Source organism: Phaenicophaeus curvirostris, chromosome 4 (assembly GCF_032191515.1).
Source record: "Phaenicophaeus curvirostris isolate KB17595 chromosome 4, BPBGC_Pcur_1.0, whole genome shotgun sequence".
NCBI classification, from domain to species: domain Eukaryota; kingdom Metazoa; phylum Chordata; class Aves; order Cuculiformes; family Cuculidae; genus Phaenicophaeus; species Phaenicophaeus curvirostris.
This window is the reverse complement of record NC_091395.1, coordinates 63,055,308-63,343,665: the sequence shown is the minus strand read 5'-3', so window position 1 is coordinate 63,343,665 and position 288,358 is coordinate 63,055,308. Positions and strand designations below refer to the sequence as shown.

General features: G+C 40.0%; 3 protein-coding genes and 1 pseudogene across 5 annotated transcripts; 1 reads left to right on the top strand and 3 right to left on the bottom strand.

Annotated features, from left to right (window-relative positions):
- The first annotated feature begins 9,377 nt into the window (after positions 1-9,377).
- On the top strand, positions 9,378-9,483 carry LOC138720487 (U2 spliceosomal RNA; annotated as a pseudogene).
- Positions 9,484-47,707: 38,224 nt separating this feature from the next.
- RAB28 (RAB28, member RAS oncogene family) lies at positions 47,708-116,482 on the bottom strand. Of its 2 annotated transcripts, XM_069856309.1 has the most exons (8): positions 116,193-116,482; positions 109,136-109,232; positions 104,002-104,090; positions 94,684-94,813; positions 59,703-59,806; positions 55,415-55,492; positions 49,181-49,281; positions 47,708-48,384 (listed from the first exon to the last, which is right to left on the bottom strand). In XM_069856309.1, the coding sequence occupies exons 1-7, from the start codon at positions 116,268-116,270 to the stop codon at positions 49,186-49,188; spliced, it is 672 nt and encodes a 223-aa protein (XP_069712410.1). In that variant the 5' UTR covers positions 116,271-116,482; the 3' UTR covers positions 47,708-48,384; positions 49,181-49,185. The 2 variants fall into 2 exon arrangements, with proteins under 2 accessions (XP_069712410.1, XP_069712411.1); XM_069856310.1 differs by lacking the exon at positions 49,181-49,281 and having other exon boundaries at positions 116,193-116,465.
- A 23,343-nt stretch (positions 116,483-139,825) lies between these two features.
- On the bottom strand, positions 139,826-142,044 carry NKX3-2 (NK3 homeobox 2). Its single transcript, XM_069854914.1, has 2 exons — positions 141,693-142,044; positions 139,826-141,433 (listed from the first exon to the last, which is right to left on the bottom strand). The coding sequence occupies exons 1-2, from the start codon at positions 142,042-142,044 to the stop codon at positions 140,958-140,960; spliced, it is 828 nt and encodes a 275-aa protein (XP_069711015.1). The 3' UTR covers positions 139,826-140,957.
- Positions 142,045-159,621: 17,577 nt separating this feature from the next.
- On the bottom strand, positions 159,622-196,954 carry BOD1L1 (biorientation of chromosomes in cell division 1 like 1). Of its 2 annotated transcripts, XM_069856308.1 has the most exons (25): positions 196,784-196,954; positions 196,514-196,638; positions 195,166-195,356; positions 193,314-193,934; positions 192,685-192,834; positions 191,161-191,330; positions 189,972-190,095; positions 189,473-189,617; positions 188,774-188,849; positions 181,721-187,862; positions 179,615-179,682; positions 177,980-178,049; positions 175,444-175,487; positions 174,443-174,524; positions 173,321-173,400; positions 172,559-172,643; positions 171,510-171,583; positions 170,176-170,251; positions 170,061-170,095; positions 168,161-168,206; positions 165,670-165,704; positions 165,471-165,555; positions 164,872-165,025; positions 162,155-162,298; positions 159,622-161,010 (listed from the first exon to the last, which is right to left on the bottom strand). In XM_069856308.1, exons 1-25 carry the CDS (start codon positions 196,952-196,954, stop codon positions 160,902-160,904), a joined length of 9,102 nt encoding a protein of 3,033 aa, XP_069712409.1. In that variant the 3' UTR covers positions 159,622-160,901. The 2 variants fall into 2 exon arrangements, 1 of the variants encoding a protein (XP_069712409.1); XR_011337382.1 differs by lacking the exon at positions 159,622-161,010 and having other exon boundaries at positions 162,166-162,298; positions 164,872-165,071.
- Positions 196,955-288,358: the final 91,404 nt, after the last annotated feature.

The window sequence follows — 288,358 nt, the reverse complement described above, 5'->3', positions numbered from 1 at the left end:
TAATATCCAAGTATTAGCAAACTTCCTAGGAACTTGCTAAAAGAGAGACCGTATGTCAGAGGTAAAAGCACTTGAGTGAAAGACTCAGTGACTGTCTTCTTGCTACACCTTTTAAAGTGCAGGACTTCTGGAAAGGACTCCTGGACTCCTGCCTTTAGGCTGGAAAAAAATGTAAAGTCTCTGACAGAAAGAAAGAGGCAGCAAGAGATATACATGGGTAGGATATTTCAAGTTATTTTAAATCTTTTGCTGTTCTTCTTTTTCCTCAAGAAAGAGCCTTAAATGTCACTATGTTCATGGATTACTGTTTAAAAATAGCTGGGTAACTTCCTGGATGAGCAAAACAGAAAGAAATAATTCAAGTTTGTTGGCTGCCTAGTAGATATTACACTGTTTTCCTCCATGCATTCCCACAAGTAATTGCCTCTACATACACAGTCCTAGATGTGTAAATTACCTTTAAGATCATGACATGCTTGTTTGATTATTTGGATGCCCAGTGGTTTCAGGAAGTCACTGCAAATTCCATCAAATCACATCCAGCTCTTCAGATAAAATGCTACTATAAGTATTCAGATATTTTACCACTTGAGAAGAGACCGAATTTACTGGTCCATTTCATTAGCATCCATTTATTGCTATATTACATACAACATTTGTAAAGAAAAGAGTAGCTTCTTTTGGTTTTGTTTTATTTCATAATTCCATTACTAGGGGTCTTGGGAAACTGCTGAGCTCAATCTCATGCGATGTCATGCAAAAAAATTAATGTATCTTCCCAGAACATTAGAACAGCATAATTGTAGAAAACCCAGAAAAGTAGTCAAATTGAAACAGGCAAGAAAATACAAACCTACATGACTTCAAGTTGCATATAATGCTAACCTTGTCCATGAGATTGGTTCTCCTACTGTAGCACATGGCCATGCTGCTGATACTTGAGGTGTATAACACATGCAAAACACCACCGGGAGGGAGGATGAGACAGTTGTCTTCTCTTTTCTGTGCTGCTTAGGTATATTTACTCGGTTTGAAATAATCAAGCAAATTAAACATATTCATCATCTCTGCCTTAACTCTTACTTCCAAAGCTATGCCCAAAGCCTATTAAATAGAGCCATATAATGTAAATATCCCTGTTTGTGCAAAAACAAACTTACTGCGTGTTGTTTATTTCTATGAACTTCTAAGACTCACAAGAACATTCATCTTTCCCAAACACACTTAAGTACAATAAATGGCCATATGAAGGCATCAGTGAAAAGCTGATAGAGAAGAGTAAAATCTAGAGCAGTCACAGCAGTCACAAGCAAACAGATTTGACCAAAACATGGCCCAGTATATGCTTACAATACTTTCATTCTCAAAGTAGTACAGTAATTAGTAGGAAATTATTCTAATAGGGAATATGCATTAAAAAAAACTTCTGGAAACTAGGGTTCTTTTGGTCACTCATAGCTATTTGAGTTTCCAATTCCTCAATTTTAACTCAAATGAAAGCAAGGATGGCCTTCACTCACTGAATCAAATTTGCCAGAAATTATTCAAGAAATGTTTTCCACAAAGGACATCAAGATTTTTCACAGTTCCTATTTCTCTTTTAACCTCTGGAGGGAGGCAGCTCAAGTAATATCCCAAAGGCAGTGAATACCAGGAGCTGTGTTGAAGAGAATTCACTTTGCTCTAGTAAAGCTGTGATGCTACATGCGTTTCTGCAGCAGAACTCACAGGGGAAGCCTGTGTGAGGTCCCCCACAGTGAAGAAAGAAAATAGAAAATCTCCAGTTGGAAGGCTCTGTATGGACTCTAGGATCTCACATCCCAGTGAACGTGTCCAAGTGACCAAACAAACTCACAGCTAGAAACAGTAACTTAATCCCCTCTTCCAAACACATTTTAACAACATGTGGAAGCCAATAAGTGGCTTGCAACAGGTAAGTGACCACACATAACAAAATGAGACTCATTAAAATAGTTGTAACTGACTGAAAACAAAAAAAAAAAAAAGGAAAAAAAAGTTGGAAATAAAAAAGGAAACTAGCACACTGAAAGGAAACCATACTACAGCACACATGGTAGGTCTGAATAGAACACAGTTCACCATATTTATATAAAATGATTTGAAAACTGATGTGTAATTTCAGCAGAGCCATCAGCTTTCACGTGAGCATGATAAGGGTTTATAGTAAACAAGTGGCAGTACTGGAATTAGAGAGCATAGTATTACAGTAGAAAGTTTCAGCTGGCAGGGAGGGGAGTAAGTCCTTGGAGTAAATCCTTGAATGAGTAATCTCTCCATTTTCTATTAAGATGAGTTAGTACAAGAAAGCAGAGAATCAGATCCATACCTTTCTGAAACCAAATGACTTTCAATAGAAAAACACTACACAAAAATTTATAGAAGCAAAAGGGTGACTCACTGCTTGCATTTGAGTTTATTTAAGAAATGCTTGTCTTACTTGCAGGGTAACATTTTAAGTAGGTGGTCTCCCATTTTTGAATGAATATTTGCTTCCTTTTTTCAGGCAGCTACGCAGCTTATAAAATGTTAAGATTTTTTCCAAAGTCTTGCCATTCTGCACTGTTTAAATAGCACAGCTCTAAAACTCAACACATTTTGAACACATTACCCACCCACATTACTAATCATTAAATGAGCAGCTGTGTCCCAAGCCCTCATGCAGACTGAAGGACCTTGGAGGATCCAGTGTGGAATCTACTGACCCACATTGCTCCTCATCTGGTGCACTTACACAGAAGATGAAGCCACTATTTCAAACACACCTCATCACCTCCTTTTACTTTATTCTTTGTGCTTTTCACAGGGTGACCTTTTCAGTCACTTGCAAATTTTTGTTTAGAGGTCTTGATTTGTTTTCTGAGTAGCTCATATTTGTGGCTCTCAAGCACGTGCCCTTTGACTCCATCTTCCCAAAGGACAGTCATTTTGGTCACACCTACTTGCTTTTCCTAAACCACAAAACAACACTCTGACTCTCATGATAGGGTGGTTACTTCTGCTGCTAAGCTCCAAACACGCAGCTCTTTGCATGTGTTGCTATTGTGTTAATACTTTTTTGGAGATGTTTCACTTCCCAATGCTCATTTCTCATTAAGCACAGATTAGATATATTCCTTCCAGATCTGGGCAAATCAAAAGAACTTTTTGCTTTTTCCTCTCTTAAGGGATGATTTCCATGAGGCAAGTTTTAACTGTAGGAAGCTAAATAGTTAATAAATATTGGTTTGCCTGATTTAAGGTAAGAGAGCAACAGTGCTGAGTGCCACCAGAGATATCTTTGGGTATCCCCTGGTCTCCAGTAGGGGATGACAAAACCTTCCAGGGCCACACAAGCCATTCATGGCTTCTGTGTGATGCCTGTCAGTCCCACAGATCTGTCTTAAGAACCCTAAGGAATTCTAAGAAGATGGGTGACTGTAGCTGAGCAGAAGAACTGAGTTCTATGATTTATATTCAGCTTTCCATATGTCGTGCAGACAAAATAGCTTGAGGATCCTTCATTCCAAATAGTACAGAGCACAAGAATGTACAGGCACAAGACAAAGGTGTAACATAATGTCTAACCATATTTATACCTTGAAGAGCACTTAAGAGGTAGACTGGCCAGGAAATACCAGTCAATACAAACATCCAGTGATTGGATACAATAGACACTAGACCAGAACGCAAGGCAGTTCGTGACAATGAGTGTGATTCTAGAGGGAAAGCTAGATGAAACTTGCAGTGGGGCTGGATGGAGAGATTTTTAATAATTTAAAGGAAAGACAATAATCTGTGGTTAAAGAATAGGTTGCAAGAACAGCTTACAAGGTTAGAAATCTCTCTCCAATTTAACGTAAGGTTTGAAAGAGTTAATTCACAAAGGTGGGGGACCTCCACGGTCTTACATTCTGTGTGTTACGTATAAACATGCATATACAGAATGTCTTTTCTTCCTTGTCCTTCAGGCTCTTACAAATCTAAACAGAATAATGAAAGGGATACAGAAAACAGATAATAGTTACAGGTTAGGGAGATGGTTACTAAATTTTTCACTGACAAATCCATAGCAGAACATGAAATTGAACCCTATAGCCTAAATCCCAGATCAGTGGAATCCCTAACCCTAAACAAGAATAGCCCATCTCCCTAACACTATTTCATGCATACACACACTTTAATAGCACACGTCTGAGACAGGGGATTGAAAGATCTGGACTCTGTTTTTAGTTATGCCATAGCTTTTTCACTTGAAGTTAAATATTATTTCCAGGTAGTTTAAATCATCACAACTACATCAGAATCCATAATCCTTGTCAGCAATTATGTGCATGATCTTCAGACATCAAAGTTAGGTTAAGGAGTACTAAACTGAATTACACAAAAATCTCATGTTCTGTGTCTTTTTTTAATAAATCAGAGGTAGTAATACTTTTACATTTAATAATATTCTTGGGAATTTTTAAATTATTAAGTGTAAGACTAACACCCTTGATTTTTTCAAACAGGCTGACTGTCTTTGGCTTACACTGATTTCAACCAGAGCTGCATTCCCTTGGTTTGCATGAAAACTTTATACCCACGTAAACATAGGAGTAACAGAGAAAATAAGTATAAAATCAGAGACCTAAAGGAACAGAACTGACACATTTCTATATTCCAATAGGCAAAATTTTATCTCCTTTGTATTCAAATTGATGCTAACAAGGAAATTTTGCCATGGTTTTGAAAATATCTCTGTTGGTAGCTAAAGAAAAGCTGTCTGAGGTACCTGGCCTTCTGCTGCTGGGTCACTCTCTTGTGGAAGATTTTTAGCCCACTCAGCCTCCCACTAATAACAAACAGATGTACTTAATGCTACTGAATGTAAATATTATTCTAACACACTTTTGCCTAGTTTTCCATGAGGCCCTATTTTGAACTGTACATGCTTGTGAATCCCCCTGCCCAAGGGTTCTGCAGGTGGCCTATCTCACAGTGCCATTAGAAAGTTAATTACCTACAAGGGAAGTTTAAACAAGTTGTTCCAAAAGCAGTGGAACTAATAAAGCCTGGTTTCCTACAGATTTGTGGCTTGCATCATTCGACCCTCCATACTGCAACAGCCCAAGCCCCTTTCACATATTCCTTTGATAAATTCCCCTCCCTGCAATTCGCGCTGCCCTCATCCCTCCCATATCCATCAGCTGCAGGTCAAGCAAAAGGCAGCACGCACCGTGCTTGTTTCCAAACATTTTGTGCATCAGTTGCTTGGCCAGGATATTTGTACTGAAACATTTTCCTTCTATAGGTGTACTAATGCCTTTCCTAGCTCTAGTTTTCTCACAGTAGACAGGAACTTCATAATTTTGAGAAAACAATGGCACTTACATCTAGTTAAAAATGGCCAACAAATTCAGAAGTTTCTTTGGAAAAATATTCTCTAGTCATACTCAGTGAATGATTTTATTCAATACATTCCCTGATATATTCAGTTTAAAATATTCCTTCCTCTCAGATCATCAGTTTATATTTTCCCATTAGTTAAAAGGATGTTTTCTCTCTTATTGTTCAAACTAGTACCAAATCTTTGAGACCACTCACTGTCTTCTCAAAGGTAATTAGGTCTACAGAAAGACAAATGCACACCTTCCAAAATCTATTATCGTATAGCACTAAATTTAAAATGAGAACTTTAATTTTTCATTGACACAGAGAATGAGACCACAATCTCAGACACTTGAACTCTTCAAGGAATGAGGTGTCTTATTTCCTTTTGATAATCTTGTCCCACAGCTCCCATAGCATTTTTCCCTCACTAAGCAATGGCCTGAAAGTATAATTTTCTAGGACTTTCCACTCAGCCCTTCTTAGAACTGTGTGAATGTCATAGGTCTGTAAGCTATACAAGGCAGGTTTTCTAGCCTCTCGCTCACAGAGAGATTAGACTTTTACAAGAGGGGTTTTTTTTAACAACAAAAATAAAAAATGTACCTCCTAAAACAGCATCTGTGAACCTGGCCCAACTCATCCAGATATTTTTCTATCACCCAGTAACTATAATATGCATGCATATTTCTATCCCTGAGCTCTCTGGGCCAGTTTTGATTAATCTTTCCCCAGGACACATAGTTTTCCAAGCCATGAATCATTATGCTTGATTTTGCCTGCACTTCTCCATGTCAGCAGTTTTTCTGCCCCACTACATGATGACAAGAGCAGCATGCAGTGTTTGTTGGCTGCCAAGTGTTATGCTGTCACACAGTAGAAAAGCCAGTGAAAAGAGACCTCCTTTGTTAAGGATGCACAGTCATTTCATAGGCATCTCCCTGCTCTCTAGCTCCATCTATGGAAACACCAAACCTCCCTTCGCAAAACAATCTCCAAGATTCCCCAGAGCACAGGAACATATGAGGCAAAATTGCTTTACCACAGGGTAGTATGATACAGCCTGAAAAACCTTAAGTGATTACTGCACAGTTACAACACCCTACTGTAATACCCATCTCTGCAGGCTGATTCCATCTGAAGAGCCTGACCCTGTAACATCAGAAATTCCCCACGACATGCTTGACCTCCCAAGTGCACTTACATCGCCCTCTTAATGAACACACAGCTGCTAATGTTCTTTGCAATACCCATCGTCTCTGTATCAGCCTTGCACTTTTAATCTCTCCCTCAGCTGCCCATATTTTGATGTGTTGCTGACTCCACAGCAAAGCTACACCCTTTTTTTGGAGAATATGTTAACTACTTTTTCATTACAATAGTCATTAAAGATCTATCATGAGTCAAGCCTTCAGTCAGGACTTTGTTTATTCTGCATGAGAGCTTCAATGGAACTTGTTCCAACTGTATACATTCATCTTACAGTTGATGAGAGACACAGGGAGAATTTTGTTTTGACCTCCCCAAAACAAACACTTTCAAGAAAAGAGATACAAAGTAAATAGTAAAAAGAGTGTAAAATATTAAGAGGAATCTTGGAATGTAGAGGAAAGTTGGAATGTGGAGAAAACTTGGAATGTCTTAGATGATTACATAGTATCTTCCTATTTAATGAGATTAATTTCTTTTCAAACTCCTCTTTAGATTATCAAATAAACATCTATTTGAGTAATTACTTAGAAATTTAAAAATAGAGGGAGGAAATGCCTAGAAAAAAATATAAAATAAAAAGAAGTTAATGTTCTAAATCATTTTAAAACTGGTCCTAGCTGAAGTCTCTGGTTAGGGTACTTCAAGGAAATGTATAGGCAGCAGCAGAGGAATCTAATCCAGCAGCAAAGGGGCTGTCACTGCTCAGGGTCTGAAGAAGGAGAGGTCCTGGGGCAGGCTACAAGCCCCAGCCAGCAAGATGTTTATTCTGCATCTGTCACAGTGTCCTTCTTTTCCCTGTGCTCAAGAAGTTCATCTGGTTTTGCCTCCACTGCCTTTTAAGTGAGCAAGGAAAAGGAGCGAAAGTGTTTTCCCTTGCAGTTTTTCCCTTCCCCTGTCCTTTCCCACTTCTTCAAGGAACAAAGAGAGACCTAGGAGAGAAGGAGGTGGGAAGAGAAATGAACGCCTAGTTGTTCTCTGCAAGGGCAGGGATGAAGAAATAAACAACTTGCATTACTCACAGGAAGGGGTGAAAGGAAAGCAGAGCCAGTCTGGACGAGCTGGATTTTCCTGGCTCCAACAAACCTCTTATGGACTAATACTTTGAGCCACCTCACACCCTTCACTCCTTTATCTGAAACACACTGTTCACTCACAAGCAGTGCTTTGCCTTCTCTTGCAGATCTGCCCCTAGTCGCTTCTTGTAGGTAAAGGAACAGAGGAACCAAGGAGTCCAAAGCACAGGCAGAGACTCAGCAGAGAAGGATAAAAGCCAAAGGAGTTGCAAGGACTTTGGAAATCCAGTGTCATCCAGGAAAGAGGTGGGAATAGCCTATGTTGTTTGCAGAGAGGTGCCCTAGCTGTAAAGTTGCCAACTTTCCTCTTGACCTGTCACAGAGTTACTTGCGTGGCTAACACACAGCAAGCTGGTAAGCTCCACAGAGACTAAGGAAAATCAAAATAACATTTCTATTTACTGCATTAGACTTGAGACTTTAACGGCAGAGTGACAAACCAGCAACACATAGTAGAGGCTGGTATAGTTAATGCAGACACATAAATTGTTTGAATATGTTTAACCCAAAACACATTACCAAATTTGAGAGGAAGTTAGCAGAGGCGAATTATGTGTCTTCTTGAAGGCTTAAATTTTAAGCATACAATATCATACACTCAGAATATTTAGAACTCTAAATCTTTATTTTGTAGTGACTGAAAACCATAGGCTGCTAGTGTCCACAATAAAGATCTGCTCTTTCAAAAGAAAAAAGAAAACATAACTTCCAATGTATTTTACTTATTTCTGCACTCAGTACAATTTAAAATCACCTTTTCAATTCTCCTGCACTGTCAGAAAGACTGCATATCGCCACCTATTTCTTTATGTTCCCCAGGAACAAAATGAGATCACAATCAATTTCAATATTTTACATAACCTCCCAAAATTATGGAACATACTGTGACTAGTGGAAAGTTTTTGGAACATTACTCTAATATGTAACCACCAGATGGCCATGCAACAGATTTATAACTGTGTTAGGAGGGTAACTTGAAATCTGGATACAACCATTGTGATGAATTATGATATTTGAGTTGTCTCAAAGACAACTTCCTCTTCTACTGAAGATGCATTACAAGTGAAGGATTTATGGAATTAATTTTTCATTCAGCCCTAGTTCTCCTGAAAGTAATTCAGAGAAAGTAATCCACAAACTCCAGGTCAGAGCTGAAAAAAAACAGCAGCCCAGCGATAAGTAGATGGAACACAAACTGAACAGGGGCAGCACACTGGCATGAGTGTTGTCAGCAGTCTGCGTGAGTAGAACACTGCCCAACCCACCTGATCTCAAGTCACCTTCGCCTCCTAAGTATCTCCAGCATCAGCCTCCTGTGTATGACCCTATTAACACCTCCAAACTAGGAATCCCAGGCAGAGACCAAACAACAGCCTAGTAAGCAAATCAAAGAGCCTATCTCTCAGTTTCTTTCACAAACCCATTCTTAGGCATCCTTATTCATTGTCTGGAGTGGCTTCTGGCACCTACCTGGAATTCAAAAATTTCTCTTCCAAAAAGCAGACAATGCACAGGAGCACTGAATTGCTTCTTTACCTTTGCTTAGCAGTAGGCAGAGGTCTTTGGTGCCCAGATCCATTTTTTTCAGACACAGATTAGGCATCAAGGACCTCAAGATCCACTGGTCTGCAATAAGGTTATATATAAACACTACCGAGACTTTGAAATACATGTGTTCAGTTCCAACATCTCAAACTTGACTTCTGTAAATCATTTCATTCAAACATTTCTTCTTGGACTTTTTGCTAAGATCATGTGTAGTATCTGTTCTTATCGGTTTAATATCTGATACGTCCTTAATGAGAGGACTTAATTTATGGTTGGACTCGATGATCCTGTGGGTCTTTTCCAACCTGGTGATTCTGTGATTCCGTGATTCTGTGATTCTGTGATTCTTTGATTTTGGAGACAAACACCATCAGAACAAGCGGAGTGAATTTGCATGCTGTATATGTCTGTCTGTCTGTCTCTGCAGATGTAATACAAAGCAACCCCTCATTCTTTTAGAGACCCACAGTTTTCAGACCTCCTCCCCTACAGAATCCATTATTACTGCTAGTTTTGTTGCAGCATTGTCAGAGATCCCAATATGGACCAAGGCGCTCTCTTTAACATCAGGATCCCACGCAGAAGATTCCCACTGGTTGGCCAAGGTTTAGTAGACAGCACTTTGATCCGACTCAGCCTAATAAAAATCCCCCACCTAGCAAATGTTCAGGCTTTATTACTGGGCTCCCAGTCTTTCATAGAAATTTTGGTGTGTGTCAGCTAACAAGAGTCCATGCTAAGATCATCAAAGATGTACTTTCCAGAAAGAAAATTTCTTGGGAGTCATTTTGCAGTCTAGGGCCAGGATGAGGCAACTTGCAGTAGTAAAAAAAGAAAAGCTTAAATGTAGTTCCACTGGAGCTGGCCAGTGACTGAAAGCTTGAACATTCACAAAGTCCTGGCCCCATTAAAGGCAGTGAGCAAAGTCTCACTGGTTTCGGTGAGGTCTGAACTTCTCCCAGATATACTCAGAAAAATGATCAAAAAAACCACCCTAGAGGCAGGGCTATGCATTCACACTCCTGCTTCTGTAAAGAACCAAAATACACTCAACCTGCCAGTGCCAGAAAACCACACCCCTATCTAATGTAATTGCTTCTTTCTTCAAAAGCATGGCAACCAGTCCAGAAAAAGGATAAAGTTGCTTGTTAAATGTTAAACAAGTTACACTCTTCTGTCTCTCCTCCATGTTTCCTCCTGTTTATTTTAAAAGGGAGCTTCTTAATCCAAGAACATATTTCGCATCCTGTAATGTTTGTAGTGAGGGAGTTATGGACATTACTAGGCTGATAAAATACTTACAGGATCTCTGAATTGGCTTTACTTTTTCTAAAATCATCAAGTCTTAAAATAAAGTAAGAGAAATATCCGGTGGAAATGTGTTTTATCAAAAGGGAAAAAGACTGCACCTATATTTAGTCCAATTCAATACAGTTTCTAAGCAAGACTGCAAGTAAAACTCTTAGATGACACTATATAAACACATTATTTAAGCTACATTCTGAATCTGATTAATTATAACAGGAGATCAAATGTTAACAACTTAAGAATCTTCTCTCCCATCTACACATATGGAGTACTTTAAAAAGTACTATAAATTCGGAGTAATAAATAAGAACTCTCAACTAAATTATACAAGCATTATCTTTAGGTTGTTTTAAAGGTGAATGCACAATACAAAGTTTTTATTGCAGGTTCATTTGCAGAAGTTGCCCATATATGGCTTAGGAGAGAACAAAAGAGGAAAATTATGCCCTTTGTAAGAACATTTAATTCACATTCCTGTTCTGTTTCTTGTACAGCAGTTATGCTTATGACAGTTACGCATTCCTGCACTACTTACAACGTGTTTTTATGTGAAAAACACATTTATATTCATTCTTTGCTGAGAACATGTCTCACATTGCCGTGAGTTTTACAGTAATCTTCAGTTTTTAACAGAATAAAGCAGGCCAACTTTCTCAGTATTCAAACCCAAATTCAATTTGCAGCATTACCATTTTGCTTCCAGTTATTTTCTCAAAGACTGGAAAACTTCCACTAAGCCCTTCATCTTACAAAAATATATTGAATGTTTATTGCCTGATAACAATTACAGCAATTTTCAGTACAATCAGAACTGCCACATCCTGTAGTCACCAATTTAAGAGAAAGGGAAAAACTAACTCCAGGCCAAACCATAGCACAGATAGTCCAAGCTCATTCCAGATGAGAGAGAGCAGAAACACAAGCATGTGGTGATCCCAGGCTACCAATACAGACTTTTATATGTCACATATCACCTTATAAAATTCAATAATGGAAGTGAATCCTCTATTTGAGGTTTCAGTTATTTTCCTTTTTCCTTCCCTTTTCCAGAAGCAGACACAGTGAGCCAGAGTTGCATTTTGAATTGATAGTTAAAGTGGTCAACCTTAAGATGGGAGACTTACAGGGAAAGAAAGCCCAGTATTTAGCAGAAATTACAGCTCTAAACCAGGGCTGAAATCTACTTCTGTGATTTTTCATGGCACATGATCAGACTCTTCAGAGAAACACCTTTCGCTTAACACTTATAAATCTGGCATCAGCCAGTAACCCACTCATTTTGCAAGGGCTGACCAGAACCCAGGCCCTGAATTTGGGTAACTTCAGACTGTGAAACAGTAAGGGAGGAGAGAAAGAAACAAACGACATTGTTTTAACTCTTGCTTGAGTGCCATTTTTGAACCAGAAGTAGATAGGATTTGTATCAAGTGTCACCATGGCATTCTGTTAACTCCAAAGGAACATTACCTTAATATGCCACTGTATCCATCCTTCAGTATCAAATGGATACCAGAAATGAAACTATGGTCTTACGTATTCTGATGACTGTAACAAAGAAAACAAAGAATATTCTGGAAATCAAAATGCCCATTCACCTACGAGACTTGTCACTCTACCCCATTCACATTAGGCTACTCAAAGGAAAAGTTTAACTTTTTCATTTACTTTGCTTCAGAAAGCAGCAAATATGTACAAAGTCTGGAGCTCTAAGCACAAATAGAACAGAACCTCTCTAAACAGTCATTGGTCTTCTCAAAGTGTTCCACACAGACAACAAAATGGCTATCCAATCCAAAATAGGATGAAAAATCATGACATTGAAGACATTAATAAACAAATAATAGGTTGGTTGAATGCTTCATGCAGTTTGCTGTTTCCCTGTTGAAAATACAGGGGTTTTTTCCCCCTCACAGCTCGATAAAAGTTTCAAAACAAACCAATTTTGCATTGTCAGCAAAAGAATAAAACCCTTTCATTTAGGAAATGGTTGAACAGGAAAAAAAATGTTCTTTTCTTTAAATTGCACTACTAAAAGTAACCTTGTTATTTAGATAAATTTTCCATTCTATTTTATTGTTTTCCAACAAGAAATGTGTAATCAGAATATATCTAATGATGAGGTATAAATGTCATTTCCAGAACTGATAAGAGAAGAATCTAGATATTTGTTTGGTGTCAGAGGTCTACAAAGCAGTGACTTGCCTTAACCAAGTGCCAGGTCCTGAAATAAGCTTCAAGGCTTCACGCATACTTTATGCTCTCTCCCTCTTCCCTAGCCACTCCCAAAACCATCCCATTGTACACTGACATCACAAGGCAATTACCTCACCTGAAACATGACCTTTTGTTTCAGCACCTCTATCATCTTCTTGGCTTGCTGAAACTGGCATTTCTCATCAGTTCCTCTTGTGTCCATGGGTGTGCTACATGTTTTCTTTAGACATCAGCCTCACATTCACACAGGAAAATGCAGTCCAGTGAAATCTTCAGAAAGAATGAGAGAAGATGTGGTAAAACTCAGGAATTTGGGGACTTGCATGCTTTGCCTTTCTGCTAGGGAAAACAAGTTGCTCAAGGTATGATAGGACACTGATAAGGTCATTGTTTGGCCTTGGCCAGCTAAGAGCATATATATATTTCTGCATAATATAATTTCTTTCTTGATTAAGTCTGATATTTAAAATGTAGATCACATGGTTAAGATAGTTTGTGTGGTAAACGGGTATGAAATGCTTCAGTGATGATGGCAGTATCAACTACTAGAAAAACAATCAGTGTTTTTTTCTACATTAAGTTTAATATTTTTCAATACTGTGTCATAATGGCATGGCTCTGAATTACCACATGGCTCTGAATTACCACCTCAGAATAGCAAGCGGATACTCCTGTGGATAACCGTTTTTCAGATTCTAATGGCATGATTTCCATAAGGAAATGAGCAGGCAATAAACCCTCCCAAATGTTAAGTAATGTATCTAAAAAAACCTTTGTTTCTAAGGAGCTTAAATATCTAAATTTTGAACTTGCACTTAAGCAATTATGAAAAGTGTCAATGCATATATAAAGAAAGGTATTGGAGTCTAACACTTTCAAGAAGAAAAAAGTAGGAAGGAGAGTCAAAATGCCTCTTAAATGTCTCTTTTTTCTTTGTCATTAAGTGAACAGACAAAGTTACCAGCTGCTGAAGAACTTGAACTAGCTGATATAAGTCTTGTGTAATATGTTCACTCTTTTAAATTTAGCCCAGGATTAACAAGTAACTCTAGTCAGAGCAAAGGTGAAATACGGAGACTGTCTTATTGGGAGATTAATGGGTAGTGTGAGCTACAGAAATGGATCTGGACTTTTTGTTTATATAAAGGGTCAACCAGACAAAACTGTAGCTCTAGGTTAAATTCACACACTTATGAAACAGGTGTCACCTTCCTCCTTTTCATCTAGTACTAGAGCATTTCTAATACAGTAGGCTTAATCTGCTGTTGTTTTTCACTGTTGTGACACTGAAGTGAATTGAGTTAAGATGAAGCCTTAATTCCTTAACCTGATGCAGAAATCTCTGGAAGCCCTTCAGTTGACAGTGCATGGCTAACAACAGTCCCCTGGTTTGTTCTCTTTTCTCAGTATTACTAAGAGAGAATAAACCTTTTGCAGCTAAGGCCAGAAAGAGTTATAATCTCTTTGGCTTCCTTGAAACTACGACAAGGCAAGGAGCCCTTTGGCTTTGGAAGTTCCTAAGTCCTGTCAAAAATACAAAGAATCAGCTTAAAAACCACTAGCAGAGGCGCTTCATCTGCTGTAGTGTATGTCCAGGCCTAATGTGCCCAGCACCAAGACCCCTAAGCACATGGCCACTGAATGATCCAGGACAGTTTTGGAGTGCTGGAGTTACAGGCTGGAAGCTCTCAATCTGCCAACTGCTGCAGAGACTCGTCCTGGAAGGAAAGAGGAAAAGCAAAATTCCATCTGCTGACAGCAGAAATTGGCTCAGCCCTGTTCATGTCAGCTACAGCAAATCATGAGCAAATCCAATGCAGTACATACAGGTGACCAAGTGCCTCCGAACGCGGAGCCTGACACAACCAGAAGGCAGTGCTCTGTAATTGGAAATGATGCTCCATGTGTTAGGACTCAGCAACACAGAACACGAGGAATGATTGGATTAGGCATGATGGCAAGTCTCTTCATCATGGAGCACTTTCTATTGTTTGGTGACTTCTTACAGGCCATATGAACCCAGCAGCTGACAGGACCAAGCTCCTGGGTGTAAGCAGGCTCAGAGGGAAGGGTGAATTCAATCACTACGTACAAATAGATGTAGCAAATCACTATGAACACCTAGGAACACATGGGAACCCTAGATGTCATTCAATTGTATGGCACCAAATGCAATTTTAATAACACTTTTTCACTTCCTGATGCACACATAAGGGGCTCTATGAGTCTCACTTGACCTAATCAGGCCTCCCGACAATTGCTGGGCCTATGCAAACCGAGGAAAATCAAAATCACTTCATCTTCCTTAAGACATAGTTCTTCACTGAGAGCGCGGTGAAGCACTGGAACAAGCTCCCCAGGGAAGTGGTCAGGCCTCAAGCCCATCAGCGTTCATGAAGCATTTTGACAACACTCTTCGATCTATGGCTTAATTTTTAAGTCACTCTGTGTGGAGACAGGAATTGGACTCAATGATCCTTGGAATTCTCTTCCAATATTCTTTAACCCCAGCTGCTGGAACTGGATGTCTTTGTAGTAATAGAAGAGATGTCATTCATTTCTCTAGTCCAGTAAATGAGCTTCACATCCTGTAAATGATCCTTTCATGACAGAGGCGATTGACAGAAACTCTGCAAGGTCTGTAATTTTTAAAGGCTACCTTTGAAGGGAACAGCCTGCTGAGAAGAAGTAGAATCAGCTGGGATGGTTGTTTCTCAGTGCAAATATTTTGCTGTTATACATGGAATGTCATTAACTTCTATATGAATGAAAGTTTCACAAATGGAGGTTCCCCCTCCATCAAAAAATAAAAATAAACAACCATGAGTGAACCAGCATAAAATTCACATTATAAGCAACAGAGTTCAATGCATTAAAATCCATTAATCATGCTGAGGTCAACCAGTGCTTTACGTATTTCCTCCTCAAACTGTCTGTGGGTGATCTGTATCCTAACAGGTTTTGTATTGCTGAGTTGTAAAGCTTTCCTGATGAATTGTTTTTGGCACTCAGTCCAAAGACTTGGAATCCCGAGTCCTTTAAAATAAAAAGCAGAGTCTTCCTTTAACAGAACTGTTGGACAAAACACTGTAACACATCCTGCATTGTATGCATTACAGGAGAAGAGGCTATGGCTTGTGCACAGGTTTGTCTGTGATACCAGGGAGAGTCAACAGGCTAATCAGCAATATTATAAAGCAAAGCCATTAGAGAGATGAGAGCATATTTGAAGGGAAGGCTATTAATTTTAAACTTACTCCTCAGCTTTGCCACAGCGACTGTGGGACTTGTTACTGCCCCCCAAATTCCCACCATGAGTGAGCCACACCGTCCTCCCTGCTGTCCTTTCCCTGTCATTAGTTTTTTCATGCTTTTGACAGAAATGTGTATTTCTTTCCTACACTGTGTGAAAAAGTAAGGCACAAAAACCCCTCTGGCTTCCATCCTTTTATCTTGATTTTTCAACAGCTACCGTGAACAGTCATAGTGAAATCTTTCCCACTGACCTCATTCATCACTCAGCCCAGTCTGGATTCTCCTTTGAAATTATGTCCTTCCAGATACAGTGAAGCACACCTCCTACCTGAATCTAGATGTTCTTGCTCCACTTTCACTGTGCCTCAACTTTCATCTGCATTTATGAGATTTTTGTCAATTCTCCTTCTGTTTCTTTCCTACTTTCTACAAAGGATCGCAAGACTCCATCCTCTGTGTATGCCTTTTCTCCTTCAGCTTCCGTATCTGTTTTTATTGTCATTTTTATCGTCATTTTTATCTCCACATCCTCTCCAGCCTACAGCCCCATAAAAGTTGCCTTTGGCTGTCCAAAACCACTTATTGGATGGCCTTCTGTGAGAAGAGAAACACAAGTTTAGCATAATCTATTCTCTCTATCAAGTTTCCATGTCCTCCATTTGTTCAAAGCAGTAACTTTCATCGTGGCCAGGTTATACATCTAATGCATGTGTCTAAAGTATTCTTCTTTCTTTCTTATTAAATCATTAAAATATTGTTTGCATTTTGATTCATCAAGTGCATTCTTTATGTCTATCGTTTCATGGCTTTGCTTTTCATGTCTTTGTGGTTTCCACTAATTTTCTGCCATTTTTAACACTTACTTCAACTTCTCTCTTAGAGCTGGTGCAGAATTCAGCATGAAAACAGGTCAGTTACATAAAAATTTGCTTTCTTTCAAACTGAATTTCAAGAGTTTTAGTTAGTAAGTAGATATACACAGGAAAATACTTTGTCTCCCAGCTAGAAATAAAAGTGTTTCAGAGACAGTGGTCAGGAAACAAAACAAGTTAGTACTAAATTACTTCTCTTTCCAGATATAGAATAATGCAACTAAAGTTACATTTGCAATCCAGACAAAGTTCCTGAGCCGAATGGTTTTATCAGCTGTGTATGAAAAAGGCAAACTCATCAGCATTCAAAAGAAGTAGCATTGCATTCTGTAAATAAGCAACCCTCCTAGACAGCACAGAAGGTCAGAGAACCATTCCTTTCTATTAACTTTCTGTTCTTGTTCTCTTATCATATAAAGTTATTGTCTGAGAACTGTTACAGTATTTTTAGGCAACAAGTGAAAAAAGCAATATGTAGTTCACTATCAAGTTGTTCTGTTACACAGTATGCTATACAGTCATACCTTATCTAGATATACCTATAGTCTGTCATAGTTTATTTTGTCCTTCATAAGACCACTGAAGTCTTTCTAAATTACTCGTATACAATAACATAAAAGGACAGCTCTTCTATTCTCAGACAAATAAACCGCTTTCCAACTAATAACCTCTATCCGGTCTAAAAATGATAGTAATACTGTGCCTCACAGCTGAGGGTTTATGTGGGCTTAACTATGCAGACTAATTTTTCATAAAACTTGTGACTTGAACCAAATGATCTTTTCTCCATTTGTTTTCATCATGGCCAACAGCAACCTATTCCTGGATTTCAGCAGAAGCTGGATTAGACACCTATTTTATGTGATACCCAACTTCATTCATCATTGTTATCTACTATTTATTCTTCACCACTTGACTAAGGTTGTCATTAAAACACAACTAAACTAAACAACTCAAAGCAAGTTATTTATTATTACAAAAGACATTAAAAATCTTGGTTGTTTTAAAGTAATCAGATAATAGACAGCAAATAATTATATAAAAATAATACAAATAATGTCTGCATAAGAATTAACAAACAGTATTGAAGGAAATTTAATAAAATTCTGCTTAGGCTTCATTCCAACAGTATTTTCTTTAAATATAAAGTACAGTCATGTTTAAAAAGATGGGGTTTCATAATAATAACAATTTCACCTATGATCATGAAAAAGAATATTAACATAGGGCTGTGAGTATCATCTCCTTCATTCATACAATTACTTTCACTTAGTTGTTTCACCTTCTCTTTGGTTATTTGTCCACATCATGTCTTGTCCTTTTTTGCCATTAAATGCTCAGAAAGAATATTCTATTCTGTGTTTATAAACAACCTAGCACAACAGGACCCCAATCCTGGCTATAAGATTCAGAAATAATCAACTTCTAATTATAGTGACTTCATCATTATTTATGGCCACCCACAAGAATGGTTTTATTCAACCCTGAGTTAAACAAAACTGTAAACACCATTGCTGTCAGCCCCTTGTTTTTGTGATAGAAACTGTGGATTAAATAAATGCTTTAAGCATCATAATTTTCTCTCTTGTGTATGGGAGAACACATTTTGCTATAGCCTCTCACGTCAATAAACAGAATGTACCATTTAATTCTTCATGCGAACCAGTGATCGATGTTCCATCTCAAAATTGCTAAGCAGCAGTATGTTAGCCTCTAACCTCAGCTGCCCCAGTATCTGCTGGGGGTAAGTGGATGTAGCAAAAAAATTCTTAGTCTTTCAAGCTTTCCAGTGGTCTGATTTAGAGCAGCCCACATCACATCTGGCTAGTTGTGACCTCAGAGGGCTGCCTGCCAGCTGGGATTTGCCAGAACATCGTGTCCTTTGGACATTCCCCTGTTCCCACAGTAACATTCTTGTCAGGGGCTGCAGGGAATGTGCTAAGCAATGAGAATACCCAGCTGAGGAGGTGTAGCAATTTTCCAGACATGTACAGTGCAGAATAAAAGAGTTCAGACTGACACACGCTGAAGCTGTTTGTAAGAGCAAACCCTCTTATTCCAAGACTGAAAGATCACACTGTACTACACCAGTCCTGGCTCTGAAGGAGAAAAGTGGAATTGGTTCCTATGAAGGCATGTGTATCTTCCTTAATAGGATAGCTAAGGTAAGCAGTGCAAAGCTGTGACTGTATTTGGAAGGAGAGCAATAACATATCTCCAGATAACAAAGCTTTGTAGCAGTGTTCTGTCTTGAAGCAGTACTATCCATCTTGTGTACATTTTACATGTGTATTTATTATTTTTGTTCATCAGTGGAATGTCACCTTGATAAAATCTTTGTATATAAATAAAGGAGATATTTTGTGATAATGAACTATTTTTGCATGTCACCTCTCTTTACAAGGTAAAATACCTACACAGGACAGGCCAGAAGTATTACCCAGCAGCATATTAAATTATGCTTTTCTCAAAAATAACATTATTTGAATGAGACTTAAAAGCAAGGCTCTAACTGCCAAGAGCACTTAAAAAATCCCAATCCACTTTTAAAAGAAAACCCAATCAACTACCTTAGCTCATTATCTTCTGCTCTTTCAGTTCCTGTCCCAAACCACTACCCAGGATTGTTCATGAACATTGTGTGGTTATTGAATTCCTCTCCCATCGATCATGGTGCTCCAGTGCTGTGCCTCCAAAGCTGTGAATAGTTTTGCAAATCCCTGATGAAATGCATCAATGCAACCTTTGGGGGAAGGTTGATAAATGAAAGTTCGTAGAAATTTTTTGTTTAGCATAAGAGCTTAATGGAGCATGATCATGGTGGGTGGTATGCACCTTCGATGAGGGGTAAAGGGAGGACCTGAAAACAATCTCCTTGAGAAAAAGGAGGAGGCAGAGGCAGTATATGCAAAGCTATGGACTTTTTTAGATGATTTCTTAAACAAGCGTCTTCCAAAATGAAGAACACATATTTTCTTTCACTTTGAAATTGCATCTGCTTTTTATAAGAGTAGGGTGATTGTTATATAAGAAAAGCTTATTTGCCTGAGTATGCGGTTACACATTTTCTACTGACTTCACAAATTGTTCAGATTTCAGTATTTGTTGGCTTCATAATAAACCAGCGTTATTACTGGCAGCTACTATAAGGTATTAAAATGACTTTTTTTATCATTACTGTAGTGTGGCATTAAGGATCAGAAAATCATCTGAAATAAGTGAAAGCTGAAAGGGCAGGAGACAATTTACACTGTATTTTAATTTAAAGTCTTGCTAAAATAAATTATATTTACTCACTAGGTCAAGGAACCAACAGATATCCCAGATGTGTGACGTCTTCCAAGTTCTCATCAATCATACCTCTCAGGTTAAAACCAAATCCTGCCTGATGACTCTGCTCAGAGGCTCACTCTGGCCTTTGTGCTTTGGTTTACTTCCTACTCAGGACATTCTGAATTCATTTAGGGTTGGTTGTTCCCCCATACTTTAATATTTTCTACTAATTTGTGGCTCGTACTAACCAAAAACAAATTTTCCACCACAATTACCCATGAACATACAGCAGTAAGCAGGAACCCACACCACAATAAGCCACGAATACATAAGTTGAAGAGTGGCCATAGGTCAAACCAACAATAAAAAGCCCTGTTTTTGAGGAATTGCCAGCTGTTTCTGCCAGTATGACACACTGGCAGGGAGAGGAACCAACAGATTTCAACCAATTGCTCATCTAATCAGGCATGGTACCCAGTACCAGGCAATCCTGTGGCACGAAAGCAGGCTCTTTTGTAGCATCAGAGAGAGAATGTGTGGTTTCAGATACTGTTTTCAAGAGGAACAGGCTTAGAAGGACCTTTCAGCTCATCAAATCCAGCCCTGGCTCTCACAAAGACCAGGTCAGGTAGCTGGTTTTATAAAATTCGCCTCAAATAACCTGTAGCTTGCTTTGTTTTCATGGGTTTTGTTTTTTCTAGTTATTTTGTTAGAAGACTGTTTCAGAAATTCACTGCTCTGAGAAGTGGGAAACTTCTCATTACCAGCCTGACTGCATTTTTATGACCCATCTATATATGTCAGTTGTTCATGCCACTGCAGTTCTTAGCTTTTAATTTCCCTTTCAGTGAAAACCCCAAATAAGAGCAGATTATTTTTCTCAGCCAAGCCTCTTCTAAGTCATTAGTTCTTTTACTTATTGTAGTTAATTCAGTGTATCACCATCACAAACATAGGCAGGGGGGGAATATCAGGAGAGCAGTCTTTCAGCCAGACCTGTGCCTGTAATCCCCGTTGAAGCCAAAGGATTCCCTGATTTGCCTCATGTAGGTGACCAGACTTGAAATAAACTGAGTTTTATAGCAACAACGCCCTTCACAAAGATCAGGTCACCCATATATAGACTCACATACAGCATTTTGAGGAAAACAGAAAAATCAAACTCCATTTCCAAAGTAGACAGGTTAAATCTCTGTTAATTTCTTATGGTTTTACTCTGTTTCATCAGCAAATTGAAATGAGAGAAAAAAAAAGTTTATAAAATCTACAGTTTTTACCCAGGTAAACTTTTTCCTTCACAATACTAAACTAGAATTGTACAAGCATGTAAAAAACCCATGCCTACTTTCATCCTGGTAAATTGAGAGTGCAGAATGTACCCATAGGCATTAACAAGTAGAAACATTTCAGGCTGAAAACAAGGAACACATGCATGAATTTCATGTGAGCTGGTGATTTTGAAGACAATACAAAAAATGGATCATTTTTCTTTCTTCTGAACTGAAGTACTCAAAGAACATGAGAATTATTCATAATCCAAACACCTCCAGAGTGTACAGGGGTTCCCTAACTTTTCAGTGAGACACCATATGCAGTGGCTAAACTATTTCACTTCATAGGGTCACACTGAGTGCTAAAATCAACAGAAGCCACCTTGCACCCCTGAGGGCAAAATGCATCTTGTCAGGTCTGCTCTCAGGTATAAGACGCTCAGAAAAGTAAGGTAAAGGTTAAATGTGATGGGATAAAAGGACTGAAAACAAAGTCAACAAGACAAGCAAAATGAAGGGTTCACCTCAATTTATGGCAGTGCTACCTGCAGACTATTAAAAAGATGATATATGTCCAGTTTGCTAAGTACTACTGGGGAATAGGAAAGACAATCAGAGTAGTGTACGGCTTTCCACGGCACTACTAACCAGGGTAAACTTTCAGTATGTAGTGGTTTCACCAGAATTGAGAGAGTATCTGTAGCACTATTATTTATAGCAGCAGCAAACTCTTGATAAGTTGCTGCAACTTCAGCTCTACTCTTCAGTATGGACACAAAACTCTCCAAGCAGAGAGCTTTATAAACTCTAGGCAAGAAAAGATTATCAATTTCTCATCAGTAACATACTGCAGTTGTTCAAATGACAGGTTATTTTGACACCTACTGGCCAACTCAGAGCATAGCATTGTTAAATTTCCAGGTTGAGACAGTGCCAAGAGTAGGCAGATGTTTAAGCCAGCCTCAGTAAAGCAAAAACTCTTTTTCTTTCCTTTTTTTATTCTACTAGAAGTCAATGTGTGGTTGTAAACTGGAAAGGCAGGACAGAATGCCAAAGATCTTAGCCTAGTCTGAATCACATTGTTTTAAAATAATTTGAGAGGATAAGGACAGGGAGTGGAAGGAAAGAAAGAGGAATATGGGGACTGGGAATCAGGATGCTGCTTCAAGAGTGCATCATTTACATTTGTAAGCACTAGAGTAGTTAAGGGCTCCAAAACAGTTCTTGGGCACTGATGCGTGAAATCCATTGCCAGGTCCAGGTGTTGAAAAAGGACTTGACTGATAAGAAAAGGCTGGTCAGAATTGAGAGTGCTACCAATTATATAAACAACTGCCATTTGAGGGGAAAAATGGATTAATCACCACTGGAAGATAATCAGAGCACTATTGCCCCTAAATACCATTACTGGATTATAGTATCAGGGTCCATACAAAAAGATGGGTGTTGTTATATTGCAAGTCAGTTAAAATATACCATGAAGTAAGATTCAAGGATATGGGATGAAGAGATTGATGAACCTTATGATATTTTGACACTGGAAGTCAGAAAGCATGGTTATTGTCAGCTCTCCTGCCAAGCTGACATGGATTCAGAGTCAATAGATTTGGACACAACATGATGATCCTGCCCAGAGTTTGGTCTACAAAATGCAGATATTACTAGTGGCCAGAAAATAGGGGGGTTTTTTTGAAAGAAGAACAGACAAATTATCACAATTGCCATTTTTGCAGCTTGGCCTAATCTAGCAAAATGCATCTTTTCATGTTGTACATCCCACTAAGACAGGGAGTATCTTTTTGCTCTCCTCGGAAAAGAATATAGTCTCCAGTATCTGATAATCTGAAGCGTGATATGACATAAATATGTATGCAAGAGGAATTGCACTGTGAGGATTTAGCCTGCACACGTAAGCAGCAGCAATCCTAGGCAGCTGCAGAGTGAGAGGTGCTAAATGCAGTTCCTGAAGTGTTGTCAAACTCATTTTTGTTTGTGTTTGAGTTTGCTGCAGGGAAAACAAATGCTGGGCATGGACATCATTGTGTTTGTTGTCACCTGACCCTGAGCAGAAGAACAACTGCTGAGACAGAAACATTGTCGTTCCAGTACCAGACAAAAACATACAGACAAATGCAGATGGGAAACTATGACAAAAACTGCACTGGTCACCCCAAAGTGTAGCCGTCTCAGGATGCCAGGTGCCTGCTACTCTTTTCACAGGCTTTCTTGAAACGCAGAATTTTAAGAAGAGATACTTCAAATTTATTTTTATATCAAATTAGTATGACTGCCTCCTACACAATAAAAGGAGGAGAAAAATTCTTGAGTTCATGCCCTTCAGCAAAGCTGAAGAACTAGAGGCAGCATCCACTGCATCTGAAATGTTAGCAGAGCAGAATCAACATCTTGAAACTTTATATCATCAAATGATGAAGCTAAAAGTCTGTGGTAGATATTGAGCCTTAGGTCAGCTATTCTACAGCTGCACTCCAAGCACAAAAACAACTTTTATCTTAAGCCTCCCACAAAACTTCAGATGCCTTAAGCAAAATTCCCCAGTTACACATGCACACTGGGTTTCGTCTCTGCTACTGTTTGTTCTCCTCCTGTGGGGAGAGCTGGTGAGATTTTCACTGTAGCAGAGCAGGCAGAACAGCAGAGCTAAGATCTTCTCTGTGATTCCTGAGGAAAAGAAGTTGGATTTTAACAAGGCTGTCCAGGAAGACCAGAAGAATCACTGAAATATTCACCTCTCTTCAGCAGCAAAAATGCAAGTACTCCTGTTCCAGTCATATACATGGAAGAACAGGAAAACCTGTGGACAAATTTCGTTGTATGGTTGTGCTGCCTCACCAAGATATTATATGCTCTTTTTATCATTTCCAAAAAAGCAACCAACCAAACAAGCAAACATTTTTGATGGATAAGAAAAGACACTGTCCTGTGTCTTTCAACATAATATTTCAAGTACACGTTAAGAATAGCACCCAAATGCACTTAGAAATAGATAAAGCTATAGAAAACAGCCTTTATTTTGAGGCTGCTTGCAGGTACTGAGGAAAATGAGCATGGGAATGACAAGGTTAGTGTAATACTAGCTTTAGTGTTGCATGATACTTTCTGTACAGCTGTAGTTTGTATGAGTAGAAAGAAGCCATGTGTTTAGAGAGGGAAGAGAAGAGGAAGGCAGCAGCTGACTAGACTAAGGCAATTTTGCAGCTGTATGGGTTGCAGATATTATGGGTGAAACAAAGGAAACCCCAGAGATCATTTTTTCCTCCCACTAACTAACTGGCCTTTGATCTCTGATCATCTGCTCTCCCTACAGCTATAGTTCTCCAGGGCTATTTGAGGATTTAATTTCACATTATACATGTGCAAATACAGACCAAAATCCCATTTTACCACCAGTTTGGTCACTACTGTCTGAAATATAATTCTAAAATACATTGACTGTAATGTAGTTATGTCTCTTGTCTGCTATTTGTAGTATAATAAGATACAGAAGCCAGGAACCCTCTGTATCAAGCACTGTGCAAACATGCCCCATACAGTTCTTCCTCCATGAGTTTACAATTTAAGTACACAAGAGTTGGACTATGTTAACACTACTGCTACTTCCTTCTTTTTCCCCTAGGCTCTGAAAGACCTAAACATCAAGTTGGCTGCATGTGTTACAAATATTTTCTAAATATTATTTACCCAAGAGGCAGGACAATTTAGAAACACTTAAAACACATGCAACTTTCCCATGCCTCTCTCTTGTAGTCCATTTAACACAAACACTCACTACTGTTTTCTTCTAACACCCTTATGTTAAGCATTTCCAACAAAAACAGAGCTTGTCTTTACTTTCAAGACACTATCAAACAATCACCTTATTCCTTTGCCCTGACAGCAGTATCTTCTCACAGCTCCAACTTGTATGTATTTCTGTCTGTGGCTTTTTTCCACACTAGCATAAAGTTAATAGAACTTCCGATTAGAAAAGGCAGAATCCCCTTAAAAACACTTCTGCCTCAAGCTTATTTCTCTATGTCACATATAAATGCTAGTAGGTTTCTGTACTATGCTAAATTATTTTTTGTTTGTCTTTGAATGTACCCAAAGATGGCAGGTCCTTTATGGCCAATAACTCTGAAATGGCTGGTCCAACAGACAGCTTGACACATTCCACAAAAGGGAAACAAAACTGGAGTTTGTGATAAATATGATGCCACCTTCACTTCTGAATTAATTCCATCTTCTTCTATCTAAAAATATAAGTTGAAAATTAATCCTTCCAGTGGGCTTCACAGTGCATATTCTCTTTCCACTTTTAAGCACTAAACTCAATGCGTAAGAGACTGTTTTCCATTTTGTGCACAGAACTAAGCAGTTCTGTAATTTGTGATGAATGTGTGAAAGTGAACAACAGAACATACCATCTGAAATTTCCATTGCAGACCACTGTGTAAATTCATACATTAGATGTGAATTTCTGCAGAACAGACAGGAACATTTTCTCCTTCATGACCTACTTGCAGACCTTTTGTGACGTAACCTGTTTCTTTCAGGAATCACCTCTAGACTGGAAGTTTAACTCATCAATAAAGTTGCATAAATTTGTGCTCTTAATGGAGATCCTTACTTGCTTTAAAAATTTGTGGGGTTTTTCCCTGTTAGAGAAGTTATTACAGTCACAAATCATTTAGAAGATTCATAATAAAAGAACACTTCAGAAATATCTTTATGTCACATGCCATTGCTCAAGAAAGCTTCTAAATTTTGCCCTTACTGCAATCAGTGGATTCATCTTAATGTATCCAAGAATTCATTCTGGTGATTAAAAAGATCCAGAAATTCATTTAATGGACATTTCATTTTTGAAGAGGCTGCAATTTTAAAGCTATTCATCATGATTTAAGTAGTTTATTACATGTAGCTAGCCCATTTAAAATTCAAGGAGCTTTGATTTCACTAATATTAATATTTGTCCTAAGTTACTGCTAATGATGGATACCAGTGTGAAATGATCCCTTTTCCTTTATGAATCTCACCTGCAACCACCCAAGCTGTGAGCCCACTGCAGATGCACCAGAGTATCCATCTTATCATTGCAGTCACGTCTAGTTTTTCCTCTTTGCTTTATAACTAATCAAAACATTTGTAGGAGTTTGGAGGGAAGTGAGTAGGCTAATATTATTGTTTGTTCTAAACAGTTGATTATTCAGCCATACTTTGGCCTTCTAGTAGCTTTAAGGCAGTATTGCCACATGTAAAACAAACCATACAACAACACATACCACAGGGAGTGCCAGATGTTCATGGGAGAAAGCACACAGCTGTTGGGCTTAGATCACCTGAACTCACTTAAAAGCCAAATACACCAGTCACCTTTGTTGAGCTGTCAGATTAGCAGAGGGACAGCAGAGACTGAATGCAAGGAAGGGTCGTCTCAGTTACACTGAAGAATGCCAATTTATGCCTCATCAGCCAGCTGTCATGTAAAATTCCTTATGACAGACAGGACTAAAAATAATTAATTTGTCTTAAATGTACCGCTAGGCACCCTGAAATAATCTAGTTATAGTCACTTGTCTATTAGAAGCTGAGTGTTTCTCAAGTTTACTTTAAAAAAAAAAAAGACGTGACAGTAATTCTTCTGTTCTTCTATCAAGAAATAGCACTAAGCAATTTAGCGAGAGATTATTCAGCAAGACTAAATTTCACCATGTCGTGAAATACAAGCAAGTGGACTGCAAGGTCCTGAATTCTACACAGTAATCATAGAATCATAGAATCATAGAATCATAGAATAACCAGGTTGGAAGAGACCCACCGGATAATCGAGTCCAACCATTCCTATCAAACACTAAACCATGCCCCTCAGCACCTCATCCACCCGTGCCTTAAACACCTCCAGGGAAGGTGAATCAACCACCTCCCTGGGCAGCCTGTTCCAGTGCCCAATGACCCTTTCTGTGAAAAATTTTTTCCTAGTGTCCAGCCTAAATCTCCCCTGGCGGAGCTTGAGGCCATTCCCTCTTGTCCTGTCCCGTGGCACTTGGGAGAAGAGGCCAGCACCCTCCTCTCTACAATCTCCTTTCAGGTAGTTGTAGAGGTCTCCCGCAGCCTCCTCTTCTCCAGGCTAAACAACCCCAGCTCCCTCAGCTGCTCCTCATAAGACTTGTTCTCCAGCCCCTTCACCAGCTTTGTTGCTCTTCTCTGGACTCACTCCAGAGCCTCAACATCCTTCTTGTGGTGAGGGGCCCAGAACTGAACACGGATTCAAGGAGCGGTCTCACCAGTGCTGAGTACAGAGGGAGAATAACCTCCCTGGACCTGCTGGTAATAAAATATTACCTAGGCATTTGATCATCCCACATACACAAACATAACATAAATATTGACTGATACGTATCCCTGACATGGAGTTTCAACAGAGATTAATTTTGATCAAAAGATGAAAATAGATTACAACAAATCATTAAAGTGTTAAAGATGGAGTTACCCCAGTGCTGAAATAAACTTTCACAAAACTAGCTTCTAAAAGAGCACTTTCCTTAAAAAAGATATAGATACAGGATTTTAAGTCATTTTCATGAAAACCAGTCATAAAACTAAATGCAATATTCCGTTCACAATGCTGAATTACAGTAAGGGCAATAAATATTTTCCTCAGTTTTCTGAGCATCCAAACAGCAGGATACTGTACTCTTCTAAAAGGATGCAGGAGTTACAGTGCTTGGATTAGTTATCTAAAAACTGTGAGTGTACACAGTGAGAAACACAAGCACAATATTTTTAAATCACAATAAACAACCAAATAATCTATTTTCAAGCCTATTTTTGTTGAGCATTTATCCTGTGCGTGTATCCAGCTGAAGATACCTAACAATCTGTTGTGTTTGCACATGCTTTTCCAGTTAAGTCTTTGAAATTCAGGTGGGGCCAGTTCCACAAGAGTGCTTATCTGCTCATGTCTAAATTTCTGTTCTAATTCCCACTAAAATTTGAAGATTAACTATTTCTAGATCTGTAGAAGTCACTAAGTTCTTCTAAGCTCCTCTTTATGTCTGTTCACGACAATAGCTTTGTCCTCACTTTCTAGAGATATCAAACAGAAACACATAGATTTTGAATTAACTGAACTGTGTTCATGATGAATTTAGAATTTTATAGCTAAATACCTTAAAAACATTTTCCCAATAAAAGTTTATTGGGGGAGAACAATCAAATTTAGAATCTTGAGAATACAGAATGGATAGCGTTACATTTCCCATGTCTTGTATATATTTCCCATGTCTCAGATAGCTGTAAAAGCATGGCAACAGAATAAATGAACATAGACACAACGTGCAGGCAAACACTTCACTACCATAAGCAGTCTCGATGCACTTACTGAAACTACTCACATCCATGTATGAAGAAGTGAGAACAATTATTGCATGTTTCATTCTCTCACCTTCCCATTAATCAACAGAATCACATTTTCTTCTTTTTCTACCACATTCAAATATGAAATAAAGTTCCTTTTGAAGAGATGTTCTTGTGTGTAGTAAGTAAATGTGCAGATATACGATGTTCAACAATGTGCAGATATATTACAAAGTTCAAACAAAAGAAACTCCAGCTTCTATCTGTTGTTCAATTACCTGTCTCTGTGTGTAACTGACACTACTTACAATATTACAACAGATCTAGAAAACTTTCTCTAGTTGAAGGACAAAACTCACATGGTGCTAGGTCATGAAAAATTTGTCTCCAAAAGCCTATGAATTAAGTTCCTTGTTCTCAGTCTCCATTCACCGACTACATTCCTGTGCTTTAACACGCCTGTGCTGCATTTCCCCAGTGCAACTCTGTGAATAGCAAATTTATATACTTAAGTTTTTAGTCTTTGTGAATCCCAGACATACCTTGTCCTCACTTGGAACCAATATGCTCTAATTGCCTAAATCATGGCCTGGCAGAAAACTCAGGATATATCAAACATTTGCTGAAAAGTTTAGATTGGTCTTTATGGAGTTAGACTTTAGGCAAAGAGTTTATGAGGTCCATCTGCTTTCTGTAGGGTATGAGAGTCTATGAAATTCTCGTTGTTTCATATTCTGCTATTAAACACTTAATTTCTTCCTAAATAAATATAGCAATTCAATCCATAAACTCACGACTGTATAACACATTTAGTAACACAGGTTTGACACTACCCATCTGAACATGTGATTACCAAAAAATGGTGAGCACTTTTTTGCTCAAAGTATTTCTTTACGCACTGAGAGAAATGTAGAGGAAAAAAATGAAACTATTGTAATGAAATATAACAAATACCTTAAATATTTTCATTGCTGTAAAACCTCATGGGTGGTTTCATGGAAACACTCCCTTTTTATTAAGTCTAATAAATTCAGTGCTTCCTTAAGTTGTTGCCTCAACTGAAGATTGTAATTGCTATAACAGCACAAAACATTTATTCATACATCTGGTTAGAATGCCTTCTCTTTGACAAATTTAATCAGTGTAATTATCTATTTGACACACTCATAGTCAGACAAGGAGAAACCTCAGCAAGATGTAATTTACATGCTTCAATTAATCTTTCTAAAAATTTGTCCAATCTAACAGATGGATCAAACTCTATGTGAGTATTTGCCCAAAGGCTGTAAATCATGGTGACGTGTTTTCTTTCAGGAAGCAGCTTGAGAAACTAAGATTTTTTTTAATAAATTAGACAAAATAATGGTAAACCTTACAATAGCTTCCTTCCACATAAAACTATCTACTACAATAGAGAATATTGATGATGCTACATTCTCAACCATGAAAAAGAAAGGATAGCTTTAAAATATGTATTAGTCTTGTCAAACCACTTTCCTTCATTCATATAAAGAACTTCATAGCCCTGCATTACTGCAAATTAATTCACATTAACAATGACAAGCAAATAGTGAAATATCCCAAAAGGCAGACACCACTGTTACCATTGCACGTCAGAGCATGCTATCAAACCAGAGACACTTCCCTGATCTCATATTTTTCATTAACATAAAAAAAATAGTGATATGAAATCAAAACCTGTCCCAGGGATGTGGTATTAGTCTAAGAAAGGCTCCAATAGAGGCTTTGTGCCGTGCAGGAGAGAGGACTATGTCACCACTGATCCTCCCTGTTACAGATGACACTGCACTATCCACTGCCCATGGAGGCATCGCCTGGCAGTCCCAGCCAGGGAATCCGTATTGCTCCGTGGTCTCTTGAGTGTTGATTCCATGACAGTAGGGCTTGGCACACCTACAGTTGGCTATCTGAGAACACCTCTGGGTGTACAGGCTGAAAGCTTCACAGTTGAGACCAGCCTGGACCTCCCAAGCTGTTCTCAGATGGAAAAGTAAACTCACTGATTCACTCCTCTGGTAATCAAAATACACAGTAGCTGAAGTGTAATAGAGTGCAGCAGGTCACCACGTTGCCACTGCCTTACCCTCAGCAGTGCTGTATGCACCCTTGGGCAAGCAAACAGAGCCATTCAGAGCTGCAGCACCAACAGGAATCCCTGCCATTCCCCCCTGGAGGCACGAGACACCTGACACCTGGCTGGCCTCACCAAGGAAGGGGCACCTGCTCTAGCTGAGTTCCTGAAAACCTTGCAGAGATGGCCAGCAACTGCTACCTTGCACAAAGGGATGTTGCTGACCATCTGAGTAATGGCATCCTCCCACTGACCAGCTTAAATGGCTTCAGCAAGAAGAAGGAAGAAAACTTGCATCTCTACCCCGCTGCAAGAATGATCACCATGTCTAACTGGAATGCCTAACCCCTTCACTATACAGGCAATCTTTAAAATAAAACCTCATTCACTTTCAGAGCATGCTACCACGCTGCTGTCATAGCATGCCTTAAGATCAAGTAGTAATTCTTACTCCTTAAAGCACGACCTGTGAGAGAAACCATAGGAACAAAGTTTGTCTGTCTCAAAAACAGTCTCTTGGTTATGACCTTCATCATTCTCCTCTCTGAAAAGTAACAGGAGCTTTGACAACAATTAAGGAGCCAGCAACATGCACAGCAATCTAGACTGTGAAGTGTAGGATTAGGTGGGAGCAAGAATTTTATTTAAATCTTCCACTTGTTAAGTACATCTTTCCATCTGTCTCTGAGTCAGCAGCATTCCCTCAAGGTTGATACAAAGCTCAGGAGGAAACGAAACTGCTCCAAAACATTTTCAAACTTAATATATGAAGCTAATATTTAAACACATCTACTCTGAAAGAGAGGGCGGGGGTGTTCCTTTCTGAACCATCAGCACACTTCAAAGGTGCGCTATTTTCACTTCAATGTGAAAAGCAGACTAAGTGCTCTAAAGCTACAAAGCCTTAACGCCCTTGATGTCTTAAAGATTATTTAAAATCAAATCAAATCAAAATTAATACCAGATGGGGAGGGGCAAGGAGGCCAGAGAAAGAAAAAAAATATAAACATTCCATTTTATCTACAGTTATTTTTGGCATTTCATATTGGTACTTTAATTTTTTTACCCTTCAGTCCACTATGACTAATTCCAAGCTTAACTGGCAGTGACTATTGGTGATTTTGCTTACTTGTCAGATAATCACAGCAGTTAATTTTTCAAGATATTTTATTCAACAGTGCCAAGCAAAGACATAAAAAATTATTTGCAAAAACCATTCCTTTGTCAATTATTTCTTCTGCTGATTCATTTGCATCCTGCTTGTTTATTTAGGTGTTGGAACCAGCTTGCGCTTATAGTCACAACTTATTGCTCACACAGAGCCAGCCATTGGGACTATGCATGGACCAAAAGCTCTCATACAAACCATGGATACATGCAGTCAAGCTTTGTGTTTACAAGGGGGAAAAAAGCTCTTATTTTACAGCACAGAAAGAACTACTACAAGTCCATAAGCTACTTGGAAACAGAGAACAAAATAGCACATTTTTCAGTGTTAAGCTTGCCATAAGAAGCGAAAAGAATAATGTGCAAAACCAACAAATGATCCTATGGCATGAAGAACTTGAAGTAACCAGTTTAAGGAAAAAAAAACCACAGTTGAAAATGAATTTACACAGGTTACCAATTGAATATTAAGAACATGAACACATTCCCGACACAATCCATTTGTGGGAACTGGGAATAATCTTAAGGGATGTACTTTAAGAAGCTGAAAAGATCCCTTTTTACAATGTCGCTAGCTCAATCTAACTGAAAATCCAATTAAGATGTAAAGTAATTTGCTTCAAAGTCTACTAAATGTCACATGGTAGCTTTGGCTCCACCACAGCATATTTATTTATACACGTATATTATATTCAATATACATTACACTATATTATATTACATTGTACTCAAAAAAAACATATGGAAGAACATTAAATCTTCAGAAGCCAAACACTGAAAAGTTAGCAAAACACCAGACTTCAAGTTGTCCATTCTGCTGCTGTCTCCTCCTGTGTACGCATTTTGACATTGTCTTTCATTACACGACTGTTCACGCTTTTCCCTACAGAAATCCTTCCCCAGATATTATATATTTTCTCCTTCCCTCTGCCAGAAAGGTGCGGCACTTTCTGTCATTTACTGCAGCAGCATGAAAGCCTTGCTGCGAGGGCAGGATTAATTTCCTCAGTGGTGCATGTGGTGTTGCACATCCCCATAGTAACTGAGTGCTTCGACTACGCGTGTGTTTTCACAACACCCCTGTCGCCATCCTCCATCACTCTACTTGGTCCTGGTCCCTCTGGCAGGCTGTTGCCTTCCACAGCTTCTCACGCCCCAGCCACCTAATTCCTCAAGTAATCTTGGTCTCAGCCCCACCTAGAGAATAAGGTTTCCGTACAAGTCGTAACTCCAGCAAAAAAAAAAAATTTAAAAGGTGGGGTTTAATCCTGACTTCCTTGAACCCCTTCTGCTGAAGCTCCTCTCTGACTCATTCAGACCCGCTTGAGAGGAGAGAAACCAGCTCAAACAGCCAAAGCTCAGTAAAGTTTTTTAAAAACTGAATGCAAGGAATAGGAACAGGTAATGTAACCTGGTAAATGTTTGCAGTTGCGGTAGCTCTGCCATTGGTTTTTGAAAAAGAAGACACCAGCTTCTAGTGAAAGGAATTTGAACTGAGAAAAAAAAAAGCACATGGGGTTAAAATCACCCCTGAAAGAGAAATAAGCCCTCACTTGCAAAGGCACCTTTCAAGTTGCTTCGATTTGCACCACTTTAAGAGCTAGTTCTCAGCAAAATGTGCCTACAAATGAAAAGCAACCTTATGGAACACAGGCAATTACAGTTGTGGTGAAGTGTTGTTTATGTGTGTTTTCTAATCCTTCCAAAAAGCAAAATATACTACATACTCTGAATTAACTCTTGCAATCTGTGCAGATCTGAGTTTTTTAGAAATAACAGTAATATGAAATTGCACTGCAAGACTGGGTTTTTTGTTGTTTTTAAAATGAAGCACAATGTTAAAATTTCTTGTCTCTTCAGTAACTGGAAAAAATATTCTTGGAAGTTTTTTCCCATTAACACACATCTTGGCAGTGAAAGCCACACACTCCTGCATGTCGAGGAACAGCCTGTGTTGATGAGCTGATCACTTATAAACACAAAATGAGATTCCTTTTATAAAGCCAATATTTCTTCCCATTTCCTTCTGCAAGTTCTCCTCAACCCAAAAAACAAAGCTGAATTACAGGACACAGTCTGGATAGCCCAGATAAATCAGCTGTGGGTGAATGTCTTGAGTCAAGTACAAGTCTTCTGCAGTACTTCTGCACAAAAATTACACCAGCCCTAAAAGGAAACCATAAAGTAGCGTGGGGAATACTATGCTAATTTAAATCTCTACCGTCTAAAACCCAGGAGTATGCTCTCTGTTGGCACTGAAGGATGCCTCTCAAACACTGATTCCCCAGCTGCTACTTTAAACCTCGGAGTCTGAAGAAAATCCTGGCATTGTCTCCACTTCTCTGAGTCCAGAGTCCAAGTGTGGATGCTCAGGACCTGAATGGTGGTCTGTGAGCCAAATGCTTGAGCTCCTTCGGTCACTGTTGGACCTTCGAAGCTCCTCTTTGCAGGACAGCAGGGCAGCTGAGCACCTCATAAACACTCACATGAACAACAGCAAAGCAGTTTCAGTTTTGTAGATCAGGCAATACTATGGCAGCACAGAGGAACTGGCCTTCCACTATGCAATATCATAGAATCACAGAATCATAGAATCACCAGGTTGAAAAAGACACACCAGATCATCAAGTCCAACCATTCTTATCAATCACTAAACCATGTCCCTCAGCACCTCATCCACTCGTCCCTTAAACACCTCCAGGGAAGGTGACTCAACCACCTCTCTGGGCAGCTCTGGTAGCAAACCCTTGTTAGGTGTGTGCAGCAAAAGACTTCTTCTTTTATCAAACAATTCATACGAGAACCATCCCTGCAGTGTCAGCTTCTAAAGGTTTCATAGCAACCTGGAGCACTTGGTCTTCACCACCTCCTAACATCAGAGACCAAGGCAGATAATTTTTTCCTCGTTGCAACTTTAAGACCAAGAATAATGATCTCAAGTTAAAAAAATAAAAGAATTAGCACTGACAAAAACACACTGACAAAAAAAATGTGCTTTTGTTTATTTCAGCTTTATCGAATCATCCCAGTGATATTTTAGAACATTTATTCAGCTGGTCTGGATAAAAAGTAGGTTCTAAAATATTTTGAAGTATCATCAGATGTAAGACTCTCTCATAAAACACAAATTGAAAGGTCAATGACTCTGTGACTGTAAATGGTAACCAATTAGTAATCTAGGGCAGGAGTCCAACTGTTGTGAAATCTATCTCCTGTCTCTATTAATTAGCAGATTAAGTACCCTATAACTACATGGTTAAACCCTCAATCCTTTATACATCTATTATTTATTAAAATTCAGCAAATGCTCTAAAGGCCACAACAGTTTATTACAGAAACAACCTTCAATCAAGGAGCCTCTCTCTGCTTTTTTGCCAAAACTTGTTATACTGTTCATGGTTTTTATGCTTTCTAAAATGCACAGTCGTCAGGTGAAGGATGTAAACCCTCCCTGTTATGCTTCCAGCCATCTCCTCAGGTTGTGAAGTACTAATCTGGGATTGAAGTAAAAGAAACCTTGCAATCTCACCCCACAGCAGGTCTGGATTTCCCAAGGTATTACTGCATGTCCATAACAGACCAGACAGAGAATCCTACGTCTCCTGGCTCCAATCTGAGGGTTCCATCAGTGAAAGCTGCCTCTCTTTTTAAATGCCTCGTTGACAGCATTTATCCAGAATTATATTTCTGACTGGTTAACTGCCTAGGCATCACCATCAAGCACCAAAGTGCACATTTTTCAGTTAATAACACAGAAGTTCCCTTACAGTTAAGGCATTCAGTGATGGCTCAGGAGATGCCATCAAACATCCCTATTTCCTGCTTCCTCCTTGGAAGATTTCACACCACCACCATGCAACTTCTTCACATGGAATGTATACTGTGGGTATCGCCATTTTACACTACCTATGAGATTTTATAAAGAAATAAGCTAGAGATTGATTTTCAAAACTTGGGGGTAGCCCTAGCCATGTAATCAGTTGCTCAGGTATGCAGTGTCTCATTTAAGGTACCTCTGAAATATCCCCTATGTGGAACATAGTCAACTCTGTCTTTTGGAGCCAGATGGTCTTTGATGAGGCAGCGAGCTTGGGAAAAAAGAGAGAAAAAAAAAAAGGAAAATTCTTGAAAATCATTATTAGCTTCTGTGTTTCTGCCACTAATAATGACATGCAAGGAAAACAATGTGAATTGAGTATCTGGGAGCCCAAGAAAGGATGTGTTTGCAGCCCGATTTTCTGCAGGTGGAACTGATATCAAGAGGAGGTCAGACAGTGGTGAGAAGGGTAAGAAAAGGGTCACTTCTCTTTACACCTTTTGCATGGTCTGAGGAATACAGGTCATAAAGAGCTATACATTTTCCCTGGTCTGTGATTCCATGAGAAGTTGTCTTTACAGAAACATTGACCACTGATGCTTCTGTCCCACAGCTCACTGTCTCCTCAGCCGTGCTTGAAGAACACGTACCAGGCCACATCGATCCTGTTTTCTAATAATGTTGATTTTCTTATGCTACTTTTCTGCATTTTTTAAGATGGATCATTTTCCTAGTACAGATTATGATGTTGCCATATAAATAATTCTGCCTTAGTGACAGTGGAGGAAGGATTGACGATACTGTAGGCTGATACTATTGGGAACATCCAACTGCTGTGGAGAAATGACAAGAGCAGATTTGCATATCTGCTCTACACCCATCTTCCCATTTCCCTGCTTCCCCTTGCAGCTTTTATTGCACCATGTAATTAAAAGTCAAAAGTGAGCAGGCATGCTGCTGCTGCTCTAGAGCAGTGTAAGCAGCACTGTTCCCGTGCTCTGCAGTGCTCCTTGGACCTGCTTAGTTTACTGTAGTATCAATGTATTCCATATAGCCTAGAGACAGCTATATTTAATATATAATATTAATAATGGTATGTACTTCCAAGTTACAGCCATGTGACATAATATTCTAGCTATACTAAAACATCTGGTAGAGAGAGACAGGTTAGGAGAGAACTAAACATCTACCTAAAACTTTGCTAGCAGTGACTATCAAGGCGTATATATGTCTGTACAAATGTTTGCAGATTTACATACACGCAGACATACGTGAGTGCCTATAAGCAATACAATGTCCTACTAAAGTACATAGCTATAGAAGAATCAGTCATGCTCAGAAGGGAGATGCATGGTCGTTGTTGAGGATGACTGCAGTTGCCAAGTATATAACAGGAACCACTGCTGTCATGAGTTGAATATTTGAAGGAAAAAAAAAGAAAGAAAAAGATGTAGCTTTCTTAACATTCTGAGTTTTACTAGAATAATTAAGGGAAGGGACAGGGAAGTAAAAAGACTATTCTTTCTCTTTTTAATTCAAAAGAATCTCAAGGCTGACTTATGTGGCAAGTCAGGTAAAGCATTCAACCATCCCTAGGCTTTGATAAAATGCTTGAGTGATCACTTGCATCATCTACCATTTGTGCGTCTTCTAATCAGAAATGGGCAACATTTTTTAATGTTTATAGCTTGCATGATGTAAATAGTCAGCTGAGATAAATTTTATAAGCTTACACCTATTTGTTACCCAAAATACACCTGGTCCAGCTCCTCACCAAGTATTTGGCTATAAGACTGTCAGACTGCACAGCAGAAGCATTAACAAGAATCCGAGATAATCATAGAATCATAGAACAACCAGGTTGGAAGAGACCCACCGGATCATCGAGTCCAACCATTCCTATCAAACACTAAACCATGACCCTTAGCACCTCGTCCACCCGTGCCTTAAACACCTCCAGGGAAGGTGACTCAACCACCTCCCTGGGCAGCCTGTGCCAGTGCCCAATGACCCTTTCTGTGAAGAATTTTTTCCTAATGTCCAGCCTAAATCTCTCCTGGTGGTGCTTGAGGACATAAATAATATTGCTTGGTGCTCCGCATGTCTGGACAACATATCAGTCAAAACTACAAAACCATCACCATAAGCACAAGGACACTCCCACAACTGCTCACAGCACTCCTCCAACTCAGAATCAGAAATGCTGTTCTGCAAATTGCTGTTGAAAAAATGTTCATCTGCAAAGCCCAGTTCTAAATAATCTCAAAGACATTATCATTTGAATTTCTTTGTGAAAAATGTCAGTTACACTAGTAAGGTCCTAAAAGCAGCCAAAAAGTCCAACCCAAAACCAAAAAGAATCCCCCCAGGTCAGCAATTCACCAATTTTCACTGTCCAGCATTTCTACTGTGCTGGAGGGGGAAGAACTGAGAAACAATCACAAAGATCAGAACTATAATGCCACCAGCTACTTAATATCATTCTCTTGTAACGGATGTTGCAGCATCAACATTACTTAGGCAGCTGGGTAATGAGGTCAGTGCCTTCACAGGGATCCGGATTCAAACTTTCTCAAACCTGAGTCAGATTCAGTGGTCATGATCAGAATGCCCTTGATACTGGATAATAATTAGTTTCTTTATTGCAGGAAATCTTTTATACCTGACAAATCTGTCGTGTTAACATACCTCTGACTGTGTAAAATTCCAGAAGAGAAATATAGGTAAGCTGTAAACTGCTGTTTCCACATGTAAGCTGATCTCTGACAAGCACCTTAACCCTCCTTCTTTCCATCCAGTTAAGTTCCTTGCTGATGATTCAAATCAGATACAGCACACAGCTTTGATTAACTTCATACCCAGAAACTAATAATGATGCTTTTAAGAACTCGGCTTGCATGTAGCCCTCTGCAACCCAACAGGAAAGTTATTTTTCACATGCTGGATGACAAAGAGGATTTTTACCAGTAGCAGAACATTCTTTAATGATTTGGGGATCTTCATGGACTATTCAGTTGCAATAATCTACCATTTTTCTGTTATCAGCATGGGGTTTTTTTGCCAGAATAGGCAAATCCATGGTTGCAAGTGGTTGAAACCTGTGCCATGAGTTAGCAGATTAGTGCCTCTTATGCTGGTTTCCAGTCAGTTATCAGTAAATGCTGAAAGTTGTTGTGTTTAGTTGTTCATACAAATACCTCAAAGCACACTTTAGGGTGTGGTACTACTATTTCCTCCTCAGATGAACGACATTGGAATTAACAATCTTTTACTCTTCTGGGAGGAGGTTTGGCCTCATCCTTGCTACTCCAGCTACTTCCATTTTCTAGGAAACTAGAAAATGATAAGAATCTGATTCAGGAAACCTGAACTTTTGCTCACAAAAGCCACAAAATGTGCCCCAAGAGAGAAACATGTACTGAATAATGGAGATTCATGTGCACAGGGGTTAGTAATAATATAGGAGCAGTCACTTTGAAGTATCTGGGTACAAAAAGAGTTATAAGACTTTATCCTCTAACTAAACGTAGAGGTAATGCCCCAAGTCTTGTGCTGATCCTGTTTAACACTTCTCTACCTTTCCACATGACCACTCCACAGATCACTGCAGGAATTTCATGATACAGAAGACCCTGCTTGGACCCTGACCACAGCCTTCTTTCAAGGGCATGATTTATATTACTACAGAGACGAGTGTATCTGTACAAACCCACCTTTATTTTGAAATGTTGCACTTTCCTTGAGTCTGTTTTGTCTCTGGAGGGCATGGAGTTCCCACTGCTCAGTATCAATCACTCTGAGGTTTTCCCCTACGTTTATTTTAATGAAACTCTATTAACAGGGCTAAATTATATCAACTCAAATGTGTCTTTTGGCAGTACATGCAACAATGATTGCAGACAGCAAGAATAGCAGACAGCATTATGAGCATGTTGTCTAAGCTGGCAATCTGCACTTGTAGCCCACAAAGCCAACTGTATCCTGGGCCACATCAGAAGAGGTGTGACCAGCAGTTTGGGGGAGGTGATTGTGCCCCCAACCCCAAAATTTACACCATTGTCCAAATGCTTCTTGAATATCGTTATGCTTGGCGCCAGGAGTACTGTCTTGGGGAGCCTGTTCCAGTGCTCCACCACCCTCTGGGTGAAGAACCTCCTCCTAATATCCAACCTAAACCTCCCCTGACGCATCTTTCTGCCATTGCCTTGGGTCCTATCATTGGTCACCAGAGAGAAGAGATCAACACCTGCTCCTCCTCCTTTCTTTTGAGGAAGCAGTAACCTGCTGTGAGGTCCCCCCTCAGTCTCCTCGTCTCCTCAAGGTGGGGCTACACCAGTGCAGGGCTTCTCTTCAGCCTTCCTCCCCACAGTCTGTAGGTGGACCCAGGGCCAAAGGGTCTTAGGTGGAAAACTCAGCACTTCCCCTCGTTAAACTTCACGTGGTTGGCAATTGTCCGGCTCTCCAGTTTGTTTGAAGGACATGGATCTGTTAGAGTGAGTTCAGAGGAGGGCCATGAAGATGATCAGGCAGGGGGCCAGTGTTCCTCCCACACAAGGACAGGCTGAGAGAGTTGGGGTCGTTCAGCCTGCAGAAGAGAAGGCTCCAAGGAGACCATACAGCAGCCTTCCAGTACTTTAAGGGGGCCAACAGGAAAGGGGGGGGGGTCTCTTTAGTGGGGATTATAGTGATAGGACAACGGGTAATGCATTTAAGCTGAAAGAGAGCAGATTTAGATTAGATGTTAGGAAGAAATTTATAAGTGTGAGGGTGGTGAGTCCCTGGAACAGGTTGTCCAGAGAAGTCATGGATGCCCCATCCCTGGAGGTGTTCAAGGCCAGGCTGGATGAGGCTTTGAGCAACTTGGTCTAGTGGAAGGTGTCCCTGCCCATCACAAGGGTGTTGGGACTAGCTGATTTTTAAGGTCCCTTCCAACCGAAACTATTCTATTATTCTATAACACAATAGTACAGGTATCATATAAGTACCCACTTAACAGCCGCAAGGAACTGGATTTGCTCCACACACGGAATGAGAACTGTTCACCTGATATCTCCAGACTTCTACAATCTAGGTAGCGTAGGTAGTGTTCAACCTGAATCAGCACGGTTAGTGAGCCTGCACCATGACAAGCTTTTTACCCAAAGAGGAAAAGACTCTGCCCACACCCGGGAGAAACAAAAAGAACAGAAACCACACAAAAAAAAAAAAACCAAAAAACCAAAAACACAATCAACCCTCCATAAAACAAACAAACAAACAAAAATACCAAACACAAACCAAACAAAACAAAACCCTGCTAGCGAACTGTGCAGGAATCTAACTAACAGCATTGCTGTCCCTGAATCCACGCTGAGCTTCCTCCAGACATGCTCAACTACACTCCTGCATCACTGCTGGCTGTCGTCTGTATCTGCTGCTGGGGAGCTGACTGGCCAGCAGGTCGTCTAGATGGAGTAGATCAGGCAACAATCCAAACAAACCTCTTGGCTATATAGAGACAGTATGACTGACAGTCAGGTAAACTCTTGACTTCCAAACGTTGGCCATTCAGTCAGAAATATTAGTGGAACCACGGTGAAAAAAAAGATAGGTAGCAGTCTCTTCAGACTCCTGATTATATTAAAGCTTAATTGGCACAAACACAAATTGTGCCTTCAATTGGAGAATGAGTAATCTCTTTAGTATAAACTTATATCCTTTCTTACATCAGTGTGCAATTCCTGGGGGTTATGATTAGTTTTCTTGTTGTTTATGCTCAGCTGTGAGCTCACTCACTGTTATAAATTGGTTGTCTGTATGATTGTTACCAATTGCATGCGTCTTGCTGCTAAATGGCACAGACAGCCCATTTGTGCCAAACATCGGTTTACACTTTGCTCTCTTTCCAAGACAGTGGGGAGATAAAAAAGCAATTGGATTGATGAGTGGGATGCCAAAATTTCTCTATGGTTTCCATTATGCAGCTAAAACTTGCCTCACCATTCTTTGGCAAATACTGGAACACATCCAGAAATCACACTTTTTTCCAAGATGGTGATCAAATACCTCCCCAGATCTAAGTGAGAAGAACCAGCCCTTGTTTATCTTCCCTTTCAGATCTCCAGTTCAGTCACTACAAATGGGAGCTTGATGTGTTTTCCTGCACTATCAGTCTGGTGTTCAGTTTGCAACGAAGCTTGCCAAGTGTCTCCAGATTCTGTTCTCTGTTTCTGATTCACTATGGATCTGCGGAGCATCCATTCCAAAAACAGCAGCTCCCCCAATGTCAAGTAAATACTCTGCTCACACAACTGAACCACATTTCAAATTTCTTTTTTTACTTTTTCAACATCTTTATCATCTATGCTGGGAGAAAGTGTCAGAAAATCAACTGAAACTTTAAGAAATACCTTTTTTCATTTTTTTCCTAACTTGGGAGTGGCTTTAGTTTATACCTTTCACAATGGGTACAAAATTTAAGAAACAACACTGAAATTCCTGAAAGAACTTTAGCCTCCAAGGCATTTATTTCAATGGAGCCAGAAAATCTGTGTCAGCAAAGTATGTCAGAATGTATTCAACTTCAAGTTTGTACTTAAATATCATAGACTTCAAGGGAACTTAAATATGTGCTTAATTTTGAGCACATGCTTAAGTGCTTTTGGTGAATAGTATTGAACCACAGCATTCACCTATTTATAAGGGAGAGAATGCTTTACAAAGCAACATTTACTTCTTGGGGCACAGTGTGTGTCTTTTAAATCCTCCTTTGATGTTTCTTGGTCTACTTTGTTTCTAAAAGCTCACCAGAAATCAAAAAGGATTAGTAGGTCATGATCTTGCAAGCTACCTGGTATAGATCAGCCCGGGAAAGGACAGAAATGGAGTTTAGCTGGCAAAGAAAAAATGTTTGCCCGGAGCAGTTTGCAGGATCCAGTTTTCTGAGGCACAAATTAGTTAAAATCAGTATGCTACATTATTTGTTATTTATAATCATTATCATACTGAGAGATAATTTAAATAAGAAAAGTAGAAAGCATAATAGGATATTTAGCAGATTATGACAGGGCAAGATGACTAGTAATGTGTATCAAATCCCTTCACCTATGCCAGGGATACCCTCATACAACACAAGCAGTTTTGTCTACCCCTCCTTAAAACTCCTGTACCAATGTATAATTACTGCATTTTGTTTTTAAATGGAGATCTGAATTAGTATTTTTATTAAAATATTGATTGTCAATATGATATTAGAGAGTAGAGGTGGAGAAAGTCTTGGAAGTGAAATTAAAAAAGCATCTGGATTCCCATCTCCTGCAGAATTCAGTGCTCTAAATATGGTATCTGAGCAACCATAAGCTATTGAACTCAAATCTATATTCTTCTCAGAGGTTCATCCACTAGGATAAGGAACACTGTGCAGCAGTTAAATAAAAAACAAACCTGACATTGGTACTTTCTGAGTTTTGGTTCCGACTAGCCTTTGAAACAGGATTGCTTTCAGTCAATTGGTTGTTTCAGCACTTGACATCACCCCCACATAAAACAAGGCAAATGGCCAATTATCTAACTGGAAGTTTTCCAGTTCAAAAGCCCTGGTGGTGCCAAAATGAATGAAGATGAAGTGGAGGAGAAAAAAAAAAGTTTAAATTGGCTGAACAGTCAGCTCTCTATGGGGAGCTGAAAATAGAAATCAGTTCACGGAACTCAGGAGCTTCACTATCTTCTATTTGGGGAAGATCAAACTTCAGCATTTGCAAGTTAAACAGGGATCCCCAAGGCTTCTAGAGAGCACTTTATAAAAAGAGGTTTTATATAGGACCAGTGTATTTTGCAAATAAAACTGCAGTGCATTAAATTCTAATCACATTCTATACATAGCATCTGAAATCAGAGTATAAATTTGCTTCCTATGGATAATTAACTGGACTGGAGTTTTAATCTCATATGTACACCATTACCCCTATGCAAACATGGATAAACTTTGGCTTTTTCTTCTCAGTAGCATTCAGCTATTTTGACATTTTAAGTGGTTATGAGTTGGTTTTAAATAGAGACAGCCTGAAGAAATCAGATGATATGTTAAGCAGTAGTACTTGAACACAATATTGTTGAATAAACTCTTTACTTAGGAAATAACACTCAAATTCCAGTAAGAAAAGTAGTTTACCACATCAGCTTTGTAAATATATTTTCTATAAAAGTCAATACCACTTTAAACACAACTGTCAGGCCCCTTATACACTCTTAAGCCCCATCAGAAATGAAGGAAAGTATCCTAAATAGGAAAAATCCTCCTGCAGAAAATTTCCCATTATTATAAATTTGTTATGCTAAGATACAGCAATTTAGTCTTGTGTCAATGACAAAACATAAACAGGAAAGTAAAGTTCTAGCTAGATATACCAAAATTTACTTTGAAAGAGTCAAAGACAACAAGTTATGGGGGATTCTGTTTTGTTGCAGCTGTTAGGCCAGCTCAGAGTCGTGATCCAAGCGCGGCACAGCTTACACAGCAACAAGGCTTGGTCTTGCTCTTCCCAGCAACACCTAAATCTTTGGTCTCAGATCACCACACAAAATAGGAACACTTTCTAAACAGTACTGTGTACTACAGCTTCTATAAAAAGGTCACAGTCATCATGAAACAAAGTTTACAAACCTTCTTTTGTGAATAAGCAACCATATTCCTAACATAAAGTAAATGTAAAAAGGAAAAATACTACTTTGACTTATTTAAATTGCCATCACAATCAAAAAGAAGAGTCATCTTACTCCCATATTTTTCATTATAAAATTATTACAAAATTTTGGCTGAACTTGCCACTTCAACAAGCAAATTAGTTCTGCATTTAAAAGAAGCCACCTGATCCAGAAAGCCCTTTCATTCCAGTGAAACCCAAGCAGTGCTTTATGGAACAGGGTTTTTGGTAAACATGACTAATGATGCAGATAGAACCAATTTTCAAATTCCTCAGAAGAGCACACTTCATGTAATTTTTCTAGTGACCTTGTAAATGCCCTTATGAACTTTTCTTTTAAAATAAAAAGTTATTCTGGTTCAAAAGCAGCCTTATAAGTTTTCATAACTTTTATGAACTCTCAAAAGAACGATGTATTCGGAGAGGAGACCATGAGCTCATTGTGGGTTCTGGTGCTCACAGCAGTGGTCATAAGGGAAAATCCCTTCACATTGCTGTTACCGAAAAAGACAGCTTGACCCCACCAAGTTTTCAACTACAAAAGAAAAGAAGTTGCATGAGCCTAATAACACTTCAAATATGTTTTAAAAACACCGATAACCTAAAATACAGCCAGGCACAAGGTACTTGTTGCTATCCACCCCATCATGGAACTGACCCTAGCAAGTGGGCTGAACTTGGAAACAATTCCTAGCTGCAGAGCTGTTACTGAAATGATTAGTTACAACAGCTCTAAGCAGGCAGCTCACTTCACCACTGTGGATCTGTGTAAGATCATAGCCTGAACACATTTCTTCTTTTCATCTGGCCTCAGCTTCAGGAAAAAGTACGCTTCACCCCACCCCAACCCACTCCTCACGTCAACGGATATTAAGCATATCTTGCCCCACTTTTGGAAAGCATTGCATTATTTAACTTCATTACTGGTTACTGAATTGCTTTCAAATAGCTTTCACCTTGCAAAAAAACTTTTAAGTGCATTAATATTCCACATACTTAAACTCCACCATATGTGAGTTGTGTGCATCAGCAGTGGGACATTACCTAGGAAAGGAGATCGTCTGCACACCTCTCTGACTAACTTTGTTTTTATCCCTCCAGTCCCCAGGGCCCGTGTTTTCTGTACAGAAGTGTCTACCCTCTCTCTCTATGTTGCTTAATCCTCCAGAATTATCTCTGACTTTTCTGCTCAGCCTGGTGGAACATGGGCCATACTGATGGCAAAGGCACCCCTCAATCTTCAACCACAGCTGCTGCAGCACTTCAAAGGCAGCTACCATTGCCAAGGATTTAGACTGCAGCTGGAATCCGAAGGCTCAAGGTGGGGTCCCCAGGCTGAGCAAAAAGAGCAAAGCTAATTTGTAAGGATTAAAATCTGGACAGGTAATGGATCTAAACGAGGCAGGAAGGGTATGGAAAGGCAGGGAGAGTGGAAGTCAGTATACAATACAAAAAATCTGAGGAGGTTAAGAGGGGCAGCAAAAGGAGGGGCTGAGGGCACAAAAGACAGGATTCCTGGTTAGCATAAATAATATACGTGTATGTTAGGGAGGAAGAATGAGAGCAGCTTGGAAATGTAAACAAAAATATCTTAAGAGGGGGCACAGCTTTAACACAGCAAATGGTGAAAAGATCAATGGGAACAAAGCACAAAAGGAGGTACAAGCCAAAGATGACTAAAAAAATCAGACATTGAGAATAAAAGATAGTGATGAGATAGAGACATAGAATCCATCCATAAAATAGCTTGGAGCAGGACATGTTTCACAGCCATCATAGTGCAGGATGACCCCGCATGTAAAAGCAAAATTTCTTTATTATTCAGGGTAATAATGGGCTTTGCCTATCAAGATACAAAAAAGTATTTTCTTCTGAAAAGACTACAGAAGGTTTTAAGAGAAAAGCAGCATTTGTTTTTTTATGACCATGCCACATCTTACTGGGAAGTAGGACTAGAAGTTGACTCATGCACACTAGAGAGATGGCACCAAGCTGTCTGGCTGAGTCAGGCTCATCTCCTCAGGGAGGGGGCACCTCTCGTGAATATGTGAATGCATGGGTAGAGGTCAGCACACAAACTCACCAAAAAAATGAGGTTCAAAAAATTTACCACATATTTGGAGGGCAAAAACTTGTAAACTTACCAGCTACTTCAGAAAAACTGTTTGAACAGAAGTTCTTCTCTTCTGATGGCAGTGGAAGATAGTTCACCTCTCAGCTGCATTTAACTATAAGGTAGAGATACGCGGTGAGGCATGAGCTCCATGAGACAGGAGCAAGAATACGGACTGTAAATATAGAATAAATTATTTACTGCAAATTCACACCAGCCTTAATGTAGAATAATTTCTCAGTATCTCTGCTTGTTTCTTAGAACTTCCCATATTTGAATGATAAAATATTACAACGCTGTCATTATCAGGCTGTTATAAAACTATGTGTCAAACTGCACACTGAATGGTTTAAAAGTGAATTTAGCTTTTCAATGAATTTGGAATACACCAAAATAAAAACAGATAATGCATTTTCACCATCTGTAATCTTTTTTTTTTAACCTAGTTAAAATAGTTTAACTCTTTATTAAACTATTAATGCTTTATTAGTTCCAACTTTTAAGCACTTGCTGGAACTGCTTAATAGGAACACTCACTTGAAGGACCTTACCACTTTCACTTATGATATATAAGCTTCCTTCGCTCAGCTTCATTAATTTGCTAGATCTCCAAGTGTTTCTTTATAAGAAAACACATTCTAAAGTTAAAACAAGAAAAGTTTTCTTGTGTGGTATCAAGTTGGCTTAACACTTTTCTCTCCTTAGCCCTGTATTCAGATGTGCCAGGAGAGAACTGCATACCTAAAGAGACTGCCACAAAAGGAACAGGGGAGAAGTGTGATGATCACAGAGCAGACAGCTTTTTATTTGTCTTTTACTCTGAATTAGAAAGGGAAGAGTACCAGGCCAAAAGTCATCCAGTTAGTTATTAAAAATGACTGATCCTAATTGATCTATCAACAGTTTCTAATGCATGCTGAATATTTCACTCAACATTTACAGTCCATGTTCATCCATATTCGTGAAGACATATGAACGTATCTACTACTGCAAGAAGTAACGCTGATGTGGTAATAAAAATACACAGCACAGAAACCCTTGCATTTTTCAGAGCATCCATGGAGATAACTTGAGACTGCATAAAATATTTTAATATTACAGCTTTATTTCAAGCACTGTTTCTTAGTGGATACAATTTATACATTTTGCACTATGTATATATATTAATAGAATACTTCCTAAATTATCCCTAGATAAAATATATTACGTTGTTAAAATTATTCCAGCAACCGCTTTTCCAAGTTACATTTCACTGAGTGTTAGTTCAGATCACAGGTGAAAAAGGAAAAAAAAAATTTAAAACACTTTGGCAAAATACCCTTCCATGACGATTTCTTGAAAAGTATTTTGAATGCAAGACTTCTTCATCCATTTTCATCAGTCAAGACAGAAGGAAATATATAAACACATACTCCTTTATTTAAATATAATCTAAAATAACCAAGATCTTAATTTTTCAAAGTGTGTGGTCCCCTGTTTGAATGTCATCCAGTCAAAAAACTGCCTGCTGCTTCTCAACATACAATGGTGCAAGACGTTTTTGAAACCTCTAATTGCATTGTTGCGATTGGTCACTGTTAAAACAAAGTTCCTGGTAACCCCAGAGCCTGTGCCAGGAGCACCAGTAGGAGGAGCGCCAAAGGTATCAAAATGGAGAAGAACAGCATGGTCACTGAACTGCACACATCGAGCTTCTAGGAGGGTTAACGGTTCTTGTCATGGGCTCCTGACTGTAGTTGACAATATCTGCCTTCACCACCCTCTGTCATAAAAGAAAACACAGTAACAATCAGAAACTATAATCTTCATGCTGGCAAAGCATTCAACAGATATCTTACTGAGAAATACAAGGCAAAATAGACACCTTTTAGAGTTTTTTTAATTACCTTAAAGAAAGTCTGATTGGGTTCTAATTCTCATTCTAAATACCAGTTTATCCATAATAAGCAGAAGGAAGTACCTTGGTAGGTTTTCACAACACCACAAATAGAATGTGATTTTTTTGCAAAAGCAATTAATACAGTTTTACTTCCATGAATTTTTTTTGTCTGGAAGTAATAAAACAATATTTGTTTACAAAGACTAGGTTATGAATTCTTTAAGAATAACTGCTTAAATAGTAATTGAAAATTGTACAGAAGTTTGTCTTTTGGTCTTTACTCCAAGCACTGCACAGGAGAGTATGGACAGAATTCAAAAGCAGAATGTAAAACACAACCATATTTCAAAAAAGCTTTGATAAGCAGGCTGACTAAAGACTAAGTTAACATAAGAATCTCCTCATACCATAAATATTTCCTAATACAGATGTAATATTTTGAATATACAGCACTGAAGGACCTTCCTAATATATTAACATGAAGTATTTCAAAATTTCTATGAACTATTTGGTTACTAGAAGCACTAAGTAATTGTACAGAGTTCTAGATTAATATTTTAAGTATTACAAGTACTTACAGATATAAAATATATTTTTTCCAATAGAACTTACTGTAACAGTTGTTACTTCACATAAAAGCAATGCAGTTTGAAAAAAACCCCAAGTTTTCTATCAATACCTGAACTACTGCATTGAGCACACTTTGCTCTGGCAGTTGGAAGTGTTGTGGCGCTCGTTATCTTCTTCAGGATATTTCACTAGTTCTGCCCTGACAACATGCTGTTAATCATGTATCAACATAATGGATAGAGGGCAAGCAGAGGAAAGTAAAAAGGAAAGAGAAGGAAAAAAAATGGAGAGATTGATCAGTAGTTGAAAAGAGCAAATGAATGACAACAAGACTATGCAGAAGCAAAACAAAAGTGCATTTCTTTTCTGTAGAGCATCATGTCTAGCTGAAAGCATCATTATCAGCATCAGGGCTGAGAAGGAACAGAATGAAAGGAAGGCAATTCAGCAAAGAAAATATGACAATGGCCTATTCCTTAAGCCTAGGATACTTACATATCACATTAGTCAGCTTCCTATCAAAAACTGTAACAAGTGCATTAGATGCACACATGCATATTTTCCATTATCTATCACATTATAACTGAATACAGAATCAAAACCAGTGACAAACTAACAACCTCAAATCTAAGTACTGCAAAGTTTTGACTTCTCTTCACCCCATATAAAAACAAAAGGTTCTCATCTTTCCCCTTGAAGATGAACAAAACTGTTGAAAGTTTTCTCACTATTCATAGTGTTCAGGCAAAGGGAAAAAAATCACAGAACAATTTCAACAAAGAAGTAACAGAAAAGGTCAGCTTGCTATGAAAGATATCCTAAACCAGTTTAATAATTTTCTTAAACACTTCAACTTTTACACAACGTATTTTCAAGATGACAATGAATGGATGAATGAATAATACTGTTTTTTAAAGGAAACTATCTATACCTGGATTATATGAATATATAAACAGTATATGCCAAAGATTACCTCTGTAAATAAAACCCACATGTCAAACAAGCAACAATTGTTGAATTGGCTGGGAAGGGATCTGGATTTATTAGCTGCTGAGCTGATTTACTGTTCTTGAATTTAATTGATCACATTCATATTATCTTATCTAGTGGACAAGAGTGTTGATTTACTGGACTCCTGGCCTGATGTTATCAAGGAAAAGGTTGCCAAATCCCATGTTAGGCAGTAGCAGGAGTTTTAGCATTAAACAGTGTTATCTGAGTTCACAGGACCTAGTTTCTTCATTCCAATCTTTCGACTGGAGCTGAGGCCTGGGGGGGCGAATCTTGCAATCAGTAGGCAATTAGTCGTTCCTCAAAACTTTGCTCTAAATCCCATCCTGTAAACACAGGCAGGTTAGTGACCCATGCTTAGGCAGGTTGTAGCAAGAAGCTGACTATCATAAATGACTTGGATTTTCTAAAGGAATTTCATCTAAATGAGGGTAAAAAAAAAAACCACTGCAACAGTTCTTTTATTAACTTAATTGAATTAAATACTTGGGCTTCGTTGTATCAGTTTCTTTGTCAGACACACCACCACCATGGTTTAAACCACTCTTAATAAGGGAAACAACCTTTCTTGGTGCAGGTGCTCTAAATTCCAGATCTGACTTATCTGCCAAACTTTTTATTGTACCAATCTGGCACACACTCTAGTGTGCTGAACTGGCATGCAGTAAAAGAGAAAACTACACACCATTTACAAAAATGCTAGCTCTTGCCAATGCTAATGAACAAAGCTGTACCCCATGCATTTTTACACTACAGTTGAAAGTACAAAATATAGAAAGAAAAACATTTGATTAGTAAAGGAGCTATTTCCTCAAATTTCATCAGACCCTTGCAATTTAAAAGGGAGAGTATTTTGAGGACTGAAAATAAGTCAGAATCTGCAATTTTCTTACTTTGGAAATGTGCCACATCAAAAACATGCTCTACTTTCCAGTCATGCATAAAAAGTAATCTAGTTCTTTGTTTCGCCACGGTTTTGAGCAAATAAAGGTTTGATTAACAGTCATCTCAGCATGTTAAAAGACAAGGATTAGTAGCTCTAGCTGAGATAGTTTAAAAACTTACCACCCCCAAATGCCTGTCCTATTCCTCTGCTGGAGGTCACTGCTGCCAAAGGACAGCTGGGGGAATGTAATGCGTACTTGCATCTCATTCACTTCAGCACAAAGTCTGGCAGCTTCACTTAGAAAGAACTTTCGGCAGCAGTTTAAGTTAAGCTGCTCAACTTCACCCTGATGTGGCCAACGCACACCATCACCTTCCATTTTCTGACTCTGCTGTGAGAGTGATAAATTCCAGCAAGAGGGCAGTAACATATAGCTTACATTGCATTGATATCAAGCTGCTGTGCTGTTTCCTAAAAAAATGCATGCAAAATAATCAAACTTCTAAGGCTTGTTCTCACAGTTAATTAACAGAAGCTGTGCTGTTAATTTGAAGGGCACCAGGAACCCCAACCACTTTTCACAAGAGCATCTGCAGTTCTGTCAGTCAAAGCTCAAGAGCCATGAGTCAAGCCCCACGAATGCATACAAGTTACAATGATGTGTTTGGGATTCCTGATACTTATTTCTAACCACCAATGAGTCACTTCTAAGATACTCCTGGTGACTGCGACAATTATAATTGATTTTAAAAACAAGTAATAATATCTTCAGGCATAAAATCAATGTGCTATAATTTTTAAAGCTTACTCTCAATACAAGACACTTGGTAATAATGAAGAAATACATCATAAAACATAGTTCACATACAGCATTTCACTGTTGGCATTTAACACAAACTCAGTATTATATCTTATACCTTATTACCACCTAGACTGAATGAAGACATCTAATGTTCTCTAACAAACACATTCGAGCAACAACCTTGTCTTTTTTTTTCAAATCAAGGAAACCTCACATTACAGAAAATACAGAAAATTCAAATATATAATCCAGTGTGTAAAGAGTGCACATCTGTAAAAAATAAAACGTATTTTACTCTTTGTTTAAAAGTTAAACCTAAGTCAACACCTGCATATTTACTGACTTAAGGGTGAGTCACACTTACTATTGTATTTTTTTGTTTGTTTATAGCATCTGTCTATCTATCCATCTATCCATCTATCTAACCCCTTTTATAGTCCAATAGCTAGAGTATTAAATGCCTAAAAATTTTAAGGAAGACATGCACATAACTGTTCTACAGTTTTAGGAAGCTCAGTGCCCATTTTACAGATGGAAAAAAAAACCAACAAAAAAACCACCACCACTCTAAGGAACCTGTACCTGTCACAAGTCACACAAAAAGTCTGTGGTAAACCATAAACTACTAAGGGCAGCACCATCTAACCTCCTTCCAGCCAAGAGACCAGCTCTATGCGTTTGGGAAACGGCATCAACACGTTACTTCAGTCTTTTCTGCTACAGACAAGGACATTTCTTGAGAGAAATGTATTAATGTTCATCACCCTGAGGACATGAAGGTTAAAGTTTTCCTTCTCCAATTTTATGTAAAAGCTTTACCCTTCCTATCTTAACAACTGACCAAGGTATTTGGTTCCATACAACAATGAACCTTAAGATACAGCTAACAGACAGAGGCTCTGATACAACTTCTCACTGACTTATATTTGAGCAATTCCTACAGCCCACTCAAAACAGCACTCTCAAAAGGAATCAAACATTTTACTGGCAACAAAGAACTATCACTTGATCAGAATAAATTGAAACTACGCTTGATTAGCGGGACCTTGCAAAATCTGGAAGTTGCTTTCCATCTCTCTCTTTAGCTACACAGACAGCTTAGCACAACACTGCAACTCTGCTGTACCTGAACAGCAATGATGATGTTTCTTTTCTGTCCAACTTAATTTACTGGTTTTGTTTCTACTTTTGTTGTTTTTCTTGGTTTTTTGTATTTTTTTCCCTGACAACTTCTTTTTTAATCACTATAGCTGAATTCCCATTAACACCGATGTGTGAGCCACAGTGAGTTTAATTTATGTACATTAACTCTTTATAGGTTATTGTACTGCAATTTGCATAATATAGACTTTGCCTAATCCATATATTGCATATTCCATTGACCTGCTCAACAAAATTAAAACTTGTAATTACAATACTGAGTTAGGAAGAAGCCTACTTAAATTTGATACCAATTTGACATAGAAAGTTATGTACTCTTGATTCAGGGCTATGTAGAGGTTCTTACTTTAAAAGCATCCTAAAAATAGACACTTTCTTTAGAAAGCAACAATTTTCTCTATCACTCCATATCTCATGTTCACTTTTAATTTTATGTATTTGCACACCCAAGTTACCACAACACCAAACAGCATAGAGAGGTCTAAGACTGATGTTCTGATGCTAACTGCACACCCAAACTAAAATTAAAGAACTCTATGTGCTGAATTATATATATGCAAACAATCCTAGAACTCAGAACATTAGATGAACGGTGCCTTAGTAATAAAGGATCCTTGAAAATATGCAATATTTCTCTACCTTTAAATTACAGCTTTTTGAAGGTCCTTAGCTTTGCTTGTTAGGTATGCACTAGAAGTACATTTTACCATTTTACTCTTTGCAATACAGTTTTCTAGTTAACCACGTCAATACAGATTGTAAACACTGCTGTGGCAAAACACTTTCAGAAATTACATATTTATTGTATATTTCAAAAGCTGGAGACCATGCTGTACATAAGAAACATTCTTTTAAATAAACCTGTTGACTTATTTTATGGTACTTGTTTAATGTTGGTAGCAACTAGCAGTCCCAGGATATTACACCACTAGAACAGCTACCTTATGGTCCAAAACATAAATTTAAAATAAGCATACTGTAATCTCAGACATCGTTACATAGTGAGGGTTGCCTTAGTAGTATAATCTTTGTTTTCAAGGTTTCTGAAACTGGGTTTGTATAAAAGCTTTTTGGTTTAAACCTATATACACAGTCTTCCCGGCAGGAAAATTATTTTTAGAAGCAGAAACTAGAAAGAAGGAGGTGGAAAGGGAAAAGGGGCTATTTTAGAAAACCTCTTGCCTGATTGCTTATTTGAACAATTAAAACAAAATTGACTTCCATCTCTGATAGAGACAAGTACTCACATTTTAGTTCATGTAGTTACAGTTCAGATTTTTAAAAATAGTGAAAACATCTTTTCCCCCCTAACTTGTAACATCATAAAACAATGTTCTCATTAGAGCTGTTTTGCATAGATTGATTACTGAACAGCATGAACTGCAACAATACTCTGCTACAGTTCAGAGCAGGACATGCAGTTTTGCTATGCATGCACAGTGAAATCATTATACTCACATCCTTAACTCAGTGCTAACCAACATAAAGAACATGGGGGACAACCTTCTTGGTGCCCTTCCCACCTATGTTTGGAAATCTCTCTCGGCCATTTCTTACTGCAGAAGAAATGGCAGAAAATCCCCAAGGTAACACTCATAACACAAAGAACTAAACATAAAATGCACGGACAGAAACCATGCAGCTCCTTTAGGGGAAGATTATTTGGGACTGGTATAGTGAGAAAAATAATTGTGGATGCCAGTGAGCCGGAACAGCTACCCAAATCCATGATTCCACAGGTCTGACTGCAGTTGAGAATGGGTATGCTAAATCAGAATAAAATCCATTTCTCATCTGCACATCAGAATAAAATGAGAAATAAGAGAATACAAACTCAATATTTTTTCCCCAAGGCAGACAAACACTACAAAGGAAAGTATTCTTGTCCTGTATTATATGTGCACACAATAAAAACTGAAACATGATATTAACCAAACACAGGATTTGACTTAGTTAATTCCTGACTCTGTGACTGACAAATAATAATTTTTCTTGTATGTCTAATAAGAATATTGATTTAGAACATTTCCACTCACAGAACTTTGTACCTTCTATCACCTAAATTTGTAGTGTTCTAAAATTATAGTTTTATAAATATACAAAGACTTAAAAAGAAAACATCATAAAAACCTGTATCTGACATCCATATACAGTCATTAACGTATGAGTGTCTTCCACACCTTTATACGCAAGTAGAGAGGTTTTAATTTGTATAACAATTTTAAGTATAGTTTTAAACAAACAGCTCTCAAATTAGTTTTTTCCTGATTTTTGACATATGTTTTCTTGTTTTAGCAACTATATCATGACAGAAAAACAAAGAATTGCTATGTTAAGAAAAGCTGTTATGAAAGTAAACAATGCTCTTCAGAACAACAGATGCAGCTTGCTTTAAAGACAACTATTAATTTGCAGTGGTATTATTGTTTTAATACTAAATAAAATGCTAAGAAAAAAAAAACCAGGTATTTGTGGAAAATCACCTGTGATTGTTCCAATTCTGCTTTGTTTAATTTGATGCCGAGTATATCAGCAGCAATTCTCTGAAAGCACAGAAAGACCTATGGAAAAAAAATAAATTGCCTTTAAATGACTAAAAACAGACACCCTTGAGGTTCCTTCAAATACATCAAACCATTCTTGAATTGTAAACAACAAGATATACAAAATTATGATCTGCATAAAACATCTGAGAATAACCTCCCCTTGTACATGCAATTTTGTTTAAAAATTTGAGAAAATAATTCAACAATGGTACAAGGAATGAACAGTATGCTGGATTGTTAAGCAACACTTCTACTCTGCCTCCAGAGACCTAAGTTTAAACAAGATTTTACACAATCCACCTCTCAAATACTACTCGCAGTGCTATAAAATATGAATAAGGGTATTCACTAATGTTTAGCATGAGAATACATTACCAGTGTACTGTGCAACAGAGATGTAGGTTTCTGAAACCAAGAACAACAGAACTGTGCATCAACATCACCAAAACTGCTACTGCACATGTTTAAAAGACATCAGCAGTATGAAAGCCAAGCAATGATATATTTGTTCTGAAGAGTCTTGCAAAACATTATGTGTGTTACACTGACCAGAAGTGATCTAGGAAATCAGCAAAGTGGTGTACAGCATGCGACAACGTGGCAGAGTTTGACTTTGGACACGGTTTGACAGCTAAGGTGGGGTGGCAATAATATCTTAAAATAACTTTTACTTCATCCCAATCCAGTCCACCAACCTTACTGTTTAGGCAGCTGCATTTTAAATGAGACTGAAGAACACAACAGATGTTAATGAGGAGCAGCTCAAGCTTGCGCTGTTGCTGAATGTTGTATTGTCAGGCTATACGTTTATTACATACATGTGGTTGTTTGGCTGAGCTTACCATCTAAACTACTAACAAACATTGCTTTTCATCATGCAGTTGTCACCGCAAAAAGTAAAGCCTGTGTAAGTGCATTTAGTCATTTTCAATGAAAATTCATAAAAATACCATTTACACTATTTCTTCTTCAGGTCAGGAAGGCCAAGGCGCAGCTGGAGTTGTACTTGGCAAGGGAAGCGAAGAACAACAAGAAGGGCTTCTACAGGTACGTCAGTCAGAAGAGGAAGGCTAAAGAGAACGCACTCCCACTCAAGGGTGATCTTGTATCAACAGACGAGGAGAAGGCTGAGATACTTAACATTTTTGTCCCAGTCTTCACTGACAACTGCTCTCCTCACCCCTTCTGGGCCATGGGACAATAAGATGGTGACCAGGGGGTTAACCCCTCCCACTCTAGAGGAGGATCAGGTTTGTGACCACCTGAGGAATCTGAACATATATAACTCTACGGGACCTGATGAGATGCATCCGAGTCCTGAGGGAACTGGCTGATGTGATTACCAAGCCACTCTCCATGATATTTGAAAAGTCATAGCAGTCAGAATTTCCTGGTGACTGGAAGAAGGGTAACATTGTGCCCATTTTTAAAAAGGGTAGAAAAGACGACCCTGGGAACTACTGACCTGTCAGCCTCACCCCTGTGCCTGGGAAGATCATGGAACAGATCCTCCTAGAAGTTAAGCTTAAGCACATGGAGGAAATGGAGGTGATTAACGGCAGCCAGCACGGCTTCACCAGGGGCAAATCCTGTATGACCAGCTTAGTGGCTTTCTATGATGGGGTAACCACAGCAGTGGACATGGGTAAACTGACAGATGTGATCTATCTGGACTTCTGTAAAGCCTCTGACACAGTCCCCCACAACATCCTTCTGTCTAAATTGGAGAGATGTGGATTTGATGGGTGGACAGTTCAGTGGATAAGAAATTGGTTGGATGGTCAAGTGCAAGGTCCTACACCTGGGTCAATACAGGACTTGGGGGTGCTGATTGAAGAGAATGTGATCCTGCCCCTCTACTCCATTCCTGTGAGACCCCACCTCGAGTGTTGTGTCCAGTTCTGGAATCCTCAACATAAGAAGGATATGGAACTGTTGGAAAGAGTCCAGAGGAGGGCTACAAAGATGATAAGAGGGTTGGAGCACCTCCAATATGAAGACAGGCTGAGAGAGTTGGGGTTGTTCAGCTTGGAGAAGAGAAGGCTTCGAGGAGATCTTATAGCGGCCTTCCAGTACCTCAAGGGGCCCTACAAGAAAGCTGGGAAGGGACTGTTTACAAAGGCATAGAGTGGTAGGACTAGGGGGGAATGGCTCTAAATTGGAGAGGGGAAGACTTAGACTAGACATTGGGAGGAAATTCTTCACAATGAGGGTGGGTGAGGCACAGGTTGCCCAGGGAAGTTGTAGCTGCCTCATCCTTGGAAGTTTTCAAGGCCAGGTTGGATGAGGCCTTGGGCGGCCTGATCTAGTGGGAGCCATCCCTGCCCATGGCAGGGGGTTGGAATTACATGATTTTTAAGGTCACTTCCAAGCCAAACTATTCTATGATTCTTGCACCTGACAAGGAAACTAGTAATGAATTAGCGGCATAATCAACAAGCCACAGTAGCTTCCAAAACAATTTCTCTTTCTATAACTAGTTATCTAGTCTTGTTCTAGTCTACTAGTACCCATAGCAAGAAAGGGAAATCCTGAATAGGCTTATCTTTCCCAAAGACCTACTTTAACTCACACCAGTTTCTCAGGTGTACTGAGCTTTATCACCTGCCATGAGGATGCTTTGCGCACAAAACATTAGGCATGAGTTCAGTGCTTTAGTTATGCAGTTTGATAGACAGTAAGACAGTCAATTATACTAAATCATTCATTCAAGTTTTTCTCCCCTGAGGAGGCTTTTGGACTTTTCTATGTACATAAAATTATCTTTTGCAAATGAGTCTGTTGGAAAGATCTGAGGTAAACAAAACAAATCATTTCTCTTAACTGAGTATTTTAAGACCCTTCTAGTCTACATCCACAGTAGTAATGGATGGCCTCTTAAATCACTGACCAGGGCAAACACCCCATCTTTTCCTGCACAACTACCCAAATACACGATGATTTTGAAAGGTCAGCATGCAGTAATAGTGAAAGTATTAGTTCAAATCTATTTTGAAACTAAAAATGGAAGTACTGTAAACTATATCTCATACCTTCTTTTGCTAGAAGATACTTAAACAAAGACTTCTGCTTAATGCTTTCCTGGTATGTTGAGATTTGCTTTTGGTTTTGAACAGTAAGTTTACAAAATTTCAACCAGTATAGATAGTGGGGAAATGTTGTAATTCATTAACCAATTAAAAAGATGTAAAAAATATTTCGTCATAGTTTGTAATGTTAACTACATCAACCTTATAAAAAGAACTGCCTTTTCTTCCTGTTACCAAATCCCACAAAAAGGTTGTCTCCTTGAGAAAGGAAACATTTCATCAGATATACACTTCATTGACTTAAGTATTATAATTTTTTTCTTCTGTTTCTAGCATAAAAATGCTTGAATTTCCACACTAGAAATAAAAATTTATGCCAATGATTTAACACAAATATAACGAAAACCAGGATTCACCACACTTTTATCAGCAGTATTGTTAGACTTCACAGAATAACTATTATCTCACAAAATGTGGCAGTCCAACATGGAAGTCTCAAAGACTTAAATTATGTTGTCATAAATAAAAGACAGATACAGGACCAGTTTATGGGAATGACAAAGTCATTAGGCATGTGACAGATACCAAGGAAAACAATTGTGTGGTTTAATTTGACTGATACAGTCAACTGAAAAAGAACCTTTTCTTCCACAGGCTTCCAACTAAAACAAATAAGCCGGCTAGCTCAGAGTCAAAAGATTGTTAAAAAATGTGCTCTGCAAAGCATTACAAATACCAAAATATTCAGATTTCAATGGACTTGCAGAGGGAGTGTCTCTCATGGCTCAGGATACATATTAAAAACTTGATCACAATAGGGCCCACTGACATTACCAACTGCTGAAAGTTTCTATATTGGTGTTCCTCCACCTGAATTGAAGGAACAGATTAAACTGCAAGCTGACAGCAAACAAATCCAGTTGGTCTTAGTTCTCATGGTAATGTATAAGCTAAACCACTTCCATATTAAGATCTCAAACTGCAAATCAGAGGATAAGCCACTGTAATTAATAAAGAACATACACACACAGAGATCAAATTTTTCATGCAAGTAGGAAGGCAAAAAGGACATGTAGCAGCCAAAGTTCTCAATGGTTTGATACGTGAAGTACAATAATACTACTATATCATTTCCCAGAATAATGGCTTTCTTAAAAAAAAGAAAAAGACATCTACCAGGACTTTTTCTTACTTACAGAATCTCCTGTCTTGGCTGACACGAAATGGCTACTGAAATTGTTTTCCTGACAAAACCGTTGGTGCTTGTCAGCTTTCACTGTGCGCATATGCTCCAAGTCAACTAAAAATAAGTTGAAAAAAGGAAACATTACTATAATGGAGCCCACTTGGCTACCTGCCTTAGAAATTATTCATCAGAAGCACATAAGATGTAATATTTTCCTTTAAAGATGTAGGCAAATCAAAACTTCTTTCTTCTTATAGTCATTTGCAAAAATAAAAATAAGTACCTCACATATATTTTGCTTACAAAACTAAAATGAAACCACAACTAAAATTCTACAGCCAAATGCAACAAATTCATACCTGAAATAAAAGGCTAATTAATTTCTGGATACACACAATAAATTTGTAACAATTTTACTGATAACTACGTAGAAATACCTGAGATAGAACTAAATTTCGTGCATTCCTTTTGCAAGCGCAATACATACTGGAGATCCCAGTGTAATTTAAAGACTTTCACAAAATAGAGTTCACCAAGTAAATCTGAATCTACATATTTTTTTCTAAGTAAAAAATGTGAATGAGTTAGGGAATTTTATTACAGAATATAGCACAGCAGCAGCATTCACTATAATTAAAAATTTGAGCTGAGTAAAAACATTGATGCTTAGCTATTTGCATATGAAGTTTTCAATTCCAGAAATGCATGGTTCAGAAAATTAAAGACAGCCAAATGCACATTTCAAGAATTTTCATTTTTATCATTTTATGACCATTGGAAGCAGAGCAAAGCTTTCAAATAGTGTTTTATGTTGAAAAGCACTGGTTGCTTCCAAAACAACATGGAACTCAAGTCCTGCACAGGTTTTATTGTGTACATTCCAGTTTCTCCAAATCTGATCCTAAGGTAACTGGAAACTATATTGAACAGTTTCTCTTTTTATTGCATTACAGTTCCTATAAGGGTGTTGACTCAATGCCGTCAAATTATAAGGCAAATATATTCAGAAGGATTTAAGGACAACCAGGCTCTTTGAGTCAATACAGGAAAAAAAACTTAAACTGATTTCCTGAGGAAGGGACCCAACTGACTTGTAAAAACTTGTAAATTTGCAAATCTAGTAAGCCTGCATAATAGTGTCATTTGATTATCAGCTGAAAAAAATGCTCCCCTACTACATAAAAGGCTTTATTTTAAAATTATATTGGAGGTCTTTAATTTGTAGGCTCTGGAGATTTTCTTTTGGAGATTTTTAGTCTAACAGGGGATTCCTACACCCCATTTATACTGCTTACCTTGGTTAATGTGGAGGTTTTGCCACATACTAGTGTTCCTTGCACATCAGTAAGGCTTTGTTTATAAGAACAGGCCTAAAATCATCCGGTTACCACAGGCATTAATTTGTGAAGGACTAAAATACTAAGCTATTAACACTAACATTTGTAGTACAGATTTTCATAATACTAAAGGTAGAATACATAGTTTCATAAGAAAATGAGGAGAACAAACGCATTTACTAAGATAAAACCCAAAGTCAATAACAATTTTGTTTAAAACTCCTGCAGTCTACGTAACAGTTACTTTTTTATCTGAAAAATAACTACCAGAAAAGAGCCTCTGTTGAAATGCTTTCAAGAATAAAATACACCATCCTGCCTAACCCAGAATATTAATTATTATTTTTACTCTTCACACATTATCTTTAGGTGCTGCTTGGAAAACACAACAGTGAGATTATTGTTTTGAGAAAAAAAATATACTTTTTTTCTTCATTTTTATTTGACAAGCTCGAACTTTAACCCCACCTACAAATTTCACTCACCGTATTTATTTGACTATACCTGAACTCCAAAAACCTACACATAGTTAAAATAAAAATACACAAACAGATAGATAGATAGCATTCACACTGTAGCCCTCTAAAATACCATGGCATGCTTACGTAAGACTGTAACATGCGAGCTTGTCTTTAAACTCTCTTTCCCAGGAAGGAAAGAGTAAGGAGTGGAAGAACACAACATGCTAAAAGGCTGATGAATTTTCAGGAAGAAAATGTCACTGCCGTATTGGAAATCATATCCTCAAATGCCTCCTATGTTCTATTTGAAGAAACACGGAGAATAATAGTGGAGCATATACTTCACTACAGTAGAGATATCAAAGGCACACAAGATGTTAGATTCTAACAGACTGGAAGTGAAAAATCAAGCTGAAGTTATGTTTCTGATTTTTTGTAATTCTCACTCCCTCTTCCAACATACAAGTATTTCACCTTGTGCCTTCCAAATTATGGGCAGTCTGCTGCGAACTGTACAGTTACTGTTACGCCAGATAACTGCCAGGCAAGGCAACTGTCCATGTGCACACTCTCAGCCCATAGCAAATGCAAGGCCATTCATGTTACATTAGCTCTCAATGAAAGAGGGCACAGTTTTAGTACAAGAAAAGGGTTTCAAGCATTAATAAATATTTAACTACAAAAAGTTGCAGTTCATAGTCAATGAAAGATGACTATGCTAACTCAATTTACTTTGCATTGCCACAGGCTACGGGCGTAATCATAGACAGTTACCGAAGATCAGCTAAAATGCAGTGAATGGTTACCCTTACCCTCCAGTCTTTTTTTTTTTTTTTGGACATCTGACATTGGTCAGCTCAACAGGCAGAATTCTTAGCACACCAGGAGATAAGTCTTGTCCAGCTTTTATTTAGACACCACAGCAAAAAAGACTTTAAGGAGGGATTTGGAGGAGAAAAATGATTTTCTAAAAAGATGTTTATAAGGAATGCAGGGACTTTAACAGCTGGCCCATGTGGGCTGGTTTGATGAGCCAATTAACAGCAGGAATAGATATCTTCGGATGAAGGATGATACTAGAATGCACTTAAGCCATGAGAAGTTTAAAGGAAAAGATAAATAAGTTTTGGATAGAAAGAATGAGAAACAGATACATAAATACAGTTTGATTTTACAAAGCATGAAAATGATCTCACAGAGTACTCTAAATGACTAAATAACATTGAATTGGCTAAGAAAATGGAATTACTGAAATTAAGATGCAAAATAAGAACCTTTTAACTGTGGTGATGGTTGTAATAAGCTATATCTAAGAAAGGTCTCAAAGAAAGAATATGCATGATTTGGACACACATCAAACACAAACACATAGTGAAAGATCCAAAGCAAAGTTTACATGCCAGATGGCACGGTCATCTTCATCTGAAGTGAATGACAAAGACAACAGCAGGTGAAAGTTAATAGGTCCATTTTTACCAACTAGAATTTAAATTGATGGCTAGAAATTCACAACAGGATATCTAAAGGAGACACAAATATTCTAGCTTCAAAAGTAAAAACAGATTTATCTATTTGCAAACAGTATATCCCTAAAGCACACAAATGTTACAAATCAGTTCTTTGGATTAAACCCTTCGGCAAACTCTGCTATCTACATTAATAAATTATGTTTTCTGATCACAAAAAGCTAAAGCAACTCCAAGACGTGTAAATTTTACAGAATACAGTGAGGACACTAATCTATCATTTCTAAAATTATAAAGGTCCTAAAAACGGGAGCAACGAGAACAGCAGTTAAAGTAGAAGTCAGCAAAGCAATAGATAAAATGTCAAAGAAGTATAAGAACTTTGCTAATTACTTGACTATACAGGAATCATTTAGTATATTTGCATTAAATGGAATACTTAAATAAACCACATGAGAACTGGAATCAGGAGAAGCAGTGGGACATCACGGGCAATGGGAAAGGGAGAGAAATAATTCATTGTATTGTTTCCCTGATTGGCCTGATGAGGAAAGAAAAAGAGGCTTGTCGGACCCCAAAGTCATTATGAAGTCCCTTTCTAAGAAAAAAACATCCACAACATTGGCTGCTGCCATTTGCTCATTTTTATGCCTGAAATACACACCGAAAGGTTCATGTGACAACTACATAAAAAAACCCAAACCATAGTTGCCAGATGTTGTCAAAAAATTACCTCCATTGTCTTAATTCCCCTCTTTCGTGGCTGTTTCTAACTAGTCAAGAGCTCAGCCTTTTGCTTCTCTGGAATCAAACCAAACATTCACTTTCAAGCTTCTCTGGTGTGAAGAGTTATTTCAATTAAAGCTAGGGAGATAAACTGCTGCTCCATAACAAACAGGCCTATACGTGTTCAAAAATATGGGTATCCCATAAAGATACAAGCACAGGAAAAATACATTAGGAACTTCAGGAATTCAGATATGACTTGCACCAAGCCAGACAGACCCTAGTGAAAAATCTCACTTTGCAGATGAAACCAGCATAGATCAGTGTCTGCTGTAGCAAAAGCAGGTAAGGCTTACACTTGTTTATCATGAACTCTGCAGAGTTCAATTTTGATTTGTAGGTGAGACTAAACAGAGACCTAGCGAGGTGGAAAAATAAAACAGAATCTAGGAGACAAGTATGAAACTCCCATAGAAATCCCAAAGATACTCCCTCTAAGGCATTCCTGGAAATGTGAGATAAAAATATCTGGTGAGAGGAAAACTGCAGAGAGATGTGGTTAGATCACATCTTCAGGTTATTTACAGAAACAACATTTTCATTATTCTTTTAATTTCTACTATACATCACTTATTTGCAGTGAAAAGCTGATACAGTGCTAACTCAAAATGGAAAAGGAAATTGTATTTTAAATGACTGCAAGCAAGACTAGATACCAAATGATAGAAAAATTCTGAGCAAACACTTGAGACAGTTCAAACAGTTATTCAAAGTCAAATTCCTATATAACTTTACTTGAGAAACTAAGAGTCAGTTACTGAAATTTTAATTTATTTGGTAGTAACAAGGCAGTAAAAAACACTAAAAAGTGCTAGACAAAACAAAAATGGTTGATCTACAACCTACCCACACACAGCCACTCAATAGCAATTCAGTCTTGATTGAGTAATTATGCTTTTTTTAACTTGAGACTCTGAAACAACTAATGGTAAATTAATTAATGCCATATATGTTTCTCTTACAGTATTTAGATTATATGTACTATTCCTTTAAGATAAAAAAAGACTTACAACAAGGCACATGACATCACTGAGCAGGGACAAACAAGCATGTCCATTCATTCCATTCCACAATACATACGCAGAAAACCAATAGTCATGCAGCTTAAATACTACTTTAGATCACCTGCTTCAACAAAATTAACTAGAACAAATATAATCAGCTCACTAGAGTTTGCTTCAAGAAATAGTGTGATATCAAATCCCACAGCTGTATTGTCTTAAAATTAATTACAAAAAAAGGTGTAACAATTTACCAGAATAATACAACTGATACAAACATGAAGCCTGTAAGTACTTTAAAAAATGTATCATCAGCTAGAAGAATTATGAATGTTCCGGTTTTAAAAAATGTTGAAAATGTAATAATAGTGTATTTTTATTTGAATATTGTCACTCAAGCCTATAACTGCACATACTCTAACAAGACATCAGAACACCATTCATGCAGAATGTAGAGGCTGCTACTCATGCTGTTTAGTTCCCTTTCCCACAGGGCTGACAGTCTCTTCTTTCATAACATCACTGGAGAACTCCTCCAGGTAAAACTATCATTTTTTAAAGCTGGAAAACATCCATTTTGCATTAATCTTCCTTTCAGGTAATTCTGGAAGAAACACAAATATATAACTTGTACAGGTACTTCCAGGCAGCTGAAAAAATAGTGACAGTACTTGTTCAGAATGGCATAAACAGCTGAGTTGCATGCACAGTGTATGTTAAGTGAGTCTGAATGTTTCGTAGTTCATTGGCATTCCTTCTGGATCATGAGACTACACTTGTAAACTATAGGCCACTACAGAGTCATTTTGGACAATTATACCAGCAATAACTAACCTAACCGTTTTCTAAGCCATACGGATGAAAAGAAACATGAAAGAGACAGTTCAGAGAATTTCAATCAGAGGCATCTCTCCATTCAAATCTAACCATCTTTCACTTTCAAAGATTGCAATTGTAGTAACTGTGAGGGAATCTGTTACAATGGGGCAGTTACCTTATTTAAGCTAAACTTTTTGTTTTATTGATAATTACAGTATTCGCTATTAAAATTTGTATTAACACATAAAAGAATTTACAACTATCTGGTTTTGCAGATACTGTGCATATTAAAACTACTTCGTATTTTAATTTATCAAAGATAGGTTTAAAGTTATAAGTAAGCATCTATATTAATCTGGGCCACTGCACAAAAATATATTCTTTTATAGTGTGCTGTGAAAAAAGAAATATAAATCTTTCTGCAAAGTATTTGCAGCTGTTCACACAAGGTATACAATTACATAATGTTTAAATAATGAGCTATCACAACTAGCCCACACAGACATGACAAGTAAAACGCTTTAATAATTTATTAATTTGATTTACATGTGCTTAAAATTATGTACATATTTTCTCTTCTGAAAATACTCCAGGGTCATGAAAAAGGGGGCTATATATGATGATCTCTTTTTTCATCCTTTTTTTTTTATTATTATTCCAGATTGATTTTTTAAAAACAAACCTAGCTTGAGCACCTGAAAATCTAACAGAGTGATGAAGACAATACTCTTCTACAGTAATACCTTCATGCAGCATACACTCTTTAACAAGCTCAGTCAGTTGAATTTCCGAGTGTGGAATTTCTGCTTCTCCCACACATAAGCAAAAGCACATGAAAAAGAGAATAAAACCTGGATTTCTCTAAGATATGCCCAAATATCCACTATTCTAAAGAATAAAACAGAAATCACGATGAATACTGAGAGTAGCATTCTGAATAACAGGATCACTCTATCAGAACTCTGCTCCTCAGCACCTCAGCAGAGCATAGCTTGGTAGGTCCCACAGCTCTGGCCTCAAGAAACACCTCTCAAGCTTCTTCTGCCATAAGTAGTATTACCCAGCTTGAATTCCAATTCTGCCAACAGCCCAAATAAAATAATTTTTTTAAAGCAATAAAAAAATCTTCCTAGCTTTTTATTCCTCGGCTTATCAGTGCCCCACTGTTTTACCGCTAAAAAATGGAGGTATTTCAAAATGTCTTAGTTTTTGAAGAATACTTGAATGGGCTGCTTAGAACTTCAAGCAACCCATTTCAAGCAGTACATTTTCTAATTAGGCACAAAGGTTCTTTCTGTGCAAATTAAAAATGTATCTCATAAATATCTGAAGTTATTAATTATTATTATCTGAAAAAAAATAATACTACCAGAATTATGCAGAAATAATAATGAATTAATTTGACAAGAAATAGTACCAAGTATGATCAGACTTTGTATATTACCAAACTTTTTAAAAATTAGTTTTGATTACTACAGCACATACTTCTTGAATATTCAAACCTAAACACTGGAGTGCAAACTGCAGCTTTTCTTAGTTAAATTTTTATTAGTACTTTCAATCTTTTTCTCACACTAAAAATGTATAGCTGCCAAGAAAAGAAAACTCTTTCACAGAAGTCCTGAAAACTATGCCACTACTCTGATTTAAGGAAGCTCAAAATAGGATATAAATATAGTTCCAGTACAGATTTTCTCAGTAATTTTTTTAGGTTATCAAGAAAACATCTAGAGTGTTGATCTGGTTATACTCATGTCAGACAAACTACATGTCACATTAACTACCTCCAGGAAGTTATTCCAAACACAAAATAAACTGTTTATGCCCCTTCTCAGATAGATAGCATGACAGATTGTTATTAGTTGAAGACAGATGAAATACATTAATTTGATTGCAAGCATGTGTTTACTTTCTCACTGTCATGTACACTCTGCTGCTGATGCTTCCCTATGAGGGCATAGTAACAAATCAAACACTGTATTAGAAGACTTGCTAAGACAGAATAATAAAAGCTGGTGCTGCACTTTAATACTTGAAAAACTATACTTAACATTTCCAGCCACAACAGGAAATTACTGGTTTCAGAACGAAAAAAAACGACAGCTCAAAGACCCTTGTAATTTACACAAAACATTGTAACATTTCCTCCTCTAAAAAAATCGGAATTATCAGCAAACATGCCTGCCAATTATTAAAGAAAAATATAACTTTCTAAATACCAAATCTATTATTTCAGCTCCTTCTAAAGCAAAAGACAAATATAAAACAAGAAAATGTATGCTTAATATGGGAAACGAAAAGTGAGCAATGCCTAAGTCTCTGGTTAAAAACAGAAAGGCATCTTGCCCATGAAGTTAGTTTTGCCTGATTTTATGCATACCTCTCTTACGGGCCTCCACTTATTTGTACAAAGTCTATGAGGAATTCTCTTTCCTCTCAAAGAAAGACATAGAAAGTCATATATAAAATCTGTGACAAGCTTCTTACAATAAGGGTACTTCACACAATAGAATCAGATTGATGATGCTAACACTTTGTTCTAACACAGGAAATAAGAATGAATGCATTTACCATGACAAGTTCCTTTTGATTTGTATTTATGGAAATAGCTATAGTCTTTATATTAAGTTTTCTACTTAAAAACACTCCATATTAAATGAAACTTTCAAATACTGTTAAATAAAAAAGTATTACAGCATTTTTTCTAAACATATAAAACACAGTAGTTCTCGTCACCCTTGGAAGACAAAAGCTGAATAAGTCTAATGTTTTCAAGTTTTAAAATGTGTTTCAATGAAAAGCAAGAGCAGCAGCCAGAGGAAGATGTCTTCATCTCAGCACATCAAGTGCAGCTAACTACAGGGGACACAACATGACAGGATTCCCACCTAATACAAGCATGTATAATGTTCGGTAGATGACAAGTTGTTTTTAAGAAGATATGCTAACCTTTGCAAATCCAAACAACAGGTATCTTTTAATACCAAAGTAAAATTGCGTTTGAAGAAAAAAAGAATATACTCAAGTTTCTTTTCAAAACTAAGATGACAGATGACTGGCTTACACAGCTTGAATAGACAGTTAAAGAGAAAACAATTTTTTTTTTCTCCGTTTGACATTTCCCATTTTCTGTTTTCAATAAATTCTTGGCAGAAATTCTTGCAAGCATTTATCATTTGACTGAGCAGACTAAGATTACACTGCTAGTTATAATCTGATCCCTTATGTTAGGTACTTATACCCCTAACGCAGAAAACCTTGGAAACAAGTATTCAGAAAATATGATACTATTAAACAAATACACAGTTGAGTCACCTTGAAGTAGTATCTTAAGATTAAAACATAGGTAGAACAATTTTGCTTTTTTTGACTTTTTAAAAGGGTGTCATAAGGACACAAAAAGCAAGACAGGAGACTGAAATGTTGGCTGCCATCTCCTCACCCAGCAATTCAAGTGACTAAGTACATGAAGATGTATCTATATAGATATATCCACATAGACGGTGGCATAGCAAAGACATGACCAAGTTAACTTGACATTCATTAATCTGGGCACAAGGAGTTTAGAAGTGGCAGTGCAGACCTCTGTGCAGATGACTTTACCACGTATCTCTGTTTACTGTCTGCAGAGTACAGACCTAAATAAATACGCCCTTAGGGTAAGAGTAACAAATCAAGCCAGGGTGTGAATGAAAGAACATGAAACACTTGTGCATACTGGTATGGAAAGTGAAGAGCCCAGCTTCAGCAAGTACATTAACATACTCTCTCTCTAAAACATCATCTCACAGAACTTTCACGTTCTCTGGTTTGACACCTTTGGTTAATTACTTTTTACTTTCTACAAAGAAAGATTACAAGCTGCTCCTGGAATGACAACAGGTTGTTCACTGTTCCCTTTTACCCAGTCAGACTCTTACATGGCCCTGATCCCCAGTTTATAAGCACACTGCAATTTGTGTAAGCTATTTGCAATAAGCACAGATCATTTGCTGACTAATTCTCTTCCCATTAAATTAGGCAAATACTATTCTTATTTCTACAAATCTTATTTGTAGAAATCTTATTTCTACAAAAAATCTCTACAAAAAAATGAAACATGTATGAAAACATAAATTTAAAGCCTTTCTTAACTCAGGATTCAGTGAAACTTCATGTCAATTTCTTACTTTGTGGACTAAATGATCTTTCATATTATTTAACTCTTGTATTCAGGCTTCCTAATCTTTGTGCCAAAGAGAAAGTTAATAAGGAAGTAGAAGTAAATGCTATCAAGTTAAAGCTGTTAATTTGGACTCAAAACATCTTTATAAATAGCTGTTACCTAGAGATGAGAAGAAATGAGAAAATAGCTGGGACAAGAGAACACCCTCAAACTGAATTATCCTTGCTATATTAATCCAATTATAAAAACCACTGGGCAGTCACAGTTGCCAGCACAGCACGGGAAGGCAGTTGGGAAAGGTTTATTTGTTGAACAACACTGAGAAAGCAAAACAAAACAAACTAACCTAAAATAACACAAGCCATAATCCAGGACGCCCAGCAGCTGGAATTCCAGTCCTCAGAGGCACAATCTAACATACTGGCAATAGACAACGAAACATCTAATGAAATTAAAAATTATACAGTAGAAGCATTAGGGTGATCATCTCAGAAAATGGCAATTCTGTTAACTGAGTACCATAATGCAAATAGACTACAACACAAAAATACATGATAACTATTTTTTATCTCTAACTCTAGCTGCAGCATTTATTCTCACGTTCATAACACCTTCTACAAGTAATAAATATAATATTTCATTTTTTCGATCTCTCACAAACACAGTAGTTAAATATATGCATGGAATGAAAAGGTTTGAGTGATACGTCATTTTCTAATTACTAATGTTTTAACAATACAACAAGAAAAAAGTTATACCATTTAGAATATACATTTTCTCTCACAAATACAATACTACCCTTTCCACAGCAATGTATGTGAAACACAAAATTACTTCATTCATAATCCTGATAGAATACTTTTTAACATTGTGATAACCACAACATATGTATTTTAAAATGTTCATATCAGCTCCTCCGGACAAATAAAATTCTATGAGCCTAGCTTCAAAAAATAAGTTTCTCGTTAGATTATACATTACTATTTTTGATAAGAGTTTCTAAACTTCCTCATATCAAACTTTAACAACTGCTTGAGCACTCTGAAATTTGCTAACAGAAAAATAATAAAAGACTCTTCTTTGATTTAACATGGAATTCTTTTTATCCAGATTACTGAAACATTATTTAAAAAAACTGCTTTAATCCACTTAGTTAGCAGAGTTACTTGAGACAATTGCTGGTCTTCAACAGCTCTTTTTCAAAAAAATACTAAATTTACTTTTTAGAACAGAGGTTAAAAAAATATAAAACCAAAATCTTAATTTCTTACTCATTAAACCAGAGATATTCCTTGCTTTGATTTAACTTTTCCATAAACTCAACAGAGTGTAAAAAAATATATTAAGGTACTGTGATTACTGAAATTCAAAGTTGAGTGATTTTCTTTTTTTTAATGTTCTTTAATATCTTAGTGAAGACACAAAGCTGTAATGTACTAAACATTCAGAAGATGGTGCTAGTCCAATATATCTGCAAGCCACAGATAAGTCAGCTTTCCTTTCTCTGACTTTGATGTATCCGCTACATCCATCACTGAATTTATCAGTTCCAGGACAAGGCACGGTTACTACCTTCAGTTAAATACTAAGAACACTATTAAACAATTTATCATTCTAAAATTCAGAAGATTTCGTGGACTGACAGCCATAAAATATAAAGCTCATTATAATGTCATCAACTCAAGGTCTTAGTATCTTAAAACTCATACATTTCTTAGATCCTACCTTCAGTTACTCACATCTGTCTCCTTTTGCAGTTAACAGCAAGAGTTTCCAGCCACCATTTCAAGACCTATCAATGCCACAACCAAAGCTCAGAAAATCTCACCAACCTGTCCAACTCCTGGTTGTTCATTCATAGAATCATGAATCGCCAGGTTGGGAGCAACCCACTGGATCATCGAGTCCAACCATTCCCACCAATCTCTAAACCATGCCCCTCAGTACCTCATCCACCCGCACCTTAAACACCCCCGGGGAAGGCAAGTCAACCACCTCCCTGGGCAGCCTGTTCCAGTGCCCAATGACCCTTTCTGTGAAATATTTTTTCCTTATGTCCAGCCTGAACCTTCCCTGGCGGAGCTTGAGGCCATTCCCTCTTGTCCTGTCCCCTGTCACTTGGGAGAAGAGGCCAGCACCCTCCTCTCCACAACCTCCTTTCAGGTAGTTGTAGAGAGCAATGAGGTCTCCCCTCAGCCTCCTCTTCTCCAGGCTAAACAACCCCAGCTCTCTCAGCTGCTCCTCATAAGGCCTGTTCTCCAGCCCTTTCACCAGCTTTGTTGCTCTTCTCTGGACTCGCTCCAGAGCCTCAACATCCTTCTTGTGGTGAGGGGCCCAGAACTGAACACAGGATTCGAGGAGCGGTCTCACCAGTGCCGAGTACAGAGGGAGAATAACCTCCCTGGACCTGCTGGTCACACCATTTCTGATACAAGCCAAGATGCCATTGGCATTCTTGGCCACCTGGGCACACTGGTGGCTCATGTTCAGTCGGCTGTCAACCAACACACCCAGGCCCCTCTCCTCCAGGCAGCTTTCCAGCCATTCTTCTCCTAGTCTGTAGCACTGCATAGGGTTGTTGTGCCCCAAGTGCAGGACCCGGCATTTGGCCTTGTTAAACCTCATGCCATTGGACTCTGCCCAGCGGTCCAGCCTGTTTACATCCCTTTGCAGAGCCTCCCTACCCTCCAGCAGATCCACACTTCCACCCAGCTTAGTGTCATCTGCAAACTTGCTAAGGGTGCACTCGATGCCTTCATCCAGGTCATTGATAAAGACATTGAACAGGGCTGGACCCAGCACTGAGCCCTGGGGAACCCCACTTGTCACTGGCCTCCAGCTGGAGTAAACTCCATTTACCACCACTCTCTGGGCCTGGTCATTCAACCAGTTTTCCACCTAGAGGAGTGTGTGCCTGTCCAGGCCAGAGATGCAGTGAGAAACTGTGTCAAAGGCTTTACTAAAGTCCAAGAAAACCACATCCACAGCCTTTCCCTCATCCAAGTGTCTAGTCACTTGGTCATAGAAGGCGATCAGGTTAGTTTGGCAAGACCTGCCTTTCATGAACCAACGTTGACTGGGCCGGATCACCCGGTTCTCTTGCATGTGCTTCATGATAGCACTCAAGATCACCTGCTCCATGACTTTCCCTGGCACTGAGGTCAGACTGACAGGCCTGCAGTTCCCCGGATCCGCCTTGTGCCCCTTCTTATAGATGGGCACGACATCAGCCAGCCTCCAGTCCAGTGGTACCTCTCCAGTAATCCAGGACCACTGGAAGATGATGGAAAGGGGTTTGGCAAGCACATCCGCCAGTTTCCTCAAAACTCTTGGGTGAACTCCATCCAGCCCCATATACTTGTAGACGTCTAGCCAGGCAATCAAGTCTCTAACCACCTCCTCTTGGATCGTGGGAAACTTGTTCTGCTCCTCCAACCCCTGGGGTTGTGCACAGAGGAAACAACTTTCCTTACTATTAAAGACTGAAGCAAAGTAGGCATTGAGTACTTCAGCCTTGTCTTCATGCCCTGTTACTGTTGTTCCCTCTGCATCTAGTAAGGACTGGAGATTCTCCCTAGTCCTCCTTTTACGGTTGATATATTTGTAGAAAGATTTTTTATTGTCTTTCACAGACTTGGCCAATCTGATTTCTAGTTGGGCCTTAGCCCTCCTAATTTTTTCCCTGCCCGTTCTTGCTTCCTCCCTATAATCCACCCAGGATGCCTGCCCCTTCCTCCAAAGCTCATAGACCTTCCTCTTCTTATTGATGTCTCTCAGGACCTCCCTACTCAACCACGCCGGTTTCTTACCCTGCCGGTTACTTTTCCAGAACATGGAGACAGCTTTCTCCTGAGCTGCTAGGAGTTCCTTTTTGAAGAGTGCCCAGCTCTCATGGACTCCCTTGCCCTTAAGGAGCGCCTCCCATGGGACTTTTCCGACCAGCCTTCTGAACAGTCCAAAGTCTGCTCTCTGAAAGTTGAGCGCGACTGTTCTGCTAACCTCCTTCTTCTTCTCACCCTGCACTGAGAACTCTATTATCTCATGATCACTTTGCCCCAGGCGCCCTCCAACCCTCACATCCCCCACAAGGCCTTCTCTGTTCATGAACAGTAGGTCCAAGAGGGCGCCGTCCCTTGTCGGTTCGCTCACCAGCTGTGTGAGGAAGTTGTTCCTACGCTCATGTCACAGTGCTCTATTCTCTCCTAACCTATTTAGGAGACCATTCAACGTGTAGGAGAGCTTACTAAGCTCAACTAGTTGATCCATGTTAAAAACAAATACTACTTTTTGCAATGTGGAGTTTAACCCAGATCAAGTCACAGATTCTGCTTCCCATGAGGTAGCGGTGCTACCTTCAAGCTATAAACCAGCTTCACCACACAACCAACCAATAGTGTGTCTGCAGCCTCCTGTGAGCTCAGGAGGGCCAAATTTCTTGTCAACATCCAAAAGGGCAGGCAAGTTAACAAAGTTAGTCTCATGACCACATATGATAAAACAATTTTTTCATGTTATTAGAGACAGATATCTCCTTAAGAGATTAGATGCAGTCTGTAATTACAGACTAAATACAAAAAAAATTGCCCTGGCCAACCCCCCCCCAAGATGTTAGACACATCTGCAGTTCTCCCCATAATTCAAACATGTTCCAGTGCCTTGTAAGCCAGGTACAATTGTAGAAGTAATGTCATCAAAAAGTAGTATATTTGGACATAATATAACAGCAAGCAAAAAGCTTTATCCTTACACAGCAATAATGCATATGAACATATTGCAGAGTAATATATTTCATGAAGCCACAGAGCTATTAATGAACTATTAATACAAAACTGCTTCCTAGTAAAAGTTTTTGCCTAATAAATAGCACTTCCTCACAGGACCCACTCGAGCATTCTTCATAGCTGCTACTGCATCCATTTATACAGACCATTTCCACAGGTATACTGTTAATTTCATGACAAATAGCCATGTTAAAAAAAAAAATGTCTGGATGCTTTTATCCAATTCTCTGAATTACTTGTTCTTAGCAGAGACAACCCAGGTCAGCTCCAGTGTCCTTCCATGCCTGATTCCATTGTTGCTTCCAGCAGATGTAATAACAAGTTGGAGACACTTACTGCTTCTCCTACATACCCCTCTGGGAGCTCTCCCACAACAAAAAATACAAATGAACATGAAATCATTCACTAGGATATAAAAACAAGCCTTAAATGTTCAAAGATCAGGCCAAGTCAGTATTATTGTTATTACAATAAACATCCAGCATTAAGCAATTTCAGCCATCAGTTCTTCTTCCAAACTTTTTTCAGAGTAGAAGCAAGACTAGCACATATCTGAGTGAAATTGCTCAGTTACTAGGCAATTTATTACTGCTTAACTGTTCCATGTGGATCAAATCTTGTTTGACAGCAGTCCCGTTTTTCTTCCATTTGGAAGCTTTCGTAACTAATTATTCCCAAGCCAAAATGTTTTCAACTAGTAGTTAAAAAAATAATAGTACACCTCACCTTTATGTTAAATTACTTTTTCTATGAAAAATTAAGACTGCTTAGTAAAGAAATGGAACAGACTTTGATTAACTATAAAAGGAGAAATGAAAACCAATCATATTCAGATCACTGATAGTAAATTTATCAGTTGTTTATTAGATTGAGCAGCAGCATCTCAAAGACCACAAAGAACTGAATTCAAATTATTTCTATTTCAACAATATAACATTTTCAAACCAGACAGTAGAAATAGGACTGCACAAACCTCTTTCACATTTGCAAACTCCCATATCATCATCACTAACTAGTCACCAAGCAAAAAAAAAAAAATCCTTCAATTTCAAAGAATATATCAGTCAGTCATTCATCATGGTATTGAAGAACTGTTCCTGTCTCCAAGTAGAATGAGCACATAGTTAGTCTCTTCTTGACATAAATTTCTATCATGATGTGAACACTTCAATTCAGAACTTCATTAACTTAATAGAAGGCCATATTTTACTCAGATACTGAGGAAATGCTACAAAAGCTCTTCTACAATATACCTACTATTTTTATAAATAAATTAAAAGCATCAAGTAGTGAGGACAGTAAGATAATACACTAATATTGCAACTTTAGTCTCAGATGAGCAAGAGAAACTAAACTCCAGTTGGAGGCCAGTCTAACCAAATCCAGCTGGAAGCTGGTCACAAATGGTTTTCCCCAGGGCTCGGTGCTGGGTCCAGCTCTGTTCAGTATCTTTATCAATGATCTGAATGAGGGGATTGAGTGCACCCTTAGAAAGTTCACAGATGACACTAAGCTGGGAGGAAGTATTGATCTGCTTGAGGGTAGAAAGGCTCTACAGAGAGATCTGGACAGGCTGGATCAATGAGCAGAGATCAACACGATGAGGTTCAACAAGGCCAATTGCCAAGTCCTGCACTTGGGACAACAACCCCATGCAGCACTACAAACTAGGGGCAAAGTGGCTGGAAAGCTGCCTGGCAGAGAAGGACCTGGGGGTGCTGATTGACAGACGACTGAACATGAGCCAGTAGAGTGCCCAGGTGGCCAAGAAGGCATATAGCATCTTGGCTTGTATCAGAAACAGTTTAGCCAGCAGGACCAGAGAAGTGATTGTCACCCTGTACTTAGCATTGGTGAGGCCACACCTCACAAGCAAAACTGGGTTAAGTCAATTGCAAAACCACTTCCTCGGACTGGGGTGAATGTTGTGGGGGATACAACACTGAGAAAAGCTGAATCTGAACAGATGCATGCAGTCCTAAAAATTTTTTTCAAGATTCCCATTAATTTGAAAATATTAAGCAAGTTAACATTGAGCTGGGACTTCTTTTTGTAAACTTTTTAACATTTTTTTTCCTAAAAGTTCGCTAAAACAAAGACAATTTCAACAGTTTCTGCTTTTTTCAACTTTCATTGCAGTTAGAGAAATCAGCTACATCCGTCTTACACTGGAATTCAGATGTTCAGCATGTATTTTACCAGATCATTAAGTCTGTCATAACCTCAAATGGTTAAACAACTCTGTTCGACTTTTTATAGTTAGGAGTCCTCAAGGATAAGCATAAGCAGTACTTCCTTTGCTAGGTTTGAAAGGGAAAGGAAGAATAGGAGTCAAGAAGTTAACAAGTCCCTTGTAAGTAACTCCAAGACGTGATCTACCAAAATTTTCTTTGTGACTTCGTACACTCCTCTTCTAAAACACAGTATTCTGCAGACACAATTTCCATGTGTGAACTTTTCAGAACTAGGATAGTAAAGAGCCTTTAGTTAAATGGTTAAACATTCATTTATGCCATCATGGAGCATTCCGAAAAACTGTGTCATCGTCATACTTCCTTTTAAAATATATTCATAAAAATGTATTAGACACGTTAGGTTTTCAGAACTTTGCAGCAAAACAAACTTCTTTAACATTGTCTCAGCAAGAAGTGGAGTTTTGAAAAGTCTTTGTGACTAACAAGGCTGAATTTGTTAAGAGCAGATAACTGTAAAGTTCCCCAAGGGCCTAAAATTATTCACTAGGGATTACTCAGATACTCAGTGCCGCTCTCTATCCCACAGTCTTCTTAATTACTTTATCCAAAGACTTGTATTGAAAAATAAATGAGACTGGGGGACCAACCACAAGAAATCAGGTCACATTCTTTCACCTGCACTGTCCCAAGCATGCAGCTACAAAGCAATACACATAAATACAGTTACACAATATAAGGCACTGATGGCAAAATGGCAAGTGGGGGTGTTTCGTTTGCTGTGCTGGATCTTGTTTATTTTTAGGGTAGGGTTGAGGAGCAGGAGTTGTAACAGCTCATGGTAAGGAATCTGGTTTTTTTAAATGTGATATTTGAAGATCTGGTATAACCAATGCCAGTAACCTGCCTCAAGGAGCAGTCAACAGCAGGTATTAAGGCACAAAAATCAGAAACAATACAATTATCATTCCTTGATATACATCTCACTTCTAGACAATCCGTGTTCCTCAGTCCGACACTACATCTCCAGGCTGCTAGGAAGACAGCTGAAATGTTTTATAGTGACTGGCGGACCAGCCCTTCAGAAATCTCTCTGGTTCCTTTCTGAACTCGTGTGCACTTGTAACTTCTACAATAGTCAATTAATAGTACTTCCACAATTTAGTAATTCACAGCGTGGAAAAGTAATTTCATCTGTTTATTTTAAGTTTGCTGTTTAATATAATGACATGAGATTTCCTTGGATTTTTATTGAAAAAGATGCTATATAATTGTTCTCTGGTCTCTTCTCATGCTTTTATACACCTCCTTGTCTCATTCCTACAGCAAAGGAACTCAATCTATTTCAATCTTCTTCATATAAAAGCTTTTTCATTCCTGCGGTCATTATTGCCCTCCTACGCGCACTGTGTAGACTAGGACCACCTAAACTTTTCCCAATTCTTGAGGACAGTTCTGTGATTTATACCTAAAATTCTAATCCTAGCATAGACAAGAGTCCTGTGAGAGCTTTACAGTTTGGCATGAGGGATACTCACTGTGACAGAAGGAAATTACTTGCTTGACATTTTGTTTGTTCTATTTGTTTCTTTTTCCTTTCAGAAATGATAGTGGAAAATGTTTAGGGAATTCTGATTAAACAATGCAAAAATGAGATGTACAATGAACAGAAAGTGATTAACAAACTTCTTGGTTCTTGCTGGCTAATAATGTAAATCATAACATACTTACATATACAAGCAGAAAACAATGACAAATAACTTTAAAAGAATTTACATTACTAACCAAGTAATCTGAAAGCCATATCAAACCTTAAAACCCAAAACATTTGGCTGCAGGCTACACAACTGGGGGCCAAAGTGATATTGAAGTCATAACACAAGTATGGAAATCTAACCAGCAGTTAAGTGACAGCACCAATTAATCCAGGTTGCAATCTGCTGAGATTAAAAGACAAGATACCTCAACATCCTCAATTTTATTATTTTTTTTTTTAAAAAGCAGCTTTGAAAAAAATTTCAAAAAAATTATTATCATGCTAATGCCCCACAAAAAGGTCAAAAGACTTCATTATAAAGAGCGCCTCAAGGGACATCTCATCTCAGTGGACCAGCACGAGTTACCACGCAAAGCTTGCTCTGTCGCACTCGCACATACAAGGTTATATCTATACGCTACATGCAGCCCCGGCTTGTGCTACAGCCACATATCTGCCGTATCTTCCATACTGTATGAAAACAATTCCACATCCAAATGCGTTCTCTGAGTTTTAGCACACACTGACATGGTTAGCTTGAGCTACGTGAACCGATTATCCTCCCGTCACAGGGTAATCTGGTGGGACCAGCCACACCTGTTCAGACCACCACACACCTGATAAGGTCTGCAGCGATGACACCTCACTCAAGGAGTGCACCAGATAAAACAGGTGCAAAGAAAATTGCCCAAACAAATTCCAGAGATACATATATGTGGTCATTAGGTCACAGAGCATTTTATACTCTAGCCTCCTCTCCTCATCAATAAAGATAAAATGCTTTTGAAGGAACTACTTTTTTTCCCTCTCTGAATGCTCCTTGAAGTACAGAAGCTGGATTGAACAAGGAACAGTCCTCTTTCTTTTCTTTTTTTTTTCTTTCCTCTTTCTTTTACATATTCAACATCTGATGAATTCCCTGCATGCTTCTGTCTAACTGACTAGTCAGATTTGGTAACTCAGACTCAAAAAAGAAATCTTATGATTACCTCAAAATGCTTAAGTCATGAGTAGGACTACAATGCCTGCAAAATATAGTGTAAGGAAAGTATTATCATTCTATCTTAGACTTGAAACTCGGGTATTTCACTGAACAAGATCCCTCATTAGAATCAGATGGGGACAGATGTACCTACATGGTGGGTGGGCATCAGCCCCTCCAGCCTCTAATGGGCAATTTCCCTACATTCAAAGAAAAATTTCATAAAAAGTTAAAGAGAAATGGCAAGTTGCCTCCTATTACAACTGGCCTAACTGCTTGGGCTGCTGCTACTATAAAACACAAGGTTTTTTTCAAAGAAAATTGTTGTTAAAACCATTTGGCTGAAAGTGAAGAGCTATTGAAAAGTACAGTCAAACTGGCAGCTTGCTTTTAAAATTTCCCCCACTACTTTTATAAGTATCGTTTTGCTTGTGGCTTTTAACAGCTGTTCACACACGCCTAAACTAGATGTGAACTTTCATTTTCCCAAAACTAAATGGGAAGCTTTAAACAGCATCTGATTTAATTTTTTTTTAATTAAGAGTTGAGATTAAAAGGACCACGGAAATGCATGAGGCAGCTGTGCTGATGGTAGGGAAAAGAATTCCAGAACAAGTGAGGTAGAGTAAACACACAAAATAAGTTTCACAAAACTAAATGCACACCACACTTAAGTGATTATACTAGCTAGCTAATGGGAAGTTAACCATGTTTCTTCAGAAATATTATCCAAAATTAAATTAAATTATATTTTCCTAGTATAATAGAATTTGGCTATCTACTGTGCTCTCCCTCAGAACACTCCTAAAATTAATTTCAGAATGAAGTAGTTTCACAGGTTCCAGTATTATTCCCAAATACATTTAGGAACTCAGAAAACTCACACATAATTCAGATCTAGCTTACTAATATTGCCATATATTTACTGGTCTGGTTCTCAAAATAATTTAACCTTCCCTGCATTTATGTGTCTTCTTGAAATAGTTAAACATTTAAAATCAAATTTGCAACAATACTGAGACACTAAAAGACGCAAGCAGGCATGCCTATTGGGACTTTAAATAAAGTACCAATAAAGTACTGGGCAACTAGCTTTAACTGCAAACGAAAATCCCACCAGACAGCAATCTATATTTTTAAGCACCACTATACTCACAAAAATCTTGCCTTCCTGGGCCGTTTATTTAATACATAGCACTAGATATGAAATTCAAACAAACAAACAAAAACTCACAGAAAGAATAAAAATGCCATGTTTATTTTCTACTTGTACACCTTAAGTATAAAAGCACATAATAGCAATACAATAACTCCAGATATCGTCACATATTTAAACTTTTTTCTACTAAAATTCTTAGATAAACTACAGAAGTATTTTTGAGACAGAAAATCCATAGGATTATGAAGGAAATGCCACATTAATCTATGCAGATTACATATCCTGTAGACTGCAAAAGCTCCAAAAGAAATGTTCTCCAGTGCACTAGTACAGTTACTACTTGAACCAAAGACCTTAGTAGTTCAACCAGCGAGCTTACTTAGCCAGAGAAGCCACTAGATTTTTTGTAAGATGTCTAATACACTAAAAAAGTATGTAAAGTAACCCACACTTCTCAAGACATAACTATTTAAGAAAAAAAAAATGGTGTCCACATCAGGCTGTCCACATCAGCACTCCCAGAATATTTATGAAAATCAACAAAATTAAGAGCATTCCCTTTGCACCAGGCACAAGGGATGAGGTGTAAAGAGAATGGAGAGGATAAAACAAATCTAAGAGATACTTGTAATGCAGCCTGAACTGCAGAGCCTAAACAAGAGAGGCAGTTAGAAATGCAGAGATTCAAGGATAAGAAATAGAACACTCATCAGAAATAAGAAAATCTGAACTAATAAAAAACAGGAATCCAGAACATCCAAGTGAGGTCCAATAAAATAACACTACAACCTAGGTCCTTGCCTAGGTTTCCTCTGGGACATAACTTGATACTGTCTTTGATAATATGAAGCCTTTATTTCTGCTGAATTAGTTCCTTGCTGAATATAAGGCACAGTATGAGAAATGAAAGCCAGATCACAAGTGAAATACTTAATGCAAGTGCATATCGATGACATTTGCACACCTTTAACGCATCAAATGTAACAAATAAAAGCTCACCACAGGTAAACACGTTTCTGAATCGTCTACAAATAAAACCATGCTTTAAGAATTGAGATTAATATATTGTACATCACTGACAGATAAAATGATCATAGTGCACCAATTAACAAAACATGTTTCATGTTAGACAGAGCAGAAAGAAAACTTAACTTCTCTAACTATGAGGTGGTTATAAGTTACTTTTTGTTTAGTTGCCTACCAGTACTACTCTGAGCACTACAAATACACATAAATTAATTAGAAAAGTATCACTCAATGAAAAGACAAAAGGAACTATCAATGACCAATATACATTTAGCAGAAATACAGCTCCTTAATATTCCACAAGTTAGATGGAAAAAAAATTGGCCCAGTGATCCCAAAAAATTGATATGCACTACAAATAAGACCACAGAGATGTACCCACACCATAAAATGCACAAAAATAGATGGCGTGGAAACAGAAAATGCACGTTCCCTTTGTCCAAAAGATACCAGAAATCCTCTTTCTTTCCTTCCTGTGAATCAGCATGACCCTAAATGTATCAGGAGCTAGCTCCCAAAAGGAGCACAGAGATTTTCCTGTCTTGAGGATTCTTAGCTGGAAGTGTTCTACCCAGGTAAAAGTATGCTCTACAACCTAATATAAAAAGGCATGCCATGGTGAACCTATTCAAAGTCAAACAGAAAGAACGGGTAACCATTTTCATCAGTAAAATAATTTAACCTGCTCAGGACAGGTAAAGTGGTTTTACTGCATGTTTGCTCAGTATTTCCTTTGTACCTCACCTCAGTTTCCTCATCTCTGACTTTGTTGAGAGACTGACTTTTTCTCCTAATGGCAGCACAGCTTGGGATGTCAGTAGAGATTGCACTGCCCAAGAGAAAATCTGATGGCCTTTCACCATGATCTATTCTAGTTCAGTCTGAATTACCAGACATGAAGAGCTACAGAGCAAAATATTATGACCTGTGCCATGCAGATCAAGCCTGACTGTAAAACTGAGTTTGTGGATAAAATCTCCAAAACAAATCTTGATAATTCTGACATCAAAGCTAAAGGAATACTGCTGACAGTGGAACTAGAAAATCACTTTTGAATTCATGATTTTTCAGTTCTCTCCCAAAGCAGATCAGGAATATCTCAAAGCTTACTCCTAGATACCCATCAACGTGACAAAAAGATAGGATACTAGTCAATGTGAACATCGTAATTAAAGATAATCATTCTATGATAATTTATTTCAAAATTGAGAGATGAGAGGAGTCAAGTTGGTTTGGTGACTGTTAAAGAGCGAAACACCAGATTTGTAAGTATACTTCAATTTCAGAGAAACCAAGTCAAGTACAAGACATTTTTCTGTCCATTTTGCTCTCTAGTGACCTGCTTCTATTTATTAGTTCATTGCCATGCTGTAAGTTTAAACATATGAAGGAAATGTCAATGTTCTTTCACTGCTTTTGAAGCCAATGAGACCACCTGGAACAAGTCAGGATAAGCACATACCATGGGATTGTGACACTGCTGTAGTACTTACCCTTTCATGAATAATAATTACTCTAGCAAGTGCGTAAAGCAGACAGGCTCAGTTGCATCAGGATCAATGCAAGTTTTATGAACTGTAGAAATGCATGATTAGTATAGGGGAGAGAATGTGTTTCACACTTTTATTGAAAGGAACATGAGGATCTCACAGAAACTGCCAGAACAGATGTTCATAAATTGGGCCCTTAATCTGCAGCACTTTCCAGATTTTAAGCTATATCCACTGGTCTGTAGAACATATCCCTCTCTTTTTAATATAATTCTTCTGTTTAGTTTCTTTAATAAATAAGTTTATGACTTTAGTACTGTTGCCAGCTGTTCAATTTTGATTTACTGTCACAGTCTGCTTTAATATATAGTGGCTTTTGTGGCTTACCCATATAGATTACATTTTAAGCTTCAAAATATCACTATAAAGCAGCTGGAAAAAGTACTGGCTGTGCTCAGAAACCAGCATTATTGCCCTAGTGATCAACCACTTAAACATGCAACTACACCAGTAACTATTCTCTAAAAACCTTTTGGATACATCATATCCAAAATAAAACTGCAAAACTTAAGGTGTAAAAGGAGGTCATCTTAACATATGTACTGTAAAAAAAAGCCCAAGAAAATTGTTAATTATTATTTAGGTGGTATACTAGCTCTACAATGACTGTTCTTTATTGTTGTTTCATTACATCGTTTCCTTTATTTCTACTGTGTAGCTTGAGACAACTTAAAATATTAAAAAAAAATCACATTAAAAAAAACAAACCGTGTAAATTCAAACATTGTTAAGCCCAGATATTTTCAGTCATTGTTCCTGATAGACATCAGTACTGCTGTAGAAAGTTACAGCTACTGGATCATAAAGTCACTGTAGGATGACAAGAACTAACAGAGTGAAGAACACAATAAGTAACTTCTGTGAAAATTCAGAACCTTCCTACAGCCTTAACATGTATTCCATATTTTACAACTGCTTAAAATAAGCTTTTTTTCTTCTATTATCTGCACTTACAGAGTAATGTTATTAAAATAAACTACCACAACAGTATTCATAGAATTGAAATTTGCACCAAAATAAAAAACTCTGGAAACTCTTTACAGTTGAACTAGTCCAGAATCATCAGTCACAACAACCAGGGAGGGTTATTACACTGAAAACTGGTTTTTTCTGCTCAAAAGGGTTCCTTTTTCACATAAAACACATTGCCTAAAAAATAACCAACCAAGAGAACAAAACAGCTTGATTCAGAAAAATCAGTATGGTGCCTAATAAGAGGGAGAATTTTGTTTGTCTTACACTGTTGCTTTCTTCCAAGTTTGGATCTGCCAGATGGACAGTATCCATGATGCATTACTCTCAGAAAGTCCTATCATATTTAAGAGTGTGTGATACATCATGGAAGACATACAAGAAAAATAAAAACAAAAACAGCCTTTCTGTCCATAATATTAGGAGCACAGCCTGCAGAATAGGAAGAGAAGCATCAGCACTACACTCTCCATGAGACACTGGCAGTGGCATCTCCAAATCACAATACTTCAAGATTTTCCAATGACAGTTTTGAAGGAAGACTGAGAAGTAGACTCCAAAATGCCATCATTTTCTATGTGGGTAGCAGAACAAAAATATTTTTGAAACAGTTCAGTTCAAAAGCCTGCCTGACCAATAACTCTTATACATTGCTGTCTCCCTTCTGCAAGCCTACAGCAAATGACTTTTCAAGTTCTGTAAATGTATAAAGTAAGTTTTTAGCAAATAATGGTGTCTCTTTCAACAGTATCAAAGGTGTGCTAGTTGTACAATGAAAACACCAGGGTAAACTTGGAGCACCTCATCTGAAGCCATTACGTGTGCTCTAGATTTACATCTATGTAAACAACCAAAATTTTTATCTTAAGGTCAGTGATTCCTCACACGGAACAAAAGAATGCAGGAAATATGACAATGCTCATTTTACATTTGTAAAAGTGAATTTAAGTGTTAAAAATACTCATCTGAATGAGATGGGATGGTTACTCATTGTGTTCAGGATTTTTTAAATAGAAACACATACAACTTACATAAATCCCCTTTCTTTTCAGACCTTATTTTAAATAAACAAACTAGACTTCTAATTTACCATTCATTAGCACTGTATTCTACCCCCTCAATCAACACATTTCGGCAAATCTTAATTGATTTTTTACAGATAGTTTTGGCACTACACAATCTTAGATCTCTCCTTTGATAACAAGCAGAGTGCAAATAACAACACAACAACAATGCTATCTGCATTTAAACTACCTGGTTTATCTCAGTAGACCTTTAAGATCAAACAACTTTTGGTACTGACTTACTCCCATGATAACACCTTCATAGCCTCATCTTATACAGATAAATAACGTAATGCCTTTTTTCAAGTACATTTCTTCCCCTCAAAAGAAACCTGACCTATAAAATAAACCAAAGTAGAGAGTAGAAAAAAATAGCAGGTCCTATATCTTCAAATATTGGAATAATGAAGTATTCATAATCAGAGATGGTAGCGGCATGAAAGCATTAATATGTCTAAAGATCTATCAAAAAAGCCACAAACTTAAGAGTAAACATCCTCTTGTACTGAAATGAACATCATAAACACAGAATGTCTCCTTATGTCAAGCGTATGGGGCTAAAACTATGAACTAAGCTTGAAATAGTACCATTTATTTTCTGCTTCTTCTCTTGCAAATGCCAAATACATGTGGATAATGTCTCCACAATTATACTGTTTTAAAACATATATTTAACGCATTCCCCATAATTCTTTTTCTTCAAAATATATGCACATAGTTCACACTAAACCACTCAGGATGACTGAACACTCTACTCATTTATTGGTGTTCTATTGTATTTTGCTCCTCAAGGATCTGGCTGCAAAGTATTTTGAAAATCAGCAACGCAGCAAGATAACCCTACAGTATTATCTTAACTTTAATCTCTAAGAACTTCGAATCTTCTAAGATATTTTCAGGATGTTTCAGAACTGCATTTCTCTTACTACAAACTCCTATTAATTATATTAATGAGGGTTACCCATGATGATTATTTCCCATACAAACAAAGGCTATCCTTCATGCTCCAAACAGAAATAATTGCATGCTACCTGCAATATAAACCTTAAAATTTTATGCTTCATTAAAATAAATAGAAAAAGTTGAAGTTTTCCTTGCTGATTAGGAAGAAACTTCTCTTCTATATTTTCTTTCTGTACAGAGTAGTAAACATATTCAATTACTATATGCATTTCAGTTGAAGCCACAGTGTACATATAAATAGTGTACAACTGTTACCATAGCTTATTAGTCTGACTCTAAACTTGAATCATTACAAAGATTAGTTTATTGACTTATCTAGCTTTTAAATAGAAAATAATGCAACAATAGCACTTGTGTTTTCCCACTTTGTCCAAAATCCTAATACTAGTGCCCTATTCACACTTGAAATTTGGTTATCCTCTCTTCAACTTCCTTCAATAATAATATATGAGAATATATTTCCACAGTAGCTAATGGAGACATTCCTACCAATCAATGTGCTGCAGTGATACAGAAATAAAAGCTTATTTCACTGTAATGATGCTTCCAGACTTCCCTCAAGTCAGGTGGTTACTTGCAGTTAATGATCTGTGACATACCACACAAGTAGTCCTAAAAAGACTTATTATCCACTGCATGTGCAACAATATTTGCTTTATGGATGGCTAAATGAATGAAGACATTCAATGTAACTGTAAAAGTAAAATCAAAAGAAAACTTACAAGTAACATGTTTTCTTTGAGTAAAAGAGCTGTGAACATTTTCCATTAATACTTAACCTTTTGCTGGAGCAGTGCAACCACATATAATGCTTGAATCCATAAAGCTCAAGAGCTGCTCACGGTTAACACTGATTAACTGCCCCAATCAAATGTCTTAACTTTCAAAAATATCAGAGAGCTTCACTTCACTAATGAAATCATACTGCATTTATGTCAGATGGCAAAGGTGGGAGCATGACAACTTGCAAAGAAAACAAACTCTGTCCTGTCTTAAAAATGGGTATTTTTTCAATCCAATAAAATAGACATTAAATTGATTGGTTTTTTAAACTACATATTTTATGCTGTACTGAATTCCATTAATATACTAGCAGAATAGCAAATTAGCTTAAAATAAGCTACAATCCAACATGACTTTCAGACTGTGCAGACATTCACACATTTTCTGTTTATAATTTTTTTCATTTACTAGACTCAGCTTTTGTCCACCATATGTCCACCATAGATTAACTATTCCCTTAGGTACAATTAAGGGCTTTCCATTTGTTGTAAGAAGACCTAAGTATGAAGGACGCAGCCAGAAAAAACATTTCTACCAAAAACAGAAGCACATTCAGCCTGGACTATGGTTTATGCAACATCTTTTTTATTAGACATACGTCTACATTGCTAAATAAACTACAGACAAAATCCATGGAAACAGTAAGAGATCTCTCAGCATTTCATTTGTGTATTACTACAAAAATAGGATACATAAAAAGTTCTAATCTTTGTATTTGAATGGTTTACCTCTACTTCCATTTTTGGATGACATCTTTAAAGATTTTTCTGAATTTAAGTATATCAGTTAGTGAATGAGAATATATTATTTACTGGTATTGACACTCCTGCCACACTAGCACTTCAGTTCCAACTACACTAAGAATATTCTACTAGGTCCTTGAACTCAGCAGGCAAACCTTATGTGTGCAAATAAAATACCGAATTGCAGCCCCAAGATTTTAAGTGCAGGAAGAAGAAACAAAGTTATTTACATTCACTAAAATAAGTATAACGTAAGAACAGTCTGTCAGTTGGACTAGTTCACAATTAGCCTCACTTTCTTGCTAAAGCATCGTATAATCGAAATGAGGAAATATTAATTACAGCAGACAGTTTGCACAATATCTAGTCTGTCCTGGTTCAAATGAATGCAAATTCATTGATTTTCATAGAACTACAACTTTTCCTATCAGGGCTCTGTCTAACTGTACAAATCTCAAATTCAGACAAGGGGTATAAAAGTTAATATATCTTCTGTAGGCAAGAGGTATATATTATTCGCTTCATCTCTGTACTGAATCCCATACTGCTGCAGAACACAAATCAAAAAGCACGTTCACTACTAGCTAATCCTATCTGTGTTGAACATCAAAAACTGGTTTTAAAACAGGCAGGGCAGAAAATGATGATAATGATCATTAATTATCCTCTGAGCAGTATGACAGAAAAAATTTTCCCTTTTTATTTTATTTTCTTGTTAGTAGTCTAGCACAGCATACTTGGCTTTTTAGTGCCTCCACCAAAATCTATCCTGTATACATGCTCCACTAAAGGCAGTAGCACTGGAAGAAAGACCAGAAGTTGAAAAATTCGGCTTTAACCAGGTGACTTAGCAGCTGCTGTGTCCACTGTGACTTCCAATCCAGGAGATCATTTTATCAAGGACACTGAAAGAAGAATCCAAGTAAAACACAGGCTGATTTGCAACCAGATGCAACAGATACATTTATCATAGCAGATTACATGAAGATTGGGTTCAGATCAAAGTACCTATGCCCATATCTATCCTGTGATCTATCCTGTCGGGTGTTTTCCCTTCTTCACCAATGTGATATTAATACTACAAAACAGCGATAAACCTTCCTCCTGTAGTTCTGTGTAGTCTTCTGTGATCTCAGCTACCTTCTAAAGATGACACTTGAGGTTCAGGCTCCATTCATGTATCTGTGTGGCATATATTACAGTTTAGTTCATTGGCCCACATGGCAACTTAACAGACATAATTAAAGTAGATTACTTTGGCAGTAGGGGTAGCCAGCACCATTAATAATATGCCAAGCATGATGTAGGATCAAAATCATGCAAGGCAGATGCTTTCTCAGACAAGCAAGGCAATTTTATCACTCAAAAATGTGTATGTTTCAAGGTTGCCCCCATCCCTAAAGTAATAAAGACATACATTCAGACATGGGATTGAAAATACATTATTATGGTGAATAAAAGATCGTTTTCACCTGTGTTTTCCCCTTTCATTAATTTAATTTTCTTGTTAAAAATAATGTTTAAAAAAAGTTACCTGCCAAATCCATAAGTCTGCAATTTTCTATTAATCTTACAAGTTTGTTGAGACAAACATTCTATACATATTTTAGAACAGGGTAGCATTCTACATTTATTCAAATGAGTTGGTAAATTGACCGTAGCACAGGACAAGGTTTTCTTTTTAAGGGAGTCTCTACATGTAAGTAGTCTACTCTCCAGTCCCAGGAGCATGTGTGAGGCTCAGGTGACCGGACCTACAGTTAGGCATACAGGAACTTTAGTTTAATCAGGCATAAGACTCAAAAGAACAGGGGTCTTTGCATTTGATGCTCAACACTTGTCCTAATTGCAGGTGAAGGACCTAACAAGTGCAAGCCCACAGGAAACAAGAATAGAAAACAGCTGAGGGATGTAGGGAGGGACAAGAGAATAAATGTATAGTTCTGAATTTTAATAAGCCAGAATTTCAAAATGATTATTAATGAAGAAATTTTCTGAGTATAACTGGAGAGACTAAGTACATAAAGCAGTAACAGATTCCAAAAGGAGACTGGGTATGCCCTGTTACCAGCCAGATCCACATTAGAACACAGTACACCAAACATTCTTTCATTTCTGGGCTGGAAAATCTTTCTTTCTGCACTCAGATAAGATAGGTAAAAACATTTTACATTGTATGTAAATGTAAGTTAAAGGGTACACTAAAAGGTAACCTTTAAACTTCTCAATGTAACAGCATACCACTTCCTGTTCAAAGATAGTACTCCAAGATCAATTAATCATGGCTAGGATGAACTAACGGTCAACATTCTTAATTAGTGTTGATGCATTCTCCTCTGTGCCCTCATCTGTCACGAAGACTGTTTAAAAACCTGAGTTATTAGTCGTTATTGAGAAGTGGATCTGGTTAATATCTCTCAGAACAGAAATCATTCATCCATCTACTATACAGTGGTATCTGATAATTCCAACTCCCTATATAAGCTACAGATAACCACTGCCCTAAGACCATCTTGGCAGCTGTAAATCAAAATAAGTGTAGCTCCCAGGCAACCTGGGTTAATTTCTGTTTACATGATATCCACTGAAAATTTTGGTACGATACTCGAGGATTCTACTTACAGATTAGTGCAGAGGAAAAATATATAATAGTCAAGGTAGAAAGGAAAGAAACACATCAGTCATACAAAAGAGTAAAACCTTTCTAATTCACACTAACGTCTAGAAGATCATAGCAATTACTGAACTCTGTCAATAACAAATTTAAGCAAAGATCCTAAGTGCACAAAACATAATTCATTCACTCGATTACTACAGTTTCATTTATACTATACAATATAAGGCAAAGCATTTGACAGCAACATATCTATAAAAATTTTAAGTTACTGCAATGAAGCTCAAAACTATTTGTTAACCTTAACAATAAGGTTTATGCCCTTATTTCTGGTGCAAATGAAGTGATATTAGCAACATTAAACTATGCACATTTCAAATATACTTCATATTAAATAAAATACCACAAAGTAAGTTACAAGAAAAGTTAAATTTAGGATTCCACACCAACTGTAAATTTTAACATTATTAATATGTTATTATTTACAATTAATATGAAAAAGAAAAATTCTCTATTATTGTTTACCAAATACACAGACAAAAATCATAAAGAGACAGAGAATTAACTGATGTTTGGACATAAGTGCAGGAAGCAGGTCTGGCAAAGACCTTGACTCAAATCAGTTTTCTACTCTCTCTGACCAAACGTGTAGGTCGTGCTATAGAAAAAAAAATGTATGGGAAGGAACAAAGAATGAAAAGTAAAACTATGCACCCAAGAGGAAGACAGCCCCCTTAAATAAAGTATTACTTTCATAAAGGAGGACGGCATCTCTGAAGCTCTAGTTCTCACAATTATTTTTAATAAACTAGTGGGCAATGAAAGTCCTTCATTTTAGCTAGTCTTGAAAGGAGGAAAAAAAAAAGCAGGCAGAAAAAAAAGGAGGCAAAAAAAAAAGGAGGCAAAAAAAAAGGAGGCAAAAAAAAAAGGAGGCAAAAAAAAAAAAGGAGGCAAAAAAAAAAAAGGAGGCAAAAAAAAAAAAGGAGGCAAAAAAAAGTAAGAAGAGGGTTGGGAAGGTCCAGAATTTAGAACCCAATGCATACTCTGCTCCTTTCAAATAAATTTGAGAGATGAGAGACTGGAGACTGATTAGAGCTTTCTATGTACAAATTACCTTTTCCCATGTTTCATGAGTAAATCTTAGTCTCTTGCAATCACAAGAGGACATTTTAAATAGACTGCCACCAGCCAGAAGTTAATTATCATGCTTTAAACAGACACAGTAACTTACTGTGTTCGTGCTTCTAATCAATTGTAAAGTACAATAAAACAGAAGAGTCAAAACTAGCACTGATCCATTTAAATAAGCACTGAACAATATTTTCAAGTTTTGTAGAAAACTGTATAACTTCCTGCAAACGTAACACATTTAACAGAATTACTAAAAATTGATGAAAAAGAAACCTCAATAAAAAATCATGCCGGTTTATAGATAATTTAACAGCCAGTACATAATTACGCACAAAATACTGCTATAAGTGAAGCAATTTGCTTTAAATGCCAAAACTAATCAAGGCAATTATTTTCACCTAATAGAATTCACATGTACAGTCTTCTATATTACACTGTGAAGAAAAAACCTGTCATTTTCTTCCAAGCTTTTTTTTTAAAACTATAGCTCTATGCTGATTTCTGAAACACTACAGCAGAGATCACACGTGTATTTACTCCAAAATGGAAATACAACCATTCCTTTCAGACAGTATTAGTAAATAAAAAAGGTCAAATGAGAGCCTAAGTGTGAGCTAAATATACTTATGAGAGCAGCACTAAAGTTAGGCCAAGGTTTCAAAACTGATAGTTTCAGCTGGACCTCTAAATTCTTATCAAGGTATCTAAATACTGGCCGAATGCTTACCAGTTGCTATGAATAAACATAACTGCATTCTTGTCATTTTTTAACACTTATCAGAAAGTTATCTGTTAAAATAACTTGCCTGTGGACATAGATGCTTCTAGTCTTCAAGTGAGCATACCTGGATATTTTCCTAAAACACACTTAGAGCTGAAAAACTGAGTACAATCCTGAGACAGAAACTACGGACTGAAATTATTTCCACCATATGATGCATAAGGTCAAATAAGTTTATCAATTCATCAAATGGCTTTTCTTAGCTTTAAGCCTATTATTGCTCTTGAATTGTGTATTAGTGTCTTATCCCTTACTAAGCAAAGAAGTCAAGCTATTCTGAACACAGTGAATCTACCTGAAGAACTTGTTGGTACTGATGGCTTTACCCTCTCATAATACGCCAGAGTCGACATCTTGCTTCTATATAAACACTTACCTTATTTTCTGTTCATTTAATAATCGGAGCCTGACTACAGTTGCCTCTCACAGACCATTAAAGCGTTTCTATTATAAAATTCAGAAAAGCAACACACTTCTACACGCTTAATTTTTATCATGCTGAAATAAAGAAAAAAATGACCTCTGTAAACAGCATTCTCTGCATGCTCTATGTGCAAAACCAAACATCCTTAGGATCACATGAAATCAATAGTTTGCCTTTTTTTCTTTACATGCAACTTCTGAAGAAAAACAAGGTAGCAAGCATGATGTTCCTTCAGCTGCTATTTTCATAAAATAAAACCTCTTTCACTAGTCAGCCTTTACCTGGAAACTGACCTATGAAACCATATTGTATCTGCAGATGCTCCCAAGGAAACACTTGCATTTTAAAGAATTGCAAGCATGTATACAAGAAAAAAAAATCTACACTTCAGGTATATAACAGAAATAAAACCCGTGCAAATGGAAAAGTGTCTGATTTTCTACCTCCATGTGTCATTCCAGCAAAGGAACATTATCTATCCTATGTTACAACATATCTTACCATAAATACTAAATAAGATGTGCAGAACTCCAGCTAGGAAGTCCTATTTAGAGCAAAATATAAATCAGTGAAAAATATTTTTCATTTTAATTTCAACAGAATCCATATTGCCGCCTCTGGTCTACTAGAGTACAATACTGTCTATGTTATACTTTCAGAAGTGCCATTTATATATTGTAACTCTAAGAGCCTCTCTGCTTTCTTCACAGAATATAAGTAGTCATTCATAATTAATACCATAAAACATTACAGCATCACAGTAGCAACACCACGGTTAATGGCTCTGAATCAAAGTGTTGTCTCTACATTGTTTTCAAAAGCTTTTAAACAATACTAACTGGCTGGATGAGGTCTTTCTCAGGTTTGTAATAATATGGACATTATGACATGGACACAAATTACTTGAAAAGCCAAAAAGAGTCAAATCTGCTTTGTGTTGTTCAAATATATTTACATTGTTAAAAATTCCATATCTGCTTCCACCACTTCATTTCTAATATTGCTTCACATTGCTTTTATCCTCTTCAACAGAAAAGAAGAGAGCCAGGATCAAGACCTCAGATATGTTAATAAGGATGCTTCTGTAAGATTTCTGAGCTGGAAATGGAGGAATTTGGAATCCATCTAATTAAATAACCATCACCTGCTTCTAAAGTGGCATAATTTGCTGATCAAAAGAAAATCACTATAATATACTTAAGTAATTACAAAGAGAATAGGTTAAAAAAACCCTATAACAACAGGAAATGTGCATACCTACAGGTAGCATGTAAAAAAACCCTAATAAGAACCTCAAATATTATGCCCAGTTAGGGGACAGCACAAGGGGGAATGGCCTCAAACTCCGCCAGGGGAGGTTCAGGCTGGACATCAGAAAAAAAATTTTCACAGAAACGGTCATTAGGCACTGGAACAGGCTGCCCAGGGAGGTGGCTGAGTCAACATCCCTGGAGATATTTAAAGGACGGGTGGATGAGGTGCTCAGGGACACGGTTTAGTGGTTGATGGGAATGGCTGGACTCGATGAGCCTGGAGGTCTTTTCCAACTTAGTGATTCTATGATTCTGTGTGTAGTGTAGTTATTTTACATAATATTTACATCGGTACTTAATTTAGCATTCTCTTGACATACAGAACCATGAAATATACCTGTTATTAGATCCAGGAATGCTTCCCAGTTCTCCGTTCTAGATGCAGGCCATGGCTATATCCTGAAGCCCTATCAAATTCAAACATGAGTGAGAGAGATCTCTCTACTTCTGCGTGCTGCTCTCCAAATAAATAAAACACAGGTAGAGAGGCTGCAGGCTAGGCAAAGCATGACGCAGCAAGTCCCTCAAACCTAACTGCCCATAACCATAATACTGAGGTACAACCAAATGTGTCATCTCTACACAGCAACAACACACAAAACAGTATTTAGTTTCATTTTACTAAATATGTAAATTTCTTCTTTAGAAGAATTTCTTTCATTTCTTCCATAGAGAGCAACATCCAGAGTATTTCAATTAATATTTACGCATTATAAACTTACTTTTATTTCCAACCAAGGCCACGAGTGGCTGTATTTCTGATTCTTCATTTGCTTTTTTTACCACATTATACCAGTCTTCTAAATTCTCAAAGCTCTGGCCATTGGTAATATCATAAACCAAGAGAATACCCTAAATAAAAAGACATATTTAAAATGTTACAGGTTGTAAAAATATTTTAACATGGTAAAATTATGAGCCTAAATTATAATTATCATCATAAAATAGAGCATTAACAAATAACAGCATAGTATCTTTTAAGGAATAATTAAAGAAATTATAAGCTTTGTAATAAACACATTTTATTACAGTTTCTATCCTGCATTCTATATATTCCAAATTCAGATGCTAACTGAACTATAAGGGCAGAAAAAAAATGGCAATTCAGTAAAGAACACAATGAGTTATATTAGAAATTTCTCAAACCAGGTATGCTTTATGAAAAGCAAAACGTCACTTCACACTAATAGTAAGCTAAAAATCACACCAGGAAAGGACATTTATTTTAGCTAATATTATTTGTACTTTCAGTGTTCCCTTATCATAGAATTGCTTGGTTGAAAAAGACCTGGTAGCCTGTTTCAGTGCTTGATAACCCTTTTGCTGAAGAAATTTTTCCTAATGTCCAATCTGAACCTCCCCTGGCACAACTTGAGGCCATTTCCTCTCATCCTATCATCTGTCACTTGGGAAAAGAGACCAACAACCAGCTCACTAACACTTCTTTTCAGTTAGTTGTAGACAGTGGTAAGGTCCCCACTCAGCCTCCTTTCCTCTAGGCTAAACAGCCCCAGTTCAGCCACTCCTCCTCAGACTTGTTCTCCACCCCGTTCACCAGCTTTGTTGCCCTTCTCTGGACTTGCTCCAGCACCTCAATGCTCTTCTTGTAGTGAGGGGCCCAAAATTGAAGACAGTATTCAAGGTGCAGCCTCACCAATTTTTTTTTGAAAAATACAAGAAATAAAAGCAGATCAATAATGCATTTCTGCACATTGCCATATCTCTTCCTTCACTGTTGCAGAAGACAAGCAAGAAATACTGGCAAGCTTTAAACTTTCAATGAATGAACTAGAGATGTGGTCAGAAGTCAAAAAGAAGAGAGACTCAAATGTTTCAAGATGCTTTATGCCAGGCTACAAGTAATCAATACTCAGAACAGATATTACTGAGGATTCCTCAGAGCTAATACCCAGTATTATAAAACATAGCCTGCTAACAGCCTGAATGTCCACAACCTCCCCTCCATAATTCTAAGACCAGCTCTCACAAATCACATTCCTCAATTATTGTGTCTTCTCCCCCTGTTTTCCACTACACTTTAATAAATTAAGTATCTCTTAAATGAGGAATAAAGTCATAAATGGCTTGTGTTGTGCTTGTTCTCATGGTGTTCACATCTGGAAGAAGAAAGAAACCCTGAAACTGCACACTGTTCCTCAAGTGAAATTTTTACAAATATTCTATAAAAACAATACAATGCATACAAAATTAGCTGGTTCAATGAACCACTGTTCATAGAAAAGATTTTTCAAGTCAAGTTTTTGAGGTATTTGTCTGGGCCCAGCTTTACTTGATAGTTTCGTGATGAGCATCTTAGATCACAAAATAAAGTACACACTTATTACAACAAACTGGTGGAGACTGCAAGGTTATTCAAGAAGAATTCAAATTCTATGATGAGAAACAATCTAAAAATAATAGATTGCAATTCAATAAGTACCACGGCAGTTCAAAGGAAGCAATAATCAACTGCACAATAGGAAACATCTGGCTTTGTAGCAGGTTCTATACAATAAGATCACAGTTGAATAAGTCAAGCTTATTTTGTAGGAAAAAGGCAAATATCACACTGGCAGGAAACATTTCAGGTAAAACAATGCATCCAGCTTTGGACACTGTCAAGAAAAGGATAGACTAGAAAGACCAGAAACAATATCATAGATTAAAAAAAACATGACCTACATTAGAAAAGTTTTTAATATAGAATGTTTTAATAAATACAAGACTGATAGCAGCCATGATGATGCTGGTAAAAGTTTCAAGAGAAGATAACAGGAGTTGTCTTTTTATACACAGTTTGCAGATGACACTTAATTGGGAGGAGCCCCTCAAGGGAGGAGCTACCATTCAGAAGTATGTAAACAGGCTCAAGCAATGGGCAAACAGGAGCTTTTCAACATCAACAAGGACAAATGCAAAGCTATACAGATAGGAAGGAATAGACAATAGAGGACTATTGATTGGCTGACTGACTGACTGAAGAGTGACTGAAAATGACCTGTAGTAATGTTCCTTAGCAGCAAGGGCAGTCAATGTGACCCTGGACGGTATTAGCAGAAGCACAGCCACTAGACCAAAAGATCTTTTCTATTCTCTTCAGCACTTGTTAGGTCATATCAAAGGTAACACATCCCCTTTGGGCATCAATGAACTGGAGTAAGCTCAGAAAAGGGACACCACATGATCTGAGGCTGCAACACTTGTCCTATGAGAATTAGCTCTAGAAACTAGAATTCTTCAGTGTGGAGAAGAGGTGGTCCTCCGAGGACCTAAAAGCAGCCTTTCGGTATCCATGAAGAAGCTACAGAGGAGATGGAGCCAGGCTCTTCACAGCAGTGCAGGAGTATGAAACACAATGGGCATAAGTTGAAACAAGAGAAAGTCAAACTAGGTATAAGAAAAAGCTTTTTCACCATGAGGAGAATCAAGCAGTGGAACAGGCTGCCCAAAGAGGTTATTCAGACTCCGTCCTTAGAGGTTTACAAGGAACTGGATAAAGCCTTGAGCAACCTAGTCTCATCTCACAGCTGACCTCACTTTAAGACTAGAGACCTCCCAGGATCCCTTCCACCCTGAACTTTCTTACGATTCTGCGATCAATATGACATGTAGCAATAGGTTTAACTTGGAGCAAAATGACAGCAAGGGTGCATACTAGAAAAAAATATGTAGGCAAGAAGAATAGCGAAGTTCTGAAATATACCACCTTCAGGGACAGCAGAGTCATCACTGGAGGATTTTTCAAGGTTAATAAAAATTAAATAGGCATTTCACAGGTATAGCTTCAGAGGTGAGCAACAGATCTTATTGAGATCCCTTCAATTCCTATTTCCTTAAGACAGCAATAAAGATCTATCCCTTCTTTTGACGCCATTACCTCCTTAGCAAATAAGTTATTGTTTTTTATATTTATATGGCTGCTATTAATTTCTAAGGAATAGCTTTCACATGTTCCTTCATGGAAATTAAGAATTATGAAGCTCACCTTTTCCCTTGCTAACTTTCCTTCTTTACTTTACTAAACAAATCTAAATATTTAATTCCCTCTTCCAGCTTTTTTTACACTTTATTCCTTAATATCTTGTGTTTCACTTAACCAATACACTATTTTTGTAACTACCCAAATGCCTGTGCATGTATGTATTTGTCTTTCATAACATAAGTCATTGCTCTCTATAACTACCTGAAAGGAGGTTGTAGAGAGGAGGGTGCTGGCCTCTTCTCCCAAGTGACAGGGGACAGGACGAGAGTAAATGGCCTCAAGCTCCGCCAGGGGAGATTTAGGCTGGACATTAGGAAAAAATTTTTCACAGAAAGGGTCATTGAGCACTGGAACAGGCTACCCAGGGAGGTGGTTGAATCACCTTCCCTGGAGTTGTTTAAGGCACGGGTGGACGAGGTGCTAAGGGGCATGGTTTAGTGTTTGACAGGAATAGTTGGACTCAATGATCCGGTGGGTCTCTTCCAACCTGGTTATTCTATGATTCTAAGTCTTGCTCTAGGAATGACCTGCTGATGTTATTAAATGCTAAGTGGAACAGAAGAAACTCAAGTTGAAGGACAGGTACTGTAAAGGTTAAACAGAGAACCCACACACAGATATTCACCTGAAAGTTGCAAATAAGAAAGTGCACATGGCACAGTTCTGTCACCAGTGGTCAAGTTCTCTTACCAGCTCACAGAAAAGCAGAGCAGACTATCTAAACCATCTTCACCACTGAGGAGTTTAATTAAAATTAGCAGCCTAAGCATTTAAGGTTGGTCAACTCTAATTCTTCATACACTGCTCTGCTTCACATCCTCTAACCCACTGCAGCCTACCTGAGCCTTTGGAAGAAAGAGTATTTATGGTGTCTTTACTGTGAAAGAAAAGACTGAACAAAGTTTGCAACTACAGCTCATCTAATTTCCTCTTGGTCCCTTCTCCATGATCTAAAACACTGCCTCTAAAGCATATTCTTTTCTTAGCCATTCTTTTTTGAATCATGTCAACCTTTGCTTTACTTGAGAAACAAAGATGGCAAAATATGACATTTTAGAGATACAAAAATAAGCAGCATGGCATCCAGGTCATAAATACTTCTTGCTTAGATTTTTGCCAGAACAGCACTCTATAAGCAACTTAGTATGATATAGATCATTAATGAAGGAGTAGTCATAACTCCATTGTTAACATTTATTTCACCTTTTCTTATTTAACATAGAAACCACATCATTGCTTTCACAAAAATATATCATGTTTTCCACAAACTTACAGTATATGGAGTACAGAATGAGTAGACAGTATAAAAGATGCATGAGGAATTAAAGTGGAAAAATAACACTGGCATTTTTACACAAACATAGTGCAATTCCACCATGAAAAAGTTTGAAACATAGAGGACAACATGTCGAGAATAGCACGTTAATTCTCTCTAGTCTCTTGCAATGTGGCAAATACTCCCTGCTTGTATGATTGCACTCTAGTAAGATTACCAGAGAGACATTTTGCCTACACTAGTGCATATGAGAGTGCTTTTTGTTTTGGAATTATAGAGACTTTTCAAAAATAAGTCACTGGAAACTGAGAATATTGCAGAACTTATTTGCTAGTCTCTGGAGAAAGCAGAGTCTGCAGTACTCTTATTCCATTAAGAAGCCGATTCATAGGGTAGTATATGCCAGCTCTTAAAGATACTTCAGATATGTGTGTAGGGGTAGCAACTACAGGTAAGAGGTGGGAGCAGTTCTGAAATATTTACCACGAAAACAGCAGCAGTGCTGTTATACAGTACAACTGCTATTACGGAGGTGTTTGAACTAGGCAATATATTCACATTACACAATCAATATTTAAAAGGTGTCAAGTTTATGTCAAGATTTGTCACAATAAAAGAAAGCTATGGAAAACGCTAATTAAAACCATATGTTTTCTTCTCCATGTTTATTCTCAGCTGCTTTTATACTATGACTGACTTTAGTATGAAGGAACTAAATCAACTTTCAAATTTTTACTAACGTCTATGAAATATGTCATGCCAAAATTCTAAAATATGTTTTTCTAGTCACAGACTACCCATTTTAGCAGAGTAACTTCATTATAATATTTAGCACATCTGCAGAAATGCTTTTATTACAGATTGAAACAGCTTACAGTCTATGCATCCTTAACCACTGTTGCCTTTGCTGATGCTGAGGATACAGCCACTCAAATACACATGACTGAGTTGCCATAATTGAATGAGCTACTGTCCATCAGCTCAGCTGTGGTAAATGACTATACAATTACTCTTAGCCTCTCTCGAATCTGAGATAAATGTGTCAGTTTTAATCAACACTGACAGAAAGCTCTTTATTAGCACCTTTCATTTATAAGGATCAAAGAGCTCTTTTTCCCCACAGCTTGCAGACTTCTGACACATCAATGAAATTCAGATACCACAATGGGATTGTTCTGGATGAGTAACACCAGAGAAAAAACAGGGGAGGGAAAAGCAACTGCTTCAAGATAGCAAGTGGACTGCAGTTTCTCCAGCTGCAATGATACAAGAAAAATTGAGTAGGTCCTCATACTCAAATCTGCTACTCTTTACTTTAAAACATAGCACAAGTAATCAGGGACCTCAGTGAAAAGATGGCACCTTAACAGAAACTAAACCAAAAGATCAATCCTAGAAAATTGATTCAGCCCTCGTTCAAAGAGAAGGAAACCTCCAGTGGCAAGGTTTGCAGCAAAGTATAGACAGGCGCTTCACTTGCTCCCCTGATATCCTGATCAAATTTCAAGAGAGATCAAGTGAACTGTACACTAGCTATGAAGATAACCTTTTCAGTTGCTATAGGTTCTCAAAACTTCCATCTCTAACTGGTGTTACTATTTTATAAGTAGGTCTACCAAACATTTGGATTTCTGAGGAGAAAACCAAAAATTCAGCCACCTGTGATTTCTGAATGATTATCCAGATGAAATCTATTCAAGGCTATGGGCATCTGTAAATACTGGATAAAAGCACCATGCATACTGTAGGGGAACACAATTTCTGCAATAGATCCAAATCATCTACTTGATGTCTAGATGTTCGTGTACTTTACAAACAAGATGTTTAAAATCCCAGTTGCATTACACTGACTAAAGTGCAACACACCACACGTGTATATACTTTTGTAGCAACCTTTCCTAGTTACATCAATATTTTAAAGGCTTTCTTGTACTGGGAAACCCAAAACCAAACACATTATTCCAAATGTAGCCTCAAATATGTCAGAGACGATGATAATCACTTTCCTTGATTTGTCTACATAACTTTTATTAATGCAGCCCAGTATTCAGTTAGCTTTAACTGTTGCAAAGATGCATTGCTGAATTTCATCCAACTTGTTTTTTCCCAGTGGGACCTCAATCTTGTTTTCTCCAAAGACATTTCACAGAATGACTGACATTGGAGAAGATCTCTAGAAATCATTTGGTCCAATGTCCCTTTTCGAGCAGTGTTACCTAACAACAGCCGCCCAGGACCATGTCTGGATGGTTTTTCAATATCCCCGAGTATAGACTCTACAACCTCTCTGGGCAATCTATGCCAGTGCTTGGTCACCCTCAAAGTGTGCCTATTGCCTCTGGCACTATAACTGACCCCACTGAAAAAAGCCTGACTCCATCTGACTTGTACCCTCCCCACAAGGTATTTATTTACATTGATAAGATCCCCTTGAGCCTTCTCCATGTTGAAAAATCCCAGCTCTATCAGCCTTTCCTCATACAGGAGGGATGCTCCAGCCCATTAATCAGCTCTGTGGCTCTTGGCGGGGTGCTCTCCAGTTGATTGCTTGATAGTATATTCACAGCCTGCACAAGGGTATTCTGCCCCAGGTGCAGGATTCTGCATTTGTCTTCAGTGAACTTCAAACAGGTTCTGTGGTCCCCTCCTTCAGCTGGTTGTGGTCCCTCTCAATAGCAGCCCCATCCTCCAGCATATTGACCACTCCTCCTTAATTCAGCGTTGTTCGCAAACTTCCAAAGAATGCTATGTTCCATTGTTCAAAGAATTAATAAAAGACACGACCCAAGTACCAACCCCTAAGGAATATAGCTTATAACCAGGCACAAGTAAGACACTGAGCTACAGGCCATCTCCCTTTAATTAAAGTCCAGCTGTCTGTTCAGTTTTTCAGTTACTTTACGGTCCACCCACGCAGTCTGTATCTCTACATTTTGTCTGTAATAACATTACAGGAAATTATGTCAAAGGCCTTGCTGAAGCCAAGGTAAATTACATCAACTGTTCTCCTCTTCACAGAGCCAATCATTTCACCACAGAGGGCAATCAAGTCGGTTGGGCACAATTCACTGTGGCTAATTCCATGCTCACTCTTCCCAGTTACTTTCTTACTGCTTTGCTGTCCATTTGCACGAATTTTTATATGTACTTAAAAGGATTTTTCTTTCTAAATATTCCTACTTGTTCTAGTTTATCTTTCCTCTTTCTCTTCTACAAAGCTATAAATGTTCATCATGGAATACGCGTTTGCCTAGAAACATGATGGAAGCAGCACCTTTCCAAATTACTCATGGTGTTTCAGGAAGAGATGAAAATAAATATAGTTTTACATGTCTTTAAGAGGTGCTGTTATAAAGGCAATAGAAAAGTGTTACAAGTCAGCTTTGATGATAAGAAGTCTATTACAGACACTGGCAATAGATGCCAACAATGGGAGAGAGAACAGCCATTAGTTAACTAAAAAAAATTTAGGGTTACAATTAGGGTTGGGGGAGGATTAAAGAAGAGATTGGATGTAAATTTTTTTCTGTTAGTGTGCTCAGAATTAAACTTCTGTAACTTTAGGCTCACGGATATCAACTTTTTGACTACTTTGGGGCATTGATATTAACTTTTCAGCCTGCTATGGCTGATAACAAAGTCCTAAGTTTATCACCAAATTCAATACAGAAAAAGTTAATAGCCTTTTATTTCCTTTCTTGAGCTTACTTTGGGCATATGGCAACAATTTGTGATTAATCAAATTCCCTGTCATGGAAGCCACTTTCCCCTGTTGCTTGATAGATCTTTAACAGGGCAGTGAAATTGAATGTTTTTAATAAAAAATAAGAAAACACATTCAAATAGATGCAACAGCTAAAATAATCAGCCATTTTCTGAAAGTGGTAAAATGTAAAATTGACAAGTTTGTCTTTATCCTATTAAATAATAAATCCTAATCTCCTTCATTAGCCATCCCTATGCTGTACTTATGAGTACAAAGTTTCTGTCCAATAAAAGTTTTAGATTCCATATTCCTACTCCTAAAGTACTGGGGAAAAAGTAGGTGCTTTGTTTTCTTTTCAGACAAATGTAACATATACTAAAACATGTCACGTATTGTTCTTACTACAAACTCCAACCTAGAGTATATTTTAGGATCATTTATGTTAAGAAGTTTGGCATATAGTACATCCTTCTAAATCATCTCATAACTCAAGACACTGTTATAATATTTAGCTCTTACTTAATCCTACCATTCACTTTAAGTTGCCTAGTTAACCTCAGGATAAAATTAATTTTCATTGGATAGGAGTTAGGCAAAATATTTAGCTACCTGGTTACCTCCTTTTGTTTGCCCTCTTATAACCCCACTTGCATGTATGAGTTTAATGGTGTAGGATTGCTGTTAATTTCCTCCTTCTACTTCTCCCCCCAGGAGGCATCTGTTCTAAAGGCAGCCACTATATCTACCATGTGGATATCCAAATAGCCTTTAATATTTGCTATGATTGCTTTTCTTAACTCAAGACACAAAGCATGGAAACAAACATCTGCTCTTGAGAGTTATTCAGATCTACAAATATGCAACTTTGTTTTGCTTTTTAAGCAGCTCTAAAAATTAACTCCATACCAAAATTAGACTTGTGTATTAAAATCAATTAAGTTGAGGTTAAGCAGAGATTCAACATTTTTTGAGACCTACAAAACAACAACCTGTGAGATATATATAATTTTAAGAACCAAGTTTCAATTAACTTTATGTAATTATTTTAGATAAAATTATCATCATTTATACTGTACCTGAGCTCCATAAATATATTTATCCAGCATTTTGCCTCCTATAGTTTGCCCCCCTACATCCCACACTTGAAGAGTAACATTCAAATTTCCTGAAAAAGAAAATATGGATATTGTGTTACCTGGAAAATTTAGATACAAACAACATTAAAGATACATTATCAGGTCAGCTATTACAGCTCTAGCATATCAACAGCAACAGCCTTTTACAAGCATACAATAAATAGTAATTAAATTTCAACACAAAGATGACTGTATCACTTGGAAAAACAGTTGCTTGTGTCCAGCCAAGTCATTAAGATGCAGTAAAACTATATTGAAACATTAATACATTTAATATCAATAGAAAATAATTAGAATTGCATATAGCATAACATCACTGACTAGAAATTATATAATATACTTCACAGAAGGAACATGTAAAACTCGGAGAAAGTTCTACAGAGTGGTACTTGGAATTGAAAGGCAATAAAATTATTCCACATTATTTCTTATTCTGTGTCCCTTCACCCACTCTCAAATTTTCTTTACAAATCTAGAAGTGAAGAAAATCCACACAGTAACTGTATTTTGGTAGTGATGCTCTTAGTGCAATACAGTTAAAGAATTTAAAGTTGACAGATTAAAAAACAGAAATACTGACACACACTTGAGGATGGAAACTATGGTTATTCCCACCACCCCAAAGTAAGCAACCAAACTGGACACGAATTATATAATTTTGTCTTCAAAGAATCTACACCAAGAATATTTCCTGCTTTAAGCAGTCTCTAAGCTATGCTGAAACTGCTAACAGCTCTTCTAAAGCACAGTAACAAAACAAAAAAAAATCAGTGTAAATACAGAATATTTAAAATCCTACAAGTCATACATATTCTGCAAGCTAACAACTCGGAAACCCACAGACTAAACACATACGCACACAGCACTGTATGTCACCATATGCATGCAAACATATTCAAGTATAATTTGGCTCCTCGTTTTACATGGTGAGAACTGTTCAAAACTGTACTGACTACCTGGAAGCACCAAACTCTTAATAGAGTAAGGTCTCATAAAAAAAATTTCTAATTTACATACAAATCATGTAACTTATAAGTTAAGAACAATTCTACACACTCACAAGTAATCATAACTTCTTATCAATTTTATTCCCAGATTAAAAAAAGTTGCAACAAATTCCACACCACAACAATTGAGAGTTGAGTGAAAACTAATACAATATTTTGGGCTGCTGAAAACGATATAAATCTTAATTCAACTATTTAATGTAATTAGTAACCTTATTTTACACAATGTGATCCATTCAGCCATCAATTTATAATGCTTACATTAGTTATGCAAGTTAGCATGCTCCATGGACATATAACCCAGCATAACACATTACATTATTATGATGCATCTTGCTTTAATCTGCTTAAAAGCAAGATTTCCTAACCTGCTGCTTTGGTGCCAAATATATAGAGATGAATGTGAGAAAATTTATCCACAGTACTTTTAAACTATACTGAGTTTAATAGTAAGATAAAGCATTTCTACACAAAACTTAGTAAATACATCACAAACATTCCAGTTCAATAAAGACAGCCTTTCATAGAGTAAAAAGTTTGTTTGTTTTGATTGTGTAGATACTATGAATTAATTAATTAAAGCTTAGCACGACTGTAAACAATGCAGAAAAGTCTTCCATACTACAACTGGCATGAATAAACTGGTGAATCCAGTCTGAAACAACTATGCATCCTCAGCAGATAAACAAACTAAACACACACAAAGGCTCACCATGCTGCAGTAGTCCACCCCTAACCTGGTTGTATGTATTCTACTGGAAATTTACCATGCCATCCATGCCAGCTATCTGGGGAAAAAAAAACTTATAAATATTAACACTTTCAAACTCAGTAATTTTCAGATGCCCAATTTTGTGTTCAAATGCTTTAAAAAATGTCTAACTTCATATTTCCCCCATAAGACTGTTAATCACACACAGAACACTGGGCTTAGTGTCTGGATAACTGTATGAAATTATCTGAGAAACTTTAATGCAAGAAGTTAAGTTAAATGGTCTGATAGTGACTGTTCAACTCAGAAATCTACTATTATGAATTATTTACTTTCCTTCAATAACAACAGAAAAAGAGACCAGGGAAAAAGTTGGAATGTGCACTTAAGGTGAGGTCTCAATTAAGAACCAGTTCACTAACTACTGAAATTCATGCTGATCATCTTCAGAGCAGAACACTTTCAGTAAGGTCCTGTGCTCAGTAAGGCTTTATGCTCAGATTGTAGGGGTGGAAAAAGATTATTAGGATTATTCTGATTGACAGAATTTCAGGCAATTTGCCTAGCACAGTAGCATATGACATTTTCTGCAGTGTGTTTGAAATCTATTTTTTCATAGATTTAAGAAGAATATACAAATTGGAAAATGACTACAGAACTAAAAGAAAACAAGCATAATAAGACAGTTTGTAGAAAGAATATTAACAAACCAATAAAAATAATGCTGTAAAAATAATATGGAATACACTGATAAATAACAAAGAAACACTAGCACTGCTTTACTCTGCAGAAAATACACACAAGTGCAAAATTTGAGGGAACACAGTGCAGGTACCTGGGCTACAGGTACAACCTCAAGCTACTGGTCTGAGTCAGCAGTGATCCTGAAGAACTGTCCTTGGTGCACTGGTTAATCTTACTTAAAAGATAAAATTAAAAACACGAGTCTGCCCACTTTTTGCTCTGGCAACATAAAAAAATCCTTTTAACAGAAGAATACTGTTTACAGGACTGCACCCACAACCTTCCTGAAGGTATTTGACTATTGCTCTTAAGAATCTCTATCAGCAGACTCTCTAACAGATACACTATTTAAGCAGTAAAATCTACACCATGGTTGCATCCAGACTATACAAGAGCCTGCATCAATAAATATACTGAAATTTATTTGAATTTGAAAAAAATATATTGAGCAAACTGCATGAAAAGAATTTGTCAACAGTTGAACACTAAAAGTCATATTGCTCAAAATTATTTAAAGCATGTATTATTTGTATTAATCCATACTGTTTTACCATGTAAAATATTGATTTTTCATTGAAAAACTGCATCAGTTACTAAAACAACTGGAGACAAATACAGATTTTAAAAAAGAAAAAGAAATTCAGAAAAATACTACTTTATTTGAAAAGCTAAAATGCATTTCTAATGTGGCCTAATGTAAACTTAAGTGCAATTCTAGAAATCAGTAATTTTAACTTCTGAAATCTTTGCTTACATTTAAAGAAGAAAAAAAATATCAAATACCAACTAAGAGAAACAGAAGCTTTTTTTTCCTACTGATATACACGTTACGATTTCTGTGCAGCAGTATGAATTAACCTTTCAAGTAAACGCAGCACCTCTGCAAATCCAGAACTAATCAAGAAATTGGAAAAATCCGCTTACTTAAGTAATGTTTCCCATTCCAGTATTTAGAAATTTTACCTCCCTCTTCTCTTCCCTCCCACTCACACCCCACCACCAGTTCAGCTTACCTATAAAACACAAAAATCCATATATACCTAAAAACATATATAGGTGAAACCAGAATGACAATCCACATAAAAATGGTTCTTCCTGAATACAAATGCATTCCACAAATGTTACTACTTTGTTAATGATAAAGGAGGAAAATAGATTTACAGATTTTATTGCTATTTTGTGCTATTTTCGTCTACATTGTGATTTTATTACAAAATAAAGCAGAAGAAAGGAAAACATGAATGAATCAATAGCTGATAATTCTCCAAATTTTCTACTCAACAAGAATATTCAGAACCCTAGTAATGTACTAATAGCTTCTGCATGCTTAAAAAGTTAAAAAAATTTTTTTTTTAAAAAAAAATTGCAAAATACAAGTTCTCAGCATGCACACTACATGATCTGTGTACACATTCCACTTGCAAGTACTGCTGGCTCACTAGTATTTTTAGAGGCATGAGCAGGACAATAAAAAAATTATTCTGTTTATTTTATAGAGAAATAAGCACTGAAATTTGGTACTTTATCACTCACCAGATACTAAAACAGTCAAACCAAACCAGTGAATATAGCAATAGTCTGAAAAGATTATTCTGTTTCACTTAAGAAAATATATAAACATAATCAAGAAATTATTGGCAATATAGTATTAACAAAATAAGTTCAAGAATTTTATATATATTCTTATGACTTCAGGTTATAGCTAAAATGATTTATTTCTGGGTTTGCTTCCCTCCCCACCCTCCACAAGGAAAAAAGACAAAAATACAGAGCTTGCATCAACTTTATCAAATCTCATTACAACTTCTAATAATTACACATACTGTTTCTTCTGATTATTATTCTGATTTCTGAAGCCAGATGAAAATGCATTTTATGAAATACTTTCATACTTGAAATTGAACAACCACAGATCAATGGAAAGATTTATTTCAAACCCCCAATTGTTCAGAGGCAGATGTCTACCACCAACTATTCTTTTTATAATGATTTCTTTGCATTTTCCATGCAGCGTGCTGCAACCGGCATCTAAATAGTTTCTTTGCCGTCGTGAAGTGAAACATCTTGAATGCTCAAACTGTATTTTTATGAGCGCCAAGGGACCCTAAATTTTAGTGGTCTATTAAATGCCAGCAATTTCATGCTGCCTTACATAAAACAGCATTCACATATTAGAGCACTGCGATTCCATAGCTGCATTATGCTTCCCTACAAAACTCTAATAGTAGTTGTGTATTTCATTTTAAAAAAAAAAATCCATTTCTTTCAAAACACACATACTTTTTCAATTAATACATTTGAAGCTCCATTCCATTGTTGTGGAATTAACTACATGGACAGCAAGTACACTCAAGTACAGATAATAAATCATGAATATAGATATCATTCCTTTTATTTGAATTTGGTGTTTAACTTAAAGATATAAGATGCAAATGCATAACCCTTTGTCACTTGGCAGGAACATACTAACAAAATTTTCTCTGAATAACCTAATTTACTTTGCCATAAAAAACACCGCACGAAGCTTTTTTAGTATACACTACTTTGAAGAATAAGTTTCTGCAAATCTTACTGCTGCCTAGCCTTTCAGTGCTAGTTCTTATTCTCTTACCTGGCAATATTATCCTTTTCAAGAAGAAGTCCAGTCCTATGGTTTGTTTGTACTGTTTTCCAAATGTCTCTTGGGCAAAACGTGTGGCTATGGATGTCTAAAACAGAACAATAACAACTTGTCATTTTAAATAGCAAAAAAACTTGATGTTAAACCAGAAGTATGAAATACAGTTAAGCACTTTTTAAATCAATGCGTGCTGACAGTGTTCCTTGGATTTGGATTGACAAGCATTCCAGTCAACTTAAACATAATAAGAGGAGGCGGCAAAGGCTACTAATTTCTGCCAAGAGAAGCAAGGTGTATATGTCCTTTGTATTTCAAATACACTGTGACAGTCAGGTTACAAAACATTTCATAGATGTGAATGAAGTATCATCAGTACGCTCACACTGACACAACTTTAAGTGACACTAACCATACCTGAAGAGTTTCCCGTTTTCAAAAATCATTAATTTCCAAAACAAGGGTCCTTCGCTGGTACAGAACACCATGATTCCAGACCAATTTTCTAGGAGGGAACAGAGAGCTGCACAGTGCAGAGTCCCACAGGGAACTGCCAGTGTACATCAAAGTTTCAGTATCAGCCATTACATGAAGTCCAAGATAGGAAGAATACTTTTTTTGTGCAAAGAAAACACTAAACTCATACTAGGAATGCACATTTGCAACATCATTCCTTTAATCAGAATTTTGGAATTTTTTTTCAGTTTATATTTTGTGGATTTATGAAAGCAGACCAATACACTGTTGGCCTAAAAGAATCAGCTTTTACCATATACTGCTAAAATGATACACAACTAAATTACATAAAGCAATGAAGCAAGGCATTTATATTCTTTCACAATTTACATTCTTCATGGAAGGAAAAAAGAAAAGAGGGAAAGAAAGAAAGCAAACCCCACAATCTAAGGTTTGAAAAATAAAAAAACAGAGGAAACAGATGTGCAATAATAAAGAACAAAAATTTGCATTGTGGAAAAAAAAAACACCACTATATTAAAAATTAATGTGATATAGACAAAATGCATCCTACAACAAATTAATGGCGTCCACTTACAAATCTCTCGTTGACACGAACTCTGGAAATATAAAACCAAAGTAACTGCAGAAAAAAACCCCAAAATATGTATTTACATACTTAGAGGGGAAAAAAAGGCCTAACAGCCTCACCAGACCCTTACACTGTCTGAGAAATCTCAAAATGGGCAAGGAGGAAATTTTTTTTGCCAGCTTTCCATTTATCAAGATCTTAAGAGATGAGTCACTTCAGTTGTTATTAGAAATTGCTGTTGGAGAACATGTAGTAAAAAATGCAACAGCAAAACAATGCCATTAGTTCTAAAAAATGAGATTAGGAAAATTCTATTAATAGAATGAACATAGCAAAGACCTTATAAATTATACTAATAATGTCAAATGTAAACAGGAAGAAAAGGTAACTTACTCATTTTCTACATGAAAACATGATCACCAGAGCTTCAGCATTAAAGCTCTAGTATGAATAGGCAAACATTTATTCAACCCTTAGATTATCTGTGAAGTAAACAACACAATATTTACCGTTCTCTTGTTTCTATATCCCATTTATATTCCTATGACTGTCATATATATATATTTATATCAGAAGATATGTTTAGGCATTAATCCAAAAAATCAATTAAAGACTATGGCAATATTTTCATTTACTTCACCGAAGTCAAGCCCCAAGAGGATTATAGATAAATAAATCAATGCGGGGGGGCAGAAAGCAAGTAAACTAAAATTAGCATAAGTATGCTTATATATTTATATCAGCGCGTAACAAGTTAAGACCAGAGAGGATGAAGCATGAGAAGATTCTTCTGCCTACAACATACATAAAATAAAATTCAATACAGATTTAGACTGCAGTACTAAAAAAACAGTAGAACTGATTTTTTTAATCACAGTAGTTAGCCTGTCAAGATTACGAAGGCATTCCTTTTAACTTTTCATGACCTTAAAGATGTAGATAAGCATAAGAACACTACAAAAATATGCTACACAGTCATCTCATTGAAATTTTCCTTTTCGGGAAAATAACCAGTACCCAGAGTACAGATTAAAATATCATCTGACTATATCATAGTATTCTATGTTCTCCAACGCACTAATTTAGATCCCCATTAAATAAGCAACCACTCCCTTCTTGTTTTAAGGGCTCAGTAAATATTAGCTTTATCACTCTGTGACACTTAATATTCCCTGAGGGCTTCTAGGGGTGTTAGTAAAAATAAACAACATACATTCAATTAACAGCCAACCAGTAAGAGCAGCAAGAAATCAACAGCATGCAAAGTTCTCTTAAACCATTTTCCTCTTCTGTGCTCTTGAATGACAAGGAATTTATAGCAGAAAATCATTGACTAACTCCTTTTTTAATTTTTTCTAATAAATGTTAGAGCTCAAGGAAGCTGTTGGATTACCAGACTAGAGTACTCTATTTGTCACAGAACAAGTGCTTATCCATAAAATACTAAGAGCAACAGTTCAAACTTCGCCACAACAGTAAACACAGAAGTTATGTCAATGCACATTCAAATACCTCTACAATGCAAATACTCCCTTCAAAACTAAAATTATTCCCTGCCATACTTGCCATAAAAGATTCCATGGGATAATTTTGCCTGTAAGGATATATTGAGTAAAATCTACATTAAAAATAACCAAAGTTAAGTAACAGTACAGTAGAACTGTAGCTATAAAAAGTGATCAGTGACATTTTAAAAAAGATCATGCTCCATTCATGACATTTCAGACATTAATCTATAGATCAGAGGACAGAATGATATCAAAGTAGCCTTCTTCCTTCACATCCCCAGTAAGTCAACCAGGCCAAAAACTTTCATAGCAGATTTCCCATTAGACACAGTTTGGCAGGTTCCTACGTTTGCCTTAAATACGTCAAAGCAAATGTTTATAACGCTATTCTGAAGAGCAATATCCTATTGAAGGCTGGAGTCACAAATTCCCTTCTTTCAGAAAAAAAAAAAAAAAAAAGTCTTTGGGTTCTAACATACAGCAATGAAGACAGCAGAAAAAAATAATATATAAAAATAACAGTATTCTAAGTGCAAAATACAATCGGATATTTGGGAGGGTTTTTTGGACGCAAATGAAGAAGTAATTATATTTCACAAGTGAGGTAAGACAACTTTTTGCTTTTATTTTTCAATGTCAACAACTCACAGCACAAACTGCTGACAAGCTGGTCCTAAATGCCTACATAATGAGTGAAGAGAAAAAAAGGCCAACAATACTTATGAAGTACTAGCAGACAAGTCAAATAGAACAAGCAATGGTAGCCAGCTCTAACTGACATTGCCTGCTCACCAGGACAGAACAGAAACTTGTGGAGAAAACCCTGCCAATGACAACACTTAGCGTAAAAGCTGATAGAAGCTTTCAGAAAGCAATGCAAAAGTGTAGCATCATAGTTGTAAGGAGTTAAAACTAAAACCAAATATCAATGAGATGCAAGCATACTGTTCTAATTTCCATACAAACTTTACCAGCCAACTGAGAACCCACTTTCCAAAAAGCATACACGTATCTACTCCCTCCCCTACTCCCTTCTAGAACATCAACACCGTTCTCCAATCACAGCCACATTCATTCCTCAGTCATGCCCTATCCCTACTGGCAGGGATTTTATGACAGTCAAAATGAAAAGAAACACTAAGCTATATAATGAAATGCTTTTACTAGCATAAAACCACCTAACTGTACAAGACAGAATTTGTCACGGAGAACAGAGTAGCTTAAGGGAAGAAAAGGAGTATTTTGTAGACAAAGGAAGTAGTCCTGTCATCTGAAGGTGATGTCTTTCCACTCCTACCTACTGATGAAATTTTGTTCACTGAAAAGGAGAAAATTATCAAGATTTTTTGTCATTAGATATGAAGCTCGGCCAATCTGCACAGTACACCTGACGAAATTTTCCACTTGCAAGACTGAATAGCGACAACCATGTTTTTGTCAACACTGATGAAGTTTTTTAGCCCATGTGTAACAAGAATATCCAGAATCACCACAATGCTTAAAAATTTGGCATCCTAAAAAATCCCAGAGAAAGCAGCACACCACTCTGCATTCCAGTCTATGTTTTAGCTTCTGCAAATTCCCACACCAGTCAAGCATTCACTTTTTCATTTTCATCATCCACAGCTAAGAGAAGAAGGAAAAGGATGAATGTTTCTGCTACCACGCTCCAGTCTCAGTTGCAACAGAAGGCAGAAAGATTGAACCTCAGCTGCTTTGTTCCTCCCATACACCTTTTTTTCAGGACCTCTCTTCCCAGGAATGGCTCCAAGATTTGCTTCCAGAGGCTCAAAACATTTTTCAACAGTAGCAAATCAGAGATGGTCCTAGTTCAAATCAGCATCATTGTATACTTCAATATTCAGCCAATCTGTACACAGTAAGAGTGGAAATATCAGGATCATAACGCCATCTTTTTCAATCCATAATAGCACTGATGGTTTATTTTAATGGAAAATAATTTTAGCTCGGGGAGACCAGGTTGATTTAAAACCTAGATGCATAAGGCTGCTATGCGTATGCATGTTCCCACCTGTAATACAAATCAACGAGCCATCCTCTTTTAATAACTGCTGTTTATTTTCATCTCACATTGTCCTTACTTCTGATTTCTTTTCAGATCGCTTTTCTAGGTTGTCTAGTTCATTAAAAATAATTCTTTGTTATCCTCTTACTAAACAATTTTGCCTTCCTCAATTTTTCTTTTCAACAATTTACCATTTCCTTACCACCTCCATTTTACTCTAACACTTCTTCAGATTCTACTTTGTCTCTCATTCCTCTCATTCTTTCTTCCCCTTTTACTTTACTCTCCTTAGAGCTTTCTACAGCAGTGCTTATTCCTAGTCTCAAAATTTTAAGTATCTAATTATCCATTGAAACACCACAAAATTAATGAACAGAAGCACAATATTCCTCCCTTGCCTCATGAATAGAGCAATTCCTAACTGGAAACACAAACTTTACCCTTAACTTGAACTGACACTGATTAGTTTTCAAACTATCAACTCTTGCACAGAACATGAATCACACTGCTCCTATGCAATGGGCGAGGGAAAAGAAAGGTTTACACCTTCAGCCAGCTGACTCACAAAGACATATATTTTTTTCCCCTGGAGAACTGAAGACCAGACAGCCCCAGATGGCCAAGAGAAAGGAAATAAAATCTTTTTTCTTTTTTCTTGGCAGGAGGGGGACAATGGAAAGAAGTCAAATGCGAACATCTCACACTAAACACAAGACACAAGATTTCAAAGATGTATTCCATTATTTCCCTACACTCCTGTATGATGATCCCAGCCACGGAGAAAAAAAACAATGTCTGGCACAGTAAATGAGAAGCTGAGTACGCATGTGTGTAAAGACCAGCTGTGAACCAGATGTGAGAGGCAGGGTATTTAGAGTTGAAAACATAGACATACATGTTTCAACAAGCAAGCAGAACAAGTAGCCAACAAAGAAGAGGAACCCAAACAATTTCATCTTCTAAGATGCTGGAAATAGCACCAGGTACATTTTATCCCTCCATTCCATGACCCAATCACTGCTTTATTTTTACAAGATCTTACAATAAATCCATTGTTGCAAGTGTTTGCTGCTAGGCCAGCAGGATGGCTAGAAGAAGCCTCTATTACAGCATCATCTAGGGGGAACAGGAGGAAAAGCAGCCCACCACAGCATAGCTGCTGTTCATGCAAAATAAACTGCACTTGAAGCACAGAATTCCTAGAGCCAGCAGGAGATTCAGCGAGTGGCAGCTCCCATGTGAGAGGTAGGAACCAGCAGGAATACACATCAAAACTTAGAGAACACTGCAAAATCCATGTTAGGCAAGAGGTCTTGCCACAATGCGCTGAACAGCAGCAGTGAGAGCATCCCCCAGTTTGAGTGGAAAGCTCCTGGGGAAAGCTACCAATGAAACAGCACTTCAGCTGTCAGTCCTGTGCATTTATTATGCTCTCATCACATAGTCACTTGGAATTGCTCATCTACTGACTCAGATGAATACAATACCCCTTCAGACTGGGTTTATAACCACAGACATAAAAAAAAAAAAAAAATATATGTTTTGTTTCTTCACAGAGCTCTGAATAAGTAGGTGAGCAAAACCATGCATGTGTTTTCACCAAAAGCTTATTTCTATTAATGGCAGGCAGTTCATGTAAATCACCTCCAAGAATACTTCCACTTCTCACTTGATCTGTGAGGCAGGCAGAGTTTCTACCTCCCCATGTTTTCAAGTTAGAAGAAAAACTGTATTCTTCAAATATACAATTAAATTACTATTTCAGCACGATCTCACAGATTCAGGCTACATATTGCAATATGCTATATGTGATACGCTCACACCTGTAAGTAAAGGTAAATGGCTACTCCCATGGTTAAGAAAGCTGCCTCTTTAGTGCCTTCTTCAGTCTCTATTTGTGAAAATTCCTCTTAAAAACACACATATAAATCGTTTATAAGCAAGCTGTTTATAAACAGCACTTAATTACGTTGATTACAGATAGGAAAAAAGAGATGTAAATTAAAGTCACAAACAAAAAACTAAATTGATCCAGTGTCTTCCTAAACTCTCAAACTGTAGCTCAAAAAGATGCAAACTGTTCCAACGACCTCATAAGGTTATCGGCTCCGAAGGCGAAACGAAGAGAGGCTGGACACCCCGCTAAGGAACCTTCCCTGCTCGTCGTTTCGTCGGGAACCGCGAATTAGCGTTGCGGGGCGAAGCCCGCAGCCGGAGCCACCTCGGGCCATCGCAGCCGCTGCAGCCACCGCACGGGAGGCGGCGAGAACGTTTTCAGCCGCTCCTTTCATTAAGAAAACCGGATTAAAGCCGCGCGCGGCTGTTTTGTTGCCCAAGCCTCCCCGGGTGCCGGCGGGTCCCGGCTGCCCGCCCCACGGCCGCGGGGCCGGGGCGGAGGGGAGCGAGGAGCCGGGGGAGGCCAGGCGGGGCCCGAGGCGGCGCGGCGGAGGAGCGGAGGCCGGCACTGACCTTGCCGGTGGTGCCGTCCCCCAGCACCACCAGCTTGAGCTGGCGGTCCGGACTCTCCTCCTCCTCCGAGTCCGACATCGTCCCTCCGGCCCCGGCGAGGAAGCGGAGGGCAGCCGGAGGGACCGGGCGCGGGAGCGAGGAGGGGAAGGGGGAAAAGGAGCGAGCGCCGCGATCACAGAGCCACCACCGGCGCCGAGGCCGGAGCCGCCATCTTCCCTCTGGGCGCCCGCCGTCGCTATGGCCCGCGAGGGACGAAACCAACGAGAGGCCGGAGCAAGGGGGAGACGGGAGCTCGCGGGAAGGCACTGCGGCAACAAGTCCAACGGTCGCGGGGGGCATCCGCACGCCCTCACTTCCGCTCCCCCCCCCCCAGCGGCCGGGCGGATGGTTCAGCCCAGCTCCCGGCTAAGCGCGGCCGGTGCGTTAGCGGTGCGGGTGAGCGGGAGCCGCGGGCCTTGGCGGGGCTGGGGCTGAGCGGCCCGGCAGGTGAAACTCCCCGTGACTCCTTTTGGAGGTTTAGAAAGCGAGCAGCCTTTACGAGGCCTCGGCAGCACGAGGGAGCTATCTCCGTCGGTCGAGTGCACCGAGACCAGAGCTGGGGACAGGATTGTTTCCCACTTACAGGCATATGGATGCATTTTCCCAGAAATCTTACGCCTATTCTGTTGTTTTCCGAAGACTGTCTATAGTGTTGGTGTGAACTTCGCAATAGTCAAACCTCTTGCAAACCTCTCTGCCTGGCCTCGCCTTTGAGACAGGGAGAAAGTCCTAACAGGTGGTTTCAGAAGGTTCATCTGTTCAGCACGGATCACACCTCACACGAGACGTTATCATCTCCAAAGGATGAACAGTGTCTGGAAAAACACTCTCTGAATCATAGAATCACAGAATCACCAGGTTGGAAAAGTCCTCTGAGATCATGAGTCCAACCATTCCTATATGCCACTAAACCATATCCTTAAGCACTTCAGCTGCTCATCATTTATATACCTCTAGGGATGGTGATTCAACCACCTCCCTGGGTAGCCTGTTCCAGTGCCTAATAACCCTTTCTGTGAAAAATTATTTTGTAGTGTCCAATCTGAACCTCGCCTGGCACAGCTTGAGACCATTCCCCCTTGTCCTATCACGCTTGGGAGAGAAGAACACCCACCTCTCAACAACCTCCTTTCAGGCAGTTGCAGGCAGTGATAAGGTCTCCCCTCAGCATCCTCCGGTTTTCTTTTCTGTGAAAGAAAACATGCTGTCAGAGGGACATTCTGTCTAACTTTCAAAAAAATATAATTAACTCTACTTTTGCTTAAATAAAAAAAAATCCACTTCTTGTAATAGTAGCTACTTCTTGTATCAATTCTCTAAGAGGTGTCTGTTGGGAGCGGCAAAGCAGCGGACTGCGGTGCTCCTAGCAGAGGTGATCCACGTGGAGCAAGGGTCTGCATTGTGAGTCCATCAGCCTGCATGGCCAAGTTCCTGTCTGAGCGGGGCTTCCTCACGGCAACAGGATCATAGAATCATAGAATCACCAGGTTGGAAAAGACCTCTTGGATAATTGAGTCCAACCATTCCCATCTGCCACAAAACCATGTCCCTGAGCACCTTGTTTGCTCATCTTTTAAATACCTCCAGGGATGGTGGCTCAACCACCTCCCTGGGCAGCCTGTTCTAGTGACCAATGACCCTTTCTGTGAAAAAATTTTTCCTGCTATCCAGTCTGAACCTTCCCTTCTGCTGCTTGAGGCCAGTATTTTTAAAGAAAGGGGAATTGTAACTAGATGATATTTGAGGTCCCTTCCAACCCCAAACCATTCTATGATTCTATGATTCTGTATGCTAGCATGGAAAGCAAGGAAAATAGCAAGCGCCTCACCGAGTCGTGCCTTGCTTCACTGTGTTGCAGCTCAGCCGTGCTGGACAGCCCTTTGCATCACCTAAGCACAAGGCAGAGGGGCAACACCATTTTCTTACACAGTCTACTTAGCATTTTTCAGTCTATGTAGGCAACTTGCCCATACAGCCCTAACTGAATTTTAGACCATTATTTCATTGTGTGCAATGACCGTGGAGAACAGTTTATAACCTCTTTTGCAGCAGCCTTTCACATATTTGAAAGCTGTTGACATGTCTTCAATCCGTCTTCTTTTCTGTAGACTAAACAACTCCTCTTCATGCAGTCTTTCCCTTGGTTGTTTCTTCTAGACTTCTGATTATTCTTGTTGCTTTCCTTTGGCCCCTCTCCACTTTTCAAAGTGGTGTGCCAAATACTGGATACAGTACTTTGGTTGAGGCCTTAGGAGTACTGAGCAGAGTGGACATATTACTTCACGTGTCTTATATATGAGACTCCTGTTTATATATCCCAGTATGATGTTTGCTTTCTTCACAGTATGACATTTCTGACTCATACTGTTCCTGATTTACTAAAAAAAATCTTCTGAATCCCCTCCTGTTATCAAAATGTATACACTTTGAGGTTTTCTTCCTGTTTAACTGTAGTGTGCTCTGCACGTCCCCGCTGAATTTCATCCTATATTTCAGACTACTCACACAATTTTCAATATAATTTTATTTATAACCTTGTCCGCCAACATGCATGCTATCCATTCCAACTTGATTATATCTGCAACTGTAAGAATCATATTATCTATTCCAAAGTCACTAATAAAAGATATTCAGTACTAGACCTCTGCAAGTCCCTATTTGATGTATTCTTCCAATATGAGAAGTGATAACCATTCTTTGGTCATAGTTCATACAACAACTTGAAAAAAAGGAGCCAGGTGAAGCTGTTTAAAGCACTGATGTGCTTTACTGGATTCAATATCGAGATAATAATTTTTAGAACATCTTTGTGTAGTGCCTGAATAGAAATCGTTCTGGTTTCAGTCTCTTTCAGGTTTTCTTCTTGAAATGTACTTCAAATCATCTTTTAGCCTAATTATGCTGCAAGTTCTCTTAACTAGAAACTTCAGCAAGCTCAGCACCAGGGCTCAGCTAAATAGCATTTCTTGTAAGAGCAAAAGGGACAAACATGGAATTTTCCTTCATGATTTCTGACATACTGAACGGTTGTACAGTTGGCATTAGACATTTAAAAGCTCCGTATCTCTCATCAAGGCAGACACGTGGCTGATAAGCCACTGTTGATGGAACTGTTCATATTTCTGCCAATTCTGCCTCAGTCACATTAAGAAAGAACATAAAGTTGAATTCAAAGCTTCCTGGCATTTTTGGGGAGAATCAGGGTTCTATTCAACCCCCAAGATGAGAATAAGGGAGTGGTCACACTGCACATGCAAAAGCAAGGTGATCAGAGAGGAAGGTACTTCAGGTCTCCCAGCTATAAGTATTCTCATTTTAAATGCAACAAAGAAGTGTGTGTGTCACAATACACACCCCCAATTTTGATTTTCTTCTTAGATTATATTCACTTTTCCTCCACAAATCATCTAAGCATATTAAAAGTTAGCATTCTCATGTAAATGAGTAAACAATATAAAAAGAACTCTTCTATCTTGAATATGGTGTTCATGGGCTTAATGTTGTCTTCTGTCTGTCTATCTGATCTATTTAAATAAGCATTTGTATATAATTTTGGAAATTCAATGATACTTGATATGAATAAACATGCACATTTGCCATTGACTACCAAGAAGTTTGAATGGAATCTACCCCAGGAGAGAGCACAGTAGTGAAACTGAGCCTCTGTGCTGTTGTTAAGTGTATGGATGATGGGGATTTACTAAAATCCTTTTCTTACTATGTAAAAAGTCAGTGTACAAGATTAAAGCTGCCTGGTGGGGTTAATATTTAAATTAACAATATAACTACAAAAGTGTGTTGGTGTGGTGTGGTTATTTTTTTGTGAAGTGGTATGGATTGTTGGTACAAGCACATCCCCTCTAGGGCGATTTTCACATTGAAATGTTTTTGTCGTTGCAATCTCAACTAGTTTGTTATTTGCTAAATATGAACAACATTTTATAGATGAGAGGAAGCTAGGCTTGAACTGCATGATACTTCACAGATAAAGGAAATACATTAAGCGTGTTGAAAAGGACTAGAATTAATAAGCAGAACACGCCGCAGCCACTTTTTTTTTCATTGATGGCAGTATGCAAATAATTTGAAACTTCTACATTTTAAGAATAGTAAGAAAAAAATCTTTAAGCAGTGCCTTTAAATAGAGTTTTCACTGAAAAATGCCTGGGTCACCAAAAGGCACAGAAAATAAGTATATATTGTTTAGTGGACATGCAGTGAGTATTTTGATATTTGCTCTTTTTGTTTTTCATCATCATTTCTATATACTTTACATTATTTCTTTATGACAAAATTTCACTGGTAATCCACTGGCAATTGAGCATGTTGTCAACGATAAGTGAGATGGCAACTATTTAAAAATTCCCATATTTCTTTTAGGCTCCAAATAAGCAAGTAATTTATATTGTCTCTCAAGTTTTGGCCTATGTCTTGGCTTAAGCATTTTCTACAGAATTAAATTGACTTTAATATGTGAAACCAAATTTCTAGTTTCCTATCTATATACTTCAGAAAAAGGAAGCCTTAGGTGTTTGAGTACGTCTCACAGGATTCTGTGGAAGGTTGCTGAGAAAAGTAATCACAGAAGGCTTAGATTTAGCCTACATAGATTTTCACTTTCACTTGAGGACTTTTGAGAGTCTGTAAGACTGACTATTTCTTCTTCTCTGTTCCACTACTAAATCTTCCACTTTTATTGGCTGGGCAGTGAGTTTAATAAATGTTTACACTTGGTTTGGTTCTTAATCTTCACATTTTCACTGAAGTGGTTCCAGTTCACTTTTAGCTGAAAAGGCTCGAATTTTTGTAGGCTTGGCTGCTCTCCCTAAGTGGGATTGCCACAACTGCTCAATGAGTTTTTGGGGGACAGAGAGTACAGGAGAGGCCAGAAAGGTTTAGGAGAGGAGACAGGCAGCAGTGAAGGAGTCAGAGGTTTTATGTAGGTAGGGAAGAAGGACCTGAAGAGTTGAGCATGTGTTGTAGGAAGCTGGTGCTGGGAAAGGTCTATGGGAATTTCTGAGGGTCAAGACAAGTATAGGAGTCTCTTATTATTCGTGCTCCACAATCCACCCCTGCTGTGCAACATCGTCCTTCCCCATGTACCCTGCTTACTCCTCATTTGGGTCAAAAGGAACTTCCCTTCCTGGCACCTGTTTATCTCTGTTCCTCTCTTGGATGCCACTGGTTCTCTCCCTCGCACCTTCCCCTACACTCTCCTGGCCATATATTCAGTACAAGACATTGCTTTTCATTTCTGCTCCTGTTTTGAGCTGGTAATCAGAAACACTCTTTTTTTTTTTTTCTCTCACCATTTTGTTCCAGTTTCATTAGAAAACAATTGTTGGTTATCAGTTTCAGTTTGAAGAAGAAATAGCACAGTTCCTGTTTTAGTTCCTTTGCCCCCTTGTTCTTAAGTTACCCTGACTAAATAGTTACAGTCTGCACAGTCTACTATGTCTGCAAATGCAGCTTGTACAAATGCAAACTAGACCTTTGTGAATGTATGATTTTATTAAGATGCAGTATAAGGTTGCATTTCCTACGTGCAAGTCCTTAAAAAAGAGCCAGAAATCACTACCTACATAGGAAATAGCTATAATAAGAATCATTTGTGTCATCTTTCCCGACGTCAGAGCCATATGCTTCTCCCAGACTCTGGGAAAAGTTGTAAATCAAGCTGAATGAGATGGCATTCTGAGCTGAGAGAAAAAGGAACAGCATGTGTGAGAGCCTGCAATCTTTTTGCAATCGCTGTCAGGAATGTAGGGTCGTTAGTTATCAAGTGATCTGTGCTGTTGTCTTCAGCACTTGATGGAAACAACACATTTCTCAGAGTGATTGACAGGAGCTGTGTCCTCTGTTACCAACACCAGCCATTCTTTTAACTTTTGCTCTGCTGTTTCCTCCAGTGCTTACACAAATGCATGCATTTACTTCTGTATTTCATTCATGTAAGTTTTTCTATTTCAAGACTCTGTGGCTAGGATTCATAGACGTTACTCCTCTTCAAGGTGGGAATTTCTATTACATCTGTTTGAATGAGGAGAGTGTCCTTCTTGAGAAGAAAAGCAAAATTGCTGCAGAAGTGTAGTGTACATCAATTTAAAAAAATAATGTATTTGCATATTGATTTTACTGCTCAAGTCTAGAGCAGAATAGAAAGCAGCTGTTACTTTTAATTGCACTAGAATTTTGCAAATAAACCCCAAACTGTTCCTTCTCCATCAGTATCATCTTTAATGTCTTTACCAGATTGTCTTTTCTGTGTTGCTTGATTACTGTGCCTTGAGTCAGACTCAGTGATTAATGTGGCTGACTAGACTGACAACTGAGTGGAAATGGTAAATAATCACTTGTTTTTATACATGTAAAAAACAGCTCCTACTCAAGTTGGAAGTCCTTGCTTTTGGAAGGGCATTCTTCCATCTTGCTTCCTGCTAACCTAAGGTCATTTAAGGAGTAACTGCTTTAAGTACTTGTTGATTATGGTGATGTAAACGTCTCTGGCTCAGACGCTGCAGTGAACAAGACTTTCCACATAGGAATATGGTTAAACTGAAGGCCGCAGCTTTTATGAACTACATTGCCTAATAAAACAGGGAAGAACCGCTAGCCAGCTGTTCCCCACAAACTACCTGGTAAAATGGGACCTGTGAGGTTCACCAAAGCACGAGACTCCAGAGGCCAAGCTAAATGTTGAAGAGAAGGCTAACCGCATCCTCCCTCCCACAAAAGTGACGAAGGCATGTAGTCCCAAACAGAGTTATATCCTTCTGCTCTGTCTGTGCTGGGGAGAGGAGAGTAAAGTAAGTGGTAGCTTTTTCTTTGTGTAAGGTGCTAAATTTTCCCTGCATTGTGGAAAGGGAAATAGCTAACTAACACCTGGCTAGTATTGAAGATAAAAACGGTAATTCTGGCCACAGCTAACATGAAAAACCCACACTGGAAACTTGCTCTCCGGTTGTATGAATGCACAAACAAGTTCTCTGATCTTTCCACTAGCCAAATTTACAAATCTCACCGCATTTTCAGTGTAGTAAACACTTCCTCTCACCACTGAAGGAAAGAATGCTGGCCAAGTCAGAGTAGAAAATCTAGCAAGAGCCGGGCTAAGTAACAACCACAGCTAGATAAAGGGAAGGGGTCAAAAAGACCTTTAGAGCAAGAACTAATTTATAGGAGAGGCAACTGGAATTCACACAAAGTATATTTAAATTCTGCACAAATTTGAAATTTCCCACCTGAATAGAGAGGATCACTGGGAAATCTTGTTCCTTGTCTCCAAGTTTCAGTGCTTGTTAGAATGGAGGAGAAAGCTGTCTTTCTTATAGTGTTGACCAGTTACCAGTCCAATGAAAAGCCATTAATTTTTTCTTCCTCTTATAACAACATTGAAAATAACTCTAGGACTATTTTCTAGATAGATTTTTCATGTTTGTAAGGGTCCACCTGAATCACTGATGTCCTGTTGTTGAATTCCTGAAGGAAACCATTAAATTCTATCACAAAAACAGGAAGGCCATTTGCCCCCACAGCTCCTGCTGGAAGTTTGTTCTAGAGCTTAGTGGTGTGACTCTTTGGGGGGTGGGACCCCCCTGGCAGCTAAGTTGCCACACAGCTACCTTCTCACTCTCCCTCAGCAGGATGAGGGAAAGAATCAGAGGGGCAAAAGCAAGCAAGAAAGGGTGAGATAGTAACAGTTTAATAAGTGAAACAAAATAAAACATGCAAGCAAAGCCAAAATGAGAATTCATTCTCTATTACCCATCTGCTGCTGGATCTTTAGATGCTTCCTGAGAGGCAGAGCCTCAGCATGCATGATGGTTACTTGGGAAGACAAATGCCATAACCTCAAATGTCCTTCTTCCTCCTCCTTTCCCTCAGCTCTTATTGCTGAGCTCTATAATTGCATTTGCTTTTTTTTCACAAATAAATCACATTTCCAGTAGATCTAGCAGCCATCTCATTCTCCTCTTAAATTGTTAGCTATAATGTCTTGTTTTCTTTAGTTACTAGTTTCCAAGTGCATGACTTTGCAATTTATACAGCTGAATCTTATCTTGTGGGATACTGCATCAAGTGTTTCTGACCACAGAGATATCCAGTCCTTTAGGCCCAGTATCTTGAGTGTCTTCTATAGCTTCCCAACAACTTCTTACTGGTTCATCAGCCCAATCCTTTTTGTGGGCAGCTTGTTAAGAAATGCATTACACAAGATTGTACCTGAAGATTAGAGTTTAGATAGCCCATCCCCTGCAACTAGATACTTCTTTCAGTAACATCCATCATCATTTTCTCTTTAGCTGGCTCTCCCATCTTCGCTTTATCTACTCATTTCCACCTTTCTGACTTAATGAACAGCTTCTCTCTATCAAAGTCCACATAGATGATGTCTACCGTATTGCCCTTGTCTAAAAAAAATCTTTCAGCGAAGAAAACTGTCACATCAATCTGACATATGAGGTAAACCTGTGGTGCAATGTATCCTAGTTCCCACTTGCCCGGAGGCCCTTATTAAATATACTTTTTTCACACTAAAACTTATGCCAAGAGAAATCCCTTGACACTTCACAGTAAATCAGTAAATGCCTTTATACATTACATCAGTCTGTGAAGTTACGATCTACTTGTGAACAATTCATGAGAAGACAAACTCAAATTTCTGAATAAATTATTAGTTGCAAATCATTGTTGGGACTTACACAAAAGTGAATATATCCCTTTCGGCATTTTTATGATCAGCACCTCCAACAATAGTCATTTGCTATTGATCTCCATCCAGGGACATCAATACATACACGAGTTGAATGAATCTTGACACTGGAAATCCACTGCAATCCCTTCTTCCAAGTCTAGCTGACCTGTTCAAAGTCATATATGATGTCAGCCTTAAAGGCAAAATTAGAGCTTATGGTTTCCTACCTCAACGTCTCCAAAACCACATTTATCTCCCACACTAAACTATAGGTGTTAGAGTCGTTACTGTTACACCTAAACGTGCAGTTCTGTGTTCACTGCAGCACATACCAACCATGCTTTCAGTGTGCTCAAACCTAATTAGTTCCCCAGACTCCTGGGCTTTATTTTACTAGTGTCTGTATAGCATAGAAAAATATTCTGGGTTGTGATCCACTTGGCAAAACTTGAATCCAGGAGCTCTTTTCCAGAAAGAGACCTCTCTAGACTTTGAATTATTTTGGTTATGCGTCTGCGTAGCTCTTCAAGAAACTCCTGTACTGTATGGGAAAAAAAACATCACTGCTCAGCCTCCTTGTCTGTAAGGACCTCAGCAGCTCGAAGGTACTGATGATCAGGCATGGATGTCTGTCATATTGAATAAAATTGTCTCATTGTTTCTTGGTTCTCCCCCATGACTGTGGCAATTTTCCATTTCTTTCTTTATCTATAGGCTATACCTATGTACATCACCTAGTGAACTGTGATCCTTATGCCCAACTACAGATTTTAGCTTCTCTGACTATGCAAGCAATGCAGTCAGGTGTACGACTCAGTCTGGAATTACTCAGCTGGATGCACACTTCCTGCGAAACTTTCATGGGAGAGGTAGGTTTGCAGTGACTGCAGACATTCAAGCCTGATTTTCTTGAGTTAGCAAATATCCCAGTCCAAAATGAATCTGAAATGTCCGTAAAATACCATTTAGTAGCCTCCTACTCAGCAATGTACTGCAGTTAGAGACTTTATAAGATATAGGGCAAGAGAGGATGAAGCCTAGTGTTACCTCTACAAACCGTGCAGTCATTCATCAGCTGTGCCATTTCAGTACAACATGTCAGCAAAGGAAGGCAAACATGACTGAAATAATAACTACCCCACTGTACTCCACCAGAAAATTATCCCTGTTTGAATAAATAAATGTAACATGTCTTAATCAGCTCTGAAATGTCTGTTGTGCCCGACAGGCATTCATGTCACTTCCCAGTGTGGCAGAGGGCTCTGACTCATGTTTAGAGAGTAAACAGCTGCAGCAGTTCACAATATTATTATTCCCACCCCCTCTGTTACTTGCCACCGCACCCTCTGCCCACAGTTACCGCCACAGCAAGAGATTTAGCAAAAATAAATGTGCGCACAAACCTCACACTCACCACAGCCTCATGCCTTCGAGTGAACTCATCTTCATCGGTGACTTAAGCCATGACATGAGGAGTGAGGCCAGGCACAAATCCCTCTGCCACTTCAGCTACTGTGACATCCAGGGAACGGAAGCGCCGATGTCCTGGCTGGGCAGCCTGGCATCACAGCCCTATTCAGCAGTTGGCCCGTTGTAGCTCTAATAAACTCTTGGATATTAATAATATTATTTAACAGAGTAAAGCTCACAGTTCAGTGGTAATGTGTTTCGGCTTGCATGACAAAAGGACTAAAATTTCAGATAATTTTCCTGTCCATATTTCTTATTGCACATAACAAACTGAAATCATAACTAACTGCTGATAATCTGTAAGGGCGTGTGACCAGCAAAGTTATGTATCTGGGATAACTGATTTTCAAAACCCTACTTTATATTGATTTTCTTCTGATGTGGTGTCAAAAGTTATGACTCACCCAAAATGCTTTCACTCAGTGCTAGCCTATATGCTTCCAAACTAATTTCTTCCCAGGAAATTTTACATCTTTGAGAGCAGTTCATTTACCACTGCCAAAACTACAGGCATTCTTGATGGAGTTGGAGTAGCTTTATGGCATGATTATCTCAGATCTATGTTTAGCCAAACTACTGAGATGTACTAGCAACCTGGTAAGGAAAAGACAGTAAAGAGAAGCACAACAGGAAAAATTAAAAGCAACAACTGTGATAGAATTTGCATACCTAATTGTGTGCTCCAGTACATGGATTTGATGAAATACTATGAAAACTACACATCTAAAGTGCTCTGAGAGCCCAGATTCAGACCTACAATTAGATGTGCTGGATGTGCTGGCTCTTTAATCTTTCTCTACTATATACCACAATTCAAAATGTTTGAAGTTGATCCAGGAGGTCTTTTCCAACCTGGTGATTCCATGATTCTATGGTTGGGCTCGATGATCCAGGAAGTCTTTTCCAATCTGGTGAGTCTATGCTAAGTGATTTTATATGGTTACATGCAGCTGAAGTACGTGTGTTTAGAAGAAAATATATTTACTTTCATAATGTTCCTTTAAATGAACAAACGCACACTCGCTCCCACAGCCACTGGCATATATATCTGTGACTGCTGGAGCACAAAAGTGAAGTGGATTTTAGGTCCCCACTGGCAAACACAAACCTGTTGGATGCTGTGCAATTCTGTCACTTTACTTTGGTGTTTCAGTGGCAGCTGTAATCTTCTGAAAAAAAATGATCTCATAAATGTCTGAGCTGTTTGGCCAAATTTCTGTGGTCCTTTGCCTACACAGAACTGCCTTCCCCTCAAGCTCTGTTATCCATTAAAATGTTACAGGAGATCTCCACTGATCTCACTTTGTCATGCAAGAACTTTTCCAAAATATACCCTGCTACATTTCAGCTTAAACTGATAGGCGTTAGCATGTTTTCGTTTGTCCTGAATCATTTGACACCTGTCTCAAGTGCAAAACAACGATACCTGGAGCCAGCCTATTGCCACGGACATGCAAAGAAATTTTTTGGAGACCAAAGGAGAAAATCTAGCTGGTCTGAAGGGTCATATCACTGCTAACTCCATTTTATTTTCTGCCTAGTGAGAATGAAGAGAAGAAAGATTTATACAAAATACAAGGTAAACACGAAAGAGGGCTTGTGCCTGTCATCCTATCATTGATGGGAGTCATGCATACCTGGATCCTGACAAGGATATTTTGTAAGCAATAATAAGGTTTTGAAAAGCACACATTTAAGAATGGTGAACGCTTTAGAGCTGTGCTCATACAAGTTGTGATTTAAAAGGCTGGAGGCTTCAATCTAAGCCACTAAAATTAAAATTTAAAATTTAAATTTATTGCTCTGCATTTAATAAAATTTACACTTAGAAGCTGTCAGTATGAAATGCTGAATAACTCATGGTTTAGAAAACTGAACACCAGTTTGGATTGCGCTTGAAGTTCATTGCTTCCTACTTACAATCTTTCTCAGATACTCAGAATAATCCTTCACTCCACAGACTTTTATTATCTCTATTAATTCAGCTTTGGCCCAAAAATACATTGACTTTGCAGGAAGGTCAGGGAAAGACATGTATATTGTTGCCGTAAAAATAAGGGGGGGGGGGCATAATTAAAAGCTGTGTTTCTGCTTGTTTAATGTGTTAATATGAGAACATTAAGGCCATCTACTGCTTGGCTGTTCCAGCTGTCTGAATTTTTTGGTTAATTTACGGACTCAATTATGTAGACTCTTAAATCCACAGGATTGGTGGGTGGTAAGGTAGATGGTTAATGAAGAAACAGAGAGTAGGAAACTCCTTTAATGCCTTTTTTATATGTATCTTGGGTAACATTTTTAGGAGAACAAGGATCAAAGATTGTAACTTTAAGAAACTCTCAAGACAGGAATAAATGTACATGGTTTTAAGGCACCCCTAGAAATTATGAGATGGCTAATATCCCCACGATTCTGTGGTCTGCACTTAAACAAAAATATTAAGCCAAATGTTTGGCTCTGTATAATAAAAACAGATTATCTAATGGTTTCCAGTGGGAAATATGAGAAAGAACATTTATAAAGACTCTGTAATAGTTATGAATTATAAAGACTTCCTCATTTTCAGTATAAACTGAGACCCCAATAGAAGCTGTAGATATTTATTCACATGACCTGAAAGGAACTGCACGTGGACATTTTTAATTAACATTATTTGCAACACCTTGCTCAACTTGTTCATTATTAATTTGACATGTTTTGAAGTCCTGACCAAAAGTTTTCATCACTTATTCTAATTACACCATTCTTATATGACTTTAATACTTTTAAAAGGATACAGTGATTTGCAATTTATACTTACTTTAAAAAAAAAAAAAAAGGAAAACCATGTTTAAGTAATCAAGGTCATAACATACCAAAAAACGAAAAGAGTCAGGAAATATTAAATAAACTTTGGGTCATTTCTTTAGCATGCCACTAAGCTTTCTCTGTAAAGAAAATAGAAATAGATAATTTAAAAGTAAAGAAACGATTTGACAGCCCATCTGCGTTTCCACAAATGCCTCTGTTGCCTCCATTTTACCCTTCTCTTTCCAGCTCTCCAAAGTGTTTTTATGTTTATTATTGGATAAAAAAAATGGTTAGATCACCCTCAGTTGTCCTTGCTGTCCAGATCTCTGTGCCAGTCAGTTTGAATTATTAAGCTAGGGTAAAACTTCCTTATCTTGCTTCATATGAATTATTTTCCTTAGCTTTTCTTCTTTCATGCAGTTTTACCTGTTGAAGCTGTTCACCAAAACTGCGTAGTGAGCCTGAAGAGATTTTTCTGAGATAACAGTGGCAGTAGCAAAGGCAGAAAATATGCAGGAAACATTTGACATGATCTTCGTGTTTGTGTCCAGAAAGGATAAATAAAGCCTGCTAGTTTAATCCTAGAAAATGGTAAGGATGACTAGAAGAAAAGTGCCATTGGAGACACCTGAGATATCAGTAAAGCCTGAGTTGTACCGTAATAGGCACAGAGGAAAATGCTCCTCCTTTGAGAAGATCCAATAGCCTCAATTATGCTTAACTTTGCTCTTTATCTAAAAGCTAAAATGTTGAAGTTTAACATCTTAAATAAAACAGGCACTCGGTAGCTCTTTGAGAGCACTTGTTAAACTGCCTCAAGACTTAGATGCACCTTTTTCTTCGCAAATTACACCTTTTTTATTTTTTCATTGAAACTTAGTGACAGAGGCTCTGGGTTTGGTTGCGTAAATAATAGCTGAAACTCTAGAACACGAGATGGCAGTGTCAGACACCACGTATCAAGCTGGGGTGGGGGAGTAGAGGCTGGTTCAGCTGGATCTCCTGGGAAGGGGAACAGAAGAAAGGAGCATTGAAGACTTTGAGCTTTCCTTGATACTGTGGTGGAGCTCTTGCCAGGAAGCTACCAGACCTTTCTGTTCCAAGAACACCTAGAAAATACCCTTCAGAGGGACTAAAGAAACAGTACTCCCTGTTGAACTGGTCTTGCTCCCACACTGATCCTCAGATCTCCAGGTTTCAGATGATGTATGAAAATAGAATAATAGGTATCATGCAAAGTTGTCAAGGAAAACAGATCTTTGTCACTGGAACGTTACTTTTCTTTCCTTGGAGTTATCCTAGCCAAAAATAAAGATATAGGTTGGGGGAGGGGGAGGGGTTGTTGGTGTTTTGTTTGCAAATTCATATATCATCAGTCTCTATAGCTGGCTACAGTGACATATACAGCAAGAATCTAATCTTTGTCAAATATATACAGGAAAATGTATTTATTAGTTTTTAAATGCTTTGAGTTTGTCTTGTTGCTTATTCTAGGAAGTTCATTGTAGCCAATGAGGGTGAGCGTGTGAGGGTCAGAATGGAGAGAGTCTGAATATGATCTAAAACATGGCAAAAACCCCAGACCAAAGAAGTCAGCAACAGAGCTACCTGGAGTCCAGATATCTGCCAGAGTCTCAGTGGGGAAATAAACTTTTAAGACCCTTTAATCACACTAGTGTGTCCAAACCCAGAGAAGGTAATTAAAAATTATCGTTTGGGGGATTCTTACTGGAGCATCCTTGATGACTTTCCTAGCGCTAGCAAGAGCCTGAGCCCCAGTCCTGCTCCTACTGAGGAACAGGGGTCTATTCCTTTGCATGATGCGGTTCTGGAACCCCCAGCCTCCCAAATGCAACCAAGGAAAACTTCCACTGCCTGTCATCACTTGAGCAAGGACACTCAAGTCGAGCACTTCTCCCGTTCACATAAAGCCGGGCAGATCCCTTGGGGGCAAGAGGAAGAAGGAGGAGATGGTGGGGGAGCTCAGTGGTACTCGGGGTCCTGCAGAAATAAGGGCTGGTGGGTTAAAGCACATGCTGGGGAGAGAGCGAGGACACAGGGGAGGGATCCGGCTCCGTAATTCCCTGTCCACTTCGTTGCCTTTCCCTGCGGTGTCTTTGGACCAGGGCGTTTGGGATCAGCCCTTTCCTCGCTCGCTGTAGCCAGTCGGTACCGCGGTGGCCTCGTTGTTAACGTGTAGGGGCTGGTGGGTTTTTTTCCATCATCTTTACCTCGAAATCAAGGGCTGAGAAAGTATTTTGTTTAGTTCCGAGGGAATCTAGTAATACCTCAGACACGCTGTGGAAGTTTAACTAGAAATAAGCTTCCTAATCAAAATACTTCATCGGGAACCGAGAAACCTCAGATAGGCAGTCCCTCTAGTCCCGATTTTAAAGCAAATTGATGGAGAAATCCCTCCGTTTTCTCCGTTAATAAGCCTGTCGGAGCCACACGTGCTCCCCCCCGGCTGCCCAAAGCGGCGTTCGGTGCGTTGGCTCCTGGCGGGGCCGCTTCGCCGCGTCACGGGGGCGCTGGGGGCTCAGGGCGGAGGGAGGGGAGCGATCTGCCTCTCGCCGAGGAGCGGGGCCGGGGCCGCCGCCAGGCCGAGTTCAGCACTTTGCTGCCGATGACAGTTCCCGCACGCTGCCCCGGGATGGGGTTCGGCGGCCCCCAGCCCCGCTGCACCCCTGCAGCATCCTCGTCTGCATCCCTGCGGCACCCCCGTCTGCATCCCTGCAGCATCCCCAGCTGCCCCCCTGCAACATCCCCGTCTGCACCCCTGCAGCATCCCCGTCTGCACCCCTGCAGTATCCCCGTCTGCACCCCTGCAGCATCCCCAGCTGCACCCCTGCAGTATCCCTGGCTGCATCCCTGCAGTATCCCTGGCTGCATCCCTGCAGTATCCCCGGTTGCATCCCTACAACTTCCCCAGCTGCATCCCTGCAGCATCCCCCGGACACTTCGCCCGTGCTCCCCTCGCCTGCCCGCGACTCCCGGCAGCACCGCTGCTTTCCTCCCCAGCATCATCGCCGTCATTATGCTATCCGGAGCTGTCGGGTTTGGGTGGGTTTTATGCGTTTGGGATGAGGGGAAGAGAAGCCCAAGGCGGCAGGGTAGGGCTGTGTGCAGGAAGGCTTGAATTCGCGTGTGGGGCTTGTAGAGGCGCTCAGGGGACGCCGCAAGGGGCTGGGGGCACTGAGAAACCCCGGGTGATGCCACGGCGATCGCCAGCCCTCGGACGTACCTGCCTGCCCCACTGGAAACACGCGTGACCCTGTTTGTGCTTCTCTGTCGCTGTCACTAGGCCCTGGGCTGCATCAGTGAGCATCGCACTGCGGGAGCAGCAGCGCAGCGGCAGGACCTGACCTCATTTGCTCCCTCTGAACCCTTCCTTGCAGCCGTGACCGGGATATCCACAGTTATTCCTACCGAAGGGAACGTTTCACGTGTTTAAACGTTAGTGCAGCAGAGATCTTTAGGGCTTAAAGAGAAAGTGATGCCCGCCGACCCATAGAAACGCGAGGATTCTCGCCTTGCGGCGCTCGGACGGGACCTTATGTTGTGTCGTGGCACTTGCGGCGAAATTTCCATCCTGCGGGGGTTAAAACCAAACGCCGCGGCTTCATTCGTTCATTCGTTAAAAAATAACGAACTAAATAAACAAAAAAGAATCACTCAGGGCAAATCCTCACCCGGTTGCTTTTGACAAAGCTCGTTCCGGCGTGGAGGGGTCGGAGCTGCCGGTCCCGCCTCGATCGGATGCACTGGATCCCGCAGGGAGACCTTCCACCGGGTGCATCGGATTTCCAGGGGAACCGAGGAGGTGGTTCCCCGGGAAAGCTGATGGATGTCATGGAAAGGCTCTGCACGCCCTTTTGACAGCAGAAACTCCCCGCCACCCTCTTCTGTCCCTCCCGTATAGAGAACCTTTCAAGGCTGTATGTCCCCACGTGGAGGAGGATCCCTGCAGCATCCCCGGCTGCACCTCTGCAGCATCCCCGGCTGCACCTCTGCAGCATCCCCGTCTGGATCCCTGCAGCATCCCTGGCTGCGTCCCTCCAGCATCCCCGTCTGGATCCCTGCAGCATCCCTGGCTGCGTCCCTCCAGCATCCCCCGGCCGCTTCTCTTTTCGCCTCTGCTGAGCACGAATAAACGCCCGGGTTTCCCTGTCTTGTCGGCAACAGGGGCTGCGGGAAGGGAAGCGACGGGGCTGGTGCGGGCCGGGAAGGGCCGGGGTGGGGGGGAGGCACTCCAGGTGCCCCTCGCGGAGGAGGAGGAGGGTTCGCTGCAAATGCCATCAGGGCCTCGCAGCCGAGCGCGGCGCGTTTCAGCCACATATGGCGGGTGGATTTAGGTGTCAAAAGCCGGCGAATTAGAAATGGTAATTGTCCGTCATTATGGGTGAAACGCGATCTATCACAACAACTGGAACATGTCTGGGCGCTAGCAAAAATATTTTGAATGATTAGCGATCATTATGGATGTCAGGCCGCGTCCATTAAGTTGTATGAAGAAATTATCCTTGACGTGCGAAATCAAACTACAAATACACAGGCCTGGCACCGAGGGGACCCTCCCCGCCGGGCCGGGGGGGCCGGGAGCAGCCCTGCGGGGCTCTGCCAGGGGCCGGGAAAGGCGCGGGGAGGCGGCCGGGGCGTGGAGAGGGCTCTGCGGGGAGAGGGAGGCGAGGGGCCGGCGGGGTGCGGAGCCGACGGGAGCTCGTCCCGAGCAGCCGGGGGAACCTCCCAGAACGAGAGGACAGGAGGGAAACGCTGGGGAGGGGGTCGGAAAGGTGCCCGCTGCAAGGAGCACGTCTGCATCTCCCGTGGTTACTCGTTCCTCGGCGGGAGGAGACGCCCGAGGTCCCCTTGCCCCCCTCGCTCTCTCCCCCGAGAAAGGCTTTGCCACCTGTCTGAAACGAGATTCCTCCCGCGGCCAGGTCTGCTGACAAGTAATTTCCACTTTGCAAAGGTTGCATATATTTTTTTTCCACGATAAAATGTCGTTTTCTCCTTTTAAAGCTCTCTCCGTACAAGGCAAGCTTGCGATAGAGCTTTTTCTTCCTGCACCTTCTCCCTTCGTTTCTGGTCCCTCTTCGGAGAAATCATTTGTTCTCTAAAACGAAGTGGATATTTCAGTGTGTTTTGAGGGAACTTTGGTAAAGTTAAGCCCGTGCGATCCCCTGACACGGGCATCGAAGCCCAGCTCCCCAGGGTCCGCGAAGCCACCGCGCAGACCGCACTTTTTAAAGCGACGCGCAAAAGCTTTTATCCGAGAGCGAGGAAACCGCCCGTTTCTTCCAGGCATTTTAATTTTAATTAGTCAAATTTCAGATAAATGAAAGGAACCTCAGAGCCACTTGACAAAATTACAGTTCTGCCTTCAGAGTGGTGTGTGTAGCCAGCGAATGAGCGCGTATATTCTTTTCTTGTTAGTACTGGGAAAATGTCCGTAGAAGTTCACCCGTTTTGGATTAATTTTCTTAATTGAATAAAGACAACAGAGAATCGTCCTTTTTTGTTAGTTTTTTTCTAATTACCCTAGTAAGAATAATTTATTTGCTTTGTTCTTTTAGCAGCCCAGTGCCACCACCTTGCAGAGCGGAGGTAAATCCTCTCCGGACTCCCTTCGGCTCCTCGGCGATGCCTTTCGGGCTGGGCACCCCTCTCCTACCCGCTACCACACCCAGGTCCTGAAAATCAGATCCCGGACACCACCAGCCCCTCGTTTTCCCTGTCCCGAGCGGAGGGGAATGGCACAAACTTCGCCTCCAAGCCCAAGCGCTGCCGGCAGCCGCAGAACCGCCTCCCTCCCAGCCTCCCCGGCTTTATTCAGACAGCTTGCAAATCTCTATTATTGCCGCACAAGCCAAAAATAATATTAGTCTTCTCCACGCGCATTTCATCCCTAATTATCACTCGAGTCCTTTGTGACATAAAGAGGTTCCTCGGCCGATTTAAGCGCAGATCCACGAGCGAAGTGTTTGACTCCTGCCCGGGAGAGCACGGGGGGGGTCTCGCCGTCGGGCAGCTTTAACGGGGAAAAAAATCCCCGGAGCAGAGTAGGGTCCTCAAACCGCTAGAGCTGAAAGGCAGGGTCGGGGCTCTGAAGCGGCAGGCAGGGCCAGCAGCGCCTTTCTGAGCCGTTCCAGCTCGCAGGATTCGCTTTCCCCGCAGAACGATTTAGGAAACAAAGCAGTAACCTCAGCCCCCCCGGCAGCCGGTCCCTGCCCGCACAGTGATGCGGGGTCCCTGCCCCGGGACGCTCCAGATCAGCCCCTTCTTTACCTTTCCATCCCTATTATGGTTTTCTGGCCATTTTCGCTCGATGTGAAAGCACCGCTTCGGCCGGGTGTGAAAAGGCCGCGTGTTGCATTTTAATTTCCCATGTTTGTTTGGGTTTTTCTGGTTTTGTTCTTTTTTTTTTTTTTTTTTAATGAAAGGTGGGAGAAATATTTGAAATACCTGCGAGCACTATTACCCAGACATCTATTTTTATTAAAAACTGTGTCCCTGCTCTGGTGGGAAGAACATCAGTCACCGACACTGGTGACGACTTGCAGCCCTTTGGAGGCAGCAGGTGGCCCCTGCAGGTCGCCACCCGCCCGTGGCTAGCGGCGGGGCAGCCATCCCTTGCCCGCCACTCTCAGAGGTTTCCCTGTCTCAGATGCGGTTTTGTCGCAGCAGAGGATCCGTTTCTGGCTGCCAGCAGTGTCCTTCGGGAGCCCAAGCGCCAGCCTCTGTACTACTGAGTCAGATTTTAGGCAAAAAGCCACGGGCGCACCTGAGAGCCACAAAAAGGCGTAACCTGCGCCTCCGCAGCCACCGCTCCCGGCTATTATTATTCCAGAGAACGCCCCGGCAATTTCACTCATCGCCAGCATCACTTTGGGAGCAGCCTTGTGGCTAACACCTCTTCCAGCTCTGGTGCAGAGCTGGGAAAGCAGTCGGAGAAGGACGGGGATGGTTCTTCAGCAGCCCCGAGGGCTCCGCGCAGCGGAGTCCAAACCCTCATCCTCCGGGCAGCTCTTTCCTCTCGGCATCAACCTGGGGGCTGGAGCGGGGGGAGGAGGGCAGGGCTACCCCGGGCTGGTGCCGACCCTCGACGGCCACCGCGACGTCCTGGAAGTGAGATTGTCCTCCCGGTCCCCTTCATCCCTCGGGAGAGAGAGGTTTGCGTGCGTATGGCAGTAATTCTCTACTTTTCTTTAATAATAACAATTTAAAAAATTACAAACTATAAGTAAAACAAAACAAACAAACAAAACCGAACAAACAGAAGCAAACAAAAAAAAAAACCTCACAAAAAAACCCCTCAAAAGCACAACCCAAAGGACGAGTCCCACCCGCAGGTGAGAGTCGCCCAGCCCGCGGTCCCTCCAGCTGCCCGGGGAGGGGGGGCTGCAGCTCCCCGGGCCGGAGGTGTCCGGCCAGAGCTCCTCTCGCTCCGGGCGAGCTGTCCCGGCCCCGAGCGGCGCGGGGCCCGGCGGTGTCGCCGTGGGGCTTGGCTGGGGAATGTCTCCTTTGCTCCCCGTCCGCTCTCGTTGCCCGCAGCGGCGAGCATCGCGGAGGCAGAGCCCGCTTTTGGGAGGCTCTCGGACGGGCGAGGAGCGAGAGCATCCCCGAGGACGTGGCCGGGCCGAAAAGACGCCCTTCATTTCTCCGTCACCCGGCGATAAACCAGCGCCTCAGGGCTCGCCTGGCGGCAGCGGCGCCCCCGGCCCGGTCTCCGGGCGCCCCCCGAGCGGGGTCGCTGCCCGCGGGCGGTTCGGGGCCGCAGCCCCGGGGACGCCCCGGAGCCGCCGTCGGGGCGCGCGTCCTTCCCGCTGACAGGAGAAGCGGAGCGGAAAAGTGCCTGCGGGTGCCCCGAGCCGGCCGGGGAGAGGCCCTTAACCTCCGGGCACCTTTGCCCCCCGCTCCCGGGAGCCCCGGGGGGCCGGGCAGGTGCCGGGGGCCGCTGCCTGCGCTCAGGCGGCTCCTGCGCTGGTTGCTACGTGTGTGTCCGCGAGTGAGCGAGCTCCGAGAGAAACCGCCCTGCTCTCCCGTTGTATCGCCCTGCGAGAGGCCGGGAGGTAGCCAAACACGGGCAGCCTCCCCGCTGCAGAGCCGGTCTCTGCGCCTGTGCGAGTGTTTAATACACAAACACGAGCGCCTATGGAGACATACGCGGAGATGTACACAATTTACATTACATTTCAACAATCGAATGTCTTGTAGCTGCGGTAGTTTCTCTCCCTCTTTCTGTTGCAGCTGTTTTATCTTCTTTAAGGCTGGAGCTCGTCCACGGCCGGATGGAAAATTATTCCCACGGCTCCTGTAGAGATTGGGGGTTTGGGAGAGAGGCCGAAGTCGGGATGTATCGTTAGGGAGATGGTTTTTCCCGTTGCGGCCGTGGATGTGGCGAGGAGCTGGATGCGCGTTCCGAGGGTGTGGGGGGATATGGAGAGAGCGCGTTACAGCCCGGGTTTCACTGAGAACTTAAACGCCGAAAATCCAGACTGATTCTTTTGGCCTTGGTGCAGTTACGAGCTGGCCACCAGGGATTTTGTCATTAAGAAAAGACAAAATGAATCAGAGCATTTTCTTTGTATTTCAAATCGTAAAATTATCCATAAAAACAAAACTATAAACGCCTCAAAATTCCGGCAAATTTCCATTAATTTCGCTAATAAATTTGCCCTGTGCAAAATACTGATGTTTATCAAATATCGGAATATTTCAACGTCAAACGAAGACACACTCGGTGTGTAAATATTCGATATGAAGCACAATTCTAGAATTCCAAGTAACTTCACTCGGATCTTCTTTTTCAGCAGTTTCTGTCTCGACTAAAATGCATCTTAGTTTTACCGGATTCAAAGAAAACTAGTTTAACTCTCTGTCCTGCGCCTGTTGCCCGGCGTTACAACCGGGGAGCCCCGGGGAAGCTCTAGTGAGCGGCTCTTGCTTTTCAGATCAGGTTCTCTACAGCGCTGCATCCGCCAGCAACACGGAGCAAAATTATAAAATGGGGTGAGCTACGGAAAACGAAGAAGTCTTCGAAATAATCTCCTCGCTCGAATAAAGAGTTTTGCCGAAAGCCACCCCCGCCGCCTTGCCTCCCCCTCCCCGCCGGGGCCAAACCCTCCGCTGGTGTAAATTATCCGGTTGAAGACACCGCAGTCAGCGGATCTGTGGCCGTGTCGGGGGTTGCAAGTGTCAAACGGGGGCACGGGGAGAGAGAAATAGCGCCGGGGGGAAGAAAAGGAGCAAATTCAGATGTCTGCGTGGGGACCCTGCGCCTCCCACGAGGAAAAGCGGTGGGAAAGGTGAAAGGAAAGAGTTTAAAAAGGTGGGGGGGGAGATAGAACAAAAAATAAAAAGGGTTTCGGGATGGAGCTTAATAAATGTGAGTCCTCCCGCATCTCTCAAGAGGAGCTGTGCAGATCGCGCTCCTCGCCGGTCCCGCTGCACCCGGGGCGCTCCCGTCACCAGCAGCATCGCCGACCCTCCCGGCAGACAAACCCCAAGCCGGAGCGCTCCCCGCGGGGCCACGACTCCCGCAGCTCCAGGAGCAGGGAGCTCGCTCCGATCCGGTGCCGGGGCCGCCCCGGGGAGCTGCGGCCGCCGCTCTCCCCTCCGCCGAGGGGCGCCGGCCCGGCTGCCTCTGCCCCGCACGGCGACCGCAGCCGGGAAGGGCCGGGGCCAGGGGCTGTGGAAGGAGCGTCTCGGCCGCCTCCCGGGGCGACTTGCAAGGACGGCGGCCGGGGCTGGGGGGCGATGCGGGGACGGGGGCTTCCTCCGAGCCTCTCCGAGCTCGAGAGCCCGAGGAAAGACCAAGAGGGGAAAGAAAGAAGCCGGTGGCGATGAAGAATCGGCGGCGCCCGGGCTGCCCGCGAGAGAGGCCCGGGCGGGGCTCCCTCGGCGCGGAGAAACCGTCGCAGACGGTTTCGGGTCCCTCCGAGCCCGGTGGAGCCGCCCGCCCCGTCGGGCAGCGGGGGGCGGGGGGCCGGCGGGGATGCGCCGCGGGCGCGGTGCCGCCCGCCCGGGCTCCCGCGGGGGCTCGCAGGGGGCGCGGTGCGAGGCGGGCGGCTGCCCCAAGCGGCTGGCGAGGCCGTGCCGGGATACGAACGGCCTCGGCCGCTTCGCCAGGGACCGAGAAGCCCCCTCCCGCGGCCCCGGGCTCCGGCGGGGAGAGGAGAACCCGCCGCCCCACGCGCTTTTCCCGGGAGCCGCCGAGGTTTCAAACCGACACGGGCCGCGGAATCGGGAACCCGCGCGGTGCCAGCGCGCACGGCGAGACCGCCCTCGCCCGGGAAAACCGGGGCGACGTCCCCGGGGCTCCCTGCACCGCACCGCGTCCTCACCGCAACCCGGCAAATAAACCAGCGACTCGTCTCTCCGGCGGACAGGGCGGGGGGGGGTCGCTCCGTGCTGGACACGCGTTATGACGGAACTCCGTAAGGCTCCCGTCCCGAGCCCCTTTGCTCCCCACGGATCCCGCGGTCCCCGCCGCGGGAGCTGCCGGCACAGCCACCACCAGCCGTGCCGGCGAGAAAAAGCAGGGACGCGGTGCGAACTGCAGCCTGAACTCGGCTGCGAGGAAAAAGTCGCTGGGGAAATCCGTGTCCGCTCTCAGAAACGACACAAGCGGCAGAGCTAAGTGTTAAACTAAAGTTTATAAATTAAAAAGAAAAATACAGCGGGTAGCTTACAAACATTCACAATTCATTTGAAGTAAATAATCTAGTTGAGTGCACAGTGCCATTAAGGGGGGGGGGGGAAGAAGAAAAGCCATGAGTTACCTTGAAAGAAAGAGACTGTAATTACATCGCGGAGCACATCAGAAATTCCCGCCCCTGAAGGAGAAGTCTGCAGAAGAATTGTAAAAGGCACTGATGGCATTAAAATTTCCCGTTACATCAATTTCTTAAAAAGCCTGACTAAAAATATTCACATTGAATATAAAAATAATAACAACAACAACTTTAATACAACTGGAAAGTGCGAAAAAAATCTGTAATTTTCCCCTCCCAAACATGGAAAGATCTCAGGAAAAAGGGAAAGGAAGAAGTCTGTAGCTTTGATATAAGTCTCACCCTTTTATGACATATCTATCCTTTGCCAGGGATCATGGAGTACAGGAATAACAGAGGCAACAAGAGCAAGGGGAATCTGAAAGAGGCTTCCTTACATTCAGCACCATACAAGGCACACTCGGTTTGCATCGAGTTGGAAGACCAAGGACTCAAACAGACGTCAAAAATAATCCTTACAATCCACCGAAGGAGTCCTTGATCTGTTTTGAGCTGCATTTGGTTTTGAGGGTTGGTGCGGTTTCTTTTTTTTTTTCCCCCTCTCCTTTTTTTTTTTTTTCTCTCTCCTTCTCTCTCCCACACAAGATCGAGTCTCTACCAATTCAAAGTGAAATAAAACAAACAAACAAAAAGTCTACACCAAACACACTGACAACATGGATACCATGAACTAGTCGTGCCGAATCGCGAGAGTCCTCGGCCGGCGGGGTTGGGGACGGGGTGAGGGTTGGGGCGGGGGTGGCCAAGAAATCCTACGTTGAAAGAGGAGAGGGCGAGGAACCATCCAAATAATATTAATAATAAAAATAACAATAAAATAATAATAATAAATACTGTCCGAGGCACTGAGAGCTGCAGCTGGGGCTCTGGATTTGAGAAGGCGGCCGGATGGACGGACGGACGGGGAGGTGGCAGAGGCGAGACGGGCTTCCCGGTGGTGGAGGGGTCGGGGAGGGGGCCGTGTACCTGTGCCCCTCACTGGGTGCCAGCGGCTGCGGCGCAGGTGGACAGAGCCCACCCGGGCAGGCAGTAGTAGGGGTAGTAGTAGGAGGGCTGGAGGGAGAGCAGCGAGGGCGGCCGCAGCACCTCGCCGGGGTGATACTGTCTCTGGTCGTCGCGCACCAGCACCTTGACGGCCACTTTCTTGGCGGCGGGGGCGGCGGACAGGAGGTCTGCGGCCATTTGCCGCCGCTTCGTCTTGTAGCGCCGGTTCTGGAACCAGATCTTCACCTGCGTCTCGGTGAGCTTCAGCGAGGCGGCCAGGTCGGCCCGCTCGGGCCCGGACAGGTACCGCTGGTGGTTGAAGCGCCGCTCCAGCTCGAAGACCTGCGCGTGGGAAAAGGCCGCGCGGGAGCGCTTCTTCCGCGGCTTCGGCGCCGCCGCCTCCTCCTCGCCCGGCAGCAGCTTCGCGCACTTGCCCGCTCCGTCCTCCTGCTCCGGGGGGCTGCGATCTGCGGGCAGGGGGACAGCACGCCGGTCAGGGCGCTGGGGCACCCGCACCCCCTCCCCGCGCCGCGACGGGGCGCGCGGAGGCCCCGCCGAGGGCGGCCGGGGGCGGTTCTCGCTCTCCTCGAAGCGCCGAACGCCCTCCCGCCGCCGCCGCCGCCGGGTCCGCGTTCCGAGCGCCTCCCCCGCCCCCGGCCACCCTCCGGCACGACCCGCGGGGAGCCCGGAGCGCCTCCCGTCCCCGGCTCCCCCCCCTCCCCGTACCTGAGACGGCGGCCGAGCCCTCGCTGTCGCTGAGGCCGCCGGCGTCCCGCTCCGTCCCCTTCGCCGCGGGTTCGGCGGGGCGGGCGCTGCCGCCGGCGCCCTCCTCCTCCTCCTCCTCGTCGTCCCCGGGGCGCCGCTCGCCCTCGGGCCCCTCGCTGAGCGCCGAGTCCGAGTCGCAGGGCGGCGGGGCGCGGGGCGCGGGGCGCGGCGGGACCTCCGCGGGGCCGCACGGCCGCCAGCCGCCCGCCGCCCCCGGGGGCCGCCCCGCCGCGTGGCGGGCGCGCTCCTCCTTCTTGTTGAGGATGGCCTGGATGGAGAAAGGCGTCAGGGCGTCGCCGCCGCGGCCGGCCATGGCCCGCGCGGGGGAGCGGCGGCTGGGGTTGGGGGGGGGGACCGCGCCGCCGCCTTTCAGCTGGGCGACCGCATCGCCGGCCGCGGCCGCGCCGGTGCCGGGCCTCTCTCTGCCGCCGGGAGGGCGGGCGCCAGCCGCGGCAGCCTCTCTGCGCCGCCGCCGGGCCGCCCGCCCATAGGGCCGCCGCGCCGCGCTGCGCTCCGCCGGGGCCGCCGCGGGTGCCTGCGGCGCGGGCGCTGCCTCCGCCCCGCTCTGTCCCGCCCCGCGCCCGCCCTCTCCTTTTTCTCCCGGCGGCGCCGCCGTCCCTCGCGGCCGCCGACGGCGCCGGCCCCGCGCCTCCCCATTGGGCGGCTCCGCGCGGCCCGCGCGGCCATTGGCTCCCGCCGCGGGGCGACGCGGCTCCGCGGGGCGCGCCCGGCATTAACCCCTTGCGGCCCGCGGGGCTCCCGCCGCGGCGACCTCCGCGGGGAGGGTCCCTTCCCCCCCACCCCCCCCACCCCGCGGCGGAGAGCGAGGGGCGACGGCTTCGGGGCGTTTCTCCTCCCGCCGGGTCCGGAGGGCTCTGGCGGCCCCGCGCCGGGGAACGGGGACGAGGTGCTGCTCGGGGAGAGCCCCGCGGAGCGGCCGGGGCCGGCGGGGCTGGGGCCGCGGGGAACCGCCTCGGGCCGCTGTGAAGCGGCCGCGACCGACACACGGTCAAAAAATAATAGGATTTTTACCAGTCGGTTTGTTTAAAAGCGGGGTCGGTTCTATGTCGGGGACGGTCTTCGGCCCACGAGGCTCTTAAAGAGCGTTTTACGGGGGCAGCTTCTTGCAGATCGAAGACGGCTTCGCTTTCCCAGAAAGAAGCCGGCCCTGAGCGAGTGGCTTTACAAAACAATTCCACGCACCCGAGCTGTACAAGCGCCTCGCGACCCCAACCATCGCGCTGTACTCTGTGTCAGACGTTCCTGGCTTTCTCAAAGCCAACAGAAAAATCCTGGCGGGGGTATCAAGCAGTTAGGAGGGGAATGAAATGCCAGCGCTCCGCAGCCCTGATTTTCTTGGTGCTGGGGAGACGCGGCTGTGAAACGAGCCGGAGCGTCTCGAGAAGATGCCCCCAGGCTCGGCTTCGCTTCGGGAGCCGCAGCCACAGGGTGTTCACCTGCCTCCTCACGGCCGCGTTTCCACCTCCAGCGTTTCGCTGCCGAATCCCACAGGGATGAGCTCCTGCTCGCAACACGCCGCGAAGCCGCCACAATTAATTGTCAACGACTCTGGCACGAATTAAATGTTTTCAATCGTCATTCTTAGCCGGAAATTATATGAAGAAAATCAATAACCCCGCTTCCATGCGCGGCACGAAACCGGAGAGCGACTTTCCCTGCCTGAACGGGGACGGGCTCGGTGCTCCTGAACAAATCCAGGTCGTATCAATAACCTCTCTCCGGCTCACTCGTTATCCTTTTCTGCCTCCCAGGTATTTCCCGGGGCAACCATCGCTTCTGCCACCCAAGATTTCGGTGCCACGAGACTCTCAGGGAATATCCAAAGGGGATTTTTTAAATTTTTTTTTTAAGAGCTAGACAAAATACGAGGCATATGGGAAAGCTGCGAGAAATCCGTTTCCGAGGTGATGTAGAGGAGGTGTGGGAAGAGTGCCCTGTGTAAACGTTTTTGGGGGGTTCTAAATAGCCTAGAGGCGAACTTTGGGAGGTCAGAGGAGCTGCGTGGATGGAGAGCACGGGAGGGAGGGAGGGCTCCGCGCTTCCAAGGGGGAGAGAGGCTGGAGGTGCGGGCTGCGGGAGCTGCCGGCGGCGCGGGGGCTCTGTGGGGGGACGGGCAGCTCTGCTGCCTCTGCTCCTGCCTCGGGGCTCCGCTCAGGTGCGGCAGCCGCCGGCCGGGAGGCGGAGGGGAGCAGGCAGCGCCGCTCCGTGGGGCAGCCTCCCTCCCTCCCTCCAGCTCCGGCACAGCCACTTTCCAGCCAGCCAAGTCCCCGATTTACAAGATTTTGCGTCCAAGCTCTTGGAAATACTTGTGGTTAGTTTACAACGGCTGTAATTCTTTGCTAATTTACCCAGCTCCCTCCTTGCCCCCCATATCCCTCTTCCCCCCCCCCCCTTTATTTTGTTTGGTTTGTTCTGTTATGTTTTGTTTTGTTCTTTCTCCCTCTCTCGCCTCTCGGGACTATCTCCGAGCCTTCTTCCCGACCAAAAAAAAAAAAAAATTAACAAATCACTACAGTTTTTGGGGAAGGAAATGCCCGGGGAGGAGGCCGGGAGGAAAGCGAGCGGCGGGGCTGGCTGGGTGGTCCCCACCGGGGATCGGGGCAGCGGGATGGATGGATGGATGGATGGATGGATGGATGGTGGGGGTGCTCGCAGCTGGCTCCCGGCTGGACCCTCCGAGCGCGACGGGGAGAGACCCCTCCCCGCAGGGAGAGGCTCGGGGGGAGCTCCCCGCTTCGCCAGCCCCTCCCCGTGGTTCCTGGCTGGATAGCGGGACCCCGCGCTTCGCACCGTCTGTCCCCGTGCGGGGTGGCCCCGTCCCAGTGTCCCCGGGGTCGCCCCGGGCTGGGCACCCGCATCCCGAAGGCTGCTTTTTTTTTCGCGAGGTGGCTTCTTGCAGTCACCTGGGGCGTTTCTCTTCCCAGGTGTGAGGGGACCCGCTCGCAGAAGCTCCGCACACAGGGCGTGAGGGATGAAGCGGGGAGGGAAGGCACCGGCTCACCGGCCTCTCGGAGAGCATCAGAGAAACGTGTGAAAGACGGCGCTCGCACTCACGGGGAAGACTGAAAAATCTTAAAAACGCCTTCGGAAAGAGCACACGCTTTTTATACAATATATAATATAGAAAGACTCAGACGGTCCCCTGGGTGACAACTGCTTGCGCTGGGAAAATGAAATGCTGTAATCTTTCCTTCGGGGTGGGATTTGCACAGTACGGGAAATTAATTAGTGATGTAGCCTCCATGCACCAGCAGAGCTAGGCTGGCTTTATCCCACCTCTGTCCCGACTATCTGGCCCTGAACCCCTCTCAGGGCAGGTCAGAGATTTTTATGGTCCAAGGGCTACCCTGCATGTAGCCCTCGTCAGCATCCCCCAAAGCCTGCACGGTGGTAGGGAATACCTTTAATATACCTAATTAAAGGTGGGATTTTTTTTTTTCTAGACAGAAGCTGTATCCCCAAACTCACTTACAGTTTGCCGCCTGATATACAAACGAACACCGCAAATCCTTGCACTCCTGCTAGGTCTTCCAGGGGCTTAGGTGGAAAATGGAAATGCTACAGAGAAAATGGAAATCCTACAATGGATTTTAATCCCCTGTGATGCTGTTGGTGATCGGGAAGATTTCATTCATAGATTTAATCTCGACCGTGATAGAGTTAATCTCGACCGTGCTCCTTTCTGGGTGTGCAGCAGAGGCACACAAAACCGCCCTGGACAGCTTGTTGGTTTTGCAGGAAAATCTCAGGTAATTTGCTCTGAACAGGTTCTGACTCGATGTCTTAAGGAGTAACAATTTATTTCTGGACAAATGTAACTGTAGCTGCACAGTAGGTGACAGTTGTACAACTCTAAAACAAGTTCCTAGCAGGATTTCTCCATGGATTTCATGAGGGAGTTCCTGTAAGCAACTGCAGCAACACTTGACCTTCTAATTGCTTTTTGCAGTTGACATCAGGGTCCTGTGTTGCTGCTGAGACGTCAGCTGTAAGATGGTTCAGAACCTCAGTGATAGCAGAACTTACCGCCTACAATTAAAAGAAAAATCTGAATGATTTTCAGAATCAAACTGGATATTAAACTCGGAGAATATGCAAATATAATGCTGACAATGAGAACTTCAATCTTACTGACTTGATAATCTCTTAGCAAATTAGCTCAGTAGGTTTTAATAGCTGGTTTGCAATCCCCTTCTCTGCTCATATTCCTTATATGGGAAAAAGTCCACGTCCTTTAAGGCTGGGAAGCTCAAATACAAACTCTCCTATGGGAGTTTACAACCAAACTGAAAGGGATGCTTGAATCTTGCTGCTTGTGTATGTGCTGTGGCACGATTTGGCCCTGTTTTGTTGCTCAGAGCTGCTATTTCTCAGAAAACCAACCCAAATCTCCCTCTTGTTCCTTCACTTTTGCAATAAAAGAGTGAAGGCCTGGCATGCAGAGTACCAAGCACGAAACCAAAGCTACCAACATCTCATTTCACTGTATGGCAGCTTTTCTCCTGCTTTATTTCTCCTTGCAAGACCCTGAAAAGGAACACACGTACCGACTATATAAGCACACTCCTGAGAAGGGGTGAGGATATACGGTTGTTTCCTCTGCTTGGTGCCAGGAGGCCACTAGCTGTGTACACACTGAGAGCCTCATCCTGCAACTGTGCTCAGGTGAGAATTTCTTTTGAAATAAATCTTCTCTTTGACACTTTCCTTATTTCTACACTAGGTTTTCTACCACCACAGTAAATGGCTATAAATATTCCTCATCTACTGAAGTATTTTTCTGTAGGACAGAAATACAACCTGGGCAAGACTAACTTGATTTACTAATAAAAAGCAAGCCAGTATATCCAAATGGCCAGATGAATCTCATAATCATTAGTTTATGATTTTTTCTGTGATATAAACATTGTAATATTTAGCCCCCGTATTTAGCTTTTATCTGTTTCAAGCAGTGATGAAAAGGGAGGAGGTAGCCTATTTATTTGCAATCTCTGATGGAAGAACTGGAGTAGAAACAGAGTGAATGCCCTACGGCAAAGCAATATATGTGTGAGTCGTCCATACAGTATCTGGTCTATCTACTTGCTCTGAATTTTTTTTAGTATTTACTGGAACATTGTAATGAACATTCACCATATTACAGTAGATGCATTTGCTGTCTGCAAGTGTCTAAGCTTTTAAAAAGACTCATAGTGCAGATCAATCATTTGATATTTATTTGGAACAACATCATACAAAGTCTAAGTTTCCTTTACTGTTGTTCCTCAATCAGTAAATAACTAATAAACTTTCCTAGTTTTTGTTTGAAATAGTTGATGTCACTTTTTGTGTGTGATGGACTAACTTCGTGATTAATTCAACGACTACATTGGGATAACATTTAAATATTTTTACTGCTTCTGACGCTTAGGTAAATCAAGTAAGCCTGCTGGCCTCTCAGAATACTGGAACTGTTTACATTTATAAAGTGATTTTGCATTTTTGTCTAAGAGTCACATCTTTATTAATAGCAAGTCAACAGTCATTTTATGTGAATTTTTCTATCTCTTTACTATTTGTGTCAGCACCCATCAATGGCAGTGTCGGGACTTAATAGTTATAAATTTACACAGATCACCAGTTACTCAAAAATGTCAGAATTTGAGATCAAGGACTCTTTTGTTACACGTCCTTTTCACACTGAATAGGAAGCCTAAGCTGTGGAGAACGGACAGGGCACTTCTCTGCATGTCTTGGGAAAGTCCCTTGTGTGTGGTGCTGGGTGTTGGAGTGCCTGCTCGGAGAAGCAGATCTGACTCAGGAGCTCCAGTACAGGACTTGAGTGCCTCAAACATGATGTGTTGCAGAGATGAGAATCGCGATACATCTGTCCCATTTTGGATCCAGGCCTATGTGCTTGAACTCATCTGTCTGAAGAGAAATCAGAGGTGTGAGTTCACCATGTAATTGCACAGGGTGGTCAGTCTGGTCCCTGGGAGAGCCAAGAAGGAAAGCCAGGCAGCTTAGACCAAGCACCTCACTCCATAGTATCTCCATTCTCTGAAGGGACTCCAGCCTCTCTGAGAGCTTTTTGATATTTCTGGTGGAAAACAAGGTCCTCCACTCTTTAAGCTGTGTGACAGGTGAGTCCATGACTGCAGCTGCTTTGCACAGCCACAGTGTTGGCCTTGCTGTGATCCAAGCCTGATAATCCATGGTGGAGCAGCCAGGCCAAGATGTTTGAGCACAGAGACCTTGGATCCAGTGTTGGGTTTATGAAGTTAGGGAAATTAGCAGGTTCGCTGTGTGAGTTGTTTCCACTGGCAACGCTTTTGTATGTACAGTGACTGTACATTTCATCTGAACACAGCTTTTACATTGAATCACTAATTCTTTTGGCTTGCCCAGTGAGAATACAAATACTTACATAAATCTTACAATTAAATTAGTGACTCTGTTTTGTTCCGTTCACATGCAAATTTCATTGAATGCCTGAAAATCAGCAAACATGACACAACAGGCAGTATAGATATTGCTCATATTTCCCGTGTGTATCTCGGAGGATAGAGACTTTGAGCGTGGCAGGAATGGATAACTGTAATCACACACCCTGTCTTGTCTATATGACAACCCTTGCCTCTCAGAATTCACGCTTTCATTTGTGTTGCCTTTGCCTAAATGTAGAGAATTGTCTCCTGAACATTTCTGTGGTGTTGAGGGGAGCACAGCCTGAGTGGGTTTTCAGGGTAATCCTGTCATACGAGTAGCTATTTCTGTAATTTATTAGCCGTGCACATTTTGGGATTTACCTAAGAGAAGGAAAAAAAAAAATAAGGCAGGTGAGAGATGACGAAATAAAAATTTGTAATATGACAAAAAGAGTTTGCACCCTGCCCATTACACTAACAAGAGTAAATGGGATGGTTGAAGAAGTTTCCAGTACCAAAAAATCTTAACTTGTGAGAGGAACCAGACACGTAGGTACACAAAATGTCACTTACGAATCCCTTGGAGAACCAAAAAAGTCCTTTTACTTCTCCAGGAGGTTTTTCACAACAAAAAGACGCAGAAATCTGCCTGCGAGTGAAATGAGAAAGGCAGAGGAGTGCTGGCTGGAAGGACATTTTGGTAATACTTTCAAGATGGCAAGTTCTGATTTCCTGCACTATGGATGAGGTTATTGTTGGCAGGATGAATGAGAGCTTTCTGCTCTCCCTGCTTGGGAAGAGGGTAACGTGTGGTGTAGACTTCTGGTGTTTTATAGTGTTGTCCGTATTTTATGAAAGCTGATTAAACCCCCCGCACTTTCCTCTGTATAAACTCTCGGCACTCCAGCCCCGTATAGGACCCCATAGACTGCTGCTTGTAGGAGACAGCAAAACCCAGTTTTCAGCCAAAAATATTATTATCAACTGTCCTTCTGTATGTCTGGAGGGCTTCTGATGTGGCTGTATTTATTTCACACAGTGCACACTTCATACAATGCTTCTGTGTCGAAGAGACTCCTTTTGAGAAGGGTTGTGCAGGTGAATGTGTTATTTTGCACTAGGTAAGCTCCCTCACCAGGAAATACAACTCTTAACAAAGCAAAGTGTTATGCTTCAAAGCTCCAAAAATATGTCTGCAGTATAGTCTTCTGCAAAATATGCAAGAAAGTCCTTGTAGTCTTGCCTCCTTTTGATGTCATGATGATTGTCTGGTTGACTGACTATCCCAAACAGGAATGGCATATGTGCACATCAACCACTCGTGCTTCTGTTGACATTTATATCCCTGACTTTGCCTATAGTTATCATGGAGGAGATAAAAGTAATTCAAAGGCAAAGAACCTTCGCATATTTCATTCACAGGATTTAATTCAGATATTTTAGTGACTCCCCTAGAGATAAACACAGGAAATCTCTAGCCATAAGGTGTGTTGACCTTGAAGCTCTGGAACCACTGGCAGACTCTGGAAGAGCGGTAGCACCCTTGTAGAGAATAGCTGACATCCCTGGAGTCTATGTGGGCTATGGCAGTACCTGACACAGAAGAACTTTCACCTTCCAACCCCAAATGCCTTGCTCCTTGGTCTGCATTTGGCCAGAGGCACAGTTACAGCTCCTACAGCTGCTTTCTAACACATGGTGACTTCAAAAGCAGGCCTAGACAGGTCATGTAACTGCTTTGGTATAAGGTAGCAACTGCTTTTACGGAGAACATATTAAGTGTCAGAACACCTGGATAATGAGATAGTGAGATCCTTTCAGGAGAAGGCAAGACTACCAGCTGTGGAGCTGAAAAGTTACCTGTCATTCAGAAATCAATGTCAAGAGAGGAAACTGCCCATTGCTTCAATTCAATGGCCATAGCCCTTTGGACGTGGTGTGCGGTAGTGATATTTCTCATGAACATCTCAGTGCCATATCCTTGCATTTAATAAACTCATTTTCAGAAAGTGTTGGTTCTGGACCCCATGATAAGAGCAGTTCATTAAATGATTGGGATGTTACTTGACGTAGCTAGCTTTGGTATGCATCCCTTATGTTCTAGTATGTAGGACCCAGCTGACATACAGACCTCCTCTGTGCATTTTCTAGAAGATGCAGAGGGTGTTTGACCATTTCCTTCAAGAACAGGTATTATTTTCCAACCTACTGGCTGAGATGGTGTTGGATGTTGATGCTGTCCCAGTTCTCGCTTGCTGGGTTCTAAAAAGTGATTCCAGTCATATCAGACTTAACTGCAAAAAAATGAGGAATAAAGATGGGTAATGAAAAGAGGATTGTGATGGTTCTAACTGATGTTTTCACAACTTCTCTTATCAACTTTACTCTCTGTGGCTGATAAGAATAAATATAAAGACACCTTAGCCTGTCTCTAACCTGTCTGAATGTCAGTATGTCCATGTACTTTTGCAATCCACAAAAGGTCTTCATCATAGCAAGAAAAATGGAGATGAAGGAAGGACTTTTGAAGAAACAAAAGGAGGACAAGGGCAGAGGGAGAGGTCAGATCTGCTTCATCCAAGAGTATGCACCAAAGTGATGAGGGAAAGGAAAAGGAAAACGGCAGAAGAAAGGAGGGGAGAACTGAGAGCTGAGAGGGACCCTGTGAGGGGTGGGAACAAATGGACGTTTAGCAGCAAAAGAAAGGTAGGATGAGAAGTGAGGATGAAGGGAATTAGATCAGCAAAGTGATGGGAACAGGGGCTGGAAAATGAGGGAAATGGGAAGGTCTGTTGGAAGTACCTGTGGCTGGAAAGGACAGCTTCTATTAAACCTCCAAATCTAACTTGTTACACTTAGGAGAAGTATTAAATGCATTGCTCCTCAAAAAATTTGGTGTGCCTATAAGAACAGAACCTGCTACATGGAATTTATCTTGCATCTATAAACATAATGCTAGATGGATTTAAACCTGTGCATGGCACGCCATGCATCATATTAAGGAATCTAGAGTAGGAAATAAGTATTCCTGCCAGAACTGGTGGCACGCTGCCTATGCTGATCCGTGCTATGCAGCAGCTCAGGAGGAGCTGGCAGATGGGCAGGTCAGGATGTCCAGGCAGCCGTGGCCCCAGGACTGTCGCATGGCAGAACCTCCTCGCTCCTCTTCAGTGTCATTATTGGTCTGGTCCAATCCCCTCTGCCCTGAGTCAGGGGCGAGAGAGGGGTCCTGCGTGCATCCTGCTACCTGGCAGGCACCAGTTGCCATCTAGTGGCTATTTTAGGACTACCTGTCTGTGGAAAACCGTTTTTTCCAATCAACCAGTAATCCAGTAATTGCTTTTCTGGAGAAGATTTGCAGGATTTGCCCCCACCACCCACCAAAGAAAGGAGAAAAAAAAAAAAAAAGCTTCCTGAGCCACTCACATGGAAACAATGGATCTGCTGCACGCAACAGAGCATGGGATTGCCTTTCTGTAGCATGCACAGTCTGGCCTTGCTTTGCAATCAGCAGGTTACTCACCTGCCTTCTAGGTGTGGATTTAGCAGGAGGAAAAAGGTGGGAAAGTCTCAGAACCAGCAGGATGAGAATTGAGCTCTGCTGGGATAAAACTGGCAAACCAGCAACACTTCCATGGAGTTTTGCAGCACCCAAATCTTCACCTCTCACTTGTAATTCCAAGAAGGGAAGGAACGAGACCTGGGAAGAATGCCCTGTGTTCACTGGTGTCTTTGTACAATCCCATTATCTCAATAGGCAAATCTCAACGTAAGATTTGGGTGAACCTAGAAAGCAAAACATAAAAAAACCCTTTGAATTATTTTCTTAAGAGAAGACTGCTATGAAGGAATAGAAGAATTTTTCTTCTCATAGAGTGCCTCAGCACAACACATCGAGCACTGGGGTAGAATTTGCTTGTCTGTGTTCACCTGTGATGGATTATTTCATTTGGATTATTGCCATTGTAGTACATAATCATAAAAGCAAATATTATCCAATTGTACATAAGCACTTAGGAGTTACACCCTGAGCTGTTTTATAAGAAAAACTTGCCCAGTTCTGAAAAATATAATAAAATTGTATGAACATCTACTACAAAGTTGTAATACTAACCTGACAGCGTTTTTGCTCGTGCAAGAAAAATGAAGCTAGCAATATGTCTGTAACAAGTAAAGCTTTGTGAGTATATTATATGGCACAGCTGTCTCTCCTTTCTTGGCTATGCTGGAAGAAGATTCTTGGTCTTGTAGCTCTAGGCTAAAGCAAGCTAATGTATACCTGAAAAGCTTGACTGCAGGGCAAAAATCTAAGGCCTTCATGTGAAAAAAAACCTCAGGAAAAAATTATAAATGTCTTAACAGTGGAAAAAATAACTGGTTTTTTTTTTTTTTAATGGAGAACACTTTCCTTGTTTATTTCAGAACAGAAGAAAATTTTGCCCTATGCTTCTTTCTACATTGAAGCCTTTGTGCTGTTCCTCGTTTTCATTGTCTTAGTTTTTTTCTTTTTCAGTGGTGAAAGAGAGAAATAAAATATCTGAAATACTGAATGCTGGGAACAAAAACATTTTTTTGATTTTTGAAAACAAAATGTAGCAAAACTAGATTAAGCAAAATGAAAGTCTTCTAGGAGTTAGCACCCTGCCTGAAGGTCGTGTAGGAAATAATAGACATGAATAGGAATAGGACATTTCAGAAACACTTTTAGAAAAAGTATTTTAAAAATAATCAGCAACAAGGGTTAGGTGGCATGGGGGCCACCGTTGCTGGAGATCTGTAGGGTCTGCTTAGAAATCTCATATTTGCAATAACCTGGATCAACCTGCCTGATGGATCAGCCTGTCTTTGCCTCCTCTCAAGAGAGTGGCTTCCAGGTGGTTGACTTCCAGAGGTTAGGGTGCTGGACCCTCATAGAGAAATGAACTAACTAATAACGACCTCCAGCCCCCTCCTTGGCAGTCCCATCAAACCTGCCGCTGCAGGGAGTGAGGAAGGGGAAGGTACAACCTCCCAGCACCTCCCCTGGGCCCAACAGCCCTTCATGCATATTCCTAGCGGCTTCTCTATTTCACTTTCGTGCTCAGTCTCTGTCACACAGCCTGGCTCTGATCCAGAAAAAGAGCTGGCGTCTCATTAGAAGTGCATCCAGGAGTGCAGGAGTTCCATTTTACTTTGATTAAAGCTTCCCCAAAAGAATATTTCCTGTGCTTGAGGGTTGAATGGAGTTCTAAGTTCAAAATTATATGTATATATTTAAGTGGTCTTATATTGCCTGTTTACTTAGCCTGAAAAATCCTGGTTGAATAGAGTTAAATAAGCACTGTATTACTGTGCAATTCTTAGGTTTTGTTTATATAAAGAGAGCAAAGTGAACCTATCATTGTCTGAAAGGAAAGTCAAATTCCAGCTCCCTGCTTGCTTTGGGCACTGAGGCAGGAATGACTATTTAATTTTAACATTTTTGAGTTTATATACTGGAACTGGTGCTGGAGTACCATGAATGGGATCACTGAGCATTTTTCTCTTATGTGTTCCTCTTTATTTATTCATTTTAATATATGATGGCTTATACAAATCATTGCATAGCATGTGTAACTTTACAAGAATATCAGAAAAGGAAGAGACATCATTAGAGGGTTAAGTCGTCTGGCTGACAAGACAAGTGATAGCTTTGATATTCCCCTGTTATTCTCAATTACATCCTCGGTGCACGCACAGAGGCGCAGCCTGTGCTTGTGCTGTCTGGCTGTGTGATCAGCAAAGGAAATGTGTTTAAGAAATATCGCTCAATTTTGGTCCATTCATGTGGTTCCCTAGTGAGGGAGGGCCCAAATTATGCTGAAATACATGGTAGAACTTTTCATATTTTAGCTCTATTCTCATGGGCCAATTAAGCCAGGTAAGAGCTGCACTTTGAGCATGGCTAGCTGGAGCTGTGTATAAACTTTGTCCTTACATGAGGAAAAGCCCCAAATAGAGCTCACCATGACTACAGCAGGTATCTAATCTCCAAATTGAACTCACAACTGACAAGGGTTTGTATTTCCCCAGTGAAAATTATATTTATTTTCAATGTATTTGGTGACATTAGAGATCAGGGCTCTCGGACAGCTTTTCTGTATGACATAGTACCTTAGCTTGCTGATAGGAGATGTTGCTGGTGAGGAGAGAGATGCAAACCCAGAGTACACCTGTGTTTTACAATCACTGTTAACTTTCAGCAGTTATGTCAGTGCCTGTGAATGCTCAGTAAATAAAAGCTAAGCTAACAGCAAGCACAGGGGTGACATTATAGCCACCAGTCCCAGCAAAGTACTTGTAATAATTTTTCTGTACTTGCTTTTCACCTCTACTTTCTACTCTACCCATCATACTCTGCATAGTACAGGATTTTTACATTGTACTGGCAAAGATCTCGGTGCTAGCAGGGATCAGTGGAGTAACTCAGCCTTTTCACAGCACCGAGGCCACAGGGAAACAGGGAGCCTGTGATTATAAGAGGATTTACATTAATAATTATTAATACTGTGCTATCTTCCTTGGAGGTAGGTACTTACTGGGTGTCTCACCACCTCAGCAGGAATCCTGCACAGAGCTCAGAGAACCAGCCAGGCTAACCAGGCACCTGATGAGATGCCTAAGCTGGACAGATGACCCTTCAAAGTCTGTTTTAACACCTAATTTGGGGTGGAAGGACATAGCTTGTCCTATTCAGCAGCCATAGACATGAAGCCTACCTTGGAATTAAAAGCCTAAACATTTCTTTTTGACAAACACTGAACAAGAGGGCGGTGCATGTATGCCCCTAATGTCCCTTTCCTCAATATGCCATGGAGGACATGTCACAGAACACGAAACATCTTAACAGGACAGAAATTCGTACCCGCCTTCATGTACCCTACAGCCTTGCCTTCCTGAGATGTGTGGGTTCAAGTCCCCCAGTGCCCTAACCACAGCATAAACACCCCGCCTTCTTTGTGTCTTTGGAAAAAAGGCCAACAAAGGTTCATCTTGGGTGAAACCTAAGCAGAAACGCTCACAAGTGCTGTGGCAGGAGGACCCTGCGGGAGGTTCAGACTAGATATCAGAAAGAAATTTTTCACAGAAAGGGTCATCAGGCACTGAAACAAGCTGCCCAGGTAGGTGGTTGAGTCACTATCCCTGGAGGTGTTTAAAAGTTGGGTAGAGGAGGTGCTCAGGGACATGGTTTAGGGGCAGATAGGAATGGTTGGACTCGATGATCCAAGAGGTCTTTTCCAACCTGGTGATTCTATGATTCATCTTCCAGCACAATACGCTTGTCGCTGAGGAGCTAATGCTAGATGTTTCCTACAGGCCACTGCTGCCAGCCTCCAGGACACCTTGCTCAGCTTTGTGGATCACATCTGAGGACTTTGTCTCCCAATATAGGAAGCTTCATTTGGATTCCTAATTCTTCAGAGATCCAGCTGGCTTGAATTCAGATGTTTCAACATTAGATCCAGTTTAATCTTTGAGCACAACCCCAACCTTTAAATCAGTTTTAGAAATGTGACCTCGGTTCCTAAACAACCCTGAAATATCTTGTCTCATGTAAGAATTTAAAGCAACCCACTAGGAGAGAACTCATTGCATCCTTGCAAATCATTTCACTGTTAAACTACCTGCACTGCTGAGAGGTGACACAGCACGTTCATTAGAGCCAGTCTAAATTTGTCTGGATTCAGCTTTCAAAACTGCATGGTACAAGATGGACAGCAAGGACACCTGACTAGCTGGATAATCCCTGCTTCTTGCAAGAAGCCTCCTTGTTTTGTCACCAGGAAAAGACAAACCCCACAAATCAGCTCCCTGTACCTGTATACACCAATTACTTGACGCAGAGGCACCAAAAATGCATGTGAGAGCTAGTGGTACACCTAGATGACCAACTTAAGCGCACCCAAATCCATAGTACGATGGAAGTGATTCCACATCCCCTCTCTATCATAGGACCATCTTCTTTGTGTGGGCAGCAGTACTTGCACAACCCCATCAGCAGTCAGTTCAGTAAACTGAGCACATTTTGGTTTGGTTTTGTAGAGGAAATTTCAGGCTTCCCGATGCAGCAGTCTGTGACTGTCCAACTCAGAGATGGCAAGGAGGAAGGCACTGGCCAAGGGGCAGAAGAGGGAAGGTGAAAGGTGCCTTGCAGTCACAGCTTGACCCTAACACCCCACCCTGGGCTGATTAATTGTGCGGTCAGTGCCAAAAATCTACTCTTGTCCTACTAAGTTAACAGCCATTTCAAACCATATTTTTCTTGCCTGGTTGTTTGGCAAGACTGTTATATTCCTAGCTTTAAATTCAGCTATCTAGGGACTCCCAGGGAGAAATTAATTTTTATTATGCTTTTCTTGATGTTATTCGCAAACCAGCAAGGATAAGAGCTAAAAACCTGGGATTTGAAAGAAGAAGGGAGATGAAATAAGAAATACCATTTCAAGGAATTTTGGTGAAATGTCAGAATCTGGACACAAAAACTAGATTGTAGATAGAATTTCCTTGGTGTTTAAACTTCCATGTTTTTGTAGAAAAAATACCCCACCCTGTTGAAACAGACTCAGGATTTTTGAGATGATGATGGAAGTAATGGAGTGTGACATGCATAGCTGGGACAAGGAATCTACTGGAAGGAGCAAGCACAGCACCTTTCAGAAGTTGGCAAACCCTGCAGAAGATTGATATGGGCAATTTCCTCTGAGCTGAGGCTGCAAGTATATCAAACAGATAGAAGGCTGTTGAAGTTGTGAAGATAACAGTCTTCTGAGCTGGTATGTGAAATGACTGAGCGGCCAATGCTGAGAATGCTGAAGTTATCAAGGGCTTGGAGTAAGTCTATGCTAGAGGAATGTACAGTCACCTTTGTTAAGGTATTCACATTAAATCTTAAAACTGAAAACATTTCACATGGAATAGCTTTAATAGGAAGAGAACAAAAATCCACCAGCTAAATTCGCTCTTTGCAATATAAATAAGTTCAGCTCCAAGGAAATCAAATGCTGCTTTGGAAGGGTATGTAGAAGTCACTCAGCATATTCTGGCTTCAGGGCAGCAAATCACTTCAGATCAGTGACTTGCAGCATCACAGAGGCCCCAATACCTCTTCCAAAAGAGAGGAGTGACAAGAGTTTGTGTTGGCAAATGACCTTTTCCTAGTGCAGAACTTGATACTGGAATCAGACTGAGACCACTTTTAGTGTTGACACCTGAGCCTGTATTGGACTTGGATCATAGTCGATGTCTGTTGATAATCACTATGACCAGGAGTACTTGATGCTCTTGGTTACCAAACTTTATGGGACAAATCTTCACTGAGTTTCTGGATAGATACAGGCTCTCAGTATGCAGCCTCTGAGAGATCAGGGCCCGAGGCTGTATTGTACATGATGCTCTCTTAACATAGTCTGAGAGAGAAAGAACAGTGGATGTGTGTATTGGGATGGATTGCATAACGCCCCCCCCCCCCCAACAACCAACAACCATCAACCAAGAAGCAGATGTGCTACCAGAGAAGCCAGAAAATTCAGGAATTCAGAGATCTAACAGCATCAGCAAAAACTTTGCCCCAGCTGCTGAGCGCACCTACTGACTTTGGATCAGGTTCTAGAGTGAAATTTCACCAGTTGCAAGAGTTGCAACCTTGCTAGACCTCCAGACCTCACCAAAAAATGAAAACTGCAAATGAACATTTACTGATGACCTTTTAGATGGTTAAAAAAAAAAATACAAAAAATCTCAGGCAAACAAATTCTATTTGTGTGATTTAAAATCTATAAAGTAAATAATTCCACAATATTTTAAGTTGAAGAGAGTAAAGAGATGTAAATAACCTTCAAGTAGAATGCATAAGAAAATATGAAGAGATACTGACAACTAGCCAACAGTCAGCTGTTAACAAAGGCAGCTGAGGTACCAGAAGCAGGATTAAAGTTCTTTTTTTGTAGAACTCAGCAGGCGGACTGGAACTCCACCTTCCACCAGGATGTCTCTGATTCACTAAGTATTTTAATATTCAGAGAAATGAAGCAATTCCAAGAGAAGGAACTGGAAGAAAAAACAGCCAATGTAACATAAATAGCCATGTGGTTTACAAGTTTGTGTAGCAGGGTAGCCATGTTTTTGCACTAAAAGTGGCAACAAACTGCCTCCAGGACATCCTGCTTCATCACAGCACAAACCAGTACTTTACCCCTGAAATTTTTATACCTGAATTTGCACGGGGCAGGGAAGTATATATGCTATATGCACACATCAAGGTTCAAGTTGGACTAGACGATCAACTTCTGAACAAGATGGATGTGCCTCCAGCAGCATCTGGGGTCTGGCAGAAATGTCTATTTTGTTGAAAAGGAACAAGAAGATGCTATACTCATACTGACGTGAAATGAGTGGAATGCAGATAAGTTAAAATAATTTGTGGAACTGGCACTTCTCCCCTCATCTTTAAGTAAAAGTTGCTTTCTCAGGGGAAGACATTTTCTTTAGTATTCCTCTTATGCAATAAGTTAAGGAACGATCAAAGATACATTCCATAGCCAGGAGGATTTTCCTAAATGTTACCCATTGTTATGGGAATGAGCAGTAGACTTCCTAAGCAGATTAACTGGGAGGCTGTTATTGATCATCACAGTTGTATTTCTCTACTGAGTTCATTAGACAACAGACAGCCAAGAGGATCCCGCGCTTACTGGTAGGAGCTTTGTCAATCATTATAATCCTTCAAGAAGAGATGAGCCTGTGAAATGTGCAAACATTAACTGTGCTGTGGCAGGAAAGGTACTACCTCCAGAGAGAGAAAGAGAGGAGAAGAAATATACAGTGTGGTGGGGAGTTTCCTTAGGAACTTCCTGTGCAATCTCACTAGTGAAGGGAAACAAAACCAGATCAAATGCACAGAAGGATTCCAAATCAAAACCGCAGAAAGCACCAGTTGGAAAGCAAACAGTTCAGCTTGCGAAGTCTTAGAGAACAAAAGCTGAGAAGATGTTTGCAATTTTGGTCTATGTGTACGGCAAGGGAAAAAGGGGAAAAAAGGGAAAAAAAAGGGAAAAAATCCAACTTATCCTACAACCTCATATGAAGTGCATAAATGTTAGTGTTACTAGCATATAGGTATAGAGCAGCAAGTACTTCAGCAAGGCACGTATTAGTATGGCAGTAGAGTTAAGGTAGAAATCAAAAAGAGTTAATTTTCAGAGCAAAAAGGTTTTTTTTTTCAGCCTCAAGTTTTCATAGGAGAAAAGTTGTGCGTACTAAGACAGGTAAACAGTTATATCCTTTCTCTACTGTTCCTATACCTGAAATATAAGCACCTGTAAACGTTTAAAAGACACTAATCAGGTAGAACTTACAGATATTGCTCCAATAAGTACATCTGTAAAACCAAGTTCCACAGCAATACAATTAAAGGATAATAAAATATGGCCACTCAGACTTTCGGAAACATTTTATAATTTTTATATAAAAATCTCAGTAAGAAATCAAGCAGAATATCTGACGGAAACATCTGCCTTACAACAAGTTCAAAAAAAACCAAAACAAAACCCCAAACAAACCCACAAAAGAAAAAAGAGAAAAAAAGAAAAGTAAAATTCCAACCCCCCAGAATCCTTTTTAATTATAAACCAGAATATCAACAAAACACTTAAAATAATCTCAGATTGTTTGGCAACTCATCACATCATAACAAGAGACACATTTGATCATAAGAAAAGTTTAACTTTATATACAACTTCACTTGAACATTTGCTCTTACCAGAGTTAATATACATTAAAAAAAGATTCTGGCAATAAGACCAGGTTCTATTTTTAATACCTGTGTATAAAATGTAACATAAAATGCTGAAGCTCTAAAGTTAGAAGTGACATTTGATTCCAATGGGTCCCTCTTTGTTGAAAAAGACAAATACTGAAAGAATGTGTGTTTAGTTGCAAAATAAAACTGTTTCATTTCAGGGTAGCGTTGGATGACCGAATAAATCTAACCTAATACTATTTATTTCTTGAGGTTGGTAGTAAATTCACAAGTGAAAATATAATCTAGTCAGATTACATTTTACATTTTATACTTTGTCACAAATGTGAACAGAAAGGAGCCAAGTCCCTTTCACTATGCTAAACTACTTCAATGCATGCGAGAAAAATACCAACTGTCTGAGCATATTTTGGAGAACTTCAGGTTTTAGACAGTGCTGGGAGAGCAGAGGGGAAGTTTCCTACTGACATCTGCATAGAATGTAAAATATATAATTAAAAAACCCTAAGGTATAAACTAAAGTTTACAGACCAATGCTTTCCATATAATAAATAAAATGTCCATTGTTGATTAGATTCATACACAGAGTAAAATACAACCTATTTTTACAAGTTTATATACAAAGCGTATTAGTAGGCCCAGGGGTGCCTCATGGGTTGGAAGCCTCTGCATTAGCATGTCAGATTGGGAAACCCCAACTTTCCAAGTCAGTGATAAAATATATAACTACTTTGTTTTTCATTCAGATACAAAGTAAACTTATTTTTCATCTGAAATAAATGTACATAATATTCTGTATAAACAGTAGTTTATAAAGCTGTTTAAAATGTAACTTAAAAGTACTGCATTGATTAACTTGGAGCTCTGAAACAAGCACGTGCAAATCCCTTTGCTTTAAAAAAAAATAGAAGCACAGATGTTTTTTTTTCTTTTGACTCTTCCATGGACAGTACTAGCTGGTAAAGATTATCGTTTTGCTTTCTTTACTGGCATTTCCTCTGGTTTTTGCTGGCCTTTTCTTCGTACCGCTGTTGGGCTGTCTTCCCTTTTACGCTTAGTAGACTGCGCCTTTAACCTGAAAAGCATTATTAATAATTATTTTAACAATGGTAGGACCTCTGAAACAAAAGAGGTGGTCAGGCACAATCCTGTTTAGAGGATGGAACTTAATGGTCCATCTCTGATGAATTACCAGGATGTATTATTTAAAAGCTTACTACTAAAACATATACTAGCACAGGCCATAGGGAGACCTTGCACGGTCTCATTACATCACAGAGTACTGCATGCTAATTCTGCATGTTGAAGAGTGCTCTTGATGTAGAATCTGGGGCTAGAGTTCTTCTCCTTCCTCCAATGAGGAAAATAACGAACCCCATTATCTTGTGCCCTCTCTCACAAAGACAGAACAACAGCACTAGCAGCTTAAATCTCACACATACAAGAGGGAGTAAAGGACAACATCAGGTACCTCTATATAAACATCCATATATAAGCCCATCTCATTTAATCTGCAATCAATTATAAGTGTGGCTTAAACTTAGTCAATCAAGACAATTAACATGAGGTGAATGTGATTCCATGCATGATACATGTTCCTAAGGTTCAGTGTGAAGACACTGACACATATCAGAGTGGATGACAATTACATGTATTTGGCATACATCCCATGTTACAGGTAAACTACATGATGAACAGCAACTGTGCATCACATTTACTACTCCCATGGGATTTTACACTGTGACCTCAGCTTTAAAAATTAAAAAGTGTACCAGGGAAAGGGAAATATTTTCAAAACTTGATATAAGGACTTTTGCAGTTTCTCCTCTTATCAGCTTAAAAAGATCTTAGAAGCAGGAGAATCATGTCATCATATGTTGCTTTAACCTGAACTACAGCTGCTCTTCCTCCCCTCAGGAGAAAATTGCAGTTCAAGTTAAAATTTTGCATAATAGCATTTTCAGATTCTCTTAGGAGGTTTCTGAGGACAGAAAGGAAAAAAAAAAAAAAACCATAGTCTCACAAATGTTAAAGAAAGGAAGAAAAAAATGTAAACAGAAGAAAATCCCTTAAAAGCTTTTATATATCACAAAAGAACAGAACAGAGTGAAGCTAGACTGCTGTTCAGATTTTGAAGCAGTATATTACATATAAAGAAAGGATCAACGTAGTGGTTTCCAAAAACAAGTAACAGAAGTGTTTTCAACTTTAATACTTACTGCGTCAATGGAGGAGATTTATTAAGTTTTGTATCGCTTGGAGATCTTTTTTTTGCTGCTAGATTCTGTCGTTTTCTAGGGGAAACTGAACTTGGACTGCTGCCTTTAGAAGAGGCACGTGTAGTTGGCTTGCTAGGCTGTTTTCTGCAATACAAAGAAATTATGAATGTATGTATGCTTTTATCAAATCACTTTCTTCTTGCATTTCAAGTGCAAAAAAATAAGACTGCACAGTATTTGCAATAAGTAAATCAAAGCTGCCAAAACAAACTGTGAAAAAAAACATTTGCATGCTTTGAGACTCAAGCTGCAATGCCAAGCTGTGTATTTTCATATCAAAAGTAAAATCAAAAGGCTACTTCACCGACAATATTTATCATTTAACTAAATAAAAAATCCTAGCTCCAAAGCTATAATAATTCTAGTACGTAAGTGTCCATTTGTAAAGAAGGAGCTTGTGGTATCAGCAGGAAAAACAAAAGAAGCAAAGCCAAATAGGCTGTACAAGAAAAGAGAATTTGCTTATTCAGTGTAAAGAACAAACTCATATTAGCTTTGGCATATGAAGATGAAAAACTGGCTACTGGTGATCAGCTTCACAGTTCGGAGAACAGGCTACTTAAGTCAGAAAAACTGATAAGCTGAAAATGCTGAAGATAAAAAAGCAGCACTTTCCACAGAATTATTCCCAAATGCTACTTATGCATACTTATTTGGGAATACAAATCTGCATCTACAATGCAGATTGTTTGCAGCACCTAAAGATTGAGACACTTTGTTACAGTCAGAGCTAGAAAGGTAGCACTGGAAGTCTGAGACACAAACCAAACACACATTACTATAAATAAAAAAGTGGTTGTTTCCACAAGCAATCAGAATGAAAACACTGATATCTAACATTCCGTTACAGTTTTTGAGTCAACAATTAAGTGAGACTAAAGGAAGTCCTTTTGCCTTTACTAAACCAAACCTGTTGTCTGCAAAGTGTGAAAAGTAAAACTTCACAGCTTTTATTTAAATGAAGACTATGTAACTACTTTCTGATTCAACTCTGGAATTAGGAATTGGGATTGAGTGCTCCCTCATAAATTTGCACATGACACCAAATTGGGCAGGAGTGTTGATCTCCTTGAGGGTAGGAAGGCTCCACAGAGGGATCTGGACAGGCTGGATCAATGGGCCCAGGTCAGTTGTATGAGGTTTAACAAGGTCAAGTGCCAGGTCCTGCACTTCGATTGCAACAACCCTGTGCAATGCTACAGGCTTGGGGAAGAGTGGCTGGAAAGCTGCCTGGCAGAGAATGACCTGGAGGTGCTGTTCAACAGCTGACTATTAGCCAGTAGTGTGCTCAGAAGCCCAAGAAGGCCAAGAGCATACTGTCTTGTCTCAGAAATAGTGTGACAGGACTAGGGAACTGATTATCACCCTGTACTTGGCACTGGTGAGTCCACACCTCAAATGCTGTGTTAAATTTTGGGCCCCTCACTACAAGAAGGGCATTGAGGTGCTGGAGGGCAATGAATTGGTGAAGGGTCTGGAGGACAAGTCTTATGAGGAGCAGTTGAGGGAACTGGGATTGTTTAGCCTAGGGAAAAGGAGGCTAAGGAGAGGCCTTATTGCCCTCTACAACTACCTGAAAGGAGGTGGTACCAATGTGGATGTTGGTTGCTTCTCCCAGGTAACAAGTGATAGGATGAAAGGAAATCACCTCAAGTTGTGCCAGGGGAGGTTTAACTGGATAGTAGGAAAAATTTCTTTACTGAAAAAGTGGTGAAGCACTGGAATAGGCTGCCCAGGGAAGTGGTAGAGTCATCATCCCCAGAGGAGTTCAAGAAATGTGTAGATGTGGCAGTTTGTGACATGGTTTAGTAGGCCTGACGGCGTTCGGGTGATGGTTGGACTTCATGATCTTAGAGGTCTTTTCCAATCTTAATTATTCTATACTGTGAACAGCGATTCAAATGAGACCCGAAGACGAACCTATAGCATGATATCCCTAGGAATGAAGTAAATTCAGAGAATTTACAGAAATCTCACCATGAACATAAAACCAAAGCCTGGAGTCCAACTCTGCTCTGGAAGGCAGCAACATAAATCAACACTTCCTAAAAATGATACCTATCTTTGCTTGCACAGCAGTCTCAAGAGGGTGACCTCTGCTATAACTCAGTTTGCCTACAAAAAGGTAAACCTATGCTAAGGGAGATGAAGAACGGCCTCTTAAAAACAGAAGTCTAGTTACCACACTAGTCTTTCCAAGCCTGCAGATCACCATACGAGAAATTAAATCCTCCAGTGCTGCAGATTCAAATATTTAACATGGGTAATATTTGGAAAAACAAATGAACACGGAAAACCAAATTTTCATCTTGTTCCAACTCCAAATACCAAATGGCAAATTGCACAGTCAAGTCAGAGGTCCCATTTTACCTACTGAACTAAGTGCCCTTAGAGCCAGCTTCTGAGACATCACTGGGATGAAGACTGCCAATAGGATCAATTCTTACCTTTTGAGGCATTCAAATATATCTTTTGAGACCCTAACAGTTTACCCACCTCCACTTTTTTGCAGGTAGTAGAATCAAAATTATTTGGGAAGGTCTCATTGATTTTGAGAAGAAAAAACCCACAAGCAACAAAAACCCCCAAACCAACCCCACAACAACTGAGAACAATGTAGAAAGAGCCCTGCTAATGATGTCTTTAAACACAGTTACCTCTGAGCCTCCAATCTTCTGGCTGATCTAGTTGTGGCCCCAGAATGTGCTTCTTCATCTTCCTCATCATCTTCCTCACCTTCCTCCTGCTCTTTTAGTTCATCTTCAGAAGATGTTAATTTCCGACGTTTTCTTTCTGACTGCTCCAGCGTTTCTGTCCATGTAAAATTTTACACATGTGCTATAATTTTCCAAAAGCCCTCCAAAAGGATATGGACACTTAGTTTAGAAAAGGTATTCTATCCATAAATCCCATTTTAAGTAAGTAATTTTCCATTTCCTTCATGCTTCAACATTTTCAATTCACACTTGTTTGACTTAATCTTGCTAACATGTTCACCCGTTTACTTATGCAGCTCCTAGCCAGAATTCATAGAAAATTCACGAGGCTTTATAGAAGCATCTGGGATGTAGCAATTCTGACAAGAGATTACAGCAATTTACACATATTTACATAATATTTACACTAGCTGTAACTCAATGATTTTTTTCTCAATAAAGGAAAATCGAATAAAGCTTATCTTGTTGCTATTAGTAAACAGAAAGGCACAGTAATATCATCTCATTCTATGCTACACTTAACAGTTTCATGCTTTTACCAGTTTCCTCTGATTGAGCCAGAGCGCGTCTGGTCTTTCTTCCCCTTTTATGCATGATCATTTCTGCTTTCTCAGCTTCATCTTCCTGAAAAAATAAAATGGAAGCAAGTAAGGTAAGGACAATTTATTTTAAATAAGAGACAAACATTTTTCATAGCATACTGCTTATAAGTTTACAAGTTAAAATGGCTGCACTTACATTTGCTGTTTCTTTCTTACTAGACATGTCTGTACCTAAAAAGAAAGAACAAAACTTAATCCTGGACTTCAAGTCGCTTGCCAATCAGTTTAAAAAGTTCTTTCAAACTCTGTCAATTTTGCATGAACATTGCAGAAGCTCAGAAAACATTTAAAGTCTCTAAAGTCTCTAACTTAGAACATGGCTTTGTTGTATTTTGTTATATACAGAGACTGGGACAATAATTAATTTTTCTTCGCCCAAGTGACGGGGGACAGGACAAGAGGAAATGGCCTCAAGCTCCGCCAGGGGAGATTTAGGCTGGACATTAGGAAAAAAATTTTCACAGAAAGGGTCATTGGGCACTGGACTTTCCCTGGAGGTGTTTAAGGCACAGGTGGACGAGGCGCTAAGGGGCATGGTTTAGTGTTTGATAGGAATCGTTGGACTCGATGATCCGGTGGGTCTCTTCCAACCTGGTTATTCTATGATTCTATGATTCTTTTTTTAAGTAGTAAGGCTTTCTATGATTGTCATTATTTATTGCTGTGTTGCATATGCTATTTTGTTCTAGTGGAAAAGCAAAAGCTATTTATCCTCTTTAACTACTGGCAACCAATTACAGAATCACAGAAAAATTTAGCTTGGAAGGGGTCTCTGGAGTTCACCTACTCCAACCTCCTTTTCAAAGCATGGCTAAATTAATTAATATGATCATACTGCTCAATATCTTCTTCAATCCAATTTTGAAAGTCTTCGAAAACACGGTCTCTCCAGGCAATCTGTATTAGTGCCTAACTGTCCACGGTGAAGCACTAAGATGGCTGTATGTCAAAGAGATAATATTAAAAACCTGTCTAATATGCGATATGAAAATCATGTAGGTTTCTCTACTGAAGTTCTTCTTACTTCCAGTTCAGTACTTCTTACAGACTGGCCTGTGCAGGTTAAAATACATTTATAACTCTACAACCCATGTCTCAACCTGGCCTCTCTCTGTGGTAGGTGCTTAGCCCTTCTACCCTGACTAGCTTTATGATAAGAAAGAGATTATTTTACAAAGCTCTTGAGTTCAGTGTCAATGTTACATGAGGATGCTGCCTTCAGAAACCAGATGTCTCTTAACTGCAAGAGCTGTACTGACTGAAACCAAACAAATCTACACAAATCTATCCCTGTCACAAACCCTTGTGCAGAACACCCAGAAATTACCAGAATAAAGTGAAACGCACAGAGGGATTCCATTTTGTTTTCTTTTCACTGCCAGGGGTTTTCAACCCCCTTTCTCACAAAAGATGCTAACATACAATGAAGTGTTTAATAGGATATTTCATCCACTTCATACACTCTTCTTAATATCACTGATATATCAACAGCCTTTTACCTGGAAAAAGAAATGTTACTTAACACACTAGATCAAGCTTTAAGCACACAGTCAGGTGTCTGTTCTTTTGAACAAAAACCAAACCAGAATTCACTTTATTTCTTTCTTGCATTTGTCTGTTCTCTTTGCAGTTGATAGAAACCAAGTACCGCACAACCAGCTAACCCTCCAGAGACAAGTATATGGATTAAAGCTGACATTTTAACAAACGAAGAGAAAATAGGAAAGAGTCCATATGTGCAGTGAAGCTTACATATCTGTAGAGATATTAATCTGGACACTCCAGAAGACTGTTCTAAAGACTTGTTTTCTCAAATTTTTTGCATGAATTTTTGCACTTGTTTACAAACCATTTTTTAACACGCCTTTCAGGTTCATCTGCTTCGTGGGAGGATTTTGAAGTCTATTTTATGAATAGCCATAATTAAAAAGACACTTTTAAAACAACAGTTAGTACAATTCAGACTTCATACAAGTGAAAAATTATCTATGCCATCTAAAAGTCACCAAAGTTTGAACTCTTGAAAAATCATAGATGTTTGAACAGTAAAGAGAAATGGAAAAGCATCTCACTTCAATTTGAAGCACAAAAAGTACATTTCTGAGTAAAGCTTAGTGATCATCATCTAAAAAAGTCTTGCATCAGTTGTGAAAGGGGAAGAATTATCCCCTCAAGCTACCACTCAGCTCTTCAGATACATATCCGCAGATAATCTAATTAATTGAACAAAATTTGAGATTTTAGAACAGTTAGTGTAGTAAGTGTGATTGATAATTACTACATGGAAGAAGCAGAAATGGAAAACAGTCACTAAGAACCAAGCTTGATGAGGTACCTACTTGTCCTGAAACTCTGCCATGTCCCTATCCAGACAAACAAATTATTTGAGTTTCTACAGTGCACTACTTGGCACTTAACAATGCTGCTGCATCTTTGAAATAAGCTCTTATCAAGATGTTCTTTTTTAAAATTCAAAACTCAGTAAGAACTAGGGACAAGTCTTCACAGTTCTGTTTACCCAGATGTTTTCACGTATTAATAATACTAACTACCAAAGATGATGTTTAAGAAAGACCCACGTGATTTCTTGAACACTCTTCTATTTCTTCCGTTTTTGTTTTGCTTACCTGTCTGAGGTGTTTTCCCTCTGCTTGCAAGGACAGGAAGCTGCAGCTGAAATGAAAATTTTTTTTTAATTTAAAGAAATCAGAAAAATCCAGGGTTGTATTACATAAACACAGGAACTTGCTTCCATTCATAGTAGAACATATTTGCAAATCTGGGAAAAATAAACACTCTCATGAGCGCATATGAAATTTGTACTCAGTTTAACAGTAGCATGCATTTTTCCACTTATGACAAAAATTTAAAACAGTCAAATCAGCCCATAAACAAAAGAAATCATGGCAGTTTCAGTAACCTGACATCAAAATCATTACATTAAAGGACACACAGTTAAAAACAGTTTCAGTGAAATACATCTCTGGAAACTTAATTATCAACAATACAAAAAGGGTTTAGGACAGTCACTTATGTAATCACACATACAGATTTGCAGATTTACCACAATTTGCAGATTTACCACAATTCAGAAGGCAGAAAGAGCTATGTATAATCTACTATGACGACTGTCCAAAAAAATCCAGTTGCTTTCATCACTGAATGGCTACATTAGGATGCCTACAGTTCCTTTGAAGTAGCAACATGTTCTCAAAGCTGCCTAGGGGGAACTGTCACACAAAGATAACATCTCACCTTACAGAACCATTATCTCAGAGGGCAGATATCGCTCCTCCTGGAGCCAGCCTGAAACTGACTGATCACCAATCAGTCATTGCTAAGAGGTACAAGACCTTTAAAATAGTCGAACTAGAACAAGATGATTCTGTTCCAATACTGAAGATGCCAAGGTATATCCCTAATTTGAGAGGGATTTTAAAGTTAGTTTTAATTCTTGTTTGAAAAAGCTCGAAACAACCTACCACCACCACCAAAAAAAACCCCAAAACCAAAACAAATAAAACCCCAAACATCAAATGCCACACCAGTTCAAATTACATTTAACTGAATTAGTATTTGGGGAAACATTTTGATTAGGAATTCTAAAACAAAACTCTACCAGATCTGTAGAAGGATTGGGACTTAAAAGGCTGCCTGAAACACTTCGGGGACGAACAAGCAGGGACAAGAACTGCTATCTACAGTCTAGGAAAATTCCCAAGACTTCTGACACCCATGCCAGCTGGTGCATCACCAGGCAAGCAGGCAGAAAACATGACGTTCAGTATAACTTCATTTTTAAAATCACGTCTTTTCTATTCAATAACTTTGACTCTGACATACAAGAATTCTCATGAGAGGAGCCTTTGACCAGAATAAATCCGACTAGTCACACTCCACAAGTACGCCTGATCCATTACTACTCTGTACTCTAATCAAACTGGGTTGCAGAAGCACTCCCAACAGCATACATTCCTAGCAGTGAAGTGTACTTCACGTGAGCTAAGAAATTAAGATGTTGCTGAGCTTTAAAAGACAGAGGTATGTTTCATGAGCTCTTAAGTTACTAACCAGCATTTTCCTATCTTTTGAATGAACTGTACACATTTATATAGTACAACTGCATTACACAACACTTTGTTTTACAGATATTAAAAGTTTCTATGAGGTATTACCACAATAGGTTCAACAGAGAAAAAAAATCTCAAGTTTTTGAAACAAAATCACCCTTGATCTTCAGGGGCCAAAATTACTTTCAGCACAACTTCAAAGACATGTAGATTTGTATTAAGTATGTTGTACTAAGTTGGATCCTGTCAGCATACTCACTGTGTTCTGACTCAGTATATTTTGCTTACACAGTTCAGTTACATTAGGATATACTTTTACTAGTTTTTTTTTGCTTAGGCTGAATTCAATTATCAAGTTCTCCATAAGATGTTTCTGAAATACTGTTAGCTGTTAAACAGAAAAATGGCTCTTTAATTACTGTGTTTAAATGCACCCAAACAAAATAAAGGCACTTACATTCCCAGTGCTCAAATCAGCTTTTGATTCCCCACCTGAGGGAAGAAATATGAATTCAGAACTTGAATGTCACTATTTTCCTTGTTTTCCCACACAGGTATTATGAGCTACTTACCACCAGGCTGTACAGCTTCAAGAGGGTATTTACGAGGCCTTCCCCTTTTCCGTTTCACTATTACAGGCTGATTTTCCTATTAAAAGTAAAGGGCAAAAATATTTTAGTTACTGTAAATGACATTTAGCACTTGAGCAATATAATACAGAGATTGTTCCTAACTTCATAATGTAATAGTAGCATAAGTAGCACTCAGTTTAAAAATATAGATGAGGCAGGCTTCATATTAAGAGACACTGTCTATTATGAAATCCACTTATATATGTTAAAAGAAACAAGACAATTCCCAATTATACCAAATTCTCTGTGGCTGGCCTCAGATACAAAGCATGCCTGAGAACAACGCTTTGTCCCCTTCCCTGCAACAACTCTTTATCACTTGGTCTCACAAATGCTGCTGGCTTACCCTATAGATCCTGACACATCTTTTTAGACTCATGGTAACTCCAAACTTTGTATTTTGTGAGCTCTTTTTCCTGATGCCATTAGAACATTCTGCATCTTCCAACAGTTGAGTGAGGGCTATTAAACAGCCAATAGCCTAGTTACCCCAATACGCAGATAGGCGATGTTCTCTACTTGGTATAAAAGGTCCCTTAGGTTAAAATTGTCGTTCAAAGCTTCAAGTGATTAATATGTTCAGATCACAAAAAGCCTTAATCTCAGCTCACAAAATCCCCAATAAAAGACTTTATCCTCTTCACAAGGAAGAAGGTTAACTGCCTCATTCAGCATTTACTGAAGCCTAGCTATGTCTCCGTCTGCAATGGATCTTAGTGACTCAAGCCTTGAGTGAAAAAATGTTAATAGTTTATTCTTTAAATTTTCTTCTACTTCCAAATTAAAGGCACAAAAAAAGCAAATGACAAAATCCAATGTCTTTATGAGAACTGTGTCTACTTCTAAGGGCCAGCAATAATTTTAATCTCCAGGGTTCAGACATTTGTTTACAACCACCACTGTAGAATATCACAAGCATATGCTTAAGAGAATTGTTGAGTGACAGCCAAGTCATATTTGCTAGAGACTATAAACTGTCCGCATCAATGATGAAAACATGATTTCTATAGAACTGCTTTCTATACAATCCGTAAGTACTGTTAGATGTAGGAAAGCTGTTACTTCCTCTTCAACAATCATCCACTTATATCTTATGGTCTGTGAGTTTATACTTTCTGACACAGAACTATGTGAGTCTTTGGTACTTTACAGTATTTCTGTGTTAGTGAAATCTAAGTTTTAATATTGCTGTCAACAAAACACAAGACAAAGTACTTTTTTTTCAGTGTGAACCTGCATTATCTCAGTTAGTTAACATGAACAAGCCAACTCACCTCTGGAGAATTTTCATTTGATTCTAGACCATGCTTTTCCTTTTCAGACATTTCTTGTTCAATGGTAAATTCACCTTCACACATACCAAAAAAAAAAAAACAACCAAGAAGAGAGAAGCTGTACACCTTTGTTTTATTAGGCAAAGAGGAAAGTATAAGCTACAATCTCTGCACTAAAAGTATTATTGCATTCCGTAGCCCAAAACCACCTATACCCTAGAAACCCCCATCAGAAATTAACACTATTTGCCTTGTAGCAACAATATAATCGTCTGTCAGAACGCTTCCTTAACACTAGATGAGTTATACACGTCTGCTAGCATAAGGTAAAAACAATAGCTTAGAAGTATGATCCAGTGTAAAATGGTAAGATAAATACAAGCCAGTATTCTGTTTTCTTCTGCATTCCATGAAGCAGGAAGGCAAAAATACAAGCCCATTGGAGAATAGTTTCAGACTTGTTTACATAGAGAGGCAAAACTATAAATAGGTCAAACTAACACATGGAAGATATTCCCTGTGTTCACACAAAGACAGCCTGAGGCTACATCAAAACCAATATTAACACTATGAACACATCTTTTATTATTTATTTTAGTGCAATTAGAAAGTGAGCTATAACAGTGCACTTGTGCACTCTTTTTCTGGTTGGTTTCTCTACAGAAACAAACAGGACTGATTTTGATAGTGAATATGTCACGGTTTTGTTTTATGGAAGGACACATTTTATTTTTGGTCAGAGCTAGAAGTTCTTCTTGTTGCATACCCCCATCTTGCTATTTCCCAATCCACCTGTTTATCTGCAATTAGCATTCCTATCCAAGGAACACACTGAAGCAATAACGGAAACATCAGATCTGCTCTCACCATTAAAGCAAATAGGATTAATGCATTATTTGATAGCAGTAATGGAACACACAGCAACTAGAGAATATATGCAAGTATATACTGGGATCAAGTTCCCAATTTCTCTCAGAATTATTCAAATGAAAAGAAATTAGCATTCAGTACGGGTTCAGAAAACTGCCCAGAATGGGCAGTTTCATTACCTTTTTCTTCCACAGTGCTTTTAGGAGGTGTATGCATTACATCAATTTCTTCGGACACTTCTGCTGTATCACCTGAAATAACTTCCTACATTATTTTGAAACAACAAAGAAAAGAGAATCTTACTACAAATTAAAGATCACTGTTACTTATACTAAAAATCCCCCACATCTCAATATACGAGTAGTTATTTCATTCATCTAGATTTTGTAATGTCTCTTAAGAACTCTGATGCTGAGAAACTTCATGAGAATCAATGGGTGTCACAGTCCCAAATATTCTGCATGTACTCTTAAAAGGAAGATGTATTTTATCCTGAGTTCCTGTTTTGACTTAAAAGGTATCAGTGAAAACCCAGAACGCAGGTAAAGTCTGATACCCTCCTGCAGTTCTCAGACCAGTATGACCATGAAGATGCTACACTGAGTGGACAGCTGGGATTCAGCAATGCTCAATGCTATCCTAAGATCCTAGCTTACGCGTAGATCAGTTCACCACACCTCAAAGAGATCCAGGTGCTGTGAACAATAACACAGACCCCTGCCTTTTTTTTTTTTTTTAAAAAAAAACCCAACTGTCTCCCTCTTTAAAAGCAAGTACCATTCTACAGCTGGTTATTTTGTATTTAAGAATATCTAAAAGTACCTTACCGTTCATAATGAACATACCACCCAAAATAAACTGCTGCAGAAATAACTTAAATGTCTATCTTATTTAAGTTACAATTACAGATCATTAAAAGAAAACAATGTTCTTGAAAATACCTTGATGTTATCGAGATTAATTTTGGAACATGGACTTAGTTCATCATCTTTTCTCACATCCTGAGCAGTCAGCTGGTTATCTGGAAAAACAAACAACACTAAGCGTTAAAAAAGTGCCTCCTGCATTTGTCAGATTTTGATGCCATTTTTATAACAGCTCATCATTAGTGTGATTCAAAATATAAGCAGCATCTTATTTACAAGACCTTGAACATAAAGTTATGCTAACTCCTATTCAAGAAGGGAAGACAAAACAATTACAAAAAAGAATTCCATGTTGCTTTTAAGTTATAGTTGGGATTTGGTTTTTTTTTTTGTTTTAAAGATAAGCTCAGAAATGAAATTTGATAGGTACCTCATCAAGAGACAAAACACCAACCTTAACTTCAACTCACCCAGAGACAGAGATAGCAATTTATGTTATGGGGACACTATGATGAATACAGTGTGACTTCTAATTACTCATTTAATCACATCAAAATTTTTACACGCAGGATAAAAACTGTCATAAAACCTGACATTATTAATTATCCTAATTTTGAAAAGAGAAAAGCAGTTGACAGCAGAGCTTGGATAGATATTACACAGTCTCATTATGTTAACTAAATGTCAAAACTTAATTCTAAGTTAACTTCACATAACTTCAACTTAGAAATGTTTATGCCATTCAATGGACTGTTTCTGGACAGAGAAAAGGCTACACTAAAAGTTGGTTCTTTCCAGTCTAACAGAAGGAAGCATCCAGCCTCAAAGTCTATCAAATGGCTAGAATTTCCTCTGATGATCAGCCTTCCTCAACTCTACATTCCTTCCCCAAGTTTCATTTAAAAAGAACAAGATTAGTAATTACTTTAAAAGATTAAACAAAAAAATTCATTCACTTACAACCAAAAAAGCTACTGTAATACTCTCCTGTGCAGTATCAGATTTGTCACTGTATTTTTATCAAACATATTAAGCATAGGATTGAAAGTTGTTTTGGGAAGAACAATTGCTTTGGAGTTTGGAATTCCCCATGTTGCACTGTTCCTCCAAAATACCACTTTATGGCCTAACTCCAGTAGAACGTTGTTTTGCAGCAGAAAAGCTTGACAGAAATTTGTGTAGTTCTGTATCACTTACGGTTTTCTTTATCCACTGTTCCTGAAGATTTACACTGTATTCCTCTATGTTCTTCAGTGGTCTGGTTACCCAAGTTTTCCATCTAAAACACAAAGAAAGATAACTCTTTACTTTCTTTTTTCCATAAAGTTTATAAACACAGAAGGGAAAGTTTTTCCTACTTACTCCTTTCAAGTACAACATGCATTATAATGGAAAGTAGCAGTATTATAAAAGCAATTTACTTGCAGACCTCAAGTTATGTTACTGCTGTAGGATAGCACCATGAAAGAACTTCTGACTTGTGGTATTTTCACAATTTCTAATTGATAATTTTAATTAAAAAAGCCTCAGTTTTAAATAAGCACCCTACTATTTGCTTTAAAAGCAATTTATCATGGCAAGTCATAGAAAATATTTTTGGATTTAGAAGGAGGACACTCGCCTACATGCAGGGACAGAAGAAGCATCTCACTAGCACCAGAAATGCGGCCAGTCAGCATTACAATATAATAATAAATTTACTACTCGAGTTTAAGAAAACAAACCCACATTTTTTTAGCTTGTCATCTGTGTTAAATGTCTTATTTCTGCTCCATAAGAAACACTTAACATGTGTAACTTTCCCAGTCATTCCTTCTAAACTCATAAGCTCTAAGTTCTTGTGGAATAAAAGTAGACTACATGAAAAGAACATGTTTCTAGTCCCAAGCTCTAAGAATAATCCCTATTTTTGTCCTCTATTCAAGAGGAGGGCAACCAAGCTTTTCTTTTCCACCAGATAACAACAGTCTTGAAATAGTCATAGACTGTGTAATAACAATACAAGAAGATTTATTTACTGGCAAATTTGAAAGAATAATTAGACATCAACCTACACAGCTGCACAGTCTCAATATACATACGCTCTACACATACAAAAATAATATTTTCCTTTTGAGAATATTTAATGTAAATAGAAGTAAATGCAAGTAAGAAATAAAAGCAGTACAGACATAGTAAATTTAAAATTGAGTACTTACGTGAGAACTTTCTCTTTCTATATTGATACTCCTCTGCAGCAAGTCTATTAAAAAAATAATCACAAATATAATCAGAAAAGCTAAGCAAGAGTGAAGTATTGTAGCATCCTCTACTTCAGCTCTCTGAAAAGATTCCAGAGCACCTGAAACTATAGAAAACTTACTTCCAGTGTTGGAAATAAGAGGCACCCAATCTTCTCTTTAACAATACTCAAACAATAAAATAAAAATAAATAATAAGGATTTCTAAAGCACAGGATAACTGAGAATCGCTTTATAGCTAAAACACAGGCAATCATGGGCTTGCATCTTTGAAATATTTCAAATACATTTCTAGAATTTGAATGAAGCATAATTCTGCCCATCACAACTCTAGATGCTGGACCATGGGATGAAGTAAAAAGCAATGAAAACTCTGCTGTGCTTCCATACTTGTGCTTGTGAGACCGGTAGCTTATACAGTGCATATATGGAAATTGCCCAGTTGCCAGACTCTACCGCACTCTAACTCTGCCTCTGATAAAGTAGACCCTTAGCCTTCTATATTGAAAAAAATGCGGAAAATAATCATGAATTACGGGAACTGATGAGTGCTCTGGAATCATACAGCTACAAAAAGAGAACAATAAAGAAGCTGCTCCATTGAGCTTTCTACAAAACCCCAGTGCAATTCGTAAAGACACTGAATATTTGAATTTTTAAAAAAGCTGCTAAAACATTCCAAGCAGTTTCAGCTACAATAAGAACATAAATCTATGATTCAATACAACCACTCTATTTTATGCAGAATTTTATATAAATTGTGGCCTATTTCTTAAATCTACACGTTTTAGCAACAATTCTTTCACAGCTATTCCGTTCAGTTGCACAACATCTTTCAATTTTTGAAGCAGTGTCTAATGAAGAACTAGATCCTACCCACTCAAGCAGCAATGATTTGTTTACATTCCAAAGAATCTTGGACTACTAAGCTACTGTGTCTGCTGTTCATACTAATGACAGGACACACACTTGTCTTTTAAACAACTTCCTTTTACGTACGTTGAGCTATATGTACATATGCATGTATATATACAAATAAAGAGAGATTATTGTGTGGTGGGAGAGAAAGAAAAAACCTCTACCAAGAGCTACAAAGTACTATTCTTCAGTGCGTGTCATATCCAACATGATTTACACAATAAATGGATTTTCATTAAAAATTTTACATGGGAAAATATTATCATAGCTAGCTCAATCTGCATGTTTTAAAATTCAAGCACTGTCTGCCTGGGTGACTGAGTGATGTTAAGTGGCACAGTTTTTCCGACACTTAAAGAAATCTCACACTAAAGAAAAAATGGTTACAGTTTTGAACTTGCTGTCCGGAAGACCACATTCTTCTGGCCCATTCTCAGGGTTTCCATTTTCTTTCTCATGAGCAGAGCTTGCCTCATCACTTAAAAGAATACACATCACCATTACACCAGGTGTATGAATTTGACCTACTCCAAGGATAAAAAGGAATCCAAAGTTTAATACCAATGTCTATATCTCAACCTTACTCCTAGTTTTGCCTTTATTTGGTAAATGGTTATTTTTGTATCCATGCCTAAAAATCTGCAAGTGGGCTCTACAGTGTGCCCTTTCATAGCATTTAGGCTTTCAGCTGCAACTTTCCATAAGAGGAAATGCATTTTAACATCTTGGATTCTATACACAGCAGTATCACTGGCACCCTTGTAATTCACTTTAGTTTTGCTTGTTATTCCATTAACTGAGGATTAACTCTCATCTGGCAGTGTTGTAAATATATCTGTAATGCATCTGGAGCACAAAACCCATCAAGATGGGAACAAAGTAGGGGTTTGTTTCTGCTTTAATAGGAAAGTCAAACAACTGGAACACATTTTAAAATAGTGTGGTTTTGGGAAACAGGGATTTTTCTTTGTTTTTTTCCTTTTCCATTTAAGATTAATTTAGTATGCAGAAAAGGAATTAATGAGCACAGATCCAAGGTGACTAATCGAGAAACCTTGCTAGGTGATTACCTACTTATAAGTGCTCTTCAAATACCAGTGGATGGCCAGAAATAATTTAATCTTCAAGAGAGCAAAAAACCCCAAACCAAACACCAAACAAACTTTCTGTTAAGTCTGTCTGACTTACAGTCATACAGTACTTACTGTTGTTATATCCTGAAAAGGCCTGTCACAACAACCAATAAGGACGTTCTGCGCTTAAAAGGAAGGAAGCCATTCTTTGACTTTTCTGTATCTTTCTAAGTAAAAGGTTTTTTTGTTTATTGTTTTTAAATAAAATGTTAGTAGTCTATTTGTTTAAGATCCTAAATGCTTTCCCCTTTATTTCAGCATATCATATTGGAAGGATTTCTTTCCTACAACCAAATGCAAAGCCAAATGAACTCCTGGAAGCATTTCAAAATTTCTGCAGGGTTTGCTTCTATCCATCTATACGCGTCAAATCTACATGACCCTTATCATAAGAAAAAGTCAAATCAGTATGAAAAGTAAACTGTTATCGGTATAAAAGTCACCTTTTTGATACTCTTTAGTATGAAGATCCACACATCCCTCTTCACTTCTTGGACTTCCAGGCTGTTGTTGCTAAACACAAAACCAAAGGAAATAAAAATATGACTTGTATCCAGAACAAGTATATCTCCCTCCCTCATATCATGATGAACACTGTCTTATGATGATCTGTAAGTCTTCAAAAAAAGACTTAAACTTGGGGTTTTGACCAGCCTGGTCTAGTGTGAGGTGTCCCTGCCCATGGCAAGGGGATTGGAATTAGATGATCTTTAAGGTCCCTTTCAACCCAAACCATTCCATGATTCTATGATAAAAGTTTTCCTATTAAGATAGCTGTATACATGTTAATAAGGAACACTGATAGAGCTTAGTGACATTACTGTTGAACACTACAGCAGTGCCTTAACCTAGACCTTGGAGTTAACACTGGCACCAGAGTTCAGTTTAACAAGGAGATCTCAAGAGAAATCTCAGGAAGTCAAGGTGCAATGCCTACTCAAAGAGGAGTTCCAAATATAAGCAACATTCTAGAAGTGTTCACATATACAAAAGAATATGTATCTGCAATATATAACAAGACACAGCGAATTCTTTTCAGATTTTTTTTTTTTTTTAAATCAACTTGCATACCAGCTATATGTTACTGACGCACAGAAAAGTACACTTAGATCTGGCCACTGCAAGCTTAGATAAAGTGCCACTTGAACATGGCTATATTGACTCTACGACCACCTTATGTTGGCAAATAGTGCACCTCTTTGCAGGCAGAACTCAACTCAAACCAATAAATCCCACTAGGCTGAAGTTGATTTGGATTTTCCTGAAGTGCATCCGAGGCATCAAAACTGTAGTTCAGAAATACTCAACTTGCTCGCCCTGGAGCTGAACCCAGTAACCCAGTGCAGTTCCACACTTTCATAGATGCTTAAGAGTCTCTGAACCACATTCTCTGTCAAAATTCTTATTGTCAGAGTTTGGGAAGATCCAGTCCTGTGTCTGAACGAAGAATTAACCCATCTGGAATCCTACTATGGACCACAGCACAGACACAGAAGTGGGCAGGCTCAATTTTGTCTTGTCTTACACAAGCTAAGTTACCATGAGCCCCAATACCCTGGATTATCCAGGATGCCCTAATCTTCTGTTACAGCAGATAATGGGCTGTAGTTATCACAGTACAGAACAGCAGCAAGAGTTCCTCAAATACAGAAAGAACGTGCAAGCCTTAAGACTGGCATGGAAGCGATACAACAAATTGAACAGCAGCGTACATTTACAATTTCAAAACTATAAGCGTTAAGGCATGTATGGCTATTGCAAGCACTATCACAAGCAACATGCACACAGAATGATCAACTTGTAAAACAAGCAAACTTGAATGTCATGGTCACGGGGAGAACATGGCTGGAGGGGGTCAGGGATTGGTTCTACCACAGAATAACATGGACAGCCCACACTTTAAATGCCAGCTGCTTAGAAAAGCAGAGCTGAATAATCTGAAAAGTGATGCTTTGAAAGGTTAAGTTCAATGCCATTTTTTCCTGTATAAAAATCAAAAGGTATAGTAAGAAGCCCTAGCAAGATGTATAATTATACAAGAAATAGCATAGTCAAAATTTTCAAAACAACATAAATACCTCTTCAGTTCTCAAGTTAGTTTCAAATTCTAGTTCTTCTGTCAACTTTGGTAAAGATGCATTATTGCCTAATGAAATACAAATATGTTAAGATTATTAGATTACATTAAGCTGCATTTATCTCATGCGATTTCTCAGTACCACCTCATGAACACAGCAGATGAATTTAATTCCTTCCTGTAGGCAATGGAAACAATAGCAAGTCTGTCTGCAGCAAACCAGCTCAAAAAAAGCCCCAACTTTGCAGCTGCAAGAACACAAATGCTTTTATGTTTTCCTTAAGTACAAAAGGATTGGAAAATATGGGCTATCAGGATTTACCACAGTTTATTTGTGAATTCTGACTTTGGCTCTTTTTTCTTGCTTTTCTTTAAAAAACACTGACAAATTTTCAGACCAAATTCCAAACAGCAAATTACCTCTATACTAATTAATGCAGAGTTTTCTTTAAATAATAGTTGTCTTTAAATGACAACAGGATCTAAATCTCTTTAAGTTCTAAAACTGTAACCACTGAAAATATAAAATTTCCAGAGACTGAAAGCTCAGTCCTGTTAATGTCAATGCCATTCCAGAAAATCTTAAAACCCCACCCATTTCACTCCCCGTTTGAACAGCTGTATGCTTATAACATCTAAAGAACAGGCCACACACACAGCATGTAGAGCTTTTTGGGGCACCTGTTTAAAAAGTCTGTCTATACAGCTTTTCCTAAACAAAAAGAAATAGTTACAATGTGATCATCCATCAATGATGCATGTGAAGTGATTAAATTGTGGTTGTGGTACACAGAATAAGACTACCATTACCACCAGTACTTAGAGGCTACATCAATGAACAACAAAGATTGAGCAAAGCACCAAGATAAAAATACCTAAGTGTGGCAGTTTAAATTTTCATGGCTCATGTTTGTCTCTATTGTATAGATACTGAATAACATTTTTCAAGACTGGCATCTTTCCTTGACAAATTGATAAGATCTCAAAATCTTCAGAGTGAACTTTCTCACCTCAAATATCAACACTAGCAAATAAATCCAGATCTTGAGAAACTGTAGCTAAATCCACATTATAAATGTCAGTCTATTTTTTTTGAAAAAATAGCAAAGACAGACACGAGAAGGAAAAAGATTTTAAAAGTGGTACTTGACCAGCATCATTCTACTTCCTTTGGTATAAAGAAAGGAGATTTTTCTACCATTTTAATTTTTCCAAAATGCATAATGAAGTAATAATTTCGACTTCATTACGGCATGTACAGAATTTATTAATTTTCATAAACTTGGTGCTTCAATTGCTCTGGAAAGTCAAGAGAAGAAAGGCTGAAAATAGCAGGATATTCATTACATGGTATTTTAGGAACTATCAACCATGCAAGTTCATTTCAAATGTTAGCTTCCAGAAAAATGGATCTGGAAATAAAACATGTCCTATACTAACATAACTTCACTCCATTTAAGACAGACACCTATCATCATTGCTGTCTTAAAATATTTATTTAGGATGACTGCCCAATTGCCTTGTAACACAAAGTAGGACCATTTCAAGTGTATTCACAACACAAAATTCAGCCCAAGAGAGTGAATCTGAATACAACCATTAAATAACCACACAGAAAATCTGCATATTAAGAATGGCCACTCTTAATCTTCAAAATTACTAAGCGATTACCCTTAAAAAAATGTCAACGTATGTCTAGATAAAATGTATCCTCCTTCCTACAAAAGCATTTCTGAATTTCAAAATACAAACCAAAATCCATCTGTAGCTCCACAATAACTGCTCCTTGTAAACCACTCCATATATAAACTCACAATTTTAAGTCAATGTATTTTAACAGATTTTTGCACTCTAATAACATTTGTTTTCCAACATACCTCAGATAACTGAGTTCAGTCACACCTATACTCACAGAATCACATGCTTATTCAAATATTTGTTACCAATTCTTAAATATATTATGAATAGTTATTTTGCAACCAACAAAGAAATCAGCTATATTTGACCAGAGCAAGCTATTTCTAACTATAATCATGGTAAAATGTATCTATTCATGACAGCTGATAAACTGGAGAGCTAAAAAGACATAAAAAAAAGAAATCCTCACCTGAATTAAAAGCTGTATTACTTTTTTGAAAAGTAATTTCAATTCCAGCATCATCTATTTTGACTGAGTCCGTTTTGTTGTCACTAACATAAAGTTCTTCTACATGCATTGTATGAAGTTTGCTTTTTTCTTCCAATTCTGCTTCTACTGTCACTTCACCATGGTTGGTATTTACAGTCACTTCATCTACAGAAACTAATGAAAGAGTCTGTGCCCTAGGTAGAGAAGTCCTTATTTCAGAAAAGTCACTTTCTAAAAGCAAGTTTGAGTTATACTTTACATTATTTAGAGTTTCACTCTCTACTGCTGTTTCTGAAATCATACACGCAGGTTGTGATGTTTCATCCTCAGGCAAAACATCTTCAGCTTGCTTATTATTCCCACTTGCCTCTGAGGAAGGGCTTAGGTTCACAGCAGCCTCTGTACTAATCTCCACACAAAGTGCTTCATCTACAGTCATGAGGTTCACTGAATTTTCATCCGTTTCTCTAACTTCACTGTCTACTGTGGTCTGAGACGCTGCAGATTCTCCCCTCACCCCATTCTCATCAGTCTCATTCTCTCTACCAATGAAAAGCAAAGAATTACTGCTTTTTTCTGGGTCTGTAGCTGATAAGATGCATCCAGTCTGGTTAGCAGGATTAAAAATTTCCTCACTTTTGTCTTTTACTTCTGCACTCTCAGCAGCAGGTTGACTTTCTTCTATGACTGTAAAGGTGAAGAGACTATCACATTGTTCCATTGTGCTCAGAGCGATCACTGCCCCCTCCTCCTCCTTATCTGCTAGACTTGAAGCAGCATGTTGATCTTCACTGTCGGTGGCGACCGTAAGCACAGGAGCTTCACATTCTCCCACAAAAATCACAGAACTTCTGCTTTTTGCATCTGCATTGAAAGCAGCAAGTCCAAACTGTTGTTCTATAGTTGCAGTGGTCTCCACAATCTTGCATTCCTCTGATGCATTTGGAGAGATAATGGCACCTTCATCGTCTTCTGCTACAATGAGCTGACTTTCAGCTTGTGGTGCTGCACTGATCAAGACTATTTCACATTCTTCTGCCATACTCGTAGTGATCACAGCAGCTTCGTATCTTCCTTCTGTTTCTGAAGCAGTGAGACTGTTTTCACCTTGCATAGCTACACTAGACATAGGAGCTTCAAAACATTCTGCTGTACTTGTAGAGATCATTACTGTTTCATTTTTTGACTTTGTGTCTGGGACATGTTGAATCGCCTCCTCTGTGACTTCACCCGACATTAAGATTATTTGTTCTTCCACAACACTTGTGGAAATCATAGCACACTCATCTTTTTCTTCCTTACTGCTAGCAGTTGGGTGACTTTCATCATCATCATTATCATCTCCTGCACTGGATTCACTAGGCATGGGAGCCTCATATATTTCCATATCTACAGAATCCATAGCATTCTCATTTATTTCCTCTGTTTCCACAGAGGGAAGCTGACCATCATATTCAATAGCTGCACTTGACATAGGAGCCTCAAACTCCTCCACAATACTGGTGGAAATCATAGTGCACTCATCTTTCTCCTGTTTACTGCCAAAAGCATGCCCACAGTCTTTAAACTTTGTAGCTGTACTGGACATAGGCACCTCTGTGTCTCCAGTGTCTATTAATATCATAGAGCTTTCCCCACTTTCAGTCGGTCTAGCAATAGCAAGCGGACCTTCCTCAGCATCCACAGCTGAATGCAAGGGAGCATCACTTTCTTCCACTGTACTGGTAGAGATGATATCACCTTTGACTTTTTCCTCTCCGTCAGTAGGAATAAGACAATTCTCAACTTCTGTTGGAACTGCACTACTTACAGAGGCATCAGGTTCTCTGCTGTCAAAGGAAGTCATGGCATTCTCGTGTTCATCTTCAGTGCCAGACTGACTTTTATCTTGCACTGCCATAGCACTAGTCATGGGACCCTCACATTCCTCAACATCTAAAGGAATCAAGGTACCTTCACGCTCTCCTACATGCACCATTAAGGCACCCTCATCTGCAGCACTTGCGCTGGTTACGCTGCTTTCAACAATCCCTTTAGCATTTTTGCAGTTTGTGCCACAATTAGCTTCTTTCTCTGCGCTTGTCATGCTCTCAACAGTAAGCTTATTTATATTCATGCCAGCCACTTCTGACTCAGCTTCCATTTGTTCAGCAGCAACTATGCAGATAATGGAACTTTCACCTTCTGCATCTATACAAATTAGTGCATTTTCGCTTTCCATTCCTGTACAAGTAGAAGCATGTTCATTTTCTTCATTTCCTCTTCCCGTACTGGTCACAACACCCTCACCTTCTTCATCCTCTTCTTTTGAGCCTGTGCTAGTCACACAACCTTCATCATCACATGGACCTACACTGACCGTAGTGATACTGGTTTCTTCCTTTGTACTGTGCATTGGACTTTCACATTTTTCAGCTTCTAAACAAACTGCAAACCCCTCATTGCTGTCTTCTAGCCCTGTACAGACTACTGAAACTTCAGCATCATCTTCTGGAGTTATGCCTGTGCTGGTCACTGCACTTTCACCATTTACAGTATCCTCAGATTTGTCACCACTAGTTCCAGTTGTGGCATTGTTGTTTGTGACCACTGCAACACATGCACCAGTTACAGTGCTTTCTCCTTGGGCATCTGTACCAGACACTGAGCAGATAATGAAATTATGACCTCTTTCTTCTGCACCTGTGCAAGTCACAGTACCTTCATGTTCTTTTACTTGGCCAGCTCTCACACTGCCCCTAAATTCACCTGAACTGTCACCACTTGTTGATCCCTCACCTGTTTCTGTCCCTGCACTAGTTACAGCACCATCGCTCTCTACCTCACCTAAGCAGGATACAGAACTTTCAAATCTGCCTGCATCTACACAAGTTGTGGCTTTTCGCTTTTCTTCAGAGCCTGCACTAGTCACAGCATCATCTTTTTCTTCTGCCCCAGCACTATTCACACGGTCTTCAATTTCTACTCCACTCGCATTGACTGAATCCTTACTACTTTCTTCTGCATCAACCATGGTACAGTCACCATTTTGTTCTCCTTCTGTACTTGTTAGGTAACTTTCACTTTCTGCTAATCCTTCGGTGACAACACTACCACCACCTTCCTCAGCTGCTGCAACAGTACACTCGCCTATATCTGCTCCTGTGATGATAATGCCACTCTCACTACTTTTTACCCATACACCTGTTGTGAAACCTTCATCAGCTTCTATGCTTGAGCAGATCACGGTCACGTCACTTTCTCCTTCTGAGCAAGTGGTTGTAGCATCACTGTCCTTTTCAGAATGCGATGCACCCTCAGCTCGCTCTTCCCCTGTACTAGTGGCCAATACAGTGCTCTCAATGATCTTTTCTGTGCTAGTTCCTATTACAGTGGCAGGAGTTGTTTGTAGGCTGCTATGTAACAAACAAAGTTTACTACTTCCTGCACTGGTGCCTACTGCATTGCTTTCACTTTTATCTTCCACGCCAATCACATCACTGTTTTCTTGCCCGCTGGCTATAACAGAGTCTTTGACTGTTTCCTCAAGGTCTCTTTCAGGCACTAACAGAGAGGAAGATTGTATCGTATCATCACTATCACGCATCTTGTTACTTTCCACATTATCCATCATTGTGCTGCTTCTTTCTCCCTCTGTGGAAACATCTGTATTCAAGCACTCTCTCTCCTTTCTTTTTTGAAATTCTTCTGTTGTTACATTTCCACAATCTTCAGTTATATCAGTCACCAAGCTTTCCTCCTTCATTTTCAACTCATTTTGCTGACTACTTTCCAATTTTGCTGCTTCATCATAATTTTGACTAGATAACCCAGCTGTATTGTCTTCCATTGCCTGTTCATCAGTCAAGGGCACCTTGTTACTTTTTTCTATACTGTTTGTCATAGTGATGTTGTCACCACTGTCTTTTGTGACAGAACTCATCACTGCACTATCTTGTTGTCCCATGCATACAATCTGTGCTGCATCATTCTTCAAAATGGAAGTATGTTCAAATAAAGATGTCCCATCTGAATTACAGCATTCTTTAGACATGCTATCCAAGGAATCTGTAAAATCACAGCTATCCAGATCCATGGACTTGGCATCAGCAGCATCTTCTCTGGAAGAATTAACTGCTAAAGGAACGTCATCTGAATTAGAATTTATCACAGCTTTTAAATTCTTTGGTCTTCTGCTGTCTTCTGGAGCTTGATCCTTACTGGGAACTTTCCGTAAAATTCTGCCACTTCTTTTACATCCAGTGCTCGTTTTATAACCCCCTTGTTTATTGGGTTCTTGATCTATGGAAGCTTTTTTGAATAAAGTGTCTAAGGCACCAACTTGTTTATTAGCATTATCTTCTTGTTTAACAGTTTTTTCAGCTGCAGGCACAAGTTGTGACTCACAAGCTTCAGGATCTGCCAAGCTGTGTTTTAATTCCTTATTTGAAAGAGAGAGAGATATTTTTTCTTTTGCTGCATACTCAGTATCTGTGGCTTGGAGTGAGTTTTCAATGTTTTTTCCTTTGATGTTAGATGACTGCTGTACTTTTGTTTGTTTCAAATCAAGTTCCATCAGCTCCTCCTCATGACCAGAATGCAAGTCATCATTATTCACACTTGACTCTTGAAGGGCTGGAGCATGACTGCTTTCAGTTGTGCTTGCTGACTGATTTTCCCCTCCAAGTAAATCTTGGTTTGATATACTGCTTTTTCTATTTTCAGAGGATGCCTTCTTACCTTGTTTTTTATCTACTGCCACTGTGATGCTCAATGGCTTTTCATGCCCACTATCCATTTCTTTAATATCTTTATCTTCCAATTTGATATTTTCTTCTTTCTTCTTTATTTCCTTGTTGCTGTGCTTTAAGTTTCTGCTTTTGTGACCTTCTGTAGATAACTTTCTTTCTAGTTTGGAATTGCTTAAATCTTTATCACTTCTACATTTCTCTTTTACCAATCCTCTTTCTCCAGAATGTAGCTTCACTCTGTGACTGGAGTCTTTTTGTGATCCCTGAGTTGATTGCGTGCCACTTAAAGGCTCGAGCTCAGCACCGCTCTCCTCATGAACTTTGTCTTCATTCTTGGATTTGTGTTGCTTATCTGAATCATTCTCTTCTATGCTTTTATCTTTATCTAGTTTCTGACCAGTCTCTTGCTTTGTTAAATATTCTTGTATTTCTGTTTCAGATGCTTTTAATTGCTTACTATGACTTTTTGACTTAGACTTTAATGAAGTCTTGTCTTCTACAAGGCTCTTAGATCTACGTCTATCTTTATGAACACCATCTTCTTGTTTCAAATTGCAATCAGAGTTAGCTGATTCTATTTCATGTTTATCTTCCGAGTAGCTTTCGCTCCTTCTGTGTGATACAGAAGCAAGTTGCTTTGAGGCACTTAGGGAATCCTTTTGTGGCCTAGAATCACTCAGGGACCTTTTGGACTTGTATTCTGCTCTCGATTTTTCAGTTGAGAGATGCTTGTCTTTTTTATTTTCCTTACGTAGCAATTCTTCAGTTTTTAATGTTGTTTCAGAAATATTTTTTCCATCTTTACCTGTTACTGATATTTTCCGTTCACTTCGGTGTTTACTTTTTCTTTCAGATTTGTCATCTGAGGAAACTTTTATTTGTTGATTATGTTTCTGACCACCATCCTCTCCTTTCAAACTTCTCTCAAATGAATGGACTTCAACTTCTTCACTTGATTTGTGAGTACCATCCCCTTTATATCTGTGCTTTAAAGAAAGTTTATCTTCTAAAGTAGTTCTTTCCTTTTCGTTTTTATCTCTGTGAGACTTGGCTTCTTTTTTGGCAGAATTTCTCATATGTTGAGTTTCTATGTCACTATCTTTTTTGGGGTGTTTTTCATTCTTAAATATGGATTTCTGCTTCTGTAGTTCTTCAGTACTAACTTCTGCTCTATCCAGTTGTCTTTTTGGATCCTTTGTTTCACTCTCTTGCTGGACTCCTTCAGCCTGAAGTGAGGTAGAGGCTTTTCTTTTATGTTCTTTTTCAACCCTAGAATCACTTTTGCTTTCCTCAGTTGAATGCACCAATTCTGAAAGTCTTCTAAGCTGTTTAGAGATTTCACTTTTACCATGATTATGCTTCAGTTCTTTGGAAGAATTTTTTTCACAAGTCTACAAAAGAAAGTTTTTACGCGTATAAGCAAATGTTACACAGATCCTTCACTACATGATCAAACAGAATTGTTAAGGGCAAACTCAACAAGAACAGTACACCAGAGCATACACTTAGCACTATAACAAAAATTCACCTAAAATACAGGTAGTAAGAAAATGAAACTTGCTATTCTCATTCCAACTACCTACCACTGAGAGAAAATCTAAAGAAAAAGTTGTTAACCATAAGCAGTCTGTTTGACCTTGAGTATCTTTTCTTTATAAAGTGATTTTCCTTTCTAAAAGTATTTAAATGAATTTTTAAATGCACAATCAATTTCAAGTACTCCGTAAGTTATTTAAACAGCCACTATGCTGTCGTTAAAAAAGACAACAAACAAAAAACCAAAACCACACACAGCACCCCAAGACCTAAAAAAAACCCCCAGAAAGTAGACTTCCATTTGAACTTCCAACTAGCTCTTTTTTTTGTTAATAACGTTGCTAGTAAAAACTCTCACCATAAAAGTTCTCTTTCCTTTAGTGTTCGGAAACATTAGTTTTTTCTGTAACTCCACAATGAGAAGATAAAATAAATCAAGCTCCTCAAGTCTTTGCACATAAGACATACTTTGCTCTTATTTAAAATGCAACATGTTTCACAGAATACAGCTTAAAATATACCTTGTGTTCTATTATACCATGTATCAGCACCAAATACGCAGACTGTATATTCTAGTGGCTACGGGAATTCAGAAAACATTACTACAGCATCATCAGGTCAGTAACATGACTGAAAGAACTAGCAGGAAAAAACAAAATCATTCATAAGAATGAATATAATATTATGGATTTTGGTATGGGTATATGAACTAGTACTATTGCAATTAAAAAGGAAGATTCTAAGGTTTATGTTAAGAGATATATACCTCATTTAATTTTTGCATTTCTTTAGAATCTTCTTCAGATGGCTCATACTTCTTTTTGCAGCCATCTTCAGCATGCCTGAAACAGATATTTGGACAAATAAAAAAAAAGAGAAAAATACCAATATCAGTTGAAGGAGAGAAATGCGCACTAAAAATATCGAAACAGAAGATGGTCACACAACTTTTGAACACCCAATTTGTTCAAGCTTTTTCTCCTTCAAAATTATGTGTACCAACTTCAAAAACATCCTCTGGACATCAGTGCTTTAAATCAGAGAATATTAGTATGACAGTTATCTCTGTAAAGCAAATTAGAGATTTCATTGCCTTATACATTCCTGTGTGTAGACTGAGATGCATGCATGCACATATCTATGTAAAACATCATTTTAAAGACTAAACCACATCGTTGAATGACTGATATTAGATCCATAAACATCCAAAAGCTGTGCATTCTCACGCCTTCATTACCATTCTGTGTGTGAAAAACCACATAAAGCCTCCTACTGCAGTCTGAGCTGCAGCTTTAACTTGATTTTCTGCCTGAACTTCATGCTTATTATTAATAAAATTATGTCAATATTTTACAAGGAAACTATTAAAATTGATAATGCTAACTGCAAAGTTGTAGCGAACCCTTTCCGTATGCAAAAATGAACACTCAGAAACTTAATTCCTTTTGAGAAAATATATGAATACCTTGAATCTCTTTTTCTTTTTCTGCTTAAGGCTACTTTTTTTTCTAAAAACTTCTGTTCTTTAAGCACATCCTTAATGCTGGTACCAGTAGCTTTTGACTCGAGACTTCTTGATGAATGTTCTTCTAAGTTCAAGCCACTTTTTCCTAAAATAATACACAGACAGTGAAATATATAAGCATGTCATATTACTGTTTCAGCTATATTTGTGACTGGAAGTAGTACAGAGAGACCTAATGTGTAGTGGGGAACTACCAATGTATATATATTGGCATTCATCATGTTTAAGCAATACAACAATACATGAAATATGAAAGAGTGAAGATGTGGAATTTTGTATGAACACCTTACATAATCCATTTTTCTGTTATATCAGTCAAAACTTTACATGTAAGGGAAGTGACTACAGACCTATTATGAATATTTTAAGCTGAATGTTTTTCCCACAGAGAAATGGAGCAAGATCAGGGCAGTGGGGGCTAGTGTTATACTTCTCATACCTTTAGGATTTTGATTTCCAGTTTTTAAAGATTTTGTTTTTTCTGCAGCCTTCTGTTTACGTTTTTCTTCAAGTCTCTCTCTGTTAATTCGTCTTCTTAGGAGTCTCTCTTCTTTTTCTTTGGCCTGAGATACAAAACCAAGGAAAATAATTTATCATAAGGTGAAAGAGCATTCTTTGACTACAAATGTATGTCTAAAACTCGAATACAACACAACACTGTAGGTTGAGGCAAACTAAAAAATAAACAGATCTTAGAAATCATTACGTGAACGTTAATGGAATCCTTTAATACTTCTGCTAAGTGAAACTCATGAGTTCCATAGTATCATCATCACTTACTCCTTCAGACAGAGGCTATAAGACCTTCTCAAAGAACAGATCTTATTTTTAATTTTATATATATATACACACACAGACGTATACATAACAAATACATAGTGTATATACATTAAATATACAAGCATATTTAAATACAATATATATTTAGCCAAAGAAATAAAAAAGATCTAAAAGAACTGCTGCTCCCTCTTCTGTGTGTTAGTCCTTCTCCCACAAGACACAGCGAACATGCTCAAACATGTCTTTCCATTTCCAATGGCTGCAACATGCTACAAACTACTCATTTCGTGAACAGCAAGAATGTAACGAAGTAGCCTACCGCAGTCAAATCAAGCCCTAACTACGCAATGCTGCAGGGAGGTATGGCCTACTTTTTTCACCCAAATGGTCATTACATATATTAAATCTGCTGAAGATCAGATTTTTCACACGTGCAGCAGTTCCTGTTCTCCCTATCAAATCACTCCGTTGAGAAGGAATCCACCAATTGCTGCGATTCTGAGAAGCAGCACGTAACTAGTAAATCTGCTGTCAACATCAAAGGACTATTTATTTTAGAGTAGTGGAGAAAGACCAAAAAGCACGTCCCTGCTTTCACTATTAGAAGCTTTGAAAGTATAAGCAATAGAGTGCTCCCCTGGAAAGCAGATCATGCAATATCAGTGGAAGTCTGAAGGAGGGGCAGTTGTAACACAAGGGGAGAAAAAAAAAAATAAAAAACCAATTAAAAAGTCAAGTGAAAAGAAACAAGTCTCGCCCTCACAAACCACCACCAAATAAGAAGTGGAATTTCTGTGCTGAAAGCTTTAATGACATAGAATGCAAGCAGTAACAAAATCTATACTTACAATGGACTGACGACGTTGTTCTACAGTTCGTTCATCATCTGAATCACTAAAATATTTGGAGTACAAGAAAGGCTTGCGAACATAAGCATGACGAACAGGCTTGGCTTTCCCATCACTCAGCTCATTAGCATGTGGCTTTGTCTTACTTAGACTGTTTTTCTCCTTGTCATCTGAAGAAAGGTTAGTAAAGTATAGAGATACATTGATAAATTAGGACAGCTTTCTTTCAATGTAACTTTAGAGGAGGCAAAGCTACTCAAAGTGTATCTACAATTACTTCTAAAAACAGAGTTTAAAAAATGAAACACTTGAGCATCTAAATATTACTGATTATGAAAACCCAAAAGGCGTATTTGTGTGTTTGTGCACAACATTTAGCCAAAAAAACTGCAAGGTACAAACCTCAGAACAAACCAAGCTAAAACAATTGGACTTACCCTCTTGCCTGTAATCACATTGCCTTTTAACACGTAGAATTTTGTAGTTAACACAATGTAAGAAGTCAGAATAGAATTTCTGCTAGGTATTAAATTAAGCTTCTTCCCTACACCAAAAAACTTGAGCAATATTTGAGTGTAAAATCTAGATAGGCTTACTGAAATATAAACACAAACCACAAATAATACTCATTTAAGTATTATTCAAGTAAAAATAAATAAATCTATTTCAGTTTTATTAGTGTTATTAGAAATAGAGCAAAACATGTGCTCCACACTGTACAAATTATTTGTATCCCTGAAATGTATTTAGGGCTTGTTGTCACTTCACAAATATTTAGTTAGCACTGAATGCAATCTGTCATGTTTAAAGGTAACACCAAAGCCAGAGAATGTGCAAGTAATTTAGTGCTTCTAAATAATATTTTCAGATCAGAGAAGATGACCTCATAGCACACAAGAGACAACTAATTCAGGTATCAAGGCACACTGTATTATGAAGAGGGAAGTCTTATTAACTGCAAAGCCACATATCCACAGAAATCACACTCTGATATCTGCTCTGGACAAGAACACAAAAAGGTAACCCAGTCAGTGGAAAGATTTGGTGTTTTCAAACACTTAAAGATAGATCCATTCCTCTTTCTTCTACTGTGGTCAGATACAATCTGGAATTCCTGCTATCCTTAAACTCTAAAACTCAGCTGATCTGCAAAGTCAGCTACAACCACTACCCTGGGATCATAAACAAAGCACTCCAATGTTACACCAAATTCATGGCAGAAGGAAAAGGGATAAAGCACCATAGGGAAGTGACATATCCACCACGATTAAGTGTTTTTGTGCCTATGAAATACTGTAGTACAAACAAGACTTACAATTTTTAGAATACATCAAGCTACCAAAAAAAATATTCAAAGTGTGCCCGTTACTTGCCTTTGGTAATTGCACAAATGCTATACATTCCACATTCATATTCTTTCCCATAAACAAGTACAATAAAACATGCTGCAAGACCTCAAATTTCTAACATGATGCACTCTAAAGCATTGCATTTTTTGTCTTGCTACTTAACAATCTAATTTACCATCTGATGTGATCTCCCCCTCTTCAGTACTGTCAGAAATTACTGCCTCCTCTTCACTCTCCTCTTCAAAGGAAGAAAGGTCACTGGTATGGACAGAGCTGACAGTGATATCACTGAGTACATCCATATCTGAATCTATTGACATATTTTCTTGCAAAGAAAAAAAGAGAAAAGGAGTTGTAATAGAGCAACCTGTATTTGAAAAACTTTTCTTACTAAAACAGTGATCTTGCCACTGAAAACAAAATTATCTTAAGCACAAGAAACAGAAATAAAACCCCATTTGTAATACCTTAATGAAATGTTATTATGCTAACTCTGGTTTACTCAAAACAGAAATCACCCTGAAGTACAACTAGAAACTTCAAATGCAGACTGGAATCCCCGAGAGAAGTTGCCAGAGTAAGGCAGATTACCAGTCACACACCTGAAGAATCAAAGCTCGTCTGATTGCTAATGAGGGTACCTCAGTTAAAGGAGATGATCCAAGATCTAGCTATGGCTAGCTAGGCAAATGTGCCAGAACTAGCAGAGAAGCTACATTCCAAATACACTTCGACTCACCACCTGAATACACTTAAAAAATCCCCATATTCACATTTTAAGGAAGAGCATCACCTACACCATACCTTCTTTAGTGCTTTCAGTTGTTTTATGTTTATTGCTGTTTTTTTCTGGAACTAACTGTTTCACTGTTTCTGACTCTCTTGCTTGCTTTTCTTCTTTTGACTTCGAAGAATCCTCACTTTTCTTTGAATGGTCAGACTTCCTGTCAGGTTTTTCTTTCTTTTCTTTTCTCCTTTCACCTTTTTCACTGCTGTCTGGTTTCTTGTCACATTTATCTAATTTAGTCTTTTGATCTTCACTTTCCTGTTGTATTTCTTTACTCGTATCTTTACTTGTAGAAGTCAAATTACTAATATCCTTTGCTGAATTTTTTATTTCTTCACTTTGGCAGGGAAGCTCATTTAAATCTTCACACTTTGCAAATGCTTCAGCCCCTTCTCCAGAAGGATCACAAACTGCTTTCTCTCTGTCTGGCAAGTCCTCCGCATTTTTCTCTCTGTCAGTGCTACCATCCACACTCTGCTGAGATGAGAGTCTTTTTGCAACTTTGTCATTGTTCTTGGTATTTGAGTTCTCTGTTGAAGCCCTTGCAGCACTTGCTTCTTGGTTAAGAGAAGTTATTGTTTCCAAAATGGACATTGCATCACTAGCTACGTTGCCACTAGAAGCTGTAGTAGAGACACCTTGAGTAGTAAGAAAGAAAATGGTTTTAGCTCATCTTAGTTTCTGTAATTCCATTGAGATAGAATTTAAGCAAGTAAAAGGAAAAAGAATAATTTTACTATTTAAAAAAAGTAAAATTAACTTAAAGTTTTGACTAATTTAACATCTACAGATTTTGTTTTACAACCAAAAAAACCCAACCAAGAAGTAGTATTGAAGTAGTATTCTTGCAGCAATTATGATCTCATTACCAGAGATTCAGCTTAGTCAGTGACATACCACTGTTCCCAAGATCAGCAGGAAAGCAGGGGTTGTCTATAGGAAGGATGTCCTGAACACAATTCTTGTTCGACTTTACCATCATCCCAAATGGGATGGTGATTCTAGAGAAGCACAACACAGAATCCTGCAGCAGAAAGTCTGGATTTCATGCCTCAGATATCTCCATAAGTGACACGGAAAAAGGACTCGGCATATTAAGTATATAATAGGACTATCTGAAATATCTTATCACTTTCCCATCTTCTTTGAAGCAGCTCTGAAGATGGATGAGAAAGGGTTAACTGGACTAGCACTAAGAACTGCAGCTGGCTTGTTAACCCACTTACTTTAAAGGAAGTGGGCCTCACAGGAAAAGGGCTAGGATTTAAAAACAGGGCTTGGTTACAAATAGATGGACGGCTGTGGAAGAGAAAGAATGGACAATTACCTGCAAGAGCAGTTAAAAGTCAATACCAGGCAACATAAAAGAAAATTGTAAAGAAAAAGCGCCATGTTTATATGGAAACTAAAGATTGGCTGACTTACGTCAGAACTTAAGCACCTGAGAGGACCTTAGCCATTCAAATTTTACTGCACACAGCAACTGCATTAAGGCAGCTGTCTCGTAATTTTTTTTCATGATCTACCAATGCATAAAAAAAATAAAATTGAGTCATTCTCCTCTTACAGCTATCCCTCATCTGATCCTATAATACTTAGGTGGACAAACTGTGAAACCAACTTATTTTCCTGCAGTAAAGTGATCCCTTGTAACCTCAAGCAGAAGTGACAGAGTGACAGGGTGCTACACGGTACATCTCTCTTGACTTCTATGTTCATACAAGCAATAAGAGACAAGTATTATGGTACCATGCGTGGAGCTCAGCTTGTTAATACTGATGCTAACAGTTTTGTGCTAGTAGCAAATGCAGTCAATATTTCTCCTCTTTCAAAAGACGCTTTTTTTTCCAAAGAGACATGGTAGAATACCTTGTACGGCAACAGAAGCATCTGTTTTCTCCTCACTTGGAGCTGTACTAGGGCCTGCCTCTTCTTTGTGATTCAATGTGGCTAAAAATTCATGGACAGCTTTTTCCACCTGAGGTCTGAATGTGTGGTTAATCTTTGGGTCCACAACCTGAGAAATAATTCTGTCAATTCCAGATTCCAACATTCCAGACCTGCAACAAAGTTACACGAATACTTCATAAGAACAACAGCTTTTCAAGAACACCTTACTGAAATATGCTCATTTAGATGCAATGTAAACACTCTTAAAAGCCTCCAAAGAAGCATTAACGTTTCCCGATCATCACTGCAGCCACGTATTTAGCCAGCTGTCCGTACTTCCAACAGCTCTCTCTATGACATATAAACTAAGAAAGAAAATGCTAGAGAAACAAAGCAATCCAACTGCATGGAATTAACACAGCAAGCAGCCTATCGTTATATCATTACTGGTTATGCCTACAAATACTATCTAACTGTAGAAGTAACATTTGTGGAAAAAATTAAGAAGCCTGACATTATCAATTCCCATGGCATAAAACAGATGAACTATAGAAGGCACAAGGGACAAACGACTACTAGACCAGTCATCACCACCCTAGATTACCTTCTGCCCCAGTGTGACACCGCAGAGTCCTGCAGCTCTACAGAACACCCTTAATATTCAGTAAAATCAAATAACCACTCCCCTTTGCCCCAAGCAAAACAGCTCCTAAGTAACAGTTATCCATGGCACTACTACAACACAACTATTTCTTCTCAAAACCCTTGTTTGTCCCAATTTAGAGACCAAACTCACGCTGGTTTGAAGAAATTTCCTAATGTTTCTTATCACCCCGAGTTCTGAGAAGGAAAACTACAGAAACCCTAAAGAAATAATGTACCATCAGATAAGCATTTAGCATCATTTTGACGTAACAGCAGTTCTGAAAAACCTCTTCCCTATCTAGCTAGACTTACATCCAGTTTGTTTAGTGAACTTGGTCTTGCAGTCCGAGAGCTTAGTTTGTCAAATCTTTTCAATTTTCATTAGCTCAAAACCTAACAACAGCAGCAGCTTTACTCATACTTCCTTTAAAACAAACCGTAAAGATAGACATTAGCTAGGGTGTTACATCCCAAGTCAGAAACAAGCTTTACACCCCTGCATCAGGCAAAATACTCGCAGTCTAATTCTGACGGTGAGCGGCTATCTGAAATAATATTTTAAATGCTAAAATAATAATAATAAAAAAAAGCTTCTTCTGAAGTTTCTTTTATCTAGAGCATCTGTCACCTCTCGCGGTGCACAAACATGTTAGAACAGAGAAGCCCCAGAGCCATCACTTACTTGAGAACCTGCTGCCTAATGTTATTTCTCAGCTGGTTCTTGTTGAGATGAGGACTCCAGGTATGAGTTGCCAAGTGGTTGGATACAAAGTTGTCAACGCGCTGTCTCAGGTTCTGGTAGGCAGGCTGGAAAAGTAACAGCGGAGAGGTTGGACGGGGGTTTGGGGGGCCGGAGGGGCTCGGGGCCCGCGAAACGCGCTCGCAGGGCCGGTGACGCCCCGCGGGCCGCCACGAACGAGCCCCCCGCGCCGGCGAGCCGCCCGCCGCCCACCTTGGTGTCCACGTCGGCCAGGCAGTCGCGGCGGAACTGGTCGAAGAGCCCCTGGCTCTTGAGGTGGTTGACGATCATGGAGACCAGCTCCGGCTCGGCCGCGCCGGCCCCGGCCCCCGGCGGCGGCGGCGGCTGCTGCTGGGGGGGCGGCGGCGGCGGGTTGCTGGCCATGGCTGCCCCGGCCGGGCCCCGCGACGGCGCTGGCTCCCGAGCGGCGGCAGCGGCGGCGGCGGCGCTGACCCCGGAAGCGAAAGGGAACGCGGGGAGGAAGCGCCGGGTGACGGGACGGGAAGCGGGGCCGCCGGCAGCGGCGCCATCGGCGCCGGGCGGGCACTGGCGGGGCCGCGCGCGGGGGCCGCGGGCCCTTTAAGGGGACGGAGTGGGCGGGGCCGCGCGCGCGCGCCGCCACGGGGGGGGCCGCGACCCGGAGAGGAGGGGGAAATGGAGGGGTGGGGGGGGGAGTGAAGAAGGGGGCGACGGCCCTCGGCCCCCCCGCCCGTCTTGCCGGCGGCGCGTCCCCACGAGCCGCGCCCGGGCGCTGCGGGCAGCGCGGGGACGCCTACGGCCCCGTCCAGCCGCCGCCCGGCGCCGCGCCGCCTCCGCGCTCCCCGGCGGCGCTCCCGCAACTCCGCCTCGCATCCCGCCCCTTCCTGCGCTGGCCGCCATCATGGTGGGGGCAGCGCCGCTCGCTTCCTCCCCGGGGCGGGGCCTCGGGCGCGGGGGGGCGCGGCTTCTCACGGGGCCGGGCCTCGCACAGGGGCGGGATCTTCCCTGGCGCTCGTCCCTCCGCTGTGTCGGGGCGCTGGGGTGCCGTCCTCCCAGGGGTAGAATAGAATCATAGAATCATAGAATAACCAGGTTGGAAGAGACCCACCGGATCATCGAGTCCGACCATTCCCATCAATCACTAAACCATGCCCCTTAGCACCTCGTCCACCCGTGCCTTAAACACCTCCAGGGAAGGTGAATCAACCACCTCCCTGGGCAGCCTGTAGCTGAAGGCTTTAGGCTTAGAGGTGGGAGCCTGTCTTGGGTTTCCTCAGGTCCTCTGGAGCTGTGACAGGCCTGGGTGAGGCTGCTGGTACGGGGCATTTAATACAGAATCAGAATGGTTTGGGTTGGAAGGGACCTTAAAAGATCACCCAGTTCCAACTCCCCTGCCATGGGCAGGGACACCTCCCACTGGATCAGGCTGTGTAAGGTCCCGTCCAACCTGGCCCTGAACACCTCCAGGGAGGGGGCAGCTGCAGCTTCCCTGGGCAACCTGTGCCAGTGCCTCACCACTCTCATCGTGAAGAAATACCTCCTTATGTCTAGTCTAAATCTGCCTCTCTCCAGTTCATAGCCATTGCCCCTAATTTTATCACTATAAGCCTTTGTAAAAAGTCCCTCCCCAGCTTTCTTGTAGCCCCCTTCAGGTACTGGAAATATATACTCGAGTTTGAGCTTGTTCCATTTGTATTTCAGTGCCTTCCCACTTGCTGTTCTAATGCAAGTGCTCTCAGGTTGTTTCTTGTTTGCACGTTATGTTGTTACACCTTTTCTGATGTCTCTCTGAGTTATGGTCACAACTGTTAAATACGCTGTCCTGGAATCTCATCTCTAATTGCTATTGTCATTGTTCCAAGTACCTACTGTTTCCACATTCAAGGCAGAATTCTACACAGGCTGCAGGCTGGTAGTTCCCAGACTGACCTGTTATGACTTGAAGAGGACCCCAGAGGCAAGAAAAATCTGATAACAGAGAAGTTAATTTTATTATACTTAGACAATAACTGAGGGACAGTGCGGCCTTACTGGGTATGGTTTGGCTCTTCAGTTTGTTCCCGCCTGGATGGCTGAGCTCCTGTCCTAACCAGGATGGGTAAGGATGAAAACAAGTATAAAAATGTAGTTAAAAATAGAAAGAGTGACTGGCTTACAGCAAAAGAGACTTGGCAGCCATAGTGTTTTGATTACACGAGTTTTGTGGTCTGTTGTGAGAGAGATAGTATTCAGCTACAAATATTGGAAGTCATCCTCTGCAGTTAAAAATCAGTTTGATTGTAAAAGTAAGAGTGTCAGGATTGTTATTGCAGACTTAAAAGCAGAATTCTAAAACTCGTCCCTAGATTTCCTACCAAAAACTAAGTACTTCTAGACTATTCAAAACTCCACATAAGGAAACAAGTCTGGCAAGTATTTAAAAGTATTGTGAGATATTTATCTTTGGATACGGAGTAATTTAAAAATCTGACCTCTGTTTGTGTAGTGTCGTATTTTTAACATGGACCTCTAGAAGAGTTAAAGCACCAGAGTTTAAAAGCAGTGGAGATTCTGCAGCTGAGAGCCTGGTACAGCCCCTGTTTGTATATCTAGCTGTGTGGTCTAATGTCTCTGTTACATCTCTTCTCAATAAAAAAATGTTTCTTCACCATTGACTAAAGTTCATGTAGCAGTAAGCAAGAAAGGACAGAAGTGAAGGGTGTCGTTCTAGTAAATGCATCTACTAATTTTAGAAATATTGTGTGACTTACTACAATAGCGAATGAAATTTTCAGACTTTGCTGGGAAGTTAATGTTTTCAGAATTTTGTGTTAAGAAAAGGCACTGCAACTTCTTGGTTTTTTCTTCTGTTTTTTTTGGAGTTTTTTTTTGTGTCACTCCCCATCTAAGGGTGGTGCAGAAAATGGGGCACCCCCCCTCCCCTTATTTATTTTAACAGTGTGAATAAGAGGCCTGCCTCACAGAATGGTATGTCATTCACACACAAGATATCACAGACAACCTGGAATATCCGTGGCTTTTTATCTCAGACTATGTCAATGAACGTGCTATGAAGGGTACATGCTAGGGATCCAGAATCCATTAATGATATTTGTGTATCAGGTATGCTCAGTAGTCTGAAACTGTTGCAACAAGCAGTCCATGCTCTTACTGATTCAACACCTGAATGTAAAAAATCGTTCTGTGCTGTAAACTGTATACCGCCCCAGGTTTCATGCAACTTACTGAGTGTTTCAGTCTCATCAGATGTCTTATTTATCAAATAAAATGCCTTTATCATAAATGCTGGATGAAAATGGCCTTTTTTTGTTGTCTGGACCCAACTGTACATGGTTCTACAGGAAGATGCTGTGGAAGAAACTGGAAACCTCCTGAAATAAAAACATGAATTTGAATTAGGCGAAACTCAACCCTTTGTTGTTTGTTTGTTTTAAGGATGCTTTATAGTTTTTTATTAGCCGAGATATGGTTATTTGAAGTCTTGGATGCTAATAAAAAGATATAGTATTTGTTGTTGCACTATAGTATAGCTATACAAAGAATTATAAATGTTAAACTATCTTACTGTTTTCAGAGAGCTCAAAATGAACTTATATGTTTAAGTGTAATTGTTTCAGTTGTTCCAGAACAGTTCAGTACTTGTAGTTGTTGATTTTGTACTCAGAATTTATCCTTGTAGTTTACTGTAGTGGTTATGGTCATTTGATGTAGTCACTTAGTGATGCCTGATATCCAGTGCTAGGAAAATGTTTTTATTTGTGAGAGAACAGATTGAAAAAGACTTGTCAGGTAATTAACAGAAACAGTTTGGAGTGAATACAAGGGATTTGTTTTTTTCAGTATTTTGTTGTTCTGGGTTCAGTAATCTCTTTGTTTACTTTTACAGACCCAGTTAATTTTCCTAACCTATATTTCTGATGTCACTTGGGTTTCCACATGCTTCATATGTCCCCTTATGCTTGGAACAATTCTTTTGTCAGATAGACCTAAGAGTACCTTTCCGTAACTTTTTCTTTACATCTTTATTTAATTTTCACTTATGTAAACAGTTGAACTACATGTAATGTTTATTTTGCACTGCAGATTTTCTGTACATAGAATTAGACTTTTTCTAAAGTAATTTGGAATATTCCTGGTGTTAACATCTGTGATCCCTAATCACAGTATGAGAAACTTCACTTTATACTCTGGATTCTAACTGTGGTGCATTTTAGTTTAGCTGCAACTTTTAGTGAAATGTTTTTGTTTTTTTAAAAAAATCACTTTACTGTTATTTGTTATTTTTTTTGTATCTTGCAGCCCGCAGCCCTTGCTATGGGTGTTCACAAACTAGTAACAACTACAATTGCTTTTCCATTCTTTTTTAGGGAAAGAGTCTCATTTTAAAATATTTTTGAAATATATTTAATATAAAATTTCTCAGCAAGTATCTTAATATCTTTTTACTTAATAAAGTAGATAACATATTTCTTAGTTCCAGCTGTATTTTGGGCAGCATTTAAATTACTGAAGAAATACCAAGATACAAGACAAAAAGGAGGTTCCAATGGGAACAAGAAGTTTATGTGACTGCAAGAGGAGATCGGAGAAGTACAAGAAAGTAAGACAAGTCACAAAATTCAGGGAAAGTATTTCTGGCTCAGGATATACCTGCTCTGTGTGCTGCTGGGGGCTTAGAAAGTGTTTCATTCTCCTTCTAGTTGCAATCTTGCTTTTGATCTCTCAGAATTGGACACATGTCTGTAAGGCTGGACAGATCCATTTCAGCCGTGTCTGTTCTGGCAGCAAGCCACACCACTTGTGATTTCAGGCTAGCACCTTTTTGTCTTGTGTTACAGCTGAGTGATTGGGGACATAAATGGAATAACTATGCCACCTTTGAAGCAGAAAATATACTCCTAAACCATAGTAAAATAGTATCTTGTATCTGGAAATACTTTACTGGTGGTAGTGTAAGATAAAATAAAGCACCTGCAATAGCTCTTTCCTTTTTAGACAATGTTGTAGAAATCTTATTCTATGAGTACCTACCACAAGCATCAAATTCAGTGGCCAATATCCCAGACTGATTTCGTGTCTGTTAATAAAATTAAAGTCTCTTGAAGTAAGTTCATACCATAACTGATAAAAGTGGTAACAGAACTTAGCAGGTTAGCTGATGTTTTCTGGTTTTTTTTTCCCAAGAAAATTTTGTGCAATTTTCCCCTCTATCTCAAAAGCTTTGGTTGTGCAATGTGTGCTGATAATGAATCTTAATTTGTGAAGTATTTGAAGTCCAGGTGACTGCTAGATTAAGAAGGTAAAATGACGATAGAAAGGTAAAAATCCTTTGCATAGGAGTGAAGTACCAATCTGAACAAATCTGGCTTTTCAAGAGATGCCCTTTCTCCCTGATAAGATCCATCTTCTGCAGTGTCTGTAGATGAAATGTTGCTGGCGGTGTTAAACTTACAAGGGTAGTCTTTTACAAACGAGGGTACACAGAAAGGGGACCTGTTTAGAAGCAATTCGATTTTTCTAGGAAAAAGCAAAGACTTTTCACCAGGAATAACTGAAATGCCTGAGCAGATTCTGCCCCAGGTGGATTGCTCGATTCTTCCTGTATGAATGGGGTAATATGTCTGTGCCTTGCACCACCTGTGTTACCATTATTGCTCCATTCTCTGAGGCGTATTTTCTTTTGCTGTGTAGCTTATGTACTGTTTATTGTACTACAATAAAGCCAGAAGCATCAGAGGTGAATTGATTTGTTGTATAAGGATGCATTTCCTGATGCACATTTCTTCACTATGCTTCTCCCTATGCATAAACAACTTATTTTGTGATTGCCTCTAGTTAAAGAGAATCTCAGATTTTCGGATGCTTGCTGATATGGGATTTTTTAAGAAAAAAGGCAAAAGTATTATTTTGGGGAGCAACAGCAGAAATCACAGTTTAGTCCCCCCTGTTTTGAACAGCAGAGAAAAAGTGCCAGCATTGCTGAGGTTTTATGCTTTGTCAATAACAGCAAATGTGGCTTCAGCTGAACTGCAGCATGAAATGCTCTAGCTGCAGGACTAAAATGTCGCCAAGACTTGGACTATGCCTTCAGCTGTGATGTGATCAGTGTGTCATATCCTTACATGGCAGCAGTCGCATTGGGTGAAATGCTTTTGGACTTCCAAGACTGATGAATATGATTTTGTAATCTTTTCTGGATAAATAACCTTTGGATAAATTGTTTGTCCATTAATAAAGCATGCCTAAGTGCTCTTTCTGGCTTTACACCCATATTTCTTTCTATGTGTTACTAGTGTTACTTGTTCAAACACATATATACATACTCATATTTGGTTTTCATTTGGCACTGGCAAGCATCACCTATGTTAAAGGTGATGTGTGATGGCCTAAGTGTATTATCCAGTGGAACGACAAGTCTGTTTTGATTCCGCAGGAGGCTGCCTGTCCTAAGTGGTTTCCACAGGTCAGTCTTTGGCAAGAGAAAGACTTGGCAGAAATTAAAACAGTGACTGCACAACACGTCCTAAAGTGATGAAAGGAATGCTTTTATGAGGGGAATGGCCTCAAGCTGCGCCAGGGGAGGTTCAGACTGGATATCAGGAAAAAATTATTCACAGAAAGGGTCATTGGGCACTGGAACAGGCTTCCCAGGGAGGTGGTTGAGTCACCATCCCTGAAGGTATTTAAAAGATGGGTAGATGAGATACTCAAACACATGGTTTAGGGACAGATAGGAATGTTTGGACTTGATGATCCAAGAGGTCTTTTCCAACCTGGTGATTCTATGATTTAAACTAGTCTGTCATGACCTTTTGCTAACACCTCTTTTCAGTCACTTCTAAAGAGATTCCTTGAGCAAAATAGAACTACTGTGAGATCCTGGGTCTCTCACTGGAGCTGAGCAGAGTGCTTGTTGTCAGTGAGCAGTAGTTCAATGGAGATAGCATGTGGTGGTTCCTCAGAGTGGCAAGCCATTTGACAGATTGAAGTGTTCTTTAAAAATACTAAGGTTTTTGTGTTCAGTGGTTAATAATTTTGGTTGTCTTTGCTGGGAAGATTGACTGGTTAAAGTTTGGGAAAAAAAAACCCCAGCTGGTAAAGTTTTCTAAGTCACATTTCAACTAACTGCATTGTCTAATACTTTTTCATCGATGTATGGAGAAATGAACTTACTTTTATTTATCTAGCTTTAACATGTAAAAGTGATTTAAAAGTTATGCTTCTGAGTATAACTTTTATCTGAAAGGTTAAGATTATTTTTTCCAGTTTGAGAACATCATCATGATGCCTAGTTTGTAGATGATGCTTTTAGAGCACATTTTTTTGAAGTTACAGCGATGCCTCTCTTCCCTTTGTTCTCTATTCATGTCTCTGTCAGGGCCAAAGAATGAGTTCCTGGATCCCCAAGTTTTGCAAGAAGATAAGTAGACCCTGCTTAGTGGATGACATTTGAAAGCAAAAAAAGATTGCTGTCACAAATAGCTTTAATCCACAGGTTTCTTTGATTCTTTTTTTCTGTAACCAGAAAGAGCTCTTCAATTGCAGATTGAATCTGGTCCTGCCCGTGAGAGCAAAGCCCATCCATGTGGCCGTGGTTGTGACTCAGGTATGGCTCTTTGTGATGCACTTTTCCATGGCAATGAACGAAAGGTGAGAGGCACTAAATCTTTCTTACTTCTTTAACAGATAATTGATGACTAATTGATGCAATAGGGTTGGGATTGTTATTGGCATCTAAGGAACTAGACGTGTAATTCCCACAAATGTGACTGGCTATTTCAACATAACTTTTTGGGTTTTTTTTTTTGTTTTTTGAAATATAAGTTTTTGCCTGCTGGAGAAATGCCACTTTGTTTCTCAATTCAGATGAAAAATGTTAGAATGAATGACTCTGCTCCCTTTAGTAGACTTTTTAATTTACTGTAAGTTTTTGACTGGAAAGTACATGTGTTTGCTATTTGTGTACAGGGAGATGGACAAAAAATTAATAGAGGCTTGTTCTCCAGAGACAGCACAAGAGATTATACACTCTTTCACTTTTGCCTAAATGTAATTTTAATGGTAAGGTAGAATGGTACAGCTTAAACATGAAAGCGGAGTGAGTAGATACACGAAAGCACGAAGCCTTTTATATCAACATTCTTTGCTGACTGCAGCAAGGTGAAATCAAGGTGGAGGTATTGCTTAAATGGGGTGCAGGAAGCCTAAAGTAGAGCTGATGGACTGAATTTTGCTTTAATTTATACCTAGTGTAGTTTCATTGAAGTCAGCAGGGAGATGGATCAAAGGAGGACTTTGCTGCTAAATAACAGGGTGGTCAAAATTGCTCATGCCGTCATTTTTGCAACTTTGGTTGTAATCCTCAAGTATAAATCAGAGTTTTTTTACCTAGTACAGACCCAGTATTTTTCATGGAAAAAATTGAAATTGTTTAGAAAAAAAATTTTAAAAGGGGAAGCAATTAACTTGGGCTTTTGACTTGTTATTTTGTGTTGGAGATGCCGCACGTGCAGAGGAAAAGGGACATGAGTCACCTTCCAAGGGCATTCCTTTAGCAAAGGTGTGGTTGAGGGAGGGAGACTGGTAGTTTTGTTGCTCTTGACCTACTTGCTGTGCTTGTTTCCTTGTACCGCTGGGCAATTAAAAGAGCTCTATCTGAAGTCATTGGTAAGGCGGGAGCGTGCAGCAAAGGGGCTGGTATGAAGGCAATGCCTCACCCTGGCGGGTCCAGCTGTGAATCCACGCTGTGGGTTGGGTGTAGTCAAGAGTGTTCCCTCATTCCCAGTCTACTGCAGACCCCACTGGACGCCCCAGCAGCGTGCCCAGCATCCTTGCCTGGCTGTCCATTGAGCAGGGAGAGTGGAGGAGAGTGTTGCTCACCTGAGGCTGGTCCCACTGTAAATCTAGGTGTCCTGCCTAAATGGGAGCCCAGAGATTTCCCACCTACCCAGAGAAATACTCCAGACTATTGCACTTCAAGGCCAAGGGCATCTCTCAATACTTATTTGGAAGAAGGTGGGACATGGGTGAAAACAATTTTAAGTGAAACAGCAGAAATAATAATGCTTGTTCGAAGTCCTTCCTCCTTACCTATTGATTTGCACAAAGATGATGGGAATTTAATGTCTTTAAGATTTGTGCTTTTCTGCCAGATTTCATTAAAATCGGCCAACCGTTTCAAAAGTTATTGGGCTGGGGTTGGAGAAAGACTGACAAATAGCAAAATAATGGTTTCCTGGGGAAAAAAAAATAATAGCAGCCTGGATCTGCTAGGATATATTATATATGGAGAAAACCAACTCTGAACATATTCAGAGACTGGCTGCTTTCTGAATAGGAACTGATGTAGGAGTCAGACAAGAGGAAACAATTCCAGATTAGTGTGCCTGCTCACTGATGCTGGGGAGTGTGAGAAATACAAAGTTTTCAATTTCATTTGTTTATCTAGAGGAAAATGGAAGGGAAAAATATTAACAGTATTACCAGTGCCAATCCCAAACATTCAAGCATTCTGAGTTTTATCCTACAGTAAGAAGAAACCATTTTTAAATGTGTATGAGAGTAAGAAAGCTGAGCATATTGGTATTTGTAGCTTTTATTTGCTCCTTTATTTGAAACCTTCCTGAAATGGAGAAGTGTTAGTTTATTCCAGGAGCAGTATTTGTAAAAACAACGTTGAGCATTTTTTTGTGCCTAGTAAAATGGAACTATTGAGGCTGTAAAGGAGGAAGACAGTTTTTCAAGAGCCTTTTTCTCCTGTTTTAAGAGTATGCTGGCTGGAAGGAGGACGGGCAGCGGAAGCATAGCCCTACTACACAGCTGCTGGATCCAGCTGGCTTCTCTGCAGCCCTGTCCAGGCACGGAGGGCAAGCGTGCTTTGTCTGCAGCCTCTTCTGCAGGTGTTGCCTTAGGTATCACAAACCTGCCCTTCTTTTATTTTACCCCATGGTCTTTGTTGCTGTGTGTTAATAGTCATCACCTGACTGGCTTGTTAATGTCCTACAGCTCATTTTCCAAGAGTACTGCTTAAGACAGCAGCGTCACTTTTCATCAGATTTATTTTGTAGTTAGAAATGTCTTAAAGCTATCTCCATTTGCTGCAGGCTCTTTTAACCAGCTGTATGGTATGTTTTATGTAAAGAAAGTTTTAATTTCTTTCTTACTATGCACTAGCTTAAAAGGCATATCCTTCACTTCTAGCAGTAAGGTGCTGGGAAAATTTTGGGCAATGCCACTCTCTCCCTTACGTTATTATGTAACAGTGGGTCAGTGAAAGAAAATCTAAGCATCTGAAGTTCCTAATTACTCAGGATTCTCCAAAATGTCTTGCAGTTTAAACACCAAGAAAGGCAGGTGTAGAAAAACAACAAAAAGTTTAGAGAGTTAAAATACAAACTGTTTGCCAGTAACTCTCTGCTCTCTTCTGCAGCCTCAGCTCTACTTGCTGCTCTGTTCTAAGGACTCTTGAGCAAGAACCTACTCTCTGTCTGTCTGTCTTTTGCCATTGTGATAACACCAGTGTCTCCAACTGGTGCCAGTAGGTGTTTTTGTAGAGGTAAGGAAGTGCTTCTGCATGCTGCAGGGGGTAAAGGTGGTTTTTGGCCTGCTGAAAAGATGTGTGTCAGGTTCAGAGGCTGGTGGATAGAGCATTTAGCCTGAGAAAGGAGGACAGCTCTCCTTGGACCTCAGACTGCTCTGCTGCCGACACGTGATACAAACAGTGGGATGTTTTACAGTGTTTATCACAGAAACCAAAATATTCTGATCCTACAAAGGCTGCTGACATCAAAGGAAATAATTGATCTGAAGTGATTATGGTTTTCTCAGTCTGCACATTGAGTATGGATGGAAATTTATTTCTTTGACTCCTCATACGTCTCAAGTCCTTTCCCAGGGCTATTTGATTTCTTTTGTGAGAGAACAAAGTCCAAAGTTTTCCAGAGTTTTGATTGTATCTCCTTCTGTCCATTAATGAAAAAAGCACCAGCTTCCACCTCTCCCTCCACTGAGACAGGATTGTCCGCATTGGACAAGGATACTTTAGTCTCCTTTTTTCTTGCTTCCTAAAGTAAAGAGGAGGGAGAGTATGAAGCTGTGTAGCTGTCAAGAGTGCTATATGGGAAAGGAGCTTCTTAGGACTGCTGCTACAAAGTCCTTCCTCTGACTTTATTTCTTAGACTGTCCCACTGTTTCTCAACTTTCTGTCCTGGTCTGTGTGTCCCTCCTGGCATGAGCTTAGAAGGTATTTTATGCAGCTTTGATTATGGAGTGATTGTTACAATGAGCTTTTTAAAAAAACTAATACAAACATCTTCCTAGAAAGGTCTGGAAATCATTTTGTAATTCAAAATATCCTCCTGTACTTGCTTGTTTCAGCCAAATCATGATTTACTGCTTGTTGAAAAGAGTCTGAAGAGACAAGATTATCACAAATACAATGTGCACACACTTCCCATAAACTAAAATCCTATACAGCATAACAGAACTTTACAAGCCTGCGATATAATATCTCAAGAGGTGAAAGGAATGGTGAGAAAGATATGTGAACTTTCAGAACTCAATAAAGGCTGGTGATAGTGAAAGTTTGTGAAATCTACCTTTCCTGAAAAACATCTTTAGCACTAGATTATGCCTTGACTGTTCCTGTCGCAGTTCCATTAATTGCAGTGGTACAATACTGCACGTAAATTGGAGTGGGATTTTACCTTATATAGAGCCGAGGAAGGAAGGGCAGGGTTGCCATATGCTCTTTTCTTACTTTACCTGAAGGACAGATTAAAATAATTTATTAGACAAGTAATCCAGACCTCTGGGGCAGGTGAAAGTATTTTAGAGTCTCCTGAGGTGTGTGTTACAGATTACTCCTTTGATATTAAATCACTCAGAGTAAATGGGGGGATGGGAGGGTGACATGTCTTCCTACATCTGTTTTCTCTATAGACCTATTCTCAAATTCTCTTCCTGTCACAAAATAGCAAAGAGAGTCTTCTAAGTATTCCTTCCTTCCTTCCTTCCTTCCTTCCTTCCTTCCTTCCTTCCTTCCTTCCTTCCTTCCTTCCTTCCTTCCTTCCTTCCTTCCTTCCTTCCTTCCTTCCTTCCTTCCTTCCTTCCTTCCTTCCTTCCTTCCTTCCTTCCTTCCTTCCTTCCTTCCTTCCTTCCTTCCTTCCTTCCTTCCTTCCTTCCTTCCTTCCTTCCTTCCTTCCTTCCTCCCTCCCTCTCTCCAGTTTCTTTACTGTGCCTCACTCCTCTACCTTCAGTTTAACCGCATTTAGAACTTCCTTCTCACAGTTATGTTTTATTTAAATGCTGTTCTGTAACCGTGATACTCTTTGAGATGGCTATTTGCACTAGCATATGAGCAAGTTAGGAAAATGTAAATAGTGCATTAAATGAACAGAGGCTTTGGATAAGTTTACAATATTATTTTTATGCTTTTCCTGGATCCTTTTGCCAAAGGACAAAGGAAGCTTAAATTATGGATACTGAAATTATTCCATATACTCATCTAGGCCTATTCTTCTGTTCTTAAAACCAGCTCCCCAGACGCATTTGTGAAAACACTAGCATGCTAATTAAAATTGCCAGGGAGACATGATCTATTTAAAATCTCAAAGCACAATTTTACTTGTAGTCTTCATATTGTGACAGTGTAAAAGAGCAAGGTTTCTCTTCAAGGTTTAAATATAATGAAATGAAAATTTTTGTTAAGTATGTGGTATTTGGCTGCATGCTGCTCTTATCTCTGCTAACATGCACCTGATTTCCTTTTCTATCTTGCCTTTGTTCTTTGTTAAATCTCCAGCGGTCTTTCATGTTTTTTAAAGGACTGCAAAACTCATTAAAACTTCGCAATTGTTTGTTTCCTTGTACTTTCTCATTTATCCCTCCTTTCACAGTTCCCTCAGTTTGATATAAAGTAAAAAACTTTAAACAATTCAGATATGCTGTGGTCTATACCGATAATATTAATATTTACATGTCTATTTATCAAAAGCATATTTATTTCTTCTGCTAACATATAGGCTTAGATCTGATGGGCTTTTTTCCCCTAATCTAATATTTTACTCTTCCAAACAAGGACTATTTCTTCTGGTCTGTAACAATGGTCATAACTTTTTTTTCCAGGATGACAATTCCCCTATGGTTGTTGTTCTTATGTCTTCTCCAAGATGCTGTGTCAAAGTCTTCCCTTGAAAACACTCATGTCAACTCAATAGCTAAGCATATTTGAATGTAATTTCTTAGGTTTTCAGAGGAAGAAGCTCTCCAATGTTTATATAAAGGGACACATTCCCTCCCATGGCCAGAAATCTTAAATTTGTTTTTGAGGAGTGCTCCTATGTTTCCTGTAACAAGAGGCAGTCAGTAATCCATCCAAACTTACTTAGCCCAAAATTCACCTCCGTGACAAAGTGCTCTATTTATGCAGTAGTGTGTGACTGACTCATTTTGGCTGGACTGTCTCAAGCAAGCAGAATTTTCGGACCCTCATGAAATCCATGTAAAATAGCCAATTTGGGCTTTGTGTGCCACTTTCTACATTCCAAGACAAGCATCAGCAGCTTGTTAATGGGTGGTAAGTCCATTATTTGGAGGGGCAGGAGGAAGCAAGAGAGTAGATGAGTGAATGACTGACACATACCTATCCAAAATAAATTAGTTGCTTAAAAGTCATGAACACAAGTTGGCACTGGGAAACCTACGGGTGCCTGCAGCGCAGAAAAGTTACTTGCTCTGGGACTATTACTGGAGCAACTTTCTTTCCACAAGAATAATTGTTTTCTGACAATTTGGGGACTCCTGGGTTTACTTAAGACACATGTGAAGCTCATGTCATCGCAATGCCTTGTTCTCTTCCCTTTGGTTTTGAGATGTATATTTTAATGTAACTAATGCAAACTTGATCCAATTTACTTTATATGCAACCTAAAAGTATATTGCTGAAAGAATTTGTTAGTAGCCTCTACCTCTCCGTGCTCCTGATTGAGATGAGGGGCAAATGTGTTGATGTTGCTCTAGATTATTGGACACCAGCCATAACCTTTTGATCCTGTACTTCTTTGATATTCTGACTTTGGCGATGTATTTGACTTAAGGAATTTAAACAGTCCATGCCAAAGCAGCTTGCTTGTTCTTATAACTGCATCGCTGTTTTACCTGTGATCACATAACTACTAGTAGGTCTTTGATGTAAGCCAAATTACTGAACTGAGACATATTAAAAAGGCCTCTTCTTTCTCTGCAGAAAAGAAGCCTGGATCAGCTTTTTGAATCAGTTTACAGTATGGATCGGCACCAGGCAAAACTGTGTTGTGCTGCCAGTAGAGGGGTGCTCTACTGTAACTTAAATAAAAAATATTCCACTTTTTGTAATAGTAAGTACTTCTTGTATCAAATACATATGACTGAAAGATGGGAAAAACGGGGGGACACCTTAGGGTGGTTAGGAGTTCAGCATAGTTCCTCCAGCATGGTTTAAGGAAGAGGTTAGGTGCTAGTAACATGGTACTACTCCATGCAAGGTCTTTTGGTGCTGTACAAAAATAATCTCTCTCTGGGCATGCTCTAACTTTCTTTGTGTAGCTTTTGCTGTGCAACGTGCCAGGCAAACCCAATTCTGTGTCTGGTGACTCTTCCAGTTTTCCCTGAGCACATCAGGCTGGATTTTCAGCTTTGTAGAAAACTGTGACATTTTGCTTTCAATTCAACCATGAATGCAAAATACATTTCTAAAATCTGAAAAAAAGCATGCTGAAACTTATATTTTAGAGTTTGTATTTTTACATGTCTCTAGTAGTGCGTGCAGTGCATGTCTTGTTGAAATAGACTGTTGAGTTTCAGAAAGAAAACAAAGCAAATGTTTTCTTGATTGTTGATTCTCTCTTGTCAGTATGGAAAAGAGTTAGCAGCATAACGTAATGATGCCTAATGACCCTGGTAACATAAGAGGTTCTTTTCATGCACTGCCTGGATATAGTCTGATTTTCTGTAGATGTATCCAGAAATGATTACCTTTTTGTTTAAGAAGGTGTAAGCTCTGGTTTGAAGCTGCTTCTGTTGAGGCATTTATAAGGTCCCCATTCTATATGGACTGTCTAGTAGCTCATGAGGGGTCACAAGCTGCAACCCCTCTTAGAGCATGAAGGATATCCCTCTTTTCCCCCTCTCATCCTCTGTTTGTTGTGAAATGTGGTGCAATCCAGGCCTTATGCTTCCAGGTGGTTACGGCCACAACGGGTGTATTTGCAGCCCTCTTTCTGGTGTAGTGAGGAGCCTCCACACTCGTCGGAGATGAGCAGTGGTGTGCCCCTGGCTGTGGTCCAGCACTGCCTCCCGTCTCCACCAGCCACTTTGTATGGAGCACTCACACTGCTGCGAGACCCCTTTGACCAGAGATTCTCCTTGACTTAATCAGTTGGTGGATGAAAAGGTGGACATGAGCCAACAATGTGCTCTTGCAGCCCAGAAAGCCACGTATCCTGGGCTGCATAAAAAAGGTTGAGGCAAGTGATTCTCACCCTCTACCCCACTCTGAGACCCCCACCTGGAGTACTGTATCCAGTTCTGGAGTCCCCAGCACAGGAAAGACATGGAGCTGTTAGTGAGGTCTAGAGAAAGGCCACGAATGATGAAGATGGTCAGAGGGCTGGAACACCTCTCATATGAAGAAGGGCTGAAAGAAGGCTCTTGGGTGACCATATTGAGGCCTTTCAATATATAAAGGGGGCTTATAAGGAAGATAGAGACTGTTGCCAAGGCCTGTAGAGACAGGACAAGGGAAAATGGTTTTAAACTGAAAGAGGGTAGATTTAGACCAGATACAAGGAAGAAATTCTTCACTATGAGGCTGGTGAGGCACCGGAATGGGTTGCCCAGAGAAGTTGTGGATGCCCTATCTGTGAAAGTGTTAAAGGTCAGGTTGGATGAGGCATTGAGCAACCTGATGTAGTAGAAGGTGTCCCTGCCCATGGCTTGGAGGTTGGAACTGGATGATCTTTAAGGTTCCTTCCACCTCAAACCAGTCTATGATTCTGTAATGCTGTGATTCCATGACTATGATACTATGAGCTCATCCGTTGAAGATGACAGAACCGGAGACCTGCTGAGTATGTTTCTTATTCTGTCAGCTGCTTTCTTCTGCAGATAAAGTAGAATGCTTTGGACTTTTATGAATACAGGTCTTGGTTTGGATGAGAGGCATGTTAAGTGCAAGGGTGGAATCCCAATTCTGCTGAAGTCAGCGGCAAAATCCCCGTTGATTTTGGCCGAGCTTGGGTTTCACTGCAAGTGCTGCTTTTTCTCACCTCCGTTGTTACTCTCCCTTTGGTCAGCAGGTGGCAATCTCTACTTTTCATCTGAACTTTAGGAAAGTTCGGCGTGCACCACACAGGCTTCTTTTTATTCACGTAGCTGTTTCTGCTTTGCATTGGGTGTTCTGACTGGGAGCTGGGTGAGATCTCATTCCAAATCTCTCTTAATATTTAAACGCTTGCTTAGTCATCAAAGTATTTTTAAAAGCAGAACTTAGAAAGCCTATTGATTTACAAGTCAGAGTTTTTCCTTTCCTGTCCCCAGTTCTCAATTACAGACAGGAACTCCCACAACTCAAAACTGAGCCGTATCAATTAAGTTTTGTGTATCATATCTTTTACTGTGAACCATAGACATTAATTAATATGCCAGTACTCACACCACATAAGCTTACGTGTTCTAGTATCTGGACTTAATATCATTTATTAATATTTAAAATTAATCTTGTAAACAGATGATGGAATGAGAGAAAAATACAGGTATTTACATGCCTGTTGTTATTTGTCTCGCTTATTAGGTCCAAGCAATCCAGTGTCCTTTCTTTGTGGAACTATTGGCCAATAACATACCCAAGGTCGGCAAGTCCTAGAGCTTTGCCAGTCTCACAAAGCAGCTCTATCTAAGGCTATTTCAGTATTGAAATCTCCTCTTTCTGCCCGATTCTGAGATCTTGTTTGCCTATCAAAATATACAGCACCGCATGGTTTCATATGAAAATGAATGCATATTTATTTTTTTTTGCCTAAGCTTCATGGAAAATTTTAATTCTCTTTGAAACTGAGAGACATATGTAAGTCTTCTCACAAAGGGTATTTTGATTTTAGCCTTGCTGTCTGAGAGACACAAGCAAGCTAAAATACCTTCTTAGTTGCTTGTCTATTGGCAGTGGCAAGAAAAAAAATTTTTTTGTTATCTAATTGCCATTTGCTCTGGACTAATAATACATAGAATCTGCTGTTTAAATATGTATTCTGACAGCTTAAGGAAATGTGATGAAGATTATTAGGAAATTAAGTTAAGTTACAGTTAAGTTAAACAATTACGCTAAGGGCATGCAGTCCAGCAGAACAAATGAACCTACACATAAAACAAACCATTCATTATGTCTGCTGGTTGAAAGCAGAGTATGAAAGATGATTTTTTGTTCAATTAAAGAACTACAGTGATGGTTTTATGGAGTCTGTCTAGTTATAGTAAGAGATAACAAAAATAGTGCAGGCCATTACATTTTCAAGCATAATCTCTCAAAAAGGGTTGCTATTTTTAAGAACCTCATTTGCTTTGTTTATGACCTGCCTCGTCACTCCACTTATGTCCAGGTGTATTTATGTGCTGCTCGTGATGATACCTGAGCATCCGCTGACTGCTTGGGAAATGCTGTTTGCTTTCAGCTGGAGGTTTCATGCTGGAGCAGAATCACACAGGTCAAGGGTGAAGTAAGAGCACACCTGTTGCCCCTGGCAGCCTGCAGATGCACTTGGCATTGCATCACCCTTGAGTCCTCTTTGCTGTACTGAAGCTGCATTGCAATTTCATGATTGTCTCTTGGGTAATTGTTCCAGCTTCTCGGATGCCATGGTGATAACTTCTGTTAAGATAGATAAGTAGGAATGGTTGCTGCTTTAAAACCAGTGGGATATTAAGGCCTGGAGAAACTGCTGTTCTTAGACACTACAAAAACAACAAATGTTTTAAAATACACAGTTTGGCTGAAGAGGTTGTGCAGTCTCTGTCCTTGGACATTTTCAGGACCAAACTAGATAAAGCATTGAGCAACCTGGTCTGATTTCACAGCTGACCCAGCTTTGATAAGGAGGTTGGACTGGAGCCCTCTGGATGTCCCTTCTAGCCTGAGTGGTTGTGATCATGCACCTGAACTGCTTCACTGCCTCAAGGCTGGAATCTGGTGGAGCCTGTTCTGCCTCTACAAGTCCTGGCCCTAAGAGTTACACCTCTGCAAGGTGTGCTTTAAAGAACAGTTAAATCTTCAGTATTTCTGTGAGCTGTTATCTCTTTTTACTGTTGGGGAAACCATGGAAAAGGTGACCTTGGCTGAAGCCTCAGGGAGGCATCCACAAGGGCTGAGATCAGGATTTAGTAACACAGCTGGAGAAGAAACTGTTTTCCCACTCCAAATTCCTTTCCTGATTTTGTGCTAGGACATTTTAAATGAAAGGTAAAGAGAAAGATCATTTTTCCAGAGTTAAGAATAACAAATAACTAACTGGGAAAGGCACTTATGGTTCATATAAGAAACAAAGTTAACATCTCTGGGCCAATGAGGCACACCACAGATCTTTTGATCTCTAGGTATTCTGGGGTTCCCTAGTGGCTACCAGAAATTTTTATGGATTCTACAATCTTCTTTGGGTTTCTCCCCTCAAAATAATATAGTCCTATTAAAATTTTCACTTGTTGCCGATCTGGCTTTTTACCAGAACATATTGTTTATTAAATTCCCTAACTTCATCTAGGTGGGAAACAAAGCTCCTAATCATGAGTTCAAAGCATTAGACAATGTAGTTTCTTTCTTTTGTGAACAGCATTGTCTGAACTGAGTGGCTGATGTAGGTGGAAATCACAGTTCACTTGAACTAGCAACCTCGCTTATCAGTGAGTGAAATCCGGGCAACACAGAGTCTAGCAGATTTTGCATTCAGTTAAATTAACATCCCTTAAACTCAAGGCTTGCTCTGTTTCCAGTTCACCTGCAGACATTTAATGCTGTAAGCATTTCCTTTAAGAGTAAAAAGACAAAACAATTTGCCTGCAATGTGAGCAGAACAACCCCTAAACAACTGCCCTTGTCTTTTACACATTTTTTTAAAGTATATTTTCCTTTTGTACGTACTCCTTGTGCAAGCACATTCCCTCCAAAAATAAAATAAAAAGAAAATAATCATTTAGTCATCTTTTTCCAGCAATATGTTCATGCAGTTATTCAAAACCTAACTGCAGCGTTTCATTTTTGAAAAAGCATGGGGTTCCACAAAGGTATTTCAGGGTGCTGGGCACTCCAACTAAATGTGCAATAAATGCCCACAGGTTTTTCACTGGTATTCAGACCTGAGAAAGGTGGGGTATAATAAAACAGGCTCACAAAGAATAGATTCTGCTGGACTTCTCTAATGTCACTCCTTGACAAGAGGAAACAGTTGGTATGGTCCTAAACTGGAAACTGCTAGAGTAGAGGCCACCTGAAGGAACTGGAAGGCAGAGAACATGGCAACAATCATCACTGCTGGGGAAGGAATTATCAGAGAGAGAATCAAATATTGCTCATGGGGCTTTTTTCCTGTTTCCTATTACCTTGTTGTTGTTGCTATTTCTTTTTTCCTGTTAGCTTCATCATTTCTTTCTTTGCATATGGGAGAATACTGGCTGTCTGGAGTTGCAGTTCATACAGAAAAAAGTTAGGTTCTAAGATGGAAATGAGGACTGGAGTAAGAGGAGTGGTATGAAATTCAGTAGTTCAAAATGTAATATTATATAATTCTTTTGTGTTCAAAGTAGTCATTATGAGGAATTGCCTTAGGAAGAGAAAGATCTAGTCATACTACCTGAATGGGTCACGCATCCAGGCTTCTAATTGGATGAATCTGTGAAAAAACCCCACATGTTGTGTATCAAAAGAGGTGCTTCCAGTGGAGATAGGGAATACTCTAGAAGAATTAAAGCCTGGAAGAGAAAATGATTGTTCTGTGTAGCTGTATGATTGTAATACTTCTGTGAGAGGTTTGAAACACTGCTGTAGTTTTCTTTTAGAAATGATGCCATTGAGAACCAGAGCCCCATGTTTTTGCCGAAAGCCTAATGGAGCTATTTGCCTGCGAGAAGGGAACTGATTTGCTCCATGACTTGCTAAGTGTTCTTTTTTTGAGCATGTTCAGGAAACTTTGCAAGATGAGCCTTGCAGAGTTTCATGAAAATTTCTGTGCCACAGGAGAAGAGCAGTTTGGCTGTGTGTGAGGTTCATTAACAGTAGATACATTCATTTCACAGTAGATACATGACTGCTGCAGAAGCAGGTAATGAAATGCTGATAATTTTGCAAAAGGCAGAAAACATTCCATAAATGTGGCTAGAGGCAACAATGCGAAATCTGAAGAAATAGTTTTTCTGCTTCTAACTTGTAGTTAAAAAATAAAGCTGAATTCAAAGACAAATCAAATTGTGCAAGATTATGGATATGGTTTAAAAAGAACAAGTGTTGTTGGACGTTTTATTTTGTTCTTAGTGTGGAGACACAGTATTTTCATTAAACGGATGAATAATAAACGGATTAACCTGTAAGGGAGGAAAATGGCATACGTTGGTCAAATTCTGCAGCTGTTTTAGGAAAGGTGACAAATGTGTGAGTGGAGATTAGGCTGCTTTTCTTTTAACCATTTCTTCCCCCTCCAGAAAATGCCTGGTAACCACGAACAGAAAAGGCAAGGCAGCTGTCTTCAGAGGGATGGATGTGTATATTTTCTTGTAGCGGGAGCGCTTGGTTATAAATAGGAAGTGCCATATCAAGTAACCTGGGATTCCAGGAGCACGGGTAGCAAGGTTTTGGTAGTGGAGTTCCTACAAGGGGTGGCTTCTGTGAGAAGCTGCTAGAAGCTTCCCCTCTGTCCAATAAAGGCAATGCCAACTGGGTCCAAGACAGACCTGTTTTTGGCCAAGGCTGAGCCCATCAGTGTTGGTGGAAGCACCTCTGAGAAAACACAGGTAAGAAGGGAACCCTCCCCCAGCCCCGACCTACGCAACAACAATTGCAGTCAGAGAGAGGAGTGAGAATATGTGAAGGAGCCCTGCAGACAATGAGGTCAGTGAAGAAGGAGGGAGAGGAGGTGCCTTATTTGTCAGAGCAGAGATTCCTGTGCAGTCCATGGTGAAGACCATGGTGAGGCAGGCAGTGCGCCTCCTGCAGCAGATGGAGGTTAATGATGGAGCAGATATCCACCTACAGCCCATGGAAGACCCCACACTGCAGCAGGTAGATGCCTGAAGGCTGTAACTCTGTGGAAAGTTTGTGCTGGAGCAGGCTCCTGGCCGGACCTGTGGACCCATGGAGAAAAGAGTCCATGCTGGAGCAGGTTTGCATGCAGGAATTTTGATTCCCATGGGGCACCCGCGCTGGAGCAGTTTGTTCCTGAAAGACTGCACCCTGTGGAAGGGACCCACACTGGAGCATTTAATGATGAACTGCAGCCTGTGGGAGGGACTCAAGCTGGAGAAGTTCGTGAAGGACTCTCTCCCATGGGAAGAGTGTAAGGAGTCCTCCCCATGAGGAGAAATGAACAGCAGAGACAATATTTGATGAACTGACTGCAACACCCATTCTCCATCCACCTGCAGTGCTTGGTGGGGGGAGGTAAAGAATTCAGGAGCGAAGTTGAGCCCAGGAATAAAGGAGGGGTAGGGAGAAAGCTGCTTGAAAATTTAGTTTTTATTTTTCTCGTTATTCTAGTCTAATTTCATTGGTAAAAAATTGAATTAAGTGAGTATTAACGCGAGTATGTTTTGATGGTAATGGCTGAATGATCTTTCCCTGTCCTTATCTTGACCCACGAACACCTCACTGTATTTTCTCTCCTCTGCAAAGGGGGAGTGATAGAGCAGCTTTGGTGGGTGCCTGAGTCAACCCACCACAATAGGAATAGAGCATGCAGTGCTGTGACACATCAAATTATGTTCTTCTTGGGAAGACCCTCACAGATCTGATCTTCTGGTAGTGTTTGCCAATGATTTATGTCTAACAATGCACCCAGTGGTTTAGTTTTGTCCAAAACTTAAAAATCCAAGGAATGCCTGTTAGTTTGTGTGACCAGCTGCTTGCAACAGTACCCTCAGCAAAGCTGCATTTTTCCATCTGAGTCCAAATGAATCAGGAATTATTAAAATATACCAAACATAAATTATTAAATTAAAAAAGTAAATTAAATTTAATTATTAAAATATACCAAATCTGATACACTGCCACTCTTTTTAAGTAGAATATTTATCGCAAGTTGAAGAAATGCAACCTCCAGCCAAATTCTGTTTGGAATAGTATTGGGAATGGGCTGAGAAATTCCGGCCTGACTCATGAACTTTTTTGTACACAGTGTCTTGGAAATTAAGGCAAATAAATACATTTGTCATCCTCTAGTCCTGTAACAAGAAGTTTTGAAAAAGCTGTCTTCCATCAGTCTAATTCTGTGAAAATCATCATAAGTAAGTGTGAAAGCTTTGTGGGCTTGTCATACAGAGTTAAGAGGTCTGCTCTAATATTCCGTAGAGGTACACAGGTCCTTGGGGGATGGTTTTTTTTCTGTAAATTCCACAGAATTATTATAACAGAAGCTTGTTTCCACTACCGAAAATGAAACTCCAACAGCCTGGTTATAATCAATCAAATGACTATCATAAAAATGCTGATATTTCTACTTTTGAAAGTTAGTCTAAAATATATAGCCAATATCTAAATTGTAAAATATATATGGAAGTGGGGCTGAGACATTGTCCCTAACCTCTGAAGAGAATTGGGCTGAAGCTCTCTGGAGCAGCCTCCTTGACATGCGTTTTCAAGCATGAGAACTATGTATTTAAGATGGGGGAGAGAGGAAAAGGGATTATGAAAATCCCAGTGAACTATCCTAGCTTTTACATTAGTTTATTTGGTTTACTTTTCCTGAGTGTTTCCTCGGAGAAACGTCCAAGAAGCATTGCCAGTGTCATCTTTTGTGATCAGAGTATTTCTAGGTTGTATCTGTAATTTCAATTAATTTTAGAGTAGGTTATATAGTGATAATAGACCCTTTTCCCTGCCTTGCTGCTCTCCTAGGAACATTTTGGGTAGAACTGGTGACAAAGTGTTAGCAGCCTTACAGAGGGGAGCTTGCAGCTTCCTCTATGTCCTTCACAAGCATTCCCGTTCTACTGAAGACTTGTAACCTCGTAATTCAGAATTCTAACTTGCCGTCCCAGAATACTGAAACCAAACTGAACCACCTGTGTAAATGCTCTGAGCCACAATTTAAGTGAGTTGAATTCTCTTGGTGAAGTGCATCAGGGGCAAGTCTATGTAGATAAATTCACTTAATCTGACCCTACCTACCCTCACTAGGGGGCTATATGGCAACGTTAGCCTGGACGCTGATTGCAGTGCTCTAAGCTTTGTCAAGATGCCCTTTGGATGTTCACGCTATTCAAAGGTTTGCCAGTGAATTTCAGGGACTATAGGGTAAAACTGCATTTACTTTGTTCTGTGTTTGTACCATGTGTTAAGCCCCAGTCTGAGCTCTGGACTTTGGTACAGGAACAGTGTTGAAATACTGTTGTTATGTATTCAGAGACAAGTGTCATCTGGAGGGAATAGGTACTTCATAGAATCATAGAATGGTTTGAGTTGGAGGGGACCTTAAAGATCATCTAGTTCCAACCCCCTGCCGTGTGGCATTGTGAAGAAGACTATGCCTAGTCTAAGTCTGCCCCTCTCCAGTTTAAAGCCATTCCCCCATGTCCTATCACTACTTGCCTTTGTAAACAGTCCCTCTCCAACTTTCTTGTACAACATATATGATGCCGATGTAGGTTTCAATATGCTAGAAAACTAGCTATACACTGATTGTTGCTGCACATTTATAGATCTGAAATTTGTTTTTCACATTTGGCGTTTTTTTTTCTTACACCAAACCCCAGTTCTGCATTGCAGCCAAGGAGAATATTTAATGAAACTAAACTGGATTCTGATTGTATTGAGTCACTCACCAGATTAGATCTCAGGGCAAGGACATTGTCTCTAGTACAATGATAGGTAGGTGTTCAACTTTTTTTTTTTATGCTTTGATAATTTTTTAAATAATGCCCAGTTACTACCAGAGTCAGATCCTTTAGGAATACACATTGTTAAACATCTTACTTACAAGTTAAGAAAAATGCATACAGGAGATGTTAATGTGAGTGCTATAAGCATATTTTCTGAATGCCTTGTGAAGATGTGCATAGTGGCAGATAAGTCTTCATTTTTAAGTTACACCTGGAAATGATCACAACCTGCTTAATGTGCCAGAGCAGGGAGGAGGAATTGAACTGGGAGTAACGGAGTGAATGGAGAATAAAACCACATCAAATGCTGTGATGTCCTAATGGACAGGAGTTGGAGAAGACAAACGAAAGCAGTGAATGACTGTAAAAAACTAAATCCTAATTGGAAAATATAAGGGACTAATTCTGTGATGGACTGTGGAGCTCTGCTGTGTTTAAGGGGTGAGGGGAGGCTTTTACAGGTGTTAATTTATAGCGAGGAATAAAGAGAATTTTTTATTACCATCCCATTACTCATGTTAAGAGCAGAGAAAGTGAAGTTCATTTTTCTTTTGGAAGGTGTCTCTTCATAGCTGACAGTCTACCCTATGGCTCCCTGCTTTCTTTCCATACCCTCTGATTCTCATGCTTCAGATTGCAGCCCAGCTGAAACTGGAATTAGTCCTCTAGCCAGAGATAATGACAGAGAGAATGAGGTTTTGCAGTGTAGTAAACTTACACAGACAATGCCAGATGGCTTTTACAGTCCAGTTTGGCCCATGAGCATTTGCTCGAGTGAGTTCATGCCTGTATTTGAAAAAACAAAACCAAAATCTAGTAGCTGCTGGTAACTGGACCATCTGGTAGCTGTTCCATCCAGTATAATGTCATTTACTTTTTTTGCTTTTCAAGCAGATATGTTTTTAAATGGCTTATTTTAATCACCAGAAACCACATATGTGCCAGTCAGTTGTCTAGTAGTTACCAGCACTGTTCCCTCTATGCAGCCTCCTTCTGTCAGCTGGGGTTTTCCCCAAGATGCCACTCACACTGATATCAACTTTGCCTTTTCCCTTAGGCATCTTCCAGTTTTGCATATGTGGTGCATTTTTTCCAGCAGAAAGCAGTTTCCACCTCTATCGTTTCCTCTTTGTACAGAAGAAATCTATTCTTCCTAAGTACTCGTATCTTTTAGCAACTATTGCTTGGTTTCATTCTCCCTTAGGATGAGATCTGATCTCACCTACTGCAATGGATGCTTTAAAAATTTAAACAATGAAACCCAAGTTTCACTGCCTTTCCCCTGTGCAGCTGAACTGGTTACAGAGCTGTGGAAGTCCCCAAAGCAGGTGCATGAAAAATTATGCCTAACTGCCTTTATCAGTGGGGAAAAATATGTCAGTGAGTAGATCAGGAGGCAGGCATAAATGACTGCTGGCTAGATAGTTTCTCCCACATCAACCCTGAGCAAGCTCAGCACCTGAGGCTTCAGTAAGTGCTGTTGTGTAACTGTGCTCTTACCTAACGGACTGGACAGGATTCCGGGTCATGCAGGGAATGGATAATCTCAGTATGCTCTCCTAACTAATCAAACTATTTTCTCTAGCTTCTTCACATCTCATTTGTGTGTTTTGTGTCCATGAGATATTGTTGTGACATATATCATTCATGTGGAAAAAGTTTCCAAAGTGGGGTTTCTACTGTGAACACCCATGTCTGTCTTTTCCAGATACAGGTAGGGAAAAGGACAGCACGTGTACCTGCTGTATGTTTGCAGATGCTTTAGCTCTTTCTCCTTGTCTTTAAAAAGCGTAGCAGATTTCAGATTCTGCTTATCCTTGAAAAAAGGATATTTCAACTCTATTGTGGGAAATTTTGTTAACATGGCACAAGGTAATACATATTTTCGCTTTCCTTTCTATCTAACCATAGTTTTTATTAGCAAAGTACGGTCAAGGGCTCATAAACAGGGCTCTACCTTTGGCATGCTCTCACCCTGCAGTACTCCTGCAGTCACGGCACTGGGCTGTGTGATGCAGTGGTTGTAATGCGCAGTGTTGCTGCTAAGATCCACTTGCTTGATTTAACAACTCTGCATTACTAGCTCACCCATAGGCATATGCGGGCTATATCTGCCACCCTAGTATAGCTTTCTTAAACTATATGAATACTAAAAGTGAACAAGATGGATGGTGGGTTGAAGTAGAAAAACAAGAAAATGGAAGCCTTCAGTTTTAGACAGTCTCTGTAGGATAGCAGGTAATAATAATCTGAATTCGATACTCTGCTAATATTTTCTCTGTTGTAATCTACATAGTTGCATTTTAATATCTTAAAAGAGTTCTTTAGCTTAGTCGAGGCATAAAACTGTGCCATTTTGATGTTTATTCACATGAAATGCACACATTTTTAATTTGTGCTTCCTTTCAAAAGCTAGCATGACTGTGTGTACTCTTGCATTGCAAGCAAAACTAAAGTATATGGTTGCAGTTCCACTTTTTATTTTAAACTGTATAATATTGTATCTTTCCATGTGAAAACAAAGTTCATGTTGAATGAATGTATGATTAGATAATTATAACTTGAAAAATGTATCCTAGGATGGTGCTGTATGAAGTCAGTTTTATAAGCAGGATTCTCAGCAACAATCTTCACTGTCATTTAAATACCACAGTACAACTATGAAACAGAAATGCTTTATTTTCTTACTACTCACAGAATTATCCTAGACAGTCAACTGTGATTAAGAAGTGGGATTGGCAACATATTGTATCTATCACACCATACCACTATTGAGGCTGAAAATCATAGATGATTGATTTATAGACAGGATTCATAGGCATTTCCATTTATGAAAGATACTGTAGCAGTAACTCTAAGAAAAATACATATAGACTGGTGCATTCAATAGCATCTGGAAGAAATCTGTGGGCATAGGTCCATTGTTTTGTACATGTGTGAGCTCATGTCTAGCAATTGCATATGTACATCCCTTTCATCAGAGTTTAGTCTCAGTTTTAGAAGAGAAAACCAAGAGTGTGAGAAGCCACCAGTTTAAAATCGTGCTTCTCCTGGTTTTGTGGTATTTGTGAGCAAACTACCAGTTGTGTGTGGCCTTAATATATTGTCAATACTGATTTCGACAGCTGAAACCAAACCTTCAACATCTGCTTTAGCAGGGACAACTTAAAGGGAAAAGATGAGATGTTCACTCTCTCCCTGAAAAATATGGTTACATGCAGGAAAAAAACCCACAGTCAAATATGGATCTTAAATACCCTCCTATATAAACTTACAGCTCTCAAATGAAATAAAAGATCCTCACATGATAATCATATAAATACTTGTTCATCAAATACAACTTTGTCCAGAACTCAGAGGAGGATTGTATTTGGCTGGTATATCTGTTTCTTCCTTGGTGCTGAGGGTTTCGTTTGCATAGTGGTAATCTGGAATAAAAGCAGCACTGTGTAGAAAGATGTTAGCTCTGAGAAATATGTAGGAAATATTATGGTAACACCATTTGCCAAAGAGGGATAATAAACTGCATGCATTTTGGACCTCCTTAAAAAAACATTGAGTGTGAGCATGTACTGTGTACAGAATTTTACATCATAAGCCCTGGGGACTATATATTGGAGCTTTCAGTGTTCCCCATGACTTTCTTTCACTTGCAGAGTCCCTGGAGGATTAATTCTTTCTTTCTGCCTTATTTAACTTGTATTTTTAACCACTAGACAAGAGGTTACACAATAAGCACTCAAGTGCCAGCCAAAAATATAGATTTCAAACAAGCTCTTGTATAGCAGTATAATGGTATAGAATCATTTCTACTATCTCTGGCTATTCTACTTCACCCTCAGAAACATCAACCCAGTCCCCGCGACTGTTTTCCTGCAGGTAGTGGCAATCCCCTAAACCTGCATGGATAAGCTTGATGCTCCAGCCATTCCAGCAAGCGCAGAAAACAGCATTTGCCCACACAACTTATATCTTTTCTCTTCCCTAAACCAACCTACAGAGCCACAAAGAAAATTCAAGGTTTTGGAGCTTGTGCTTCAGACCTCTGGTGGCTGTGGTCAGCTCTCATAAAATGTTAGCTAAAGCATTATGATAAAGACTGTACTCGAGGTTTCTGTGTCTCTGGTATAGCAGAACTCCTACAGATAAAGCTACATCTGACTGTGTTGGAAACAGAGATTTCTTGGCAACCTGTCTAAGATTAGATCAGACACCCACAGTAAATTAGGATAATCCCAAATCTACTATATTGCTCCTCAAGTGCAAGTCTTTGTGCTTGTCTAAGTGATGTAATAGCATTCAGAGATGATGTATAAAGTCCTACCAAGACTGTACACTGAACATATATACATGTATGCATATAGAGCATTTCAGGGGATGTGTTACTGCTGTCATATCACGTCACTGTCACCCAGGACACTTCTGGTTGGACCAGAACAGCTAGAGCAATACATACACAGCCCAGCTGGAAACAGGACTAGAGGAGGTTAGCAAATAACACTTTGAGTAACAAACAGCATATGAAAAATTTCTAAAGAAGAGTCATAGTATGAATTGACTGTACTTACCTTAAAAATAAGAAAAAACATTAAGAGAAGAATGCATGATCTAGAAAAGATTACAGAGTAAGTGAGGCAGAAAACTCACCTGCATTCTCCAGTGAGTTCTTGTTCCTTTCCCACAACAGACCAAACATGCACCATTTTGAAAAATACTTATTGAATGTCATAAGAACAGGGCCAGCAAAACACTCGGCAGTAACAGTATGAGTGGGGTGTACAGGACAAAGGTGTGGACAGGTTAGTAAAGACTTACCAGTGTGAAAAAGCAGTGGATGTGATGCCTGGAACTGCCTCTTTCACTAATGACATTCAGTAGCTAAATTTTATTTTATTTTGCAAGCAACTAATCCCCACACTGCAGGTGTCCATTAGCATTCAGATGTGTTGCTAGGGGTTGTATCTCTGCTCTCTCCTGTACCTATGGCAGCCTTCTTCTCTTTCATCTCAGACCTCCTACTCCTCTCAGATGCTTCATGCACAATGCCATTTTCCCACTGAAATCTCATGTTTCCAGACCTGGCTTTCCTCTCCCAGGACGCAATGGTCTTGCCTCTCTCTGCTGTCACATTCCTCTCAGTCCAACTCTCACTCTGCAGCCACAGTGCTTCTACTTTCCCTCCCATGCTTTAAAATCCTCACTTGTCCATTATTGCCTCTATGTCTCTGAATCAGAACCCTCTTGCTTTCCCTGTGCCCTCCCCTCACAGTGCACGTCCCTTCAGAGCCTGCAGAAACCCAGGGCATTGCTTATATCAGCAAATACATGAGAAGAAAAATAAACTGCTGAAGGAAGAGGTAGAAAGTAGCATGGATTACCTGCTGCCCAGAGCTGCCCCAGCGTGGGCTCTTGGCAGACCCTCAGTACAGTGATGATTTCAAATTATTTCATTTTTACAGGGGTGTTTCTCCTGTAACATGGATTGCTAACTGGTTGCTAGCATTCACGTAGGAGAGGTTTCATTTTCAGATGATAGAAAATGCTGGAACAACTTATGGTATTTCCATAATGAAGTATCATTCTGTTCCACATCCTGAGGCAGTTTGAAAGAGAGACTATCAATTCTCTTCTAGGAAAATCCTCCAGATATTCGTTCAGGGGTTTTATAACCATTTTACATGGTCTTTTGAGATTTTTTTCACTGCTGAATCCCTCCTTACAACTTCATGAGGACTACGCTTTGCCCAGTTTGCACCTTCCTGTGTTTTTTTCATCAGCATAAAGAAATGAAAAAAGAATCTAGCCCAAAAGAAATGTGAGAGGAAGTTCCCTTTATCCCTTTGTGTATAAAAAATATCATGTTTTAGAAATGTCTTAGTTTGAATTATGCAAGAAAGGGCTGTTCTACCTCAGCGCTCACATCCCTATTTCATCCATTCTGTGGATGGCTAGAACAAGTGGTGCTGAAATCAAGCATTTCTTCCAGTGAATTACTAAGAATGTCTGTTCTGTGCCAGCAAGCTATAAAAATGAGCAAAATGATATAAAAACCTATTAGAGGTAACAAGAGATAATGACGATAATATCCATAATGTACTGTTTCTGCCACTTCGTTCTGCATTAGAGGCTGTTGTTGAGAATGATCTGCCTCACCAGGTTCCTGTCTGTCTTGCTTCTCACCTGGCTGCAAAGGTCTGCCCAGCTCAGTGTACCGTTCACTGACCAGACACGGTAAATCAGAACTGCTCTAGTGAACCCATGACAGCACATGCTGTAGGTAGATGGTGCAAACCTGGTTTTTTTTCATACACAATCTGCCAGACAAAGGTTTAAAGAGATGAACTGATAGTGGGACCAGTCCAGGTGCAGGACTGCAGAGCTCTGTCCTGTTTGCATTCCCAGCAAAGAAAATGTTCTCTTTTACTGTAATGGCAGCATGTGCACCTATTTTGCTCCTTTCCTTAAGCCCTAGACCTTAAGCCTTTGAGCCTTAAACCAATTGTCTTCCTACCTATTTGTTTCATAGTCAGTATTTTCTAAGAGGCTCAGCCCCATAGAAGTTGGGCTTCTCTTTTTCTTCTGGGCAAGACTATGTGTATACATGCCATGTAGCATTAAGACAATAATTATTTCAAATAAGAGATGTTTTACATCTGTTAATGTGTTGAGGACAGTGACATTGCAATCCAGGTATGCGTGCAGAATGTCCAGTGTAGCAAAGACAGTGGATATAAGCAACAAAGCCAAAAAATGTCAAGCTTTCTGTGCAGACCCTGTAGAGTCAACCCATTGTCATGGTTTAGCCCTCAAACCAGAACACTCCTGTAGCAGAAATTTGCATTTTTTCAGGAAATCCTACCACTACTGACTGCAGTTGTCAGGCATTTATCAAACTACTTATTTTTCTTTTTTTTTTTTTTTCTCCTGGTAGTAACTGAAAACCAAAGATCTTCAAGTTTGCTTATTCTCTTTGTTAACCTGGTATGAAACTCCTATAGCTGTTAGGCAAAAAGCTACTAGGATAGTGTTTTGGTGGTACAGACATAGAGATTATCCAAGGTCAAGAGCTCAGTGACAGCGCTGTACCTAGGAAATGGGCTGGATGAAGATGCTGCACAAGTACTTCAGTTGTCTGAGAGGCCACGAAAGTTCTAATTTACTTTAGTAAGATAAACTGGAATTACAGAAGACAGTTCCAAGAGAATGTTTTTCACTTGCTCAGAAAAGTTGGCTTTTAGCCCATATTTCATTGTTTGCTTTATGTCAGACATACATTTGTTTCATCTTGTACACTTAAAAAACAAAGCACATTAGTTAAATTCCTGTTTTGCAACAAAGTAGCTATTCTAGTACCTTTTGAAGCATTTTATTCATCAAGCATTTGTAAGTGAAAATAATGCTTTTTGATGCTGCATGTCTTGTCTTTCATCTACCCTGTATCACGCTGATAGTTCCATGCCTAAGCTCACAAATCCTACAGAGAATTAAAAGAAACCTATAAGAACAAGTTTACTTGGTTAGCAGACCAGTCATTACCTAGTCCACCTCTTTGTGATGCTCAGAAGACAATTAGCAAAATAACATTCATTTTGTGTAGAATATCCAAAACAATAGAGTAGCATAGTGTTAAAGACTTAATCATGGCAAACAAAACACTGCTAAAGGTACCTCAACACTGTCAAATTAAATGTTACTATTTTAATGGTATGTATCTGAAGGCAGCAGGTGCTTACTCTTGTTCTGATGTAATTTCATGTAATAGTTCTGAAAATTAACTTCAGTTAAGGCACTATGTTGAGAAGGGAGTAAAATGGAATAGCAAAGAAACTTCTTTCATCTCTGATTTGGCCAATACTAGTTGAAAAATAAAAACAGTTGCACCAAACAGGACCAGCTTTCTTCTTATTTATGTAAAGTTCTCTTAGGGTGAAATTTCAATGAATATTTCTTTGCAAAATGGTTATTTCAAATCCAGCACTATATTTGTCTAGAATCTACTGTAATATATGAAATTAAAAAAAAAGTATTTGACATACTTTAAAATGTATTTTACATTAGCATAAATTCAGTCTGAAAGATATTGGGAGAGAGCACGTGCTCAAGGCTTATTCTGCTGGTTTTTGCTCCTTAAGTGTCATTAAATGTATCATTAAGATATGTATCATTAAATTTGAGATTCATCTCCCCTAATTATCTAGCTAAAAAGGCCCTCACCCAAGCTATAAATCTAGGCTTTATTTATATTACAATATATAGCACTGCAACACCCTCCATGGTTCTCATCCTCAGATGTCTACTCCAACTACAATCCAACTACATCTTAGGATAAAGCCAGATTTTTTGCTCTCCCTCTGCATGTCCTGGCTGTTTCTACAGGAAAACCTGAGCCCAAGGGCTAGCAGGGAGACCCGGGAGTCCTGATATTTCTCTGGGCTGATGACAGAGTGACCAGGAGCACAGGACACACCAAGAATCTGTCTTGCAGTACAGATACACCTCAAATCACTAAGAGTAAGAGACCCCTCCAGACAGTGAGCTGCCCAATCCTAAGGTCGGTGTCTTAGATGTGTGGGTTAAATTGTCCCTTGCAAGTATCTCTTCCCTTGTGTTGAAAATATCCCTTTGAACAGGCAGTTAACTTTCGGGCATCTGACATCAAACAAGGTGAAACCCACCCTAACTGAATAACTGTGTTTTTTCAGTGGCCAACTGAAAGCATAAAAGAGACAACTGTGAAATGTGTGACTCTGCTGAGATTTTGCCAATGATCTGTATTACCAGCAGTTCACATCTGAATATCCTGAGGCTAGATGCTGGGGGTCCTTTTCTGAGAAATGGGTTATGTAAGCATCAGGGATTAAAGCATGTCTGCCTTGACAGCCCCCATGAATGATCCAAAGGGTATACTGTCTGCTGTACTTGGGGAACATATTGTGCCTGTCCTGCTGGGAATTAGACATGAGCTCAGTGCTGAGCTCCTCATTTGTGAGCACAGTTTTTCAACTAGAAGCAAAATATTACTTGCCTTGGGGACTTTGCTATTTGTTAGCTGCTGAAATACCTCAGGACTAGATAAAAGCTTTGAAAATCTGTGTTTTGTGTGTATACAGCTTTCAGGAGTTGAAGCCTTCAGCTGCTTTCTGGGAAACTCCTCTATAGCCAGTGATTCTTAGTCTCATGTTTCTGCACCATCCCTGTGTAACACCTAATGTCACAATCTTCTCCTGGATCAGACCTATAGAAACTTCAGTTGGAGTCATTATAATAACCTCTTTATATCTTTTGTCACCTGAAAATGAGTACTGACACTGACTTTTACCGCTTGCAATCTGAGGCAATAAATCAAGTGCACTGTCACACATATAAATCCTCTTGGTTTTGTCACTGTCTGGCTTTTAATTCATCTCAGACTGGATGCTATTTCTGGTTTTGGACCAAATACAGCAATTAGATGTTTACCACATTGCTAATATTGTAAGACTTAAAAATATCAATCACTGTTACTCTGGATAACTGTTATTGAGTATGGACAATGTATAAATGACAACATTTTAGGATAGAGAGTGGCTATAAGGCAGATAATACCATGTTTTATCACAGGAGAAGCCAACTACGAAAGGTTGTGCAGACACACATCAGGTTCTAAAACTACCCTTGGTCAAAAAGGATGATCTGATAAAACATGGGATATTAGAAATGCCCTGAGTTGCTGTCCTGCTGGCTAAAGGCAGTTCAAAAATAAAATCACTGTATGTGTGATGACTTCTGGTACTCTGTTTCCCTGTGCTATTCTGCTAATGCCTGGAAAAAGTGGCAAGGTAATGCCCCCGTGTCTTCAGCTATTCTGGACAAAATCCTTCAGCAGCAGGAGCCCATGCTGTTTCTTTCGGTGTGGCACTGAACAGCTGCAGCGTTTCCAACATGCAAGACCCTATAGAAGGGAGGTGACAACTGAAGAAAAAATACAGCCTATGTATAAATGTTTTCTTTGTCTAATTGAATCATAGACTGGATGTGGCAGTGTATCTGTTACAGGCTGGGGGCTTTTTATGTGTTCTTTTCTATCAAACATCTGTGGAACAAGATAATATTTTTAGCTGCTCTTTTATTTTGTCTTTGAAGAAATGAATCATAGAATGGGTTGAGTTGGAGGGGACCTTAAAGATCATCTAGTTCCACCCTCCCTGCCATAGGCAGGGACATCTCCCATTAGATCAGGCTGCTTAAGGCCCCATCCAATCTTTCCAGGGATGGGGCATCCCTGGAAACTTCCCTGAGCAACCTTTTCCAGTGCCTCACCACCCTCATTGTGAAGAATTTCCTCCTACTGTCTAGTCTAAATCTTCCCCTCTCCACTTTATAGCCACTCCCCCATGTCTTATCACTACAAGCCTTTGTAAACAATCCCTCCCCAGCTTTCTTGTAGGGCCCCTTCAATTACTGGAAGGTCGCTATAAGATCTCCTCGGAGCCTTCTCTTCTCCAGGCTGAACAACCCCAGCTCTCAGCCTGTCTTTGTATGGGAGGTGCTCCAGCCCTTGAATCCTTTCAACGTGATTTTTGATAGAATAACATTGCCTAATTTCCCATGCCTGAACTGACCTTTTTCTCTGCTTCTCTCTCAATGAAATTACTGCAAATTAATAATTCATAGCATCAAGACCCATTTGTAGAAAGTCATGGGATTTCTTTCTTTGAAAGCATTTTGAAATCCTCAGACTTAGCTTAAATATACCAATATCTCTTGATAGTGTCAGCAACATCATTCTAGAAAAGTACAGTTCATGCTAACTTGTGAAGTTTGGGGAAGATAACTGTTACGGGAATATATTTGTGACTAAGGTGATAACTCTTTCCTCTGCCATTGTGAGTTCTTGATTAAAGTTTCTAGAAGCTGCAGACACTAGATAAACAAAAAAATGCAAATACTTGGCCATAAAAAATGCTAGCCTGCTGGAGTGAGTGCAGTTTTTGCAATGATCCCCTTTTTCTGCCAGAAATAATTCTAGAGGTCAACGCTTGCTTACTCTCTATCTGTGAAACACATCCAAATAGTGATTTCAGATGATGAATTATCATACATCTCACCTAGATATAGATGTATTAATATTCTTTAGGTTTATTAATATTCTAAGGGAATAATATTCTTCAGTTTCAAACAAATATTTTCAAAGCTGCTGTATCATACAGTACACTGATGAAGAAAAGAAAACCTCACAAGTTTTAGGATTTTGCTCAGGAGTTTGGTTCACATGAATACACACGGTCTTTGGATGAAGAATAGGCAAGCTTGTCTTCCTTTAATTTGTTTTTGTCTTTTAGGAAATAATGAGCATGTCAGGTTTTGAGTCAGACTAGTGTGCTCTTTCCAGCCTTCTGATAAGATGGGAAGAAACCAAGTCCTCTAACTGCTTAGAAATTAATGCTGTATTCTAATATCACACCTACAGCTTTTGAATACCTATATGCCCGTATATATATCTATGAAATTTGTGTGAAGCATTTCTTGGAAGAGTTTTCATGAAAAGTGAAATAAAGTCCCCCATGTTTTTGTCCAGAGCTGCGAGAAAATTGTCTTTATTAATTTTTGCGGTTCTGAGGTTAAGACTGTTTCATACTTGATTGTTTGTTTAGGCTACATGTTTAGGCTGTCTGAATTACTGAGGGTTTTGTTCATTTTCTAAGAAGAAAAAAAGTCTCTGCATCAAGCTATCTTAGATTACCCACATCCTAGGTAGGCTATGTAATCCCAAGTTAGTTGAAGAAGGGGCACCGTGGCATCAGCAGTCACTTCAGCAGTCCAGTACGGTGATTTTTCTGTCTAGCAGGGCTAGATCAATTTTGCAAATGTTTGATAATAACTGATAATAACTGTTATTTTTCATGAATTCAGTACTAGCTTGATTTTTCACTTACTTCTGTTACATATAATACATATATGTGAAGGAAATAGGACCTTGGCAATTTTTGTTTTTGTTTAACATGGTGGGTCTATGACAACTGTCACTCCTCTTACTTGTAACATATACAAAGCCAATAATATTATAATACAAAAAGAGTTAAAACTGCTTTTGTATGCCAAGGAAGTGACTGCTCATTTTTAATAAGCCATCTGTTTCATTTAGAAATTGGCTGTTTATACATTTTCTTTAGTCAGTAAAATATTGGCTTCTTCTAGTAATATTGAGAAAAACCCACAAGATCCAACTAATAAACTATATTCTCTTTCCACTCTGAAAAAAAACCCCATAGATGAATTAAAATTACAATATGAAGCAAGGTATTAAATATTTGTGGGCATGTGAAGCTTTGGGGTGTGGGAGGAGGTGGGCAAGGAAGGGAGGGCAGTACCTGTCCAGCCCTGTGGACAAACCTCCCCTGTCACCATGCTGGTGGGAAACTGTCATTGTTGGGAAAAGTAACAGGAAGGAAAGGAGAAAGAAATCTAAGTAACTATGGTGATGGTCTGTATTTCCCATAATGATTCAAGGGGAGATCCAAGGCACAGCATCTTCATGGGATGAGGCTTAAAACAAGATGACCGTTTTTAAAATAGTCTTGGTACTGAAATTGCTGTAAAAGTTTATTGTTAGCATGCCATTTTGTAGGGCAGGAGAGACACAGAAGATCATATTCTGGAAGCTAACAGCTGAGTTTCCATGAGAATTTTGCTGGAGAAAGGATATTGATGGTGTGTTTGGGAGGCCCCTGGTCTGCACAAATGAGAGTGTGAGCAAGACAGAACAGGGATATTATTTAAAGGGCAGGACTGCAAGGGCTAAGAAACAAAGAGAAGTTGCCAACAAGATCCAGTGGCTGAACGTGAAGCACTGTGATATGAGAAACTGTGAACAGATTGATCTCCTTATGAAAGGGAAAGTTGAGAGGTGGCTGGAAGGAAGGGTGCCTAGTGCATAACAAAAATGCAGCGCAGTTCTTCAGCAAGGCTCTTGCTGAGGATTTTCTAATCTTGCTGAGAAAGGCATAACAAGATGGCTGCAAATTGAAGCTAGATAAAATGAATCCTGAATGAAGATGCACGTCTTCTACAGAGAAAAGGAATAATTTATCAAGGAATGTGGCGAATTATGCATCTCTTGACGTGTTTATGGCAAAAGTAAAGAACATCTTTTAGGAGAGTACTTAATCAAGTGCTCAGAAGAAGTTACACAACTTACTTGTGCAATGGGCTACGCTGGGTGGTTGTGATTATTTTTTCTTGGCTTTGGAGCCAGTGAATGTATGAGGTTCCCCATTTATTTTCTTGCACAGAAAGAGAATAAAAACACCCACATTGTCCCAGCATATTCATTGCTACTGCTGTTCTACATTAAGAAATGCCTATAATACAATCTCATTATTTAGAGTTTCTGACAGTTGCCTGCAGTGGTCAGAGTTTATTCCCTTTCAGTACAGACTTTCCTGGAAATACTTTTTTGGGGGCTGAGTAGGGGTGGCAATTATTTGCTCTTGGAACTTAAAATTGTTCTCAGTGATTGGCTTGTGCCTGTTTTCCACATGCTTGGGGTCTGTCTGACAGCCAGTTTTGAGGTCAGAGAGGAGTTCCTGCCCTGCCTGGGTGCTGTGGTGCCTTGCGTCCGGTGCCGTGCATCGTCACTTAGGGCTGTTCTGCTGCTGCATGAGCCCCTGACTGAACTCAGAAGCATCGCCCCTGGCCTGCAGTGTGGCTCAGTGTTTCCCTGCATATTAGTGGTGGCCCATACCTGGAATGTGCAGGAAATGTGTTGTTTCAACTGTTTTCTCCTGTGGTTTATAGCACGAAGGGTGCTGTTATCACCTGCTCACCCTTTACCAGTCCCTTAATTGCTCTTGCAGGATAGCAGGAGAACGTGGCCAGCTTGTGTGTGACTGGTGGGGAACAAGAGCTTAGTCTCTCCCTTACTGAGATGCTTGAGGACAAATTAAGGTCCTCCTCTAAAACTACGTAAGATGCAGCAAAACTTACAGAGAATAAACAAATCTGTTAACTGCTATAGTTTTCAGAAGCAATTTCAATAAAATCTTTTGGCTTCATTCTTATACTAGGAATTTCCCTAAAGAAACATATTTTATTATGATGTTTGTCTTGGACTTTAAAGAATTGAAGTTTTAATGTACTCAATTACTTTCCCTATTCAAAAAGTCAGAAAGCAACCTTATTAAAATGTTAGAAATTATGACTTTACTATTCAAACAATTTCACTTGGTTAGCAGAAAAATTTGGTTCCAAATTTTGCTGGCAGCCAGTAGACTTGTAATTGGGTTAAGCATAAGCAGGGAATCAATTTGAGAAAAATAAGAACAAAATAATTTACTCGTGTCTCTGTACATTCTGTGCATTCTGATTTGAAGGGTTTTTTTTCATTTCATTTTTAAGGAAGCTTTTGATAAAACTCCTGCGAAAGGTAATATTAAGGTGGCAAAAATTGGAAATAAAGTTTAAAATTCTCTCACTGCAATACTTCTTTGTAAAACAAGAAGTCAAGCAGTACCAAAAATACAATTTTGAATGCTACCTTAATTTAAGTTCCAATTGTTTCAGATACATTAATACAAATGCAATTGAGTTGATTTCTTTGTTGAATGTAGATCTTAATAAATAGTGCCTGTTACCATAGCCCATTAAATTACTTACATAATGTGGCCAATTTAATGTTCTCCTAGGCACACTGGATGGAATCTTGGCCGTATGGAAGTTAATGGGAGTTGTGCCATTGGCTTCAGGTTTTTCACATCAGTTTTGAATGTGCGTGACTACTGTGCTTGATTTTCAACCTTAATGTTTGGTTTTGCACTTACACTGGAAAAGAACATTTTAAATCCTATCAGGAAGGAAGCCAATGCATGTTCTTAAACCTTTGGTATTATTTCCTTTGGAAGAGCTAGACAGGGAATAATATATATATTTTCTTTATCTGATTGCAATGTGATGTACTGAAATGAAAAGCATTTCAACCTGAATTCAATTTTATGTTTTCATATGTGTGTGTTTGTGAGTATGTGACATTATTTCCTACTGACTTGAGGTACAGTTAAATATGGGTGACAGGCAGGACTTTTCTTTGTAAGCCTTTGCCCATTAGGAATTGAAGCCTAGGGAGAAAATCTCTCACTTCTTCAATTCCCTTTTTGGTGTATGGAAATTCATAGCGGATGGCCCCAGTTCTCCTCTCATTTACACCATTTTGACTTCACTAATTTAGGTCATAGTAAATCCTGATTATCCAGCTATGAAAGCAGGATCAGGACCAGCATTTTGGCAGCTGACTCTGGCTATGATAACAAGCACTTCGTACAAAAAGGCAGTTTGGGCCTCTAATAAAACCTGTGGGATTTTTGCTGCTTACTTTACTGGAATCAGAATGTCACCAAAATGTACTGGGTTCTTCCACAGTAACCTCTGTTCACTTTCTGGTAATGAGTGATGGATGGAATATCCCAGAGAAATAGAAAATGAAAAAAGGTGTCACTTTCCAGTTATAGAGCAATCTGATGTGCTTAGTGTTTGCAACCTTTGCAAAAGTGGGTTTTGTTTGTGTGATTTTTCACTGCTACCGCAGCTTCTGTGAGGGAAGAGTAGTGAAATCTCTGCCCAGTGTAGCATAGGCAAAGACCTGATCTGACAAAATAGAAGAGCAGATTTAATTTCCATTTTGTGTGAGAGATATTTAGCATCTCTGCTAAGCTGTAATATGGCACTGTGCTGAAATCCATAAATGCACAACTTTCCTAAACTGCAAATTTGTTTATACTGAATTTGCTAGGTTTCCATAAAATTGCTGTAGAAGCTTTGTGGCACCAGAACTCTACATAAATGCAATTTGCAGGTTTGTCACTTTTTCAGCTGTATTTTCCATCCTTCTCATCTTTGTGTTATGGAGACATACTGACTTTGTGGAATCACTGCAGCAAGTTATAAATGATGTATGAAATGAGAAATCCCTGCTCAGAGCACAGAACTTAATCTATGCTATTTGCTGTGAAAGTCAGCTCAACTGCAAGCAGAAAAGCCTACAAAATCCAGAAGCTACAGACTAAGAAAACCAAAGCCCACTCTAAGTATTTTTTTTTCTACTTTGTACCTTGGATAAGCCAGGGTATGGTACTGTGGGCTGCAGAAGGTCATGGGGAGGGCAGGCAATCATAGCTCGGATGTGCTGGGATGCTCTGCACAGGCTTTGGGTTCAGGAGACTGTCCTTAGCTGAGCGAGAAGCTTCTGTATCTGTGCTTAAATGGAAGCAGGGGAGGATACAGGGGAAGTGACTGCACTGCAGAAAAGATACTGGGCTTAATTCAGTCCTACATATGCCCACATTGCTCAACTCAGGCAGTTTTGCAGTCAACTGCAGTGAGTGCGGGACTGTACTTTGGCTACAGTGGCTATTTCCATGTGGTGAGCCCATTCCTGCAGCTTGCTGTGGCATAGATTTGCCCAAGTGTGGTAGAACCTGATCTCGGAAGAAAGGTGCTGCAAGGCCACAAGTGAAACAAAATTATAAAATTCTCCCAGATTTTGTAAGTTGAATGCTTGGTGTCCTGCATAAAAGGTACATTTTTGGACTGGGGTCAGGGATGTTACTGCGTGTGGGTTGTGTCTTTCTATAAAGAAGGTATTTTTTTCAGTTGTTGTCTAAAACTCTATTTTCCATGAAAATTGTCATGGCAGGAAGGTAAATTAGTTCTGCCTATGAATAGAAACAATCAGTCATTTTGTGGTACAAGCAGTGTGCAAATAGCTTCAGTAGTTCTAAGAAACAAACATCTCTGCCAAACATTTGTAGTGGAGAGTACAATACAGGTAACAACAAGCCTTGGTTTGCCCAGCTATTTATTTCCCTAGTCCTCTCTACCCCACTGCAGACTCACTGTCCATTGTGGCCAGCTGCAAGAAGGACAGTGAGGGAAACCTCAGCTCTTGTAATCCTGAATTCATAGTTGGGCAAAAGGAGAGAACAGCAACCTCCTAGTCAAAGGCAGAAGTGGTCAAATTCTAATCCTGACTTTTGTAATTAACTTTTCTGGGAAGCCATCTCTGCTGGTGTACCCAGTACTTTTCTGGAGGGCTGTCTGTGGCTGCAGACTCCTTGTAGCCGCTGTGTATCACGGTGCAGCTCTGAATCCTGCAGGATGAAGTGTTTAAATGTACGCAGAGGGTCAACTTGGAAAGACCAGGATTTATTTACAGGACAGTTGGCCTGCAGTCTAGCACACAGAGCTACTGCTTATATCCTGTGTAAAATAGATGACTCGGCACTTGGCAAGTGCTACAGGTATTGCTAAAGAGGTGTTTCTTGGCTCATCCATCTCTTGCAAGGTACAGAGGAACTGTGGCAGCTATATAGTTTGGGGAAAAATAGAGACACATGAGTAATGGAGTAGTAAAATTCAGTTCAGTTCCTTGGCACTTGCAAACTCACAGCCAAGTCCTGCAGCCTTAACTTGTGAAAAAAATATCTGGAGAAATCAAAGGGAGTTTTATTTAGAGAGCCTTTTGACAGCCTGCTTGTACTGGGGTAGGTGTTCAGCAGCAAAGTTCTCTTTCTTTGAGTATATGGGCTGTGACTGTAGGCAAGTATCTCCTATTAGTAGCATAACTGAGACAAAATTAATCAGAAAATTCTAACAGCTAGAAAATTCTGTCCTATTATTAAGAACAGTTTCTAAAATGCTGAAAGAAAACTATAATCAACTGCTATTCACATCTTAGGGACTGAAGGGGTTTATAAATAATCATTAGAATAAACTGCTTCCTGCTGCAAGACATATCTCTTACTATGCGACGTCCCTTTTGGCTTTCTCAGCATCCTCAAGCATGGATTAAGGTCAAATAAATTTAGGATGAGTGAACACGACAATCTTGACTAAGTTTCAAAAAATGTGAAGGACATGATCTTGTAAGACAACAAGTAGGACACATTCAATTGCACTAAAATACTTGGATTGCAGCACTGGTTCAGCAGACACTTTCTCAGGAAAAATATACTGGCAACATCACTATGTCAATAAATACACATATATTATATTTAGAATAATACATATAATTGCATAGATATAATAAGGTATAATTATTGTAGAAGTGAATATGATTCCTTCCTGTTTTAAAAGTATACTTTACTGTTCATCTGATCAACCATGATTTCAGTGCCAGTCCTAACTTTTAGCTTAAATAAGTATTCCCAGTGCATGTCTTTAGAGGTATTCCCATATCTGACCTGCTAATGTCAGGGCTTTTCACCTCCTATTCTAAAAGAGGCTCTCTGCTCCCCAGATGGGATGATGTGGAGGTGGAGGGGGATGCTTATGGGAGGTGCCTTTAACAGCACCAGAGCTGAAAGAGGGAGGCCTATGGGTTCATCTTAGTCCCATCTCCCTGCGCTGGAAGAGGATAACAGACCTGACAGCCATATGGAGAGGAGTACGCCAACCAAACCTGAAAAATGAAACTTGATAAGAAGATGTAAATAAATTAGGTGCAAGGAATTCTGGTGGGAGCTTCTGAAACCTAAGCAGGGAGAATATGAAGCTTTAGAGAAGGGAAGAGAAATGAATGTGAGCAATTGAAGGTATGTGCTGCAAGCAGAACACTCCCCCTGTTACGGTATCTGCAATAAAGAAGAATGCAATCTCCCCAAAGAGCAAGCCTTCAAAATGTCTCCCTGGTCTTCCTTAGCATGGGCAGAGGGACACTTCCTTAAGGCAACAAGCTCTCTGCGCTGAGATAAAATCATAGGCTCCCCCAAGGAAGCCTGTTATTACTTGCAGCCCATCTCTATTCCTCAGCAGCATGCTGAATGCATTCTCCATTCTGTGCTGTTTTTCAGGCTTGCTTCTGAGCTTTATCTACCAGACTTTTGTTGACCTCCTATGTATTTTGCCTTATCTTCTGGTTTCTCAACTTATGTATTGATGTAACAGGTTTTCTTGAGAATAGAGTCTGTATGTTTCTTATAGCTCTGCACACCAATCTTGCATTTTATAATGGGTACCACATTGAACAGTTGTTAACTGTAGATGCTGTTGTCTGCTTGGCAAGTTACAATAATTTGTTCTTTAGTTTCTAGTAGCTAGAGTGATTAAGGTGTGTAGCTAAAATCTATTCCACGCTATGGATAAAGACCAATAATGTTTCCAGCATCACTTTGTCATTTCGAGCGCAGGAAGGGAACTTATTGCAATGAAAGCAGAAAACGATTTATACTACGTTCTTCTGATAAATAAAGCCATGCTACTTTGCCAAATTATGTAAGACTTGGCATGTTGCATTGTTCTATTCCCTTCATAATCTACAGTGCCATATGGACTTAAAAACATAGCACTATTATATAGATTTCTGCAGTGTAATTGACATTGACACTTATATTGATTGAATAAACGAAATAACATGCACAGTTCTGACAATCTTTGCAGATTCATAAGATTACAGCAGTGATTATCCTGTGTCAGCAAAAAACTCTATAGGAATTTCTAATGAAGCCACAGTCAGTTCATTAATATACATATGTTTGAAATTGCAGCCCTAACAACTGAGTTTTCTGCACCGAACACTGTAATATATCTTGTCGTGAGCTGTATGCCCTCAGATAATTTCTGTGAATTACAAGAAAATTATGGACTGGAGAACATTTTATTATTGTGCTTTTCATCCAGAAATACAGCCTTTCACTGATGAAAATTGAAAACACTGAAAATTAAAATGTAAATGCATTTATCAAAAGAAGAGGAAAAAATTGGATCCTGAACTTTAACTGCTTTTACATTTTACTTCTTCAAAAAGCAATTTTGATATTTTACATCTCAAAAGCACAAGTAGTCAGGCTCTGTAATATCCATTTGGATTCTTACTAATAAGTGACTGGCTGTTTGTTGCTGGGGGTCTGAAGATTTGTTTTAGTAAAACAGCATCAAAAACTCTGTGTCTGTGTTTGTGTATTTTCTAGAGACAAACAAAATAAATGAATATTTGTTTAGTATTTCTCTCCTTTCTGTCAAAAGTTTTTTGTGTTTTCTTTACAGGTCAGTGCCACATTAGATGTATGTGAGTTACTCTTGTCTTTGTAGGTAAGAAAGAAATCACCGAGAAACAGTGACACAGACTAGGAGCTTCTTTACAATGAAATTTAGCAGTTAATAAATGAGATAAAATGCTTTATTTAAGTTTCCTTGCTGCTGGATTTTTTTCCCTTTGGCTTCAGAAAAAAACTTATTGCTTTTTCTTTAGCATCCTGACTTAACTGATGAGACGTTAGCAGCCCTCGAGAAGAAAAAAATCCATATGCTGAAGAAGACTGTGAGCTTAATTTCCTACAGAGGAAGGGTGTTGGATGAAGCATGGAAGCAGGTAGGCTATGTGGCAAACTGAGACAACATTTGCCTCTGGTGCTCCTGTGTAATGGAAGGAAATAATAAATTGATTGGATTATCTAAATGGAGACTATACCTGTTTGTGCAGGTATACAGAGTCAGAATAGGTGACCCTCTAGCTAATATCCATCCAAATCCTCTATAAGTGACTTTTTACCACAGTGCGATCAGCATAAAAGTATCAGCATATAAGTGACTGTTTTACAAAGTGCGATCAGCATAAAAACCCAAACCCTTGAATACTGTGTGAAATTAAGTTTTACCTAACTTATTAAAACAAGAAAAGTAACAAATGATTAGTAGTGATTAACAAGTTAATAGTAACAACTTTAAAGGCAATGCATCTAATCATTACTACAAGAGAATAAGTATAGTAATTAAGAATGATACATTACCAATTGTCCTATTATTATCTATATCTGCAGTCTGTCAGAAGCCCCTTTTGCAGTGAAGATTTGGAGACCTTGTTCCAGTCAACTGGGGAGTCCTACACAGTGCAACGAACTTGTAAATGGGGTCTCCAAAGTTCATTGCAAAAAAAGGTCCAACTTTTATATTGTTAAATAAACAACCTACATCATTCTAAAAATGCAGGATCTCTGGCCTCAGCTGCTGATTGCTGCCTCCTCCTTCCCTGCCAAAGCATGGCCAAGCCTCCAAGAAAGTAGATAAGGAGGCAGATGGGTCCTGTTGAGGTACAGCATTCCTGCATAATTCTCCTTTCACATGGTGTTCATGCTCATAGTCATTGGTTAGCCAGGTTGTTGATGCTCTTTTTCTTGTTCTGTATATGCTGGAGAAGCTACAATTAAGGTGGCACAACCCATTTCTACTGATAACGCAACTATGATGTATTTTCTCCCACTCTATGCATTAAGAATAGCGCAGCACGATTCTACTGATAATAATAATGTGAGAAGTTCCAGATTAAACAGTGCACATAGCAGTACACATAGGGGACCCCACTTGTGACTGGTTGCCAGTTTGAAAAGGAGCTATTTACCACCACCTTCTGAGTACAGGCTGTCACTCAGTTTGCCACTCACTGCACAGACCACTCATCTAACATTGTTTTCTTTAGGAGAAGGCTGTGAGAAATGGTTTCAAAAGCCTTGGAGAGAACCAGGTAGACAATGTCCACTGCTCACCCCACATCAACTGGGCAGGTTACTTTGTCATAGAAGGTCATCAGGTTTGTCAAGCACAATTCAACCTTGCACATGAATCCAGTCATGTGCTTCATTTGACTTGTGGTATCCCCCAGGAGGAGTAACTTCATAACTTTCCCAGAGACTGAAGTAAGACTGATAGGACTGTTATTTCCTAGATGCTCCTTTAAGATCTTCTAGTAGGTGGGGATGACATTAGCCTTTGTCCAGTCTTCCGAGATGTCCCTTGATCTCTACTTCTCAATGATTATGGAGACCAGCCTCACAATGACATCCACCAGCTCTCTTAACACCCTTGGGTGGATAACATCAGGGCCAATTGGTTTTTACCCTGTCAGGAGGTGAAGAAAGAGGAGTGCCAGTTTTGGCTGACCCTCCTACAACACTGATGGGGAAGGCAGTCTTGGGTGGGGAATAGTACCACATCGAGTGAATTAATGTATAGAATCATAGAATGGTTTGGTTTGGAAGGGACCATGAAGGTCATCTAGTCCAGAGCCCTTGCAGGAAGCAGGGTCATCTTCAGTTAGATCATGTTGCTCAGAGCCCCTTACAACCTGACCTTGAATGTTTCCAGGGACGAGGTGTCTACCGCCTCTCTGGGCAACATGTGCCAGTGTTTCATCACCCTGAATGAAAAAAATTTCTTCCTAATATCTAGCCTAAACTCCTCCCCTTTTAGTTTCAAACCATTACCCCTTGTCCTTTTGCTACAGAACCTGCTAAAACGATTTTCCCCATCTTTCTTATAAGTCCCTTGTAAGTACTGAAATGCCGCAATAAGGTTTCCTTGGAGTCTCCTCTTCTCCAAGCTGAACACAAAATCATACAATCATAGAATTTTTGGTTGGAAAAGACCTTAGAGATCATCAACTCTACTACTGTCTACTACTAAACCATGTCCCCAGGCACCTCATTCACCCACCTTTTAAACACCTCCAGGGATGGTGACTCTACTACCTCCCTGGGCAGCCTGTCCAGTGCTTGCTAACTCAAGTTTTCTGCTTTTTCCTCCTCAGAGTGTCCTTGATTACAGGCCCATTAATTTCAGATCCTGTGTCTTTTCTGTGCTTAGTTTGGAAGAATTTAAGCTGAGCATCCAGAATAGAATAGATATTTTTGAAGATTTGGCTTGTCTGTAGCTGTCTGGTTTAGTGTCCCCTGTTGTATTTGGAAGACAATTTTTGTCTTTCCTTAATGTAGTTAAATAACATTCAAATTCTAAAGTGATAAGCAAGTGTAAGAAACTGACACGGTATTATAAACAGAAAAATGGCTATCACAGAGAAATTGCTACCAAGCAAAAGTTATTGCCTTTTAGGATCTAGGTACTCAAATAACTGAGAATTTTTTTTGTTCATCTTTCAATGAAAATAGTTTGTCAAATAAAGAAATTTTAAAATGAATATCTATTTATGCTAAAAATATTAATAGATTTTTTTTAGAATAATAGAAAATCTAGTTTCATTATTTTTCTTTAAGATAACTTACTAAAAATTATTCTGACTGGGTCTTTTTTTTGTAGCAAAAAGCTTTTATTGCTAGTTCTATTTATGTATCTGATATTTCCTTTTACATTGAAAGGAAAATTACTTGAATGCTTCAGATGCTTCAGACAGTGGAACATGTTGGGCTATCAAAACAGAGTACAAGAGTCATGATCAGAAATGTTTTGCTTTAGCATGTAAGCAATTATATCTATAAAATCATTGATATTCATAGGATTTAACAGGCATGTTTGGTGAATTTATTTACATCTTTCCAATGTTTTATGCATTTCTTGTTCCAGTTTAGTCTTTGTTATTTCTGTTCCCCTGTCTTTCTTGAATTTATGATTAATGTTTCTTTAGGCAACAGAACAATACATTCCAGATCAAAACTTATACAAAATCATAATATTTTTTGAGAACTAAAATGAGTCAATAAAATATCAGCACTCATAACATAAGTTTCCTCTCTGTGCAAGAGATCTTGTAGGCAAAAGTTATGCTTAGACTAAAATGACAACTGTATAAAGAGGAAAATAAAACAGAAAAAGCAAGAGGCGTTTGGAAAATTCCAGTCGCTACCTGGATCTGGATACAAATGATAAGGAGGACAAAAGAACTAATGGAATGGATTTAATGGATCAAGTTTCTGTTCTTCAGTTCATCTCTTCATTAATGGCCCATGAAAAGTGAAGACCAAGAGATTTGGACCAAAGACCTGCCAGAGGCTAAACCAAGCATTACCTCTTGAAAGATTGCATCATTGATGCTTTAAATTAAAACTTTATTGCCATTGTAAAATGTCTGTGAGTTATCCGGGCAAAATAAAATATATTGTTTTCAGAGAGAGGTCATTCTTTTTTTTTCAGCTAAAGAAGAAGTGCCCTTTCCCCTAGGAGCACTGTGAAATGGAGCCCTTCCAAGGCTTTCCTCAGCTGAGGTTCCTGGCCAAAAACTCTTTGACCTGTTCCATGCACATCTCATTCATTGTCCCTCTTTTAAGAGAAGAATCAAGCTTTGGGTCACATCTGCAGGCCCTACTCTAATGGTAAAATAAAGAGAACCATACTTTTTGAGGAAGCAAGATAGTAACTTTCCAATGAGGAAAATGATCTAGGACAAAGAGGGTCCATTCTCCTCCTGCACACAGCACCGGTGTGCTGTGGGAGAACAACCACCTGTCTCAGGCTGCTCTGCACCTACTTACTCTATGCCTGAAAGACAAATAATTTGAGACCGGAATACCAGCATGACCTGCAGAGGTATTGACTAGCAGTTTTTGAGCTTCAGTTCACTAATGGGACTGTTAGTGGCTCAGTGATGGTATGTGGGAGGACCCAGGCAGGTATCTTTGTGTGTGAAACATAGGTAATATTTTAATGAAGATTCAGAGGTTTGGAGCTCCATACTGTGACTCAGTAGCATTGAGGCACAGATTCAAAGTTTAGTTGTGCAAGGGAAATACCTTAGTAATTGCTGGGCACAATGGCACAGTTTACGTTCAAAGAACTACTTTATACTGGACACAATTGCCCTCACAGGCACTAAACTGCAAGACCTCCTGTTTCTGAATAACAGAAAGACTCTCAGCTGAGAAATCTGGTTGCTGATATTATCCAGGCAGCTTGAGAAGCAGCCACTTCTCTGTCAATAGCAGGAGTTGTAGCTTTTATAACTCTTCTGCTCAGGAATTAATGAGGCTGCTTTACAGGACAGTATAAGGATTCTCTTCAAAAATTATCTAGGTGCCTAAAATAGGCAAAACAAAAGTGCATAAACTGAAAATATAATTTTGAAGTAATTTTCTCAGTTCTCACTTATTTATGGAAGAAACTAAACTTCACAGCTGCCCGAAATGGTTTGATCTTTTTTTTTTTTATTTAGCAGTGAAAATTGGATGACTTGTGAATAATCTTAGAGACTCCATCTCAGCTTCCTGCCCCACTGGAGATGGTTTAACCCCAAATCTCTCATCTCTCCCTCATATGAGAGGCCCATCCATTACAATGCTGATACAGGAGCTGGAGTGGTCCGTAAAGGGGCAGAGAGTATCTGTTGTATCTCTGACTGAACAGAAAAACCTTCAAAATTCAATGGATCAAAGAAGGAACAAGAGGAAATACATCTGTATTGTCTACAAGTTTGTACAGTCACCTGACAGAAGGAAATCAGCATACCATCCTTGCTTTCATACGGAAAAATCATTGAATAACATTAAAAAAACCCCATCTGACCATATGTTCTTTGTTTCCACTTTTGGTTTAATTTTACTTTACGTAAGTGCTCTGTGTAGGAGGAACCCTTATCAGAAACCTGAAGCTTTTCTTGCTGCATGGAAAGATGGAAACATGCTCAGTAAGCTGCTGTATCTATCTCATGAGCTAAGCCCCAAGCTGACCTGGTGATCCCACAAAACAAAGAGCTGCTTTTAAAATAAATCTTAACTGCAGAGAAAGTATGAAATCAAAACCAGTTGTTGTTGATGGTGATAGCTTCTTTGGATCCCTGCTGCTGTCTGTAGAGAAATAAAGTGTAGACAGCCTGAGACACTACCTGCTAGTCCATCACAGCACACAACTCTGAGCAAAAAAAATCAGGATAAGAATTCATAATGTCCCTTCTCCCCATCTCTAACTTGTTCTGTGTCCAGCTGAGGCCTGACTGCACAGACATAATGGCTTATACAGCTGAGAAATTGAGATCTCAGTGCCTTGCTGGTTTTGTACAAAAAATTTCTACAGGGTGTGCTCTGTTTCCTAAATTTGAGCCTTCTGTGCTTTGCTGATGTTCATTTATGGCTATACAATTCCCAGTATTGAGAAACAGCATGCAGAGCTTTTCATGAGGTTAGAAAATGAATCCAAAACTTAACAAACCATTGTTTATCTCATTAAATGCATCTTCAGAGAGCCAAGAGCAACCTACGCAGTGCCACTGTTCTGTTGATTAATTCACGGCTGATGAAAACAGATTGTTCTTAAAAGCAAAAGCTCTATTGTTCAAATGTCCCATTGTGAGTCTTGCTGTCCTGTATTACCCATTGTCTGTAGGATTTACAAGACCTTTGGATGTGGCTGCCAATATAGCCTCAGTGAGCACAGTACGCTTTATGCCTGGCTAACAAATTTACTTAAAGGAGCATTAATTTGTTGGCTAGCACTTTTTTTCCCCATTTTGTCAGATGGGTGAATATCATGGCAGACAAGGACAGATGATGATTCAAAATACTGCAAGCAGAAACTTCTCGCTAAGATAATATAACACAAATTTTCGCAAACATTTTTCTGAGGAGATTATTATGAGATTTTTTTCTAGCTGTTTAAATTTTGTTAAGACACAAGGAAAAAAAACCCCGCTCAGTAAACGTACCAAACTTAAGTCAGTACGAAGACTTCAGTCTTTCTGAGAACAATACTATTTGAAATTGCTACATCATTCAATTTTTAATAATTTTCATACCAAATGCAGAAAAATGATTTACTGGAATCTTTCCCCCTCCACCCTCTCTGAGACATATGGTGAGAGAGCATCAGAAATGATGGATGTAGTGGATGATTGCTTGCTGAACCAATGTGTGAGAAACTATGCTAGGAATAATTCATGTCAAGATATAGTCTTAACTAAAAGACATAGTAAAAACAATATCTTGACAGGTTCAATATCTTACATAATACACATAATTGGTGACTTCTAAAGCATGTGATGATTTCAAAACATGATATTTCAGTAAACTTCGATTTTATGAAAAGATCTCAAGAGATGCTTAATCTAATGATAAATCAACCTTTCACAAAATAAAGGAAACTTGAAGTCATTCCGAGGTATGTCACAGCCTCATGTTTACCTAACACTGCTTCAAATCAGTAGTGTTTCCCTGGGGAAAGGGGCATAACAATGGTATAAAGTAAGAAAAGTGACTCAATATGGACAGTAAGGCATTTTGGATGAAAATCTGTTTCATATAAACAGAAGATTTACTGCTTTGCCATGCTGATAACTCACTGATGCCAAAAATAATGCTGTGTTTAATACAGCAGACATGTATTCCACATGTATTTCTGTCACCTATATTTTATCAAAGAGGGAATTTTACAAAACTTGAAGTGACGAAAGACTAAGCTGGATGAAAATCAAATGATACTAATGGGTATTGTTCACTACTGTGATTAGCTTTCATGTGAAGAGCATGAAATAAATCACAAAAATGCCTCATGGTTATTGTGAGAGATACAAGATCAGTAACTATGGTTTGTAAGCTGGCCACTTGTGTCTCACCATGAGCAGAGATCCTGGGTGAGGGGACAAAGCAGGGACACAGGGACAGACTGAGTAAGACTTGATTTTCCCGTGCCACCTCTTGTTTGTCCTACAGGTTTAGGAAGCTGTCTTTTACCAAAGAAATTATTATGTATTTTACATAGTTACTGGCCAATGAAATCAACTAATAATGAGTAAAGGATATAAAATATCTTCTATTCCATAGTGGTTTTTATTAAAAGACAACATCCTAACCAAAATAGAGTTGGGATCAGCATGTGGAAGGGGCCAAGTAATTTAGCTGTATTTAATAAGAGATGATCAATACAAGTATTTTTGAAGGCAGGAATAAAGAAGATCTTTACTCTCTCATATCTCTAAGATATGCATCTGCTTGATTCTGGAAATTAAATTGGGTCAAATTTAGCAAACACTAGAGGAAAGAAATCTTACATGTTCTGTAGTGACATCTGGACAGATGCTGACCAGATGGAAACAGACATTTTTTCCCAAATGATCTAGTATTGTCAATTGAAAAGGATGGAAGTCTGTGGATTTATTGTGTTCTGAAGAAGCTTTCTAGTTCTAACCAGTGATGTTTTTATCTTTCCGTAAATTAGGCAAAGGCTGAAATTTGCTTCATGATGAAAGTATGACACATTCCTGCAAACTAAGAAAGCCATAACATAAGCCCTGCAGTAATATTCAAAATGCCCAGTCCTCTCTATTGCTATTGTTTATCAGTTTACAAGTCTTGAAATAATAGAAACCAGATCATAAAATGGCAAATAAAGATTATTTCCTATCTATAATATGTCTTTCTATCCGACACATACAATCCCAGCTTCCTGTGTTATATAAAAAGGTGATTTTTTTTTTTTGCCAATGGCTATCTTGTCAGCAGCTTCTTATTAAAACCTATAATCCCTTTCTTTGATACTTTCCAACATCTCATAACTTAAGGAACATATATTTCTGTGCACAAGTAATTAGACATAGCAACAGAAGGGAACACAGTTTCAGAAGCTCCAAGGAAGACAGTTTGATGGCCAAGAGCCACAGCTTTTGAAAAGTCTGACTTATCTGTAAATCAGCCCTTAAACTAAAACGATTGGTGGAAAAAATACATAGAATTCCCATTAAAAGAATAGGCAAGAAATAATGGAAACAGACGATTCAAAAAAAGAAATAAATCAATATTTGGTCTGAAATAGTAGCAGACTAACTATAGATAGTTAAAGAATTCACTGTCATACGAAGAAGCAGATAAATATTTGGTGTTATAAACTTCACTAAAATCACCTCTCTGCACTCATACAAGAGATTAAAATTATTTCCCTCCAATTCTCAGGGGGAACTCCGACATTCAGAAATTAAATTTTGAAATCTGCCTTTGCAAGGAAATATCAATGTATTGCAACATTTGAAAAGCTAATTCAGTTAAACTACCTTTTTGATGTTTCCCTTGGTACTTATTACCCCCAAATCCTCATGTGCTAGGGGACGACAGTGCTTGAGACAAATTGATGTACAGAGCAGCCCAGGTTCTCAGCTGAGAGGTGTGTGGTGTTGTCTTGACTTCTTCCAAGTCTGTGGAATAAATCACTTTACATTACCTAGATGTCTGACCTTCAATAGCTGCAGAGCAACCTAGGAAGATGATTAGGCTAAGAGCGATGGTATAAAGAAGAAAATGTTTGTTAGTTGAAACTCTGCTACTGGGAGAGGGATCCTGACAGCAAACATAATTTGGTTCATGGGCTGGAGAAATATGTAAATCTAGGATTAGCCAAAAGTTTGCTTCATCTTTGAATTTCACCTTTAAAATTATTCAGGTCATTAGTTCTTCTATATGAAATAAGTTGAGGGGTATCTGGATCAGTAACTGTCCTATTCCAATGGGCAAATTTTGATGTTATTTGTTTATTTATTCTTTTCTTTCCAAATTGTGCAAAATGACATACAGGGTGAGATAATTAGAAGCCAGCAGCAAATTTTAATTCTTTTCAGGTTACTTTGCTGAGCACCTGAGCCAACTGCAGCACTTCCTATAAACCAAGAGCTAATAATCCACAACAAAAAACGGAAAATCAATCCTTTCAGCTGAAAGAGGGAGGCTGATACCTTTTTTTGTTTAGGATCTCGATACACTGAGATAGCTCATTCTTTCACAGACACTTCTCTATGTTTCAGGCAGATTCAACAGGCCAACTAATTTATAGGTGAGCTGAATCCAAGCTCAGATATAAAAGGATTCAGAAGCTAGGGCAGCAACATCAAAGCAGTGAGAAGGTACCTTCCCATTTTGTCTCCTTTGCATGTGAGTTTAGAAGGCAGGAACAAACAGAAAGAGGTGAAGAAGTAACAAATGATGGTGCAGGAGTAATGAGTTCCCTGTTTAATGCCCTCAGCAACAGCTTGTCGCCAGAAGATTTCTATGAGTGCAGTGGATGTATTTCTCTGAAATTAGAAAGGTATAATACCAACCTTTTAGTTTTCCAGTGGTCCCACAGGATGGGATATGGAGCTGAGGTACATCGATAAAAATTGAATTAGATTTACAGTTCTGCCCTATTACCTAATTATAGCATGCTTGGAGATATATGGTAATTTATCAGTAAAGAGAGACCTATTAAACGTGTTAGTCATAGTCTTCACAGTGAAGACTATTTTCATTGATCAAGCAGCTAGCTAGTTACCCTCACCACTTTACTTTTAAAGGAAATAAGTTAAGTTTCTTTCCTAGATATGGCTTGTTTCCATCCTCAACCCTAATATACATGAGTCAAGGAAAAGACTTTCTTTTTTTATACACAGACCATGTTTGCAACCTGTGTTAGTCTAGTGACTCCAGCGAGTTTACAGCAGACTGGAAGACAGCTCTGCATGTATTCCATTTCATGTATTTGTAATGTGAGCAACACCAATCCTACATATAAAAAGCATTCTTTATTTTTCCATCATATTTCTGCTCAAATGCTATTGTGTTCTTTGGAAGACTTTTTTCCCTGTGAACTGAGGACATGAGAGTACAGTTCCACCAGACACACTGTGGCTGTGTATCCTCTCTCTGGCACGTGATATGAATTGTGTGCTGCATCTGCTCATGGGTGGGTGCTCCCTTCTACCACTTATTTTCCCCAGAAAATTCCTCACTGGGCAGCCATTCTTGTCAGCGTGCTGTAGGCTGGCCAGCATACACATGGACTTTATCTCTAGTCCTTCTGCCACAATGTTCCTCCAGAACCATCATTTTACTTTGACAGTGGCAATCTCTGGCAAACTCTGAGCTTATGGTCTGTGCCAGGGATACAGAATAAGCAAGCCATGCCAGCACTGAAAGGTGGTACTGCAGCTGCTGCAAAAAGTAAGTGTAGGGATGATAGCAAAGAGAGTAAATTGTTTGGGACACAGTTGTAATGAGGATTTGTCTGTTGACTGGTTTTGTATCATCCATCAGCTATTTCTGGCCCTAGGCAATGGCCATGCTGTTAGCCCGTTAACAAGTTCAAGTCTGCCTCTTTCTGCTTTAGTTCATTGCTTTACTTTTGCCTCAGTAAGTTTTAGCACCTAAAAAAGTGAAGTTAAAAATGGATGTAAAGCTCTTATTTGTGGGTACTTCATACATGGGAATTCACCCACAAAAGTGTAAAAGGTCAACTGCTAATTTATTTTCTTCTTACTCGTCTTACTTGAGGTGTGAGGCTTGGCTGCATAAATGAACCATTATTTTCCCTCTTTAGTGTATCACTTATTTTTTAAGCCTGCAGAAGCATTTCCTTCTCAACTCCTTGCTTTACGAGGCTCTACATATCGTATTCTTCAGATCCAGACTCATCAGTTGCCTCCAGAGTCCAAAATCTAGAGTTCATCTTGATTTCTGAATTCTCCTTCTAACTTATCTGTCTTCTGTGAATGCAAACTTATGCACCACCATCTTTTCAACCACTTATAGTTGTGGCATGGTCTTTCTCTAAAGCCAACACTGGCAGTTTCTGTGTACTCCACAGGCTAAGGCTCAGCATTTACTCACTGCCCAGGAGGCTCTTGACAAGCTGACGTAGTGCTAGGGTAGACAGACAAAAACACTAGTGCCCTTTGGATTTGGAGAAGAGTGGAGAGAAGGTAAGATGAAGAAGATGAAGAAGAGATGAAGAAACCTTTCCCCACCCTTATGCCTTGAATCCACATAAATGGCATTAATTAGGTCAGAAATAGTGGAGCTGCACTAGCATCATCAGAGGTACTCACATAAGGGAAAGGAATCCTGTGCACCTGTTCCTCTTTGAAAGAATTAAAAAAAATGCATTTAATCTGAAACAGTCAGAGTAAAACAAGCACAGAATCAGTGTGCAAGATATGGCTGAAATGGAAAACAACTTCATTTTGTTTTGTTCTTTTATTTTGTAGCAGGAACTCTTTAAGGTGGGCATGTGAGTAAAGTTTTGATTACAGCTTGATTACTTTCTATTCTTTCATCAGCATGTACTGGAGGAAAATAGCTGGGCAACTGAGTGTAAATTTCTCTCTTGAAGGTGGCATCTGCTAGGGCCAAGCCACTGCCACTATAAGGCACGACTCTAATTGCATAGACAGTTTTACATTCATTGGTTCCTGTAATTTTTCCTTCAACATTTACAGCTGAAATAATTTTCCCAATAGTTCTAACAAATCATTCTGCTTCTCCATTAGCTGCAATGGAATTATTCTTCAATGAGAAAACCCAGAATATTTTGCAAGTTCTTAAATTCCTGCCTGTGGAAGGTTGGGTTGTTATCTATTTGTAGTGCTTTAGAATTCTGAAGATGGAAAATATCTTATCCAGTGATGTGACAGTGGTGCTGGCTAGTGTCTAGTATTTTCTTTCCACCTGGAGAACAGTATACATTGATCAATAATGACTAAAGCATAATGCTAGAGACCCCTAAACACTGACATCTTCTGTAGAGTCCACAAGACTAAAAGTACTAAGAATAAAATGAAAATGCTGCAAATTGTTTCTCTGTTTAGGATGCTGAATGCATCCTAGTTTTGGTACACTAAGACCTTTTAGATAAATCTTGTCACCATTCTTTCTTTTTTTTTTTTTTTTAATGTGTTAAGCATATTGTTTGTTTCTAGTAGACAGTAACTACAAATGAAACAGCTACTGCAAAATATGCAAACTTGTGTGCACGTACTTCTGTCTGTGGCCTCCAGTTTCATCTTTCAGAATGTATATGCAGATGAATGGCAGCTATAGCACCTTAGCAAAATGTGTCCTCGGGTTTAGGAGACTATGAAAGTAGAGTCTTAAATTTGGGTATTCTTTTCTTGAAAGACCTATTAAGTTTTAAGTTTGGTCCTAGCATGTAAAATTTATTTATGAAGGTTTACAGTTTGCTCTCTTTTCTATATCATCTTCAGCCATTTACAAACATTGATCAAAGGAAATCCAGTCCTGTACAAACAAAAATGTGATTTTTTTTGTCTCACTGCAAGAGTTTCTGTATTGCTACTTACCAGGCTTATGAAACAAATCTGATTGATAGAGAACATTGAGTTTAAGATGTTCTCTGGTGTAACCTTTTTACTTTGGAAAGTGTTTTGTCATTCTGCTCTGGAAAGCTAATTGAGAAGGGAGTCTTCCGATCTTCTCAGCACAGAACACCTCACTTCTATGTTCTGATTGTTTTTACCCACTTATTGCTTTAATTTAATGAAATGACAAATTATGGTAGACCAGCATGACTGGTTCCAAGTGACCACCATGCCAATCCCACCCAGGGATGCTATAGCTTTATGTCTTATCTCTGTCATTAGTGATATCAGATATCTAGAGAAAAAATAAGTATTCCACTTCCAGGATACACTTTGGTATGCTTTCACAAAACATTTTAGCAGCCTCTAACAGTTTTCTGCTCAGAAGCTTTGTGAGGCAGAGTAGGGACCTCTGTGTTGAATGGTCCCCCAAAAATTCTTCTTCTGTGAATGTATAGAAATGGGTTTTGTACTCATACAAACTTCCAGCAACTGTAACATCCTGCAGGAAGTCAAACTTCCAATAAAATGGTTTAATTTTAATGCTAAAAGACCCGTCCTATTTGATTTTTTCCCCAAAATTTAATTTCTCTTCTCATTTTGGTTTTCAGTCTATCTTGGATTATAATTTTTTTAAATTAAAGTGTTTTCTATACAAGAGAAATCCAGTGCATGCCCAGCTGCATTTATGGGATTATACTATTTTTTTGAGGGGAAAAATAGGTAGTTTTATGATTACAGATAATTTGCTGTAATGCTCTTATTTTATAGCAGTCAATGGGAACAAAGATGGAATAAAATAACAGGCAGAAAAATCCTGTGTAATAATCCATATAATGGAGCAAAAGGAAGAGAATTAATGTCTGATTTTGCCATAAATTTGCTCTTTCTTGACTTTTAAGCATTACTGTTTGTAACCTGAATGTTACATTAATGCGAGTTTTTATATGCTAGTAGTTTATATTACTCAGAATTTTATACAGCAGATTTTATGTCTGCTTAATACTTTAGTCAGCACTAATACAGAAGAATCTCAAAATAGGACAAAGTTTATACCAAGTTTTAATGAGCAGCACTCAGAAGTCCACAGAAGTCCCACGCTGTTTCAGATTCTCAATCTGAAAGTGAGGCTCAATACGTCACTCAGAGAAGCTCTGCCTTTAAGCTGCTGAGATTTCCCGATTTCTGAAGTACCAGCCTTCTGTGATTTCATCATTTTCTCTCCTAAATTGGAAGAGAAATGGAAAATAAAAAAATGTTAAGATAACAAAATGTAGATGTAAGAGAAAGTTTATGTTTGTAGAGCAAATATTTGGAAAACTTTTATTTTTGCACAATGGCTTTGTCTCTACTGCAGAGCTGACGTGAGTACTCTATACAATGAAAATTTTTAACATGCCTCAAATGTCAGCTGATAATGAGAAATAAACAGCTTCAGTTCACAATCTAGATTTCTTTTTTTGCACAGGGAAAGGACTGAATCTGCATTTCAACATATGCCAAAAAAAAATGCCCATCAGGATGCTAGAACAACACAGTGCCTGCTAAGATTAAATGATTCAGTGAGGACCTGTAAACTGTGATTCAAAGAGACATAAGGTTATCTGTGTAATCACTCATATTTAAAGAAATAGCAGGGGTTTTTTTGTCATTGTTAGCTTCTCTCATAAAATATATGTACTATCCTTCAGCACAACCTGTCTGTTTCTGTAACTCTTCTTATGGCAGAAATGCATCTGTCACTGTAACAATACAGCAGGGAAAGGATACCAATGTTTTGCACTGATGTCATAATCATCCACCTGCTTTGTCCTGAAAACCTGTAATCTTGAAATTAATGACAGCACGAGAAACGTTGGGGAATTGTATCATTACTGAGGCAACGATTCAATTTTTGTCCAATTCACTAGATTTGTCAAGCAGTGGACTGATCTGTACTGAATAGAAGGACTAGATTCACCCAAAATGTGGAAGGTGAGAGTGAATTTGGGTGCAGATACTCCATTGCCTCATCTGGAGCCCATTCCCTGCCCATGCAGGCCCAGAGTTATTTTCTCAGAATAACCATTGCCACACACTTTTTAACAATGTGACCTGAGATGTTAGGGGTGTAAAGATCACCTGTAACCTATGGATTACAGTCCTTGGCTCCCAAAACAACTTCATGCCTTCTGGGAAGGGGGAAGTCTCAGAATCACAGAATCATAGAAATGTTTGATTGGACAAGATCTTTGAGATTGAGTCAAGCTGTACCTGTCCACTACTAAACCATATCTCTGAGCACCTCATCAACCCGTCTTTTAAATACCTCCAGGGACGGTGACTCCACCACCTCCCTGGGCAGCCTGTTCTAGCATTTGATAACCCTTTTGGTTAAGAATTTTTTCCTGAAATAAAATCTGAACCTCCGCTGGTGCAAATTGAGGCCATTCCCTCTCATTCTACCATTAGTTACTTGGGAGAAGACAGCACCCACCTCTCTACAACCTCTTTTCAGGTAGTTGCAGAAAACAATAAGGTCTCCCCTCAGCCTTCTCTTCTCCAGGCTAAACACCCCCAGCTCTCTCAGCTGCTCCTAGTAAGACTTGTCCCCCAGCCCCCTCACCAGCTTCATTGCTCTTCTCTGGACTCACTCCAGAGCCTCAACATCCTTCTTGTGGTGAGGGACCCAGAACCGAACACAGGATTCAAGGAGTGGTCTTACCAGTGCTGAGTACAGAGGGAGAATAACCTCCCTGGGCCTGCTGGTCACGCCATTTCTGATACAAGCCAAGATGCCATTGGCCTTCTTGGCCACCTGGGCACACTGCTGGCTCATGTTCAGTCGCTGTCAACCAACACCCCCAGGTCTTTCTCTGCCAGGCAGCTTTCCAGCCACTCTTCCCCAAGCCTGTAGCACTGCATGGCATTTTTGTGTCCCAAGTGCAGGACCCAGAAATTAGCCTTGTTGAATCCCATCCCATGGGTCTCAGCCCATCGACCCAGCCTGTTCAGATCCCTCTGCAGAGCCTCCCTCCCCTCAAACAGATCGGTGCTTCTGGCCAGCTCAGTGTCATCCACAAACTTACTAAGGGTACACTCCATTCTTTCCTCCAGATCATTGATAAAGATATTGAACAGAACTGGACTCAGTACCAAGCCCTGGGGCACAACTCTTGTGACCAGCCTCCAGCTGGATTTAACTCCACTTACCACGACTCTTAGGGCTCGGCCATCCAAACAGTTTTTAACCCAGCAAAGGGTGCACCTGTCCAGGGCAGTGACAGCCAGCCTCTCGAGCAGAATACTGTGAGAAATGGTGTCAAAGGCTTTACTAAAGTCCAGGTACACTACATGCACAGCCTTTCCCTCATCCACTAAGCACATCACCTTGTCATAGAAGGTGATCAGGTTAGTTTGGCAGCATCTGCGTTTCATAAAACCATGTTGACTGGGCTTGATCACCCCATTGTCCTGTGTGTGCTGTCTGATAGCAGTCATGGTCTGCTCCATGACCTTCCCTGGCACCAAGGTCAGACTGACAGGCCTGTAGTTCCCTGGATCCTCCCTCTGGCCCTCCTTGTAAATGTGCATAACATGTGCCAACCTCCAGTCAAGTGGAACTTCCTCAGTCAGCCAGGACTGCTGGTAGATGATGGAAAGGTGAGCACCTCTGCCAGCTCCCTCAATAGCCTTGGGTGGATCCTATCCAGCCCCATAGACTTATGAATGTCTAATTGGCTGAGCATGTCCTGAAGACCCTTTTAACTGCCAACAGGTTTCTTGTTGGGGTTTCAGTATTACCTACTCAGAAAATCAATAGTGGATGATAATCCGTGGGCCTAACTAGAGCTGGGAGTTTTCTTTGCCTGCACCTGGCTGCTGCGCTCCTGGTCACTTGAACTCCCTAGGGACCATTTAAATCTCCTGTGGATACTTCCAGGAATGGCCCCTCCGCATCAGCCTCCCTCATGAGAATTGCCACTTCCAGGATTTGGGTATTTCCTGCCTCTACTCCTTGCCAGGAGTTTCTTTGCTCCAGGGACCACCTGTCTGCCTTGATCTAGTGCTCAGCTGCAGAACTTACTGTCTCTGCCGCTGACCTGCGCCAGATGAACGCAGACTGAAATTTCTATTTTTGAGGCAGGCTTTGGTGTCTCACATGCCAGAAAAATTACTACCAACCATTCTCCAGGAGTATTCCTCCTGTTGGAGCTGTTTGGTTAGCTTTGATTCAGGTCAATTCTAAGTTAAATACTAATTGGTCTGATGGAGTCTATACCCCTCTGATAAGAGCACTCAGCTGAGATCTAAGAAGCTGAGGTCTCAGTCCCTGCTAAATGTTTAATGCTTTGTGAACAATGAATAGTTCCCACAGGAGGGATGCCCAGTACAGAAGAGGCAAAATTCAAATCATCCGGAAGAGTGGTTTGAACCTGGCTCTTTGACATTGCAGGGATGCTCTAATTGGATTATCATATCCTGTCAGGTGGAACCTCCCTCGCTTTTCTTTTTTTCAAATGAGGTAGAAACATTTAGCTCCAGGCTTATGGATTGTAATCCCAGGCAATAGGATAAACCTAACTGGGTGGGCTGATGGTGGCCATTGTGCTGTTTCCCTCTGTATTTTACTTTTGACTTCGTGTTTGTTAGGTTTGAAATGAAACTAAACTGGGAGGTGGTCTCCAGAAGCATGCTTTGCCTATTTTCACGCTTAAGCTGAACCTACAGGGTCAGCCTAGAGCTGAGAAAGACACTGAGCTGTGCATGGCACACCAATGAGCAATTTGCTTTACAGATCCACTGCTGTTGTGCTCATAAAGACATTCTTCCTGCAGACAGCTTATCAAGAAGCTCCTTGTACTGCTCTGAACACCACTATTTGTCATGGGTTTGCTGAGGAAGCTGGTGACACTGTCCCCTTGCTATGGCCATCACTTGGAAGAGTGGCAGTCATTCTTCCAGTCACCTATGGTTATTGAGGCTACATTTTCCTCCCCTGTTCACTTTCCCTCCATGCAACACATGGTAACGACTAATGGGTCTACTATGGTAGCAAGTTTGTCCGTGCTCAGAAATGTGTCATCTCTTCAAAGCTGAGCTCTTCCAGCTGACTTGCTGTCTGACTGCCTCCGGTAGCTAACTTTGATGACTGACTACCTCCTGCATGAACTCACCTGACTTCCTTTTTGTGTTAAGTTTAGTTGCTATTCAGTCAGACCTTTATTTCTTAACTGTTCTTTTCTTTTTCATGGAAAAAGGGACAAGATAAGAAGGCGGAACTGATCAGCTCCCTTGATACCCTTCTTAATTGTATAGACCCAAATCAAATCTCTTGCATTTTTTTTGCTTTTATCTAGTGCAGGTATTGAATGAATAAAATTTAATCTTGAAGTGCTGAAGCAAATGATTAGAGTGTTATTTAGCTATTGGGAACTCTTAAGGGTCATGGGACAATTCATGCATAATCTGACTGCAAGTAGCATTTTGAATTATTCTACTGATATCTTTTATTCTTTTCATATTGTGGAAACTAAAAAGAACCTCCTCCCTTCTTCTTTGTTGTAGAGTAACTACATGCAGAGTGTGATTGTGAAACCAAGGAATTCTATGATCAATCCTAACATGATATGCCATTGACGTAACTGAAGACTATGAATGCAAGATGACATCTGGGTGGTATTAGCAGGATTTATATTAAATTAGAAGAATATGAATATTTAGAATAATGTAGTGTAGAATACTTAACTAGCCTCTTGTGCAATAAATGCATGATGCTGCAGTTCAATCATTTGAATAAGCAATGAAAAGTGGGTTAAAAAATACATATGAACAAAGCTTTTCTTCACTTGCTACTGACATATAAAATTGCAAAATAGCAAATATTGTATTATTATAGATCTTTCAAGAGACTACATCGGTTTTGGAATGATTGCTGACTGTTACATTTAGGTTGAATTCAAGAGGGCACAGTATTTTAGAACCTGATTATCTCTCCTAACTTGCTCTTTATCTCAGTGGGTAGAATAGAGGTAATAATTAGAGAATTAAGCTTTGCTCACTGAGTCATGAAGTGCACAAATTCACTTGCTGTTTCATATTTATTTTCCAGCTGGAGGAGTTTAATTTATTTTGCTTTCTGCTGTGCCCACACCTGACCGACCAAAGAAGCTTCACTAGGGTCCCACTGATGTCAACTATTTAACCCCTGCTTTGAAAAGCAAACAACTTTCCCCGAAGGCTTATGCCAGAGCTCTTTAGGTGTATCTGCCAGTGATTGCCATCCCTGTTGACCCCTGAATCTGACTCCATGTCTATATAGTATATTCACCTTCCCTGCAAAGGCATGGAAATCATGAAGAGGAATCGAGCACTGATGGTAGTGGCTAGTCTGCATTCAGAAACATGTAAATTTTACCCGTATTGCTTTTATCACCACAGTTTCTCATTGTCAGATTCATAGGTCAAAGTCATTTTGCTTTAAATAAACAACAGCATTGTTTCCAATGGTCAGAATTAATAATATATCACTGAGTAATACTGGAGAACAACAATAATATGTTCTTTTAAATTATTAATTTCTATCTGAATCCAGATGTTTTCTGTGGTCTTTGTAGGCAAAATTCGGTCTGTGAGAAAGTCCCTGCTGGCTGTCACAATGCAATATTATCTTGTGAATTGTTCCTTAAATATCTGCAAGGTCAGAGAGATTAAATGTTCTCCTGGGAAACTCAGGAAAAGTAGAATGTCAGCATCACCTTTTGTCCAAGTGAAAAGTTAAATGACATTTCCAGTGATATTGATTAGAACATCTTTGAGTGTCAAAAGAGAATGGTGATTTCAATACCTGCAATGAAATGCAAAGGCTGAAGCCGGACACTGGGAGAGCAGACAGTATTTAACTTCAGAAGAAATTCAAGACAGGGAATTAGGAAATCTCTTTCCTCATAGCGTTTGGGTCTCATCTTTGGGGAGCTGGATTTTTCTCTCTCTCCATTTCTGCAGCTAAAATTGTGGACTGAGAAAATCCTGTGCAATGTTACCCCCTTTTCTTCATCTGAGGTATTTTCTCCCCTTACTTGTCTCCCAGACTGTTGTGCTGGGGCAAAGCACTTCATCTAGGATGTTCCGTGCTGCATCATCAAAAAGGACACTCCAAGCTGTCTGTGAATGTCACTACTTTTAAGATATGTTCATCTCATTTCAGTTCACAAACTAAGACAAGTCACTCCCAGTCCCAGAAAGCTTGATCTCTGGCTGTCAACACAAGTGAACTACTATTGCATCATAGACCTGACTTTAGAATACTCTGTATTATAGCTGGTTCCACTGACTCAGGAGTATGTATGGAAGGAAGGGCATTGTCATTCTCTCGACTGTTTAGCATACAATTTGTTTCACATCCTGTATTTTTTACAGTGTCCCTGCAGCACTTCTTGCTTTAAATAGAGCAGCAAAGTGAAAAATGACAAAAGAAGGTAGGAATGAGGAAGAAAAGAGAATGCAGAATGACAGTATTTATCTGGGATAAACTGGCAGTTAGCTGCACTGAAACTCATGGAGGTAACTTGAGTCCTGTTGCAGATTCCCCAGCCAAGAATACAGCTTACTAATTTTTTTTCCTTAGGACATCAGAAAAATGCTGAAATAGGGAGTTACAGACAGACTGTTTTAACTTGCAGAACTGCAGAGGAGGTTTTGGCACCAGAAATGGTGGGAGTTTTGCCAACTTACTGTGAAGATGACAGAACTAGCAAAGGAGAACTACAGAAAAACAGGCAGAGAGAAGAAATGCTGAAACAAGACTAGGGAGTGTGCTATTTTAAAGGTGTTTTGAGTGTGCCCCTATCCTATGATTAATACAAATATATCTTATTCCTCTTGAAATACATTTTATATTGCAATTCTGAAGCAGTAAAATTGAAACAAGTTCATTTAGCAATACAGAAAAATTAGTCTTCATAGTCTAAATCATTATAACTCAATGCAACTTAATTATTAATAAAGTAATAACATAATCTTAATTAATATCCTGATTTGCTGTATCTTTGCATAATTGGTAGATGATCTGCTGTGCACTGAGCTTTTTCCAGTTTCAGTTTTACCTCCAGGTTCAGCTCCCAGGCTCTCGTTTGATCTTTCGTTGTCCTTCTTGACCTTGGTCTTCACACTCAAGTGGCCATTTAGATTCTTCTGATTGCAGCCTAACAAACAGAAGGGAGAGGAAGTTTATCTTTGGCCCGGCCCTTCTGTAAACACATATTGTTCCTTTGCTATTATTGAAAGAAATTGGGGTTGTAAAAATACGCATTACATCGATCACCTACTGGGGTTCAGGGACATAATGGTTTTTATTTGATTTCACTTACACCAATGTAAATTAGAAGGAGCTGCATTGAAGCCATCAACAGAGGCAGCTGCATTATACTAGTGTAAGTGAAATAATAGGACACTTTGCCTCTCCCTCAGCAGCAACATTTCCCCCATTTCTCTACCCTCCCCATTGTTGTTTAGTTAGAATGGAGCAATATTTGTTCCACAAAAGTAGCTTTTCATATTCTTGTATGCATATCCAGCATAGTCTAGCAAACTATCAGACTGATTACTTAAATTTTATTCAGGGATCACTGCAGCAGAGGGACATGTTATTGCCAAAAGCAAAAGCTTGGGAATGAACAGAGAAGGGAACTGACAGCCTGGCAAGATGCCATTTGCTGTTATTCCTTGATTTTCTAGTGCTTCAGAAGTGAGGCAAGTCATTGTTTTTTTTTTAGAAACCCAGATAACCTATTTATGATGTGCAAGACACTGTCCTGAGAAGCGCTGATTCCAAGGGCTCTTACTTCCCAGGGTGGGTATGGCAAGTAGCAGGATGGAGAGGTTACAGAGCCTTGTGGATTGCCAGTGGGAGACAGCATCTTTCAGCTGTAGATTCTTGATGTCATTAGAAACAGAACTGGGCCTCACCTAAGTCTGTGGAGCTGCTCTCTCAGATCTCAAGAGTATTGAAATATGAATGTGTTTCTAATGGCTGAATTAACCTTTTTGTGTCCACAGTCAGGGCTTGCCCTCTGGGGTTAGGGTCACAGAGAACAAATGCTGAAGCAACTGGCAGAAGGTCAGTTCCAGAGGTTTTGCTTAAACTCTTAGGGTCTATGTGTCCTATTAGTCTTGAAATATCAACAATGATACTGCATCGTTTGATTTAGAAAATTCTGCATGAAGCCTGTATTGATTTTAGTACTGTAGAATTAGGAGCGAAGGAAATATGGGAATGTGGACTCAGGCCAGTGTGATACATTATTGTATAATGCTTGTAACAATGGCCAAATGCAATGTTGGGTTGGTTTTGTTTTGTTGTTGACTTTTAGAAGGCACTCAATATAATAGTCATCTCTCTTAAGTTTAGCCATCAAATACCTGTGTATCTAGTCTAAGCCAGTCACTTCATCAATGGAGACGAGAAAGCGTTCACAGGCAGCAATTCATCTCATTATAAAATAGAGGCCTGAGATAAGTGATCTGAATACTCCTCTAGAGGGATCTACCTGACAAAAGACAGAGCATAGACAAAGACTGTAGGCAAAACACTTAATTTATGACCTCTGAAGTTAGGGGAGGCAAATCCATTCAGGGTCATTGATGATCAAAGGTATTTAACAGGTGTGGAAAATACAGATGGACCTGGATGTCAGTCTAGTTAAGAGTGTTGTAGATTAAGCTAAATTGTTTTTGTGACTAACTCAGTTGCTGTAAGTAACTTCATTTTTCTGAAACTTAACTGCATGTTTTTGAGACAGTGTTCTCTAAATGTGGCAACACAGGGCATTGGTATGCAAAAGCCCAATGTTTATACTTAACCACGGCCATCCTCAACCTGGCAGAAGGTGGCCACACCTGTGAGGAGGGGCAAATAGGGCAAGTGACTTTAAACTGACCAACACAGAATTCCATCCCATATATGTCATACTCCGCATAAACTTGAGAGATCATGAGGGCCTTGCTTTCATCTGCAATGGCTGATGTCCAGTGAGGGTCTCGTCTGTCTGGTTGCACCTAATCCCATATCTGTGTGTTCCTGAATCCAGTTCCTAAGTCTAGCTCCCTCCTAGCTGTGGACCCATTCCCTTGCATCTGCTATACAACATTTGTGGTGATGTACAGTCATTGAGGGATGAGTTGGGGATGCGATCCCCTATATTTGTATAAATTTTATTACCTTCTAATTATTATAATAATAATAATAATATTTTTTTCATCAAAGCCATAGTTTTAGTTTCCAACCCATAAGTCTTTCTCCTTTCATCTCCCTCTCCCTTTTCCCTGTAGGGTGTGTGTGTGGGGAAGGGATTTTACAGGCTCAAATGCATGGTTTAAGCTACCAAAATTTGGCCATGTGGGGCTAAGCTGTGACAAAGAACAACTGCAGATAACAGTGGAAGCTGGTGAGCACAGAAGAACCAATGTGCTGTGGACACATTATGAAAAGCTTCCTGAATGCTTTGGCGTGTTGCAATAGCTTATTGTCCTTGAATGACCTTGATACCACAGTGATGATTACAGAAAAGATATCTGGGCAACTTTTTGATGCAAAAGACAGTGGAAAAAACTCCAAGACAGAGGTGGAAAGACATCTTCATAGAGGTTAAAACACAAATGCTGAGGAACTCCTTGCTACCAGGTGCTGCAAGGGCCAAAAGTGTCTCACAAAAATGTTAGACATGTTAGTGGAGACTCAGGCAACTCTTTCACAGAACTAATTGTACTGGACGTTCAGTGCCAATGTCCATCTCAAGAAGGCTCTGAAACCTGTAAATCTGTAAAAAATAATTCCAAATTTTTTTATTTCCTAACTGACTCTACCCTGTCCACAAACTGTGGTTATGAAAAAGATACTGAAGCAGATGGGCTTTCACTTTTCAGCTATAAGATTCTTTTTCTATCCTTAGTATGGCTTCTTAGACCCCAGTGGATCATCTATACCCACAAAGCATTTGGCTTCAGAGCCTCACATTCCAAGGAGGTTGCAAGTGAAATTGGACAGTGATGTGTTATAGTGTTGTCAAAAACCAGTAGCAGCTCACAGAAGCATGATATAAAGAATGGTTTATAAAAATATCACCTTTGGACAGCTTTTTTTCAGGGAATCACAGAACGTATTTCAGGTCTCCCCTTTTGTTGGCAAATTATTGATCTGTTTGTTGCAAAGTACCTGTACAACCAAAAAAGGGTAATTTCTACCATAGCCCATTCTGATTCTGGGATCTATTGGATTTGTAGAGTTGGGTAGTGACAATAAAGGAAACAATCTAATCCCAAAGATTTTATATCACGCAGCATGATCTGTGAATTTCTTGATACCCATTTGTAGTCATGGTTTCCTAGCACTGCTTTTGCTTGTTGTTTTGTTTATATGGCACAGTAGAGGTTCTTTTAGCAATATGAATTGGTGTTTGTGTTGAAAGGCAGATTTTCTCTATTTTTAGAGATGAAATTCCCCTTTTGGTAGATAGCAATGTTTGAAGTAAAATGCTTTTGTCAGTTCTTCATAAACAATGAAATGAATTAAACTTTAATTGGATTATTCCTCAAATTGTCACTACCTGGTGTTTCTCTTTCCCTAAAAGGATCTTAATTTGTGCTTGGAGGAAACCGACCTATTTTAAAATCCAATCTTCCCCCTCTCGTAATATCCATTTTCTATAAGTAGCATTATTTATTGATTCTTCATCTTTAAATGAAGCTTATTAATTAGAGTGGTATTTGTGAAGTAGCATGGCAAATATGCTATCCTTAAGCAAGATAAGTGTGATCTACAAGTTATTTCTCCTGCTAGGTGAAGGAAGGAATAAATCATTAAGAATAATAAGAATCAAATCTTGGCCAGCTTGCAGTAAGCAAGAATGTGATTGTAACAGGAGTTTAGCTTGTTCACTAGTTGAAACAAGGACAGTTCCCCAGCAGAAACGAAGGACAGACCTGAGCTCACCAAGAGGACACAATGAGGAGATAAGATAAAGACCATCAGAGAATTCTGAAGACTTAAAAGGAACTGTGATGTACATTCAAGAGTGGGTAATAAGATATGATAATGAGTTCTATGCATGTTTAACCAATATTTCCAGAATATGTAACCATGTTTCCTGGAATCTATATGAATACGTATATTTAACTAGTATAACAGTCCAGTAACCAGCCTCAGTGGACACACATTAGGCAAAATGATTCCCTGTGTGTCTGGCATCATATTATTTATTAAAGCAATACCTGGTTAATAATCAAATTGGCATTGATTATTGAGTTTGGCCTTTTTCTCAGCATCATAGGTTTAATCACAATTGATTTTGTATAACCATTTCTTAGAATTCTCCACATACTCCAAGGCTGACCACATGGTTTCATCCAGTGCTGCTTCTTACTTTTCTCATGTTGTGAAAGGAGAAATCAGGAAACGTTAAAATCAAGGTATTAGTAAGTGACTTTTATTCTGAGATGCTTTTCAATTAGATCTTGTTCACTGACCAGCCGCACATGGAACCAACTCATGGGAGTCAGCAAGTGATTGCCAGCAAGTTGCCAGAAAGGAGGCTGATGAAAAGAACCAGAACAACCGGAAAAATATCCCTTCTTGTACATGTGTGTATGCATGAGCAGGGGCTGGATTAGCCATAAACTGTCTGAGAGAGCTGACCTGGCTCACTAGGAGGTCAAATAGCTCCTCAGTGACTCAGACAAGCAGTGGAGGAGGTAAAAAGTAGAGCTTGGGAGTGTTCAGGGGACCGTGGCAATTTAAACTACTGTGAATTGCGGCCTTAAAAGTGAGGCAAGGATTGGATCTCAGGTCTGGATTTAGAGAATTAGTGTCATTTTTTTTTTCAAGTTGCTTTGTATCCATAGGGTCACGCTGTTGCTCAGGACCACGTGTCCTTCTACTCTATGATGTGTTGAGGCTAAGTGTCTTCACTGCCGGCATGGAAAGCTCTGCATAACTAGCTCAGGTACAGGCATCTGCTCTGCATTTTATCAAATGAATCCCAAGGTCTGGTTCTTTTAGGCAGCTAAAGTCAACTTTTGGATCACCTCCACAAACACCAGCCAGGTACTGTAGTGAGTATAATGCAGATTTCAGGATAAAAGAATCTGACAAGGAGAATAATATGTGTAGGACTTGGCTTTCATTTGCACTAAGCCCAACTTACATTACAAAGACGTTAATAAAAGTACCTTACAAATCTATTAAATGAAAATTAATCACAATTTTAAACAGCCTGACATGGCCTGAGTGATCTCTGGTGGCGTTAAGGTAAAGGAGTAAGAAAGGTGCCACTCTGGCATGCTCATCTTTAAAGAATAACAACCTGTTTCACATGGCAGCCTGCCTTTTTGAACCTCATTACAGCGTATCTCTGCACCTTCTGCTTAACCCAAAGCATGATTCAGTGCACTGGGAAACTGGCACATTTGCTCCCTGTCTTGGATGAGTAAGTCAAAGAATGGCCATTATCTGCGAATGTGGGATAAGTGGAAGGAAATGGTGAGGCTGAGCAGCACTCAAGACACTTATCTTCCTCCTGTAGCTGTGGTGAGAAGCAAAATCAGGTAATGACAAGAAACAGCTGCTGGAGACCTTGCACTGTACCATGTTAAGAGTCATTGCTCAAAGACATGTCTGGCCAGCACAAGCTAGAATATGTATAGAGTGCTGACAGGGAAAAGCTGTCTTTTCTTCTCTCTTTCCTAAATTTGGATAGGCTTTCTGGTTACCAAAAATAAGAAAACCAGGATAAACTGGGAATGTGATCTGTAACTGAAGCTTGTAAGTGGAAAATGACTAGCACTAAATTGCAGCTGTACAGACAAAGGCTTATTTATTGCCGCTGACTACATTAAAAATCTGTGGTGCACACAGAAGCCAAACTTCAGATCTTGTCATGCTTAATAAAATATTGAATTAAGCAGAAGTGAAACTACCTGCCATATCTAAAAGATAGCCTCAATGCCCTTTCAATGTTTTATTTTAAGACCAAGTACAAAAGGTTTTCACCTTACCGTAATTAACTTTTTATCATTAAGATTCAGAAAAATTGAATTGTGTTGGACACAGGTCATCATAATGAGAATTTAATGGATCTGCATTACTATGCAAGTTAAGCTTTGAATATGTGCTAAATGCATTACATTACCATTGACCTACGCAAATTTCCATCTCTGTGACTCTTTTTCTTCATTGCTGCTGCATTAAGACCCACTCTCTCTCCTCATCTCCTTAAACAATGATTTCCTCATTTTCATATTAATTGCATCAGTTAACTGAGATAATGCTCCCACTGAAATGAGCAATAGGATGAATCACTGAAATGGTGCAGTTATTCTTTTTGCTTAACCAATTTCACAGGACCTTCACAAAGAACTGCCTTAATTTGACTTTATATAATTGCTTATCATTAGGCACAGCAGCCCCGTGAAGTACCTTTATTTATTTAAGTCTCATCTCTGATTGATGGAAAATTAGTCACTCGCATATCTGAGGAACACAGATTGTTCTGCTACTAGGCAACTTCGTTGTAGAATACCCTGGAGAACTTCAAAACATGCAACTGCTAGTGCATGCTGAATACAAAATAAGGGCAAACAAAGTGCAACAGCTAATGACATCCAGGAGTTCCTGTAGAACAACCATGATGTCACAGAGCTGTTTTACCTGCTCTTCACTAAATTTCCTCCATGAAAAGGGAAAGACAGAGAGATGTTGTTCCAGGAGAGATTATATATCCTGCTGTAGCCACAGACATACTCTGCCTGTTTTTAACACTGACAACGCCTGTTTGTCACAGAGTGTGAGCTCTGAAGGTTATAACATCCCTCCTTTTAAAATTAACAAAGCGCCCTACATGGTTTGGAATTCACTCAGAAAGCTTTAATCCACTTCTCATTTTTAATATTTTTAAAGTATTTATTCAAGGCACCTCAAAGGAAATGTTCACGCTTTTCTTCTTTGTAAGAAAAAGGGTGTGTGTGTGGAATTAAAATTTCTAAGGGAAATTATGCTGTTATCATCAACTGACATACTCAGAAGGGAACTAGAAAGGATGCCACCTCCAGCATAAAAGGAGCCATGGCATATTATCCTATCATGGGATTTGAGTTGAAGGATTGCCTCCAGGTCTCCTCGAAGCACACTGTGTACTTTTGTCCCTGTGGATGAGACTACCTGTCACTGAACTAGATATCAGCAGTCATTAAATCCATATAGTCATAATATTGTTCTTTCCAGACATCAATACTGTGATTCATTTTTCCCCATGTATTTGCTCCTACTCTAATTCTACATGCAAGTCTGCCATCTCTCTCCCCAGCAGAATACTCAGTTAACCTTTCCCATTTGTTAGGCTGTTGTGGCTCCTGAAAAGCACAGCAACTGAATGGCCTTCCCGACTGATGCCTCATTCTTGAGCTACCAGTGCTTGAGTCAGAAAAAACTCCTAATGAGCTGAAAGCAACAGCAAAGAATTATACTGATAATTTCTTCAATGTGCTGCATTTGGAGCAGTATCAAATGTAAATTGAAGACAATATTGCCTTGGGGGCTTGCAGTCATAAGTATTAACCTTGGAGTAATAGCTGTTTTCAATTGTTTGTGAGGGTTAAATTTTGGTTTAATTCTGTTCCCTTTGAAATCCCAGGTAAATGAAGAGCATTTCTCTTTGCTTTGTTTCCTTTGTTCCTCTACTTTATCTCTGCCTAGGATATATGCTGGCAAGAAAGCGGTCCTTGCCCTGGCCTTGCATCATGCACATAGAATCATAGAATCATAGAATAACCAGGTTGGAAGAGACCCACCGGATCATCAAGTCCAACCATTCCTATCAATCACTAAACCATGCCCCTTAGCACCTCGTCCATCCGTGCCTTAAACACCTCCAGGGGAGGTAACTCAACCACCTCCCTGGGCAGCCTGTTCCAGTGCCCAATGACCCTTTCTGTGAAAAACTTTTTCCTAATGTCCAGCCTAAACCTTCCCTGGCGGAGCTTGAGGCCATTTCCTCTCATCCTGTCCCCTGTCACTTGGGAGAAGAGGCCAGCTCCCTCCTCTCCACAACCTCCTTTCAGTATTTTTTGGAGGGGGAAGCCAGGATGAAGAATTCGATTAATACCTGGCTCCGAGCCTGGTGCGAGGAGAGGGGCTTTGGCTTTTTTGATCTAAGGCTTTCTCGCTAAGGGCGGGACACATGGGTCTCCTAGGAGGGCTAAAGCCCTTGCCAGAAACCTAGCCAAGCTCATAAATCGAGCTTTAAACTAGATGTGAAGGGGGAGGGGGTTGAGCCCAGGCTAGACAGGAATGAGCCTGGATGTGGGGAATTGGTGATTGGGAGAGGGTGCGCGGGTGAGGACCACCAGTACCTCACTGCACAAAAAGTGGGGGAGAACACACCTCGGGGTGTTAAGGGAGATGCAGGCACTCTGGTGTCAACTACTCCAGTTACCAGGCAGTTGGGAACGAACCCTGTTCCCTCTAGGAGGGCTGAAGGCTCGGCAGCTCAGCTGAAGTGCATTTACACCAATGCACGCAGCATGGGAAATAAGAAGGAAGAGCTGGAAGCTGTCGTAGGGCAAGGGGCCTATGATGTTGTTGCCATCACGGAAACGTGGTGGGACGACTCATATAACTGGAGTACGGCTATGGTGGGGTATAAGCTTTTCAGGCGGGACAGGAAGGGTAGGAGAGGAGGTGGGGTAGCCCTCTTTGTAAGGGAGGACTTGGACATCACTGAAATGGATTGTGGAGATGAGGAGGTTGAGTGCCTGTGGGTCAAAATCAGAGGAGCCCACCAGAAGGTAGATTTTGTGATGGGAGTCTGTTACAGACCACCCAACCAAGGAGAAGCAGCTGATGAGCTCTTCTATAAACAGCTGCGGTCAATCTCTAGATCGATGCCTCCCGTTCTGGTGGGAGACTTCAATCTGCCTGATATCTGCTGGGTGTACAACACAGCAGAAAGGAAGCAGTCTAGGAGGTTCCTGGAGTGCGTGGGAGATAACTTCCTTGCACAGTTGGTGAATGAACCAACCAGGGAAGGTGCCCTCCTGGACCTCCTGTTGGTGAACAGAGAAGGCCTTGTAGGGGATGTGGCGGTAGGTGGACGCCTAGGACTAAGCGACCATGAGATTATAAAATTTTCTGTTCTAGGTGAAGTGAAGAGGGTGGTTAGCAAGACGGTAACATTAAATTTCCAGAGGGCAGACTTTGATCTCTTCAGCAGGCTGGTTGGTGAAGTCTCATGGGAGACAGTACTCAAGGGCAAGGCAGCCCAGGAGGGCTGGGAGCTCTTCAAAGGGGTGGTCCTAGCAGCTCAGGAGAAAGCCATCCCCGTGGTCCGGAAAAAAAGCCGGCAGGGGAGAAAGCCAGCTTGGTTGAATAGAGAGATCTTGAGGGATATCAAGAAGAAAAGAAATGTTTATGGCCTCTGGAAGAAGGGACAGGCCTCTTGGGTGGACTACAGGAGGGAAGTGAGATTGTGTAGGGAAAAAATCAGAAGGGCTAAGGCTCAGCTAGAAATTGGATTGGCCAAGTCAGTGAAAGATAACAAAAAATCTTTCTACAAATATATAAATAATAAAAGGCGGACTAGGGAGACCATACAGTCCCTATTGGACACAGAAGGAACAACAGTAACAGGGGATGAGGAAAAGGCTGAGGTACTTAATGCCTTCTTTGCCTCAGTCTTTAGTCGTAAGGAGGGTCGTTCCGTCTGTGTACAAACCCAGGAGCTAGAGGAGCATAATGAGGCTCCCATGATCCAAGAGGAGGTGGTCAGAGACTTGCTAGCCCGACTGGACAGTCACAAGTCTATGGGGCCGGACGGGATTCACCCTAGGGTACTGAAGGAGCTGGCGGATGTGCTGGCCAAACCCCTTTCCATCATCTTCCAACAGTCCTGGAAGACTGGGGAAGTCCCACTGGACTGGAGGCTGGCTGATGTTGTGCCCATCTACAAAAAGGGCCACAGGGAGGACCCAGGAAACTACAGGCCTGTCAGTCTGACCTCAGTGCCAGGGAAAGTCATGGAACAGGTGATCTTGAGTGCTATCATGAAGCACATGCAAGAGAACCGGGTGATCAGGCCCAGTCAACATGGGTTCACAAAAGGCAGGTCTTGCCAGACTAACCTGATCGCCTTCTATGACAAAGTGACCCGGCTACTGGATGAAGGAAAGGCTGTGGATGTGGTCTTCCTGGACTTCAGCAAAGCCTTTGACACAGTTTCTCACAGCATTCTGCTTGAGAAACTGTCAGCCTCTGGGCTGGACAGGCGCACACTCTCCTGGGTGGAAAACTGGTTGGCTGGCCGGGCCCAGAGAGTGGTGGTAAATGGTGTGAAATCCAGCTGGAGGCCAGTGACAAGTGGGGTTCCCCAAGGCTCAGTGCTGGGTCCAGCCCTGTTCAATGTCTTCATCAATGATCTGGATGAAGGCATCGAGTGCACCCTTAGCAAGTTTGCGGACGACACTAAGCTGGGTGGAAGTGTCGATCTGCTGGAGGGTCGGGAGGCTCTGCAAAGGGATCTGAACAGGCTGGACCGCTGGGCAGAGTCCAATGGCATGAGGTTTAACAAGGCCAAATGCCGGGTCCTGCACTTGGGGCACAACAACCCTATGCAGTGCTACAGACTGGGAGAAGTCTGTCTGGAAAGCTGCCTGGAGGAGAGGGACCTGGGGGTGTTGGTTGACAGCCGACTGAATATGAGCCAGCAGTGTGCCCAGGTGGCCAAGAAGGCCAATGGCATCTTGGCTTGTATCAGAAACGGCGTGACCAGCAGGTCCAGGGAGGTTATCCTCCCTCTGTACTCGGCACTGGTGAGACCGCTCCTCGAATACTGTGTTCAGTTCTGGGCCCCTCACCACAAGAAGGATGTTGAGGCTCTGGAGCGAGTCCAGAGAAGAGCAACAAAGCTGGTGAAAGGGCTGGAGAACAGGCCTTATGAGGAGCGGCTGAGAGAGCTGGGGTTGTTTAGCCTGGAGAAGAGGAGGCTGAGGGGTGACCTCATTGCTCTCTACAACTACATGAAAGGACGTTGTGGAGAGGAGGGTGCTGGCCTCTTCTCCCAAGTGACAGGGGACAGGACAAGAGGGAATGGCCTCAAGCTCCGCCAGGGGAGGTTTAGGCTAGACGTTAGGAAAAAATTCTTTACAGAAAGGGTCATTGGGCACCGGAACGGGCTGCCCAGGGAGGTGGTTGATTCACCTTCCCTGGAGGTGTTTAAGGCACGGGTGGACGAGGTGCTGAGGGATATGGTTTAGTGTTTGGTAGGAACGGTTGGACTCGGTGATCCGGTGGGTCTCTTCCAACCTGGTTATTCTGTGATTCTGTGATTCCTTTCAGGTAGTTGTAGAGACCAATAAGGTCTCCCCTCAGCCTCCTCTTCTCCAGCTTAAACAACCCCAAGAAAATTAGACTGCCTTTTGAAGAAAGACTAAGAAACTCAGATATTGGTGTTTTATTGAATAATTTCCAAGTTTGGTGTAAGTCCTGATCTCAAGGTTGGCAAACTCCTAGTTCTCTCCACATACAAGTAAATTTTAGAACTAATGCAAAGAAAAAAGCCTCATATGATTCCTTAACATTCCTGAATGTTGTCTTATTCAAAATTTCTTTGAATTGAATACATTTTTCCATATTATTTGGTACACTATTTTGCCTTGTACTACCAATGGTATCATACACCAGTGTCAGTGTAACTCACTGTCAGTCTAACCACAACCTGGAGCCCAGCCTAAGGCTGAGGCTGGACCTGAGCATGCTTTGTATGAAGATGGTCTCCTTATCAACACTTCCAAGGAGTCTTCCTGATAGCTAAGCTGTCTGCATGCTACCTGACAGGGAAAGGTATCCAAATCTTTGCCTTCCTCATGAGCTTTCATAGCTCATCCTAGCTTGTAGCACGATTTGCTATAAGAAATTAGGAGAATGCTTCGCTAACTGAGTGCAAAGCAGAGCTATTTTTGTAATTAAAAGACTAACCTAATCTTAGGTATGCTTAAGTACTCCACTGTATGCTGTCATTTTTCTGTAGCTGCTTATTTTAGTTTAAAATGGCTAAAATTAACACAGTTCCAGGAATCTTTCCTCCACAAACCCTTAACAGCAGCAATAATGACTGTGTTAAATCAGACCTCATTGCAATGTAATGACGCCTGACTGACATATTGCAGGTATGATACTAAGTAATTTCATAAATTATTAAACTGTAATTGAAAGTAATAGTGCAGATTACTTTTCGACACGCTTAAAAAAAGACCTCAGCATGAAAATAAGGACTGTAGCATGACTGATTGGAAATAATGATCAATACCTTAATTTTAAGAACAGCCACAAGGTCCAAGTTTAAAATTAGAACAGAAAAAAAATCTGAATTTTCTACTACTCAAGCTACTCTTGACACTTTGACTTCTGTTTAACTTTCAAGGAAAGAGGACAAACGGATGTAGATTTTACCTCACTGAATGGGAATCTCTAACGATCTGGGATCAGAAATACTGAAATGCTTATGGAAAACTGGAAATCTAGAGAAAAAAACCCCATTGTCTAGACAATTTTTATTTTTTAGAAATTGCATTTTCTCTCTGCAAGTGACCTCAAAGGAATCAGCTGCACTTAAAATTTTGGTATTATACAAAACGTATAAATTTATGCCTCTGGACATTTTGTTCTTCCTGTTTAAAGATAGTAAAAGGTTATTTACTGTTATACATGTTGATTTGTGCACATACTTTATGAAACAAGCCATATCCTTGCACCTCTGCTCACTTAATTATATTTATTCCACATCTAGTGGCTTGATGCATTTGGGCAGAGATTTGAAAACAAGGTCAACAAACCTCTGGGTGTATTTTTGGATTGTTTAGTTTGAGATATTGTAGATACAAACTGCGTGAGGAAAAAAGACACTTATTAGCTTAACCTGATGGTTAGTACATTTCTTGTGGTGGTTGCAGGGATTTTTCTAACAAAGCAATTATTGGTTAAAAATCAAATGTTCTAAAGGAAGGAGTCAGATTCAGCAATGCATTTATTGGCTGAAGTGTCCAGGAATGGATACACAGGGAGGAAGGGAAAGGTGAGCACTGCAGTCCTATGGTGGCGATACCTGGGTGGATACAGATGGCCACAGGGTAAGCCTCCACTCCCATTGAAATGAATTTTTGCCTTCAGGAGATGGAGTTTTAGCTTTCAGTATTACACAGCAAGCTGAAAACACTATTCTCATAATTGCATGGAGACCTACGGTGTAAAATACCCAAGTCACCTCACTGAAGACACAAAAAATATTGCCTGTTTTAATTCAATCATGCTTCACAGTTTCTCACTCACTTTATTGAGTTTCCTAAAGTGAAGCACTTTCAGTTCAAGGACATCTTCATCTTTAGTTCTTGTTTATTTTTCTTGTCACCGGTCTATTGCTCTCCAGAGGAACATTAAACATCTCAATGGCATGGCTTACACGTGAAATATACAGTTGGTTCAGCACAGAGGGCTTCATTTTAGGGCTCATATTAGTTGGTCCCTTGTGACTTGATATTATGCTTTTTTTGTCCTTAGATCTTCTGAGGAAAGCTATCACCCAGGAAATTGCCATAGATAAACATTACCAGATAGATTTCTTCCTGCCTCCCTCAGCAATGGACTCTGCAGAAGGAAAGGTCATTGCTCATTCTCTTTCACTTTATCCTGTTTGATTGTTTCTCATTGTATCAAGACAAAGTCAGTTAGATTTAACTAAGGTGACCTTAGGAAATAATAGTAACATAAACACATAGCTTAAATGAACCAAAATATCTGATGGTTCAGGGAGAGAGCATTGACTCTTCCAGGTATTTTCTTCATTCACTTTAATTCTACCCTGTGTTTACCAGTGTGTAAACATTTTCTAGCCTCTTGGTTTTATACCTTCACTCTTCAAAACCCATCGAACAAATCTGCAGCATTTCCATGATTTGAAAATGGCTTTGCTTCACATCTGCCAAGGGATAAATCCTATTTAACTGTCTTTCAGAGTAAGAAAAAGGATAAAGGGTTTCACAAAGACACAACAAATAGAGTTATCATCAATTTTTAACTGGTACTAGTTTGTCCATAGGCAGAATAATAACTACTAGTATGGGAAATACCCTAACTTGGTCTCTACCAGCTAAGAACAGTTGGTAGGGAATGGGGGAGTAATTTTTCCTCTCTTCTTTAGCACTGCCATCACCTCTTCATGCTGAGTCCCTCTTGATGGCATTTCTAACTGGCTGGCCTAAAATGCTTCCTGTCTATCTTGCTGACATAACCAAGATTACAAATTCTTCAAGATGGTTCAGTGCTTAGAAAGTTCAAACCATTACTGATTCCTGGAGTCTGGTGGTGCAAGCCACCTATACTTCAATCTATTAAAAACTCAGAGCATTTTTTTTTCATTTAATTCCCTATAGATGCATCTTGGTGTAACATTTGAGGGGAAATCAGCATCAACCAAGGCCTTGTTAAAGAAGCTGGCAAGAGCAATTGCCTTTATGGTAGCCATTCTTTCAATTTTAGCCACTTGTACTGGAACCAAAAGCTGTACAATTTGAATCTGTTTAAATGTAATTTGGATTGGACCAGTTTAACCCAGAGACCATACAGGGTAGACTGATGCTTTCATATAATCAATCTATCATATAAATAATGTAGCTACCCCTAAATATCTCAAGTAAACCTTGAGATTGCAGTCTGTATTGCTATAACCGATGATGTGACCAGTGGGCAGCCACTAAGCACTTACCCAAATGAGACAGACCATACCTCAGTAGGGTTTGTGAGTCATAGCCACAAAACTGAGGCTCAGCCCCAGGTCTGGGCATCCCTCTCACCCTGGGAACCTCCCTAGAGTACCCTGCAAAGGCAAAATTTGATTTTCTGATGCTAAGATGGAAAGCACAAAATGAGACTATTTGGCATTTTTGTTTTTGCATTTAGCTGGACATGACTTACAGAAGTAGTCTGGAAATTTTAATTGGGAAAGCTTTCCTAATTTTTCTTTTCCTTTCCAACAGCACAAACAGCTCACATTTCCCGGTTGATAATTTGTTGGACCTGTGTTTTTCTCAGACTTGCTACTTCTGGGTTTAGAAATCCAAGCTCTTCCCAAAATGCTTGCTGTAGCTTTTCAGATCTTTTGCACTAATGCAAGAGCTCCAGTTCATTTAGGATGCTGTGGGAAAAGTGACCTCTCTTTACTGAAAATCCTGTCTTCAACCATTTAAAAAAAAGACAACAAATTAAACTGTTTCACTGGCAATGGGAAAGCATTCACTTGTAAACCAGACAGACTGTGGGAACTGAACTCAAGCAAACCTGGTTTACTCTGTGCTCTAGCAACTAAAGCAATCCACCTTTTCTGAGATTTTCCTTGCTTCTAAGAATCAGAAGGAAGCTAAATAACAAAAAGACCTACGCAAACTCTCAGCTTAAACTCATATATGCTGCATAACGTGTGCCTGATAGCAGTGCTCTCAATGTGTAGGAGATGGAATATAGCGAACTAACCTGCAGAATTGCTCCCATGTTTGCAAACAAGCCAATCAGTGTTCTGCTTTTAAGTTCCTGTGGCAGAGTACATACAGAGCAAAATGCTACTAACCATTACCAGCATTCACAGGAACCTGCCTACCATGCAGCATGTCTCTGATGCGAGAGAGATGCTACACTGAATCAAGCTGAGGATTTACTAGCCCAGTATTCTGACACTGCCTGAAACCAGTTGCTCTGGAAGATGCTGGAAGACATAACTGTGCAATAAGTGAGGTTAGATGTACTTGGGATGGCTTCTATATCCCATTCCACTTTTTCTCACAAAATACCACCCTCCTTTTCCAGGAAGCAAATGGACCTTTTCTTCCCAGCATCAGATTGGAAAGCTCTCCTCTATGTCTAGAGTTCAAGGTGAATATTATTCATCTCTTCCTCCTCTGAATGACCCAGAGTTTCCCTCAGACCCCATTACTGAAGAAAAATAAGATATCAGAACACTTGTTATGTGAGTCCAGAACTGAAATGAAATTTTTTGTGATCACAATAACACAAGGTAACTGCATCACATGCACTTGTGAGGTCTTAGTTGCAAAAGTTCAGTCAGATTCTAGTACATCTCCTTCAGCTGTATCTTGCCAAGCCTGTGACAAATAGTTGTGGGAAGCCTCTCTTCTTACAACACTAAGCTGTTGTTCCAAAGCAGAGAAAACGCACTTACTGCATTAATCTTTGCATCTTGCAAATTTCTGTCACTCTCATAGCTGTCATCCTTAAATACCACTTTTGCGCTTGCCCTGTTTCCACAGCTAAGGAAATTGGCATTTCTCATTTAACTGCTTCAGCACCAAAATCCCAGAGATTTTTTCAGAGGCGCTGACCATTGTTCCTGTCCTCATTTGCCATCACTGTAGCAACAAAGAGAAATGGTGATAGCAGAAGAAGACACAGAATGTTGTGTTCTAAATGGACGTGTTTATGTGTCAGGTAGAAGAAGCACAGCACAGGGTGTAGTGAGTTTTGTCACAGCTCTGCTGGTGGCCACAGAGAGACAAAACCAGCAACACAGGGGTCACACTGCCACGAGCTCAGTCCAGAGCATGCCAAATGGGCTGTTTAGTAGGCAACTTTTGAGGACAGTAGATGGAAAGGAGAGCTCAGCTTCTGATTATACATGTCCAAGTGCTTCTGAGGGAAAGCCATTGCCATAAACCTCTGTATTTTAGGCTATTTTTCTCCATGTGGATGGGCAAGTAGTGGGACAGAGAGGTTGCCCGGAGAGGCTGTGCAGTCTTCTCTGGAGATTTTTGAAACCCAGATGGGCCAAGTTCTAAGCAACTTGAGCTCCCAGATTATCTTGAGCAGGAGGTTGACCTTTAGACCACCTGAGGTTCCTTTCAGCCTGAATTGTCCTGTGATCTCATGAAGTTGTACATAATGACATGAGGGCAGAGTGCGAACTGAGCAGGAAGAAGGAGCAAACCCAGTATTTTGGTACAGAATAAGAAATGCAATATTGAGCAAGGGGGATAATGAGATCTGTGCTGGGGCCTCAGCCTTGTTGAACTCCAGAAGATCTGCCTATATCAGCCAATCCAATGCTGTAGATATCTTTTGTTGGCATTTTTAGATGGAAAATCATGTCCTCCAGAAGGTACAAAGAGGGTGATGGAAAGAAGTGGCACATCCCATATTCCAGTACATCTCTACCAAAAGTGGGAAACTACTTCTGTCCGTGTAAAGCTGGCAAACACCAGATTGTGTTTGGCACAGCTAGAATAGTCCCTGAGAAGGCTCGCTCTCACACACACATTTCAGTGTGACTAGCAAGCTGATAGATCTCGGTGACAGCAGCAATGGTTTGTGTTACGCTGGTGCCAAGTGGATCCAGTCACGATGGCCACCTTGCACGAAGGCTTGTTCACAGATCCAAACACGCACATAGAAGTTGTTTTGAAGGGTCTGGAGACTCAGATGGAAAACTTACAACTCTTAAGAATAACCAGTCATAAAACTTTTCACTAGACGTTCACGAGTTTGCTTTCTTTTTTTTATTTCAATCTTTTGTGCTGATGTCCAGGTGATGATAGATAGGCATTAATATCTGATGCTCTGTTCAGATGTTTCTTGGACAAAATATGATCTAGCTCTGTCATATGTAGCGTAGGAACCTGAAGGCAATGTTTATCTATAGCTAATCAGGTTTCTGATAAAATATTTTGCAGGTACCAGATGCATTTTCAGCCAGATTTTAATTTTTATTGAACTATATTTCCTGGAAAAGACTATTTTTTTTTTCATGGAAGAAAAGCTCTTTTCACAAACAGTTTTTCAACAGTAGGTCTGTGGGAATTATAATTCCATTTATTTTATAAAAAAGGAAATATTTTTGAGAATTATTTAAATAGTGATTTAAATTAATCGCTCACAAGAATTTTAACTGGCTATGTTTCACATTTTCCTATAAAAACTTTAATCATTTACCATTAAGTTCCAATTGCTTCATGTTTGGAATTTCTGTATCCTGGCTGTGCAAATGAAAATGTCCAGAAGTCTATGAGCAAAAGGTATTAGGTGATATCCTACATTAATTTTTTTTTGCATTTGTTGCTGCCATCTCACAGATTTCAGTTTGCTGTTTGCAGCCATATTTGTGAGGCTGCTCTTCAACTTTTCTCCATCTCCCTGCAGATCACCATTCATCTTTGTTTTGAAGCATGGCTTCATCTTTACTTTTTTCCAAATTGTTCTGGGGAGTGATATTTCCTGCCAATATTTTGGACCTCTCCAGGTAATTTTGAATTGCTCCTTTAGCTTCCTCCCTTTCATTACAACTGTTAATTAATATTTACCAATAGCAGCTCTCTGGGGGGCAGCCTACCACCACTGGAAATCCACCTGAAAGAATTCACACCTGTTGGAATAGAGTCTTCACCCACTCAACTCATGGTCAACACCACCATAACTGAGCTCAGCTTTGCCTCTGATTCTCTCAGTGGACCATCTCTGTGGTGTGCAGCTTCCAGCAGAGCTGGAGACATAGCATGTGAACACCTTGCTCCAGGAGGTGGTAGAGGATAGATCTTCCACTGAGAGCATGCTCCCACCACTCTTCAGGTCGGTCACCTCCAAGAGGAGCTGGGGCAGAATGTGACTGCTTACCTACTGAAACATTACTCAGTATCTGCATGGCCAGTGTGGGTTATAAGAAATTTATACTGCTTTTCACCAGTAGATGTCTAAGAAAGGTAACGAAAACAGAGTTTTTTCAAGTTTTATATTTTACTTTATTCCCTTCACTGTAAACATTGATTTTAGGATCTTTTTTTACCTAAATTGTAGAAAGAAAACCACTGAAGACCTCTCAAAATTCAAATCAGTATAATTTTAGCAGGAAATTTCAGACTGGGAATTTTTGAGAAAAGTGGGAATATTTGTCAGGCATTTTTTTTTATTTCTGACTGTTGCTAGAATAGAAGACTGGGTACGTTAGGAGATCATGCAGACACAATTAGTTGGCAGAGCTTACCTGCAGTGGTAAAGGATATTTATTAAATCACTACGAAATTTTGAGTATAATATCACCACTGCATGCATAGAACACATACCTAAGGATACGTCAGTCCAGTTGGCATAGACAGGCACAACATGGAGAAGTTTGAAAGAGATAAAACATACAGCCTTTTGAAATTTATCTGCTAAGAGCACAAGGTAATACATAAAAGAAAAATTCATTTTCTGTGTTTACAGTTTATGTTAAATGCCACTGTAGATAGAATCTCAGTTACAAAGGCAGACGGTTTAGGTCAGGGTGATTCGATTACTAGCTTTTTTAATGGAAACGTCGCTATTTCAAAACAGCAATTCTGAGTATTAACTTCAGGCATGTCATGTGGCAACAGGTTGGACTAATCTGTCACAACTGGTTCAGTGCCTCTTTTCTCATCTCAGGTTTAAATGAGGCTAGTAAAAAGACTCAGCAGTTGTGCACAAATAGCAGCAGATGTGGCAGAAAACCTGTGTACCCCCTACTGTAGCTCAGTGACAAGAGGATGATCACACAGGTGACAGAAGTGCATCAGCATGACATGACAGATCATTGGCATTGCTCCAGCAATGGGTTTGTAAATCCCTGGTGACGGGCTTCAGTCGTTGGAAAGTTTACAGGAAAGCGCGAGAAAATGGTTGAATTGATATAAATAGTGAGACTATCTGGTCTGAGGAAAAGTCTAAATTATTAAATTCCACACTTCAGTTCTGAATGTACTTTTACAGTCTAAAAAAAGCAAAATTGTAACAGAATTAAAAGACATAGTTTATGTGAATGTTTGCTCCTCTGGCAAAGCTCCTGAAAAGGAATTTTAAAATGTCCTTTTCCTTATGGGTTATAAATATTAGAATATCTGCCATTGGTAATTGCGTAGTTTATTTTCATTACATGACTTGAGATTTTATTGAGTTCCTTTAGGAGTACATCAAGTTAACTTGTGCACAAGGCTTTCTCAGGCCTATCATTACGTCGGCTCAGTCACAAGGTGGGGCAGCGAGGAAAGAGTTCATGAGGTCAGATGCTCCATCTGACTTTTGAGGTCTTACTGTGCACTGATATTATAACTCAGGAACATTCCTTTGTCCCTTGAAATATAATCTCTGCTCAAAAATTACCATACAGAACTGGGCTGTTGTTGGTGTAAACATGTTTTAAAAGCCCTTTGGTACAGTTATTTTGTAACTTTTATCTATAAATCCCTTCAATGAAATATCAGAGACTTATTCAGCTGTGAAATGATGTAGAAGGGACATTTTCCTTGTCCTGGGTCAGCATTTTCTGGTTTTCTGTAAACATTCGCTCACATGATGCTTGTTAATAGGCTTCCTCATGCAGAAAATTCTTGGCAGTCACTGGAAAAGTTCTCCAAGAGACTGATTACTTTCCCTTTGCCTGAGGCCAGCTGCTGATCACGGCCCTTATGTAGCATGACAAACACAGTTGATATCAGAACATGCAGCCAGGACTGAAACACTCAGTCATGCACCAGTTAAAGCCTGGACTACCAACACCCCAGGAGGTATATTAATATGCTACAACCTGTCGGTACTAGTTTCCAAGAGTTTTAAAAGAGGTGAGGGGGATAGAGGATGGAAAGAGCAAAGGATCAGTTTAGCTGAAGTTCACGCAAGGGCACACTGCCATGTCCTGAGGGCACTAATGGGATGGAATGTCCTTTATAGCCTCTTCTGGTGTGTCTCCAACCATGCCTGTGTCCCAGGACCCCATTTCAACTCAGCTGACCCCCACCCACAGGCTGACATCCCAGCCTAGCCTCAACCCTGTCCCCAGGGAGGTGCCTGATGCCCTGGGCAGGAGGTGTCTTTGGCTGCTCCCCAGCTGCCTTGGTCCCTGCTGAGGTGATGGAATTGGCTCTAGCTGGGAAGATCCTGCCCTGCCACTTCCCTGGAGCCCTGCCACCATTTGTATTTACGAAGATCTTGGGATGACTTCCCAGGCTGCATCGCTTCTTTTTCTTCTGACCTAAGAATACAATTGCATACTTGGAGCATGATGAATTGTGCTGTTTTATTTCCTGAAGATGGGCTCACAACAAAATAAATGCAGGTATTTCTGGGAGGATGTGGAAGTTCGTTAACTATTATTGGTGGTAATACCATGCTAAGCCGATGGATCCCTAAACACTTTGCAAATATTGCCATTTGTGTTAACACAAAAGAGAGTTCAGCAAAGCTGCAGAGAAAGATGAAATGCAGTAATTGTAACAGTGGGCAGCAGTACTGCTATAACTCAGGACAAATGAAATCTTAAGTGACCCTCCAAAGCATGTGCGGAACAGGACAGAAGGAGGAAGGTGATTGGAAAAACCCAGTGGAATTTGGCTAAGAAACCTTTATTGAGCAATAAATGCAATGGTTGTTGCAAAGCAATTATCTTTGCATGAGCTGACAACATTTAGACTCTTTATTTGGAACCAAAATGTAGGGAAAATAAATAGATATACAACAGTGGAAAATAAGCAACCAGGTCTTTTGGGTGAGACTTTTAATGGATATGAGAAAAAATAAGAATAAAACTACCTTAGTGGTAATATCCTTGCAGGCAACACCTAAAATTAGCTCCAGAAACCAGATAATGCTTTCAAACAGAATTTGGATCATAGGAGAGATCTTATTACCATGAACAGCAAAGTACCATGAGTTCACACAGACTTATAAAACTGTATATGATAATGTGTCCTCACTAAACTCAGAATAAACAACTTCAAGATCTCTGTTCTGTGTCTTTCCAGTAGATTTTTCCAAGGGATCTTCTGATCTTTGTTTACCATGGCTGCAAAAATTTCCAATTTATAGTAGTGTAATAAACACTTATTTAAATAAAAAACACTATCACGCTTTACAGAAAAAAACAGTGGCCCAAGCCAAATATGTTCAGAGGAAATGTCATTGTAAGGACCCTAAGCCTTTAAATGCTTTTTCCTCTTTTTGGTTTTCAGACCTTAAATGAAACTTCCATGTGCACACACAGATGCTGAATTTCACCTTTTCCTTTAAAATATGATTGAATAAATTACAGTTTAGGTTCCCCCAAAGAGGTGAGTTCTTAATGACTGATACGCAGAAAACTCTTTCAGCTCCATTCCTGTATTTCCCTGTCCAAATTTTTTCCTGTGACTCCATGTCTCATCCCTACTTACACTGATGTTTCGGTAGGAGGTCTCTTTTGGAGGTGTCCTACTGAACGGAGCAATGAACATACCAGCTTCTATATGCAGACTTTGGTGTCTCATATTCCTAGCAACTGTTGAAACGTTGCTAAGAATGGAACATAACTCTAAAGAAAGAGCTGAATGAAGATGTGGCTTTGCACAACCTGGAGAGAAGATGAAATTATATGCATGTCAAAGTAAAGTGATGCATGTAGGAATGATATCACCCTGATTTCATCTGTAAAATGAGGAGTTCTGGCCTAACCTTTACCATTTTGGAGAGAGACTTTGGGGATACAATCAATAATTCTGAGAAAATGATAGCCCAGTTCTCAGCACTGAACAATGACAACAAAATCGCAAATGTTAGGAAGTATTGGTAAAGCAATAGAGAACAAAACAGAATTAATCATCACATCCTTATATAAATTCATGGCACATCTATGTCTTTGTCGTGTTCTATTCTTTTCATCTCAGAAAGAATACAGTAGAACTGGAAAAAGGTTCAATTGTCCTTGATTGTCAAGGGCTATCAATATATGGGATGTGTGCTGTGCAAGGAATAACTAAGCAAGCTAAGATTCTTCTTTCTGGAAAAGAGACAAATTAAAGGGGACACACTAGAGGACTATAAAATCAGGAGTGAAGTGGAGAGGATGGATGGAGGTTGATGGTTCACTGTCTCTTACACTATAAGTACTAGAGATCATCAAAGTAAGGTAGTAGGAACAAACTTCAAAACAAAGTAAGTAGATTATTCTTCATGGAGCAGGTAATAAGTCAGTGATACCACCTGCTGAAAGATGCAGTGAATTTTACAGGTTTAGAGGGGACCTACAGGTTTAGAGACTGGACATGTTAATGGGAGAGAAATACATTGGGAGATGCCGACTACACAGAAGCCAGACTTAACCCAGGACATCCCTGAGCCGAAAACAGATGGTGGCTGGAAAAGTATCATGGAGAGGTACGGTCTATTTTTGCCTTGTTCTTAATTGTCCTCAGTTTAGCCCCTTATGGCAGCTGTAACCTCAAACTCTCTCTCCTGTTGACCTTTGTTCTCACTGGTTTGGCTATTCTTACATTCAATAGTAGCAATGTTCTAATAGAGGCAGAATTTTTGACCTTTCTGGGTTTTTTAATATCAATACAGTTGCTAGACTGCATTTAACTCCTATTCACAGAATCATAGAATCACAGAATCACAGAATCACAGAATAACCAGGTTGGAAGAGACCCACCGGATCATCGAGTCCAACCGTTCCCATCAAACACTAAACCATATCCCTCAGCACCTCATCCACCCGTGCCTTAAACACCTCCAGGGAAGGTGAATCAACCACCTCCCTGGGCAGCCTGTTCCAGTGCCCAATGACCCTTTCTGTAAAGAATTTTTTCCTAATGTTCAGCCTAAACCTCCCCCGGCGGAGCTTGAGGCCATTCCCTCTTGTCCTATCCCCTGTCACTTGGGAGAAGAGGCCAGCACCCTCCTCTCTACAACCTCCTTTCAGGTAGTTGTAGAGAGCAATGAGGTCTCCCCTCAGCCTCCACTTCTCCAGGCTAAACAACCCCAGCTCTCTCAGCTGCTCCTCATAAGGCCTGTTCTCCAGCCCTTTCACCAGCTTTGTTGCTCTTCTCTGGACTCGTTCCAGAGCCTCAACATCCTTCTTATGGTGAGGGGCCCAGAACTGAACACAGTATTCGAGGAGCGGTCTCACCAGTGCCGAGTACAGAGGGAGGATAACCTCCCTGGACCTGCTGGTCACGCCGTTTCTGATACAAGCCAAGATGCCATTGGCCTTCTTGGCCACCTGGGCACACTGCTGGCTCATATTCAGTCGGTTGTCAACCAACACCCCCAGGTCCCTCTCCTCCAGGCAGCTTTCTAGACAGACTTCTCCTAGTCTGTAGCACTGCATAGGGTTGTTCTGCCCCAAGTGCAGGACCCGGCATTTGGCCTTGTTAAACCTCATGCCATTGGACTCTGCCCAGCGGTCCAGCCTGTCCAGATCCCTTTGCAGAGCCTCCCGACCCTCCAGCAGATCGACGGATGTGTCTTCTAAATAATGTATTATATATAGAAATCACCTGGAAGTTACAACCTTTATGCAGATGCTGCTTCATGAGACCCCTTGATGTCATCAACATTGTGGATGTCAACTAAATGAACAAGGCAGTCCTTTCTGGTCTTAAGATCTACAAAGAGCTGAGCCACTTAACTGGCTGAAAAAGTCTTGATGGCCAAAATAAATGTCAGTATGTATGGCAAATTTGTAAACAGTACACTACTGAGCTGCATTGTAGCTTGGCATGTTTTTTAGCCTTCATTTTAATGTTCCCATGAGAGAATATCATCTATAGGGCCTTAAGATCTTCAGTATCTGGGATGGTTAGTGAATATTCAACTTGCTTTTGTAGTGTTTCCATGTCCCGTCAACTGGAAGCAGGGGCATGTAAAGCTAGGCTGAATACTGAATCCAAGACCAAAGCAGTGCTGTATGCACTCTGCAAGCACAATTCTTCCCACAGTGTTAACACGTTTGTTTTGTTTCTAGTATATGATCTGATCTAGTTAAGGCCACTGCCATTAAATTAAAAAAGCCATGGTGATCTGACTGCATTTGGGAGGCATAACAACTCAAATGTTTGACCCTTTCACACCTTGGAAATAGGTTGCTTTATGAGAAGTAACACTAATAGCCGGGCTTTTGTTATAGGCAGAAGAAAGATGCCAAACTGCCTCGGGTTTACTCAGAGCTGTGATACAAACTCAACAACTTGTAACTTGTTGTGCAATTATTATTTTGAGATAAAAAGTGACACTAACTAGGCTCTTTACTTCAAAAGTGAAGTTCAACCATACAAAGGATGCTACAAAGCCTCTGCATTTCTGTAATCATCACAAAGGGGGCTAGGGAGGTGAAGACCTCATACTGACTTTTACCCACAGCCAGCGCTCAAAACAAGATGACAAGCGTATCAGTAGAGATATCTGCAATTACCTGCATGGAAAGAAAAAGACACAGTATGCTGCTGCCTTTTTTTCTTGTCTGCAGAAAGTGCTAGGACACTTGTATGTGCTGCCGATGAACACTGGACCATTTTGATCGCTGCAGCAGAATAAATTCCATCTATTGCAGATACTTGAGAAAATAAATGTGGAAGACAAATACTTTAAAATGATAACCTTCCAATTTGTAATTGTTCATATCAGAGTGGTATTTTTAAGTGTGGTTTTAAGATTCATATCAGAGTGATGTTTTGAAGAATGGTTTTAATTTTAAGGACTCTGCTTCTCTTATTCACAATATGTAGGCTGTTTCTCATCAAAAGTTCTCAAATCTTTAATACTTGCAGCTAACAGCTTCCAACTGTCCAAAAGCTTTAATAGAAAATCAATGAATGATTAACAACAGCATATAGATAAACCAAAAAGTCAAAATCTGCTTGCAAAGTTTTTCTACATTTTCTTCTTTCCTTTCCCATGCTAAAGAGAAACAGCTCCATTGTTTTGTATCACACATTCTATTCACACATTCTCTTCCCTTTGCTATGTAGTTTTTAACTCTGATTAGCTTAGCAAGAGCAAAGCATATTTCAGAGCTAAATTCTCTCCTCTTTGCCTGCAAGTCCATTTTATTTTACTTCAGCTGTTCTTTTTTGATATTGCCTTCTGGATGTCCCACACTTTAACTGGTTAAGTATAGAACACTTGATGGGCATCATGAGAAAAGGTGCAACTTTAAAAGAAGAAAGATAATTTGTAATATGCATGAAGAGTACTACATGTCTAAACTACAAATACTGATTTGCTCATTTCACTCATATACTGTAAAGGTAGCCTCTTTTTCTTTACATTTGTAACAGCAGTGTCACTTTACATTTGTACCTTCTGTCTATTTTGTTATTAAATAATAGTCGCAGCTGTCACAGGTGGTACTGCAGTGATCATGATTACTCAAATGAGAGGAAAAAAATCTTTGGTTTAACAAGAAAAACCAATCAACTAAACAAATATTCTGGGAGTTTTTTATTGTGGAGAAAGTCAGCAAAGCGAGGTATACAGTGCTGAATGCATGGCCATCCACTTTTATGCATTTATTTTGGCACAAAAAGAGTTGCTCATTCAACACCTATCAGCACGTGGCGGGGTGCTCTTGCCACGTGGGTCGGCCCAGGCAGTCCGCGTGGAGGAAGGGAAGCTCTCTGGCCGTGGCGTGCCAGCGGTAAAGCTGGCCTCTTTCCTACTCCAGGATGAGGTAAGCACCTGAGCTGCCGTGCAGCACAGCAAGCTTCATATCCGTGCAGATGTTCATCTCGGAGGTGGTTGTCAGTTGGAACGTGCAGTAGTGGGAGGAGGGCAGCACCGTTAGCTGCCAGTGGTGCGACTGAGGCAAATACCGCCAGGCTGATGGCACCAGCATTTGGACCCAGGAGGTGGTTTTCTCCACATCCAAGGAGGAGCCCGTGCAGAGGGTGTGTAGGATGTACGAGTTCTCGCTCCTGCGCAGCTGTCCACCAGTGTGGTGGAGAAAGCACAAAAGATCCCCCAGCAGCTGCTCGCTGTAGCAAATGCACTCCTGCACCACGCGGATGCTGGGGTGCCTTGCTGGCAGCTTCCCCGGGGAGTCTGGCTCCAGGGAGAAAGAATGCCCGGGCGG

What these genes read in the sequence shown, in the direction of transcription:
- RAB28 (XM_069856309.1), bottom strand. Translation starts at nt 116,270, where the DNA reads ATGTCGGACTCGGAGGAGGAGGAGAGTCCGGACCGCCAGCTCAAGCTG. An exon ending in GAAAAGGATAATATTGCCAG is followed by an intron (nt 104,091 to 109,135) that starts GTAAGAGAATAA and finishes TTTCTTTTTCAG; the next exon opens with GAAATTTGAATGTTACTCTT. An exon ending in CAGCCAAGACAGGAGATTCT is followed by an intron (nt 55,493 to 59,702) that starts GTAAGTAAGAAA and finishes TTTTTTCCATAG; the next exon opens with GTCTTTCTGTGCTTTCAGAG.
- NKX3-2 (XM_069854914.1), bottom strand. Translation starts at nt 142,044, where the DNA reads ATGGCCGGCCGCGGCGGCGACGCCCTGACGCCTTTCTCCATCCAGGCC. An exon ending in GGGCTCGGCCGCCGTCTCAG is followed by an intron (nt 141,434 to 141,692) that starts GTACGGGGAGGG and finishes CCCTGCCCGCAG; the next exon opens with ATCGCAGCCCCCCGGAGCAG.
- BOD1L1 (XM_069856308.1), bottom strand. Translation starts at nt 196,954, where the DNA reads ATGGCCAGCAACCCGCCGCCGCCGCCCCCCCAGCAGCAGCCGCCGCCG. An exon ending in GTAAGAAAGAAACAGCAAAT is followed by an intron (nt 165,556 to 165,669) that starts GTAAGTGCAGCC and finishes TTATTTTTTCAG; the next exon opens with GAAGATGAAGCTGAGAAAGC. An exon ending in GGCTCAATCAGAGGAAACTG is followed by an intron (nt 165,026 to 165,470) that starts GTAAAAGCATGA and finishes TTACATGGACAG; the next exon opens with AAACGCTGGAGCAGTCAGAA.